The sequence below is a fragment of the Neovison vison genome, chromosome 6, assembly GCF_020171115.1.
Source record: "Neovison vison isolate M4711 chromosome 6, ASM_NN_V1, whole genome shotgun sequence".
Classification (NCBI taxonomy): Eukaryota; Metazoa; Chordata; class Mammalia; order Carnivora; family Mustelidae; genus Neogale; species Neogale vison.
Genome location: NC_058096.1, coordinates 139,297,905 through 139,563,879, shown reverse-complemented (window position 1 = coordinate 139,563,879; position 265,975 = coordinate 139,297,905). Strand labels below are relative to the sequence as shown.

Here is a 265,975-nt window from a genome sequence, read left to right as displayed (position 1 = left end):
GCACCAATCTGGCCCTCCTCTGGCCATGACCCTCCCCACAGGGCAGGAAGTCAATGAGGCCAAGGTGACCCGCCCACTGGAGCTTGTGCCCCCCTCCCCCAGACCATGATCCAAGTACCCAGGAGACCCCAGCTCCCAGCCAGGTGGTTCTGAGCCTAAGCAGCCCTCTTCCGCATGTCTGAGTGTGACCTGCACACACCTGGGTGGCCAGGGACAAGTTGTGTTTAGGGGTTATAGATGGGACTTGGATACACAGGCTGGGGTTTCCACACAGACACATATGAAGCCCCACTCTGTGTGGGCTGGTCCTTGCCCTCCTTGTGCCACCACGGAGCTTTGAGGAATCTAAATATTCCAGAATCAAACCCAGCCTTCCAGGTCTTATGAAAAGTGTGACTGTCAAGTAAGCAGAGAGACTTATTTGGTAATAGTTTGTTAGATTCTAACATAAGTACTTAGACATGTGGTATCTTGTGACCAGATCCCACAACATCAGAGGTGGGCCTGTCTCTGACTATTGCAAAGGGTTTCTGAACGACTCTGAAAATGAAAGGATTTAAAGCCACATGTTCAAAGTATATATGTAATAATAGTAATCCTCCCCCCGTGGCACTGTCATTTTTTTAAACTTTAATTCAGTTCATTTATATATAGTGTATTGGTTTCAGAGGTAGAGGTCAGTGATTCGTCAGTCTTATCTAACACCCAGCACTCACGACACCACATGCTGCCCTTACAGGGGAACCTGTAAGCAGGCCAGGTGGCCACAGAACAGGTAGCCGAATGTCTCCTGAGAGCATTTGCTGGCTCTGTGGAGAGCTGAGGTGCCACAGTGGGGAGGGAAGAGCACTGTACTGGGAGTCCTGCCACTAGGGCCCTGACTCGGTTTGTCACTTCTCATAGACTCCATCTCCTTACCTGGAAGAAACTGTACATAAGGATTGAATTTTCTTCCAGCCCTAACAGCTTGTGGGTGGGACTCTGTCTTCCAGTGGTGACAGGGGATGCCTAGGAGTGTGACGGATATCCTCACCTGCTCCTGAGGCGGTCAGGGGAGTGGCTGAGACTATCTCCGGGTCTTCAGAGCTGCAGCTCAGTCACCAAAAAAGGGTATGTTGGTTTAGATGTTGTTGGTAGGCAGTAGAAAATCCAACTTAAATATAATATAAACCACAGGGTGGAATTTATTGGCTTATATAACTTAAGAATTCCAGTGGCAGAGTGGAGATCAGGCATGGTTCAATCAAGGTTCCCACTCCATTTCTCTCTTGAGCTGTCCTATCTCCTGTTAGGTTGATCCTTGAGTAGTCACAAGCTGACTATTGCAGTTTCAGGCTTATGTCTGTACCCTATACTATCCAGAGGAAGAGATAATATCTATTCTATTCTATTTGAGATAACATCTCAAATTTTTTTTCCAGAAGCTCACCCCAAGTCTTACCTTGAACATCATTGTCTATTTGAAGTCACATGCCCAATCATTTGTTATTGTCAGGAGAATGCCACCTGCTAATTGGATTATAGCTGGGCTTCTGAAACCATGGAGGCAAAAGGTGTAAGATGACTCCTTGCCCATCCCTGGGGATTCTCCAGAAGCACATCTGCTGTGTAAGGAAGGGGTGGCTATTGGACTATATCATGGGGAGCAGGTAAGGGGTAAATGGGTGCTGGGTACACACAGTGTCTACCACAGTGGCTGTCTCTGGTTTTGCTTTTCCTTTTGGCAGGAATATGTGCTGAGCCTTTGGGGCAAACATTTAGGAAGATTCTTCACACCTAGAAAGCTCTTGGCTGATTCCAAGAGATCTACTCAAAAGAAGGTGACTTTCCTAGGGAGCCATAGTTGTGAAAGAGATGGTTTAGTTTGCTTTTGTGACAAAAGGAGAGGATTTGGTTCACGTATCTGGGTTTGAAGCCTGACTGTTGCCAACTCCCTGTTTAATTTTCCTGTATAATTTGCTTAACTTTTCTGTTTTTCTCATCTTTATACTGGGTTATTTCAGGGTTGTATTGAATTTTAGTGATAATATGGTTAAAATTTCTGACACCCAGAAACTCTTTAGGGAGGGCTGGGTTTTGTCTGTCATTATTTGATGACTCAGGCCAAATCACTCACCTCTTTGAGACCTGGGGTTTTCTTCTTCCCCCTTTGAGGCTGGTAATAAGAGCTCACTTTCGACAGCAGTTTGGACCATAGCCTCTACTACAAACCAGTGAAAAAGAGCAGAGGTTCTCAAACTCCGCAGCTAGCACTGGGGGTGAATTAACAAGTTTTGTGGACCAACAAGATTAGGTTTACTGTCTTGTAGCAGGGAGACCAAACACCAGAGGTACAGTGGTTTGATGAGGGGCATCCAATCAAAACAAGAAAGACAAGATTATGGGAGGACTTGGGGAGGGGTGGAAGTGTAGGTAGAATATGAAAGAAGCATCATGGGAACAGGCTCAAAGCAAAGCAGGCAGTGTATAAAGGGGTCAAGATCAAGCCCGGACTGGGAAGTCGAGTCAGGTCCTGATCCCTTGAACTGCAAAGTTAAGGAAAAGCATGGACTGTTGGGCCTGAAAATCCCTATCAGGATTTCTGAATCTAGGGTAGAAGCTGCAGCTGCTTCTCATGTCAGAGTGACTCATGCAGCTCAGGTTTTCCAGGCAAGAGTGGAAAGTTTCTTTCTTACTGATAGGATTGCAGACTGCAAAATTCTGGCAGCCCAAGATTTTAGTCACAAAGGCTGACAGTGATTTTAGTTCAGGTGGCAGGAGTAAAATGCAAACTTGGGGCTGTCACTGAAAAGAAAGCAGCAGTCACTCAAAGGCATGAGTGATTATGATACTGTAGGCTGCAGCAGTGACCTTGGGAGGATGGCTTCCTGTTAACTTTACAGCTTTATCCGTGTCTGCTCTGGCAGTCTGATGAGTGACAGAAAATAGGGCTGACTTTTCCTCTCTCAGCCTGGACTGGTTTCTTACCCTTTCACTGGTAATGGAGGCCCAGGCTCTGCTCAACTGATCCCCGTCAATCCAGCCTGTGGCTAGGCCTCTCTAGGCCACCCTACAAGCTCCTAACATAACCAGGGAAGCGTGGGGATGGGCTTTGGCCCCAGAAGTCTTTATCTACCAGCAAAGCTATCTGAGTGACAAATTTGTGAGCAGAGTAAGGTCTTTACAGGAACTTTGGTTATTAGTACTTAGGAAGCAGAGCTTGGGAAGATGGTAGAACAAATTTTCTAAGCATCATGGGACAGGCACACTGGTCATCCATCACTCTAATATGGGCCTGAAGGATACATGGGTCAATTGCTTAAGAAATCTCCAGTCCCTGCCTTTCCTCCCCTATGGTGGAGTGAACCAATTTCAGTGAAACTCAGATCTTGCATTCGTGTGGTAATAATGAGCGCATAGATCAAGGATCTTGGCAATTCATCAAGGAGACTTATATTTCAGCAACCCACAGTTACCATCCATGGGCCCAGAGGCTCCAGGAGTGTGGTTTCCATCTTCATTTGTAACCATTCCCAGAGATCACACGAAAGTAATGGGTTAAGGACTCCCACCCCACATCATCCAGTTCCTTCCCCTCCCCTGCCCCTGGCGTGGGGGTGGGGGTGGGAGTGGGGGGCGGAAATAGAGGAAGAGAACTCCTACTGTCATACTGCCTTTATCACAGGGGATTCCTCTCTGGGGGTTCGCCTGGGTTCTTTGCAGCCCCAGACAGTTGACTTTTGGAGTCAGACAGCTCTACAAAAAGAAACATCCTCACTAAAGGATAAATGGGCTATTTCCCCAGCCCTCTGGTCCCCTTTGCCCCACTACCTTTACAGAAAGAAAAAGGAGCCCACATAAGAACGAAATCCTGCTGTCAAAATGCTGGTATCTCAAGAGAATTGGTGATGGTTTTGGTCTTGCCGTCCTTTCACCCCCTCGACACCTAGAATTTGGGTTTTAATGTTCCAACTCATAAGGAGTACCATTCCCCACTGCGTGTGCCATTCCAGGTTGCTCTCAATCCAACACCTTGCATGGGAAATTGAAGGTGGTCATACCTAGTCATGGGTTATCACTTGAGGCTCATCACAGGAGACTTTTGTTAGGGCAGAGGTTTAAAACTTTAAGGTTTATAAGGATGATCCGAAGGCTTGTTGAAATAGACTACAGCGACCCACTTCACAGTTTCTGATTCAGCAGGTCTGGGGTAGGACCTGATAATTTCTAACAAGGTCCCAGGGGATGTCCATGGTGCTGGACCCAGGAACCACATTTTCAGAGCCACTACTCTGGGGAAATGTCTCATCTGAGAACAATGGCAGTAGAGCAAATACACTGGGGGAAAGGACTTTGGGTAGGTGGCTTTTTTCTATACCTTACATTAGGAGGTAGGGTCTTTGTCCCTTCCTTCTGAATCTATATGGGCTTTTGATTGCCCGGACCAACAGAATACTGTGGTTGTGATGCTGAGTCACTTTCCAGGCTAGGTCATCTATAGCCAAGCAGCTTCTTGGGACATTCATTCTAGGGTAAGCAGCCCTCATGTAAGAAGACCAACCACCTTGAGACTGCCATGTCAGACAGGCTCTGGTTGACAGTCCCAAATGAACCTGCTTCCAGCCATCCCCACCATGGTGCCAGACATGTGAGTGAAGCCAGTTTGGATTCTCCGGTCCTGCCTATCTGCTGTCCAGGTAACACTGAGCAACCTCAATTGAAGCCCCAGGGAGAATTGCCCAGCCAGGCTCTATCCTAAATCCTCATCAACAGATTCCAGGAGATAAAATGGTTGTTTTCAGCCACTAAGTTTTAGGGTAGTCTGTTACCTAGCAATAGGTAACCTTTAGGTTGGAAAGGTTAGAAAGGAAGCAAACTACTCTGATCAGGGCAAAGTGCTAAGTCCAGAGGAGCTGCTAGCTTGGATTTGGTGCCCTCTGCAGGAACCATGAATAGAAGTTGGCACTAACTCCTACATGAACTATTTATCTGCCCAGGAGGAAAGTCAGACCAAGAGGGGCTGTAGTGGTTGTATGGCCCAGTGTTCTCAACCATGGTGGGGACATGGGTATGTGGAGATAGTAGATTGACTGCAACAGCTGCCTAATTCTCACACCGCCTAGTACCCACACCTTTCCAATGTACTTGGCAACCCCTCCCATCAGCTGGTGGAAGGCACTGTATTTGTCCAGCCCTTGATTCTGAACTTGACCCTGCGACTGCTTTGGCCAATGACACGTGAGCAGTTGTGACAGAGGCAGTGGTGTTTCCTCTCTCAGTCTGGCACTTCTGCCTTTGCTAAGACAACATGCCTACGCTAGACTGCTAGAGGCTAAGACACGTGGAGCCCACCTGAACTGCCCTGGTTGGACTGGCCAAGGCCATCCCAGATCAGCTGAATCTGTCAAGTGTCAGGCGTACATAGCCCAGTCAAGACCAGACTGCCCAGGCACTCCCAGTCTAAATCATCAGTCCAGATTTTTAAGCAAAATAAATGCTTATTTTATGCCAGTGAATACTGGGATGCTTTGTTACATATCACTGTAGAGGCAACAATTACTCAGGATCCAAGTCCCTTAAATGTCATTGAATGCAAACTGCCACTACCCCAGACAGTCCTGGGTCAAGTCTAACTCCTAGTCCACCTGAAGAAACGGGAGCCAGTTGCAGAATAGGTAGCAGAGGATTCCTAGTCTAGTTCTTTTTTTTTTTTTTTTCCAAGATTGCATTTATTTATTTGAGAGAGAGGGAGCACAAGCAAGGGGAGAGGGAGAAGCAGACTCCCGGCTAAGCAGGGAGCCCAGTGCAGGGCTTGATCCCAGGGCCCTGGGATCATGACCTGAGCCGAAGGCAGACGCTTAACCCCACTGAGCCACCCAGGCACGCCAGCCTAGTTCTCTTACTGTGTAATTATCGTCAGTCCAAGTATATGGAACACCCATTTAGTGAAAGACACCAGAGAATTAAAAGGGTCGCTGCCCACCTAGAAGTTTATAGACTACCTGGAGCCAAGACCACAAGACTAATGTAGGCACTGCTGTATATGGTATGGAAGCAGGAGGCAGGATCACTTCCAGCCTGTGAGCGTCTGTGTGGCTGGATGAGTGGCACGGCAGGGCAGGTGGAAGGAATTTGGTGAGCTAAAATGACTAGGCTATGTCCAGGCATTCAGTTTAACCCATGCATGGCTCTCAGATTCAAAGCTAAGCTGCCTTTCCAGACCAAGTAATGGCCTCAGATGCCATTTGGCTTGCTAAAGACAACCTTTGGTTTTGAACTTCACACCTTTTAAAACTGAGGTGTTTAGCCTAATGATCATAAACACCAAATTAAAAAGGAATCTATTTAGATAAGTAGGCGTAAGCATAAAGCATTCTTAATAGAACTCTACATTTTTCATTGATTTCTAATAAGAAAATAAAATCCACCAAGTCATGGAGTGTATTGCTGACCTTTTTTTTTTTACTTAAATATAGTGATCTTTAAGAGAATAAACAAAAAAACTTTACACAGCAAATATTTTACATAAATGTAAACATGCACATCTACTTCATAATTATGCAAAATAAACTTTTAGGCACAAGATTTTTAAAAATCATTAAAGAGTAAGACAACAAACCCAAGACAGAGAGGACAGAAGCAACAGAAACACATTTCATAACGCTTCAATTGGTCTTGTCTTCCAACCTACTGGTTAAGGCCTGAGTTTCAGAAATCCTACCTTCCTTGCCAAATGGAAACTTCCAACTTGGCTGTACCTAATATACATCCACAGAACAGACTATTATCTTTCAAAATAATGTAATAAATACATCTCTCTCTCACACACACATACACACACCACCCCATACATACCCTATTTAACCAGCCTCTCAATAAAGATAGCAAGGATTTTGGAATTTTCAAGTTTTCCCACCACTGAAGCACACACATATTAATACCACACACAGAAAACAATGATTCTGCTCTAGAAATAAAGTAGTTAATGAGTGGCATCATCACACATCTCGTTTGTATTACATTCTCCAAATCACATCTTTACTGTGGTTTGCCATGGCTCCTTGGGTACCTCGGATTTAAGTCTTTATACCTTGCCTAAAGACCCACGGTATGGAAGAAGGTGTACAGGACAAAGAAAAGGCAATTTGAACAATTCAGTTAGAGACTTCAAAACCAAGAAAATCAGCATGGATCGTTTCCAGCTGTCTCCAAATTGGAATTGGAATGTTTTCTCTATGTCTACCTTCTGTACTCCACTGGTTGGTTTTCTCTCCCTCCTCCCCACCAGGCTATAAGCATCTGAGTACCTATTCCCATGGACACCCCAAGGAACAGAGATGAGAAGGACAGTCCCTGCTTTTAAGGAGTGCAGAGCAACCAGAGCTCAGGCAAGAGGAAGGTCAGTATGTCCACACAGCACTCTAGTGGGCAGAAACGAACAGAGGAAGAGTCCACGAGGATGGCGTCTCCAGAGTGTCAGGACTGGGGCTTGGCGGGGGAGAGGGCAGGGAGACACTGAAAAGGCACAGAGGCACAAAGACCAAGTCCAGTGAGGCTGGCATGAGGTTACTCATGAGAAGTAGTTTCTGAGGCCAAATTCTTGATTTCTGAAAAGAAAAGATTCCTTGTTCCTGTTCTTGTTCTGGTGGGTGAAGAAGATAGAGGGCCGAGTGAGGGAACCAAGAGGGCTTTGTGCAGAGAACAAAATGGAAACAGGCTAGAGGAGAACCATGCAGTGTGAGACAGGATGGGTGACAGAGGAAAGGGTCTGAAGCCTAGAGAGCTCAAATCACCAAATCCAGTGCCACATGCAAGCATTTCCTATAGAAACAAACATCTTGACCCAACATACCAAAAATGACAATTCTGTCTGTATAAATCAAGACGTTGGGAGAAAAAAAAAAGAGAGGGAGGTTTAAATAGATATTTTTAGTTCAAGTTCCTGGAACCTGCCCCAAGTTGAGCAAGTTAAGAGCTGTGAATCAATTCCCATATCCAGTAATAAGTCTCCCAGTCATGACTCTCACCTTCCCTGAGCTGTCATTACCAAGGAATTATAAAACAAATATCAATTCATTATAAATAAATTCCTACCTGCCATTAAGCCCACAGAAACATCATGATGCATTAAGAACCCACCATAGAGTACTACTGTGTTACCCTATTATCTGTACTGGGTGGGGTGGTGTGAGTGTGCCGCTGGATGACGGTGCCAGGCCCATATCTCCAGCTCACCTGGAGGCACTGTGTCCATCCAACAGGTGACTCAGAGACTACTTCTCATGAGTCTCCCCAGAGCCCCCACTGTGAATCATCTACTTCCTTCCCAGGTCCAGACTGCTTCCATCCACTAACAGAGGAAGCAGAGGCCATCTTTGAGTGGAGGAACCCAAAGAAGGAAAATCATTTTTAATGTTCTTGATACCCGCTGAACCAAAGTAAATAGAAATTTCTCAGAACCTTCAAATTGTATTCATTCCAATTACAGAAATGGGCTATTCCATACTAATCACAGGACAATTTATCACACATTCACTCAATACGGAACATTTACTAGTGACCAGTTTCCTGTAAGATTCACGTGGAAACCACACATGGCAAAAAGGCAATCTTGTGACTTTCTTATATCAAAAATACAGATCGGTCGGGGAGTCAGGCACAAACAGTGGTAGAAAAGCATGAACAGAAATGTCTTCTCAAAGAATGTGCTCATTTCATATTGCAGAACTGCTTCCTATCTAGATTCTGGTTTTTGAAAACCTGCTGCTGGTTCTTTTGTTTGGAAAGGTTCCTTCAGTACACCTCCCTTCCACTCCTACCTCCCCCTACTAGAATGCACTGAATAAAGAACCCTTAGTATGGGTCTACGTGGAACTAAGAGCCCCCATCTGACTGTACCTTGAGTGTCAGCATGGTGGCTGATGGTTTAACCTGCTCACCTAGCCTCATGGAGTTAGAGATTTTCTGGATCAGAATCTGAGTCAGACGTACCCAACAGTTTTGTCTTTTGGAATCCAATAAAAGCTCCAATGTACAGCTATCAGTGTCAAGTATAATAATCTCCAGTTCCAATAAATGAGATTCAAGGGAGGGAGCAGCAGGGAAAGCCTGGACTGGGGGCATGAGACCAGCCGTAGCTAACCGTGGGCTTCTCTTTCCTTATTTGTAAATGAGGGGGTTGAACTAGCAGAGCTCCAAGGTCCTGCCCGGCAGATGCTCTAGGACTCTCTCTTGAAGTCTGTTTCTACACAGCTTATCAGGTTGGGTCCAACAAAACTTCCTTACCACTTTGTCTCAGCAGTGTAAAGTGGCTTTAACGTATTTCAATGCTGCAGTTTGGGGTTTCCCTCCCTCTCCTACCCCTCAAAGACCAGGTTTCATTTCACTGGTGCAAACCACCTGGCCAAACAGGTGGCTGCTGAGGTTTAAAATGGAATCACTGGCCTGGTAGAGATAAAGGCCTTTGAGTAACCTAGACCAGGGCACATTGATCTGTTGTCCATGAACAGTGTTAATCAAATAGAAATATAATTCTGTTAGTTCTATCACAGTTCTACTTTGCAACAGGAGATTGTTCGGAAATTATACGAGAAAATCACCCACCACCACTAAGTTAAAGACTTGAATATCTGAGACCTCCAGAGCCTCAAACTCCTACACAGTCACTGATCCACAGTGTGTCCCTCTCAGCACGGGGCTCTGTGCGAGCGCAGCCGGGTCCAGCAGCACATCTGTGCGCGAGAAGCTGATTTCGAAAGAGCCGTGTCTAGTCATCACTGTCACTGCCAGACTCACTCAACTGCAAGTCATTTCCTATAAAAAGAAAACAGAATCACACCAAAAGTACACAATTTCAAAAGGACTTCCCCACAGTTTTTTGTTTGACTGCCTTGGTTATCACACTACAGTAAAACCAGGCCAATTCCACTTAATTAGGGAGGAAAATCAATTTGGCTCAGTGACAAAACTGATGCAATCGATGCTTTTAAAAAAATGCCATTCTTGGGAGCTGCAAACCACAGCGCTGCTTACTGGGATAGTGCAGGCCAGGAGCAGGCCAGACAGCTTTTAAATGTGTTAATAAATAGCAAGCCAAGCACTTATAGATAACTGATTCACCATCTAGAATTGTCCATATTAAGTTGCTTTATAAAAGCTAAAATAACATGGAGTTAGGCTTCCTGGTAAGAAGCTGAATACTGTTTATACCAGGAACACGCTAATCCAGGATTCCCTCTGGGACACTTCTGCCCAGGATATTCATGTTACTTTAAACCTCAACTCAACTAATGAGCTTTCGTAAAGCCCCTGATCTTTGTTTAGTGTGCTGAATTTAGGTTTTAGGAGTGAAGAACAGAAGTACTCAACATTTCAGTCTCAGATGATAATAAGAGTTAACAGAACCCCAGCTGACACCACAAAAGTGAAATATGACAAGAGCTAGGCCAGCTCTTCTCAAAGTCTGCTCTGAGGACCTGGGGACATTTCCAGAGGGTACTTTCTTTTCTACTCCACGCCTGTGTGATGCCTGATTTTCTTCACCTACATCAACCTGAACAACTGATGGCAATAGACTGAATGCAGAAATGGGTATAGAATCCGGGTTTCTACTAAGCCCGACATTAGAGCTGTAATATTGTAAAGCAATATTACTCTTCTTACTAAATATTTTCTGATTAGAAAATTTGTTCTTCACAAAAATGTTACTTTTGTTACCATTTGATGGTTATTATTGTTACTTTAAATGTATTACTGAAATATTTTAAATATTTCTCAGTTATAATTTCTAATATGGTAAATATTGATAGATCTATGCCACATACACAAAAGCCCTTTGGGGTCCTCAATAACTTTAAGAATTAAGAGGTCTGAGACCCAAGAATGTGACGAATAATGTTCTAAACTTAAGAAGTCAGTGTGGGCCTGGCAGCCACTCCTGTCAGCTAAGCTGAGCACAACTGCTTACACAGTAAGATGCGGTTTATTTAATAGGTCAGTGTAAATGGAACTGAAAAATCTAGTTTTGAACTTGCTTATGTAACTGATTTGATTCAGGTTCAAATCGATCCATTTATTTATTTTTGAGAAGAAAAAATATAACCTAGGTTACTACTCAGAAAAACAAAATGATAATGGCTCTATGTATTTTTATATCAGGGTTAGCAAATTTGCATTATTTACTGTGATTTTAGGGTTTATAAGTTGGTTCCCGTTGACAATCCTGGTTTAAATAACCCTAGTATTTTACTGTCTATGAGATATGCCAAGTTAAGGAACTGCTATTTGAAGAATGAAGAACAGGGTAACTTGGAACCATAAAGAACTAAAAGAATTTTAAGGCACTGGTAGGCAGGTAACACCCACGGCGCCATTTTTTTGCTCTTTCTTTCTAAAAGGAAAGGGTAATTTAGCATTAACTGGGCAAAATTAAGAACTGACTTAAAGCCACAGTAGCTATCTGGTACTTTTCCACTGTGAATACCAAACTCCCGATGTGAAACTCATTCTCCCGAATCAACTGAGAAGAACACCGAAGCACACCCTGATACCTAGAATGTAGGCCCACAGAACAGGAGAGTAGACAGGATCCTTCACTAGTAACCTAACAGTGCTGGACTCACTCAAGGAGAAAAGCAGGGCCTGGAGTATTGTTTCTCTGGTGGGGGTGGTTTTGTCCCCCAAAGGACATCTGGAAATATCTTGAGATATTCTGGGTTGATACAACTGGGACAGAAGGGAGGAAGAAGACCACCTAGTGGGTAGAGGCCAGGAATGCTCTTAGCCATCCTGCAATACATATTTTGCCCCTCCCCAAAGAAAGATTTTTCTGGCCCACATCTCTTGTGCTGACGTTGAGAATTACCTTTCCCTGGTCCACAGTAGCAGGGTTACCTAAGTTAGCTTCCCCACTATTGCCTCCAGACCTTTCAGCCTCCTCCAAGGCAGTCATACCAGGTGAGAGCATTCATTAGGATTCTGGAGAGAGGGGGGCAAAAGAAAGCAGCACTCGCCCCATGTCCAATAAAAGAAATTTGTGTTTGTTCTTGTTTTGCTCTTCTTCACTTTAGTACCAACTGCACTGAGAGCCACCCGACACTGCAATGCCCCTTCCTCTCCTTTCTGCCAATAGCTGGTTGGTTTCCAAATACATCCTAATGGCTCAGGTCCCAAGTCTGTGGGCTGTGGGCCACCAGTCTGGAGTTCTTGGGACTGTACAAAGATGGGGAGGCAGAGGGCAGTGTGGTGGTAGGCAGCACCCCAAAAGCCTGGCCAATGCAAAAATACAGAGCCAAGATGTTCATGTTTCAGCATTTTCCAGACTTCACAAGACCTTATTTGTGCCGGTAGGGGAAAAAAGAGAAAACAGACTTCTTAGTCTTGTACTTCCCTTTCTTTAGTCTTTGGTAACTTACTCCTTTCTGCTCCAAATTTTCTTTGTCGGGATCCTTCCTTATGCCTTAAATCTCTTCTGGTGTAGAGACTCTAATGTGAGATAAACAAAAGCCACACCTCTGGCCTGACATGCGCCACTCCCACTGCCCCAAGGCCAGAAAAAGGGAGCGCACACTTACTGAGTGTGTTCATGAGCTGGCTGCTGCCTTGTGGCCGGCTGGTTCCATTGGCGACGGCCGGCCTGATATTGTAGGGCTGCTGGTGTGCAGGCTGCAGGGGGGACGCCGGGCCATTGTCCTCACCCCCACTGCTGGAGCTGTCGTCATCACTTCCTGACGAGCTCTCCGAGTCGGAGGAACTGCTCCCGCTGCTGCTGCTCATCTGTTCAATAATGTCAACTTCGGCCCTCAGCTCTGGAATAAAATGATATGACTGGGGTGAGCACAGCAACCCCTCTCAAGGCCACACATGGAACCTTCTGTAGACAGTGAAGTGGCAAGACCAACAGCAACGAGGAATAACTTAAAACTCCTGCTTAATTTCCTAAAAACGTACAAACAAAATGACTAAAACGAAAACCAACAAAATAACACTGTCTTCAGAGAGACAATGGAAACATAAACTTCACCCCAAATAACCAAACAGAAAACCGTTTCAGATAATGGCTGTTCTGTGTAAGAAATGAATCAAGTCTATTTGCCTTATCTACTTAAAAAAAAAAAAAAAAAAAAAGGATTGTGAATTATGGGATTAAACACCAAGTAAGAAAAATACTATGCTAAGGGGTTGAAAAATATTTGATTAGGCACTAGAACATCTGGATGCTTGTTTTTGGATCTACTTCTAACCAACAATGAGACCTAGGTGGTAGTCAATGAGTTTTCTGAGACACTGAAAAAAATGAAAGGCCAGAGTGGGCGGCCTCTGAAGTCCTTTTCAGCTTTCTTGTCCCACAAAGAAACTGAGATGGGCAGGGGTAACCACAGTAACTGATGGAAAATGGGGAAATGACATTCTTTCTCTGCACTCTTTCTATACTTCCCCGAGAGCCAAGCCCGTCTGGTATTACATTTTCTATCAATGAACAGCAGGGAAGGAAAAACATGTTTCCCTTCCAGTGTCGCTGAGTACATTAAGGATACATCATAGGATACACTAAGATGCCAGATTTTCCTGTCCAAACATACTATGTGGTTTTAAACAAGTATGGTTCCTTTAGGCATAACTGACAATAACCAACCACTCATAGTCCAATTCCTATTCATCTAAAGTGAAAACTTTGATAAACAGCATGAGGAAAACAAAAACAGCAGCTTAACGAATGTGCACTGCACAGAGAATGATTCTGTTTACTACGAGAGCACTTCTACAAGGTAGAAAAGGGAAGCTTTTTATCTTAAAGGACAACTCGTTATCTTTCCCTTTTTTACCACTATTACAGATTTACTTCTGTTTCATAGAACTTTACAAATCTGGAATAGGACACTTAGTCTCATAACTTCCTAAAGAGTCTGGACAATTAAAACCACCCACTCACTGTATGGGGAGAAAGCCAAGGTGATCCTGACCAGATCTCTAGGTCCTTCTAGGCTGTGTCCATTTCCAGGTCCCCATGGCACTTTCATGTTCACATACTTTGTGTTAGTACAAAGCACTGGTCCTGGTATTTTCAATTGTTTTTCTGACCTAGATACTATACTAACATTGACAGATCTGGTTTTCACCCCAACACCTTGGAATTCTCTTCTCCCAAAGCTTTAAAGGCATGTTGTATAGACCTTCAGGAGGCAGTCATGCTTGTTTATATCCTGGACCTCTAAGCAGAAAGCTGCAAGACAGCCACAACTCCAGTCACTATTTCTGAACCCCGCCTTAATCCAGTGAGGCAAGAGGCAAAAACCCCCACCTGCATCACCTCTGGAATGGTGAACTCTGCAGAAATTTCAATGGCAGAAAATGCCCATGCTGTCATGTCAATACAAGAGCCTTGTGAATGCCACAAAAACACAGAAGTCCCACTCCAAGTTGCTACTGTTTTCCAGAAAATGCTGCTTACCTCTTTTGATGTCATCCAGCTGGGGTTCAGGTGAGGGGTTATCTTTCAAGGGCGAAGTTTTGGGTCCTACTGGAGGTTTTGTCGGAGCTCTGAATGGCATAGGTGGTGGAGGTGGTGGTGGCTGTGGCGGCTGTGGGGGACGAGCGGGCTGCTGTTCCATGCGAGCTTGGATTTTACTGCTCCCCTCGGCTCTGAAATGAGATATCCATGAGATAGCCTCCGTTAAACTGGAGGGGAAAAAAAAGTACTCAAATCTGTTCAGGGGACCAAGTACTCAGAGGTCTCTGCACATCCCTGTGCTCTTTAAAGACTACTTCAAGACACTGATGTTTGTAATGTTCTCACATGAGCTACCTATTCAACAACTGCCTACTGATTCCAGTACTGCACTCTGCACCAGACATACAGAGATGAACAAAACAGACATGCAATCCTCAAGGGGCTCATGTTTAGTATGTAGGACACAAAGGGATTATGAGAACTCATAGACAACAGGATTATTTATTTGACCTGTGTACAATATAAAGTTACAGTCACAAGTACATGAGTTACTAAGTAAAACCGCTCTTGAAATACTGGTTAGTTTGCACATTTTTGCATGACCTATTACTGCTTGCTCATCTTGTCACATGCCAGCTCTTGCGCACAGACAGGCAAAGCATTCCACCCCAAACAGAGAACATTTTATTCATTAACAATTTCTTTTGTAAATGGACTAGCCCAGCAAACTTTGGGTTTTTGAACTTTGTGCACACAAATCACCTGGGGAGCTCATCAAAATGCAGATTCTGACTCAGCAAGTCCTGAAATTCTACACTTTAAAAAAGTATCCAAGGGGTGCCAGGGTGGCTCAGGTCACCATCCCAGGACTGGGATGGAGGGAGCTCAGCGGGGAGTCTGCTTCTCTCTCCCTCCATTCCTCCCCCTGCTTGTGCTCTCTCAAATAAAAATCTTTAAAAAATTAAATTAAAAAATAAAAAAGCACCCAAGTGATAAAATGCTGCTAGTCCACAGATGACACTGAGTAGTGAGAGACACGTGCACCACCATCAGCTTTTGGAGGGTAACGGTGGCACTGGTTGGGGGAAGTAATTAATACAAATATATCCCTCGCGGGAGAGTAGCAGGCTTGGAAGCAGCATGCCTAGGGAAAGGCTCAGCTCTGGTGCTGACTCCATGGAAGTCACAAGCTCACTAGTAATCAGTCTCTTCATCTGTGTGCCTTTTTTTTTTTTTTTTTTTTTTTAAAAAAAAGGGTAACAACAGGGGTGCCTGGGTGTCTCAGTCAGTTAAGCGGCTGCCTTCAGCTCAGGTCATGATCTCAGGGTCCTGGGATTGAGCCCCACATCAGGCTCTCTGCTCAGCAGGGAGCCTGCTTCCCACCACCCGACCACCTACCTGTGATCTCTCTGTCAAATAAATAAATTAAATAAAAAAGAAGTGCTATATTTAAAAAAAAAAAGGGGGGTAAAAATAGCATCTTTCTAAAAGTTATGTGTAAAGTTATGGAGAATAACACATGAAAGCATTTGGCATAGCATTCAGCAGGTAATAATCCCTCAATAAACGGCAGCTACTTTCTTGTGTAATGAGTATAGAAAAATGGCTTGAAAAAGCATAAATAGAAAAACATCAATCAGGCTGTAAAGTTCACGCTAAGATTTTTAAATCTTAGAGTCCACTCTAAGATTTCATGACTCTTACAATAATTGCTGTATCACAATGTGAAAAATAGAACCACTGGGTTGCTTCTACGGAATAAATTTTGACTTTAAAAATCTAGTTGGCTTCACATTAGATATGTAATACCTGTTGAATTAAGTTTTCAAAGAGCTCGCTACTCAAAAAAAAAAAATAGGCAAAACTTTTATTTTGGTATTAGAAATACCTCAAATGCATCTTCTGAAAAAAAATTTTTTTCTTAAGGTTTTTATTTATTTGACAGAGAGACAGACAGACCCGACATGGGGCTCAATCCCACTGGGATCATGACTTGAGCCAAAGGCAGCCGTTTAACTGACTAAGCCACCTGAGTACCTTCAATGTTTTCCATCTGAGAAAGAACAGGTATCACTCTATGATTCTTTCATAATTACAAGTCTAGGAGTTTAAATCTTATCCCATGAGGTGGTATTATATCAACAACCATGAGATTAATAAAGTGAATTTAATTGTAAAGTACATCCTTTTCCCCAGTGGCTTCCATGTTTCAGGTCTTAAAAGAATTATTTCTTTTTATTACATCTGAGATAGTGGTTTTTTACTGACTTGTCAAGAAAACAGAGGTAGAGCTGTTGAGATTACCAACAGGACACTGAGTACCCAGGGCTCACCTCCTTTTAAAATAAACTGATGGATAATGCAAAGATACAGAAACCCTGTATCAGTCTATCTGGTTATTCACATACCTTGTTTTCTTGACCTGAATGCTGCTACTGAGTTTCTCCAGCACATATTCACCAGTGTCATGATTAATGATAAGCACGCAGTCTTTCTGATAAGGCCGTTTGTTCCCCTTGAACACAGTCATTGGTGGTGTAGATCCCTAAATGCCACAAAAGTGTAAGACGATTAATCCAGACACACCAGTTAAATATTTACAAAAGACCACCTCATCAAATCTTTTATCAGAGCTACTCAAATAGAGCAGAATAAACAGATTTCTTTCTTTTTTTTTTTTTTTTAAAGATTTTATTTATTTATTTGACAGAGAGAGATTACAAGTAGGCAGAGAGGCAGGCAGAGAGAGAGAGGAGGAAGCAGGCTCCCTGCTGAGCAGAGAGCCCCCCTTTTTTTTTTTTTTTAAAGATCTTATTTATTTATTTGACAGATAGAGATCACAAGTAGGCAGAGAGGCAGGCAGAGAGAGAGAGGAGGAAGCAGGCTCCCTGCCGAGCAGAGAGCCCCATGCGGGACTCGATCCCAGGATCCTGAGATCATGACCTGAGCCGAAGGCAGCGGCTTAACCCACTGAGCCACCCAGGCGCCCCAGATTTCTATTTTAATTCCTCTGGCTTTCTAGGCAAAAAGAAAGGGGAAATAATAATATAGCAAGAATCTGTAACTGTGCAACTGCTTCTCGGTAATCGAGAAAGGTAATAATAATTTGCAAAGTTATTATACATTTTTCTAAGGACTGAAGGTATGTTACAAATAATGGCAAGATGTGAACTGATAAAAATAGATTAGCCATTACTATTAGCCACTGAGAAGAACTTTCACTATGAAAGTAAAACCAGTACGTGATCTCTGTATTTCCTTATAATTTCAGAGTCCGGGGCTTCCCCTCAGGCCAAGTAACCAACAGAGCATTCTCTAAGGACAGCTCATTATTCTGCCTGGCTCAGAGTAAGTACATTATGCTACTCACCTCCCTAAGCCCCTCAACTGCTACCCTGTTGCTCTGAGACCAAAAAATAAAATCTTAAAACCAGACACTTGTCCCTTCTGCCTCAACCTGGACCACTCAGCCCTCAGTTCTGCGGAATCCAGAGCAGAAGGCGGCTGGCCTCTCTCCGATTCTCAAGCTCTTTCTCACAGGGCTTTAATAAGGCTTCTGCCTACATCCTGCCCCTTCTTCTCGTTCAATTACTCAACCTTCAAATCTGCTCAAAAGTCACTTCCTTAGAGAAACCTTCCCTGATTTTCTGTTTTTTTTATATTTAATTCTAGACCATAAGCTCCCCAAGGGCAAGAAAAGTACTTAAGTTGCTTAAGACTGTATTCTAGGTGCTTAGTAAGGGGCCAGCACACAGTAAGTGCTCAATTAATATCTGACATAAATAAAAATTAATATTTGACAACTATAGGATTTAATCTCATATAGAATAAAAAGACTGCTTGGCTCTTTGACTCGCTATTCATAGGGTAAAAACTTAGAGATGGAAGGGACCTTAGAGACCATTTATCTAACCTCTTCATTTTACATTTGGCAAACAAAGATCCAAGGGGAGATGATGTAACCTGCCAAAGGCAACAAGTAACAAAACAGCAGTTGGAACTGGCAGACAAGTAATCGTTCCTCCACGTGAAGCTTCTCGTCCAGAGCCTTTTCATTCTATCACTGGTTACCAAGACCTTATTATGTTCCAGCACCAGATGCAGTGACACATGTACATTAAAAGTATTTTGTTTGATCCTTCAGGCTTTCTGATTACAGTGTTGCCTTGGGCAAAGCTTCAAACAAATCTCTCTGCAAGGTATCTCAACTTAGCTTTTAACTGGGTTCCTCATCCCTAAATGAGCTGACTGCTCTGTTACTCTGGTTCTCGCTTGAAACCTTCAGCCTGGACTTCACCTTTTGCCAGATATTTGAAGTATGTCAATCCTGTTCCTGCCTGCCTTAACTCTTGGCTTGCCTGTGCCATTCTCCTAAACTGGTGTCGCTATAAACAATATAGCATCTAGGGCTTTGCTCTTTGGGGGGAGGGGGGAGCTATGCAGCTCTAAAAGAGGGGTCAGGGATCCAGAGAGCAACATCATCTACTTTGTAGCAAATGGGAGAAAAGGGAACTTGGGGAAAATGGCAAAGAATCATTTTTACTCAAGCACCTAGGAAGCATGAATTCCATCCAACCCTACCCCCAAAATCCCTTTTCCCCTTACGTTGGAACTTTAGAAATCTCAAGGTTTTCACATAGTAGGCAATTCAAACGGCAATACATAGAATATGAGGATTCACTGTGATTCCACAGTGCATAAACTTACAGGGATATGTGGTAGTGTAATTGTGACTTCATCTCCTTTGCCAACCTGAAGCTCTCCTTCACAAGAAGTATCTATAGATGCTGGCTTAAAGTCATCTAAAGGGAAAAGCAAAAGAGCATTTATCCAACAAGTTACTTATACTAAACTTCCTGGGCATTCTTATTTAAAAAGTTAAAATTTTTGTTACTCCAGATAAATGGAAAATACAAATTTAGAATTAAAAAGAAAAAAAAACAAAACTATTCATTGTGGAAAACCCCACATATACAAAAACGAGAGAATAGTACAATAAGCCCCTGTGTACTGTCACCCGGCCTCAATAATTACCAACTCAGGAACAATCTTGTTTTATCTATACCTCCCACATACTTTTCCTCCCATTCCCACTGGATTGTTTTGAAGAATAAAAAAGCTAAAATTCATAAACCCATTAAGCAAAGATACTCCCTTCTCCCAAGAGATAGATGAAAATGAATGCCTGATTATCCATAAGGTGTTTTATCAGGGTTGTATACAGGATCAAAAGTAACAGCATTATTAAGAAGACTGTTACTGTTAAGCCCTATATAAAACATGAATGACATAAGCTGATTTCATTTTGCATAGAAACTCAAAATTGGGATTTGCCACACTCAAGTTCCTAGCTTTAACAAAAATGCTCTTGGGAAAGTACAGAGAAATATACCTCCAAACGTTAATCTTGCCCATCTCTCTCAGCTGCTGCTGAAGTACAACATGAATAGCCATCTTACTCCATTTTGACATACGCTAGCCTCAGACTGCAGGTCAGGGGCTTATGTGAAGTGTCCCAAATTCCACACTGCCCCTCACACTACTAAACCATCAACTTAGGACATTGCTCAGGAAATGATGCTCTTATTATAATCCCAATATCCTCCCTCTGAAAGAGCTGATCTGCTGTCAGTAGAAGACATGGTAATGATATGGCAGGTGACCACAGAAAGATGGAACTTCATTATCTAACACGCCCTCTTCCAATGTACTGAGTCACATTTATTAGCTCCTTAGACAAAAACAAGTCTTCGCCAGCATTAGCACTACCAAGACAGGAAGCCAGGAGCTTGTGAATCACACAGGGAAGCTCAGTCAGCCAAACTTTACCCTGGACATAGACATGCCCTCCCTCAACAGACAGCGTCTATAATCATGTAGAAAAGGAAGGTCCAGCATAATAACTATGTGGACGTTCTTTATGCCTCCTCTCCTCTGCTTCCAAACATAGCTCAAGCTTTAACTTATTCCAGGCTCAAGAATTCTAATTTTATTCTCCACCCACATGGGACTCGGAGTTGAGTTAAAGTCTGGGTAGTAGAGGTGACCTCAAAAGATAAAAAGCAAAGTCAAACGAGGCACGGAAAGCTGGAAGGGGAAGCCCTGACGGAACGCACAGAGGATGCGAATTCTTTGGCTGCGGAGGGGAATAAGCAAAAACTTAAGTGACCAGAACAAAGACGAAGGAGGAAGACATGGAAGAATAGAGTGGAATAGGAGGGAGTCGATGAGGCTCACAAGCAAACGGGAAAGACTCCTTTAAAAGTGGAGGACCCTGTAGGGTCATCAGAAAGGGGGATGGCTTAGAGGGAGAGCTGGAGTCTGACGTGGTGTCACAGTATTTCGGTAATAAAGAGGATTAAGTTTCGTATAAGGAAGGGCTGGGTGGGTGGACGGAAAAGAAGGGGCGAATAGCCTTCGGAAGAAGTATGTGGGACCACAAGACAGAAGAATAGTCGGGAGTGGCGAAAGGTTTGGTTGGAAGTGAGTTGGAAAAGGTCGGGGGTGGGGGCGATCAAGGTCCCGGACGATCTCAGGTAGGAGAGAAGGGAGCTGACGTAGTTAGGGGTTCCTGGGCTTTGGAGGGCCGAGGGAAGAGGAAAAAGTCGGGTTGGCTAGAGGCGGGCGCAGCGGCCGAAGGGAACAGAGGGGAGCACGGGCTTACAGCGAATGGTGTGGAAAGAGGCCCGCGGCCGCTTCTCGAAGCTCTCCCCGAGCCGCAAGCAGTGCTCCTCGCGATCCAGCAGCGGGTTCACGGTCCCGTTCATGGCCCCGCACGAGCCTCGCGCCCGGACCGGCACTCTTCTGACGCGGACGCGGCCCGAGCTTCCCGCGCCAACGTACAGGGGAAAGACGCTCCCGGGACTGCGATCCGCTGCGCACGGCGAGCCCAGCCGGCGCCCACCCGGGGCCGGAAGCAGATCCTTTTCTCCGCGCCGGGTTGGGGGAGGTCGGCGCGGAAGCAGGGCCGCGGGACTTCCGGCGTCGGGGAGGGACCTCTGGCTTCGTGGCGGAAGTGGCGGGGGCGGTGCCATGGCAAAGGATCCCGCCGGGAGCCGTCCTCCAGGTGTGTCTGTCCCCGCGCCGCGGCTTCCCCACTCGGCTTCCGAGGCCGGGGCCGGGCTGAGGGCTGAGTGTGTCCGGTCCTGCCCGTCCAGGTGAATGTAAGAACTGATGATGGTGAGCCCGAGCGCGGCGAACTAGTTGAACACGGGTCTGAGAGCCAGGGTGGCCGGCTCTGCGCGGGCCCTGGCGGCCAGGGCCGCCCCGTTTCTCCCGAGCGCCCTGAGCCCGACGGATCCTGCCCTGCGCGTCATTGGCCTCTTCTCCTTCACGCATTAATGGAGAAGCAAGAGCCTCAGCCCCTTGGAAAGAGACGCCCACTCTGGTTCGTGAGACAGCTTCTTGGGAGTGCGATCAGAGACGCAGATCGCCGGGCTTGGCTCCTAATTCCCCTCCTCTCCCCACTCCACCCCCAAAGTGAGTGTCTGACTCTTGGGAAACGATGACCCTACTTGACCACCCATCCCCAGATCAGGAGCTCTCGTGGTTGTTAAGTCGCCCCTTTCACGGGCCCCGAAATAGATGCGTTTTCTCCCCAAGGTTTCTCAGTCAATTCTTGGGCGTGTCTTTTATATCGGTTTAGTTCGTGGTGTCACAGAATTTCGGTAATAAAGAGGATTAAGTTTCTAATAGTTGATAAAATAGTTGACTTGTTCTGGTTTGAACTACAGTTGGGTGCGTGAGAGCGCTGGTCACTGAAGGTGAGCTCTCTGAAGGTAGGCACTATGTATGTCTTCGTCTTTGTGACCGACCTCTTGTGTAATGGGCCTGGTTTAGTGTAGAGTCAGAGTCTAGGAAATGGTGAATTGAACTGTTTGGTGGAAGAACTGTTCTAGAACCACTAACCCAGGGTCTCAAAAACTTCTAGAACCAAGAACCGGAACCACCTCCTTTTTCTTGCAAAGCAACCGATGCTGCCTGAGGCTTGAACCCAACCTGAGAAACCACATCTGAAAAACCCTGCCTGTGTTTGTAGTATCGGCTTGAATTCCTCAGGTTATTCTGGGATGGAGACTCTTCAGCAGTGTTAAATATTTTACCATAAATTTAGGAGATGGCTTCTTTACAAAGGAAAGGGCTGCAGGCAAGGATTCTCAGCTCTGAAGAAGAAGAGAAACTGAAAAGAGATCAGGCTTTGGTGTCTGATTTTAAGCAGCAAAAACTGGAAAAAGAGGCTCAGAAGAACTGGGACCTTTTTTACAAAAGAAATAGTACTAACTTCTTCAAAGATAGACACTGGACCACAAGAGAGTTTGAGGAGCTCAGATCATGTAGAGAGGTAAGCTAATTTGCACCTTACTTGAGTTGTTTTTCATTTAAAATGTGAAGAGGAACATTGGGGAGGGTATGTGCTATGGTGAGTGCTGTGAAGGGTGTAAGCCTGAGGATTCACAGACCTGTACCCCTGGGGCAAATAATACATTATATGTTAATAAAAAAAATTTTTTTTAATGTAAACAGGAGTGTTTATTGCATTCCAGAGAGGAATGTGAGGTAGAAAATTTACAAAGCTTGTCAAAATGCTTTGTTCCTTAGAAATACACTATTTGGTTTAAAGTAGTTTTAGCGGTTTCTGGGTTATATAATTCATAGGAAAGAGAGCTTTAGTAGATATTTTCTACTTCTTAAAGTCAGTCTGAAAGTTGTAAATGTTAATTTCATACTGGGTGACTTCCGTGACAAATAGCTTCAGAATAAAGATGATCAACACTTTACCATGGCCCTTTTTTAGAACTTTAAATGTGTTCTCTAATTTAAGCCTTGTAAAAACCTGTTGAGGTAGGCATCATGATTATTTCCACTTGCCGGTGAAAGTGAAGCACAAAGCTGTTTAAGTGATTTGGCCAGTGATAGAACACAGGTTGGGGGAGGAGATTCCAGAGCAAGCAGTTTACTCCCAGAGCCTGTTTTCTTAGCCTTTATGCTGTGTTTTCACCATACCAAACTACCCAATGTTGGATGACAAGTGAGGTGTCAGTATTAATTTAGGTTATCAGTTCATTTGTTTATTGTCGATGGGGGGCAGGGTGGGGGCGGACACCTTGTCTCTCAGGTTCTGAGATGTATACTTAGAGTACACTTTGTTTCTCTGTGATGCAAATGTAGCATGTTATGACTTTGGGTCCTCTTTCCTTAGTTTGAAGATCAAAAATTGACTATACTTGAAGCTGGCTGTGGTGTTGGGAACTGTTTATTCCCACTTTTAGAAGAAGATCTGAATATCTTTGCCTATGCCTGTGATTTTTCTCCAAGAGCCGTTGAATATGTCAAGGTTGGTGCTCCACGCATGTGTTCTGTTGTGTTGCTAATTTCTTAGATTTTTCTGACCTCCCACCTTTCTACTCATATGCCTAATTCCTGTCCTCTCTTTGAAGCTAACCAGCTGTGATCACCATGAATTTGGTTTTTCTGATCACATACATATATAGTACCTGCAAAAACATAGCTTTTTTCAGAAAGGTAGAGTTACCAAAATGACACCCAGATTTACTGATTGCCAACATTTTGCCATTTGCTTTATACACTTATTTCTCTGCTGAACTACTTTAAAGATTTTACGTATTTATTAATTTAGAGATGCAGAGAGGGACAACATGCCCATGCAAGTGTAGGGAGGGACAGAGGAAGAGAGAGAGCTTTTTATTTATGTTTTAAAAGATTTATTTATTTATTTGAGAGAGAGAGACAGCGAGAGAGGGAATACAAGCAGGGGGAGTGGGAGAGAGAGAAGCAGGCTTCCCGCCAAACTGGGAGCCCAATATGGGGCTCGATCGCAGGATGCTGGGATCACAACCTGAGCTGAAGGCAGAGGCTTAACCCACTGAGCCACCCAGGTGCCCCAGAGAGAGAACTTTTTAAACAGACTCTGTGCTGAGTGCAGAGCACCACAAGGGGCTTGATCTCAGTGATCCTAGGTCATGATCTGAGCTCAAATCAAGAGTTGAACACCTGACTGAGCCACCCAGATGTCTCTGCTGAACTATTTTAAAGTAAAGTAGAGATGTCAGGACACTTCCCTCCTAAATATGTCTGCATACATACTCAAAAAAATAAGGGCTTTTTCTGTATGACTGCAATACACTTATTATATCTACCAAAAGTAATTATAACCTTCAAATGTCATTAATACCCAGTACAGATTCAGATTTACTTAAATAGTCCTAGGTGTCTTTTTTTTTTAATTATTTTATTTTTCCAGTGTTCCAAAATTCATTGTTTATGCACCACACCCAATGCTCCATGCCGTACATGTCTTATAGCTGCATTTAGTCAAGGACTACATCTTGTACTTCTTCATGTACCTTAAATCTCCTTAGTCTAAAACGTTCCTGCCCTTGACCTTTTCCCCACTGGCATTGAGTTTTTGGAGAGCAAGCCATTTTCTGTAATGCAGTCCCACATTCCAAATTGGTCTGATTGTTTATTCATATCATTGTTCAACTTATTTCTTTATCACTTGTATTTCCTGAAAACTGAAAGTTAGATTTAAATCAGGTAAAATGTTTTTGGCAAAAATACTATATAGGTGATGTTGTATCCTTGATACTACATCTTGTCTGGAGGCGTTAATGTCTGATAACCTCACTGTAAGTGATGCTTTAGTGTTGATCATTGGGTTAAGGTAGTAACTACCTAATTCCTACCTAAAAGGTAGCTTCCTAAGGGGTACGAATATTTACCTTTTGCCATTAACAAATATGTGGGGGATACTTTTTCAAATACTTAATTTTCCATCAACCTTTCATAGTTTTAGCATCCATTAGAAGTTTGTTTTTTTTTTTTTTAATTAAAATATTTTATTTATTTGAGAGAGAGACAGTGAGAGAGAGCATGAGTGGGGAGAAGGTCAGAGGGAGAAGCAGACTCCCTGTGGAGCTGGGAACCTGATGTGGGACTCGATCCAGGGACTCCAGGATCATAACCTGAGCTGAAGGCAGTTGCTTAACCAACAGAGCCACCAGGCACCCCTGTTGTTGTTTTTTAAGATTTTGTTTATGTACTTACTTTAGAGAGAAAGTAAGTTTGCAGGGGGGGTTGTGGGCAGAGGCAGATGCGGAAGGAGAGGAACATGCTAACTCCAATTGAGCATGGAGCCAAGTATGGTACTGATCCCCAAAACCCCAAGATCATGACCTGAGCCAAAATCAGAGAGTTGGACAATGAACCCACTGAGCCACCCAGGCTCCCCTAGAAGTTTTATTAATAATAGTATCACATTGTACTGTAACTTGCTTTCTTCACTCCACATCATATCTTAGTACTTGTAGGTCTACCATATTTTATGTGTTGTAGTATTCCATAGGATGGATATACTATAACAGTTACCTGTTGGTATTTGTTTAAATCACTTCTAATTTTTTACTCTTACAAATAGAGTTAATATAATCAGCATTATGCATTGCTCTCCAAAACATGTGTGTATACTTTTCTCTATGGAAGAATTCCTTGGAGAGAAAGCATACACATTTAAATTTTAATGTTTCATATACATTTTTTAAAATTTAATATATAAATTTTAACGTATAGCTACCATTCTAGCTACATCCTCACCGTTTCTTTTTTAAAGATTTTATTTGACAGCAAAAGAGAGCATGCACGCAGGAGTCGTTGGGGGCTCAGAGTGATGGGGGGCATGGAGGCAGAGAAGAAGCAGGTTCCCTACTGAGCAGGGAGTGGGGGAGGAAGTAGGACTCAGTCCTCCCTGAGATCATAACCTAAGCTATAGGCAGATGCTTAACCTACTGAGCAGTTCGGGTACCCGTGCTCTCACCATTTGATATCAGTTTTTTTTATATCTCCCAATCTCATGGGCAAAAAGTAATATTTCATATTTTAATGTTTATTCCTTATATATGTAACTAGGCATTAATTTTTCTTGTGATTGTGAGTTCTTTTATTCCACATATATTTATCGAGAGCCTCATATGTCCCAGTTTAAGGGGATTAAGTAGTAAACAAAATGCTGAGATTAAATAGTAAACAAAATACAAAAGAACCGCAGATGGGGTTTGCATTATACAATGAATTGTCTCTTCAAAACCTGTGCTCTTTTTTTCTGTCATTTTCTATCTTTATGGTGTATTCTGAATATTGTTAGATTTTTTGCAAACATTTGTAGTTAGTATTTATGGTATTGTCTTTTTTCTTATTTTTAATATTTTATTTATTTGACACAGAGAAATCACAAGTAGGCAGAGAGGCAGGCAGAGAGAGGGAGAAGCAGGCTCCCTGCTGAGCAGAAAGCCTGATGCGGTCCTTGATCCCAGGACCCTGAGATCATGACCTGAGCTGAAGGCAGAGGCTTAACCCGCTGAGCCACCCAGGCGTCCTTTGGTATTGTCTTTTGATAGAATTTAAATTATGTGCAAATTTATTAATCTTTTCCTTTCAAGGTTTTAAGCTTTTATGTCTTGTGTAGGAGTTTTGTAACTCTGTGTGTGTGTGTGTGTGTGTATAATTTTTTTTTTTTTTAAGTTTTGGTTATGTTTTTTAATCTGGAAAAAAATTTTGGCCACTATTTCTTCAGCTCTGTTCTCTTTTCTTCTGAGATTCATTACATATATGTTAAACTATTTGCTGTTGTCCCACAGCTCTCAGATGGTGTTTTGATGTTTTATTTTTTAATTTTTTTTCTCTTTGTATTTTCAGTTTGTATAATTTCTTTCATCCTATCATCAAGTGCACGGTTTCCTTCTTAAGCAATAAGCTCTGATGAACCTTTAGGCAGCATTCTTCATTTTTGTTACTATGTTTCTTATTTTTAGTATCTCTAAGATTCTTTTTGTAGTTTCCATTTCTCTGCTGAAATTACCTGTCTGATCTTGAATTTTATCTTTTTCATTAGAGCTTTTAATATTAATCACAGTTATTTTAAATCCTCAAACTTTAGTTCCTATATCGATGTCATAGTTGAGTCTGATTCTGATGATTGCTTTATCTCTTCAGACAGTTTTTTCTTGCCTTTTGGTATACCTTGTAGTCTTTTTTTTTTTTTTTTTTTAAGATTTTATTTATTTATTTGACAGAAATCACAAGTAGGCATAGAGGCAGGCAGAGAGAGAGGAAGGGAAGCAGGCTCCCTGCTGAGCAGAAAGCCCGATGCGGGACTCGATCCCAGGACCCTGAGATCATGACCTGAGCCGAAGGCAGTGGCTTAACCCACTGAGCCACCCAGGCGCCCCTACCTTGTAGTCTTTTGCTGAAAGCCAGATATGTTAGCTAGGGCAGTGGGATACTGAGGTAATAAGGATTTGTAATAATCTGGACAGGAGTTGAGCTATGTTTAAAATCTACTGTTGCTATAGTTACCTGTGAGGTTTATTGTTGTTATGGATACCAGAGACTTCAGACTCCTGTGGTGACTTGGTTCATGTCTCCCCTTTTGGCTTTGGGTCTTCTCATTATACTGTTCCTCGTAAAGAGCCAGTCTCTCACAGCGTTCCTAGCTGCAGTCCACTGTTGTTATTAGCACTGGACACTTGTTGGTAAGGTGTGGAAGAAGGGATTATTATCTGATTCTCAGTTTCTGAACTGCGTAGTGGGCCTGTGTCCCAGCATGTGATCTTCACAAGTACGTCTGCTGCTCCATAGCTAGAGCTTTTCTCTCCCTTCCCTCCATCAGGAGGTATATACGTATATCCTCCTTTCTGGTGTTGAGGTCATTCTCCCTTCAGATTAAGACTAGGTTTGGGGCGCCTGACTGGCTTAGTTGGAAGAGCATACAACTCCTGATCCTGGGGTTGTGAGCTGGAGCCCAATATTGGGTGTAGAGATTACTTAAAAAAACAAAACAACAACAAAAAAACCACCAACTTAGAAAAAAAGATTAAAACTGGGTCTGAGCAGAGTATTTTCCTTCCCCCAGTGGCATTCTATTAGTACCTTAAGGCTGTAGGCCTCAGATGACCTTTCCCCTGCATTTTAAGTCTTCTTCCTTAAAGGAGATGAGAAAGGCCATCCTCTTTGCGAACCCCATAATCTCCCCAGAGGAAGCACCTATAAGAGGATGGGAACACCTCTGTTACTTCAGCCCCCAGGGACTTCACACTATAACAGCCACACTCAGTCTCCAGCTGTTTACCAAATTTCTAGTTTTATCTTTCCAGTGGGAAGGCTTCTGCCTCAGGGAAGCAAATGCCTGGGTTCTGTCTCACCCAGAAGGCACTTCTCTGTCTCCATATTTTGGGATGGCTAGTGGTTCTTTGGCCTCTGTTCTTTGTTGGGTTCACCAAAATGTCATTACTTTGCTGTCTTTCCATCTTTTTTCTTACTCTAAGGATGGGAGCTACATTTTTATACCGCTGTGTATCTTTGAACTGAAACCAGAACGGTAACCAATCATCCTTTAACACAAGTGTGGAACTAGTTGTTCAAACACAAATTGAATAAGAAATTCATTTCCTTTCCTGATAATTGCCACCTTTATTATCTATGTTTTTTGATATACTTGTCATCTTTGTCACCTGTCTTTTGTCATACACAATACTAAATTCCTCTATATAGAGGGGCTCTGTGTTGGGAACTCTGTTCTGTCTCAGTGATTTATTTGTCCCCATTCTCAAACCTCACTGTTTTAGTACTACATTTTGTAATAAGTTTTGATGTCAGGAGTGTACCTCCTCCTCCAATCAGTTTAAAAGTTTTTTTGCTTCCAGATGAATTAAATTTGCCTTGTCAAGTTTCTAGAAATCTGCTGGGATTCTGTTGAGATCATATTGGATTTAGAAGTGGAATTGACATCATTTCAGTATTGAATCTACCCATCCATTCATTACCTTTGTGTTTATTCAAGTCCTTATTTATACTACAGAAAAGATTAATATTTTTTATAATGCTTTTGTTACACCCTACAATTTATGATACTTTCTTTTTTTTTTTAATGATACTCTTTCTTTATGATACTCTTATGTATATCTTTTATTGTAATGCTCTTAAACCCACCATCCACCATGTACAAGAACATGGTTGTGGCAAAGGAAAAGAAAAGTTAGGTATACTTAGCTTGCTGCCTCAAGGGAAAATATGCCCAAAGAACGGTGGGAGCATCTTCGTGAATAGATTTGGAAGGGCTTGTGAAAGGATTTAGATTTGTAGGAGGTGATTCAAAGGATTAAAGAAGCAATAGGTCAGTTCGCCCTTACCATCCCTTTAGAAATATGTACTTCTAAAATGATCAGCTTTGAATATGTAATAGTCTGTGTCCTCTCCTCAGTTAAAGGTGATTTGTTAAAATAAAATCTTGCCCCTCATAGCGATATTGTCTACTACATGCTTTAGTGTACAAATGCTATGTTACTCAGTTTTACCCAGTAACAAAGTGATACTTGATTTTTGTGCAGCAGTGCACCAGTGGAAATAGGATCTCTTTTTATTTTTTTCCATTGAATCTCCTTTTGATGCTGTATTTTTCTATGTATGTCAACATAGATGTTGCATTAAAATTCCTTTACTTTCCCCCTCTTCTCTAGCAAAATCCTTTATACAACGCAGAAAGATGCAAGGTGTTCCAGTGTGATCTAACCAAAGATGACCTTCTGGAACATGTGCCCCCAGAGTCTGTGGATGTTGTCTTATTGATATTTGTACTCTCTGCTGTTCACCCTGATAAGATGCACCTTGTCTTAAAAAATATTTACCAGGTTAGTGATTTGGAGCCTAGAGGTTGGACATCCTGATTTTGCTTACCTCCCTTCTGAGGCTCATGCCTAGATTTACAGAGTCTCCTCATTCTCACTAGGGGTAGGCCATGTAGTCAGAATATGACAGGAAATATAGTATCCTCGGGGGACAGTCTGTTAGCATAAGAATCTGAATTCTGAAGAGGTGGCTACCAGTGATTTCACTGATAAAGGGTTTCAGGGATTGGGAGAAGTATGAGACAGGGACAGAATGAGGAGTATCTAGAACTTTATGGGGATGAGAGGGCCTACTGTCAGTACTTCCTTTCAGGATTACAGGGAGGTCCTAATCAGCTCAAAAAGACAAGAAAAAAAAGATGGAGAAAAAAACAAGGATGAGAGACAAAACTCATTATTTGTAGATAATATAATTGTCTGACTAGAAAATATTGAAAGACTGCAAAAGTATAAGATGAATATAATGTACTTATAAAACGTACTGAGCTATATACCTAAAAAAGAGTAACATGCATTGTGCAATTTTACTTTTCCATTTAGTATTATACATTTTATTAATTTTTTTGTTTGACTGTTTTGGGGTTTTTTGGTAGGGTGTTCCACTCCCCCCACCCCCCGCCAAGGATTCTAAGTTTACTTGAAAGAACAAAGGGTCAGAACACTCCTGACAAAGAATGAGATGGGAGAGATTGATACCCTACCAGATATACCAGATATAAGGACTTACTGTTGCAGTGATTAAGACAGAATAGTGTTGGCAGAGGGACAGACAAATTGAATGTGATAGCTTAAAAATTAATCCATGCGTAAATAGAAATTTGCTGTATGATGGAGGTGACAGTGATGATCACTGGGAAAAGGACTGTTGAGTGAGTGGCTTCTGGGACCACTGAGTCCATGCAGGAGAGAATGAGATTACCCTCCGCACATCCTCCACAAAAGTCATTCTCAGGTGAATTAAAGACTTAAATGGAAAAGATAAAAGTTTAAGCCTTTCAGAAGAAAATATAGGAAAGTATCTTTATGACCTCTGAGTGGGGAAAATTTTCTCAAGACCCGAAGTATTCTAAGCATAAACGTGATTATAATAAAAGTAGGAGTTTCTGTTCTTCAAAAGACAATATTATACAAAGGAATTTAAAAACAACTTGGGAAAAGTAATTTGAAGTCTGTAGAACTGAGGAAAGGTAAGTATCCAGAATATGTGAGGAATTCCTGTGTAAGAAAGGGAAGCAAATTAATAGAAGAGTGGCAGACATGAATAGTTGTTTTATTGAAGAGAACACACCTACGAAAAGATAACCTCAGTAACCCAGGAAATGTAGAATAAACCCCCAGTGAGACTCTGTTAGATTTGCCAGAATTAAGTCTGACAAAGCCAAGTGTTGTTGAGGATATGCCTATTCTTGATTTAAATGAAAACATATACTATCCATATTTTAATAGTGATGAAGTGTTAATACATATATTTTTAATTGAGATGATCTGTCTCAATCCACACTTGTCCCCTGGCCTCCATTCTAATCTTTCTTTAGTAGCAGATTCCATTTCAGCAATCCTTTCTATTTTTACCCCTAATAGAAATCTTTTATCTGCTGATCTGGAATGAGTTCACAGCACTAGTGTATTGCGTGCTTCCTGCCTCATACATAGTGACTGGCTCGTTGATTTGAAATCGTGTGCTTCATCAGGAAATTACCAGAAGGAGAAGCGATCTCTCAGCCTCTAACAATAATAAGACAGACACCCTTGGGGCAGCTCTGAAGCCTTGCATGAGCAACCACAGTAATAAGCTGTTTTAAGGTAGATGTGATTACTATAGAGTATTAACACCAGAGAATTTTTTAAACTACAGAAGTTTAAACTGAAAGATAACCTTAAAGTTGAATTCCATCATTTTTGGAATAGAATAATGAAGTAAAAATAGACAAAATTCTGTCACCAGAAGACCTGGGTATTTGCCAATGCCACCAACTTGCCTTGAAACCTCAGGCAAGTCACTTTGACTCTGAGCCTTACTTGCTGTAAAGCAGGTGTAACAGACCTGCCCTACCCTACTTTTTGGGGGTGTTTGGAGAGTGAGGGAACATAACAGTAAGAAATTCCTGGTTAACTATACAGCGCCAGGATTAAAGGAGGCATTAGTATCAAACTTAACTATTTTACACACAGGAAAACTCAGGGATGAAATTATTTGCTCAGGGTCATTCAACTAGTTATGGAAGAAGTGGGATATGAATCCAGATTTCCAAATTCCCGAGTGCACTTTCTGCTCTCCCTGTAGCCCTTTCTTCATTCTATAATTAAGAATAACTCTTTTTCATATAAATTAAATTTTTCAGAATTTTCTTGGCAACTATTCATATTTTTTAAAATTTAGCATCTCGGACTAAGCTAAGGTAGGATGTATTTATCCAGGAGGCTCTTTATGGACAGTATTTAAAACGCATGCTTGCATTGATAGAATTTACTAAATGAGAAAATCTGCAGCACACTTGGAAGTATTAGGGACAGTCTTTCCTACTCTGTTCAGAAGAGGAAGTACATCAAATTGCATCAAAAATCTGTTGTAATAGTATATGTCATGTCTCAAAAATCATCTTACTGATGTAATGAATCAGAATAAGATTCTGTAAAGTCCTCTCTTCCTTGGTAGTGTTAATGTCGCTTGAAGGAATTCTCACATAAAAAGCAAATGTCACAATATGTACTGCTTTTCATTCTGAAAAGCAAATGGTGTTTGCTTTGTAAGATAGAGGTGGTTGTACCTACATCCTGCTGAAGCCACCTCCCGGTTTTTGAGACACCTATCTCTGAAAGACCTTAGTGAGGGACTCCCAGCTGGGCCTGCCTCTGATCCCCTTCCCTGAACTACTGTACTGGCCTGAGGGTGTTCTACCAAGAAGCACAGTGCAAAGGAAGAATACTCAGTTACCCCTCCCCCCCATAGCCTCTCTTTCTTGTCAGTAGTTTGGATCAATTGGAAATAATACGTCCCCCTACCCCTGTCCAGGTCCAGGGCTAAAAGATGTTTCTGATCCTACAGTGTGCTGCCTTTTGACCCAAATGTGAATCTTGACTCCCCCACTTAGTGGCCTCTGTGAATCATGGACAAATCACTTACCTGGTGCTAATTTCCTCGTTTCACATGAGGCTAATAGTCCTTCCTCCCTCCTGTCAGAGAAACTGCAGAGTGCTGTCAACTATTATTAGTATGGTGGGCACGCTCTGCATATTTTTAGTACAGTGGACCCCAGCTGAGACTCAGAATGAGGAAAGCCAGCAAGAAGCAGTAAAAAGACAAAATGACATATTTTTTTAAAGAGACCGTTTGCCTGCAAGGTCATATACTAGGAGGTGGTTAATAAAATGTTGGGAGAACATACTTTAAAGAAGATAAGTCTATTTTCATTTAATGTCATTAACATTTTAATTCTGTGACACTAGACCTTGTAAGTGCTGAGAAGTATCTCTGCAATGTATGAGGCCCTGTAGGTGCTATATCTTTAGGAGGCCCTTTTTCCTTCATACTATGGATAGTTCAGTCTGGTTCCCTTTTAGGTTATTTTGATCCCTAAACAGTCAGATTTTATTTTAAGTTTTATTGAGCCATCAATATGTTAAGTGCCACCTGCTTTTGTTTCATAGGTATTAAAACCAGGCAAAAGTGTCTTGTTTCGGGACTATGGGCTGTATGATCATGCCATGCTTAGGTTTAGAGCTGGCAGCAAACTTGGAGAAAACTTCTATGCTAGACAAGATGGAACCAGATCATATTTTTTTACTGATGGTAAGGTTAATGAAATTTGCTTTTATTTCTATTTACTTGCATGCATTATCACTGTGGTCCTGGTTGGGGTGGGCGCAGCAACGCAGAGCACACATGCACAGGGTCCTGGCTGGATCCATCTCCAGCACGCACCACTCACCCAGCACCTGGGATGACAGGGACACCGCTCTCACCATGGTGCGCTCACGAGCCTCCTCCGGTGATGGTGTCCTGTTAGCGAGCCTGGGTTAATGGACTAGCTCTGACATGCCACATGTACGCCCTATCAGGAACTGTGCTGGAAAAGGTGGAGGGCAAAGCAGGATTTTCACATAGTTCAATCACAAAACAAATAGGACGGGGCCCCTGACTGGCTTATTTGGAAGAGCATGCAACTCTTGATCTCACGGTTATGAGTTCAAGCCCCATGTTGGGTGTAGAGATTACTTAAAAAAAAAAAAAAAAAAAAAGTAGGGCACCTGGGTGGCTCAGTCATTAAGTATCTGCCTTCGCCTCTCAGGGTCCTGGGATCGAGGCCCACTTCGGACTCCCTGCTCAGTGGGAAGCCTGCTTTGCCCTCTTCCGGTCCCCCTGCTTATGCTCCCCCCCCTCTGTCAAATTAAAAAATAATAATAATAATAAACCTAAAAAAATAAATAAATAAACTTGGAAACACACACAGAAGTAGGATTGTATAATGTCTGGAAAGTATCTTCCCAGGTCACAAAGGCAAGAAATCTTTGTCTTTGTCTATAAAGGTGTTAAGTACACAAATTTGCTATAAAGGGGTCTTTCAGAAGTCATTTTGATAAAAACATCAAAACACTGATCACCATTTCAGTCTTTATACTTGGTATTTTAAGCCTGCTTAGTGATTTGGACCATAAAATACATATCTTCTTAAACTCTATTTTTATAAACATTTATATGTCTTGAAATGAAATATTCTTCTGGGTTTAGAATGAAATAAGAAATGAATGATTACCATTAAAACAACTCCACAGTCATAAAAATGTCAGGTGAAAATTAAAAATTTGTTTTAATGTTTCTGATTCATGAAATCTGAGTCAGCCAGTTGCAAGTAATTGAGAAGATGCAGTGATGTCTGCAGAGTGCTTTGGAGCACATTCTGCAGAGTAGTAATGCTCTTACTAGGAGTATTTTCGTCACATAGCCATTCTCTTTGTTTCATTTAACATGTAGTGATGGATTATTGGGGTTAAATTATTGAGGTTAAATAAAGTCACAAAAGTGTCAGGTTTTCCCACTCTGGTCAAAGATGTTCCTCCATCATGTTCAGATAGATGAGGTGTTTGATGTAAACACACTAAATACATGGAAGGACTATGTATAAATATAGCCGGTTTGGAATTGTGTTTTTTTTACTTGGACTTCTGTATTTGGGGTCTTATGATAAGAGGGTAAGGTGGCCATACTGCAGGTTGTCCTTAAACTTTTCTGATTAACTTATCTAGTTGGGGGTTTCTATTTTGGTGCAAGAAGACAAGTAGCAGTATATCACTTTCCAAAACAACTCCTATAAATTTTAGCATGGGAGCTTTTTTTACATTAAAAAAATGAAAAAATTAAAAAAAAAAAAAATCCAGGGCACCTGGGTGGCTCAGTGGGTTAAAGCCTCTGCCTTGGGCTCAGGTCATGGTCCCGGGGTCCTGGAATCGGGTCCCATGTCGGGCTCTGCTTAGCAGGGAGCCTGCTTCCCCCTCCCTTCGCCGCCTGCCTCTCTGCCTACATGTGATCTCTATCTGTCAAATAAATAAATAGAATCTTTAAAAAAAAAAAATTCCTTCCAGCACCCCTGCCCTCCTCTTTACCACTGCAGAGCAAATGTAGTAGTATCGAGACTGTGAGCATTGTTGGTGTGCTTGCCTTACAGAATTCCTGGCTCGGCTCTTTATGGACTCAGGTTATGAAGAAGTGGTGAATGAGTACGTGTTCCGTGAAACAGTGAACAAAAAAGAAGGCCTGTGTGTGCCAAGAGTTTTCCTTCAGAGCAAATTCCGGAAGTGTCCTAAGAACCCATCTCCTGTGACCCTGGGCTTGGATCCCAAGTCCTGACTTTTCACGAGGTTGACGTTTATGCCTCCCCTCGTAGAGGAAAGCTTAAAGTCACACTTTATTTTGGATATTTTTATATTTTTTCTAAAAATGAGGATGTGTAATTTTTATATTAAAAAGTAGCAAGTGTCTTGTGTGTGTTTTATAGAAATGCAAATAAAATTGCCAGGCCTGAAAAGTAAAGGAAGTTTTTTTGTTTGTTTGTTTGGTTTTTTTTTTAAAGATTTTTATTTATTTATTTGATAGAGATCACAAGTAGGCAGAGAGGCAGGCAGAGAGAGGGGGAAGCAGGCTCCCCGCCGAGCAGAGAGCCCGACGTGGGGCTCGATCCCAGGACCCCGAGATCACGACCTGAGCCGAAGGCAGAGGCCTAAACCACTGAGCCACCCAGGCGTCCCGAAAGTAAAGGAAGTTTTATGGTATGATGTAACGAAACCATGCTCTCTAAAATTCCACGAAGGAGAAAGCATAAGCACTTAGAGATCCTTGCCGTCAGTCCTGTGATTCGGTAAGTGTGTCTCCAGGCAGTATGTTAGGCAACCCTGTGGGAAAATGAGGTCAAATAGACTAAAATAACACATCCAGATGTATTTTTAGCCTGAAGGATTGTTCTGTTTTGTTCTCTTCCCAGTGTCTCTCATTTGCCCATTTCTCCCTACTTCAGTTCATTTATGTGCCTCTTCAAGACCAGAGTTTCACAAATGCAGCTTTTCCTACGACTTAAGAACCCATCATGGCTCCCTGCCTAATTCCTGAAAGAACAGTCCTACCCCCCTTTTTTTTTTATAAAGATTTTTTTTCTTTAATTTATTTGACAGAGAGAGATCACAAGTAGGCAGAGAGGCAAGCAGAGAGAGAGGAGGAAGCAGGCTCCCTGCTGAGCAGAGAGCCGGATGCGGGACTCTATCCCAGGACCCTGAGATCATGACCTGAGCCAAAGGCAGAGGCTTAACCCACTGAGCCACCCAGGCGCCCAGTCCTACCCCTTAAAGGAGGGACTGCAGAGTTTTCACTTGGAATATTTGAAGTTGGCCTAATGAGTTACTATCTACCTTGGACACTGAGCAAGGTAACCTCTCAGTGACCCACTTTAAAATACACTGGTTGTAAAATCTACTTAAATGAAGGACGTGACATATCAGAGTTTTAGTTATGAGCCAATGCATTAGATGGAGAAACAACAAAAATAAGGGTAAGTACTATAAAAACAAGGCTTCAGTTTCACTGCTTCTGTATTCCCCCCCACCCCATTGATTCTCCCCAGGCAAACCTCTGTTACTGCTCCCCAGGTTAAGACAGAACAGCAGGGATTTCCTTAGGTTGGTACCCAGGGACGAGGAAAGCAAAGCCACAATTCAGTAGCAAAACTTGAACAGCGTTTGTTGAATTATAGACTACAGAGTTCGCCAATATTGCCTTGTCTTCACAGACAGAAAGCAGCTCCAGAAAGGCAGTGAGTACTAGTTAAAAATATAGGGGCACCTGGGTGGCTCAATCGTTGGGCGTCTGCCTTCAGCTCAGGTCATGATCCCAGGGTCCTGGGATCAAGCCCCCGCATCGGGCTCCCTGCTCAGTGGGAAACCTGCTCCCACTCCCCCTGCTTGTGTTCCCTCTCGTTGTCTCTCTCTGTCAAATAAAATCTTACCAAAAAAAAAAATTTATAGAGAAGAGTGTAAGTACCATAGTATTATATGGTATATGTACTACACAATATATATTACTGTACCATGTAGTATGAGGTGGTACTTTTGAGTTTTTGGCATATACTACATACAGTAATGCTAATAAATTTATGTCCTGTGATTTGGAAATCTGGGTTCAAGTGCAGGACTTTGCCTCCCACAAGTCACCAGCTCTTCGGAGCCTCAGCTTTCACATCTCTTAAGGCTGAGCTCTTGTGACCTATAGCACAGAGCAGCTGCCAGGACCGAATGAGATCATTCACTTGGGAGTGCTTTGTTTACTAAAAAGTGCCAGCCAGTGCTAGTTATTTCTCTTAGTTTGTATTCCCCAAGAAAATACCCTCTCCCATTATTTAAATCCTAATTCCTCCTCCAGACTGCTGTCTTTTTAAAATCTTGGGGACCTCAAAAGGGCCTGAGATTGGGATGTGTTACCACAAGGTGGCGCTAAATGCTCGGTAATCCACTTGGCCTTTGCTCCCATTTTTAATCCTTGTTCTAGTCGTGTCTGTTTATTATCTTTGAAAAGAATGGAAAATGCAAAAAAAAAAAAAAAAGAATGGAAAATGCTTACAAATGTGTTTTTGAGGTAAACTTTATCTTGTAAGATCAATTTTGGCCTCACTGTGGAAATGAGAAGTAAGGATACTTTTATCTAGCGTTCAATCTACTTTACCTGCTGAAGGTAGTTTGCTTTCAGCTGAATTTGGGCAACATTTTAGGCAGTAGGCTCTGAGTGTGTCTGCAAGGCCCCCACCCCTCTTTCATCCCTGAATGGTTCTGTGGATTCAATTTTACTGTTGCTAGGGATTAAAGCAAAGAAAAAGGACAGTAGCCTGGATCCTTGTTTGCCTCACACATTACTCATAGTCATCTTTGACAGCATTTGGTTTCCTATTTCACAGTAGTCAAGCAAGGAAGGGAAAATTGTGAAATAAATCATGGGCACCAAGAGAGTGAAGCGGGACCATGTTTGCTGTTGGGAAGCAAATATTTAATATAAATTTAAATAGGCTCTGTCTCTGAAACCAAGTATTCCATTAGAAATAAAATTAGCTTCTTTTCACTTTTCTGCCCTTCTTAAATGTGTGGCATTTCACTAGATAGCGTTTGGTAAGTACTCACTGGAAACCGGGTGCGGTGGGGTTGCTCTGGCTGGAGTATAGGAATGGGGTGAGAAGACAGTGTGGATCCATGCCGAGAGGCAGGGAAGCAGCCCAACCACATCTTCACTAAACCTAAGTGTGACAGCTAGGCAAGCAAGCACAAACACTCCAAATATCAGAAGAAAGAAAAAGAGGAAGAGAGGCAATGGAAAACCTGAGGGTGGCAACTGTCACCCTTACTTGGAAAGACTATTTCCACAGTTGTCAGTAGAGACGTCATTTGCCCTGGCATAGGACATAGCCATGGAGATGAGAATGTGACGCAGAGCTCCTTTACAGTAACTTCCCAAACACATCTAGAAAAATATCATGACTAGCAAAGGGAGATCATTCCTAGAGGAAATACAACTTCTAACAAAATGGGTCAGCTCTAGTTAGAAACAGTTATCTGGTTGAGCACCCCCCTTCTTTACCTATCAAATAAATAAAACTTAAAAGCAGTAATACTTAATGCTGGTAAAAGGATGGAGAGATCAATCATGGAGATAAAAAAGTATGGCTTCTCTAAAACAGCACTATCCACTGGAATTTTCCAAAGTGATGGAAATAATCTCTGCCTACATTGTCCAATACGGTAACTACCAGCCACATGTGATTACTAAGGACTAAGGGTAGTGGCCAGTGCAACAGAGGAACCAATTACATTTGAATATAAATGTAGCCAAATGTAGTTAGTGGTTGGTTACCATATTGAACAATACTAATTGAGAACACAAGCATTGTGTAGCAAATTTCATAAATCTATACATAATCTTTGATCCAGTAGTCCCATGTTTGGGAATCCAATTTAAGGAAATATAGAGGTATTTATACAAACATTTTCATGAAAATGCTATTTAGAGCAGTGTAAAGGTGACAACAGCTTAAATATCTAAAAATAGAAGATTGGTTATATAAATTACACCATAAACTAAAATGTTGTACAGTCATTAAAACTTAATAAGAAAATGCTCATCATATAATGTAAGTAAGCAGGAATATAAAAATGTAGAGAAGAATGGTTTCAATTATGTTTAATAATAAATATTATTAAAAATTAGGTATATTATAAAAAACACCTAGGAAGGAACCAATTTAAAATGGTTAAAATATTTAGTTCAGTATTGTTCAATTACAGCTGATACTTTTTCTTCTCTCTACATTTCTGAAACTTTCATGTTTTCTGCAATCGGCATATACTGCTTTTACATTAAGGGGGAAAAATGTGATTTAGCATCCTCAGAACTCCTTTCCAAAACTCACAAGTTAACTAAGATCTTTGTGACAAATCTGCTAGAAATGCCATTTCAGGGGCGCCTGGTTGGCTCAGTGGGTTAAAGCCTCTGCTTTCGGCTCAGGTCATGGTCCCAGTGTCCTGGGATAGAGCCCCTCATGGGGCTCTCTGCTCAGCGGGGAGCCTGCTTCCTCCTCTCTCTGCCTGCCTCTCTGCCTGCTTGTGATCTCTATCAAATAAATAAATAAAATCTTTAAAAAAAAAAAAAAGAAAGAAAGAAATGCCATTTCAACCTTTAAGATTCTTGCCCCTCAGAAGCTAGAAGACACCTCCCAAGAGAGAGAGTGGGTGTCTTAGGATAGTCTTTTTGTTCCCAGTGCTCTGGAGTCATGGTGTGGGGTCTCAGATGGCAGGAGTTTTCATCTCTTGGGCTGGGCTCTCCATGGGCTCTGCTCTGAATCTGGAGATGCACATCCCCCAGTTTGGGAAAATTTACTCAAATTATTTATAATGATTCCTCACCACTAGTAGCACACACACACAGAGGCTCATTCTCTTTCTGTAACTCTTATCATTAAAATGAACTTTCTGAACCAATACTATACTTTTACAACCTGTTCTCTCTTTTCCCACCATCTCTTTTATTTCATGTCTTGCTTTCTGGGAGATTTGATTCAGTCAAAATCCTCCACTGAGTTGTCAATTTCTGCTTTCGTATTTTTAAATTCCAAGAACAATTCTTTATTCTTTCAATGTTCATTATAAAAATAGCAACTTAGTCTTGCTTCATAGATGCAGTGTCTTCTTTCTCTCTGTGGGGCATATGTTCTCCACAGGAGCACTTTTGTCTTCCAAGGGCACAAAAATTGGTTCTTTGGGGGTTGGCAAAAAACTTAGATATTACAATGATTTGTAGCTCTTCAAAACCCAACCTTATCTGACAAAATCATATTCTTTAATATTTAATTTCTCTCATTAGGGAAAATAAAATTGAATTCCAACTTTTCTCCTTAGAGGTGTGACCTCAGTTTTCCTCTCCCTGCATAGTCTTCATGTATTAGTCTGGGTTCTCCCAAAAATCAGAACCAATAATATAGAGATAGATAGAGACAGAGATATATACATATGCTACATATCTTGAAAACCAGCCCCTCAGTTTGGGGAACCAACCGCTTGTGCAGTCAAAAACCTGCAATAACTTTTGACTCCCCAAAAACTTAACTACTGAAGCCTGCTGGTAACCGGAAGCCTTACTGATAACGAAGTCGATTAGCACATGTTTTGTATGTTCTCTGTATTCTATACTATATTCTTACAGTAAAGTAAGCCAGAGAAGAGAAAATGTCAGGAAAATCATAAAGAGAAAAGACATTTACAGTATTGTGCTGTAAAAATCCACATATAAACAGACCTGTGCAGTTCAAACCCGTGGTGTTCCAAGTCTCCACTGTGTGAGAGAGAGGGCTACTAAAAGGAATTGGTTCACACACTTAACGAAGGCTGAGAAGTTTCAGAACTGCAGTCGGCAAGCTGGAGACTCCAAAGAGTGAACGGTGTGCTTCCGGTCGGAGCCCGAAGGCCTAAGAAGCAGGGTTGTCAGGGGTTGAAGTTCTAGCCTGAGTCTGAAAGCAGGACAAGACCAGTGTCCACAGTCAAGACAGGCAGAGAGAAAGAATTCATCTTACTCAGGCTTTTATTCCATTCAGGCCTTCAACAAACTGGATGAGACCTACCCACAATGGGGAGGCCAACCTGCCTGACTCAGTCTACTGATTCAAACAGTAATCTCATCCAGAAACGTCCTCACAGACACCCAGAAATCATGTTTAACCAGTAGTCTGAGGGTACTCTGAGGTCCAGTCAAATTGGCACATTAAATTAACCATTAGAAGGTACCTGGGTGGCACAATTAGTTAAGTGTCTGACTCTTGGTTTCAGCTCAGGTCCTGATCCCAGAGTCATGAGATCGAGCACCGTGTCGGGCCCCCTCTCCCTTTGCCCCTCCAATCCCCGCTCTCTTTCTCTCTTTAAAATAATTAAAATCTTTAAAAAAAAATAAATTAACTATCACACTGTTTTCTTTTTTTCCTTTCCTGTTTTGGTCTCTATCTTTTATTTTTAGGGGCTTTTCTCAGATGTGTGATGATCCTTGGCTTTCCATTTATGTTTTAAAATGGGAGCTTAAAAGCTGCTAGGAAGCTCTGAGCATGAGGGGGAGTTGTCAATGTGGGCTTCCCCACGTGGTGATCTGACTAGGCTGTTGCTTTCTATAACCTATAGTTTACTATCTTTAGGTCTTTCCAGAAAATAATCTTCCAGCCCCTGCCAGGTGGATACCATCCTAGCTACCCGTGATCTGGGAGCCAAGCCAGTGTGGAGGGGGAAAAAAAATCTCAACATTTGGTATGAAAGCTTTCACTCAGTTTACTGGGAAAGTTTTAGTGGAGGCTATTTACAGTATAGTTCTCCATCCGCAATTTTGCCTCGTGTCCCCGTATCCAGAGACGTTTTGTGTTTAGCCTCTAGTCTTGTTCTGGGGTGGGGGTCGTACAGTTGTCTGGCATGTGGACATGGGGAGGGGATTGGGGAGTGTAAGTGCTCCTTAAGGACTTTCAACCAGTCCTTCGATTTTCAATCCTATTCTTACTGACACTTCTAGAAACAGCTGGTCCTGCCAAATCCCGAGCCATAAAAGCTTTGGGAGTTCTCAATGCAAACCGAGTTGCTTCTTATCTTTCATCACCATTGGCTTAAGGTTCAGCTTCTCAAGTCCGGTAGGTGGGTTGCTATTCATCCTTCTGCTTTCAAGTCCCCCACATTTTGTCATGTCTTTATGACTTTATCCTGTTAAAAATCCTCTTGCTGTTATTTTAGTGGGGTTTCCAGAAGGAGCCGAAATAAGTGCATGTACTTTAATCTGCCATCTTTAACCAGTGGGGCTGGGAAGGAAAACGCGGCACCCAGACAGAGGGACCATTTGAGGAGGAAAGAGATTGGGATGATGGCTAAGTGCAAAGGGGCTGAAGGATCTGGAGGAATGGAGGCAGCTCGGGGATGCTGAACTTGGTGGCATGTGCTTAGAACTAAAGAAAAAGTAGTTGCAGGCATTCCCTTGGGCAGAGCCCAGGATGTTGCTAAATCAGGGTTGGATCACTACTCAGAGAGCTACACCAGCCTGTGCAGTACGGATCAAGGACCTTAGCAATGGACAGACTTCTTCCCCCTTAACTTAATTTGTAGGATCCTTTCCTAGGAGAGACATTAACATATCTGTAAGGATTTCTTTACAAAGATGTTTATTAGCAGCAGTATTTGTGATACTAAATATTAGAAACAGTCTAACCAGGGTCTAGGCACTAGGGCCTGTGTATCTAATCCTCCTATTTGGGAAAGTAAAGTTGCAGGGGCACAGCCGCACCCATGTGCACATTGTTTATATTTCCTTTCATGCTGTAACAACAGAGACAAAGGCCAGCAAAGCCTAGACTATTTACTCACTGGTCCTTTAAGAGAGAGTTTGTTGATTGCTGATCTAAATGATTAGTAAGAGAATGAATAAGCCAACTAAGGTACATCATATGACAAAATAGAATATAGGGGCGCCTGGGTGGCTCAGTGGGTTGGGGCCCATGGATTTGCTTATAAATTCTATTTGAATATCAGTGGTGTGATCTTGCAAGTTCTTAGCAGGTTATCAAGCTTTTCAACAAGGGCCTATAACACCAAATTACTGTTTATTTTTATTTTTATTTTAAAGATTTTTTATTTATTCATTTTACAGACAAGAGATCACAAGTAGGCAGAGAAGCGGGCAGAGAGAGAGGAGGAAGCAGGCTCCCTGCTGAGCAGAGAGCCCGATGTGGGGCTCGATCCCAGGACCCTGAGACCATGACCTGAGCCGAAGGCAGAGGCTTTAACCCACTGAGCCACCCAGGCGCCCCCCAAATTACTGTTTATTCGTGACTAAAATGATCTGATGCTAATAATAATCCTTTACTCTCTACTATTCATTGTCTGGTAAATGTATTGGACTCTTACATACTAGTATTTTTTTTTAATTTTTTCCCAATTTATTTATTTTCAGAAAAACGGTATTCATTATTTTTTTTCCACACCCAGTGCTCCATGCAAGCTGGGCCCTCTATAATACCCACCACCTGGTACCCCAACCTCCCACCCCCCCGCCACTTCAAACCCCTCAGATTGTTTTTCAGAGTCCATAGTCTCTCATGGTTCACCTCCCCTTCCAATTTACCCAAAAGCACATACCCTCCGCAAAGTCCATAACCCTACCCCCACTAGTATTTTTTTTAATGTGAACATATGTCACCATTTGAAAAACAATTTCTTATTCAAACCTGGTTAAAAAAAAATATTCCAGAAGACTGTTAGAGATGCCAAATACTCTTTATTCAGGGCAGTGTAACATAACTGATGATACGCGATAAAGTTAAATTTTTTTTGATGAGATGTATTTTATTTACAAAACATTGTGCACTGTTGGTTTTACCATATGAAAATAAATAAAGTCAGTTGATAATTGTAGAAAAAAAAAAATCCTGACCTGCCTTCGGCTCAGGTTATGATCCCAGGGACCTGGGATCAAGCCCCACATCAGGCTCTCTGCTCCGCAGGGAGCCTGCTTCCTCCTCTCTCTCTGCCTGCTCTCTGCCTACTTGTGATCTCTGTCTGTCAAATAAATAAAAAAATAGAATATAATCAGTGAACATTATATCTAGGAAAAAGTTTTGTTTTTTTTTTTTTAAACTGGCAAAAATATGCATAACATAAAATTTGCCATCAGCCTTTTTTTTTTTAATTTGGGGTGGGAAGGTCAGAGGGAGAGAGAGCATCCCAAGCGGGCTCCACACCCACCATGGAGCCAGACACAGGGCTCCATCCCACAACGCCACAACGCCAAGATGATGACCTGAGCCAAAGTCAAGAGTCAGACACCCAACCGACTGAGCCACCCAGACGCCCTTACCATCAACCATTTTTAAGTGTATAATGCTAAAAACATTTGGTGGTGTTAGTTATATTCTCGTTGTTGTGAAACAGCTTCAAAACATTTGCAAATGTGAAATTCTATACCCACTAAATAACATTTCCCTTTTCCTCTCCCCTCCCCAGGCTCTGGTAAGCACATTGTACTTTCTGTTTCTATGAATTTGACTCCTATAAGCAGAATCATATGCTTTTTGTCATTTTTGGTGACAGGCTTATTTTACTTAGTGTAAGATCCTCAAGGTTCATCTGTGGTGTAGCATGTGACAGAATTTCCTTCCTTCTTTAAAGCTGAATAAAATTCCATTTTGTGTATGTACCGCAGTTTGCTTATACATTCACCTGTCAGGAGATATTTGGGTAGCTTCCCCCCTTTGCTGTGAACAGTGCTGCTGTGAACATAGCCATACAAATATTGTCGAGACCCTGCTTTCAACTCATTTGGCTATATACTCAGAAGTAGGATAGTTTGATAGTTTTAGTCTTGATTTTTTGGGGAACAGCAATGCCGTCTTCCATAGTAGTACGATTTTACGATCTTACCGATTAGAATAAGGGTTCCAGTTTCTCCACATCCTCAGCCAACACTTGTTATTGTGTATATTGTTGATAGTAGCATTCTAATGGGTATAAGGTGATACCTCATTGTGGTTTTGATTTGCGTTTCTCTGATGAGTAGTGAGGTTGAGCATCTTTTAATACAATTATTGACCGTTCATATATCATCTTTAGAAAAATGTTTATTCCAGTCCTTTGCCATTTTTGTTCTTTGCCATTTGTTTTTGAGTTGTAGGAGTTCTGTATGTATTCTAGCATCCCCACTCTTGCTAGAATCCTTTCTTGATTTTACAAGGGCTTGGGTGTTATAGTTTTCATCTGGTCTCTGAAGTTCTCACAGAGATATTTGGTCCATACATGGGGTTAACTCTGTGTCTTTTTGCGGGGAGAAGAGCCTGGGTCTTCCTAGTCTGTCATCTTGCTGATGGGACTGTCATAGGAAAATGTTTTTAGCATTTTAATACAATGTTTATGTTTCCATGTTAAGTTTAAAAAAGATTCGAATATAAAATTACACAGTCTGTTCTGAACTATATGAAAATATTCACAGAAAAAATACTGGTAAAAAATCAGGACAATAAAATGTTAATTCTTTTCTGTACACTCTAAACATTTAACAACAAATTTATATACTTTTATTATCAGGAGGGAGAAAGGCCATTTAAAAAAACAAGCACAGCGGTGCCTGGGTGGCTCAGTCAGTTAAGCATCTGACTCTTGATTTCAGCTCAGCGTCACGATCTCTGGGTCCTGGGATCGAGCCCCACATCAGGCTCCCTGCTCATTGTGGATTCTGCTTGAGACTCTCTCTCTCCCTGTCTCTCTGTCCCTCTCCCAACTCATATGGGAGTGCTCTCTCTCTCTCTCAAATAAACAGACAAAGAAAGAAAGAAACAAACAAATAAAATCTTCAAAGAACAACAGCTAGAAGCTCAGAAGTAGGCCAGGGGTGATAGGGTAGGAGAATTACATTCAGAGACTCAAAAAGCAGAGAAACAGAGTTCTGAAGGTGTGTGAGATAGAGTTAGAAAAAAGAGAACAGAACGATGCAAAGAGCTAGAAATGAGTAGTAGTCAGGCAGCATCTATGGGAGGGTTGAGTGGGAAGAAAAGTCAGCCAAGATGTCTGAGGAGCTGACCCTGCGACCTCCCCATGAGATGCATACTTCGGACGGGAGGACTTCCTCCCACTGTGACATGACCTATACCCTTTAAACATAAGGGCCAGCATGGGGCACGAGAACCACAGCGGAAGAGAAAGGGGAAACACCAAGAATTTCGGTCCTTCGTGTAACGACAGTCCAAGTTTGCCCAACTTCAGGGAATTCCCAAAAGCAGGGTGACCATTCGTCCCAGTTTGCCAGGACCGCCCTGCCTCACAGGAAACTCCTTAGTGTCAGGTGAACCTAGACATTAGTTCCCCTACAAGCCACGCCCTATCATGCATGTGTGCGTGTGCATGCACACACACACACACACGCGTGTGAGCACACACACTGAGTTACCAAGCTTTGGCTGCCTTTGTGAGACAACCGAGAATGGATTCACGTTTTGTTTTTTGTTTTTAATTTTAATCCCAGTGTAATCACATACAGTGTTATTTGAGTTTCAGTTGGACAATATGGTGATTCGGCACTTCCATACATGACTCAGCGTTCATCATCATAAGTGTGCTTTTAATCCCCTTTACCTGTTTCTCCTGTCTCCCCCTCCCCCGTAACCATCAGTATGTTCTCTAATTAAGACTCTGCTTTTTGGTTTCTCACTCTCTCTCTTCTTTCCCCTGTGCTCATTTGTTTTGTTTCTTAAATTCTACACATAAGCGAAATCATATGGTATTTGTCTTTTTCTGACTGGCTTATTTCAGCATAATACTCTCTGGCTCCATCCATGTTGTTGCAATGGCAAGATCTCTTGCTTTTTTTATGGCTGAGGAGTATTCCATTGCACATATACACCACATGTTCTTTAACCATTGGTCCGTCAGTGGGCACTTGTGCTGCTTCCAGAATTTGAGAATGAATGAGTACTTTATGAAAAATAGAAAGCAGTTCTGCTCTGGGTAAATGCAGCTTGACCACAGCCTGGTGCAGCACTGTGGGGAAGGCACCTCTAGCAGACACAGCCCCCCGCCAGAGTATGCAGCTTGGCCAGCAGAGCCACGGCTGCTTTTCAGGTCCCCGTCCTTTGTGCAGTGCACAGACCACACCGTCACTGGCAGCGGGCCTGGCCCTCAGGCTCCCAAGGAATTTGTTTCCTGTCTCAGACAATCTCTAATATCAACAAAGCCAGAATAAAGAAAACACTTTCTTATTCATTGAACTATATATTTTTGCCTAGAGACGATCTGCCATGTGTGTAACATCCAAAATGGACACTGGATTTTTCTTTCATATAAGGACCTGCTAGAAACAAATGAAAAATAAATAAATTAGGGCACCTGGGTGGCTCAGTTAAATGACTGCCTTCAGCTCAGGTCATAATCCTGGAGTCCAAGGATCAAGTCCCATATCGGGCCCCCTGCTCAGCAGGGAGTCTGCTTCTCACTCTGACCCTACCCTCCTCATGCCCTCTCACTCATCTTCTCTCTCAAATAAATAAATGAAAAATAAAATAAAATACATATTTTTGAATTATAGTTTTCATATCCTTTGGGTAAATACCCAGTAGTGTGATTACTGGGTCATAGAATAGATCTATTTTTAACTCTTTGAGGAACCTCCATACTCTTTTCCAGAGTGACTACAACAGTTTGCTTTCCCACCAACAGTGCGCGAGGGTCCCTTTCCTTCCGCATCCTTGCCAACACTTGTTTCTTGAGTTTTGATTTTAGTCATTCTGACAAATAGAATGAATGTACATTCATTATAGTTTTGCTTTGCGTTTCCCTGATGGTGGGTGATGTTGAGCATCTTTTCCTGTGTCTATTGGCCATCTGGATGTCTTCTTTGGGGAGATATCTGTTTCTGTCTTCTGCCCATTTAAAATTTTTTTATTTTTGTTTATTCATTTATTTATTTTTAGATTTTTATTTTCTTATTTATTCTTTTTGAGAGAGAGAAAGGCAGAGGGAGAAGCAGACTCCTCACTGAGCAGGGAGCCCGATATGGGGCTCAATCCCAGGACCTGGAGACCATGACCTGAGCCAAAGACAGACGCTTAACCATCAGAACCACCCAGGTGCCCCTATTTTTTTTTTTTTTTAAGATTTTATTTATTTATTTATTTGAGAGAGAGAGAGAGAGAAGAGAGAGAGCATGGGATGGAGGGGAGAGGGAGAAGCAGACTGCTCCTGAGCAGGGAGCCCAAGGTGGCACTCGATTCCAGGACCTGGAGATCATGACCTGAGCTGAAGGCAGACGCTTCATCTACTGAGCCACCCAGACGTCCCTCTTGCCCTTTTTTTTTTTAAAAGATTTTATTTATTTATTTGACAGGCAGAGATCACAAGTAGGTGGAGAGGCAGGCAGAGAGAGAGGAGGAAGCAGGCTCCCTGCTGAACAGAGAGCCCAATGCGGGGCTCGATCCCAGGACCCTGGGATCATGACCTGAGCCAAAGGCAGAGGCTTTAACCCACTGAGCCAGCCAGGCACCCCAGCCCATTTTTTTATTAGATTATTTGGCTTTTTGGTATTGAGTTGTATGCATTCTTTATATATTTTGGGATTCATCTTTCATGAGATACTTCTCCAGTGGACAGTTTGGATTCTCTAATTCTGTCTTCAGTTGTATTTCTTTTGCTGTTAAACCATTGAGGTTAGTAGGTATGTGTGTATGTATTTTGGTTATTGCATTTTTTTTTCCCCCTAAAAGTTATATTTAGTTCTGGGACAACTCTCTCACTAGCTACAGTTTCCTGTTCCTGAAGATATCAACAAAGCTGCCTTGTTGAATTATTTGAGGCCTATTTGAAAGTACCTTACTTCAAGAAGTATTTGCGTTCGCTTTTGTGTGTGATAGGAGCACTCAGAGTTTTGAAACACCTTAAATCAAGTTCAAGTATCGATAGTCCCTGACCCAGACCATGGGCAGTGGCTATCATATAAAGAAATAAACCAGAAAGGGGTGCCTGGGTGGCTCAGTGGGTTAAGCCGCTGCCTTAGGCTCAGGTCATGATCTCAGGGTCCTGGGATCGAGTTCCGCATCGGGCTCTCTGCTCAGCAGGGAGCCTGCTTCCTCCTCTCTCTCTGCCTACTTGTGATCTCTGTCAAATAAATAAATAAATAAAATCTAAAAAAAAAAAAAAAGAAAAGAAATAAACCAGAAAAATTCACACACACACACAGACACACACGCACACACACACAAACACACACACAAACACACATTTATACAGAAGATGTGAGCGCAGGGCTGCCTGAGGTTGTCCCTGGGGTTCCAGGCGCTAGGACGAACTTAGTATCTTCTCTGGGGAAGCAGCAATTGTGTCAGCAAGAGCAGGGAGACAAGTGAACTCCCAGGAAAACATAGATGTGGTGGGAGCATAGCAGAGAGCAGTCAAGACCGTCCCAAACCGCAGGCAGAACAGCATCAACAGAAGTAAATAGTTGGGGCCCCTCAGGTTCTCACCTGATGAGTTACAGCTACTATGAGGCCCCCCAAGGGCTCATGGAGTAGAAAGGTCAGCATCATCACGTGTTGTAGAAGTCTCCGGTGAACTGCCAAGTATGTCCGTCCATGGAAGGAAGGCTGTTTGCAAGTCAGGGGCAGGGGCTTAGGTTTGGGAATTTTTTGCTTTCTAAATGCTGTGTCATCTTAGGAGGACCGTTTCCTCTCTCTGGGGCTTGTTTTTCCAGCTGTGACCAACAGTTTTGTATTTCATCAGTGTTTCCCAAATTTTATTTTATTTTTTAAAGATTTTATTTGAGAGAGAGTGAGAACATGAGGGGAGTAGGGGCAGAGGGAGAGGGAGAAGGAGGCTCCCCGCGGAACAGGGAACTCAACATGGGGCTGGATCCCAGGACCCTGGGATCATGATCTGAGCCGAAGGTGGATGCTTAACCGACTGAGCCACCCAGGCACCCCGGGTTCCCAAATTTTAAGCCTCACACAGACTCCCTAGGGATCTTGTTAAATTGTGGATTTTGATTCAGTAAGTCTGGGATGGGCTCAAGAGTCTGTTTCTGTCTAACGAGTTCCCAGCTGATTCTCATACTCCTGACCCAGAGGTTCAGACTTTAAGTAGAAACCTTGTACACAAACTTTCAGCTCCCTCCTTGATGGCTCTAGTCAGATAGGGACATTTGAGAGCCTTTGGAGCCTCTCTGGTTAAACAAATCCCCTTCTCAAGTGAATAATTTCATCTCCTATTTTGGGACTGGGCTCCAGTTGTCTCCTCCTCCAGGAAGCCTTCCCTGGGATCTTTGTCTACGTTGCCTCTCACCACCAGCCTGGGCTGGGAGCGGTCTTTGCCCTAAGCACTGTGAGCTTGCCTCAGTCACTCTGCGCTGTGCTCATCTGCCCGATGTCAGCATCCGTGGCTCCAGTACTAACAAAGCTCCCAGCACAGCTAACGCATAATATTTTAGGATAAATGAACAGAAGGACAAATAAGGTTTAACTGGGGGGGAAACGGATAGGAGGGGGGCGTGGACTCAGCAGATTCCTGACCACGGCTTAAGAGCCAGGTGTCCATTTTTTCTCAGAGTTGCAAATACCCACTTGGTTCCTGTTATGGACTGAATTATGCCCACCACGTTCCCCCTCCCAGTTTTTGCCTCAAGCCCTCATCCACCGGGTGACTGTATTTGAAGATAGAGCTTTTAGAAAGGTAATGAAGGGTCAATGAGGCCATAAGGGTGGGCCTTAATCCAACAGGTCTGGTGTCTTTCTAAGAAGAGGAGGAAGCACCAGGAAGGTGTGGGCAGAGATAAGGAAGGGTGTGCGAGGACATCAAGAATCTGGCTGTCTGCAAGCCAGGGAGAGAGGTCTCAGGAGAAACCAAACTGCCTGCCCCTTAAGCTTGGACTTCCAGCCTCCAGAACTGTGTGAAAATAAACTATCTGTTGTTCCAGCTGCCCAGCCAGGACCTCCAGGTTCTGGGGCTCATCTGCTTAACAGAATGTTCCTAGCATAGAGCTCTCCCTCTGGGGGTCATCAGGAACCTCCTGAGGCCAGGAGAGGAGCATCTCCTCAGGGCTGGGTAGTTTTTCTGGAAAGACCAGGGAAGGGCCACACCAGATGCAATTTGCCTTACGTCAGGGCTGCTGACGGTTACTTGGTGGGACATGTTGGAATTCCAAAACTTGACTTTCAGATCCCACCTTCTCGCCTCACCCCTTCCTCTTGGTAGCTACCCCCAGATTATGGTCTGTGGCCCTTCAGCCTCATTCCTGCCTTTACACATTTGTCTCGGTATCTCGGTGGCTGGTAGCCTGGAAATGGCATTTTCCAAACTTCCTGGATTGTGTGCCAGTTGGATTCTGTGCCAGTTAGGTGCTGCTGATGCGGGGCGCTTGTGTCACTTGGTTGGGAGGGCAGGAGGAAGGAGAAAAGCCTCACGTGCACTACCCTCCCCTCACCCCTGATGGTGGCATTCACAGCGGCTGTAGTAGGTGGTTGCGGGCTGTGCGCCAGTGGGGTCCTGGAGCAGGGGTAACCATGGCGGCTAGGGGAACCGAGTCCTCCAGCAGCTCGGACACCAATGTCAATGGCACGAGCAAGTGGGCTTTGGCTTTCTGCTCAGGGGAGAGACGGACTTGAATGGTGGCAGCGGTGGTAGCATTACTCTGGAGGCAAGGGTGGTGAATGAGCCTGTGCTCGTGGGCTCTGGGACTAAATCCTCCCTTCGCCTTCAGGTTGTACGTAGGTCAGAATTTCCTTCCTTGTGAAGGCTGAGTAATAGTCCATTGTGTGGATAGACCACATTTTGCTTATCCCTTCATATGTTGTTGGATACGTGGGTTGCTTCCCAGTTTTGGTTCTTGTGAATAACGCTGCTATGTGCATGGGGGTTGCAAATAGCTCTTTGAGGCTCTGCTTTCTTGTATTTTGGATATATCCCCAGAAGTGTAGTTGCTGAATAATATGACAATTATATTTTCAAGTTTTTGAGGAATTACCATACTCTTTTCCACAATGGCTGTACCATTTTATGTTCCTACCAATGGTTCACGACAGTTCCAGTCATCGGTTTCTTAATAACATCACTTTCTCCTTGGGGCCATGGAAAAGGTGTGAATTTGACAAAATAGTCCAAATATCAAAGGCCTCGGGTGACAGATAAACACCGTGCCTTATACATCATTCACGTTTGCTGAACGTTCTTGAATTGTTAACTGTAGGAGCCCTACTCAGGAAATAGTGATGACATACCTCCTATCCCTGACTGGGTTCCTGGACATCCTGGCACTGACTTTAATCTTTCCACTACAAGTGAATAAGTCATACACCTCTATGGACCTCAGTTTCTCCATCTGTAATATATGATTGAATTATAGGATGGTGAACTATAACCGGTTCTGGAATTGTTTCTGAGATTTACTCTCTAGTAGCTATTTTAATGGAATCTTCTGGAGTCAGCAACAACTTAAAAGCCAGAGAAATGATGGAGTAATTGGGAGTCTTTGGCAGGATCTTGATTTGGAAGTCAAGGATCCATCAGTCAATCACAGGTGTTGGGTTGATTGGCTTAATTTTTTTTTTTAAGATGTTATTATTTATTTATTTGACAGACAGAGATCACAAGCAGGCAGAGAGAGCGGGGGGAAGCAGGCTCCCTGCTGAGCAGAGAGCCCGATGCGGGACTCGATCCCAGGACCCTGAGATCATGACCTGAGCCGAAGGCAGCGGCTTAACCCACTGGGCCACCCCGGCGCCCCAGGGTGCCTTGGCTCAACCTGGGAATTACCTTAACCTTGGCTGAACATGGGAACTACCTGAGGAGTTTAAAAAAATACTGGTGTTTGAGTCCTGTCCCCAGAGAGTCTGATTTAATTAATTGGGTCCATGGCTTGGACAACGGCATGTTACTGATTGATTGATTGATCGATTGCCTTCTGAAATAGTCCTCTATTAGGAGTGGTTTTTAATTTTTTAATTTAAATTCAATTAATTAACATATAATATATTATTTGTTTTAGGGGTACAGGTCTGTGAATCATCAGTCTTACATAATTCACAGCACTCCCCATAGCCCATACCCTCCCCAATGTCCATCCCCCAGTGACCCCATCTCTCCCACCCTCCTCCCCTCCAGCGACCCTCAGTTTGTGTCCTGAGATTGAGTCTCTTATGGTTTGTCTCTTTCTCTGGCTTCATCTTGGTTTTTTTCTCCTTCTCTTCCCCTAAGATACTCTTTTGTTTCTTAAATTCCACGTATTGCTGAGATCATATGATAAAGGTCTTTCTCTGAGTTATTTCATTTATCATAATACCTTCTAGTTCCATCCACATCACTGCAAATGGCAAGATTTCATTTTTTTGGCTGTGTAATATTCTTTTGAATATATATATATATATATATATATATATATATATATACACACCACATCTTCTTTATCCATTCATCTGTTGATGGACATCTAGGTTCTTTCCATAGTTTGGCTATTGTGGACATTGCTGCTATAAACATTCGGGTGCACATGCCCCTTCAGATCACTACCTTTGTATCTTTGGGGTAAATACCCAGTAGTGTGATTGCTGGGTCATAGGGCCGTTCTATTTTCAACTTTTTGAGGAACCTCCATGCTGTTTTCCAGAGTGGCTGCACCAGCTTGCATTCCCACCAATGGGCATCTGCATTTTAAAATACTCCTCAGATGATTGAAATCAGATTTTACCTGGGCCATAGGGAAACATGGAAAGCTGACAAAAAAAAAAAAAGTATCCCCCCAGATAAAAAAGAACTACAGACCAATTTCACTTATGATTAAAAATAAAATCCAGTAATGATAAAAAATTAATATAATAAGACCAAGCGCAGTTTATTTCAGGAATACAAGCTGTAGTGTTCTGGTTTAACAAACAGCTTTCTGGGAAATTTAAAAAAAAAAGTCTAATTTGTAGCATTTGTCAATTCCCATGGTGTAAATACTCCCACCATGACTTATTGTAAGCGTAGTTAATTTTAAGCTAATTTTGCTTCTAGCGAAGAAGGGTGCTACTTTTAAGCTACCAACATGACCTCAACCTGCTTGAAAACTCCTGAAAATTAAACAGTTGGCTCTCATCAGCTGCCTCACACCACTAGAGGTTGATTCAAAGTTAGGAAAGCTACCAATGAATCCGTTCCATCAACACATTAGAGAGAGAAACCACTATATCATGGCACAAACACATTCGGGTGGAGGTTGGGGGGATGCCTTGCAGGGGAGGCTTGATCTCCACTTGGCAGAGCCATCACCCCTCTATGTTGTCTGCTCACCCGGCCAGCTTTACACATCCCTCTGACCCACCAGCCCCTGCAGGCATATGACTTTGAGACACCTGCTTTGCTGCCAGCTCAGGCCTAACCCAGACTTGCCGGGGCCACTGTGCCCTGTGGTCCTGGCAAGGCCCAGGCTTAATTGTATCGTTTGGAGGTAAATGACGAAGGTGTTGCCGTCACCTCTTCATTTTTCCATAGGCAGAGCTGGCAGGGGAAAGTGTGCCGCTTCCTTCATCTGGATATCCTGCCTCAGACAAGTTTGCCCTTTCTCAACCCTGGAAGGAGCAAAAGAGAGAAGGCCGGGGCCCACCTCCTGTGCCTGGGAAATGGGCAGGGCTTCCTGCCCCCAAACCGTTCAGGCCTGTGTTCCTGTGTCCTGTGGCTCACCTGAGCTCTGCCTTGCATTTCCTTACTTCTTTGACTTAATCAGGCCAATCCCTCCATGGAACCATGAGCCTCTCCTATCTTTCCAGTAAATCCCTATTTTGTTTCGATATCCAGAGTCCATTTTCATTGCTACTGAACTATTCCTGAGCAACACATTACTTCGACCCAAGGGGGCTGACTAGTACGGGAATCCAAATGGGTGTTCAGCTGTGATGACGCACATCACACGTCAGCTGTGATGACAGTGACCAAACAAATCCATTTTCTGGGCATTGTAACAGGATTGTAGGGCTCTGGGGTCATCGACATCTTCCAGATTCACCTGCTTATCCGGGTTGCTAAGGTTTCTGGGATTCCTAAAGAGCTGCTGGGAACAGTCGTGTTGTGCAGGGTCATTGCCCCTCAGAGGTTATGTTCCTGGGACGACACCGTGGCAGCCTGGAAGTGCTCTCCTCCAGACCCTTCCATCTCCTGCTTGCAGCAACGGTGCTATCTCCACTTTCTAGCAAGTGATGGTGACAAGTTGGCAGAGATTGTGCCACAGGGAGCTTGTTTACTCTCTGTGGAAGAGAGTGTATTTATTTATTCACCGAACGAATAATTATTGAGCACCTATTAAGGCCACTTCGTGCTGGGGACAGATGGATAGAAACCTCTACACCCTATATTTTATCAGGAGAGGGGGAAATGGACCAAAATAGCCCTAAAAGATAAAATAATAAGATGATTTTAGGTAGTCCGAAGTAACAAGTCTGTAGAGAAGCTGGGAGGGTGGGAGAGAGCCACTTAGCTCAGAAAGTCAGGAAAGGGCACCAGGAAAGGAACGATCCGAGGGCTGGGCAGAAGAACCAGCCTGTGGAGAAGAGCAGGAGGAACTTTCCCAGTGGAGGGAAGGACTCATGGAAAGGTCCCGGTGGTGGCATGGGCTTGGCACACCTGAGGAGCCATGGGAGCCCAGTGTGGCTGCACACAGTTCGGCGGGGTGGGGGGGTGCATCAGAGGGGTCAACAAGGGCTGCGCACAGGGGCTAGGACTAAGCACTCAGGCCTTGGGACTTCTGTTTGCCTGGAAATAGGAATGGGAAGTGTTAAGCAGGGAGGTTCCCATGATCTGGTCTGTGATTTGGAGAGGTCACTGCAGCCGTGGTGTGGAGAACAGACCCTGCCGGGTGATCCTGTGAGCAGGAGACAGGCAGGGAGGCTGCTGCTGCTGCTGCTGAGGCCAGAGGGCAGGAAACCCGCTGGTGATGCAAAGCCGACCTTAGTCATCCGAAGTCGTTCCTCCAAGACATCTCCACAGTCACAACCTGCAGCTGCAACCCAGAAACAGCAATTATGTGCCAGAAAAAAACCAAACAAACATGTATTTATGTTCAAACAATGGTAATTGCAGGGCACCTCTTCCTCCTGCCTTCCCTGTGAATTCCTGACCGCCCTGACAATTAACCCCTGCAAGCCAGCCATCTCCTCAGCCCACCTGCTCTCTGGCACGACCGGATGCGTGACTGTCTCAAGGGGCTGCCACCCTCTGCATGCCCCCCAACCCCATGGGGGGGACTTCCACCACAAACTTGTTAGTAGTTCCCAGGTGTAAGGATCAGACAGGTTTGAGGAAGTAAATTTCACATATTATCGATTATTGGAATACTGTGACATAATTTAGTTACCTCAAACCCTCCATCATTCTGGAGGGATGTCTTCACTCATTCCTTTGTCAATTTACTCACTCATTCACCAAATAGACATTTGTCAAATCCCCGAGCTGGGTAGGAGTTAGAGATTCAGGTCCAGGGACAGAGAGCCCACCCGCCAGTGGGGAGTGTTCATCTGCACCACACCCACCATGACTTACTATTAAGTTTATTTATTTTTTTTTAGTAATCTCTACCCCCAATGTGGGGCTCAGACTCACAACCCCAAGACCAAGAGTGGCACGCTCTTCTACCTGAGCCAGCCAGGCGCCCCCCCCCCACGACTTGTTTTAAGCATAGTTCCTTTTAAGCTCATTTTGCTTCTAGCAAAGAGGGATGCAAACTCTTAAGCTCTCAGATTTTATTGCTACTGGCTCTTCATGAGGCACAAACCCCAGCCAGTTTCTTAGACCACAGAACTAGATACTGCCTCCCTCTAGTAAAAGGAAGGAAATGAAAATTCACATTTGTTGGGTATTTACCCTGTGCCTGGCTAGATATTAGATAGCCAGTGAGCTGCCGAACTAAAACTGAAACCAGCCCTCCCCGACTCAAAACTCCATGTTTTCTCCACTCCTCGGTTTAAAGAAGTAGATCCAACTCAGAGAGAAGGGAAGAACTTGGGAACGTGCTCAAGGCTCTCCTCAGTGAAAGAAAAGTGTGCCCTATAAAGATAAGAAGGAAGTCACATGTCAGAGATGATAAAATCACAACAACAACAAGAGAATCCCCAAAACAGTAACAAAAGCAAAGAAAGAGGCATCCTGGAAAAACCCAGCCAGCTGTTCATTTCACAGAAGGAGTCATCCCTGAAAGGCGCTGGAGAAAGATTAGAAACTGGATAGGTTGTGGGATAATTACTCCTCTGAAGTGTTCGCTGGGAGGGGAGGCGGGCCAGATGCAATGTGCTTAGCATCCAGCTGCCTGGGGGCGAGGGGATGGGCTGGAGGTGTCTTCGGATTACCATTTAAAGTCAGCCAAGTGGAGTCCTCTCCTCTGGGGTCAGTAAGAGGAGCCTTCCAGGTCCTTGCCACTCAACTTTGAGTATACTGTACCCAGGGGGTTTCTTGGCAGGCCGGAGAGCACAAGATGCCACATGAGAGAGAGGACAGACTTTTTAGGAATGTCGATCTTACTTAAAAATTTGAGCGATTTTTACTTAAATTTTGATAACAACATATGATGCAAGAGGGATCCAGTCTTCCATGAATATTTAAGATGACACAAGTCTTTAAGGAAATTTCATGATTTTGGTGGGACACATCAAACTTTGTTCCCAGACTCCCGAAGATCCATGATCTTTGATGGGAAATCCGGAGACATTCCATGAGAGTCTCAAACGTGTCGAATGAACCACCCACCTCCTAACCTAAAATCAGTCTTAACCAACACTAACTTAACTCTCATCCTGGGCCAGATACTCTGTGGGGCCCTGTTTAAGATAGTGTTCGTGTAGGAGGCCCCAAGATACATCCATAATAACCACAATCAAGTGTGTTCATTGTACTAGAGTGGAGGCATATGCAAAGAGTAATGGGCACTCGGAGGTGGAGTGATTAATTTTACCTGGGAGAAGGGCTATCATGGGAGACTTTGCAAAGAAGCTGAGGGGGAAGGACTCTGTCTTCAGGCTGTCACTCATTCGCGAGAGAGGAAACAGGGAGACCCTGGAAGTGTGGGGTGCTTCGGGGAAGCAGGGAATTCACGGTGGCTCCGCGTAAGGAACGTGGGAGGCACTGTCGGTGGTGAGTGTGGTAAGCTATTGGATTCAGATCACACAGGCACTGAATGCCATCAGGGCATTCGGATTTTATTCTGGGGACAATGGAGGTTGGGCACAGAGAGGCTCAGAATTGGTGAAAAATACCATCAAACCTGTGTTTTAGAACGTTATTGAAGGTGGGGACAGGTTTGGAGGGAAGAGGGCTTGTCGTGCAGGTTTCTGGAGCCAACCATGGACCTCTATCCTGAGCCCAAGCACTCGGGCAGCTCAGCCCTTTCCTGACATAGTCTAATGACAGAGATTCGACACATTTATGGAACCCAGTGACAGAGATCACAACCGCTGGTGGTGTGATCACCTCATAGGATGAATGCCTAGATTGCTATGTCACAATTTGCGGCAGCATTTTGGTAAATGCATTTCAATGTCATTGGTTTCCTCTCTCTAGTCCTGTGTTTTCTTTTATGTACTTACGAACAATTATTCTGGGAAAGACTCCATGGACTTCACCAAAACACCCAAGGGGTTTATAGATCAAAGCCCTCAAACTGTTTGAAGATGTTAATAAACCATCTTCTTTCCTTTCACTACATGTGGTAATTCTCTGATCAAGCAAGCATTTTCTTTTTAAAGATTTTATTTATTTGTTTGAGAGAGAGCGAGAGAGCAGGGGAAGGAGCAGAAGGAAAGGGACAAGCAGACTCTGTGCCCAGTGCAGAGTCTGATGTGGGGCCTGATCCCACTACCCCGAAATCAGGACACGAATCGAAACCGAGGGTCGGAAGCTCAAAAGACTGAGCCACCCAGGTGCTCCCCTCCCCCTTTTTAAAGTCTTGATATATTTTCAAGCAAGCATTTGTCAAACACGTCTCACGCGCTCAGGGCTGTGTCAGAGGCTATTCCCTAGGAATCTGCAACCAGGCTGCCTGGGCTGGAATCCTGACTCCATCTTTTCTAGCTGTCTTACTTGGACCAAATGACTTGAATCTCCCAGTTTCCTCCTCTGTCAAAGGGGGACAATGGCAGCACTCATTGCATAGAGGTGTTGTGAGAAAGCAAGCAGTTAATGTGACTGAAGTGTTGCATGGTATCCAGCCCCACAGTGTGTTATTATTCAGGAGGCACGATAAGCTCAGGGGAGACTGCTTGAGAAAAGACCCACTCTTTGGTACAACTCTCATTATTTTGGTTCCTTTTCCTTGAATCCTCCTAAGGATGACCCAGAAAATTCTGCTAAAAATTAGTAATAATTTTATTACTTTAAAGTCCATCCTTACCTAAAATTTTAGTAGATGTTTAAGTTGGACTTCCTCAAAAGTGGACTCTGAGGCAAAGGATTTGAGGTAAGTAGTATTTTGGGAAGTGATCCAGGAAGCAAAGGGAGAAAGTGGGGAAGTGAGCTGGGGAAGAGGGAAATGCACAGGTTACATTGGAGGGAGGCTGGGCCTCAGTCCTGCTGGGGTCCCTGTGAGAGGCTGCGTAGAACACACATCCAAATGTCCCAGCACAGCTGAGGGGGCTGGTAGACTTATCCTAATCTCTATCTCTCTCTCTCTCTCTCTCTCTTTTTTTTTTTTTTTGGTGGGCAGCAAAGTTTATCGAGTGGTAGTACAAAGCTCCCCAAGAGGGAGACGACCCAAAAGGGTTGTCCTTAAATATGAATTTATTTATTTTTTATTTTTTAAGTAGGCTCCCATGCCAAGTCTGGAGTCCAAGCCTGGAGTCCCATGGGGGTTTGAGCTCATGAACCTGAGATCAAGATCTGAGCTGAGATCCAGAGTTGGCTGCCTAACCCGACGGAACCACGCTGGCAGCACCCCTTATCCTGATCTCTTGAGGGCTGCCCTGGGGGTACAACTCTGCACTTCTGGGCAGCACACTGACTGTGGCAGAAAAAGCCAGCAAACTTGGAGACACAGGTGCCTGAGTGGGGAAACCAGTGTGTGGAAGGATTTTCTGCTAACAATGTCTACTGCAGCAGGATGGGTGAGTTCAATGTACCTGACCACAGTGAGCTAAAGAAGACACAACACAGTTTCACTTTGACTTTATGTGATTAAAAATGCGATTGAAAGAGCCTGGACTTTCAACTTCTATCCCCCACCCCCACACTTGTAACAGTCTGTGATTTTCTCTGGTGGTTCCTGTAGCAACGTTCGTGTGATTCAGGCTTTAAGGGTGTGTTTATCAGAAATTCTCACCACCCACTCTTCCAAGTTCTCATATATTATGGGTAAACTTTTCAGTGATTTGGGGAGGGGGCGGTGTCAGAAGATATACAATATTCTGGTACCTGCTTATTAACAAAGAATACTGAATTCTGGAGTGTTTCTCTTTAGCTGTTTGTTAATCAAACAAACACCAGGACTTGTGCTGCAAAATCTCAGGACTGAGGGATGTTAGATTCATCTGGTTAGATTTCAGTATAAGTAGAGCCATGGAAACTTGCAATTCTTTGAATACATGAATGACTGTCACGATGTTGACTTTGATGAAAAGCAATTACATCTGCTCAGTTTCCAGGTGAGAAAGCGTGGATTCCGAAGAGGACATTTATCATCATTATTTAGAAAATGTATTTGATGGTAAAGAAAATGTAGAATGCCACATCTTTATCTACAGCATGAGTGCAATAACATGTAAATGATGTAAGTTTATAGACAAGAACAGGAAGGTAAAATGGGGAAATGAATATTGTTTTGCCAATACAGTCAGTTTTCTTCTAAAAACAGAAGAGAGTGACATGAAATTTTTAGCATGCTTTTAGTTAGCTTTGGCAACTTTTCCAGGCTTAGACCAAGTTACTGAGGAATTTTCCCCAGATTTTTCCACCATGCATTTGAGTTTCCTCTAAAAGTAGGCCAAAAAAGGGGGGGAGGGGAGGGTTAGTAAGAGAAGCACTGTGAACATGGATACACCTCAAAAACAGTATGCTAAGGAAGCCAGACACAAAAGACCACCTACTGTACAATCCCATTTATATGAAATTTCTAAAATTTAAAAAAAAAAAGCAGAACTACATATATGGAAGCAGATCAATGGTGGTGGCTGGGAACAGTGATTGAATCTAAATGGGCATGAGAAAAATTTCAGGGTGATGGAATTGTCCAAAAATTGGATTATGGTGATGGGTGCATAATTGTGTAAATGTAGTGAAACTCCTCAAACTATGAGTATTACAATACATAAATTATACAATAGAACTGTTAGATCCACTGCCATGGGGTTTCTCAAATGCAAGGACACGGCAGCAAAAACCATTTCTGGTTACTATGGGATAGAAAGGGTCCTTCCCTCATACATAACCTCCAGCAGCCCCCACAAATAAACCTCCCCAAACACACAGTGTAGGGGCTGTAGGGGAAAACTGCACTTGCTTTGCAAAGGAGCTTCAAGACAAGCCTCCTGACCTTCTAACAGATTGTCCTCCAGCAGCAGCCCTTCCCGTCCCCGCTAGAGCCGCACCGTCCAGCGGAAATCCAGTGGGAGCCACACATCTATACTTCTGAGTTTTCTAGTAGACACAGTAGAATATAAAAAGAAACAGGTGAAATTCATTTAAATATTTTCTTTAATTCGATGTCAAAATATTATCATTTCAGCATGTAATTGATATAAAAAGTTTACTGATGAGATGTTTTACACTTTTTTAAAAGACTTTATTCATTTATTTGTCAGAGAGAGAACAAACAGGGAGGGTGGCAAATAGAAAGAGAAGCAGAGCAAGGAGCCTGATGCAGGACTTGATTCCAGGACCCTGAGATCGCAACCTGGCAGCCTCTTAATCCACTGAGCCACCCAGGCGTCCCAGTATTTTGGGTTTTTTTGAAGTACATTTTTTTTTCATGCTAAATCCTCAGAAGCTGATGTGGGTCTCACACTTACAGCACACCTCAGTTCAGAGCGGCTACATTTTCAAGTGCTTGGGAGCCACAGGTGGACAGCACAGGCCCAGAAGCATCCATCCAGCTGTTGACAATATTCCAAAGACTTTGGATTAGTTGTAAAGAGGGAATGGTTTCATGCAAGCATCCACTGCTAATTAAAAATGTAAAGGTATAAGATATGTGTTGAATTGTTCTGTGAAAGCACTCTGTGCTCCTCATTTTCTTTAAAATTAATTTTTCACATGATCCTGAGCAATGTTCGTTTTTTTTTTTTTTTTTTAAAGATTTTACTTATTTATTTGACAAAGAGAGATCACAAGTAGGCAGAGAGGCAGGCAGAGAGAAAGGGTTGGGGGGGGAGCAGGCTCCCTGCTGAGCAGAGAGCCCAATGCAGGGCTCTATCCCAGGACCCTGAGATGATGACCTGAGCCAAAGGCAGAGGCTTTAACCCACTGAGCCACCCAGGTGCCCGCCTGAGCAATGTTTTAATGCACTCGATGGGTTCCATATTTAGGTGTTTGGCGGTTAAATCCCTTTGTTCCGCATAAACAGCCATCTTTGAGATTAACACTGCAGAGCCATTCCAAGACCAGGAATTGAAGCAAGAGTTTAGTTGAGATGAAAGGTTATATCCTTTATCAGGAAACTGTGGTCCTGTCCTCCCAAAGGAACAGCCGTGATACAGACCTACAGTAATAGGTCTGTCTGGTTGTGAGAATTACTGACCTCTAGCCACCAGCAGCCATCTAGAAATTCTAGCATCGCAGATGAAGACCTATGGCTTGGGAGAGTCTCAGGTGGGCTTGTTTGGCTGGGTTTGATTGGGGATGGGGTGGAGGTTGTCCACTTTGGGATAATACACCCACGTGAAGTACTGTCAAGATTCTTATTCTACAGATGCATTGTTGTATTCCCTGTCTCTATTACGGAGAATCTGATTTGTCCCACAGTATTCGCTGTTCCATTTTCACTCTTGTATCTGACCACCCAGCCTTCTTGTGGAACAAAAACCATCCAGCTGTAGCACCTGGAAAAATATTTCTTTCCTCAGAAACACTCCATTGTCTCAGTAGACCCACAAATCCCAATGAAAAAGCAACTGCATAAAATCCCCAGGAAGGAAGGCAGTTGATTGAGTTCTCTGTTCTTGTTGATTGTTCTTGGAAATCCCCCTTTGCTCATGGCGATCTTTTCCTTCACTCTTCCTTTCCTGTGGGTTAAAATAGTGCCCTCGGGACATGGGCGTCCCTATGGGCCCCAACGGCTTTTCATCCCTGTCTCCTCTTTATTTCCTCCCATACAGATAGACCCATAGCCAGGGAAGGTGCTGTTCTTAGAGCCTTGGGATTATTAGGGGCATTGGTCCCTGCTGGCATCTAACACAAATGTTGGGATGGGATAGAAGCTTTTACCTTGGCCTTCTCCCCTGGTCCCTTGGTCTCTGACTCTGGAGCTTTGGTTCGGGCTTTCTAGGCCTCCATGCTCTGTTTTGGGTATTTATTTGTCTCTGTCTCCACCCCCGGCCTTTTCCTATTCGTACATTCTGCCTCCAGCCCCCTGGACAGCGAAGAAGAAATACTTCCACACCCAGAATTCAGCCAGACTCCTCCTCCCCCAGCCACCAACAGATCCTGGCCTGTATTAGCGATCAGCTCCAAGGTTTAGTTAACTTTGTTACCAGCAGTCAGAACTGACCTCCCAAGTCTCAGCTTCCAGGACAACTCCCTTCTCCAATAGCCACAGCTTGCCTTTTTGTTATTCAGCAAAGGAGTCCCTTTCTCTTTCTTTATGTTAAGGAAAAACAAAACTTCATCCCACTCCCTGATGCCTGTCTTAGTTTAGGTTCTCTGCAAAACAAAAGCTCAGAGGGACTTGGGTCTTGGGTCCAGGTAGCCTTTTTGGGATGGGAGCCTGGGATGCCTGAGTGAGGGATCAGGGAGGGTAAGAGAAGGAAAAAGCCAGTGAGGGATGTGTTAATCCACTGGTTATTGCTGTGGGTGACTGGGCTCACTCTTCCTGGGGACCCTCTGAGGAACTGGTAGAGAACACCCTCCACCCCCCACCCCCAGAATTGTGTCTGTGAAGAACCAGAGACTGGGGCCGTGTTCCACTGAGTTTCCATCTCTCTAATGGTTGGGGGCTGCCCTGGGAGTGGTAACTGCCCCCCTCTCCTCGGGGCTGCCAGTGTAAGGGCTAAGGGAACTATGGAAGCTTGACGTGAACCCTGTGGTGGAGAAGTGGAGGGATTCCACCAGCACTTGAGGTGGGCGTGGCCTGCGTGTGGAGAATGTACGCCCTGCCTCAGTCGGAATCCCAGAGGGGCTGGTGGGTATGGGCACAGAAGGCACCAGCTACTATTCACGAATGGTAACGGAAAGCTATCCTCCTCACCGCCACCTCCCCCCTACCCCCGTCAAGAAACAAAACCAAAATATACTGAAATGGAAATATCCCTAAGACCTGACATAACCTCTACATCTCTTTCTTCAAGTCCAAGAAAAGGGGATCCTCAAAGACAGCCAGCTTCCATAAGGTCAGGTCAGGGCCAATGCAAGGGACCCTTTCACTGGAGTGCCTTGTCTCCCAGAGCCTGTGTGTTTCTATATAGATGGGTTTCACCAGCTAAAGTCAGGTGAAAAAGATGACCATCCCCAGCCCTGTTCTCACCCTTCTCCAGAGTCTTCAAGGAGGCTGATTCAGAGGCCTGTGGGGCTTAGGAATAGAACCTTTCCCCTCCTCTGCAGTCTGAATGAGGCTTTGGGAACATTGAAAGGCTGCAAACTGCGAACTCCGGGATTCCCAAAGGATCAAGGTCATTCTAAACAAAGAGGGAATCTGGACCATGGAGTAAGATAACGCAAGGGATCTGGGACTCTTCTTGGTGGTTCATGATATAGGGTGGCCTTTGAAATAGGGATTGGTTATACTCCTAGCGATTACTCTTCATAATGGCTACCATTTGTTGTACTGAGAATAGTTACACAGACCTTTGTTTATGTTAGCTTATTTAATACATGACAGCAATGTAGATCTGTTATTACCTGTTGGCCAATAAGGCAATCATGGCTCCCAGAGGTTAAAGACTCAGGGCTGTGCAGCTTAGTAAGGAGCAGATCTGGGATTCTAAACTAGTTCATGGGCAAAGACAGAAATATGGCTCCTGCAATGAATGAAAAAAAAAAAAAATATATATATATATACACCTTTTTATAGATCCAGGAAAACAGGCAACCTAAAGGGGTCAGCTGAATAGTAAATGGTTCAGAGCTCAGTCTTTGGGGTCCGAGGATGTCTTTTAAGACCATCAGGGTAGAGAATTAGATACAAAATTAACCTCCATGCCTTCCTTACAGCCTGTGACTAAATAGACTTTAAAAAATACATATTTTTAAATCACAATAGGTTCTATGTGCATGAGTATGTTTTGTCCTAGATATTTGTCATGAGAAACTAAATGTTTTCCAGAAAAAAGTAACACATTTTTGAAACAAAAATGATACCATGTATCCTTTCATCCTACAAGTCGCATTTGTGTCCTCATTCCAGAAATCTGCTTATTCTTTGGGTCACACATTTATATTTGGCAGCAAATTTCAGAAGTTGGCATGAATGAGCTTCCTTGGGCAAGTGTGGAAGGAAGAGCTTGTGTGCACACCCAGCAGAAATGAAACTGCTGGCTTGGTGGCTTTACAGGTCTTCCTACAACATGGAGAAACCATTTGAAAACATACAATTGCCTGGGGGTAGCTGCAAGCTTGCTTTCTCATCTTGTTTCTTCTTGAAGGTCTAGGTGTAGATTTCCATTGGGCTCCATCCAGCTTCCCCATGAGCCACCGGGAAGCCATTTCTCATCAGCATGGCAAACAAGGAATGAGTCAGCACACAGTAGGGGCTTCATGGAATCAGGGATTCTCAGGATTGAAAGGGACTTTAAAGATCATGAGCCTGCAGCGGACATCTGTGACTTTGACCCATTCATTTAGCAGCAAAACTTCTCAAAAAGGGTCTCTCTTTATTTGCTGTCTCTACTTGCCCACATCCCATGTTTTCCTCAAACCTATTCAGCCAATGTTCAGACCCCCAATCACTGAAATTGCTCTGGTTGAGGATTCAGACATCATATCCCTGAATTCTGTGGTGACTTCTCTATTCACCTGTTCCTCTGCCACCCGGAAGCATTCAACACAGTGGAATCCTCTTTCCAGTTTGAAATACTCTTTTTTTCTAGCTTGTGTGAAACCACAGCCTCCCAACTCCTCCCGTCTTACTAGCCTCTCTTGTTAATCCCCTTTATTGAATTCCCTGCCTCTGATGCTTCTAGTTTTCACCCATCCTAGGGCTCTTTCCATACCCTTTCCCCTATGGTAGTCCTTCCAGGCTTCTGGCTTTTAATACTCTGTCTTACTGATGATTCTCAAATTTATACTCTGAACTCCAGACTCGAGTATTTACCTGCTTACTTAATTTTGTCTTTTGAATGCCTGACAGATGTCGTAAACTTAAGATGTGCAAAAATGGAAGTCTTGATGCTTTTTGTCCCCAGTCCGCTCCTCTGTGGGTCTTTCTCTTTTCATTTAATGGGACCACCATGAACACAGTTGCTCAAGCCAAAAACTTAGAAGACATGCTTGATTTCTCTCTCTCATCTCCATATCTGGTGGCTCAGCAAGTCCTGTGGGTTTCCTTTCCTCAGTACACATGCCAAATTCATCTAATTCTCTCAGTTTTCTACTTACCCATCTCTCATCCAGATGACTGCCATAGCCTGCTTTTGGTCTCCCTGCTTTCATTTCTGTCTTCCCCTAATCCATTCCCAGAGCAGAGTTTTTAAAAAATGGAAGTCAGGGGCACCTGAGTGGGTTAAGCCTCGGCCTTCAGTTCAGGTCATGATCTCAGGGTCCTGGGATCGAGCCCCACATCGGGCTCTCTGCTCAGCAGGGAGCCTGCTTCCCCCTCTCTCTCTGCTTGCCTCTCTGACTACTTGTGATTTCTCTATTCAAATAAATAAAAAATCTAAAAAATAATAATAATAAAAAATAAAAATAAAAAATGGGAGTCAGAGAATATGGCTCACTGGTTTAAAACCATCCAGTGGCTTCCCATCACTCAGAGTAAATTCAAATTCCTTGACAAGAGTTCTTCAGCACTCATGACTTAGCCCAGGGGTCAGCAAACTTTTCTGTAAAGGCCTACATAGTACATCTTTTAGGTTTTGTGAGCCAGATGCTCTGTGTGGCAACCACTCGGCTGTGCTGTTATAATAAGATAGCAGCCAACTACAATATGATAAACAGATAAATGTGGCTGTGTTCTAATAAAACTTTATTTACAAAAGCAGGCAATGGGGTGGATTTGGTGTGTGGGTTAGTTTGCTGACCCCAGTCTAGTCCCTTTCTACCTTTCCAACTCCATCACACACAGTTCTGCCTTTTACTATGGCCCAGTCACACTGGCTGGGAGAGATGGTCCCCCAAGATGGCTGCCTTCAGCTCCTTCTGTACCTGTGTACTAATGTTAGAACTCTTGAATATGCTGGTCCCGTGACGACTTTGGCCAACGGAATGTGGTACAATTGATGTCTTAGACTTCTGAGCTGAAACCTTGAGAAGATGGGCAGCTTCTGCTGCTTCTCATGGAATCCAGCCTTGTCAGGCAGTTGGCTGGAATCACACAGCAGAGGACTGTGAGCTGAGTCCAGTCATTTTATAGAACTAGGAGAGAGAAAATTGTTATTGCCTTGAGCTATTAAATTTCACCCCTTAGTTTTACAGCAATCGATACCTGGAACCCTGGCCTTCTTTCTGTTCCTCAAACCTACTTAGGTCATTTCCCCATCAGCACCAGCAGATCTCTCTGCTTGGACCTTCACAGGGCTGGTCCTTCTCATCATTGTTTGGCCCAGAGTATTTTAGCATGTTTGTTTGTTTGTTTGTTTTGGAAAACAACCCTTTCTTTACTTTAGGCTACATGACTGACCACTCCCCCGCTTCTCATCCTACCCTTATCTGGATTCCAGCATGTAATGAAGGCCAAGCCAATCCGTAATTGTACTCCCACCCCTGACACACCCAGCCTCATTTACTGATTCAAAGGATGGACATGTGACCCCAGTCAGTTCAGTCAGAGTCAGTCCCGGGAGTTACTGGTGAGAGAGACTCTTGGTTTAAGCTGTTAAGCTCATTTAGCTCACACTGGGAGATGCTGGTGCCCAGCTATCCACCACAAGGGCAGGCCTGTCTGGAAATAGAACCAACCCAGAGGAGGGCAAGGTGGTGGGATGCAGAGATAGATTCCAGACCCAGCCATACTTGAAGCTAGAATTTCCTTGGACTTTAAGTTACATAAACTGATATACCTCCTGCTCCGCTATTACCCCTCTCTTCCTCTGTTTAAGCCAGTTTGAGTTGTAGTTCTGTCACTTGCTCTTAAAATAACATCAATTGCTTGACTCCCCCTCCACCATTTCCAGCAAAAGTTAGGTTGTACCATACGAAATTGCTTTTCTTGTAGGTCAAAAGTAACTGAACATCAGTAATTTTATATGGATGACTTACTTGAACACCTCCAGAGACTGGGAGCTCACTACTTCTTACACCAGATAAATTAATAATTGGACAGACTTAACAAAATGAAAATTCTCTTTGATTTTTTTAAAGATTTATTTATTTATTTGAGAGAGAAAGAGAGAGAGAGAGAGAGTGTGAGTGTGGTGAGGGTCAGAGGGAGACAGAGAGAGAGAGTCCTCAAGCAGACTCCCTGTGGAGCACAGAACCCAGTGTGGGGCGGGATCCCAGGACTCTGAGATCATGACCTGAGCTGAAAGCAAGAGTCAGCCACTTAGTATACTAATCCAGGCACCCCTACAAAATCATTTTCTAAGACTAAAGTCATATTCCTGTCCGTTTCATAGACCTGGGTGCTCTTCTCTGAACATGTTTTATGTCTAGTGTAGCACTTGACTGAAAAATTCCGGGGCAGTCTTCCTGAGGTAGAGAAAAAAAATGGGATTATTATGTCTTCATTCCAGACACAATACTTTTGGTAATACAGCCTAAAACATCTAAATCTTTTTAAAAAATGTGATGTCTTAAGCCCTGTCTTCTCCATCTTGTTCTAGTTCATCTCAAACTCAGCTCACACCCTGGTATTTAGCTCCAGTGGATTTCACTGTGTCCTGTGTGACTCACTGTCCCTTCTTTTAAAAGCCAAGCTCCTGCCCCTGCCCTTTGGATCAAAGTGTTTGTCAATTATTTTCTCTGTGATTGTCATGATACCACAAGCTAATGAAAACTTAGTGCGGAGATCAGGATTGTGCAATCCAGGGGACCCCTGTCAGCATCATGTTCCCTGCCAGTTTGAGAATCGTGCCTCCTCTATATTCCTCTGAGTCATTACTATAGACGTTGAAAAGGACAGAGTCAAGAATCAAGCCCAAAGGGATGTGTATGCTTGGACAGCGACTCATTAGCCCTCAGGTTGTTTGTCTGGTCTGTCACTACTTCTCTGACGTGGGCTAGCAACCTGCTGTGTTTCTCAGCTTGTCCACAGAAACTTGCCTGATCCCAGCTAAGGCTGTTGCCAAGATGTCTACAGGACTCCTTATTATCCCATTCTTGAAGTTAGGTGGAGCAGTGCGATATTTAGGATTGGCTACACCGTAGTAACAAATAGACCCAAGGCTGAAATGGCTAACTACAATGGCCTGTCATCTGTAGCTTAGGCAACAGCAATTCAGGGTGCTCGGGCTGGTGGGAGAGCTGTCCTCCATGCAGCCTCTCGGGGATCCAGGTTCTCTCCACCTCCTGGATCGGCCGTTCTTCAACTTTACTGTCGTCTGCATTCTGCCGCAGAAGAGGAAAGAACACAAGCAAGCACACATGGGAAGCTTTCATGGGACAGGCCTGAAAATGGCATAGCCCTGCTGCTCACTCACTCAACAGAGCCATACCTAGCCTGTCGTAGGTAGGAAAACGCTGTTGAGTGAAGCGCTTCAAGAACTGGAGAATGGAGTCATTGAATAGCCAGTGGTCTCTGCGATAGGCAGCTAACATTACCATGACACAAAACTAATCACCCAAAACTGACTGTCCACCACATCCCTTCCTTTTAATACCAAGTTCCTCCCCCTTTCCACTGGGTCAGAGTCTTTGTCCACTATTATCTCTATAGTTGTCAAACTTATGTCAACAACATAAAGCAGATACAATGCAAATAACATAAAAACTGATGCCAAAGTGGAATGGTCAGTCTTGCAAGATCGGCAAGATTTCAAGAATAGGAAAGCAGTTTTGGGGAACTGCCCAGGTCATTTGCAAAGCCATTGACAAATGAGGAAATGGCAGTGTTAGACCAGAGAACTGAGGACGATGAGGACGAAAAAGACACTTCAAGTGAGAATGGTCCTAACATCGAAGAGGGTAAAAGACATTTGGGAAAATTAACAAACATCTCTTATATTTTTGTCAAATTATACTGTTTGTGGCTGTGTTGTGAAAATCCTTCCCCCCCCCCTTTTTTTAAGTAGGCTCCATGGGCCTAGCATGAAGCGCAACACAGGGTTTGAACTCACAACCCTAAGATCAAGACCTGAGCTGAGATCAAGAGTTGGACACTTAACTGACTGAGCCACTCAGGCTCTGTTGTGAAAATCTTAATTGAAGAATTTCCCATTATACGAACTTCAATTTTATCAGAAAAATATGTCCCCCCAAATCCTCCACAGTTGACTGATGGTTTTTGTGGTGGTGGTTATTGCTCTTCTAAGAATGAGCTGCAGGCAGCACACTTACCCAGGCCCCCCTACAAGGCGCAACCTCTAAATGTTGGTGTGCTCAGAGCCTCATCCCGGGCCTCTTCCCTCCAGTGTCCCCCCCCTTACCTAAGGGACCCATCCAGTCCCTGCACTTTGAATACCATCTGCCCGCAGTTGGCTGGCCTTGAGATGTGTATCTTACCATCCACTGAGTGTTTAATAGCCTCTCAGACTTAGGTGTTGAGAAACACACCTCTGGACTTCAAACCTGCTCTTCAAGGCCTCCCCGCCTCACTCAGTAAATGGCAGTGCCCTTCAGCCTCTTCTCAGGGCAAAATCTCAAGAGTTATTTCTGATGCCTCTGACCTGCCCACTCTCACATCTGACACAGTAGTAAGTGTTGCTGGGCTTCCCTTCCCACTACAACCTGAATGGACTATAGGCCAGCTCCCCACCCCCTGACCTAGCCCAGAGGCCGCCTCTCTCAGCGGGGGGCCCCCATGACAGCCTCCTCACCAGCGTTCCTGGCCTGCCCTTTGCCTTCATGGCCATCCCGCTTCCACATGGCAGCCACAGTCAGCCTTTAAATGTATAAGCTGGGTTGTGTCTTCCGCAACCCAAATCCCTCCAGTGGCTTCTCATCACATTTATAATAAGATCCAAACTCCTTCCTGTGGCCTCCCAGGCCCCACAACATCTGATCTGTGCCCCCAGCCGGCACCTCGTTTCAACAGCCCCTCCTCACTCCTCACTCACCCTTTGCCACCGTGTGGGCTGGTCGATGGACTCCCTCCTCAGGGTCCGCACTGTCTGGACACTCTTTCCTCCAGAACAGGGCTGCCTGACTCCTCCTCATCAAATCTCAGCGAGAATGTGCCGTCCGCAGAGGCCTTCCCCACTCCCGTCGAAGGCAGCGCCACTCTCCAGCCTTCTTCGTTTGGTTATCTGACTTTTTGCTCTCAGCGCTGTCGTTATCACTAACTGCAACTATTTTGCTTATTTATGTAGCTAAAACATCTTCTTTGTCTTCCCTTAGACTATAAACCCCAATGAGGGCAGGGATTTTTGTCCAGTTGGTTCACTGCTAAATCTTCATTGCCAGAGGGTGTCACATAACAGATGTTCAGTAAGTAGCCATTAAACTAAATCGTTCTTTTAACTGGAAGAAGAAAACCTCTTATTTTTATAATGTTAAGTTTCATTTTGCAGGGCTAAGTCCTACTAACTGTCTTTTTCATTATTTAATATGAAACTGGGTTTCCTTTAGAGTGGATTTCAAGCGGCCTTTTCCCGTATCCATTATCTTTGAACAATGAAGATCTCCTGTCTTGTGTGTTTCCTTCCTTACATAGATTAATAAACTCATGGAATAAGTAAATGAGGGCATGGCTGATGTGATTTGTTCTTGATTAACCCAAACTGGGGTCACAGGGATCAATCACTTTTCTTTTAGGGACACCCAAATGCCCTTTTCCCCTTTAAAATCTATTCTAGAATCATGTCTGCAATCTGTTATGCCCACCAGTTCACGGGGTATGAAAACTTCTTTCTTCTTCTTCTTCTTTTTTTTTTTTAAGATTTTATTTATTTATTTGACAGACAGAGATCACAAGTAGACAGAGAGGCAGGCAGAGAGAGAGGGGAAGGGAAGCAGGCTCCCCGCCGAGCAGAGAGCCCAATGCGAGGCTCGATCCCAGGACCCTGGGATTATGACCTGAGCCGAAGGCAGAGGCTTAACCCACTGAGCCACCCAGGCGCCCCTTTTCTTCTTTCTAATGGAACACTTTTCTCTATCTCCAGGATTCCAGCACCATTTTAAGTAACTGCAGGTCCCCTAAGATCACAGATAAACATTGAAAATCTCTTTCCTGGATTCTGTAAGTACTCTGGCCTGTAATTCATCTGGGCGATTACGCTTCAGTGTAATTCAGTTCAGGACACAAATAAAGGTTCTCATTAGAGGGGTGTGGCCACAGTGCAAGACAATTTGGCAACACACTGATGTCACTGAATTGTGGAATGAAACAGATGCCTTGCTAATGCGGAGGCCCTGATCTCTTTCCAAGAACTGGCTTCTGTAGCTTCTTGACTTCTGACAACCAGTCATCTGGGGCCAAAAAGTAGGGCTGAAGGGTTTGGAAGTCTCCTTTAAAATTCTCTTCCATCTTGCCATGTGCCTTTGCGGTCTGTGGGGAGAGAAGAGAGAGTGGGAGAAAGGCAGAGGGAACCAGCTTCCCACTGGGGTGCTAAAGAGAGGTGGGGGTTCACCTGTGTGCATTCTGCTGGTGGAAGAGAGTCTGCCTGTAGGACTCAGGTTGACATGAGCGTGCAAGACCTTTTTAAAAGGCCACCCACTCCTCATGTCTCCTCAGGATTCTCTCCATGCAGGGAAGTCTGAATTTTCATATTGCATTGCTGGAGTTTTAACTGCAGGCTGAGATTTATAAAACACTGTGTCAGCCAGACCACACATGCCCTAGGGTGATCCAAACAGTAGCTCCCAGTTTGCAATCTCTGACCTAAGGCAGCGTGTAAAGATTACAGGTGGGCCAAGAGAAGATGTTGGTTGTCAGTTTCTTCAGTCACTGCTCCCCGGATGTGATGGGAATGCAGATTCAGGTCATCTTAGTTCAGAAGAGCAGTTTTCTCTTTTATAGGGGTTAACAGGCATTTTCTATTTTGTGGGCTTAAAAAATTGGTGGGGACCTGTGGGTGGCTCAGTTGGTTGAGCGCTGGACTCTTGATTTCTGCCCTGGTGGGTGCTCTATGCACACATCTGCCTCTGTGCTCAGTGGGGAGTCCGCTGAGATTCCCTCTCCCCATCTCTCTCTGCTCTTCTGCTGACTTGCACTTGGGTGTGCACACGCGTGCACACACACACACTCTCTCTCTCACTCACATAAATAATCTTTAAAAAAATTGGTGTTGCAGGGAATTTTCATTTAATGACACTCAAGTTTGACAGAAAGAGCCTTCTCAATGAGGAATCCATACAGTTGCACAATTTGGAGGTACAATTTTGGGGGGGCTGTATCTCCCCAAATCAGAAGACACTATGACTTTGCCGTTTTGTATGCTTGGGGCCTGGAATAGTGTCTGCATGAGGTACATGCTCAAAAACACTGAATTAACGTTGCTGGCCACAGCGGCTTGCAAATTTCACTTAAAAAAAAAACATTAAAAAAAATATCTGTGTAAATACCTGATACCTTTAGGCTTAAGGAGTGGGGCAGAGGAGGAGAAATACAACCTTCCTTATCCTCAGAGATCAGAGGAGCTACAATATACTTGCTAAGTCAAGGAGGTATATTGAGGCAACAAGAAAGACCTTCCGAGGAGTTTTGTTCAATCCTTGGAGAACCTGGGTCCCAATTTCCAAATGCAACATAGCTCAACTTCTAGGGTGTCCCCCTTCACATCCAAAAAACAAATTTGTTTTCTTCCCAACCAAAATCTTTATAGCATAGGTCCTAATTAGTGGAGTCATCCAATCACTCAAACTAGAAACTCTGGAATCATCTTTAAGTTTTCTCTCTCCAGATATTATTAGCCACCAACTTTCATACAGTCTTAAATTCATTCCCTCTTTCTCTCCCTTGACTCAGGGCTGCAACATTGTTCCCTGGTATTTTAATCTCTGCCTCACTTCTCCAGTGTTGATTCCATGGGCCATCATTAAAAGCTGTTGCACCTGCAGTCACCCTCAAACCCCTTATGCTTCTTACTCGCCACCGGAAGACCTTGGAGAGAGAGTCCCAACCCTGGTTAAGGGTGGCGTTCTCACTACTCTCCACCTGTGTCTGGAAGCTGAGTTTGGGTGGGAAAAGCCACTCATCCCCATGGACTGGCCACCCAGGAGCATCCCAAACCACAGGTGGGTCCTCAGGGCAGTCTGGAAATTAGAAGATATTTACCTGGTCAGCTGACTTCCCAGCTCCTTCAGTGTCTCCTCCAGCATCCAGTGTGGTTCCAAGCCTTCCCCCACCCCCTTATTCTCAGCTGCTGACTGTGCCCGCCATTCCCCTGGGAAAGGGGAACAACCAGCAGAGGCTCTACCACCGCTAGACCGTTGGCCTAACATCTCCTTCTGTCCCTCTGCCCCCAGCTCCCCAGGGACCCCAGTCCAGTTCCCACACTCCATGTCACTCACTAAAACCTGATCTCCTTACCATGTCATGGCCCTCCCTGGTCTACCCACTTGCAGGTCTCGGATTTCGTGTTCCTGGCTCTCTAGGACCAGAGGTACGGTTTCACCTGGAGACCTCTACACATGAGGCTTTGATGGCTGGAGCGCTCTCCCCATGAAGGTAGATGGGGTTCATTTTCTCATTTCTCTCAGGTCTTGGCTCAAAGTGCCCTTCTCGAAGAGGCCTTCCCTGTGACAAGAACCTCCACCTTGGTATTTAGCTCCAGTGGATTTTGCTGTGACCTCAGTTCATTCCCTGCTTCGGTTCCTATGCATTTATGTACCAACAAAAAAATTCAGGGAGTAGTGGGGCACCTGGGTGGCTCAGTGGGTTAAAGCCTCTGCCTTCGGCTCAGGTCATCATCCCAGGGTCCTGGGATCAAGCCTCGCATTGGGCTCCCTGCTCAGCAAGGGAGCCTGTTTCCCCCTCTCTCTCTGCCTCCATCTCTGCCTACTTGTGATCTCTGTGTGTCAAATAAATAAATAAAATCTTTAAAAGAAAAAAAAAATTCAGGGAGTAGTACTGTGATATTTATTTCCCTTATTTAAACTTCCGAACACTATTGGTATTAACACTATAACCTGGCCTGGGTCTCCTAAAAATATGATAACAAAAAAAAGCCTACATGGATGTTTTAGAGAAGTTTCCCCATGTCCGTGGTGGCATTCTGAACCACTCAACGGCTCTTAGATCTGCGCTGAAATGGAAGCTCATTGGGAGGTTGTGGTTTATCTACTGAGAAGAGTCAGGGCTGACCTCACTCTTCTTGTTTTCCACCTCTGTCTCTCAGTTTATTCACAGCTAGGATAAACCTGCTCAGTTATAGGCTTCGTCCAAGCCGCTGGGGAAACACTGGTGAAAAATCAAACGCAGCTAGGTTTTTAGCAAGGGGTTTTAGGACCTTGCTCAGAGAATTGCAGGCTCTCCCTTGACTGTAAGTACGATGACTGTTTCCAAACCAAACTCAAAGTGTGTGCCTGTGTTACCTCCAGGAGACAGAACGAATCTCCTTTCACAGTGGACCACAGTGCCAGCATGGGAAGGGGGTACCTCGCCGGGGGAGTAACCCACACTCCCCTACCCCCCACCACCAATGTAGCCTCTAATGAAGCCCGGGTAGGCAGGTTTCCCAAAGGAAAAGAGCCATTTCAAGATAGGCTCTCAGAAAGCTTTTTCCTCAAGTGAGTTTGTTCTCCCAACTAACAGTTGATGAGCCACAAGCCTGTGTAGAAAGTGTACACATTCTGCATTTTTGTAGTGGAGACATTAGCGATGGCCGCTGGCAGTGTCCTTGCCTGCTTGGCTAAGGTCATCTGAATTTGTGTTCGCTTGACATCACAGTGGCCCTGACATTTCATAAAAGCACAGACCTGCCCCTTCCTTCTTCGGCCTCCAGATGTTGAGTTTGCCAGGCAAACTCTGGCTCCCTCTTTATTCAAGGTGGGCAGGAAACCTTGCCAGTTCAGAAATCCTTGGACAGAGCCTGCCCACCACCAGGGGTTACATCCGCTCTGGCCTGGGGAAGGCTGTACCCACCCAACGACATCCCTGATCACCAATGGATTGTCCTTGCTTCTTGGCTATTCAGGTAGGACCATGGCACAGCTATGAGAGCGTGGGTGTTTGGGTATGGAGCTCTGCCCAGCAGGGATCACCTAGCCTCTGGCCAAGGGCTCCAGGCACAAAGCTGCACTCGGCTACCCTCTTTGTACTTCTGGGTCTGTGTGAGCATATGTTTCACTTCCCGGTTTGGGGGGAACTCTTCAGGTAGATCCATTTACCAAGGTTCACCCAAGGGAAGAAAGGTGTTTTAGAGGCATACAGGGATTTGAGGATCTTGAAACTGGTCCAGGGTCACTGAGTCCAAGCTTCTTAAGGTGACTTCAGACAGTGGAAATGCCCCAAACTTTCCTTCCATACAATTTGCTCTGGTTCAGGAGGGAGAGAGAAAGCTACCCCGAAAGCAGGGGGCCAAACGGTGGGTAGTTTGTGATCTGGCTGCTAAGTTGACAAAGGGAGGCGGCTCTCCTGGTTTACCCCCTTGAAGGTGTTCGGGGAGCTGGGGTTTTTGTGACGGAGACCTGGGTGGCTGACTGGGACTGGCGGCGAACAGTCACAGCGCCAAGGGCGGCCCGGCGGGGCGAGGGCGGAGCGGGCGCCGCTGCGCTGACAGCCGCGGCAGAAAGGGGGCGGCCGCGCCCATTTCCTCCGCTCAGCCGGGGCCGGCAGGATCCGCATCGGCGAGCGGCGCCTCCGGACTGACTGTGCCGGGCTGGGGAGAGACGGCTCTGGCCGAGCCCGCGGCGGCTGCCTCCCCTCCCGACGCTCCGAAGTCCCCCGAGCGGTTAGCGTTCTCGCTGCCCCTATGGACGCGGCGCTGAAGCGGAACCGCCCGGAGGAGCCGGCAGAGCTCCCGCCGTCGGCCCGGGACTTGGAGGAGGAGAACGAGGAAGAGGGGATGGAACAGGGGCTGGAGGAGGAAGAGGAGGTGGACCCCCGGATCCAGGTAGGGCTCACAGGGGGAGGGGGGACGCCACCGAGGCGGGCATCCGCACTTACACCCGCCTCGCGGCCCCCAGTGCCTGCGGTCCTGGCGGTGGTGGCCACATAGGTCCGGGGGCGAGAAGAGAGGGTCCGGATTTCCAGTTTCACAGGGTTCACGGGGAGGTTGCAGTGCCCGCGTGAATGCGGCCTGACTCTGTCGTGGGGCGCCCCCGCAGACCCGGCAGGATATGGGGGTCGCCGCAGCATGCCCAGTGGTTCGGGCGGATGTGCAACAAAGGGAAAAAGGGGGCGGGGGCGCCATGCGTGTGGCGGGGTCCCCCCCGCCAGGCTCGCGGCGCAGCGGGTATTTCGCGGCCTCCCGGCTAGGGGCGGCGGGGTCGACCGGGCCGCGTGGGCGCTGGGCACTGTGGGCGTTGTCCGCCCCTGCAGCGTGGGATGGCACCCGTGCCGGGATTGCGAGCCCTCACCTGGCGGAGGTGCTCGCCTGAGCCATCCATCTTCCTCCTCGTCTGATTCATTGTTAGCGAAGGGCTTATTGTCGCCACTGGCTCAAACCTCCGCTTGGCTTCTAATGGTGGAAAACCCAGCTTTTCCTTGTTAGGAGGTCGGGGTGTGAACAGAAACCGGGGACAACTGATGCGCAAAGCTCATGCGGGGAGAAGGCGAGGGGATTGGCCTGGCTTTCTGTGCCTCCATTTCTGAGAGAGATGATTAAAAAACAATTTCTAAGCCAAGATCTAGGAGTGACAGCTTAACCTCCTTACCCTCCAGGCAAAAAGCACAGCAGATCCCTTTCCCGAGACCCGTTTTTCTACCCTTTCCATAAATCATTTATATATCTATATGTATACACACATTGCTTTTAATCGTGCTCTGCAATTTCTAGAGCCCTAATTGGTTTTTCAGTGCGCAGATCAATTAAAAGCCCATTTTAACTCAGCTATTGCCATTTAAATGAATTGTTTTGGCAGATTAGCAAGATAAAGATCAGGTGGAAAAATCTTTGCATTAGGAATTCTATTAATTAAAATCACTACTTCAGACTACTAAATCTTGTTTTCCTGGTAGGGGAATTCTGCTTACCAGATCCTTTGTTCGGAGAGTAAAATGAGTTAACTTCTCACTGGGTTCTTTCTACAAAATGTCAGTTTATAAATGTTTATTTAAAGGATAAGGATTAAAGCTAGTTTTTGTTTTGTTAAAACAGGTAGTTTTAATTGACAGTTTGAAAAGATTTTCATTTCTAGAAAAATAACTCAATCACGAAGGAGTTAATGTCAGAATTCTGCCCTTGATTTAAATAATTTCACTTGGGTTTCTAGTTTCAGCTTGGTCTTATTTTCTTTTATTGTCCTTTCTGCAAAGTTCTTGCTTGGAGGCAGGAGATACTATTTTAATTTGACTCCTAAACCATTTGTAACAGGTGGCTTTACCTGAAGTCACATACCTGCAATAAATACTTGACTTTCTAAGAAGAAAATTTCTGGGACCTTACGGCATTTTTGAAAGAGACACCATCAACATCAAGAAAAAGACTTCAGAAATAACCGACATTCATTTGCTCTTCCAGCCAGGGCTCAACTGTTGTCCTTGAGAACTAATAGTGACTCATCCCTCTTCCTACAAATTGTGCTGGAGTACTTCTGCAGAGAGTGAGCTCAGTCGTATTGGAAACAAAAGACGAATTCTTAAATCTTTCTTCCCTCTCTTTTCTTCACTAGGGAGAACTGGAGAAGTTAAATCAATCCACAGATGACATCAACAGACGGGAGACTGAACTTGAGGTACTGGAGGCTGGGTCCCTGTTTTTGATGAGGTGGTGGCAGTCCTGCTGACACCAGGCAGCTTGATCTTGTTTTAATAGCTAGAGGATGAGTGCTGGCGTCCCCTCCGTGGAGTTGAGCAACAGCCCGCTGTCTGACGGAATGAAATATGCTGCTGAGCCCAGCGTGTGGGTGGAACACATGTGGATCCTATTTCACATGTTTTTCATCATGGGAGCTTGGTGGGGCCAGAATCAAGGGCTGTATGGAGCACTAAAGTTCACGCGTCTGCGTAAGAGCTTGGAAGGATTGAGGGGAGAATTAGCTGCGCTATATATTGGAGAAAGAATGAATAGAGTTTACAAAAGCTCTCCAGTATCTTAGGGTGGCTCCTTACATTTGTATTTGGAAACATTGAGAATTTCCTTAGACTTCTACAGTTTTTGACTTTCTGTCCTAAAAATTCACCCTCCTTCCATTTCCCTGCTCATTTCCTTATTGTCTGTTTGCGTGTGGAATGTAATGATCTTAATGGTAGCAGAAAGCTGTTTAGACTGGAAGGGCTTTCCTGCTGGGGAGAGGCACTTGAGACTAGAACTTGATTTGAATTTCATGAGCATCTTCCAACGTGAGTGTAAACAGATGAGCATTCTTTGCAGCTACCAATTAGTCCCCATCCTTTTTTAGTGGTGGTGGTTTTTACCATCCGTCAGCGAATCTGAACAAGGCCTACATGGGTCTGAGAGCCGCCGGTGAATGACTCAGAGAACCGTAGGACTGCAGGGAGCAGTTGGGAGGACCTGTTTCTGTAGCAGGAGAAGTAGTAGGGAAGGTCACCAAAAAGGGCAGGAAACATCTGGTCCCTAAGAATGAGGGTGTGGGAGATAAGAATAATCTGTGCGGAGGACACTGACAGCCTTGATTTCTGACTGCATGGTTAGGCCCTGGAGGCACTGAATCTGAGTGTGGGGGGAAAAAAAAGGATTGAAAGCACGTTTTCTGAGTTGTGTGTGAAGGTTATCGCTCACCCTTCTATTCTGATTGTATGTATCCATGAACACTGGCTGACCTTCTCCCCCAGGTGAAGTAAAACCTGCATATTTATTAAAAAAATTTTTTTTTGACTTCTAGTGGATTGAGTCTCTTGGGACAATTGAAATCTCTCAGAATCTCGTATTTCTAATACATTAAACAATAGAACCCCTACCATTTCTCTAGGGCTTTGGAGTTACAAAGTGATTTTTACAAGCTTTATCTCCTGTCATGGGAGCCTAGAACTGTGCTGTCCAGTATGGCAGCCATTGGTCATGTGTCACTCTTTACCTTTAAATTAATTGAAATAAGATGAGAAATTCAGTAGTCACATTTCAAGAGCCTAGTAGCCACCATATTGGACAGAACAGAGAACAGTTCTGCCATTGTAGAAAGTTCTGGAGAGCACAGTTCTGGAAAGCGGGCTCTGCTTCCCTCCAGATGAGGTTGTTAGAGGTACATGGTCTCATGGTTCAGCGATGTGCCAGGGCCAGGTCAACTTTCCACATCCCTTCTAGCTCCCTTCTAGCTCATGTTTTGCCATTCCAACTCTGCATAGACAATTCAGAAATAGGCTTTTGGGCGGGGGAGGCATGAACAAGAAGGCTCCACAGGGTGCTTACCTTCTGAGTCTAAAATTGGTTCACCTGGTAAACTTTTAGCTCTGATTTCACAATCCTTTTTCTGAATACACTTAAGCGCGTGTGACAGGAAGCTGCAGGACAGGTGTTTCCAGCCTTGCTCTGGAGAGCACTAGGCTCTGCAGAGAGGTAGTCAGAGCGGGCTTGTGTTGCTGGCTGACCTTTTCTTGGTATTATTATAAGCAAGGTGGACTCACAGAAGTATGACACAAGCTACCTAAGTCATGAAAACTTCCCTTGTGGCCACATTAAAAAGTAAAAAAGAAACAGCTGAAATTATTTTAATCTATTTTGTTTAGCTCTGAACACCCAACATAATATAATTTCAACATGAAATGAATACACAAGTAGTAAATTAGATGTTTTATGCATGTGTATATATATATATATGCACGTGTGTGTGTATGTATATTTTTTTAAGTCTTCAAATTCTTGTGCATATTTTACACTTAGAGCACATCTCAACTTGGACCAGCAACGTTTGCGTGCTGAATAGCCACATGTAGCCCCCGGTCTAGTATATGTTTCCTGTCTAGTATTTATTTCCTTATTTGTTTGTTTGCTTTAGTTTGACTTCATTTGGCTTTTAAAGTCCCTAAGGTCTGGGCTCCTTGCAAACCAATTTAATAGAATATCGTGGGGTGATCTCTCTTAGTGTGAGATCCACTAACCTAACTAGTCTCAGGAGCAGTGCCTTTCACCCTCAGCGCCAGTGCCCCAACGCTCGTCACACTGCCCAAGCCCCGAGGTGGGCGGTGTCCCTGCCGTCAAGCACCGGGCACCCACCTTGGGCTGGGTGGGCACTGGGTTGGCCAGTGCGGGTCCGTGGGTGAATAAGACAAAGGCCTGCCCTCAGGGAGTTATGATTTTAGTTGAGGGCGAGGAACCAAGAGGTAGATAATAATTGCTGGTTGTCATCACTGCAGCCGAAGAGTGAGGTGACAGGGGTTCTGGGGGCGGGGTCACTGGAAGACACCTGAGCAGAGGCCCGCTGTGCGAGTGAGCGAGCGGGAGAGTCCCCGTGCAAAGAGGAGCAGATGGAGTGAGCCGTGGGGGTGGCGGAGGGGAGTGTGCCAAAAGATGTGGGACAGGAAACAGCCATTTTAATATCGGCTTGTTTCTCTCGTTATTCATGGTGACAGTTTTCTGTAAAGTCACTGTGAACATTGAAGTAGGGAAGACGGAGCCATTGCTAGGCCTTATATTACGTCTTCCTCTGGGCCTCCAGTCATACTATCATCTGCTGAGCAATCTGGTACCTTGTTTTATGCATGTTTTGGTTTAGGGCCAGTTTCTTCCATAGACGTCCTTGACTCGTTAATGTTGGACTCTCAGGTCAGTAGCCTGTAACTCAGGCCTGAGCCAAGCTTGCCTCGCTAGCACCGTCCATTCTCTGTAAGGCCCATCCCAGCCTTCCTGGGCTCAGCAGTGTTAGCCAGCCCTTCAGCCCTGGGCTTGGGGCCACCTCCAACAGCCGACTCCCCAGCACAAAGCAAAAGTGCAAAAAGTGTGGCACTAGCTGGCCCATGAAAGGACACTTGTTTACAGCACCAGAGCTGAAACAAGGCAGAGCATGTCTCTTTGTTCTGCTTCACTGGGAACACGCGTGTGGGGCAACTCACATTTTGGCCACTCTCTGCCTGTCCGTGAGGGACTGGAAAAGCTCTGGGACTATTGATTTTGGAATTACACATACATTTTAGTGAGTATGGAATCTGCAAATAATGAGGATGGTTTGGCTGTAATTTCGGAGCCTCTAAAGGAGGGTCTTTTGCTTCTGCATTTCTTTTCCCTTTGCTTTTTAATTCTGACCTGGAGTGGCCAGTAGCCCTCCTAACCTTCACTGTGATTAAAGCATGGTGGTGATCAGTTTGTGATAGCTGCTCCCTCCCTCAGGACATGGCATAATTGCGTCTGGGGTAGGCTGGGGTGCAGGTCTGATACACCTTAGGATCCTATCCCTTGTCTCGGTTCTTTAACTTGGAGACTACCAAAAAAGACTTTTGGATGCTAGCCACCTTCCATGTTGTCAGTTGGAAATCTGCCCCTTCCTGTGACCTCGGTTTGCCTCTGCCATTGTTTAAACAATGTCATATTCCCTTTGCACTCTGATTTATATCAGAGGGCCAGTTCTTTCAAACTGGTGACAGGAGTAACCTTTTAACCAGAGAAGCCCCTGGATAGAAGCCTGATATTTCAAATTAAGAAAATAAATATTTTCTCACAGATGTGTGGGTTAGTCAGCTTTAATCATTGAGTATTGAGCACCAACTGTGTGCTGAGAACCATGAAGGGGAGAGAGCAGGGCAGAGAATGGGCAGAGAATTATAATTAAAGGACACACTAGGTTATGTGGTGATGTGCCCTAAGGAGAGAGCCATGACCAGGAGGGGCTAGCAGTGTGGGTGTTTGGGAGCCAGGATGCAGTGTTACACGTAGTGGGTTTGAAAGGCTTCCCTCGCACCTCAGGGCCATGTGGGGGACAAGCATTCCAGGCAGAGGAACAGTCAGTGCTAAGCTGAGTAAGGGCTGGCCTAACTGAGCCCCTGCAAGGGAGGGCCCAGCGTCCTGGGGGGGTGGGGTGAGCCATGGATAGAGGAGAGAAGTCAGAGAAATGTGTCATTCAATGTGTAACAACCCTGCCAAAGAAGTAAATGTGCTAATATACTTTTATAATACGTGTTCTATAGAACTAGCTTGTTTCTAAGTGTTCAAATAAGATGCGGCACAGAGGATTTCTAAAACATTGTAATCAAGATTGCAATATTTCCAGGGCAGTTACCTACTTTTGACGATGATGTGAGGTGTTTTCATGGTCTCCCTTGCTTGCCTGGAAGGCGGGCTGTTCTAGATCCAAAAAGTGGTCAAAGAGAAGGAGGAAGGGGAGGAAGGCCACGACCAGAGCTAGTTACCCATGGACAGCCTTTCTGGCTCTGAGTTGTCAGAAGCGGACTTTTTCAGTCTGCCCTTCCCCAGGGAGGGAAAGCCGTTAATTGTCAACGCTCAAGCTCTTTTCCTCACTGCTTAGGTGGGGGTGGTTTGAAAAAGTGTTTGATTCTGATGCCAGCTGTGTTCCCTAAACTTGCGTAAGGCCTGTACCCAGAATCTGCCTTTCTCCCCCCTCCAGAAAGCAGCAGGCACTTTCTGTTTCAAAACAAAAACAAAACCAAAAAATTGTTTCATGCTTGGAACCTCGGGTGGGGGAGGTACAGTGGGGGTGGATTGGAAGCGGCCCTGGGTGACATGAGCTGCAGCCGCTGCTGTCCTCACGGCTTTGGCCTGAAGTTTGGCCATCAGAATGGTAGGACTTAGGACTTCCCGCTTCAGTTGATGCGCCCCCTCCTTGCTGCAGGGATGTCAAGGGACAGCAACTTTTGACCCAGCGGTTGCACAAATTTACCCAAAGGAAATAAGTGGGCAAGGATATAGGTCCAATAATGTTCATTGCAGCATTGTTTAAAAATGTTGGAAAATTACGAATCCAAATGACTATCAAGAGGGGATTTGTAAAGTGAATACTATGGACAGGCAGTGGCCGTCAGCCTAGGCCTTAAAATGATGACATGGCCTGTTCTTAACCTAGAAAGATGTCTGAATGGAAACAGATTCCAAAAGAGCATACAGTATGGTCTTATCCTAAAAAATATGTTTATGTGCTTAAAAATGTCTGGAAAAGATCAGACACGTTCTATCTGATGAGAGATGAGGAATATTTATTGTCTTTATACTTTCCTATAGTGTTTTGAGTTATTTGCGTTGAATTTGTATTACTTTGTCATCAGGAGAAAAAACCCCAAACCCAAAGTCACAGGGAAGTAGTGGGTTGAGGGAAGAGAGTCTTGGTATCAGGTGACATGGGTAGAACCTGAGGTCTGCTGACTTTTAGGGGCACTTGGCCCTTTGGAACCTGAGTCACCTCAGGTGACTGAACTAGGGCAGTGATTCTTGCCTATGTCCTGGGTGGACATGGAGGACAAGAGGGAGTGCTTTGATAACCACCCAGCCTTGGAGAAGGAGAGGCCTCATGCCTGTGGGGCACCAGAAGCAGAGACATCTCTGATGGGATGTCCACTGAAGCCAGGCCTCTCACAGTCTCTGGCTATGGCTCTGTTCTCCTCCCCCACACCCCACCATTACATTTCTTTGTCAGAGACTGGCTCTGGGCAAGGGGCCAGAGAGAGGGCTTCTACAGGTGGGCTGGACTTTGAAGTCACTGGAGCAACAGGGCTTTGCTCTGTGGCTGGTCTGCTGGGGTGTGGAGATCAGTTTCCTGAGGGAGCCCTGCTTTGTTAGCGTGTATCTTCTCCTGGGATCTCTCTGGCAGTTTGTGGTGCCCAGTAGCCATTTGAGTGGATGAATAATAACAGATTGCCCCTTCATGGCTTTGGGCAAATTACTTAATGTCCCCAGGCCTTGGTTCCCCCATCCCAGTGATGGTGCATAGTGAGCCATTAATAAGTATTATGGCTGTTCATAATGAAGCAGGACAGCTGTGGGCTGCTCTGTGGCCCCTGCTTGTAGGGGAGACTTCGGTCCATCCTGGGATGTCTTCCCTGCCTGTTTTTGTCTCCTAACTGCTCTTCGTGTCACCATGACAGCTAACATTAGTAGTCCCTACGATGTGCCAGACCCTGTTCTAAAGACTTTGTGTACATAAGTCCCTGAGACCTTGGACCAACATTGTGCAACAGATATTATCATCTCCATTTTGCTGATAAAAACGGAGGCACAGAGTTCAAGTGTCTTACTCTAGAGCAGTTGCTTGACTTCAGCTCTGCTGACATGGTGGGCTGGAGAATTCTTGTTTGCGAGGGTGCAGTGAGGGGGCTGCCCTGTGCACTGTAGTAGCATCTGCTCGCTGGATGCTGGCAACAGCATGCATCCCACCCCCAGTTGTGACAGACTAGCCACCCTGGACTTGCGAATTTTCCCCTGTGGTGCAGAATTACCCCTGGTTGTGAACCCCTCCAAGTACGGCTGTTGTTGCACCAGCTGCCTCTGTGTGACATAGGATTTTGTAAGAATTGCCAAATCTTTTACTTTTTCTTTTTAAGTTTTTTTTTTTTTTTTTTTAAGATTTTATGTATTTATTTGACAGAGAGAAATCACAAGTAGATGGAGGCAGGCAGAGAGAGGGAAGCAGGCTCCCTGCTGAGTAGAAAGCCCGATGTGGGACTCCATCCCAGGACCCTGAGATCATGACCGGAGCCGAAGGCAGCGGCTTAACCCACTGAGCCACCCAGGCGCCCCTGTTTTGTTTTGTTTTTAGTAACCTCTGCACCCAGTGTGGGGCTTGAACTCATGATCCTGAGATCAAGTGTAGCTTGCTCCTTTAACTGAGCCTGCAAGGTGCCCCAGAGTTGCAGGATCTTGGGCTCTGCCCAGAAGGGAATCAGAATTTCGGGGGGGGGGGGAGGCGGGGAGAGCCTCTCTTAATCTTAATCTGTGCCTGTCTCATGCATATTCATAATTCCTATCACTTATTTACTTGTCTGGCTACCCCACTCACCCAGCCCAAGGGGGAGGGAGGGGAGGGGCCTCCCACCTCAGTGCCCCGGCATCCCCTGCAGTGCCTGAACATAGGTGCCATGCATGTCCGGATGGGTGGATGTTGGTTTGCAGCTAGGATCAAACGTTCTTGTGGACTCCCGGCTCTTGGCATTGTCATACACAACAGGCAGTTTTCAGGTGCCTGCTCTGGAATTGCATTTATCCCCGGGCTGTTCCTAGGCTGACCCTGTTACAGGGTCAACACCGGTAGAACACAACCTGTGTTCTACCCACAGTCCCTGGCTCAGAGAGGTCTTAGCTCACGGAGGTAGAAGATTCTGCCCTACTTGGAGATGTTACAGGTTGGTTGGTTTTTAATTGAGACACAGATGGTGAACAATATCTTGTTAGTTTTGGGAGTAAGATGCTAGGGTTTCAAGAGTGGCTTTTCGCATTAAAAAGGGATGGAATATGTGCCTAGAGACAAGGGGCTGTGATCTATTTAGTGGGAAGAAATTAGGGAATACAAGTTAAAATATATGTAAAACTATATGTAGACCGTATGTGAAATGATACACAAAAACAGAATCTGTGCATCTGAGAGACAAAGGGTCTAGTGTGGCCCACAGACTATGAATTGCTTTTTACCTGTTAAGGTGAAGTAAAGATAGCAATTGAGAGTAAGACTTTGGAAACTTTTTTAAAAATGCAGTTTGACCTTGCTGAGACTTCCACAAGGCCTTTCACTTTCCTAGCTTATTTTTTATTGTATTGTAGTGTTGATTCACAGTGGGTGGGTTGGGGGGGTGGAAGATCCATTACCATATAGTTTGAGAAGCATGGCTCTAGAAAAATGTATCCTCAGATGTGACTAGTGGCTGTTGCTAGTTGCCAAAAATGTGGGTGATTTTTAGGTTTCATTTTTTCGGTATTTTCTGAATTTTTCACAATGACCATATTTTATCATCTTCATAAGCAAGGAATGGGGGTGGAGAATGAAGCATTATTATAAAGAGATGTCTTTATGAGTCAAAGAAATGAATGTCTGTGGAAGGAATTTTAGTAACTACGAAGGCTGGTGGGAAAAAATGTTCTGATTGGTAGTCCCTGCCTTCATTGTAGACCAACCCTGTTGTTAGTGGGTTTGCTTGGTGAATTACTGTATTGTTAGATAGTCATTGTGGTAATTCCTGGCAGCACAAAAAGTGCTGTGAAGGCATTTTAGGATTGTCTGTAGCCAAGAAGCCCTCATTTGTACACTTACTATAAAACACAAAAATCACCAAGATACAATAGTGAGAAACATTTCAAGTATTAGGAATATTTAGATACTGAAACTTACTTATGACATGAATTTGAGTTACTATATGAATTTTAAGCAGATGAGAACTGAGGGCACAGAGAGGCTGCCTTGCACTGTCTCACTCACTGGCTTTTCATTAGCAAACTGCTCTTAGTTTGGGCTGTTGGCAAGAACACAGAAATAGCTATCTAATAACGGAACAGACTCTATTGCCTTAAAAAAAAATCAGATCGGTCTTCCCTTGAAGCTGTGAAGACCAGTGAGATGCTGCATAGTCATCTGGAACCCATCTTAGGAACATAGGCACTTGCTGTTATGGTGCAAATGGAACTTTTCTGTTGTGATGTGACCGGATCCTCAGGTTTATCCGAGATGCTATCCCTCTGACTCTGAGGTGCCCCAAAGTGTCCCTGCCTCAAAAGACGACAGGCTGTGGGGTTGATGGATTTGTTGCTGTCCCGGTGGTGGGTAGAAGCTTCAGGTCACCAAAGTGTCAGAGCAGTGGTCCCCAGGGACTGCTGCTTTTTCCTGTAGAGCTGCTATTTTCCCCTCTGAGCGTTGACTGTAGGGACTGGCAATGTAGTGGGGGTGTGTATGTGTTTTGGCTGAATGAATTAAACATCTACTGAACCTTATCCTTTGGCAAATATCCTGGTTCTCTTTGCCCTGCCCTCCTCTTTTGAGAGTGACTTAATCTGCCTTGGATGTGTCCAGCAGTAAAGCAGTTTATGTGGTGCGGGTCTCAGGATAATTCAAAGAGTACCTCTTGTAGGGTCCGGAGCATCAGCCTCTTTCATTTCCTTAAAGGAAGATGGAAAACAATTTTGTTCTGTTCTTGCCTGGTTTTTTCCCTTTGCTCTGTTTTTCTGGATTATCCAAGACATATTAATATTTGCTCTGACAGAGAGAAACCGCTAACAGGGAGACAGTGAGAGGAACATCCGCTTTTTGTTGTAACCACAGACAAGCCCACTTCATGTAAACTCTTCTGTTGTTTGGTGTGAGGCTCAGCTGAGGCGTGACGAATGGGCTTTGGTTGTCTTTGTCCACCCTGTCCTGCTGCTGCTAGAATGCAAGGGTTCTGCTGCTTCCAGTTCGGTTTGAAGCCTGCATATTTGATATTTTCTTCTCCAGTTTTTGGCTTTATGGGAAGAACAGTAAAATGGGGGGTGTCGTCCTGCCTGATTGTCCTGTTGCTGTTTCTACCCAACAGATTATCCCACAACTTCATTGCTCAGAACAGTGGCATTTTGCCCAGGACTGTGGGTCAGGAACCTAGGAGAAGGCTCAGGTGGGTGGTTCTCCCTGGCAGGGTCTGTGCAGTTGCAGTCCAATGTCAGCTGGGGCTCTGGTCATCTGAAGGCTTGGCTGGACAGGACATCTGAGGAAGCCCACTCCAAGGTCTGGGAGCTCAGCCAGGGTCCTCAAGCAGAGTGCTGAATCTGAGCTTTCCAGCACTGATGTCTCAGGCCCTCTGACCTCTCTATGGTGTCTGGCCCCCACACTGTGAGCATCCCAGCATGACCCTATGGAAGCATCATGTGTGGCTTTTTCTCTCTAAGCCTTGGGAGTCCCATAGCAGCACTTTTGTCACATTTTGTGGTCCAAGCAGGTCATGAGGTCACCCTCATTCAAGAGGAGGGGACAGAGATTCCATCCCTTGATAGGGAGCACTGCCAAAGAATCTTGAGCGACATTATTTTTTTCTTTTAAAGGTTTTATTTATTTATTTGACAGAGAGAGAGACACAGCGAGAGAGGGAACACAAGCAGGGGAAGCGGGAGAGGGAGAAGCAGGCTCCCCCCTCCCCCAAACCCTGCAACAGGGAGCCCCACACAGGGCTTGATCCCAGAACACTGGGATCACCACCTGAGCCAAAGGCAGATGCCTAACGATTGAGCCACCCAGGTGCCCTGTGAGCTGCATTTAAAACTGCCATGCGCATGGTGGTAGGGTACAGACAGGGACTCATTGTGAGGCCTGCAGGACATCCTTGTGCATTTACTTGGTAAACAACCGCATTTCATAATGCCTGTTGAGTTGCTTTAATGGTTAACCAGCTAGCCAAGCAAGGACTTGAGTTAGCATTCTCTGTGAACCTTAAGCCAGCCAGCAACAATAAAAGCAAAAGGGAACAGTTTTGTTTGTTTGTTTAAGCAATGCTGTGGGTCTTGTTCTAGGGAATTCTTTGCCACTATGCCCATTTCTTAAAAATTGTGTTTAAGAGAAAATGATGCCATGGCTTCAAGTCCTATTAGGAACATTAGGGGAGCCTAAAGCTGAAAGTGCAGTGGCTAGGCTTTGTAAATTCGGGGGTGGGGAGGGAGGTTCTGAAGCTTCTTGGGCAGCTCTGGACATGCTGTTTCTTTCCTCGTCCCTGGTTTTGCTTGAATCCCCACTGGGGAAAGAGACTCCTGGTAACGCATGCACTTGCTAGAAATTGGATCTGCTCCCCGAGCTGGAAGCAAACCACACTTTAATGTTATAAAACGTGGGGTCAAAAATGGATAGGGGAACTTGTTTTGGAGTCAACAGATGCTTACCAACTAGCACATGATGGAGGCAAGTGTGGGCTTTGAGGTTCAGGAGGGCTGGATTTGAATTCTGCCTCTGCCTCTTCATAGGCTGAACTGTCTAGGCAAGGTTTTTTATTTTTGTTTTGTCTTGTTTGGTTTGGTTTGGTTTGGTTTTGCTCTTCTGAGTTTGATTTTCTCTCTGAAATGGGAAGGCAGGGCTTGCAGGGCTGTTAAGGATGAAACAAGGGATGTTTATAAAGTGCCCGGGACGGTCCCTAGCACGTAATGTTCAACTGTTGGTCCTTTCTACCTTTTGTCATTTATTGAGTAAGGGCACCTATATAAAAGGCATTATTTATTGAAAGCTTACTACACATTCAGTGTTGTGGCAAGTGCCTTATATAGTTTACCCTAGTCTCACAGCAGCTCCTGAGGACATTGATGAGAAACAGAGGAGCTGAAAGGTTGAGTCCCTTCTCCCAGGTCAGCAGGTTGGGGAGCCAAGATGTAAATCCAGGAGTCTGAGGCTGGAGGTCATGGCCTTAAGTAGTCTGGGATATGTGTTCTGGATGCCTACTCTGAGGTCCCCACCAAGACTGTGGGGGAAAGAATGCTGGTGTAGGATTTAGGAGACAAGGTGTTCAACCTCTGTTCTGATTCTCACCGGGTATACATCCTTGGGAGGGGAATTTACTTCCTCAGCTTTCAGTTATCTCATCTGTGAAATGGGAGCATCTGAGCCAAATGATCGGCCAAGTCCTGAGATCTTGACTTTAGCTATATGCAGAATGAATTATGAATCCTCCTTAGTCTTGATAATAGGGGCAATATGGAAGCTCTTTGGTCAACCTGTGCTGCTGGAAACTTAAAATTTTATTTTTCCGGAAGCACTAGTTGCACAGAGGTAAGGAAAAGCCCCTGAGAAAGTCATCTGCCCTCTTCCTTCCCATCCCCCTGTTTTATTCCTAGAAACAACCACTTTTATTGCTTTTAGCTATTTCTTCTGGTGGATTCTTCCGTGTCTCTAAAGTGATAGTGGTGGGTTTTGACTTTGGTTCTTTTGCAGCCTGTGCTCTCCTTTCTTTGCATTCTGATGAGCTGCAGGCAGGAGAAAGGTTATCCGAAGGAGGTGGGACAGCCAGCTTGCCTGGAATGCTGTGGTGGGTGGAATCATGCTTCCAGTAGAGGCTGCCCAACCTGCTCTCTTGAGCTTTCCAAGGTTACCTGAATTTACCATATCGCACTGATTCTAAAACTCGTGTGAACTATAAAATGGACCTTGTATTGCATTCCAGCTTGGGTGTTGGTCAGAACACTACCCCTGAGAAACCTGTATATCAATAGTATAATCCATCCAAAATGTGATATTTGAAAATTTTTGGAAAAAAGTGGGTCTCAAAGTTGAGCAAATGTGTTAATCCTTTGGTTGTAAGCATGGAAATAGTTCACTTGTGGTTGAACTCAGAAAAATGCCATGGTTTCAGCAATTCTGCCTCCTCTTACACAAAGAATCCTGTGGGGTTTTAAAAAAACCTATATCTGGCCATGAATAAAAGAGCAGCGGGGTCTGTCAGTCTTTCTAGGGGTGTGTGTGTGTGTGTGTGTGAGAGAGAGAGAGAGAGAGAGAGAGAGAGAGAGAATGAGAGAGAGTGAGTGAGTGTGAGAATGTAGGGTTGTTATGTAACTTTAGTCTCTCCTCTAGGACTATCTAGGACTGACCCTTGTACCCATTTCAGAGACCCATCATCTCTTGGGCTCTTTGTTGGCTGTTGAGTCAGTGATGTGGAAGGTGCGTGCGTACACGTAGGCACATCTACCCTTCCCACCGCCCTGTCCTTGAAGGGCCATGGGTTTTTTCCTTTGTGGTGCTTTGGACCTTGGGCTATTTAAATGTTCTGTTTTACAGTTGGTTAAATTCCATTCTCGTGGCTCAGGCACATGGAACATCAACAAAAAAAGATGAATCGAAAGTGAGTCTTTTCCAAACGGACATTCTACAAAGTAACTGGCTCATATTATTCAAAAATATCAAGGCCATGAAAGACAAAAAAAGACTGAAGGACTGTTCCAGATTAAAGGAGACCAGAGAAACATGGCAACTGAATGCAAGCTGGCAAGCCTGGATTGGATCCTCAAAGATTGTTCTCCTTTACTATAAAAGACAATAGTGAGACAGTTGACGCAATTTGAATAAAGTCAGAGACTAGGTTAATTGGTTGTGTTAACGTTCTGTGTAACTATCTGTGTTAACATTTAGATTTTGATCATTGTCCTCTAGTTATGTAAGAGAGTGTCCTCATCTTTAGGAGCTATGTGTTGAGCTGTGTCAGGGTTAAGGGACATCATGTCTGCATCTTACCCTTCTTTTTTTCCAAGTCTGAAATTATTTTAAATTAAAAATTTGAAAGGAGGACCCTTTTCCTCATTCCCAGTTTTGCCAGCCAGTTGCCTTCCTCAGTTTCCAAATGGCAGGACCTCCCTCGGTGATGGGATCTTTCACCTTGGCCAGAGCTTCAAGGGAAGTTGTGTGATCTGGGCTGGCGGGACAGCTCTGGTGGGCAGTGATGTCCTGTGAGAGGGGTTGGGTATCACCTGTGTGTTTGGAAACATTCTAGAGTCACATCAGAACTCTCGAACAGCCTTTCTGTATAGGAGGAACTTGGTTTTCTTTGGGCCCAAAGAAAGTTCTGAGACCTCTGTTAACCTCAGAAAAGGAGTACTTGTAGCAGGAAACCATACTGACCACCATCTTTTAGTACTTTCCTTTTTCCCCTCTGGGTGGATAATTGAGAACCGGGGCAAGTGGTGTGGTGCTGTGAAAAGAGGAAACAGCACCTCGCTTTGTCTCCGAGGCAGTCAAGCTGCACAGGACTTGCCCCAGCGTCTGGAGCTGGGCAGTGCCCAAGCTGGGTTTAGAACCCCCTACACTATGGCCCACAGCCACTCAGCTTTAGTAGAAGGGAGGATATTCTGAAAGGTTGAAGGAATCTTTCATGGAACTCAAGGGAGGGAGGCACCATCGAGCCTTAAGCATAGGGAGCCTAAACTTGCCAGTTGGCCGGACCTGTCAGTTTATGCCTCTTGTTCCAGCCTAGTTATTAATAGTGTTCCACCTCATGGTCAGAACTGCCTTGGTTTGACCAATAATTTATTTGGCCATGTAATTGCAGGATTAAAGCCTGGGACCCAGCTAATCTCCCACAAGCCTTCCCTCTGCCACCACCTCTGTTTTCTCATTGGCCTTGGCACTGTCTGCCCTCTCTTTGTCTTCCTCCTCTGGCTTCCTCTGTTCCCTGAGAGAGGGTCTTTTTTTTTTTTTTTTAAAGATTTTATTTATTTATTTGACAGACAGAGATCACAAGTAGGCAGAGAGGCAGGCAGAGAGAGAGAGGGAAGCAGGCTCCCTCCTGAGCAGAGAGCCCGATGCGGGACTCGATCCCAGGACCCTGGGACCATGACCTGAGCCGAAGGCAGAGGCTTAACCCACTGAGCCACCCAGGTGCCCCAAAGAGAGAGGGTCTTGTAGCAGAACTCTGATGGCAAGGTTTTGCTTGATGAAGAGGGGACAGTGCGGGGGACAGTCCCTGTGGAAGGAACTGGTGGGTTTGGCAGACCTCGCAGGAGGTCTCTGTGACTGAAGTCAGAGGCTGAGATGAAAAAAGAAAAGGAGTCAGAAGGGAGAGGGGTTAGGCACCTGGCTCCCAGCAATGACTGGCTTCTTCCAGCTGGAAGGCCCAACGCTTGTCTCCCCCCCACCCCCATTCTTTTCCATGTATGTCGTTCTTCCTTTGGAGCTGTTCTACCCAGGTTCTCCTAGTTGGATGACACTTGCTGATGTGGAATTGGGCCTGCATGGTGATGGGGAATGTCTCAGGGCGGGTCTGGAGCCAGCTCCCTGCTACTGGGCTGCCGTCCCCACATCCCCTCTCCACTTCTGCTTCCTCCTGGCTCCTGCGTGCTCAAACCTTGGCTGGCTGGGTGGTCTGTCTAGGCCCGGGCTCTATCCTGGAGGCTTCTTTCCTGTTCTGCCTCTGCTGCAAAATTCCTGAAGGCGAAATGAAGTTGTCCTGCCCCCCTCTTCTCACAGGGCTATGAAAGTCACTCCCCCCACAGGAGCTGGGACTGAGGAAAGGAAAACTGGGCCGAGGCAAGGAAAGCAGGCCGCTGGAGGGCCCGAGGAGCGTGGCGTGATCTCGGAGTGGAGAAGTGGAGTGAAATGCAGGGTCAGGAGCTAGCTTTGTGCCATCTTGTGTAGCAACCATAAGCCACCATGTGGCTCGTTAAGTTATAATTTAAACATTACAATGTAATTAAAAATCTGGGTAGTTGCTCTAGCCACCTTGCATGGTTTCATTTAGCCACATGTGGCCAGTGGCTTCTGTGTTGGACAGACAGATATAGAACATTTCCATTCTTGCAGAAAGTTCTGTCAGACAGCCCTGGAGAGCTCTTACAGCTTTGCACCCTAGCGCTATTTCAAGTGTTTTCTTGAAAAACACTATATCAAGTGTTTTCTTTGTGTGTTTTATTAGCTGCCACAAGTGCTTTTAAGAGATTGGAGGGGTGAAAGGAAAATGCGGTCTATAGCAAACTTAAAAACATTCCAGTCACCTTATAACTGGTCAGTAAGTCAGACAGTTTCCAGTGGTGCCTTTTGTCATGGAATTCTAGAATATTCATGCAAACGGAGACTTTACATGTCTAACTTGAGTTATTCTTGTGCCATTTTCATAATTTTTGTCATATCCCAGTTCTGTATGTACTGTTTATTCCATATTTCCCTTTAAATCAACTCACATTTTTATTTCACCTTGTTTGAAATGGAGACTTCATGACTGTAAGTGGAAAGCCATCAAAAGGAAATGTGTTTTTTTAAAGTGAGCTTTTTGTTTTATTACATTTTAAAATTTTAATTCCAGTGTAGTTAACATAGTGTTAATTTCAGGTATACAATACAGTGATTCAGCAGTTCTATTCATTTCTCAGTGCTTATGATAAATGCACTTTTTATTATTTTTTTTAAAGATTTTATTTATTTATTTGACAGAGAGAGATCACAAGTAGATGGAGAGGCAGGCAGAGAGAGAGAGAGAGAGGGAAGCAGGCTCCTTGCTGAGCAGAGAGCCCGATGTGGGACTCGATCCCAGGACCCTGAGATCATGACCTGAGCTGAAGGCAGCGGCTTAACCCACTGAGCCACCCAGGCGCCCCGATAAATGCACTTTTTTAAGAAAAGATTTTATTTGACCAAGAGAGGGACAGTGAGAGAGGGAACACAAGCAGTGGAATGGGGGAGGGAGAAGCAGGCTTCCCACTGAACTAGTGCCTGGTGCAGGACTCGATCCCAGGACCCTGGGATCATGACCTGAGCCAAAAGTAGAGGCTTAATCCACTGAGCCACTCAGGTGCCCCTATAAGTGTACTCTTAAAGCAAGCTTTTTTATTGAATAATTTTACATGTATGTACAAATGCCCAACTCGTAAGGACTTAGCATGGTGATTTGCAAATCAGTGCTGTTTCAGTTCTAGAGGATTTGTTATTTTGCTTATCAAATTCTAGCAGATTCTTTTCTCTGTGGAAGGCTCTGAGCTAGACTAGCTACCCCTTTCTTAAGAAGGAGATTAGTGAATATAAAGATGTAGGAAGGTGCCATAGAGACATAGTAGCACCCAACAGGGCCTTCTTGGACCAAACAGAAGGATTTAAGAAAGACCTGAAAAGGAACAAGAGTTTCACTATTACTGAAAATACACTGGTGTTTCTAATTTGCAAGAGGTCTTTGCAGGGCAAGCCCAGGGGGAAGAGTGTGGCTTAGTCTACACAGCGGACTGGTGCTTTTGGCCTTAGGTTCCCTTTACACTCTTGTAATCCAATCACCAAGGATCCCAGAGAGCTCTGGATTTTTGGGTAATGTCTATATTTTCTGTGTTAGAAAAATTAAAGGCTTGTTTTGTAGTCTTACAAACTTGTCTTAATTCGTTAAAAATGACACTAACAGACTTACTACATATTGATACATATTTGATTGGAAATAACTATTTTTCCCAAATAGAAATTCATAAAAGGAAATTAATCATTTGATAGGTTTTTGTTTGTTTGTTTTGTTTTTATAAGTATCTTCCAAGTCTGGCTTAATAGAATAGCTGAGTTCTCTGCTACTGCATTCTATCTCTCACAATGACACATACTGAGTAGTCTCTGGAAAACTCCACTGAACACTTACAGGAGAATGAAGGCGAAAAGGCAAATAAGTCAAACTTGATAATGAGAATTATTTTGACCTTGATAATGAAAATGGTTTTGACCCAGTAAAGGCCTCAGAGACCCCCATCACTGTTTCCTGGACCACTCTTTGGGAACCACAAGTGAAGTGAACCATGTCAGATGAAAAGACTCAAGTGTGTGCTTCTGTCTGAAGCCTGACATGCACTGGTGTGTGATCTGAGACACCTGTAGCCTGGGGACCATCATTCTTGCTAAGCCCATCTTACAGGGTCATTGTGAGGCTCAGTTAATGCCTGTGGTATCTTTCTACAAGCAACAGTGTATTTATAAATGGCATTATTAAGGATCTTTTGAAGCATGGCAGCATCTGTAATTAGTAGGACAGAGTTTTTTTTGACAGGAAGTAGGATTTATTGGTAGGCATAAATAGGGAGGGGGCAGTTGTGAGGTTCTCCTGAGAGCAGAGCCTGCCATTTGTCCAAGGGGCCATGATTAGGGACTTTTTTTGACCCCACAGCTATCTGGGATGAGTGATTTTTTTCATCCACCATGTCTTTAATTTCATCCGCATTGTACATAGTAAGCCCCACTTCTTTGAAATGTGGATCTCCTCACGGCCAGGGAACTTGGCCCTGCGTAGAGCCTCAATCACATGCTCTTTGTTCTGTGGCTTGGTCCGGAGGGACATGATGACTTGGCCAATGCACCCTGGGGCTTTCCAAGGGCACCCTGCATCCCTGCCTGGAGCCTAGATTGGAGATAGCATGAGATCAGACATCATTGTCCACTGGAAAGGGCTGTCTCCAAGGTCCCTTAGGGCAACCCATACAGTCACCAGGCTGCACACACTACCAAGAAGGCTACTGTTGGCAGCCATTGCACACTGGGTCCCCACAGGGAAAGAATAAGATGGTTATTTTAAAAAACTGATGTCCTGTCTTCATGCTACTTGGTTCTAGAGACACCTTTGTGAAGGGGAAGGGCTGTCATTCTCAGCTTACAGGCACGATAACTGAGGCTTAGATGAGGGGACTGGCCAGAGAATAGAGGTTTATCCCCAGTGTGGTGACGCCTGGCACGCTGTTTCCAGTGCATTGGCGCTGGCCAGTTCGGTTTAGCCAGAGTGCTTACCTGATACGGGGTGTATTTCTGACACACTGACACATTCAGACAGGGTTCTGTGCCGTCCTCAGCAGTCCTTGCTTGAATAAATTACCCTCAGTCTGAGTCACCTAATGGAAATGACACAGTTTTCATATTTGAAGAACTGAGGGATCCAAGCAGAGGGAACCCTTCTAGAACCTTCTAGAAACCTTCTAGAACTTCCTCGCCTGCCAGTCTAAAAAATAAGCTGGTTAATAGCCCCGGATGGTAAATGACTTGTTTTTCTTTCTTTCTTTTTTTTTTTTTTAATATTTTATTTATTTATTTGTCAGAGAGAGAGAGAGAGAGTGAGTGAGTGTATGCCAGCAGAGGCAGACAGAGTGGTAGGCAGAGGCAGAGGGAGAAGCAGTCTCCCCGCAGAGCAAGGAGCCTGATGTGGGACTCGATCCCAGGACGCTAGGATCATGACCTGAGCCGAAGGCAGCCGCTTAACCAACTGAGCCACCCAGGTGTCCCAAATGACTTGTTTTTCTTGACCGGGGAAAGGTTTGCTCATTTTCGGGAGATAAGTTTTTACAGAAGTGCATGGATCATTTACTGTAGGGAAAACAGTCAGTTCTCTCTCCTCCCGGGGTGTTTCTGGAAGCAACCCTTCACTCTGGTCTTGGGAAACACATTTTTCTATAGTTGTAGGAGTTAGGAGAACCACGGTCCAGTCTTTCCTTGAACTAGGAACTAAGGCAAAAAGCACAAATTCAGTTGCGTCAAGCTGTCTTTAAAGTTACAGCCAACAGGCATTATGATGGATTTAAAGAAATGCCTTAAACAGGTTAGGTTGAATTAAAGTTCCAGATTCTGCTCCATAGAAGCATGGCTTTGCTGTCAGGGGAAAGAACCTTCAGTAGTTAACCATATTACCGTGCTTTGCCATGGTATGGATTATAGATTGACCCATCCTTCCGTGTCTACATTGATGACTACCTTAAGGCATCTTTATCAATCTTTCTTTTTTTTTTTTTTTTTAAGGTTTCATGGTATTGCAAATGACAAATCTATTTTCAACTAGCTTGAACAAAATATGAAACAGTGGTGACAGCTGTGTGTGTGTGTGCTGTTTTGGCCCTGGGGAAGCTGTTGTATAGGGTTAGACTGTGAAGCATTGCTGCGTCCGGAAGCTCAAGTGTTGCTGGGACTTCCTTCTCTCAGACTTTCTTCTCACGGTGCCAAGATGGCTGCCATCTGCTCCACACTTTCATTCCATTCTTGCAGCCATCTCAAGGGAAACAGTTCCTCTCACAGTTTCAGAGAAGTCCCAGGCTGAAGTCTCATTGGTTCTGATGGGTCACATGCTCTTCCTCCACAATCACTGAGAGGAGTATCTGAATCTGATTGGCCAGGCCTGGGTCACATGACCACTTCCGAGACTTGGGTGAGGTCCAAGAAAATCAGGGCTGTTAACACTGGGCGGGCAGGAGAGATTTTGGTTTTGGGCTCTCACGCTCCAATATTTGTGGAGAGTTGTTACTCAAATGGCTATGATTCTCTGTGGAATGGTAAAAGAACTGGGTCTGCTTTATCTTCTCAAGGAGAAGGCTGGCTTTGTGTTCAGCTTTTAATGCGTCTTGGATGAATAGGCTTGTTGGGGGTTGGACGTGAGCCAGTAGTGCGTCACCGTCCCCACCAACACAGCCTCATTGATAGAGAGGAACGCTGGTGTCAGATCAAGTCTCTTGGGTGCGATACCCTTTGGTGGCCACACACTTACCCAGGTTGGTGGTCCCTGAACCTGTTGACTGGAATCACCTCAGGAACCCTGTTCGCCGTTTGGTAAAACCCAGCTCTGATCCCCTCATGCCTCTGCTTAAAAATTCACGTTGGTATTTTACAATTTTTTAAAAAAGGGGAAAACAAAGCAACAACAACAAAGAACCCTGCGTTAGTGTCCCATCCTTCTACCCTACTCCCATTTTTCCCCTCCTTTAGAGGCAGTGTAAGAGATAAGCTTAATGTACTTTCGCTGATTAGGTAGTAACTTCCAGGGCTCTAAATAGTGGGCTCCGTGCTGCAGCTTGTTGATTTGTCAGTTTTAGTTACCATCTGCCGGCGTCAGACTTGGAAGATGAGATTTTAATCTCTTTCCTCCCTCTGTCCCCCCAGACACTCCCCTTTCCAAACACTTCCTTTCCTCCCAACAGAGCTGTGGTGTATTCGGCATTCACGTGATGCTGATCGCGGCTGTGGAAGTGCTTCACAGTGGAGCCTTCCAGAAAACTACCATTCCTTTCCTTTTTGTGGTAGAATGCATTCTTTGGTCATTTCTGACAGGGGCATGGGAGGTCAATTGAGACTTCTGTTTAAATAAAATCAATCCACCTTGTCTCCCCACTGTGCGTGGGATAAAGTTCCAATGCCTTACTCCGCACACGTGCCTCCTTTTCTTCCAACCCCCGCCTGCCGGCCCCCCCCCCTTCCTTGCTCATGCTCCTCTCTCTGCTGCTAATGCCCCTGCAGCTCTGTCTGGGGAAATGTGCAAATCCCCTTTCTTGGCCACGGGCTTGGATGACGCTTTGGGTGGTCTTCAAGGTTGTGTGTGTGTTGCACACGTAGTGTGTATACTGAGCTCGTAGTATTTTTCATGTGACATTACACTTATTTACTGCTTGAGTTTAAATCTTGCTTCTGCCATTTCATAACTCTGTGGCCTCAGGCAATCTACCTCTGTGCCTCAGTTCTCCTCCTCTTTGTAAAATGCAAAGTACAGCAATAGCACTGCCTGCTAAGGTTGTTAGCGATTGCACAAATTGATGGAATGGAAGCGTCTGCCACATACTAAATTGCCATCTGCCCTCTACTTCCCTCTCCCTCACAAAGACAGACTTGGGTGGGTTCTAGTCACCAGGGCCCAGAATAGCTCTTGGCAAATTAAGTCTCCAGGGGCTGGGCTGGGCACCTAAATGAGTGATGCGGGCGGGGTGTGATTCAGGCACAGGGGTGCTGGGGACTGGAAGGGGCGATCTCTTTCTGAGGGTCATCTCCTATTCCACTTCTACGTGGGTGTCAGGTAGGAATGGGGGCCCAGGATTGTCAGATTATCAGATTCTTTTCCTTTATGAGAAGTTTTGAGAATCCACTTCTTTTTTTAATGGGTTTTTCTGGCATTTAGTACACACAGTACAGACCGAAGGCACTAAGCCTACTGGCCCACAGGCTGCTAGTTTGCGGCCCAATTCTCATTTTACAAAAGAGGTCCAGAGAGATGATGTGATCTGCCTTGGGTCACACACCAACTGATTGGGCACTCTGTTATCTCATTTGTCTGGTTGGGGACTGGAGGTGGGAGGGGTGGGAGGAGGATGGCTAGTGCTGGCACTGCCTCCCGCGGTGGGGACTTGGGGGATCAGTCATGCGTGCCAGCGCATTTGCAAAGTCTCTGCCTACACTGTGTAACAGGTTGCACCTTCCATTCTTGTCAGCCACGCCTGCCTCAGAGAGGCCTCCCTGGTGTTTTTTTTAAATGGGACGTGGGTCCCTTTTTATGCCAGGTGTTGGTAGGGGGAGGATTGGGTGCATTTACTGAGCATCTGCTGGGTGTCCAGGAACTGGTGGTAGTTTTACATTTGCATTCTCCTTTATTCCTTCTAACTGCCCTCCCTATGAGATGCAAAGTAGCTACTTAACTGGCAATAAAAATGATTAATAAAGAAGTTAGCTGATCAGAGCCTCACAGAGGTTTGGGTGGGATTGGATTTATCATATATATATATATATATATATATATACACACACTGTGTAAAATTTTATTTATATATATATATATATATATATATATATATATATATATATAAATAAAATTTTCCCAGGCTTCAGACAATGTGCTACCTCCTACATATTGGCAGTTAAGTCTGGGAGAAGCTCGGTGGGGCTTTGCGAGTCCCCGGATGGCCTTATGCACTGGTGCCGCTTTCTCTGGAGGACAAAGCTCGTGATGTTCATCTTTAGAAGCTGTAGCAGGTGGCTGTGGGCCTGGCTAGATAGAAGAGAAGCCAGAGAAGATGATGATGATGACGATGACGATACAGGCCTGGGGGAAGGGACCAAAGCCAGTGTCAGCAGTGGGCTGGGGCTCAGGACCTGAGAAACTGCCGTCCAAGGCAAAGGCGGTATCATCATATGTTGGGGGGCTGGCATCCTTTTCAAAGCCATCTAGCAGGCCCTGGCGCCGTATGATAGAGAGGAATGAAATAGAAGTGAGCAGAGCCTCCTTCACTCCTGTGAGCCATCCCATTGGCCCAGGAGGCCCCCAATATCCGATGTTTAGAGATTTTAGATGGTTACTTGGGAAATGGGCCCTTTGCTGCCGGTGGAGCTCACGAGGGCACTATCAGCAGGGTGGCTGTTAGGTCTTGGGACAGCCCCACAGCTGGTGTTCACGTTTTGTTCCTTCTCAGAGTATCCATTTCCCCTTTTAAATGCGATCCTCTCCCTCTGCCACCGACCGCCCCCCCCCCCCAGTCATGCAAATGCTGAAGGGAAAGGAGTCAAGGGGTGGAAGCTTGGGAAGTACTGATCCAACCCTTTAGTAGGTCTTCCTAGACATTGGGCTTAAGTCCCTTTTTTAAAAAAAAAAAAAAGATTTTATTTATTTATTTGACAGACAGAGATCACAAGTAGGCAGAGAGGCAGGCTGAGAGAGAGAGGAAGGGAAGCAGGCTCCCCGCCGAGCAGAGAGCCCAATGCAGGGCACTATCCCAGGGCTCTGGGGTCATGACCTGAGCCGAAGGCAGAGGCCTTAACCCGCTGAGCCACCCAGGCGCCCCTAAAGTCCTTCTTTTTAATTGTATTTCCTCCTTGTAAAGTCCGTGGATCTGGGTTGACTTTCACAGCATGGTTAAGCCTGAACGGCCCACCTGCCTGTTCCTCCCTTCCAGACTCTTACTGGGGGCCCAGGTTGCTCTAGCTGTCTCCAGGGTGGGTGGCCACCCTTATCTCTTTGCCATTCTTCACATTCCAGACTTCCAGCTTCTTTAAGGTTTTTTTTGGAAACCCCAAGCCTCTCCTTCTCTCCTCTCTGCTGAATATCGCTCTTTGGCTCGGGGCTAGGTGTTTCCTCTCCCTCCCCCCAAGAGACCATTCGCACTTCTGGCTTTTGTGTAGATGTTACCACTCTGGATGTTTTCTGCAAGTCTCCCTCTTGCCGCTCCCTCACGCCTTACCTGGCCTGATGAGGTTTTCCGCCGCTGGGTTCCACAGCACCAGTTTTACCATTCTCATCCTGGCACAAACTTTTCTGGAATGGGCTATAATGCCTGCCTCACCCACCAGACTGGAAGTGCCCTGGAGACAGGCACCAAACCCAAGGCCCAGCCCAGTGGGAAGTTTCCACTCAGTGTTTAATGTGGACTAAATCATATGGTCAAGGACCCCCTGGGAGTATAGGGAATGGGGCCATCATTATGGACTGAAGCTGCCAGGGGTGTCTTCCTCTGCCAGGGGTGTCTTCCAGATGGAGCTTTTAAATCAAAACCTAAGGGATGCCTGGGTGGCTCAGTTGGTTAAGCATCTGCCTTCAGCTCAGGTCATGATCCCTGGGTCTTGGGATTGAGCCCCACCTTGGGCTCCTTGCTCAGTGGGGAGCCTGCTTTTCCCTCTCCCTCTGCCCCTCCCCTGCTTGTGCACATGTGCTCTCTGTCAAATAAATTTAAAAAATCTTAAAACCCTTTCTTAGTAGTCACTAGCCACACTTATTTTTAAAATCTAAATAGATTTATTTAAAATTAAACAAATTAGAAACACATTTCCGCAGTGTCAGCCAGTTTTAAGTCCTCAGTAGCCAGATGTGGCCAGTGCCTACTGTACTGGGCAGTGCAAGTGATAGAATATTCCCAGTATCTCAGAATGTTTCAGATAGTGCTGCTCTAGACCCTGTCTTGTAGAAGTATTAATTTCAGGGCCTGAAGGTTGTGTGCAGGCCCTCCTTGGTGCTTTTGGTTAGGGGAAGTGGATTTTCGTGGATTCCTTCTGATGCGTGAACTCTGTTCTCATTTTCTCCTTGGTGCAGGATGCTCGTCAGAAGTTCCGTTCTGTTCTGGTGGAAGCAACGGTGAAACTCGACGAGCTGGTGAAGAAAATCGGCAAAGCTGTGGAGGACTCGAAACCCTACTGGGAGGCACGGAGGGTGGCGAGGCAGGTGAGGTACCCTGCAGATCATCTGCCCTTCCTGCTGCCCCAAACCAGGTCTGGGGTGCATCTTCTGACTTCCGTGTCCACCGCCAGAGGGTAGAAGCGTGAGCCCCTGAGATGCAGAAGGACCGTGACTTTGTAACCATCTGCATATGAAGACAGCCTTTATTTTCCTCTCCCCCCATAAGCTGCTCCATTCCAGCTCTTGATGCTGTTAATAGAGTGTGAGTGGTGGCATTTGGAGGACCCTGTGAGTGGGTGCCAAGTTGGTGCCCAGATCCAGTCCCCAGGCAGCTGGGCCGTCTTGTGCGGTGTGGGACCTAGTTCTGGCTTCCCAGTGTATCTTCCTTCTTACTACTGATGTGGTGCCGTGTTGTGCTTATGTCCCTTCCCAGCCTCTGAGAGCAAGGTCCCATGAACAGGGGGAGGAAAAGACCCCCCCCCCCACATCCAGCAGGCCTCAGGGCTGGGGACTTTCACATACCTTTGCCCACCCTAGCCTCCTAGTCCTGTGTCTCTTTAGTGTGACTTGCCACCTCAAGCAGATCCGAGCAAGGGGTCTAGAGTATAGGTCCTGTCCCTGGTGTGTGTTTGTGTTGGAAGCTGTGGTCTCTACTGGTATAAAAGTGTGAGCGACAGGTGTTTGAGCACCAGCTATGTTCACAGGCAGGTGGTTGGGTGTTGAATGGGAGATCATGGGAGGATGAACCTTTGGGAGGTGAAGCCCCAAAAATTGAGGAACGTGTTCAGGTCAGACCCATCGAGGGTCAGGGCCAGGAGTTGGGCATTCTTCCCCTTTGCCCTGTCTCCATGCACCTCTCTAGTTTCTCATCTTGGGATTCTCCCTGATGCTTTGGTGGTTCTGGCGAGGTCCTAGGTATGTTTTTGGGTTTCACACTGTGAGCCCTGACTGAGCTTTCTGTTTGGAACCTGCCGGATATGTTGCCTTATTCCTAGACAGAACGGCTGCCTGAACCCTGCCTCCTTCCCTGGCCAGCTGAGCGGGGTTGTACCACATCAGAGTGCCAATTATTCACTGGTCTGCAACCAGCTCTGAGCAGCCACCCCCGCTTTCTACCTTCTCTGCCCCCCCCCCCCGCCTCTGGCTTTCCAGGGAGATGGAAAGGTGCTGGCCAGTCCCCAGAAGCTCCAGAACCTCAAGGTGCTGTCTATCAAAAATGCCTGTGTCCCACTAGTCTTTCAGGCACATCCCAAGTTGGGGATGTGTTGTTCGCCTTACTCCCCTACCCCTCATCGCCGTGTGGCCCAGAGTAGAAGTATTCTTGACGTAAAATTGCAGAATGAAGGGTTTGGGTTGGGTTTGAGGAGAAATTTTGAAAATTTAATGTAAGCATTGATGAATACTGAGCAGGTTATAAAATCTCTCTTCCTGAAAGTCTTTAACACTTGAATTTATTGCCCTCTGCCTTTTTTGAGCCCACAGATATTTGTTAAAACCATCCACATGCTCAGGTCTCGGGGTGATTAAGAGTGGATTGTTAAAGCAAGCCTTCCCTTGGAGTTGTAGTAGACGTTTTCCCACCTGGTCCCCGGAGCTTAGGTTTCAGCACAGACCTGGCTAAGGACCTCTGCATTCTGGGGCCGGTGGAGGTTGGCCCATCAGGTCACCGGCCCCAGCTGGTGGGAAGTGTCCACCTTTGGCTGTACTCCTGTCACATGCGCTCTTAACTCAGAATCTTTGAACTTTCTGGTCCCTCTGCTTGTCCCTGTCTTAACCCTTGAACCTGCGTGGTCCACTCTCTTTGTCTTCAGGTTTCTGCTCCAGTGTCACTGTATCAGCAAGGCCTTCCTGGGCTACCATTGACATAGCTGCCACTTGCCATCTTTAGCACCCCAGTCCCTCATTTCTTGATTGGCCATTTCTCCATAGCACTCTCTCCAGCTGACTTGTTATTGTTTACTTGTTTATAGTAGCGCAGCTCCACGAGGAATACCCGCACAGATGCATGGATGATGCGTTGGCAGGCCACCAGAAGAGCCCGTGTTCCTCCTGGCCCGCCTCTGGTGTTCTGAGCGTTTTCTCCATTGCCCCTTGACTCCCAGCTTACCTGCTTGTGGCTGTGTGACCAGAGGGGTAGGAACACGGGTGGCAAATCCAGCTTTGTCTGGGTGGGGTTCCTTTAAATCTTATATGCTGGGTTGTCTGTGACATATCTGGGATAGATTTCACACCACTCTCTTCCGTTCTGTACCCAAATCCTCTTTGATGGGGGAAAGAGGTGGGAGGGAGCTGGCTTGGCAGGGTCCTGCTACTGGGTGTCTGCGAACTGTGGCATTACTCCTTCCTCTCGTCCCTTCTTGTGGTTGGTGAGGACAATGATCGTGACAGTCGTGGAGTTCTGTGGGTGAGCCACTGAGTCATCAGGTCTCTGGAGATTATACCCAGACCCTGGGGATGACTGACTCACTCTCAGCTAGCAGAGGCCAAGATGACTGTTAAGGGAACCGCTGCCTTCTTGCAGGTGGGGCAGGAAGAAGAAGGGCAGGGAAGGCCCAGAGTGACCCCTGCCCCTCAACCCCAAGGGACCTTGTTGGTCTGTAGCCAAGGAACTGGAAGGACGCTCAAAGGCTAAGGCTGGGTACGGATGTCCCATTTTGTCTGTGCACACGGCGGGCTGTTTGGGCTTGGGCCAGGTGGCAAGTCTGTTTGTGCACCCGCATCCTCTGACCTTTCTGATGGTGAAGGGGGTGGGGCACCCCTCCAGTGGCTGCCAAGTGGGCCTTCCTGTTTTCTTCCTCTCTTTTATTCCCACCCCCTTCCTGTCTGTATTTACGGACCCTCTGGCTCTGTACAGCAGGGATGGTCTCTGAGGGCTGGCCCGCTGAGCATCTGTTCCACGTGTGTATCATGCATGGGCCCTGCACTCCCCGAGCCCCTGCACCCTCATCTGTGCGACGGGGTTGGTTTACGGGAGCAGCCCTGGCTCTCTCTCGTGATATTGCCTTTGGATTTAACTGAGGTATAACGTGTGTTTGACCGCAGACTCCCTGCATGAGCTTAGGTTTCAGCTCTGAAAAAAACCTCTTTGTCATAGAAAATTTTGAAAAGAAACGAAATGAAGAAAATAAGTTCCTGTTGTCTTCTGTTACTATTTGATGTTTATTTCCTATTGTTATGATTTTTTTTAAATAAGAGATCATCCCGTAGTGGTGGTTTTATATTGTCTGAATGCCAGTGTCCATCCATCCAGAGTCCCAGTGGAGAGGGGACTTAAAGAGCTTGGTTTTCCAGGAGATTACGAAGGTTTGTAATTGTTGGGCCAATAGAACTTCTATTTGCTTATCAAAATTTACACTAACTTTATTGTTCCTGGTGTCATGTCAGATCAGGAATGAGTCAGATCCAGTCCTGTGAGGGTGAAAACGCAGCCCAAATTCTCCCAAGAGGAGATAGAATCCAGCCCCCACAATGGCCAGCTGGGGTGGAGACAGGGAACTGGCTTTGATGGGTTTGAGGGTTTTTGTCCTTGAGCTGGCACTTGTTTGTAAGGCTGCTTTGACATATCTGCCAGCCCATGTGGCCTTCAGTGTGTGGTGGGGGACGTTCTGACAAGGGGGTGGAGCTGTGTGACTCAGTAAAGCCTGAACAGCCAGAGTGTTTCTTGGTTGCTTTGCTCCCTGGGCTCTAACTTGTCTAGCAGTGACCCTGAGCCTGTCATTTTTAGCGCTGCCACTCTCCATCCTTAGTATTACTATTTTTTAAAGAGGCGTGGAAACTGTACAGAACATACATTTTGCCATCTGAGCCATTTGCAAATGTGGAATCCCGCAGCATCAAGTACATTCATGTCATGGGATCATCGCCGCCGCCTTCCATCTCCAGAACTTTCTTGTCTTCCCAAACTGCAGCTCCATACTTACGAGATGTCCGTGCCCCATTCCCTCCAATTCTTTTTTTTTTTTTTTAAAGATTTTATTTGTTCATTTGACAGACAGAGATCACAGGTAGACAGAGAGGCAGGCAGAGAGAGAGAGAGAGAGAGAGAAGCAGGCTCCCTGCTGAGCAGAGAGCCGGATGCGGGACTCGATCCCAGGACCCTCAGATCATGACCTGAGCCGAAGGCAGCGGCTTAACCCACTGAGCCACCCAGGCGCCCCCATTCCCTCCAATTCTTGTCCTTGACAACCATGGTTCTACTTTCTGTCCCTGTGAATAAGTACCCCATGGAAATGGAATCAGGCAGTATCTGTTCTTCTGTGACTGGCTTATTTCTCTTTGCCTAACATCTCCTGGGTTCGTCCATGTTGAAGCATGTGTTAAAATTTCATTCCTTTTTAAGAGGACCCACCACATTTTGTTCGTTCATCCATTGATGAACATTTGGGCAACTCTCGTTGGTTTTACGTGGTTACAGTGTGTCAGAGGACTTTGCAAGTCTGAAGAGTGACAGAAATGCAAAATAGGGTTACTCTGTGCTAGTTGTTGCCTGTTTTGTGTTTATGGGGCTATGTAAGTCTGTGCCCCATATGTAAGCTCCTTCAGGGAAGTAAGGTGAGTGGGAAGGCATTTGAAACTTGTGGAGTGACTTAGCTGTAGGACAACTGGCAAAGCCTGGCCTCTGAGCCAGAGGCTATTGGCTCTGAATCCTAACTGAGATATTTTTTTTTTTTTTTTTTTTTGGACACTAGAGGGGAGGAGCACTTCCTGGCTCTTTTTTTTTTTTTTTTTTTTTAATTAATTTATTTTTTTCAGCCTAACAGTATTCATTGTATTTGCACCATATCCAGTGCTCCATGCAATACGTGCCCTAATACCCACCACCTGGTTCCCCCAACCTCCCACCCCCCCACCCCTTCAAAACTCTCAGATTGTTTTTCAGAGTCCATAGTCTCTCATGGTTCACCTCCCCTTCCAATTTCCCTCTACTCCCTTTTCCTCTCCATCTCCCCTTGTCCTCCATGCTATCTGTTATGCTCCACAAATAAGTGAAACCATATGATAATTGACTCTCTCTACTTGACTTATTTCACTCAGCATAATCTCTTCCAGTCCCGTCCATGTTGCTACAAAAGTTGGGTATTCATCCTTTCTGATGGAGGTATAATACTCCATAGTGTATATGGACCACATTTTCCTTATCCATTTGTCCGTTGAAGGGCATCTTGGTTCTTTCCACAGTTTGGCGACCGTGGCCATTGCGGCTATAAACATTGGGGTACAGATGGCCCTTCTTTTCACTACATCTTATCTTTGGGGTAAATACCCAGTAGTGCAATGGCAGGGTCATAGGGAAGTTTCTATTTTTAATTTCTTGAGGAATCTCCACACTGTTCTCCAAAGTGGCTGCACCAACTTGCATTCCCACCAATAGTGTAGGAGGGTTCCCCTTTTTCCACATCCTCTCCAACACATGTTGTTTCCTGTCTTGTTAATTTTGGCCATTCTAACTGGTGTAAGGTGGTATCTCAATGTGGTTTTAATTTGAATTTCCCTGATGGCTAGTGATGATGAACATTTTTTCATGTGTCTGATAGCTATTTGTATTTTAATAGTCATGGGACTTTGATGGGTTATGGAACCTCTGTACCTTAGTTTCTTCATCTATAAAATGGAGTCATTTATGTCTGCTTTTGCTGGGACATAAACCACCCCAAACTTAGTGGCTTAAAACCCTTATTGAGCTCATGATTTTGCTGGGCAGTTTTTTTTGTTTTTTGTTTTTTGTTTTTTTTTACTTCAGGAGTGGCTGATGTCATGCATATATCATCAGTTAGTGGGTTGGCTGGGGGCTGGCTGATCTCCCATGGCTTTATATGTCAGGCACTTGGCCTGTGGTCAGCTACGGCTTTCCGGGTGACTAGACCACATGTGTCTCATCCAACAGGCCAGCGAGGGATTCTTCATGTGGTGTGGGGATTCCAGGAATAAAAAGGACAAGCCCTTTTCAAGCCTCTGCCCATGTCACATTTGTTCATGTCTTATTGGTTAGAGTAAGTCAGTCCAGACTCAAGAGGTGGGGGGAAGGACACTCCTGCAAGGTGCCCGCAAAGTATTGTAGCCATTTCTGCAACTTAACCACAGTGATAAAACTAACACTTGTAAAGCATTTGGATCAAAGAAAAAGAATCTAAGTTGTTATTCCAGATGTACTTTGCTATCAAATACTGTGTTTCTATGGTGAATCTGCTGCCTTAAAAACAAAACAAAGACCACGGCACTAGAGACTGCTGGATGGCAGAGGCAGGCCTGTGCCGGCCAAGAGGAAACATGTCAAATGTCAAGAATTTGAGGACAGGAGGGTGACCCCAGGCACCTGAGTAAGTACTGAATTGCTTATGGGGGTAAAGTGTGTCGGAGGCTCACAAATGATGAGGGGGAGGGGTATCTGATGGACTTTTCCACTGATCGCAAGCACTGTGAGCCCTGTCAGACAATAATGTGGTAAGGGCTTTCAATAATGGAGAGTCCTTTTTCCCATGAAATGAGACAGGTCAAGTGCATCAGATAATCCCTTGAGTTCTTATGTTAATCATAGAGTCACAGAGTGTTGCAGGCTTTCTTTGTTGGGAAATTCTAGACATTGGTTTTGTTTGCAGAAGGCCCTCTGTAAGTGGAGAAGGAGAGGGCGAGGTTCCACAAAGTTGGGACATAAATTCAAGGATATGTCGGGCATGGGTTATTACTTTGTTTACCTGTTTGGGTATTTTTTTTTCCCTCTGAATTTATCATTTTCTTTTACTCAATTGATATTTACTGGGTTTCTATTCATTGTCAGGCCCTGTTTTAGCCACTTGTTGAGAACAGAACAAAGAGCCTAACTGTGGAGCAGGCATTCCACTCTTAGTCTCATAAAAGAATGTGGGGTGGTGTGTTTTGGGCAAAAGTAGAATCTTGGTACTGATATTTAACGTGTGGGTCCCCTGCCATTTGAGAAACAGAGCAAGACTGTGGATTACAGTAGGCTAGTGGATTGGTGAGTTGAAGTGTTTCTCAAAGTATTTTCCGAGTATCTCCCCTTTGTGCTGGCCATTGTGGAGCATAAAATGTCCGTATCCTCCAGGAACCCCTTCAGCACGTACAAGCAAGGTAGTTTTAAGGCATAGGTATTCTGTTGTCATTATTCACAGTAGTTAGGTTCTCCAAAGTCACTACCAATGCTGAATTAGAGAGGCGTTCTATTGAGGCATTGCTCCTAGGGGAACTAGAGGGTCGGGATCCTGAGAGCCTCTGGTCACATTTTCATCAACTGATCCATACATAACCTTCTTTCACATATGTTTGTCTTTAAAGACATCTTATTTAGGGGCGTCTGGGTGGTTCAGTCAGTTGAGTGACAGATTCTTCATTTCAGCTCAGGTCATGAGCTCAGGGTGGTGAGATCAAGCCCCATGTCAGGCTCCATGCTCAATGAGGAGCCTGCCTGAGATTCTCTCTCCCTCTCCCCCTGTGTGTGTGTATGATCTCTCTCTCTCTCTCTCTCTCTCAAATAAATAAGTAAATCTTAAAAAATATAAAGACAAGCCCTTTTCAAGCCTCTGCCTTATTTAATATATATTTCTTACAAGTAACTAGTTATGTATGGTATTTCCTTATAATAAGACACTAGCCAAGGAGGTTCGAACATTTTCCTAACCCGGGGTGACATCATAAATTTGTCGCCTTTCAGCATCACACAGTGTTGCCCACTGTGCTTTTTTAACTGGTCACCATCTCCCATGCTTTGATACCAGATGGAGTCTGCAGATTAGCCACTTTTCTGTGGCTTCCTCATGCTCTGACTATGGACTTGACTTTAGCACTTACTAGAGCAGCCGCTTGTGGGTCTCTATAAATTTCCTCTTCCTTTTTCTGGATGTTCCGCATTGTTGATTCACTAACATTAAACTCATGGCCAACATCACCGTGACTCACGCCTGAATGAAGCTTCCGTAAAACACATATTTTTTCCATACGGCACATACATCGTAGCCTTCTTGCACTTCGGAACACTAGCCAGCACTTTAGCACCAGGCTTGGGGGCCAATTTGAGCAGCTGAATCTGACAAAAAGCACAGAAGTGTGAGAAATGTGGCACTGAGTAGACAGGGGTGGGCAGTTGTTTCCTGGGTGAGACCTGCAACAGGGAGGCAGAGAGTTGCCTTGTTAGGCTGTGGCTGGGAAGACGCATGTGGAGTGACCGAACTGCTTTGCTATGGTGCTTGCTGTACTGTATTTATCCAGACCCTGCAAGTGCTTTAAATACTGATTTTGGGGTTACAAAGACGTTTTAGTGAGCAGGCAAATCTGTAAATAAGGAACCTGTGAATAATGGGGACTGTTTGTACTCACCCAAGGAGGAGGCTCATCTGTTAGAGAACTGAACCCCATGGCTCCTGTATAGACATCGTGTGGAAGAAGCCAGTGGGGTGAGGTCACTCTAGGGGGTGGGAGTGTAGGGGAAGCCTGGACAGAAAGGCCCCCTGGAGCCTCAAAGTGCAAGAGAGAGTCTGGGTAGAAAGAGGAAAGAGCCAAGATCTGAGGGAGTAGTCCATGTGGGTGTAACCTGGGATAAGTGTGTCAGCTCCAGGGCGGTGGAAAGCGAGCCTTATGGGAGCTAAAGGCCCAGATGGGGAAGGAGTGGTGGCCAGCTGAGGGAGTACCGCCAGACTGGGCTGAGAAGCTGCAGAGAAACCACTGGGGGCTCTTATGTGTGGGAAGTTACTTTGTTTAAGATGGTCATTAGACATGGTTGCTAAATATTGTATCTTTGGTTAATGGCGGCACCATTGAGATCTACCTATGTGTTAGGCACTGTGCGTACTGCTCTGTGAGTGTGTGGATGGGTGGGGGGTGTCTTTCTCTTTCCCGTTCGTCCCCCTAGTACAGATGAGGAAACTGGTCTTGGAGCCCAGAGACCATCACTTGGGCCTTTGCATAAGCCCTTTTGGTGTCATGGCTTAATCTGAGAGGATGGGAAGGGAAGCTTTAACAGACTTCATGGTTAACCAGTGGTCAAGAATGAGTCATAGGGAACTCCAGGGTTTTGACTTGGATAGCCAGAATGCCAGTAGGATGTGGACAGTGGGCACCCAGCTTTGGGAGAAGGTGATGAGCTCACCCTCCTGAATGTTAAAGCTGTGACGGGGTACCACAGTGGGAATGTCACAGACGAGGATGCAGGACCCGTTGGAGGTGGGGAGCTGGGAGTCAATATGGAGGTTACAGCTTACTGGGAGCCTATTGTGTGGAGAGAATGGAGTCAGAGATTCAGGATGGAAGGAAGGAGGGAGAGGAGAGGAACTTGAGCAGTCTTTGTGGACCAGGCACTTTTCTAAATGCTTCACAAGCAGGAGGGAGGTCCTTTAAGTTCTGCAGGGCTGGAAATTGAGGTTTAGAGAAGCTGAGTTCTTCAAGTGGCCCTCCATGTCCTTCCATATTGAGGATCTACAAGGCCTGTAGAGTCGTAGGTCCGTTATGTACATGCTCTCATGTCTGCTTAGCAAACTTGAAGGTGGCATTCCTGTTACGGTCAGATGGAGGGGCTACTGAGTGAGGCTCGGCACCCCACATCACTCAACCTCTGGAGGAGAGGAGCAGAGATTTGAACTCATGTCTGCCTGGTTCTGGATGCCGCCCAGTGCTTCCCCTTCCTGAGGCATCTTGTGACCACCGGAAAGCCTGAGCCACACCCTGACACGTCTTAGAGGGCAGGCGAGAGCAGTCGTGGTTGTGGAGGGCTCAAAGGAAGAAATTGAGCTCATCTCTGCTGTAGTTTCCCTGCCTTTTCTGCCCTGGGGTGACTGTGAGGCTCTTTTTCCAAGTAGCCCGGGGCCCTTTGAAACTCCTTCCCCTGGTGGCGCGCCCTCCTAGTTCTCCTGGGACTCGAGCACAATTCCATCGTGCCTCCCTTCCTCCCAGTCACTTTCATTTCCGCTGGGCCACCGGCCTGCCTGGGTGGCAGCTCTCACCTGGGACTCGGGTGAGGAGGTCCGGGTCAGTGACGTCCTTCCCCGTGGCCCTGAGATCATGGCCTGAGCCATTTAGCATGTTCCCACTGGGGGGCCCCAGGCCGGTTCCTGGGAACCGCGTCATCCCTGCTGCCCATGGTAAGGGCAGGCGGTGAATGATGGGGCTCCTGTCCCAGAGCAGGGCCCCCGCTGATTTATGGCAAGAGAGGGCAATGGATGGTTAACTCTCCCTTGCCTGTAAGACTTTATCCTGCCTTGTAGTCTTGCTTGGAGGTCCCGGCAAAGAAGCAGCTGCATTTTGGAAGCCTAGATGCCTGATCAAGTTGGGGTTAATGGAGGGGGTGTGGTTGGTGGCAGCTTCTGACCCAGGTCAGAGGCTCCTGACATGGGGGAGGTCTTGAGACTTCAGTCTGGAGGGCTCACCTCGATGGAGCTTCTGCACTTCCTGCTTGGCTGGCCCTGCAGGGAGCATTGTCTGCTGGGGCTGGAGCAGGAGTGTTGCTGATCTTGAGGTTTTCTCGGCTGGCAGTGCACTGGGCCACTTGCTTTGACCCCTTTCTGCCTGGCTGGCAGTGGGCGATGGCCTGCAAAAGGGTGTCAGCCAAACAGTATGGAGCTGGAGGTATTATTACCCCCCCGTTACCTTGTAAGGTTGGGGTTTGTCAGGGTGGTTCCCTGTCCTTTGTCCCCTTTGCCTTTCACTGGGGCATGTCTAATACCCAGTATGTGCCACTTGGTGGGCCACACGCTGCCCGAAGCTGACAGCCATGGTTTTTCACCATAGTTTGGTGGTTAGTGGGGGATGTGGGAAGTTCTGTATCTGAAATTATGAGGCTCCTTCGATGTGTCTCTTCTTTTCTCTCCTTCCGTCTTCAATAAAATGAATGAGTTATTAAGGATCATCCCTTCCTTCCCCCTCTGTAAACCAGCCTTGTTCCCCAGAAGGAGTGGCAGAATGACCAATTTTGCAGCTGAAGAAAATCAGACTGCGAGGTGTATTTTTGTCACGAGTGTTGTCAACATGGCTAAGCCTTTCTATGCTGTCAGGTAGCCAGGTGTGGTCCCCGACAGGTGGTGACATTTCTCTTGAGCTCTTTTGGCTTACCTTTCCATTCCCTCTCCTCACCTTGGGGATCCACCTTCTGCCCACCCTGCTTTTCTTCTTTTCTCTTCCATTTACCCCTCCCCTGCTCTCCCAGGGTGACTTCATATTCTATCCCTTTCCTTCTGTTAACATCTACCACGAAGAATTGGGTGGCCTTATTCACACTAAAAATTAGATGCGTGATAAGGCTTAGCTATTTACGGACTCTGGAACTTTGAATAGTTCTGCTTTAGAAACCTTCCCCTGTCTTGGGATATTCCGCTTCCTGTTGTAGAATGCGGATCCCTAGCTTGGTGTTTGTGGCCCAGCAGGAGCTTCTGGACAGGTGTGTGAAGGGATCGCACACATTCCTGAAAGAGGGAAGTGCAGCAAGTTCAGGCGGTAGCCAGGGTGTTCGTGTGTGTGGTGGGATGTCCTTGTGGGGTATAAAGCAGAGCTAGGGGCAACAGATGGAATACAGGGTGTTCAGTGAAATTTGAATTTCCGATCATTTTTTTTCAAGGCTGTCTCTGTCTCACATGATATTTGGGACTTACTAAAACTAAAAAAAAATTGTTATGCACCTGAAATTAAAATTTAACTGGGAGTCCTGTATTTTTATTTGCTAAATCTAGTGGCTGTACAAAGGAGGGGAGCTGTGTTGAGTCATCAGCCAGTTGGATATAAAATTGTTTTGGAGTCTGCCACCCCCTCTCAGGTTCCTGCATTTATAGCATGTGTTGTTGTGGAGGGAAGATTCTGGTCCCGCTGTGCCATTCCTTAGCCTGTAGCCTTGGGCTACAGGCAGGTACAAGTGAATGACTATGTAGGAGTATTGAGTACAACTGAAAGTATTCAACGTCTCACACCACAGTTCTACACTCCTAAGCCTAAACACTCCTAAGCCTGGAAACTCCTCAGTGTTTCCAGGAAGAAATGGAGTTTTTTAGAAAGAGAGTGCAAGCAGGGGAAGAGCAGAGGGGGAGTGAGAGAAGGGGAAAGGGACTCTCAAGCAGACTCCGTGCTGCCTGTGGAGCCTGACGCCAGGCTTGATCTCATGACCCTGAGATCATGGCTTGAGGCTAAACAAAGATTCAGACGCTCAACCGACTGAGCCACCCAGGTTCCCCGAAATGGGGTTTCTAAGAAAAGTGGTTGAGTCTGATCACTGCCCCCCTCAACCTTACCACCTTGATGGCTAAGAGCTGGTCAGCTCCGGACAGAACTCTAAAGGGCTCCATGGACAGGCATATGAACTAGGTCTCTTCTTTTTTTTTTTTTAAGATTTTATTTATTTATCAGAGAGAGGGAGAGCGAGCACAGGCAGACAGAATGGCAGGCAGAGGCAGAGGGAGAAGCAGGCTCCCCGCCGAGCAAGGAGCCCAATGTGGGACTCGATCCCAGGATGCTGGGATCGTGACCTGAGCCGAAGGCAGCTGCTTAACCAACTGAGCCACCCAGGTGTCCCGAACTAGGTCTCCCTTACTTTGGTACCTCAGCCACTCTGCCCTGACTTATCCAGGCACCAACTAATGTCTGCCTCCCTCGAACTTCTCCCCTTCCCCCCATTCTTGAGTGGCTTTAATAGCTTGATCATTTACTCATGTTTATTTATTTAGTTTTCCATTTCAGACTTGGCCAGGCACTAGGGAGCTTACATTCTCCAAGCGGAAAGAATGCCTCTTTGCTGCACTTAGAGCAGTGATCAGCTATGTCTAGGAAGCCTCACTTTGTGTCCTTCACTTTGAAGAAGTTGGTGAAATGGAAGTACAACGAGGATACCATCTGTTCATCGGTTCGTTATACCTTAAAGTGCATTCCCCAGCCCTTAGGCAAAGCACTGTAGTGCAGAAAGGATTCATGGACTTTTTTATTTCTAAAAGTCATCATGTATCAATCTCCTGAGGTTCTTTCATTCCTTGAATTCAAGTTTCTTGGTTTCAGAGTCAGGCCAACTAAGTGAAGATTCTCTTTACACAGAGGAGGCAAGGCGGTCTGTTTTTACACTGACCTGAGCACTCAACCAAGGTGGTTGAAGGGGCCTGTAGTGGGTTCTTGAAGAGCAAGTGGAAGGAAATCATAAGAGAAGGCACTGTATTGAGTTTCTGTCCATTCCTCTACTGTGTGGCCTCATCCCAGCACCTGAGTTCTACAGCCTGAAATTATGAAATTTACAATGCACAAGATGATGGCCTCTTCTAACATCAACCAGTAATTGCATTTGGTTGCAAGCAACCGAGGACTCAAAAACAGTGACCTGCACACACTAGGATGTGTTCTCTCACCTGGAAGAAGACCTGAAGTAGGCAATCTAGTGTAGTCTAGTGCTGTGACTCTGTGGTCGCCTGAGACCCAGTGACCTATGTATTGCTCAGTCCTGTGAGTTCCAGCTCAAAGCCACCTCATGGTCCAAAATAACAGCAGGAGCTCCAGCTGTCACATCTGCCTTTCAGAGCAAAAGGGACAAAAGAGGAATGGGGAAGGGACATATGCCCCATCTCTTTTGAAGAGTCTAGTTGGAATTCTCAGACAACAGTCTGCTTCCATTCCATTGATGGAACGTGGGTAGCTGCACTGGTGGCTTGGCTTAGAGTGTTTTTCACTAGCGGGGTTGTTTCTAAGGATGGAGGGAGGGGAGGTATCGGGAGGCAGCTAACTAACTGTGCCATGTGTGGGCTGTAATATCTTTTATCTTTTAGTAAGGCTCTGGGTTGGAAGGAGTTAGAGGTGGACAGCTGTGACCCACAGAGCAGACCAAGGACTCTTCGGAGTAGGGAAATGCAGTAAACCCTGTTTTTCTCTGCTAGGTCACTTCCCTCTCTTTATGGCGTGTGGAGAAACTTCCTGTCCTTTATCTTGTGTTGGAGACCTATGAGGAAATTATAGCTTCCCATGAAGGTGTAATTGTGTTGTGTGTGTTTTGTCAAGTCACAGAATCCATTCATACTTTCTTTTAACAATGCTAATTAAATGACTCATTTCCCATTTCCACCTCTCTGGTAGAAGCCCTGACGTCAGAAGCCCTGACCTGGATGACTGAAATAGCCTTTCCATTGGTATTCCTGCCTTTTAGTGCCCTTCCTCCACCTGTCCCCACTGCCTCCCAACTAAATCTTGCCAGAATCAGTTCTGCTGACAGTTCTCCAAAAACTTTAGTTCACATAATGGTTAATTTTATGTGTCAGCTAAGCTGGGTCACACAGAATGTTTCTGTGAAGGTGTTTATTGGATGAGACATTTAGACTGGTGGGATCTGAGTAAAGCAGTTTGTCCTTCATAATGTGGGTAGGCCTTGTATAGTCAGTTGAAGGCCTGAATGGAAAAAAAAGAGTGACCTCCTCCAAACAAGAGAGAGTTATTATTATTTTTTTAAATTTGTTTATATGAGAGAGAGCAAGTGAGTGGAAGGGAGGGGCAGAGGGAGAAAGAGAGAATTTTTTTATTTTTAATTTTTTAAAAAAGATTTTATTAATTTATTTGACAGAGGTCACAAGTAGGCAGAAAGGCAGAGAGAGAGAGGGGGAAGCAGGCTCCCCACAGAGCAGAGAGCCCGATACGGGGCTTGATCCCAGGACCCTGAGATCATGACCTGAGCTGAAAGCAGAGTCTTTAACCCGCTGAGCCACCCAGGTGCCCTGAGAGAAAGAATCTTAAGAAGACTTATCGCTGAGTGCAGAGCTTGACATGGGGTTCGATCTTACAACCCCGAGATCACAACCTGCTTGAGCCGAAACCAAGAGCTAGATGCTCAACTGACTGAGCCACCCCGGTGCCCCCAAGAAAGAATTCGGTAGCAGATGACCTTTGGACTTGAGAAGTATCAGCTGTTCTCTGAATCTTTGTCCTGTTGGCTTACCCTTGCAGGTTTTGGACTTGCCAGCTGTCTTGATTACATGAGCTGATTACTTAACATAAATCTCTTTCTCTGTGAACAGACATACCTTGGAGATACTGCAGATTTGGTTCCAGACCACTGTGGTAAAGCAAATTCACAATAAAGCAAATCAAATGAAATATCTTTGTTTCCCTCTGCATATAAAAACTATTTCCCATATATTGTAGTCAGTTAAATGTGCAATAGCATTATGTCTGGAAAGGTATATGCTGTAATTAAAAAATACTTCATTGCTAAAAAAAAAAAAAGTGCTCACTATCATCTGAGTTTTCAGTGAGTCATAATCTTTTTGCTCGCTAGAGGGTCTTGTCTCTACATTGATGGCCTCTGACTGATCAGGGTTGTGGTTGCTGAAGGCTGGGGTGGCTGGGGCAGTTTCTTAAAATATTTAAAGTTTGCCACATTGATTGACTCTTCCTTTCATGAATGCTTTTTCTGCAGCACGTGATGCTGTTTAATAGCATTTTACCCATAGTAGAACTTGTTTCAAAATTGGAATTGATTCTCTCAAACCCTGCCGCTGTTTTATCAACTAAGTTTATGAAATATTCCAAATCCTTTGTTGCCCTATCAGCCGTGTTCTCAGCATCTGCACCAGGAGTAGATGCCATCTCAATAAACCACCTTTTCCGCTCATCCCTAAGAAGCAACTCCTCACCTGTTCAAGTTGGATCATGAGATTATAGCAATTCAATATAGTTATGACAACATTTGAAATACAGTGAGAATTACCAAAATGTGACAGCGCTATGGAGTGAACAGATGCTGTGGAAAAATGGCGCCGGTAGACTTCCTTGAGGGAGGGTTGGCACAGACCGTCAGTTTATAAAAAACCACAGTGTCTTTGAAGTGCAGTAAAGTGAAGCACTGTAGAATGAGATAGGCCTGAGTACATGTCCTTTGGACTGTTTTCTCTGGAGGACCCTGACCTGTACAGCCCATCTGTGTCCAGTGTGAGACCCAGATCTGAGCGTAGCGTGCAGGGCTTTTCCGTCTGGCTTCGAGCTCATGCTCTGGCCCCTGGGTACTCTGTGCTATGCCCCCGTGCGCCCCCTCCCTCACCCCACCGCCACCCCAGGTGCTGGGTACATCCTATCACTATGCTCCCAGCTTCTGGAAACATCGTGGAGTGTTTTGCGTTGTTGTGTGTTTCTGTTCTTGGCCTGGGATGTTCCCCTCCCCACCCTGAGCAGCTCTGTGATGTTGGGAATGGTGGCCATTAGCCACATGTGGCTACTTCAAGACCAAGTCCAAAAATCCATAAAACTGGAAGTTCACTTCTTCAGTCTCCCCAGCCACAGTTTTAAGCGCCCAGTAGCGACACGTGGGCGATGGATACTGTTTGGGGACAGCGCACATAGAGAACATTTCTGTCATTTCAGAGAGTTCTCTTGGGCAGTGCTGCTTGGCTCTTACCCTTTGCATGGTTGAAATGAGGGCATGGGTCCATGTAATTTCTGCCCTCGCCCTGCGGTTCCCCCGCCTCACGGAGCTTCCCGCCAGCTTTGCTTCTTGGAGAATGTGATGAAGGCTATGGACATCATCCTCCGAAAACCTGGGATGTGGGTGCAGAAATCATAAACATGATCCGAAGGTATTCATCAACTTCCCTTTAAGGTCACCCATGCCCTGTGGGTTAATAACTATGAGTGAATAATGCTCATACTGCTTACAGCTAATGCTTCTGTGCGGTCTACTGTGTGCCTGGTCAAAGCACTTTGCCTGTGTTCGCTTGCCCCTCAGAGCAACTCCACATGGTAGCTTCTGTCATCATCTACATTTTGCAGATGAGGAAACTGAGGCACAGAGAATTAAAGCACTTAGGGTCACCCAGCTGGTGAGTGGCCTGGCCATGATTTGACGCAGGCTATCCGAGTTCCAAGTCTTTGTTCCTAACCTCTACACCAAGGGCTAAAAAACCTACCCTAGAAACCTGAGCTTCTTGAGGACAGAAATTGCTTCTTATCCTTTGCAGATCTTCACGGTGCACAGTAAAGGTGAAATGAATGCTTGATGAAAGGAGGGATGCTTAGGATTGAGTTACACAGGCTTAAGGCATAATCATCTTGGCTCTGGGATGTTGGGATGAGACACTGAGTGTCTTTTTTTTTTTTAAGATTTTATTTATTTATTTGATAGAGAGGGGGGAACACAAGCAGGGGGAGTACGAGTGGGGGTAGGAGTGGGAGAAGCAGGCTCCCCGCTGAGCAGGGAGCCCAGTGCAGGTGCCCCAAAACACTGAGTGTCTTATGCTTTTACTTTCTTAGTTTTATTGGCCGCAATTTGTTCCTGACTGCTTAGAGCTGGGAGAGGCCCCGAGTCCGCTGAGCAGCCTTGCTTGGCAATACAGGATGGGAAGGGGAGGGGGTTTGCCAGAGCCCAGGCTGCCTCGGGGAACCCCTGATGCACCAGTGGGTGCTGCCCCTGCCTCCCTGAGCTGGGTGCCCAGCTGCCGCCGAGGTCCTGAAACAAGGCAATTCCTGTCTTTTCCAGAAGCCCCTGGGTGACTCGAAGTGGCACGGGCTCCAGTGGCCAGCCTGACAGCCTGCTCCTGTGGGGTCTGCTGGGCATGGCCTTGGGGACATCTTTATTCCGTTTCACAGCTGACCCTCTGTCTTTTCCATATACTGAGCTAAGCAGGGAGCTATGTTGTGCTAATTTTTATTTATGGGAAGCCCTCCTTTTTGTCTGCGTCCCCTGACCTTGAATTCCTTGGGAGATCTTACTACAGGTAAAAAAATTAAGCCAAGTCATGCTGCCCCAGAAGATGGGCTGGAGGAGGGGGTTTGACATTTCACTGACTTGGTTGTTCCTCTGGCTGTACTTAAATGGGCCTGGCAGTGAATAGTGCCAAGTGACCCAGGGAAGCCTGGAACTCAGAGAAGGTTGCCCGGGGCAGCCAAGGTCTTTGGCTTGAGCAGGGCTTGGAATTGTCCCTGTTTCTAAGGGCACATTCTTCATAGTCCTAGTGGTAGTGACTCCCAGATGTACGGAACGTGATCGCTGTCATCAAGGAGTTTGTAATCTCGTTGAGAAGACCAAGTGAAGAGCAAAATAATTTGAGACGTGTCATTTGTGTGTTCAAATGTTGGGCAGTTTTCAGGGCATTTTTCCACATGCACTGTCTTACAATGTGGCAGACGGCTGAAATAAGTAGAGAAACGTGGTCCCATGAATTCAGAGAGGGTAAAATTCCATCCAGGAATGCATTTTCTGAAGACCCACTGGGACGGGTCTATAGCTTTTAGCTTGGAGGAGGCAAAGTAGAGTGGAAGGGGTTTAGGTCTTGAGAGAATAGCATTCACGCCACACAATTGAGTATAGACCATTAGGTCATTGTTCAAGTGAGTTTTCACATCACGTAAATGGGCATTTCCAAGGATAATTGTGCCCAGAGAGACATTAATCTGATTGTGTGAGCCACAGAAGGAAAAAACAATCACAAAGCACATTAAAGGATTGACCACGAGGGAGCTGTTTGTGGCTTATCATTTGTAGCCTAGTTTGGTACACTAATTAAACACATATTTCTTAAACATCTGCAGTCACGGGGCACTAGGCTAGGTTTTGGGAATTAAATAATTCGGTAACACAGTCCCTACTCTTTTAAGTCCTGGGTCACGGGTGATGCTGCTATTGAGGTCATAGAAATTCCATGCACTATGCAGAGCGGAGACACTGGTTCCTGGCCCTTTTCTGCTGTTGCACCAACTTCAGGGGTCCTGGGTCTGGGGGACTGGCCAGGTGTCTCTCATCGCTTGGCACGTGGTGGTGGCTCTGGCGTTGAACTGTCCACTGTTTCCTGTCCTCCCTCGTGCCCTTCACGGCCCCTTGGTGGGTTTCTCCTAGGCTTCTGGACAAACATTGAAAGCTCTGAGAACCTTTTTTTCAGCCATCCATTCCAGGTTGCCGAGTGAGTTCGGGTTAATGGAAGTCACTTAGTCTAGAATGAGCGGGTCCTCTACCCGTGTTAACGGCAGCCTCATGGGAGTGAAGCCAAGGGCTGTGGGTGCTGGCTGGTGGGAGACCAGAGCTGGCCAATAGAAGGAAACTCTTCAATTGAGAACTTCTTCTTATGGATCCCAGCTGAGGACGAAGGGACTAACAACAGATGTTCCCATTATTTCTTTTATTCTGTGTCTCAGGGACGAGAGGGATGTTAAGGACTTTCAACCCATTTATCTCAGTGGTTTAAGAAAGCAGCCTCCAAGTGGAGACAGAAGGAGCACAGGTAGCTCACGGAAGTTTGGCCCGTGATCCGTGCAGCAGTGAGGAGGATGCTGGAGCCCTGGCCAGCTCTGGAATCCAGTTTGCCTCCCTGTGGTGATCAGTGATGTCTCTCTTTGTCGTGGGTTGTGCAGGTCACCTTAGATTTGTTTCTGAATGTGATTTGGATTAGTTCTGAATGCGATTTGCAGGAGCTGGAGTCATTATTGTTTTGGCGATTTGGTGGGTGTTTTGTGAACTGCTCAACAGTTCACAAAACCCATGTCAGCAGAGGACGGTCATGGCCTTCCTTGGCAAAAAGGGGCTACAGGAGCCAGCAACAGGCGATATAACCCAAGTGCCTGGGAGAGTAGCTTTGGGCTGGGATGTGTGTTCATCTCCGTGCTGGTCTTTGTGAGTAATAAGGTATAAACCACAGTTCCTGCCCTCAAGAAGCTTGTGTTTTGAAAACTTCCGTGTGCCCTGCTGCTGTTGGGCAGTACAGCTCAGTCTGAATGAGTTCTCCATCAAGTTTTGGGAAACTTATGAATGGGGGTAAAGAAGAGGGGGGAAACATGGAAGTTCTAGAAGAATAGGACTCTTCCCTCCAAGGAGGAGACTGAGGGATGACAAGAACTTTTCTTTTTGCCTCTGAAGTGTCCTAAGAAAAAAGTTATGATTGTTTAACCAATGAACTTGGCATGCTGTAGTGAAAAAAGAATTCACAGAAGATGGGGTATTTGAGATGGGTTTTAAGGGAGTAGGAGTTCCCTTGGAGACAAGGAGGAAGAACATGTTGCCAGTGGAGGGAATGGGACACAGAAGAGTGAGGAGTGTTGAAGGAATGGTGAGGGGTTGGGCCTCAATGGGTAGGTAGGAAGTGAGAAGCTGGGTCACTGATTGGCCTGATTATATTGGGGGTGGGGAGAGTGTTAGGGAGTGACATCATCAGATGTGCTCTTCAGAAAGATTACCAAGTGTTCTGTATGCAGTTGGGTAGTCTAAATTGGTACCAGATAGAGTTTCAGTTGGCTCTGTGAGATTGGAAGCTAGGAGACGAGTTGGGAAGTTTGTAAAATAATCAGGGTAAGAACTGAAGCTGAAAATGTCTGCTGAGGTTTCCTTAGGGCACATTTGTTCCTTCGTGCAGAACTGGGGGGAGGGAGTTTGGGCCAGGGCTTGTCAAGCCTTTGGGTGCTCTACAGAGAAAAGCTCTTGGCCACGGGGCTCGGCAGACTGGGTGTGCAGATGGGGTGGTAGAGATTGTTTTCTGAACTGAGAGTGGCCTAGAGGGTCCTGTGGTTTCTCATCCAGACCTAGGGAATCTGTTTTGTCAGCTTTATCACTGGAGAACTGGAACAGCACGGGGCTCTGTGTGTTTGCTTTTCCTCCCTAGGTAACTGCAGTCAGGGCTTGAGCATGTGACCTTGGTTTGAGCATGTGACGTCGGACCAGTTCCCTAACCTCTATTTCCTTGGATGAAAAATGGGTACAATAACTTAACCAGCAGGGCTGTAGGCTGGAGTCCCAGATGCAGGGAAACCTGGCACACAATAGGATTTAATAAACTCACCTGCCCCAGTGCCTTTGTTCTTCCTCTCTCAGGGCATTAGAAGTGAGATGCAGGACTTAGGTCCCTGCAGTTGGGTTTCAGACCGCCTTGCAAGTGCTTTGTGGCAAGTGAGTATATGTGTTTTTTTCCTTCTCTGTCTCTGCTGGAGACCAAGAAAGAGCTGAGGGCTTTAAGTCATAGCTGAAGAGACTTATTGTTGAGAACCTATGGACAGCTGGAGTGCTTTGGCCACTAACAGGGTGTTGGGAAGTCAGTGTTGGACCCCCATGTTTTGACATATCTCAAATATGGGCAGGGCGGGCACCCTTTCCATGGAGACCTGTTCTTGCTTGGACAACATGCTGACTCTTAACTTTCCCTCCTTGGCAATCTTACTGGTGGGTTTTTTTTTTTTTTAAATTCATTTAAATTTTGCCTTTAGTTAGGACAACTTTTAACAGATACCTTTCCTTCCTCTGTCCTTTCAGTTGAGTAGCATTTTCTTGAGTTTTGTGATTTTGTGGCAGGTAAATAGCCAGGTCTTCAAAAAACATTTCTTGACTGCTTTTTATGATGGGATATTACAAATATATAGCAAGGTAGAGAGAATAATCCGTGACCTCTCTGCACCATCACCAGCATCAGCAACCAGCATCTTGCCAATGACATGTCTCCTATTTTAAAACTATTCAGATATCGTATAGCTTCAACCATAAATACTCACATATTTTATTTCTCCTAGATAAAACCCCCCAAGAAATCACATTTAAATTGAAGTTCTTGTGATATCCTCCAGTACCTAGTCCTTCTTCACATTTCCCTGGTTGTATTAAAAATGTGTTTCTTGGTATCGGTTTAAAGCATTTGACCTGACAACAGCTGTTCTGTGTTGACTTGACGGTGTGAACCTCCCCTCTGCCCTTGCGTTATGCTGTTGCCCAATCCAGGGACATAGTTTTGAGTTTACAGAAAGAACTCGCTGGTAGATAAGGAGCAAGATAATAGCTGACTGAGAAGCACCTCAAGAAGCGATTTTATTAACTTTATATTTTGGAAGATTTGCAAACAAACGCAATAAAAATGCTGATGGCAGAAGTGAAATAGCTCAGTGGTTAACTTGCCTGCTAACTGCACCTGTTGAAGCCAGACACAGCGTTCCAGGATGACCTTGTGAGCCCTGCTGTAATTTTGTATCCTCAGTGCTGAAAGCAAGGTTCTCTGGGAGTTAGCAGAGACCTTGGCATTCCAGACCGAGAAGTCTAATGACTTGTTCAAGGCTGTAGACCCAAGACAAGGGCCATCGTGGGTGCCAGGAATAGACCCTATCGCTCCCTGTTCCCTGCACGTAGCGTGCTGCCTCGCAGCGGCTCTGCTATGCCCTTCAGTCAGCTCTGGTCTGGGCAGGGCTCCGGAGGGTTTCTTTTGTTGGCACTGTGGTCTGTTAAGAGTTGGGGTCCCTGGGCATTGGAGAGCTGCAAGGGGGTCCTGGTGATCCACCTGGTGTCGGAGGCACAGCTCTCTGGAGAGCAGTCCCTGGAATTGCTGCTGACTCTGCGTGCAGCTGCTGATACAGAGGGCGCCTGCAGGGACAGAGCCCAGCGTGACAGCCAGTCAGCCCCCTGCTCCTCCCCTGGAGAGGAAGGGGAAAACTCAGGGATCAGAACTTTGTTCCAGGGGCGCCTCATGGCTGCTAGCCTTTGACTCCCCGGCTGTGGCTGAAGAGAGGGAGATGCTGTCCCCAGTTCTGGCATCGCAGTACTTCTTAAGCCCACCTCTCGGCTTCTCCATCCTCCTTGCAGGAAACAGCCGCTCCCGACTAGCACAGAGAACTGTCAGGAGATGTAGTTACAGAGTCTGTGGAGTGCCCCCAGGCAGGGCATTCTGGCTCCCCTCGCCTCCCCACTGCCTCTCAGTGTAAGGCAGCACTCTCCACCCCTTCGAGAGGCAGGCGGTGATCTGCCACAAGTCATGTCTCCTGTCGTGGCCCAGGTGTACCTTGTGTGTTTCCCTGGAAGGGATGGAATGGCTTCCCTGGTTGGTATGTGTCTCTCTGGCCTTCAGACTGGCCGCTGCTGATGCTTTGTGTGTCCTGGGAATGACAGTGTGGGGACCAAGGCAGGGAGGGAGACACTTTTTTTTTTTTTTTTACCAATGGTATGATGTATTTAATTTTCTTTTTTTTTTTTTTTTTTTTTTCCAATTTATTTATTTTCAGAAAAACAGTATTCATTATTTTTTCACCACACCCAGTGCTCCATGCAAGCTGTGCCCTCTATAATACCCACCACCTGGTACCCCAACCTCCCACCCCCCCACCACTTCAAACCCCTCAGATTGTTTTTCAGAGTCCATAGTCTCTCATGGTTCATCTCCCCTTCCAATTTACCCCAAAGAACATACCCTCCCCAATGTCCATAACCCTACCCCCCTTTTCCCAACCCCCCTCCCCCCAGCAACCCACAGTTTGTTTCGTGAGATTAAGAGTCACTTATGGTTTGGGAGGGAGACACATTTGAATGGACTCACAGAGAGGAAGGTACAGCTGTGCCGAAGGTGGGGAAACCCTCCACAGCACAGGAACTCTGCGTTTGCACACGTTTGAAGAATTTAAGAGATGGGGTATGTGATTTATGCCCTTGAGCGGGCCATCCTACTCTGAATTTCCTTCCATAAAAGAAGATGATTGATTGACATTGTTTCCATCTCCTCGAATCCTTACACTTGGTGATTTGATTCTGTGGTGCAGGGATCCAGGCGGCTCCTGGAATGCTATTGGGTCCTGCGGGCCTTGACATTGGGCACTGCTGCTGTCCCCCGCGAGTCAGGCCTCTGCCTCGAACCTGGCCCCAAACTCTTGCCTGCTGGTGGTTCTGTAGCCAGCAGCTGCTGCACCCACCCAGTCAGTGTGTGTGTGTGTGTGTGTGTGTGTGTGTGTGCGCGCAAGAGGAAGCCAAGGAGGAAGTGGGTGTCATCCTTCTAGCTGGGGTAGATGGGGAAGGCTGGGCACCTGTTGTGTCCTTTCCACAACAGAATGGATTTGATCTGGGGGCCTGCTGAGGTGTGCCATGCATGGCTGGCAGACCGTGTGAGCTGCTGATAGCTGAATGGGGTAGGAGTGCATTGAGGGGAGGGGGATCAGAGAACTGCGCTCACGGACAGGCTCTGACATGTTGATTTGGATGAAGTAGCCCCTGTGCCCTGGGGAAGTACAAGGCCTGTGCCTTCCTCCTGCCAGAAGCTTTCGGCCAAATTGGGGAAATTTGGGAGGGTGACAGATGGTGCCAACCTACAGCAGAGGGACAATGGCCCTTGAGTGGGTGGGGATCCCCTTGGGTCCAATGTGGCTGTGTATGCTTGTGTCCCGAGGTGAGCTGTAGGGTGATGCCTCACGGAAGACCAGCCAAAGTGGACTCAATCCTGGATGAACCTCCTCAGAGCCCCAATTGAAACCCTGGAGTTGGACTCCACCCCAGTCAGTGGGAGGCCCTGGATGACCACGGGGAGTGGGAGAGGGTCCTCTAGGAACAGGGTCACAGCATTCTGCTTGGTGGCTGGGCCTTCCCCACATCCAGGGTCTGGCCATAGTGTATCCTCCAGGTTCCTTTATGATGGGTTTTTAAATGCATGATTGTTAATCATCTAAGGTAGGAATGCAGGTGCTGTTTTAATGAGCACAGCAAGTTCAAGACTCTGGTTGGTAGCTGAGATCTTTTGTTGCCCTTCGTTTCAGGGTTGCACAGTATCTAGGCCAGTGCTGTCCAGAAGGCCTTTCCGTGATGTTGGAAATGTTCTGTATCTGCCTTGTCCAGTGTGGAAGCCACAAGCCACATGTGGCCGTGGAGCACTAGAAATGTGGCTGGAGTGACTGAGAAACTGACATTTTAATTTATTTCATTGTAATGAATTTGAATGTAAATAGCCACATGTGGCCTGTGCCTCCTGTACTAGACAGTGCAGTTCTAGAAAACCCTAAGGGGGTAATTGTAAACGATAACATTTTCCTTTTTACTTTGTATTATAAAAAATTTCAAACACAAAGTAGAGTGAAAAGTGTAACAGAGCCGCATATAGTCTTCATCCAGCTTCTAGGGTGATTAAGCCTTGGCAAATCTTACCCGCGCTACTGCCCCCCCACCGCACCCATCTCTCCTCCTTTCTTGCTTTGTTGTTTTGAACATTGATAATAGCTTTTTACCTTTTAATTTTAAACAGCTCATATTTAACCTCAGGACAGAACTTGATCTGATCTTGGTTTTTCTAATCCCAGGAGGGTCCTTTGACATTGGGATTTCCTAAAGAGCTCTGTGGTCTGTCCTATGAAACAGCTGCGTGCCCGAAGTTCTGTCTCAGAACCGCACACAGTCTTGTCATGATTTTCACAGATACATACTGTGGACCTTTTGTTTAATTTAGAATCTATATCATGTACTATATCCTGCATTATGCAGTTTACTGTTAACTGATTAGGGCTCATCCTATACCTGGGAAGAGTTGGGACTGAGTGAAAATTGTCCCATAGACTCAGCAGATTTTTAGGTGTGTACAAAATTGCTCTAGGAAATTTGAGTTTGAGAGAAAGAATGAAAAGCTGTATGGCACAAGCTTTAATTAGTAAAGTGTGACATGGGTGAAACCGTTCAGTGAATCAAATTTATTGATCTGAAGTAGAAAAGAATGGATTCTGATAAAAATAACTTTGACTAAAGAAAAACGAACAAAATTAGAAACACTGGAGATGAGAAATGATCAAGGAACTGAACGGGCCTCATGGAATTTTTTGTAGAAAATGCTTTCAAATGAAAATGTATCGACTCTGGGGTAATTCTGATGAAAACGTTTGTATCCAGAATGTCCTCGGGAGCCGAATGGCCTTGTCAAAATGGCCGGCTCCTATCTCCGGCCACCCTTCAGTTAACCTCAGACTGAAGTTTGGTTGGGTGGGGGAGGGAGTGGGTGGAAGGATTGGAAGTGTTCAGAATTGAGAGGTTCAGACTGTCTGGCAGCTGCTGATGTCTAGGAGTGCCCAGAATACATGCAAAACAAACTAGAGCTTGAATCACACAGAGAACGGATGCCTCTGTTGGTTGTCCCCTTTGATGTTCGTCCCGGACATGCCTTCCTCACCGAGACCAGTGGGGGTTTTGATCATGCCTTCAAAGGTTTTGTTTTCCTCAGATTGCCTAGAGAGGAATCTGGGACTTTTCTTCATGAGCTTCTAGATGGAAGACGGGTTCTTTCCTGCAGTGCAGACAACATTCACTATAAAGAGGCAAGGACAAAATTGTATCCAGTTTACAAAGAGAAAAGTTGGAAAAGCAAGGACTGAGACAGACAACACTCACTATAAAGAGGCTAGGACAAAATCCATATCCAGTTTACAAAGAGAAAAGTTGAAAAAGCAGGGACAGAGAGTCCCCTGCCAACGGTTGCTCAGTGCAACGACCGTGTCCTGATGCCTGTGGGCGTCAGGGCCAGCCCAGCCAGAGCACGGACCCAACAGGAGAAGCTGGGCCTCCCTTTCCTTGGTGCCCTGAGACCCCATGTTCGTGGAAGGGTCGTCGCTGACCTCCTACTCTAGGCAGCCTGTGCTTCCCCTCAGGTAGGTGTCTTTTCCACCCTCTTTAGAAGAAAATGGGGCACTCCCATATCTTCCTTTTCATGCACAACACCCAGGGGTTTCTGGAAGACCGGTTGCTCTGTAAGTGCTTCCACTCCCAGGAGGGCCTAGACCTGGAATGGGTGTGTGTGATTTTGACAGACGCTTCCCTGTGTCTCTTCCTTCTTCCTCGCTCCTCTGTGAGTGGGACCCAAATTGTTCCCAAGAGCAGATAAGGAAATAGCACTGGGCAGTAGGAGAAGTTCAATTCAGAGGGCATGCAGGATGAGCTTCTGGACCCTCCTGTCTGCAGGCCGGCTCCTCACTGCGAGCGCTGTGCTCAGATGGCAGTGGCCTGCTCCTTGCGTGCACTCTGGGGGGAGCAGTGTGCTGTCCTTGTGGTTGACCTCTTTTCTCACTGCATGCCCCCAACCTATTTGGATCTCTCTAGCAGTGGCCTGCGTGGCCTTGATTTGGGTGTAGGGTTTAAGACCAAACTTAGCTTGACGTCTTTGTGAGGAGTTTGTAGTCCCAGCAGGTGGTATTTAATAGAAGTCCAGAATGAAGCCTCAGGCTTTGAGGCTTGATCTCACCCTTGTTAACTGTGTGATTTGGGGCAATTTATTTAATCTTTCTGAGTCTTGGTCTCCTTTATAAAGTAGGGATGATAACTGTACTGAGCTCACACTGGAATTTTGAGATTGAAATGAGGCCCTGTATTCAGAACACCTCTCCTACGTTATCTGAGTCTGGGTCAATGCTCAAACAGCAACTGCTGTCATTACCATCTTACAACCATCTGTGTCCATCCTTTGGGGTTTGCTAGTACTCAGGTACAAGACTGGTCTCATCGTGGGGGCACTCTCCGTGATTTGGAGCAACTCGCAGCTGGAGCATGGCTTTGAGAAGCCATGTGTGGGAAGACTCCTTTCCAGTTTCCTTAGCTGACTAGCTGGTGAGCCTGGTGAGCCACAGGTGGGAGGGAGGCAGCAGTCCCACACATACTTTGAATTCTCATCTCATCTTTGCCCCCCTGATCATCTCCTCTTGATGTCTGTTAGTTACAGGTAGACTGTCTGATTGTCTGATGTTTATGTCCTTGCCAAAGTTATGCAGGTCAGAGGTAGAGTGATGGAGAGATACTATCCGGTTTCCATGGGTCAAGGGTAGACTGAAGTCTCCTATTAGAGGTAAAGCTTAAATAGCCACGGTTAGGGGTCAGAAGTTCTGGTTTCCTGGCTGTGGCCAGGCATAAATAGCGGTGGGACATTCAGCAAGTTGTCTTGCGTTTTGGGTCATCTTTTGAAAAATGAAGACCTTGAGCTGCGTGATCTTTAAACTTCCTTCTACCCTGACCCTATGTTGCAACCACTGCAAAAGTCCAGATGCTCTTGGTCTTTCCTGAGCCCAAATATGGACTGTGGGGGAAGTCTAGTAGCAGCTGGGATTGTGGCCTCTCCCTTCTCCTGGCAGCCTTGACAATGGTGGACCTCTCCACTCTGCTCCCCTTTCCCCTTGTTGATGACACTGTGGAACACCCACACATGTGAGGCCTTCACAGTCACAGCTGACCCCAGGCCAGAGTCTAATGAAGGTTACTAAGCTAATTCATTTTTTCCAGCGAAAGTTGTTAGTATCCATGAGTCATGAAGATGTTCATAGTTGTCCTGTTGTTGCACCTTGTAGCTAAACCCCAGCTCCCCCAATGTTTACCACATCAGTACTCTTCTAAGCAGAGCCTCAGCCCTTCACTTTGCTAACTGGGCTTTCTGCTAGGAGAACCACCACCTGATTTGTGTACACCAGGAGTAATATATTAATACTAGGGCTTGGGTCCTTTCTTAGAGTTTGAAAGTAAAACTTGTTGGCATTGGTTGTGCCCAAGATTTCTGGGTGTCCTCCTTCATACATCAGTGAGAACCGGTTAACCAGCCCCTGTTGGGATTGCTAAGTCAGCTTCTGATTTTGAGGTCATGTGTCCTGTTAGGACACTGGGAAACAATCTCGGACACTGGGAAGCAATCTCGGAGCTAAGTCCTCCCCAGTTAGATGTGTGTCTAAACTCATGGGTGCCTCCTGTATTACCATGACCTGACCTGGTCCCTGACACCCTCTCCCTTGACGGGTCTTCCTGGGAAAATATTCTCTCTTCTCTGTAATCCCGTAGCACTTTATACCTCTGTTACTGTCACTGTCTGTCTTATATTGAACATGTCTGCTTTCCTGATTGAATTGGAACCCCTAATTTTGGGGTGGGCCCCTCCCCTCCAGACACTAGTCTGCAGGAGGTTACTCAACAATGCTGAATTGACTACATCCAAGGGTACAATAGAATGCTCCCTCCCCTTGTGTGTGCACCTGCCTGGTCTTTCCTTGTGAATGTGGTTTTAAAAATATTTGATGAAATGCCTTACGAAGAGGCCATGAGCTCTAAGATTCCTTAGGAATCTCCAAAAGGTTGGCTTTTCAGGCTTATTAGTAGTAACATGGGCTGGGAGCAGCCAGAAAGAAGTTGAGGGAGATTCAACCAGTCAATGCTATTGCTGTAGTCACTTCTGTGGGGTTTGCAGAATAGCTCAGCTGTAGAGAGAGGGAGATCTGTTATCATTTAGGTTTAGTTTGGCTGAATATAATGGAAAACTGGCTTAAATGTGCACCTTTATTTTTTCAGTCCTAACTCAGGAGATAGATAATCCAGGGCAGGGACCTAACTTACTTTTATTCTGTCCTTAGGAGGTTGCCTCATGACCCCAAATGGCTGTTGAAGCACCAGCCATTGTGTTACTATCAAAATGGAAAGACAAAAGAGCCCTCTTGGAAGGCTCGCTCAGTGTCCATTTGTATCTCACTAGCTAGGAGTTAGAAGGGCACTAGCTTTCTTCACAGATGGGCAGTTAGGTTCTTTAACTGGCACATTGCCTCACCCTGAGACGTACAGGTTCTCTTCCCAGGAAAGATGAAGAGAACAGACAGTGGTGCTGAAGAGCCACCCAACACTTACTTGAACGAGTGAGTAGGTGGGCAGGTGATGGAGAGATGCCGTCGTTTTTGTGGGTGAGAGGTTGACTGATGCCTCATATTAGATCGTTGATAAGACAAGGCAGGCAAGTTTCTGATAATACCATAGAGGAGCATAGGAGCCTCATGGAAAATCCAGAAGCTCCACTGACCTGACAGACAGCATATTCTTCTAAAGGCTCTTCCGATGGGCCTCCGTTTCCCCAGTCTTTGTAGAGATCGGGCCCCTTTATTTAAACTCATCAGATGCAAGAGAGCAGGCAGGGTGGGGGCCGGATCTGTGGTACAGTGGCTGCATTTCACCTCTTTCTTTAATTTGTTTGAAGAAAAAAAAAAAGCTTCCTAATTTAGGCGGGGGAGATGTGGGGGAAGAGAGATTACCCTTAAATGTTGCTGAATTGAAATATTAAAATTTCCTAAAAAACACAAATATACATCCCACCTTGGAAAATGTTAGAATCCCCTGGGATTAATTATCATCTGCCCGTGTCAATTCGAGGCCTGTAGGTGGTCTGTGGGGCAGGTGGTAGGAGCTTCGAAGCAACAAGTGCCTGTGTCGTCCTACTTGCCCTGGAGTGCAGCTAGGCAGACCGAGAGCCCCACCAGGGCTGTCCTCTCACGGGACATCCCCAGCCTGGCCTGCAGGTCCGGAGGCTGGAGCGACATGTCTTGTGCTGAGAGGGGGCTGTGCGTCTGTGTGGTCTTGTTCCCTTGTGGTAGGCTGGTCAGTTCTATAGGGCAGGGCCCCTTGTCCCCATAGTGTTGCAGAGGCACACTTGCATGGCCGTGTGGCCTGGGGCCACACAGTGGTCCACCGCAGGTGGGCAGGCTGCCTGATTGAAGTGTTAGTCTGGTGTTCATTCAGGCCCACTCTTGATTCCTTTTTGAAGCCTTTTTTTTTTTTTTTAAATAGCAATATACATATTTTTATCTTTTAAATTTTATTTTATTCTGTTTTTATTTTAATTCCAGTGTAGTGTTAGTTTCAGGTGTGTGAGATAAAGATTCAGCTATGCCATGCATTATTCAGTGCTCTACCTTTTGAAACTTTGATTCTCATCTTCGTCAGGGTTTCCAGGAGACACTGTGGTTCACAAGACTGCTTCTTCCTGGCCCCCCACCGACCCTGCATTTCTCAGGTCATCTTGTCCTTCAGTCCTCCGTTCCAGATCATCCTCTTTTCGAAGAAGTAGCCCTGAATTCCCTCTCCGTGAAGTGATTTGTCCTGCATACCCTGCTGTCCATTATCGCCCTCCCTCCTGCGGTGCTCTGGGGCACACAGCTCTGTGGGACAGATTCTGGGTGTCCTCTCCATGCCTGTGTCTGTGTCCTGACCATATCGTCCTCCCGGAGGGTCGGACACAGCCTGTGTCCACTGTTCCCTGCAGGGTAGAGAGTGGCACCCTTGCTGTCCCTTGCCTTGGGGGCTGGTGTGTTCCGAGTCTGTTTTGTTCCCCTTAACCCTCTTTGTCTTGTGGTTCTCCAAGACTTCCTCTAAGTCACGTGAAACTCTGGGGATGGATGGGGCTCCTGTTGTTCCCCTGGCTCCTGAGTCCCAGGGGCTTCCCCGTGGATGTCCCCAGGGCTTGTATAACTGATCTGGTTAGCTGAGGGTGGGTGGGTTGGACGCCGCAGGCCAGTATTTGGTAGTTGCTTGCTTGTGCTCTGCTGGGAAGTTCAGAGGGAGGTGCGGGAGGGTTGTCTTGCTGATCCCTGATGCAATCTCATGGACCGCTCTTGGGGCGAGATGTTTTACTCTCCAAAAGCTGTAGACTGGGAGCCAACTATGTAATTTCAAATTTTCTGGTAGTTACAGTAAAAAAAAAAAAAAAAAGTCAAAACACATAGTTGAAATTAATTTTATTAAGATACTCTGTTTAACCAAGTACATCCAAAATCCTATCATTTCCCCATGTGATCATTACAAAAATTGAGATTATTGACAGTTCTCTTTTTTTGGTACTAAGTCTTTAAAATTTGGGGTGCTTCACACTCCATGCAGATCAAGGATATTTCAAATGCTTTCTAGCCACGTGACTGGTGGCGGTCCAGTGTATGGTCTGCTACGATTCATGTGCCTTCTCCCACTTGACGTTCCTGGAAAGCAGGGGCCGTGCTGTGACTGTTCAGTCCTTCCTGATCGCCATCAGTGAGTGTGAATTGTGTGAGGGCCTGGCTGGCAGAGTGACAGCACATAGTGGGACTTTGCAGTGCCTGGTGTCCGGTCGCAGCTCGGCTTCTCGCCCTCTCTGTGTGGCCTGGCTGGGTCTCTGGGAGTCCACCTGTAGAATGAAGCTGTTGGATTTGTGATCTCCAGGGGCCCTTCTCGTTCTGACCTGATTGCACTGGGCCATGGATCTGGGCAGGGACGGCACTGGGGACCACTGTATCTGTCCACCTTGGCCTCACCAGCACATGAAAGCTCTGTGAAAGGCCATGGGGGGCCATACCTGTGGTTTGCCATCTTCAACTCTGACCAAGAGCTGGTATGTTTATCTGGTCTCTTGGGTCCTGTGACTCCTCTGCTTGCCTCCCTGGCACCTGTCCCCTTGTCTGGCATTTACGAGACCCTCTGGCTACCAGGGCTGTTCCCACTTGGAAAGGCACAGATGGACGGGGCAGGTCCCAGCCCTCAGGAAGCTCATCTCTTGGAAGGTGTGGTGGGCCAGAGGGGGCCCTTGCCATTTCCTGAGACCTCATGAGGGTTTTTTCTTGTGCAGGCTCAGCTGGAGGCTCAGAAAGCCACACAGGACTTCCAGAGGGCCACCGAGGTGCTCCGTGCCGCTAAGGAAACCATCTCCCTGGCTGAACAGCGGCTGCTGGAGGATGACAAGCGGCAGTTTGACTCAGCCTGGCAGGAGATGCTGAATCACGCCACCCAGAGGGTATGAGTCACTGCCGGGCGTCTGCAGGAGGGGGTGGGGAGGGTTGCCTCGTTCGCCAGCATGTGTCCGTGTCTGCAGGTGTCTGCACGCGTGTGGGCATCGGGGGCCTCCCCCTCATGGGAGCATCCTTAATACTTCCCCTCATCCATGTGATCCACACTGCCCCTTTGGTCCTGATGAGCCCTGGGTTCCCCAGGGTTCCCCTTGGGGGTTCCCCCAAGCAGAGGAGACAGACACCAGGCTTGTTGCCTAGAAACGCTCCCTGAAAGTCACAGGTTGTCTCCCCGTGTGGTCTCTGCTGGCCTGGTACAAAGCCACGCTCAGAGTGACAGTCCCCCAGTAACGGGTATAGCTCTTCCTTCCCTGTGTCACTTGAGGTCTGTCTGGTTCAGATGGTCCCTGAAGGTCTTGACTGTAGACTTGGCTTTCCAGAGGGAGCATGTTATTTTCCAGGGCCCGTTCCCACTAAGTTCCAGGGGGAGTGGCTGAGTTTAGAATCCCAGGTGGAAGACTTTGATTAACAGCCCAAACTGTGTGGGGCCTGGACTTGGGGTGTGTGTGCTGTTAGTGGAAGGTAGGGACCATGATAGATGAGGCCAGAACCCAGTGGGCACTCATGTCTAGTCTTTGGGCTGGGCTGGGAATGCAGCAGCCAGCATGGGAAACGGAAGTGGGCCGTGTGTGATCTTTACCCTGATTTGACTCCAGGTTTTATGCCATTATTGTTTGGCTTCTTACCAGCTCCCATGACCCACTCTGCCACATTGCTCAGAATCAAGACAGCTGCTTCACTCAGCTGGAGTTGTTACTTCTACCTAACTCCACTGGGTTTTCTAGGAGTCACCCAGAATATTCTTGAATACCTATCCACTTCTCCAGGCTGATTTGAGTGAGTGGCAGAGCTGATTCTGGCTTCAGCAGCTCCAGCAAAGACCTTAGATGGAGGGGCGATGTAGAGGGGGATTGGGAGCTGCAACCCCCCTGGGTCTTGCCACCTGTGGGGCTAGAATAGAAAAGTCAGGAATTAATGATGCCAGCAGCCTCTCCCTTTTCAGTGTCTCTTGCCACAGTGGCTCAAGTCCTAGGGGATCTGGTAATTAAAGCATGTCTTGTGCTTCCCTAAATAGAAAGCCTGACACACAAATGACTTCAAGTCACATCTTTGAACCACCTTACCCTGAAGCCCCAGATCCCTAGCCTGGCCTCTTGTGACTTTGGGCCTCCTGCCCCCTAGTGGATGTGATGCTCAGAGAATCAAACACAGGCTGGAATAGCCTTTTTGGGTCAGCCTGTGAAAAACCGAAGTAGAAGCTGGAATTGAAATTGACAATTGACAAGTCTGACAGATGTGGAAAGGACCAAAAAAAAAAAAAAAAAAGGTAGCTCCTTCCAAGGAATTAAATAAAGCCTTCTCTTCCTTTTGCCCTCTTTCCACCCCAACTAGAGATCTAAATCAGCCTTAAGAAATCATTTCAGAAACTCTTTATTCTTTAAAAAAGAACAAAACATGTCTATGACTGTTTTTTTTAACCTGTTTTGTAAGTCCCGGGGCCCTAGTGTGGATGGTGAATGGTTGGTCAAGAAGAGGTGTCCCTAGGACTTGCACACAGTACAACTCTTGGGAGCACCATTCGTACCATCCTCTTTGAGAGTGATGCTTTTTGGGGTTGGGCAGTACACAACTTGTGGGGCTGTACCAGATGGTCCTGGGCCTCCTGAGGTTACCCGAGCTCCTAAGGGCCTGGGGAGGGTCCTCTGAAGTGTGCGCTCACTGAGGTCACTGGAGGTTTCTTGGTAGTGGGAGGACCAATGCATTCTGGCTCACAGGCAGGATTTCCACCCTGGGGCTCCTGTTCTCTTCCCCAGATTCCTTCATGGTTGCATAGGCATGAACTCCCGAGGGAGAAGCAGGGTTTGAAACAGATACCAGCAAGAGACAGAGCTGGTGGCCGGGCCTTCCCCAGCCATGTCCCTGCATTACTGAGAAACTTCACTCAGAAGGGGGCGCACTGAATCTGATGGATGGTGCAGACCCTCCTTTTGGGCTTGGCTATGGATCTCCCTCTGGATTTGGCATTTCCCCAAATGGGGCTCATGTTGCCTGCTCCCCGAACCTCATGGGGATGAAGACGAGGAGGGGTACAGACTGTGTCTCCTGCCTTGTCTGACCACTGGATACTCCAGGAAGCCTGTTTCTTCAGAAGAAGGGAGCTAACTTCATCTCACCCTCTTCTTCCATAAAAAGTACCATACGCTTAATGGTCTGGTCAGAGAGCCAGAGCTCAGGAGGGTCTGGGCTGTCTTGAGGAAGCGGCAGTGGTTTGGGCTGTGTGATTCTCTCCCCCGGGCACCGAGGAGGAATGGTGTAGTGACCTACCCTTGTTCCTTGTCCAGGGTCGTCTGTGTCTCCCTTTCATTCCCTTCAGACTTCTTATGGTGACGCTGGGCAGCCATACCTTAAAGCCATGGCTGGCACCAGCATCCTAGGAAACCATAGGCAATGTCAGGAGTCCCAGTGTCCTCTGTTAGGCCACATGTAATGCCACAGATAGAGACAAAGGGACAGTTCTCTGCTCGGTGCTAGGGTCAAGGAGTTAGAAGCCATAGCTGGTGAGGCAGCTCCCGAGCGGGCTGAGCCTGCACTTGAGTGGCTTTCAGGGGACACAGGGCCTGGGGTCGCTGCTGCTCACTACTTGGGGGCTTTGGCAGCAGGGGCTCCTCCAGCCTCCACTGTTTTGGCTTTGAAGCAGCCTTTGTGGGAAGGTGATCACTTTTTGTCAGGAGAGGAGACAAGGCATCTGAGGGGAGAGGAATGGGCTCTTCTGCTACCTGTCAGAGGAGAGCAGAGAGAGGAAGAAGGAATGGGGAGGCATTACCTAGCCACAGACAGGCAGCAGGCAGCCTCTGGAGAGGAAGGGGCATGGAGCCAGCCTCTTGCCCTAGGTCTAGGGGCGTGGACATTGCCTGGCTGTAGGGATCCAAGGCCCGCTGCGGTGGCAGACATGAACTGTTGAGGCCAGCTTCCCTGACGCTGCTGGGTACGCACCACCCGCCTCCTGCATGGTGGAGAGAAAGCAGATTCTGCAGCAGAATCTGAAAACAGTCTGAACCAGTGGCCAAACTTCTGAGAAGACCAGGAAACTGCCTTCCCTAGGGACAGGAGGGCCCCGATTTCAGCTCAGGGACATCAAGGGTGGCTGGGCCAAAGGGCAATGGCTTGGGGTTTGCAGAGGAGTTGGGAAAGCCGGAACCCAGGGCTCTGAGGAGTCAGGCCAGTGCCAGTGATGCGGGTGGCCTGGGGCCCGGCCAGGACCCTGTGCCAGCCCAGCGAGCTCACCCGCTCAGTGCTTGTGGTATCCAGGCAGGAGGGCCTGGCTGTTGGAGCATCGGCTGTGTGCATCTACTGTGCACTGCTGTGGGTAGGGTCCCTGGGGCCTTTGGGACCCAGCTGCCTACCTGCTCTGGGCTTTCAGGAGGTGGCTGGGCTGGCACTCCTGTAGACACATTTCTCTTTGTCCTGCTAATGCAGGAAGAGAGGCAAAGATCTTTGTCTTCCCCTGGATCCTGAGCACAGGCAGCTGCTGGCCTGCATGCCCCCTCCAGGGCCCGCTGCCCACTTGCAGACCCCTCCAGTGCTGCTTCTGGACGCTCAGGTCGAGCAGGCCTCAAACCTTGCCACTGGGCCCTGGCCCGGGGGTCAGTCCTTGGGCTCTTGGGACAGACCCTGAGGTGGGCACACCCAGAAGTGAACATGGCTGGCGGGTCATCTTTAGGACAGGCCCTCCCTGGGGAGAAGGTTCTCGGCCATCCTGACGGAGTCCCAGACTCTCTTCCTGTTGGACGGTTAGCTCCCTCGGGAACCCTCCAGCTCCAGGAGAGGCAGCGGGAAGCTGAACCCTGCCTGTCGTCCTTTGTTGAGTCCTGCGTGCTTACCCCACTGCAGGTGGTGGATGAGGCTTGGCCTGGAGGGTGGATGCAGGGAAGGGCGGCAACCTCTGCTGATAAAGCCCATTTCAGCCCACCCTGCTTCCTCCCCTTCATGTCCCATGAAGAAGCCATTCCTGTGCCACATCTGCTGTCAAGCCCTCCTGACAGCCCAGAGTGGTGGTCACAACTGTTGGCTACACCTGTGCCCGTGAGGTTGACCACCCACAGCTTGGTCACCAGTGTGCTCTGTGCACACCGTAGGTGACAGTGATGGTGGGTAAAGAGAAAAGGCCATTGCAGAGTTTGGACTAGCTAGCTATCAAGCCAGGCTTGGAGGAGGGCAAGGGCGATGGCAGTGTGTACCCCAGTTCTGAGTTGCCCCTGCCGTGTGTCTGGTTGCTCAGCCCAGCCTGGGGCTACCTTGAGGTGCTAAGGGACTACCTTGTTGCTTTCTTCTGTGGCTTGCTGGTGTTCTCTGTGGCTTTGGCCTTCCTAACAGAGCCCCTGTTCCTGGGCTGCCATGCCCCCATTTTCCTGCCATTGCTTGTGCCTGATGCTGGGCTTCAGATGGGTGGGGTTGGGGGACCCTTGGTTACCATGCAGCCATGGGGGCGGGCTCGGTGACTTTCTCCCTGGAGGCGGAAAGAGGAGTTGGGGGTTGGAGGGGTTTCTTGCAAGAGCTGGGAGTTGGTACAAATGGGGATGGGAGACGCTGATGTGGCCAGGTAGGGGTGAAGCGGGGGATGGTGACATACGTGGCTCCTCCTCGGTTTTCACTGGCAATATTGCCAAGTGCTTGGAGCTTCCTGGGTGTTTAACTTCAGACAGACGGGCTTCTTTTTGCAGAGTAGGGGCTGAGAGAGATGAGGGCCTGTGTGCAGCTGGAGGGGGTTGGGAAAACAGCAGCCGCCCCAAACTAAAGGCATGGCGGGGCCTCCCCGAAATCGTCCTGCTGGCGTCTGAGGGAGTGACCCATGAGCTCGGGGCCCTCTGGGCTCCTCTCCGGTGCTAGCCCGGCCTTGCCCCTACCTCTCCAGTTCATCTGAGAACATGTGTGTGAGCTGTAACTACAAGACGGGAAGGAACTGGTGAGCTGGTTACGTGGCCCAAACCGCCATTCGTCTCCTTACTCCTCTCTCCTTAAGGCAGGCCTGTTCTGCTGTTTTCTTTATGTGACAGATGAAAGGACCATCATTTCCATGTGTCAGGGAGTGTGCCTTTCAGCCGCCTTGTTTTTGGCCATCTACAGCCCAATTGCTGGTTATATAAACTCATTTTTATCAACAGGCTCAACGAAATGTCCCCACCAGAATTTCCTGCCAGAACACTGACAGGTCTCCTGATCGTGTGTCTGTGAACCTCAGAATCTGATCTGAGTGACTTGATAGTCGTGTGTTTAAATGGAAAGTTTGCCCCTTTCTGGATCCTGGATTCTTTTGTGACCCCCTGCCCCATTCCGGCTAATGCAGGAATATCTGGGAATGGGCCAACAAGCTGATGTGGGGATTGCCTTGCCATTCCGATGCCGTCAGGTCTGGCTGCGTGAGGTCTCCCCCAATCCTCGATGTCCCTGCTGGGGCTCTTGGCCCATTTGCGTGCCCGTCAGCCTCTGTGCCAGGGCAGGAGCCAAGGAGTCCACAGGGGCCATTTCGTGGCAGGAGGGCTGAGCAGGAGGAAGTGGACATCAATTCAATCAGAGAATATTTCATTCTTCTCAGATTTTTGCTTTTCCTCATTTTCTTTCCCAGGCATGGCCACAGCCAAACTTTTCTGAAACAGGTTCACAGAGAAGAGCGTCCTCTTCTGTTTGGAGTTTAGTTTACTTTTTATCTGCCCCCTGATTTCCTCAGAGTATTTTTATTTTATTTTATTTTTTAAAGATCTTATTTATTTATTTGAGAGAGAGAGAGTGAGAGAGAGCACGAGAGGGGAGAAGGTCAGAGGGAGAAGCAGACTCCCCATGGAGCTGGGAGCCCGATGTGGGACTCGATCCCGGGACTCCAGGATCATGACCTGAGCTGAAGGCAGTCGCTTAACCAACTGAGCCACCCAGGCACCCCTCCTCAGAGTATTTTTAAAAACGATATAGGAAATACCCTAACAAAAGACTGTCTGGCCAGGCTGACATCTACTGTCGTTTCAAGGTCATGGAGGCGGAGCAGACCAAGACAAGGAGTGAGCTGGTACACAAGGAGACAGCGGCCAGGTACAACGCGGCCATGGGCCGTATGCGGCAGCTGGAGAAGAAGCTCAAGAGAGCCATCAACAAGTCCAAGTGAGTCTGGGCGTGTGGGACCCTGAGGCCCTGGGTGATTGTCCTCCTCTCAGGCATCTTCTCCACCTTTTGTGTGCCATGCAGTCAGGGACCCACCTCCTCTGAGTCCTCCAAGTTCTGTATAACCCTCCAAGGCAGGAAGTGCTGCTCCAGCTGTGACCGACCTGGGAGACACAGGAAAAAGAATTTCAAAAGCGCACCATCGCATGGCTCATTGGCTGGGGCCTGGGGCTGGGCTTTGGGAGAGTCGGTGCCCTTGGCTCCGTGGTGGACAGTGTGGATGAGCTGCGTCCTTCTGTCAGCATAATGGGCGTGAGCTGTGTGCACAGTACACGTTCTCTGTGGACCAAGAGCCAATGAGACAGTGCAGGACTGGTTGTAGTGGAGGCTTCTGCAAGCTTTACTCGTGGTTGCTATATATTTTTATACAGTAATGATCTTGGGGACAAGCCCCCTGCTTCATTCACAGTCGCTGGGCCTCCATGCTTTTGAAGAGCTTCACAAGAGGCGAACAGCCCAAGAATAAAGCACTGGTCTTCTCTTAATGCTCAACACCAAAGTTCCTAAAAAGAGCCAGGGTCTTTTGACTGGCCCAGAAAGCAGAGACCAGTAGAATATTAGCATTTGTCCTCTCTCGCCCATGACCCGGCTGGGTCTGCAGACTGATGCCTCTGGTCCTGGGCAGAATCCAGGAGGAACAGTCTGAGCCCCCATGCTTTCGGCAATGGGTGAATGGTGCTTCTCTCCTCCCTGGGTGACCCCAGTAGAGGAAGGTGTGTGCTGAGGCAGCTCCTTCTCCTCATCTGTTCTTCAGTCTTGAGGGGGCCAATCTCCTCAGGAGAAGGGAATCCAGGCTTCCCTGGCTGCTGGGCACACCCTGTATGGCCTTGAATAGCCCCCCAGGGAGAAAAGTGAACCAGGGTACAAGGAGTTAAGTGTTCACGTGTGTGGGTTCGGCGGATCTTGAGATAGGCCTTCTGTCAGCTCAGCTCGGACTGACGCCGGTATCCATCAGGCTCCAGAGGCACAAGTATCCTCTTCATCTCATGGCGTGGTTGGCGTTTACATCCTGGACGGATAGCCTGCTGGCCTTAGCTAGTGCCCCGGGTGTGCCCTCTGGTGGCCACTGGGGTCATTGTATTCTGTCACCCTTACAGTTCTTCCTTGTGTCTTCCCCAGGCCCTATTTTGAACTCAAGGCAAAGTACTACGTGCAGCTTGAGGTACGTGTAGCCTTCTTTGGCTTTGCTGTTGATGGGATTTTTCTGTGAAGTTCCACTTTATGTGGCAGCGGGCTTTCTCATGGCATATTTGCTACAAGAGGAGAACGGAGAGAGAAGCACATTCTTTACTGAGTTTTTAGGCCTCAGAGTGGTCTTGGTTGGGTCCTCAATGGTGTCTGCAGTCTCTCAGTGTGCTGTTCAGTTGCTTTCCGCACTGTACCAGGGCAGTGGTTCTCGGGGGCTGCTGGGACCAGCATCAGCTTCGCCTAGGAAGTGCAGATTTCCCAAGCCCCACCCCGTGCAGATCTACTGAATTAGAAACTGCAGGGTGAGCCCAGCCATTTGTGTTTTCAAAAGGCCTCCCGGGGGTTCTGATGCACGCTTAAGTTTGAGAACCACAGTACAAGGGACCAAATGGCTAGAAAGTGGGACTTGTGTGTGAGTTTGACACCCATTCTTTCTCTGATGGGGTTTATCCTGCCAGTGGTAGTGTTAGTTTATTAGCATGAGTTTGTCACCCGGATAGGAGTTGGGGCTGGGAGTGTGGATCCGTCGTGTGGATAGCTGGTAAGAGAAATCAGGCCATCACTCATGTCTCGGGGAAGTCTTTGGAGTGGAGGGAAGGGCAGGAATTGCTTAAACTTGTTATTCAGAAGCCTTGCAAGGCCAGTAGGGGCTGTCTCCACTTACCGGGCCTCCTGTTCTCTTGACCAGCAACTGAAGAAGACTGTGGATGACCTGCAGGCCAAACTGGCCCTGGCGAAAGGCGAGTACAAGACGGCCCTGAAGAACCTGGAGATGATCTCAGATGAGATCCACGAGCGGCGGCGCTCCAGTGCCATGGGGCCTCGGGGCTGTGGCGTGGGGGCTGAGGGCAGCAGCACGTCTATAGAGGACCTGTCAGGGAGCAAGCCTGAGCCGGATGCTGTTTCTGGTGAGTTTTGGGGGCTCATGTGCAAGTGGGAGATGACGCAGCTTGTGTGGTCTGCTTCCAGGGCTGTCTTGCCATCATGCAAGGGTCTCAGAGCTGGGCAGGCCAGAAAGGTGGTGGTTTCTCATGGCTTCCCACATTTTGTGGAATGCTGTATTTATAAAGGTGCTACTGAATGTTCCTCAGAGTCAGGGTTCTGCGGTGGATGAGTTTGGAAAATGTTACACTTTCCCCCTGATGATCAGAGTACATATGAGAACATTCAGAGGGGCTCTGAGAAGTACTGCAGGAAGGGAGAGTTGCCTCTGAATAGGGACTGTGTGCACAGATTTGATTCACATTCTGGGTTGTCCTAGTACATGATGTGGGCAAGGGCTCAACTCTGTTTCTTCAGCTGTAAAGTAGGGAGTATGAGCACTTAGTAGCCACTGTGTAGAGGGGAGGCTGGAATTAGATGAAATAATGGCAGGCACCCAGAAGTCTGAAAATGGGGACTCTCACTGGTGTCTAACTATAGATACCTTTTTTCCCAAGGCCACCTGTTGGGAAACTGGTACATGTTTGCTGTGCCCCTCCCCCTTTATCATTTTATTTTTTTCCTCATGGTAAGTATACTCTTTAATTCCCATCTCCTATTTCCTTCATCCCCTGACTCCCTTCCCCTCTGGTAACCATCAGTTCTCTGTAGCTAAGTGTGTTTCTTGTTTTTGGGTTTTTTTCCTTTGCTCATTTGTTTCTTAAATTTTACATGAGTGAAATCATACGGTATTTGTCTTTCTCCAAATTACATCTCTTAGCATAAAACTCTTTAGCTCTATCCACATTATTGCCAGTGCAAGATTCCATTCTTTTTGATGGCTGAGTAATACTCTTTTGTGTGTGTGTGTGTGTGTGTGTGTGTATCTCACATCTTCTTTATCCATTCGTCCATCAATGGACACTGGGTTGCTTCCATATCTTGTCTGTTGTAGATAATGCTGCTGTAAACATAGGAGTGCATGTGTCCCTTTGAATTAGTGTTTTTGTATTTCTGGGCAGTAAATACCCAGTAGTGGAACTTCTGGATCATAGGGTAGTTCTTTAAATTTTTTGAGAAACCTCCATACTCGTCTACGGCCATACCACCCTGAACGCGCCCGATCTCGTCTGATCTGGGAAGCTAAGCAGGGTCGGGCCTGGTTAGTACTTGGATGGGAGAAACCTCCATACTCTTTTCCACAGTGGGTGCATCAATTTGCATCCCCACCAACAGGGCACAAGGGTTCCTTTTTTCCCCACATTCTTGCCAACACGTTTTTTCTAGTGTTTTTGATTTTAGGCATTGTGACAGTTGTAAGATGGTATTTCATTGTGGTTTTGATTTGCATGTCCCTGATGATGAGCGATGTTGAGCAACTTTTCATGTGTCTGTTGGCCATATGTTATGTCTTCTTTGGAGAAATGTCTGTACATGTCTTTGACCCATTTTTAATTGGATTATTTGTTTTTGTGTTGACTTGTATAAATTCTTTATACATTTTTGGATACTTATTTTAATTGGATATGTCATTTGTAAGTATCTTCTCCCATTCTGTAGGTTGCCTTTTAGTTTTGTTATTTCCTTCACTGGGCAGAAGCTTTTTATTTTGATGTAGTCCCATTAGTTTATTGCTTTGGTTTTCTTTGCCTCATGAGACCTGTCTCAAAAAATGCTGCTATGACCGATGTCACTGAATTACCACTTGTGCTCTCTTCTAGGATTTTTATGGTTCCAGGTCTCACATTTAGGTCTTTAATCCATTTTGAGTTTTTCTTTGTGTATGGTGAAAGAAAATGGTCATTTTCCCTTTAGGCTAATCAAGAAAACTTTTTCAGCACTGTCTTTGTACACTTCTTTCTCTCCTTTTCTGTGGAATAATCCCTGTTGTTGCTCTCCCAAGGTCCATCCTCCAGAGTTTTGAAATTTGGTCAACAAATGTTTAAGTACCAGGCCCAAAGGAAAGGAAACTAAAATTTGATCGTCAGTAATGTGTGAGGTACTCTAATATCCAGCCTCTCACATGGAGAGGAACATGAAGCTCAGAGAGGTTAAGTAACCTGACCAAGGCTACACAGCAAGGGAGACAGGATCTTAATTCAAATATAAGCCTGTTTTCTGTCCTCAGTATTATAGTACTTTTCACTGATGGTCCTCTAGGGGATGCTACCATGTTTTTAAAGATGAGGGAGGAGGGTGGGGGAGTAGAATAGGAAAGGTCAAATAAGCAGGCTTATGTGCAGGGTGAAGGGAAAAGAGTTAAAGGTGAAAGTGGCTTTCAGATCACAAGAATGGCCTGTCTTCTGGGCCTTAGTTATTCTGATCTACAAAATGAGTAAGGCACAAGCTAAGAGCGTTGTAAAGGAATTTTGTCCTTTTGCAGCAAATAGTGTGTCGTACATGCGTTGAGAAGTTTTATGCGATCTGGAGATCACAGGATCCCTGCAGATACTCCATACAGGACTGTTTGTTCTCGCAGCTCCTTCTGCTATGCGGAAGCAGCTGTCACATCTTACTAGCTTTGTTCGGAGAGCATACCAAAGGGCCACTCTCTTCCTCTGTACTTGCGGATCTGGGGTGGAGAAACGCCCCTGATCTGGGCTGATTTATCCTTGCCCTTTAGGTAGTCAACACTGACTTTCCAGAGGAGGAGTTAGAAAGTTATTGTAAGGACATTGAATATCCATGGGGCCCAGCTGCTTCCCTTCAAGTTGCTGGCCGCTCTGGCCGCGCAGACTTGGGAGGGTCAGTCCTTTACTCAAGTGCACACAGAGGTAGGGATTCTGCCGTCCCAAGGCCGTGTCTGGCTGCTGGCCGGGGGGGGAGGGGGGGCATGTTTCTGGAGGGGCTGAAGGAACAAGGTTGCTCCATGTCAGAACCTCTGATCAGTATCCTCTCTCCTCCTAGTGGCCTCCGAGGCTTTTGAAGATGACAGCTGCAGCAACTTCGTATCAGAAGACGACTCGGAAACCCAGTCGGTATCCAGCTTTAGTTCAGGGCCCACAAGCCCATCCGAGATGCCTGACCAGTTCCCTGCAGCTGTGAGGCCTGGCAGCCTGGATCTGCCCAGTCCCGTGTCTCTGTCAGAGTTTGGAATGATGTTCCCGGTACTGGGCCCTCGCAGCGAGTGCAGTGGAGCCTCCTCCCCTGAGTGTGAGGTGGAACGAGGTGAGTTACAGCCCTCTCACCAATAGTGCCTGGGCCACATGACGCACTGCGTCGGCAGCCAGAACACTTTACTGTTCAAGACCTTTGCCAGGTCTCGGGGCTGTGTGACTGGGCCTCTGGGAGCGTGCGGTCTGTGTTGATCATGGAGATGCCAGCCGCTGTTCTAGGGGCTCCTGGCTCTGCTCCTGAATGGTTCTTAAAAACGGAGGTTTGAGTTCTGTCTTTGATCCCCAGCAGTCCTCTTCACAAGTCTGTGCTAGCGAGCTGTTTCCCCACTGTTAGGGTGGGACCAGTCCTCTCTAAAGATAAGGAATACCTAAAATGCCTTGAGCCATAAAAGCCATCTGTCATCACGTGATGGCTCTGTGACAGGCATAGCTGGGCAATTTTGGGAGATTCTGGAGGGCTACAATGGCCTGGGCCCAGGCGACTCCTGGAATTGTCAGTACTCACCTGATGTCCTTTACATTTCTCTAGGAGATAGGGCAGAAGGGGCAGAGAATAAAACAAGTGACAAAGCCAACAACAACAACCGAGGTCTCAGCAACAGCAGCGGCAGTGGCAAGAGCCAAAGTAGCACCGCCCGCGAGGGCCAGGCCTTGGAGAACAGGATGAAACAGCTCTCTCTCCAGTGCTCGAAGGGAAGAGACGGGATTATTGCTGACATAAAAATGGTGCAGATTGGCTGATCCATCCAAAGCCCTGGCCCAAGTGCATAGCAGTATTTATACACAAAACTGTATGGAGAACATTGTGCCAATAATCATTTAATATATGCCAAATCTTAAGCGTTTACTCTAAACTGCACTAATGAAGTTGTGACCTTGAGGGCTGAAGAGTTTTCTTCTGGGAGAGAACTCTTGGGCTGGTTTTTCAGAGCAGAGGCGTTGTTGCAGTGGACTGTGACCAGGGTCGCAGCCTTTGTGGAATATTACCCGTAACAGTGTTATGGAAGCAATAACTAGTTCTGTGAAAGAACCCAAGCCAGGAAAGGGGCTGGGAAGCTGAGCCAAACTGGGGTCAACAGCTTGCTTCTTTTACCCTCAATTTGGGAAAATGGAGATGTGTCTCCTTTATATCCCAGGGGATCAAAATGAAAAAAAAAAAAAAAATTCAGAATACACCTTTCTGGGCCAGTGAAGGCTTAAAAAAAAAAAAATCCAAGAACATAATTTTCATCATCTCTGGTATTCAGAAGGCCTTTTTAAAAAAGCCTGTATGCTGGTATACCCATTAGAACCATTTTCTATAAACGTTACACCATGAACTGCACTTTTTGGGGTGGGAAAGGTGAATGCCAACGTGGGGGATGGGAGGGACGGAGGGTAGCAGGGACATACCATAGAAGGCGATTTGTGGCTGTGGGGAAGGAGAGTCTGTAGCATAAACCTTATCCCACCAGCCCTGGGACTTAAGAATTAAGAGAAGTGCATGTGAAGAATGGTTGCCATTGTTATATCTAGATTGACAAAGTGTCAATTTTTCTGTAGGTTGTGACTTAAAAAATAAAATTATTTAAGGGTTATGCTGCATTAGTATTTCTTAGAGGGAATTGTTCCTTAAAGCTAGGAAAGGGAGTAGGCATGTGTTGGCACAGGCTGTTAAATAGAAGCAATGAAGTCTGTTATGCTAATAGTAGTATGTGTTAAGATTGCTTTCCTTTAATGTTTTCACGGTTACACATATTTAGAGCACTGTATTTTTTGTCCTTTTTTGTTAAGAAAACTTTAGCATTTCTAAAAGAAAAGCAACCCCATTTCAAGTTGTCTGTTCTGACACAGCTTGTATATTTTAGTCATTTGTAAATCTCTTCATACTGTAGTGTTTTCTCCTTTTTTAATGACTGATACAGTATCCTAATCACAAGGTTATTTTGTACTTGTCTTAATTTCTTGAGTGTAATAAAAAACAGTTTAAGAAAATGTTTACTTTTGTGTGTCTTCCAATAAGAAACCCTGATGTTGCCTAAATCTTCCATTCTAGGCAACCTTCTTGCCACAAGGAAGAGCATGGAATGCAGTGGACATCTGTTCTAATTTCCAGTTAAGGTCCTGGATCCTAATAGTTTAAGCCCCAACTATGAAGGTTTGAGTTAGAATTCCGCTGCGACTAAAGCGCAGTAAGGAGAATGCAGCTTTAGGAGAATGAAGACAATGTGATCGTGTCAGAGTGCTTCCCAACCTCTGCTGCACTGCAGTCTTCCAGGAAGCTTCAAGAAGGCGGCTGTTCGCCGGTCTTAGAGCCTGAGATCATTTGGGGTACGCCTGAGGTACCGAACTTTTAAAAGTTCCCCCAGGCGATTCTAATGTGCATCGGGTTGACATTCAGGCTGTTTTTTTCCTATCTGTAGTGCCGTATCTGGAGCTCTATTATAACAATTCAATATTAGATTAAACCCGTATATGTTGGTCTACATTCGGTTTTTGAGGGTAGGAATTAGGTCTTATTTGTTTGCATCCTGTACAAATATCTTTAACATAAAATGTTCCAATTATGTGTTTAAATTTTTCTTTGAAGGGCCACAAAATGAATCCATCTAAAATTGAAAGTACTAAATATTTACCAAAGTGGAATCACTGTCCTGAATATGAAACAGATTTGCTGAAGCCTGAACTGTCATGTAAATAATGAGTTCTTTTAGATGGAATGTACTAGATGAAGCCTTTTAATAATCTCTCTAGGTTAAACTGTGCAGTTTCCATAAGTATAAAGATTTTATTTCAAATCAAGGTAGCAGAAATACAAAATAACTGGTGATAATTATAAAGTAGAGACGAAAAATTCCACCTTATTTTCAGATGTTTAAAATCCTGAGCATCATTCTGCTCTCATGGATTTCTATGTAAACCGGGAATTTATACATGGCATTAGTACCTTGGCAGTTTTTCCAAATACAACCCCAATTACCATATACTAAATTTTCAATTGTATTTTTTTTCAGTGTTACTATAAGAGCAATTTTTAAAATACCGTACAAACTAAACTGTAATTAAATTGTAATGTCTTCAGTGTCTCAGATTACTACCTTCATTTAGCCTGATAAAATTAAGAAATGCAATAGTGAATATATCTCAGCTCTCCTTAAATGAGTTAATGGGAGACAGGTACCTAAGTTCAACCACCTTCATTGTAAACTAAGTTAAAATATTTCTTAAAGCTTTATTCTTTCATAACATCTGGGCAACAAACATTAAAAATCGTAACACAAAATCTGTTATGGTAACATGATTCATTTGGTAATTAGCTGCCCAAGGTGTAGAGTCACAACACAAGCCAGTTTAACTTACAACATGCTCTGCCAAAAGACAAATGTTAAGTATTTCAGAATATTATTCCAGCCTACTGTTCCACCCAGTTGAGTGGATAAGTCATGTCCCTTATCTGGTCTCTATTCTCTTCTAGTAAAGGCACCATACAGTGCTGACTGAGCCTAACCTTTAATCCTCCACAGTCTGTTCATACAGTGGGGCCACTCAATGCAAACCAAGTCCTTATACACACAAAACCATGTAAATAGTACTTCTGAGTGATTCAGAGTAATTCTGACTATATACAATTCTAAACACTCTGACTTGAGCAGCACCAGATCCCACTGTAACATTTTGAGAGATTTAATTCTGTTCTGATTGTTTGGTGTCCTGAGGATTTCTGTCCTCATTTGAAGAGCTGATTTGGTAAGTATAAAATCCAGTAAAGCTGAAAGCTGCATCACTGAAGTTGCGTTGTCTTGATCGGGATAATACTATTGAAGTCCAAGAAAAAAGGTCCTTCTTGTTTAGGCAAAAAAGTACTAGGAATGATATTGTAGATCCCCGCAGGTATATTTTCTAATTCCAGGTAGCAAAACCCACACCTATATGCAGGGAAATGAGAACAAAGTTTACAGAAGATGATGCCACAAAGAGTAAAGTATAAATCAGATGCAGTCAAAATGCAAACATTACCTATAATCACCACTAGACTTCCTCTGAAAGCCATGGGGACCAGGATCTCCCACCACAGACACTGTTACAACCTCAAATCCAACACTATATTGCCTGGCAATAAAAAGAAACAATTACTGTTGTTATTAAGTAGTCTCAAATACATACCTAAAAATAACTAAAGTGCAGATATATTATTAAATTGAGTATATGCTTTCTAAAGCTTTAGGAGGTAGAAACCACTATGGAACACATGCATATACTGTTTTTATACTTAATTATACAAGATGCCATTTATATTTTTATACTGATTTATATTCATATTTTTAAATTGAAGCCATGAAGATTAATTAGTATTAAACTTACTTTAGAAGAAACAGTATTTTTACCACAGGCTCTTGGAGAATACTGTCAAATTTAAATAATAAAATACTGTCTTTGCAGAAAAAAAGGAGAGAGCCTGAAATCTGAATTTACAGAAGTAATTAGCATATGGTAGACATGACATTCCAAATCAGTAGGGAAAAGAAGGATTATTTAGATGGTGAGGAGGTGACAAATTCAGGAAAAAGAACTGACACTGTATTCACACCAAATATAAAAATACATTCCATCTAGATGTAAAAAGCAAACCACAAAAGACCTAGAAAAAAATATGGTACAAATCTGATACTGGGGTGAGATTTCCTGCCCATAGCAAAATAAATCTGAAAAGACAGATCTGATTACTTAAAAAGAAAATTTTCTCTACATTAAAAAAAGAAAAAAAAAGATCTGGGAAAAATACTTGCAAATATGTGATACGTGCCTAAAGTTAAGAAAACCATGACAATTCCAAGAGAAAAATGGGCAAAAGACATGAATAGGGAAAGCAAAAGATACACACTGTCAAACACTTTTATGTCAAATCCTTTTACTTCAGTCTACGAATTGAATACAAAAGAGCCAACAACTAGATAACCTTATTTCACCTACCAAACTGCAGAAAACTAGCTTAACCGTATATAAAAGATTAGTGTTTGTAAAGAGGCAAAATTAAGGCTAATTTTACTTAGAAGTATTATTTTTATTGTTTTTTAAACCTTTTTAAGTTGAGAAATAGAACACAATGTACACACAACATACAGCCTACATAATACATAAAGTGAACACAAAGGTCGTCACCACCCAGATCAACGCAACTCTCAACACCGTAGAAGTCCCTGTACATGCCTTTCTCATTACAGCTCCTGTCCCCACAGAGCTAACATTTAACAATGTCCTGCCTTCCTTTAAGAGCATGTTGACATATGTTAGTTTCAGATGTACAACAGTGATACAAGTTCTGTATGTTATGCTCACCACAGTGGGTGCACTCACTCACTGTATGGTGCAGCAGTATTATCGACTATATTCTCTGTTGTACTTTTCATCCTTCACTTATTTTATACTGGAAGTTTGTACCTCTTAATCTCCTTCACCTATTTCACCCATTTCCCAACCCCCTCCCCTACTTTCTTGCTTCTATATAGTCTGACAACCTAAGCACGCATCTTTAAATAGTAGTTTCGTTTTGTTTGCTCCTCACTTAAGTGGAATCATACAGTTGATGTTCTATTATGTACGGCTTCTCCTGAGCATTGTTTAAGACTTATCCATCATGTTGGGTAGCTATTATTTATTTTCATTGTTATGCAGCGCTCTATTTTATAATCTTCAATGCTACTGATGAACACTTGGGTTGTTACAAATGTTTGGGTCTTACAACAGTTTATCAGCCATTTTGGATTGTTCCTCTTATGACATGCCTATCTGAGCTTTCATTTTTTAAACTGTGGATTCTTTTTAATAACTAGTGTAGAGTATTTACAAATCCTTCTATGTGTTCTTTGTGTCTTAACTTTTTCTTTATCCTGAAGTCATTAAAATATCTCCTTTATTAAAAAAAAAATTTCTCCTTTATTAACAGCCCAGCTGCAATAGATTTTTAGATCTGATGTGAGAAAGTGGTCTAATTACCTTTTTGGCACATGAATACTCCAACCATCCCAGCACATTTATTCAACAGCCTATCCTTCCCCTGCTCCTCTGTCATGCCATCTTTTTCACTAATCAAGTGCCTATATATGCCTAGGTCTGTTTCAAAACCCTATTCTGTTCCATTAAACTCATGAAGATATTAACTTAAGAAAGTTACTTAATCACAAACCTTGGTCCTCTTAGCTCAATCAGTAATGGCCCGGTCTTTTCTATATGGAACTGGTAGATGGGGTTATTTCTGTGAGTTTCTTGGAAATTTCCACATCCTCCAGCACTCTGGCCACTCCACTTTCCATTAATCTTTAATAAAACAAAGTTTTTGTATTAGCAAAACTTCCCATTCTCCAATTCTACTTTAAGGACTTCAAAAAGGGAATGGTGTCACCAAGATGGCAACAAAGGTTCCTCCTGCTTTGCTCCCGTTCACAGGGACAACTAACAGCTATTCCAGAAGAGGATGGTACTGAGAAATTCCTGAACATGGATGTGAGGCAGAAGTACCCTCCTGCACCACAAAGCCCAAGACAGGTTACATTAGAAGGACAAGAGAAGCAGCTACATGTTGACTGCACTGTCTCCAGGCCAGCACCAGGTGGTAATGTCTCCCCAGAGCTTCTGATTCTTCAGTGAACAAGCTTCCCCTAAGAATTGTGATTTGCTCTACAAAAGCCCCTACCTGATCTCACACCCTAAGGATTACAGGAGAAACTGCAACTAAGAAAAGGGTGGAGCTTGCAACAACCAGCACGGGGACCTCACCTCAGCAGGCTAAATTCATACCTGCGGCACCCAAGTAGTAATTGCAGAACCAAGTTAAGGGTATGCTTCCACCCAGGAGCTTGGCAGGGTGCAGATCTGCCTGATTTGTATAGCCAAATGGTTTTGCTGGCCTTACAGCCTGGATTGCCCACATCAGGCAAGGAGCTGAGTCACAACCAGAAGGGCTGGTGTCAACTACTGGATGCTGTGCATTCCAGTGGCCAAGAGTAGGCAGAACCAAGAGTTCACGGAGCAAAGCCAGTGGGCCCTGTCTGGTTACAGCTTGGGGTGTTGGTGGGCTTATGTCAAGATAACAAAGAGATGTTTCTCCTGCTGAGTCCAGGCAGGAAATCTGATTTGTAGGCCTGCTCATCACTGAATACAGCCTTCTGGTTCTCTGACCAGTGAACTGAACCAGTGCACACAGAGAACTGCATAACCCAACAGCCCTTTCATAGTGGCGCTTGAACAAAAAGCACAGCTTGTCGGTTTGCCCTGTCTGCAGAGCAGAAGTGGTGGCCTCACCTGACTAGGGAATTCAGTACAGGTCCCTATACAAAGAGATGCACAACCCCTGGGTCCTGTCCTGTTGCCTTACCAAAGCAGGGAAACTAATTCATAGCCCCATCTACTACTGATTATAGTATCATGTCCCAACTTTGTAGTAAGTCCAACCAGAGAATCTAAGAAACTGTGGAGCCTGTTCCACAGCCTCATTTGGGTAGGACCAAGCCAGCAGTCCTACCCAGCTGTTCTCAGCTCATGGCACAACCACCATTCCCATCCTCAGAGTCCTAACAGCAGCCTTGCCCCAAAACAGGCCATCATGGCAGGACCAGTCTGCCCAAGGACAATACCAGCAGACACCCAGAAACCCAAAGTAAGCTAACTGGTGGAAAAAGTCCTGCCATAGCAAAGCTGTAAAGTCAGCCTAATCACTCAAATGTGCAGATTTACAAACCTAAAAACGAAGGATCACAAAAAATCAGGTAAATGGGACATCATCCAAAAAATGAGCAATGCTCCAATAACCCTAAGAAATGGAGATCTATGAACTGTAACACAAAGAATGCAGAATAATCCTTAAGGAAGCTTAATGATCTATATGAAAACATACAATCCCCAGGGATGCAAGGATGGTTCAACACATGCTAATCAGTCCAATGTGGTAAGTCACAATAGACAGAATGGAAGAATCTTACAATCATCTCAACAGACACAGAAAAGCACCTGACAAAATTCAACATCCATTCATGGTAGAAACGCTTTCCTAAGAAATGTGGAATAGAAGGAACGTATCTCAACATAATAAAGGCCACATACGACAAGCTTATAGTTAACATACACAATGATGAAAAGTGAATGCCTCTCCTCTAAGATCAGGAATAAGACAAGAATGTCCACTCTTACCACTCCTATTCAACATATTCTGGAAGTCCTAGCTAGTGTAATCAGACAAGAAAAAGAAAATGTAGCAAACTGGAAAGGAAAAATAAAATTGTCTCTATTTGCAGATAACACGATTTTATATATAGAAAAACCTAAAGACTCAAACAAAAGACTGTTAGATCTTATCAACAAATTCAGTAAAGCTGAAAGATACAAAATTAAGATACAGAAATCAGTAGCATTTCTATGTTAACAATGAAGTTTCTGAAAAATAAATCAATCTCAAAATAACAACAGAAATAATAAGATACTTAGGAATAAATTTAAAGAGATAAAAGAGCTATCATCTGAAAACTATTATTAAACATTAATCAAAGAAACTGAAAATAACACAATAAATGGAAAGATATCCTATGTTCATAGACTGAAAGAGTTAATATTGTTAAATGTCAATACACCAAAAGTTATCTATAAATTCAATCCAATCCTTATTAGAGGACTCCAATGACTTTTTTTTTAAACACAAAAAACACTTAAAAATTTTTATTTTATTTTATTTTTTTTTAAAGATTATTTATTTATTTATTTGACAGAGAGAGAGATCACAAGTAGGCAGAGAGGCAGGCAGAGAGAGAGAGAGGAGGAAGCAGGCCCCCTGCTGAGCAGAGAGCCCGATGCGGGACTCGATCCCAGGACCCTGAGATCATGACCTGAGCTGAAGGCAGCGGCTTAACCCACTTTTTAAAAAAAATTTTATTTATTTGACAGAGATCACAAGTAGTCAGAGAGGCAGACAGAGAGAGGGAGGGAGAAGCAGACTCACCGCTGAGCAGAGAGCCCGGTGCGGGGCATGACCTGAGCCGAAGACAGAGGGTTTAACCCACTAAGCCACCCAGGCGCCCCACACAAAAAACACTTAACATTTACAAAGAACCACACAAGACTCTGAATAGCCAAAGAAATCCTGAGAAAGAACAAAGCAGGAATAACACACTTCCCGATTTCAAGCTGTACTATAAAGCTACAGTCATCAAAATACAGTACTGATAGTATAAAAACCACATATAGGCCCAAAAGAATAAAGAGCCTGGAAATAAACCCAAGCATATATGGTCAATTAATATTTGATAAGGGAGCCAAGAATTCTCCCTCAAATCTTCCTCTACAGATGACATCTAGCACACCCAGCAAAACCAGTCTCAAATTCTACTTTCAAGGTTCATTTATGGACATCTGGGTGGCTCGGTTGTTAAACATCTGCTTTCAGTTTGGGTCACGATGCTAGGGTTCTGGGATGGAGCTCTGTGGTAGGCTCCCTGCTCAGCAGAGAGACTACTACTCCCCTTGTCCCTCCCCCAACTCATGCTTATGCACTCTCTCTGAAATAAATCTTTTAAAAAAATAAATATAAAATGAAGGTTCATCTACATGATGAATCCTTCCCTAATGACCAAAGTCTGCATAATCTTTTTACTTTGAGCCTTATTTCTTTTCACAGAATCACTAAATGTTGTTCACTGAAGATCTTGTATTCCAACCCAGACTGGAGGCCACTTAGATTTCCGTTGTATTACTGTCAAGTCCAGAATGTTTTATTTTGTAAGAAATTCTTAAATGTGAATAAAATGAGAAAAGGAGAAAAAGACCAGGGAATTCTAACCGTTCTCTGATATTATGACCCAGAGAAAGAATTCTTACCTGTTTTGATAAGGTGTACGGTGAAGGAATCTTTGAAAAAGTAAAGCTGCAGGCTGAATATACCTAGATTTTAAACAAAATTTATTGTATTGATAAAGTTAAACTCCATAGTGATAAAGAATATACTAGAAGACTGAAAAAATCAGTTGGCATAAAAGTAATTATTCTGTACACAGGCTTAATAAACTGGGAATTGAGCAGCTAGGGATCTTGCTCTGGCTTTCTCTGCTCCTATGTGTGACTCAGGACAATGTCCCTAGGCCTTGGTTTCTGCATCTGAACAAAAAAGGTGGGTAGAAGCAGCCACCCAATGTCCCTTTCATCACTAAAAATCTATTCAAGTTGAGCTCCCTTACTTACTGATGTATGGGAAAAAAACCTATGCAGAACAAAATTACAATAACCTTCTTCCACCCCAACCAACCAACTAACTGGCCCAGCTATAAGAGAGCAATATGTTCATAGGCAACTGATTTCCTTTCACAGAGTTCAAAGTTGTGTTTTTTAAGTCAATTAAAGTATTACATAGGATAAACTAGTTCTTAACTGCTTGTTCTGAGATAGAATTTATTATTTCAATGTATCACATTACCTCAGGACCAAACTATTATTCTGAAAATTAAAATGTTCATTCATTCAATGTCATTCAAAATAAAAATATTACTTTTCAAAAGCATTAATTTCTCTGGGAAGCACTGTAATTTAATGCTGAATTAATATAAGCACACATACACAAAAATTTATAGACAATTTTCAGAAATACATTTTTTCTATAGCTAATCCCACTAAGAAGCAGAGCACATTATGTACTTGAAATTATTGTGTTCTGTCATTGTATGTTGGTTTACTCACCCGGACAGTATAATGGATTGTATTCTGCTTTTCATACTGAGAAACCACTAATGTAAAGGTATGGGTCCCAGGTGTGGTCAGCTTTATCTTAGTCAAATAATGAGGGCTGTTAATTCGAATGCCATCAATGTATGGAGGCGGGTCACCTACAAATAAGTAGGTTTACAGAAAAGAATACTTTAGTTTCTATACTTTTTAAATTAAAGTTTTATAGGTCATGATAGGAAAAAAAATTAAATGGATGGACATTCCTCCCCCTTGATTCCATCTTTAAAACATAATAGTACAAAGGAATTTCAACTTAAAACTTTACAATTAAAAATTTTAAATAACTGCTAGTAAGTAAAGGCTATCTTTTGGAATACACTCAATGAGACAGAAGATTAATACCTACTAGCCCTGTGCTGAATTTTCTCCAGTAGAGGATTTTAAAACCAAGATTGGTGCTTTTTTATTTTGAGGCAATATTTTTAAGATACAAAGTAGTATGTAAAAATATACCTATATTCCTCACCATTCAGAACTAAATTAACATTTTTGGGAGTCATACTAGCTTCCTTATAAAACAAAGTCCCTTTTAAACACCACCCTTAGTCTCATTCGGTTCCACTCTGATGGGTTAATGGGCATCTTTTCTTTTCTTTCTTTTTTTTTTTTTAAGATTTTATTTGACAGATCACAAGTAGGTAGAGAGGCAGGCAGAGAGAGTAAGGGAAGCAGGCTCCCTGCTAAGCAGAGAGCCCGATGTGGGGCTTGATCCCAGGACTCTGGGATCATGACCTGAGCCGAAGGCAGAGGCTTTAACCACTGAGCCACCCAGGCGCCCCTGGGCATCTTTTCAGTATTAAACACACACACATCCCTAAAAATGAATGAGTAAATGTTATTTCTGTGGGTATATATCTAAAAAAAGGACACCATATTGTCTTATTTTAAGACATCTTTCATCTTTTACTCAATGTTTTTTAGATTCACATTCTATATAGATATGGTTTATTCCTTTTAAAACTCTCTGTAAGAGATACCATTATATGAATATGACTTATTTATAACCTCATTAGTTATTCTGACAATCTCACAGATTATTTCCAGTATTTTGCTATTTCAAACAATGCTGCATGATATAGTCTCTGATGTCTTATTGCAATCAAGCCAATACAATAAAATTATTTCATGCATGTCAATTATTACATGTCATTTAAAATCAATGCTATACCGTTTAGCTTATTTAGGAATACTAAATACTTAAATAATCTATTGAAAAAAATAAACATTTTAGTATCTCAAACAGGTAATAAATCTCTAATGCTTAGAGTGGTGTGACCTAGTGTGAGGAGAAAAACAAAAATCTTGGACAAGATATTTAAACTTTCTGTGCCTCAGTTTACTCTCTTGTCAAAAGGGAATGACAGAAGAGTGTTTTTTAATTCACCTGAGTGTTGTAATGAAAATAAAATTGTAAACCAGAAATTATTTTTTTCTGAAAAGTCAGTATCATTAAATGTTAAGAGGGCGCATTGTTTAAAAAAAATCCAAATAAAAAGTGCAGCAAAAATATTTTTGAAGTTCAAAAGCCATATAAATATCTTAAGGCTAGGAATAGCTACTCACAATATTTGTGTTTTTTTGGTTGTATAGTGGCCAACATAATGAAAAATGGGAAATTTGGCTAATTTACCTTTAATCCTTGAAATTGTATGTGTCATGCCCATTCTGGAATATCAAAATCTCTTGATATTGACTGACTGAAGGGAGTCAGGGCCTGTCCTCCACCTCCCCACCTCACCCCGTGTCAGGGGGATGAATACCATGTTTTTCTCTCACTAAATAAAAACAAGACTTAACGAAACCACTTTCTTTTGCCCAGCCTTCTTGAAAGAACGGTCAATAATTGCTTCCTTACCTCCCAGTCTCTCCTCAATCCACTCCATTTGCACTTCTAAGCTCACCTCTCTACCAACTCTGTTCTTGTTAAGGTCAACAATGACTACCAGGATGCTAAGTCCAATTATTTCTTCTCTAACCTATCTTACCTCTAAAATAACAATAGATGCATTTGTCCACTCTTTTCCCTAATGAAACACTGTCCTCACTTGGGCCATGTAAATCTTACTTTATTTCTTCAGGTACTCTGTTCTAATTTTTCTGCAGTAACTTTCTTCTGCTCAACCTTAAGCTGTCTGAATCCAAGGGTCAGGTCCTGGGTGTTCATCTCTGTACCTACAACTCTCTCCACTGGCAGTGTATACAGTCCTATCTTCAAAAGGCATCTGTATGCCCCTGATTCTTCAATCTGCATCTATAACCCTAACCTTATTTCAGAACTCTACCCAAAAATCCAACTGTTTCTTTGGTTTCTATACCTGGATATCTAATACGTATTTTAAATAAGTAACAACAAAAAAAATTAACTTTTGCTATTTTACTCCACAACAAAACTGCTTCCTCTGCCCCATGCTTAGTTTTTGCCTATCTCAGTAAATGTTATAGCAGCTTTTTATGAAGTAAGCCAAAAAGACAGAAATCATCCTTGATTTCTCTTTGCCCCCAAAATTAACTAAGGTCCTGAAAATCCCACTGAAACCCAAATCTGTCCACTCCTCCTCATCTATACTCCCCTATTATGCTAAGTTCTTTCTCAAAATCACTAATTTTGGGGATGCCTGGGTGGCTCAGTTGGTTAAGCAGCTGCCTTCAGCTCAGGCCATGATCCCAGCATCCTGGGATGGAGTCCCACATCGGGCTCCTTGCTTGGCGGGGAGCCTGCTTCTTTAGTTTACATTAAAGGTAAATGTCTGTCTCCCTCTACCTGCCACTCTGTCTGCCTGTGCTCACTCTCGCTCCTTTCTCTCTGACAAATAAATACATAAAATCTTAAAAAAAAAAAAAATCACTAATTTTGTACTTTTCCATTTTTTGTCCCTGTCAATATAATTCTACAAAGAATGGTTCTTTAAAAAAATTTTGTATCATGTCATTTTCCGGATCAAGGCTCTCCAAAGATTTCCTATTACACTTAGAACAAAATCCAAACCCTGGTGTGGCTTACAGAACATCTGTCATCTGAGCCTGCATACCTTTCTGACCTCTTGATACCATACCACCCTAGGCCTACTGGCCTTATTTTCATTTCTAAAAAACACTCTTTTTCCCTCATTTTAGAGTCCTCCCACTTGTTATTCCCTCTGCCTATAATGCTTTTCCCTTTATTTTTTTGCATGACTGATCCCTTTTTGTCATTCAGACTTCCTCTTACCCCTTCTCAAAGAGGCCTTCCATGGCCACCCAACCAAAGCAACCTATCAGTCACAAACACATAACCCTACTTATTTCTTTAGAGACACATCACTACCTGGTATTTTCCTTATTTCTGTCTCTCCAACAAGCATATAAACTAACAGTTCCTATGCTTAATGTATGGTAAACTTTTTTTTTTTTTTAATGTGAAAGGAAAGTGATTTCAATATAGTATATTAAATGCCTCAGGAGCCCTACAGAGGGAAAGATTCAATTTGCCTGGCAGAAAAGTTATCACAGGAAATAACATATAAGCTGGATCTTAACCATGTTTATTACACAGACTAGGGTAAGAGGAGTAAGTGGGTAGAGGAGAGGGAGGAGAGAGACTTGGGAGAAGAAACTATATGAAAAGAGGGGAAGCAAGGGCACGGAATGTTCAGGAGTAATCAGTACCTCACTGAAGGCAGTATGAAAAGCTGTGGCTGAGATAAAAGGCAACAGAAAGGTTAAGGTCAGGATATCAAAAGTCTTACAAACCATGCCAGAGAGCTTAGATTTTATCCAGGGGCCCATAGAAAATCATAAAATTTTTTGATCAGATAGGATTTAAGTTTTAGAAATAAAACTCTGACAGCAATATGCAAGAATACAGGAATCTCAAATTCCTGAGGTCTCTAAATTAAAAACAAATCAGAACAAAACACCAAAGTAGCATAAATACCACCACGTCTGTTTGAATGGTTTTTATTAGCCTATCAGCATTATTTCTGCATATTATCTAAAGTTTGTCATTTTAATCAGGCAAATAAAATTTTAACGTTTGTTTGAATGTCTGTCTACTAAACATACCTGGGTAATAAACTTTTTTCCCATCAGTCTTGTATACAACCATTGTGATAAATTCTCGATTATTTGCAAAATCATCCTGAAAGTACAAAGTATCCAATTTAGTTAGGAAAATGGGCTCAAAATGCTCGTAGTAGGGAAAAAAAATTCTAATTTTAAGAGCATTTCAGCTACTTAGTGCTGTAAAAACTGCTTTTCTGAATTAAACTCATTTCAATGGATGACCACATTGTATAAAGTAATACATTAGGTAAGACTCTGAGGCTATTAAGATTACAGTTATGGTTTACAGAATCAGGCCTAATGATTTAACATCTTTAAACCCCCTTCAGAGTATTTTAATGATAGTATTCTTAAGACCTACATAATCAAACTCAAAACTCTGACAAGCATAAACTCACTTTCTTCTTCAAGATTTTAAGTATATAAATTTCCTTAGAGGCAAATACACATTTATGTAATACAACACTATCTTCAAGCCACCTATATAAATGAAACAGGCTGGTGACCAAATTACATATCTTATTCACAATGGTCTAATTATATTTTTTAAAGTTTCTGTATGGGACACATAAGAAGGTACCTTGTCTGTTATGTGTCTACTAAGCAAAACCCAAACTGCAGCACCCCCTTGTGGACACTGCACCTCCAGTTTGTACTGGGGGTTGTTGGCCAGACTATAGGCATCTTTCACAGGTCCTTGCTTAGCATCCCAAGTACTAAAAAAGAAAGTCAAGAAAGAAAACAGTAATTAAATTTTTCATTGAGCTAAAACAAACTATTTTAAAAAGTTTTGTGTTTCTTAAAAAAAAAAAAAATGTTTTGTGTTTCTAATACAACTAGGTTATCAGGATTTTTGTTTTATTGCTTAAATAATTTTTGGGATAACCAAAACAGCATATAAAGAAAATAACTATCACATGGCAGACATTTGCAGGAATGACAAAAAGAATGCTAATCTTCATAAGTTAATCCTTATATTTTATGTGATAAAAGTGGAGACTACTATAAAGCATATTCTGAAATATGCAAAAAAAGTTACCTATGAATACAAGTTGATTCTTTAAAAAGACCTGGATTCCAGCTCAAATAAATCACATCATAATACTGGCAGAGATCATCCCATGAAATCCAAAATATTCCTGAAAATTAGATGCCTGTTAATCCATACAATATCTTAATGACAAATGACTTCAATCAGTTAATACATTTCATATTACTAAAGCATGTTAAAGATCGAATGATATCAAAATTGAAAAGATATATTTACCATTGTCTATTTTCTGAGCTGTTCGAGGATCAAAGTTTAAATATTTTTGTAACTCTGGGGTCCAGTTTTTTACATCATTTTCACTGTATCTTCCTTTCCAACGTAAATGACTCCAAGGATTTTTCAGCTGGATAAATCGCAGCCCCTATTAAGAAAAAAAAAAAGATAAAGTTGCAAAAGTTTTACCAAATTTTTATTAGTTATATCATGCATTTTCTAAGAGAGGTTGCATTTTGAATACTGATCAATACTCTTCCTTCCACATCAACTTACAATATTCTTTAATCAATATTTTCACTACATAACATATCTGATGCCTACCTATTCCCAAGAGCTATGCTGTCCATACGGTAGTCACTACCCACAGGTGGTAATTAAAATTTTTTTTAAATAAAAAAATAAAAATCAGTTCCTTAGTCACACTAGCCACATTTCAAGTGTTCAAGGACCATGTATAGCTATCGGCTTATGCACTGCACAGATACTGAACACTTCCATCATAGTAGGAAGTTCTTTTTGACAGTGCTGCCTTAGAACACCACAAATTGCCCACCCCTTTCAAAGTCTACTCTGCTCTCGCCCCACTTTACTTTCCAGTACTCATACCCTTGGCTCTAATCTAGTCTTTTCTCTCATCATCCCCACAAATAATCCTTATTTAGCCATGCTGTCCCCCTTTCCTGGAAAGCCCTCTCTCATCCCTTGTAACCACCCTCCTCCCTTAAGATCCTTTCAGATACTCCTTAGCTTTTTTCTCCACTGATTCTCTCAATGAAGACTGCAGCAGTGAAGAAGAGGAAAAAAAAAAAAAAAAAACATGGACTTTGGAGTCAGAAAGAAATGGGACCAAATGCCAGCTCTATTAATTAGCTTCATGGACCTTCATTTACTCTCTGATCATTTGTTTACTCACACATAAAATGAAGATTATAATATCTCCTAGAACACTGTTGTGAAGATTAAATGAATTAACATATCCAAAATATGCAAAATATTTAGTAATTAGTAATGGTCTTCTTTTAATTACTACTATTTCTCTAAACTTTGTAACATTAATATTCTATATAACTTTAGTTTAAAACAATTAATATTCTATCTTGTTTCCCACTTGTACAAATGCATGAGTTCTGTCTCCCCAATGAGACAGACTGTAAACTTGAAATGGTAACACTACTGTCATTTTTCAGAAGTCCTGAGTTTATAAAACAGACTATTAAGTTATGGTAAGTGCTCAGCAAATACTGGGTGCATCTACAGAACTCATTACTTGAACTCAGAAAATCAAAAGAGCCTGTAAATCCAAAAGAGTGTTTGTCTTATTTCAAGCAGTCAAATTAGGAAATTGTATTCATTTTCTAATGATGTCAAACTATTTGGGGGACATTTTTGAAAGATACAGTCCTCAGCTATTTTAAATGTAGCAAATCATGGCCTGGGAAAGATGTGATATCTGGACATTCATTTCTCTCAGGAATCTTCAAATTCTTTTTCTCAATTTCTTCTTACCACTTGTCCACTCTTGCCCCTGCCACACAGATATTTAACTCCCCTCTCCCCCACCATAAAACCTAGTTCTACATAAGTAGGATATCTGCCTCCTGATCCCAGGGTCCTGGGATGAGTCTGGCATTGGGTTCCCTGCTCAGCAGGGAGATTGTTTCTCCCTCTGTCCCTCCCCCTGCTCATGCTCTCTTTTTCTCTCTCTTAAATAAATAAAACCTTTTCTTTTTAAAAGATTTCATTTATTTGACAGAGAGAGAGACAGTAAGAGGAACACAAACAGGGGGAGTGGGAGAGGGAGAAGCAGGCTTCCTGCTGATCAAGGAGCCCGATGTGGGGCTCAATCCCAGGACCCTAGGATCATGACTTGAGCCAAAGGAAGACGCTTAATGACTGAGCCACTCAGGTGGCCCAATAAATAAAACCTTAAAAAAAAAGTATATTCAGAACCCTAACACTTTTTAAAGAAGGAATATAAAGGAGAGATAATTGCTAAGCTCTTTTGGGGCAGGTCCCAGTCATCACTGACATTTTAAGGACGCTAAGAAGGAGCTATAGATTTTGTTTGGAGAGCCTGCAATTCAGAGGCCCTGAGTAAGGGGAAAAATGTTAAGACTAAAAAAGGATCTCGTTTATGATAAAACATTCCATTTTCAAAATTATTTCCAAGGGAGAGCAAATGAAAAGAGTTGAACAGATTAAAAAATCCCTTGGTAAGACATGTTGGACTTAGAGATGGCAGCTTGAAACTGAGATGTAGCTTCACAATAGACTATGGAACATAACCTCAAGGACACAACAAAATGACCCAAAGGACTGCTGAGACTAAAAGTGTGAAGATCTTAAAATATTCAAGCTGGTTAGAGACAAACAAAAAGGAAACATTTGTATTAATAAAATCTTATTAAGTGAAGAAATTCACAAAACGTAGAAGATTGGCAATAGCTTTTGTCTAAGATTGGGTCTATGTGCACAACAGAGGTTCTAGAGATATGCCTAATGAGATAAATATTTTTGGAAATATTTTAAAATTCAAGTCAGGACTAAGGAACTATCTCAAAATCCAGACAGCAAAACTAAGATAAAAATGATGAACTAAACTAAGACAGCTGCTACCTGAAATTCTTTACTGACATTCAGCAAGCTTTTAAATGTTTTGTTTTCACATCAAACCACAGGTGCCTATTTCACTCATAAGTTATTTGTTTGGTTTCCTTTAAGCAATCACAACAAACAGCCTTATTATTCAAAGTAAATGACACAATCTTCACAGAAAAGTTCTTCAAATTCAAGCTTACTTCTACATTGACTTTCATTATCTAAATTTAATTATCTTGTTATTACCTCACTGTTGATCACCTACCAGGATTTTTTTTAATTAACTTTTTTTTTGAAGACTTTGTCAAAGAGAGAGAGAGCACAAGCACAAGCAGGGGGAGGGGCAGAGGTAAAGGGAAAAGCAGGTTTCCTGCTGAGCAAGGAGCCTGATGTGGGACTCAATCCCAAGACCCGAGCCAAAGGCAGGTGGTTAACTGACTGAGCCACGCAGATATCCTGATCACCTACAAGGATGTTTTAACAATAAAATACCATACACATAGTATTAAATAAGAGAAAATGTTATGGCCAATGTTTTGACTCATGTTTGTGGAAAATTCTAAAACACATTTCTACACCAAGCACAAATGTTTCAGCTTATTCAATTCACATATTTTTTTTACTTTAGGTAATCAATTTTTATGTTTTTAAAGGAAAACACTACTTATTTTATACACAATGGTTAGGGATACAGTAGGGGCTGATTTAGAAAGCCTTGAGACTAGATAAATTGATGTTGCAGCAGGTCCCTACTGCTTTCATACTTCATATAATTCCACATGCTATATAAGAAAATCAATCTAATTAATACACAGCAGAACACTGTCATTGCTGATCGATCACTACTTCCTTCTGCAAGTTTAAGCTGGGGAAAGTGAACACATGGCTAGTTAAACTTTCCAGTGACTACACAGCTTAGGTACTCTCTATCATCAGGGATAAAGAATCCTCCCTTAACAATCTCTGTACTTTCTAATCCATAGAACAGATCTCTTTTTCATTTAAAAAGAGGTAATCAATAACCCAAGAAGTAATAAAGTCAACTATTCCAACATTTGAGCAGAGAAAGAATCTGAAATGCCTGAGAGCATGTTAGGGCTGCTAGGAAGAGAAACATTTACAAATCCATTGGCATATTTCTTATTCATAGATATTCCCTTATTTTTTTGTCCTTTCATAAATATTTACTGAATGTCTACATGCTCTAGAGCCTAATGCTGTGACTACCCCCAACATCAGCAAATAGCTCAGAACCTAGAGGGCTATGTGTTTACCTCAACAAATTTTGAGACAAATTTAATGACTAGAGGCAAAAGGCATTTCTGTTTTGTCATCAATATCTGCTATCACTGCCATTACATTTCCCATCTTTTTATTTCATAATTTCTAATGGTCAAGGTCAAATTATTTAATGTAATAGGTAGAATGATTTTTAAAACTTCATCTGAACCTTGATGTGTCAGTATTCAAAAGCTATCATACTATTGATGAGCACTGGGTATTGTATGTAAGTGATGAATCACTGAATTCTACTCTAGAAACCAATATTGCACTGCACGTTATCTACCTAAAATTTAAATTAAAAAAAAAAAGGCCTATTACACTATTTGGGATCCTTGCAATATCTTACAATCAGGTATGAGAAAGAAGAAAAATATGTAAAGCAAAACCTTGAACTCTCTAATATCCAAAACAGCATATGCATGTGTGGGAACCAGACCCCACTTCTCTCCTTCAGCTTCAGTCATCATTCCAGTTGATGCAGTGATGAGGACATCCCCTTTGTGAAACCTAGAATGACCCCAATAGACAAATAACTAAAGGAAAACATCAGATTTATACCATCAGATCACACTATCTTTCCTTCAGTCTAATAGTTTACATGAAAATTTCCACAAATTTGACATCTTTTCTAAAATGGGATATTCCCAACACTCCTTAGAGAACAAGAACTACGCTTCTTTTCACAACATATCAGATAAATTATTACATTGCCCCACCCTTCTCCAGTTTTAGATAATTGTAAGGTAGAAACTTACCAATGAAGGAAAGCAAATGCTAAGTTTTCAAATGATTTACAAATGAAGTTGAAGATGTCAAATACACTTTGTCAAATCTTTGAAATTTTCTAGTTTCACTACTGAGTATGTATTACTGCACAACCTTCCCATCTCTACCTATGGATTATTCATTGAAGGCTTAAAAGCTATCTTCCTTATATTCTCATACTTCTCTTTTTCCACTTTCCCTTAAATTAAGTACTTAAGAAGTATGAAACAATTTGCCCATATGACATATTCCAGATTCAAATGTTTTGGATTATTTATAATCTGGATTAATTGTCACTATCACTGAGGATGACTGAGGGCTGGCCATAGCAAGTACATAAAGTGAAGTCCATTTTCAAAACACAATTTCCTGGGGGTACCTAGCTTACTCAGTTGGTGGAGCATGTGACTCTTGATCTGGGGGGTCATGGAGTTTGAGCCCCAAGTTAAGTGTAGATTATTTAAACAAACAAACAAAAACAAAAATGAAAACAAATAAAACCAGAATTTCCCTAAATAACTAAAAATGCAGCCTCTGTATTATCTCTTCTAAGGCATGAATTTTTAAAAACTGCCTCTTTTACTATCAAAGAGAGAGAGGAAATGTTTACCTTTGATAAAGCATTCTGAAAGAATTATCCTTACTGAAAGTCTGGCTATCTGAATGCATAGCAATCCTTTCTGGTATCCACCCAGTCAGTGCATGAAGATCAATATTCTGCCAACAAAAACACATTTTCAGGACTGTCAATATTGTTTCCAAGCTCTTTAATAAATCCCCATGCTAGCTATTAAATATCATCGATTGCTTTCGACCAGTAATACGTTTCTTATTTAACTCAAAATTCCTACCTCGATTTAAGCACAAGTTTATTCCTTATAATCTCTGTTGTTTTTCCTGAACACAACAACTGTCCTACTGGTAAATACAATGAAAACTAAAAGCTAAAAACACGTTACAGATAAAAGCTGCTTTAATAATGACATTGACAGTCACTCACCATTTAGTGAGTTCTTAGAACAGCCACTTTTCTAAAGTCTTACATATATTCTCATTCTTTCTCTCTCTACGCTGCACTGGGTAAATTAAAAGGCACTGAATTAGAAACTAAACTACAAATATATTTGAAGAACAGAACAATTGAGCATGTAGGCCAAGAAGAAATTTTAATATCCTATTAACATTTAAGTATGACCTATGCATTCTTTGCCTAGCATTATAAGAACCAGGAGTGTGAAGAAAGCCTGGTACTAGGTGGGAAACTAATCAGCTATGAAGGATGGATAACTTGCATACATTACTTCATTTAATTTTCCCAATTCTGAAAGGTGGGTATTATCCTCATATTACAGACAAGCAAAGATGCTAGGAATGGTTACATACCTTTTCTAAGGCCACAGGCTGGTTAGTGTCCTAATTCAAAGTTATACTAATCTAATTTTTGGCATAAGCTCAGTCTACCTCATCCAACTAAAGGACACTGGCACACACCTTGATTTTGTAGATTAAGCAGTGTTAAGACTGGGAAAAACTAAAAAACAAACTCCTTGAACCTGAATTTATAATCCAAAGAATACACATAAGGATGACAATATGACATATCCCTTTGATCTGAAGAGACTTCTTTGGAAAGGTATGCTGTATCTAATTGGTCCTGTATCTCAACATGACAGCAGACTTGCATTTTAGGCTTCCCTGAATCCTTTACAATGCAGTATCCTTGTGAAAGAAAATAGTTTTCCTTAATAAGGTAATTGATTAACATTTTTCAGAGGTTCAGATTCTGTTTCATTTTCCTTTAAATAAAAATATCATCTATAATCTCTCACATTTAAAATAGTCATATTAGATAGCATTAAGTCTGTGTCTGGATCCTCCGGATACTTACCGAATTAGATCCTGGGAAATCATATCCTCCCATGACCTTCATATATGCTTTTTCTATGAGAGAAACCCATAATTCACTTTTGTTGTTAGAATAAGAACAGAGCAATTCTCCCTTATGATCAACAGGTAATTGATCATCAATGATCACCTGGAGAAAGAGAACATTAATTTCCTTAAGTGGTACAAAATATCTTAAAACCCTTTCTATCAAGGGAAAAAAAAAAAAACCCTTTCATATAGATGAAATAAAAGACATAATATGCCCATTATTAAAGTAATGATAGCTTCATATTTCTAGAATCTGCTCAATTTATAAAAATTATAAAATTATAAAAAATGTCTTTATTCCATTTTATAGGCTAACCTCTGTCATGTGATCACCTTGAGCCAAATGGTTAAATGGATCTATATCATCAAAATTATTACAGATTCTAGATGTACATTTTATCTAAAGGGCCTCACTTTTAAGGTAAATAATATTACTACATGTAATTTTAACCTAAACCTGCAAAAAGACTCATGTTATGTACAGCTGTAAAAGCAGAACATTATGGCCAAAAGATACATTTAAGTAATACAGTAAGTGATCACCACAAAGATACAGTTTCTAAGTCACAACGGAAAGTGATTTGGGAAATGAGAATAGGAAAAATTCTGATCTAATACTAACAAGAGTTTTATGCAACTACATTTTCAAAGATTCTTTAAACAATGGGTTAAAGACTACAGAAAAAAATCATTCCCAATGATTCCGCTTAATTTTTAAGTAATCATCTAGGAGCAGCGGTTCTCACAGGGTTTTCTTAGCAGCACTGGCATCACCTGGGAACTTGTTAGAAATGCAAATTGTGGCCCCACCCCACAAACTGAGGGGTGCAGGACAGCAATCTGTGTTTAATTAAGCCCCTCTACATGATTTTATACATACCAAAATTTGAATATTACTGAGCCACTGAGCAACTTCTCAGACTGAAAGCATCAGGGGATTTGTTTAAATATAGATTCTGATTCAGTAGGTTCAGGAAGGCGTTACATTTTGCAATTCTAACAAGTTCTCAGGTAAGTGCTAATGTTGATCCATGGACCTGAGTAGACAAGAGCTAGAGAATCCCAACAATGCCAGGCCATTACATAAGTTCATAGTTCTTAAAGAAAGCAGTGTAATTTCAGACTGTATATATTTCACAAAAGAAAACATAATCTGAAAGACTTCTTAGGTTTGAGGTTATGACTATATATATAAACTCTTGTGACCTTATAGTTTGCCCTATTTCCTTTCCCTTTTAATCAATTAAGAACTATCAGATTAAAGTTTAAGCATTAGTAATCATTAGCCCAATGTTACTTTTTGAAACTTCCTATAAATTTCCCAAAATCATCTTTAAAAAGACTTTCTTAATTTTTATTTTTAATTATTAACATAAGATGTTACTGGTAGCAATATGCATAACACCATAACATTTCTTAATGATTCTACTCAATATTCAAAGGTGGGGAAGGAGAAAGAAGGGGTTGGGGTGGGGAGAGGTATTATTCACCTTTCTTGGGACACCATTGAGGTGAAGTTTTACCATATACTTTCCACATGGATTGTATTCTGGCTCACCATCCTTATTCTGAGGATAAATTATGCTTTTGTAAGGAAAATAAATATTGAAATACCAAATTAATATTCAATATAAACTACTATGCAGGATATTATATTTTCTTTAGACATATGCTATTGTCTTGGCAATTTTATAAAAACAAACAATATTTTTCTGTGATAGGCTTAGGAAAAGAATTTCACCCTAATCAAAGCGCTTATTTAATATAAAGAAAATATCTTATGAGATCATAGAGCAGGGCACAAATTTCACAATACTCTGAAAAATACTAAGTTTCTCATTATAAACTCTAATAAATTTTCTAATAAGTGGATATATTTTATGCCAGTTGAAATAATCTCTCACTGGCTCAAGAAGAGACCATTCCAATTAACAAGAACTAAGGCAACTAACTACAACTCTGACAGAGATAAAGTTAACACAATTCTGATAAAGCTACACAAAATTATCTAGTAAGACACCTGTATCATTATCAATTATTTTTATACTATATATTATTTACTTATATAATCTATTTATCCAAGATGGCAAATAGCTTAAAACAAAGGTCTGTGTTTAATTTATCTTTGTGATCTCAGGACTTACACAAAAACCACTAAGGAAAAGATGCATGAGATATTATAATGCTTAGTTTGTATAATAAATGATCTTTAGCTAACAAAACTTTAAAATATTGAGAGGAAAAACTATTTCAGTAACATTTCAGCACATTCTAAAGCAGTTTTAGCCAAAAGAAATATTTTCTATTTTCCAGGTACCATATTAAAAGTTAAAAAGGTGACACTTTAATATATTTTATTTAACCCAACTTATCCAAAATTATTTCAGTGTGTAATCACTATAAAAATTTGAGGTATCTTCCAATTTTATATTTTTTTGGGCTTAGTTTTCAAAATCTGATGTATTTTACATTTACAGCTCATTTTGATTCAGATAGACCTTTTCAAGTATACAATATCCACATGCAGCTAGTGGCTACCATATAGCATAATATAATTATAAATATGATATGATTTACTTTGACCAATTTTATTTCAAAACATACCTACTTCATATATATTAACACATGTATATACAGTCTTAAGACTATTTTATGAAATCTTTCCACATTCACAAGTCATCTGTTTAACATATAGGGCCACAATATTCTTAAGTGATATGCCTTCTTCACTTTCTATGCAGATAAAACCAAAGCTGTTAACTTCTAGTCAAGAAACAATTATATGAAAAGGGCTAAAGGGACAAATACAAAATTTTACCTGGTAATCAACTTCTTATTAAATCGTCTTTCATAAGCTGCACTGATAGCCAGTGATGCCACAAAGGAACAATCTGATACTATTGTCTGTTAATAAGAATGTGTTAATGTATTAATTAATTCATTCATGTAATTTCAACATTACAACAATATTTAAGCACTACACCTATGCCGCCGACTTTTTATACTGAGTTAACTGCTGCTTGAATACCAAAATGAACAGAAACGCTATATTGCAAACTCATACATATTTTCTTCAAATAAATTCCAGAAAAATTGAGTAAAATCCTTCAATAAAGTTAATTTAGAATAAATATGCATTTCTTACATGGATAAAAGCATACTCACTGAATCCACAAGTTTTTAATAATTTAAAGGCATTTTTAAAAAAGTTTATTATAATATGACCAACTAAGCTGAATATGCACATCAAAAGATTCTTGAATCATAGTATTTCAGGACCATTAGTTTTTAATTTTTTTAGGATTGTATTTACTTATTAGAGAGAGACAGTGAACACAAGCAGGGCTGGAGGGTGGGCAGAGGACTTCCCAGACTTCCTCTGGGAGGGGCAGAGTAAGAAGCAGAAGACTCCCCACTGAGCAGGGAACCCAAAGCGATCCCAGGACCCTGAGATCATGATGTGAGCGGAAGGCAGATGCTTAACTGATGAGCCCACCCAGGTACCCCAGGACCATTATTTTTATACTAATTGGAAGACATCTGTACGTCAATGCAAAACTTAACTGAATAAAGTTTGCAATAAAGCCATATTGTTGTTACACCATTGAAGTTTTTTGAATAAGCTTAATATCTTTCTTTTTAAAAAATATCTGTTTCTCGGGGTGCCTGTGTGGCTCAGTGGGTTAAGCCTCCAACTCTTGATTTCAGCTCAGGTCATGAGACCACGCCCTGTCTTGGGCTCCATGCTCAGCATGGAGTCTGCATGAAATACTATCTCCCCCCATTCCTCCCTCTCCTCTCCCACTTGTGTTCACTCTCTGCCAAATAAAATCTTTAAAAAAAAAAAAACTATCCTCTTATTAAGGTGAGGCTGAGATCCTCAACTTTCTCATCTGCAAAAATATACTGATAAAAAGGGTCTATATAAAAATCTGCAATTCCTCAAATCAGTTATTCATACTCATTATCTCAGTATGCAAAGTGTGCAGTATTTTTCCAATTATACTCATGCATCTTGACACATAATAAAAACTAAGAAAACCCCCAAATCTATATTCAAATTACTTTAAAATGTTAGCTTTCATATAAAAGCATATAAAATGTTTACCTGCTTTATGCTAAAACTGGACACAGTATAAATCATTGTAGGATTGTTGGTGAGGTCTTCTGGTCGTACCCATTTGGAAAATGTAGCTTTTTGTTTAGGTGATAATGGTAGCTTGCCCCATCTATCACTGAGGTAATAATAAAAATTAAATACTACTACTACTAAAATTAATCTTTAAAAATGACACAAAACAAAATTAAGTTTCCTAGAGATTTATTCATTTATTTTTTTGGTATAATGATCATAGCTATTGTATCATCCTAAAATAAAGCTCTGGTAAAATCTGGCTCTTTACACTTCACCATGAATCCAGTCAACGTGTTCATTCTTCTCAATTGGAAAAATATAAATTTATTACTGCAAACAGGAAAGAAACTTAAATTCACTCATATTTACTTTAAGAATATACTTTAAAAGTTTACATTAGCATATTTAAGAAATTCAGTTTCAGTAAAATGGAACCATTAACAATAATAAAAGCTGATTCAATTCAAAAGGACCTAGGAAGCTATAGATCCTTATGATGGGTCTTGATAAACTCTTTTCTGCAAGGCTAACAATGAGAGTAGCTAATTACTGATTAATAATCATGTGCCAGATATCATGCTAAAGTATTTTATATATACTGTTCATTTAAACTTTAAGACAATTCCATTAAAACAAATATTTCTGGAAAAGGCTTAAAAGTGATTTAATAACTTGCCAAGGTCACATAGCCAAAAAGTGGCAGAACTGACATTCGAATCCAGGTTTAGGGTGCCAGATCCACCATTCTTATCCATTACCCTCTAACTGTGTGTTGGGAATATGCTGTGTGGTATTTCTCGAAGACTGATGTATAGCACAAGATAAAAAACATCTACCTTTCCTCAAACCTCTTCTAGAACAAGGGTAATAGTCTTGAGATTTCATAAGATTTCTAGGGTAATACAAAGTTTATGATATGCAAACTGAAGCAAATAAACATTTTTTAAAAATTTTATTTATTTATTTGACAGACAGAGATCACAAGTAGGCAGAGAGGCAAGCAGCTGGGGCTGGGGGCGGGGGGAGCAGGCTCCCTGCTGAGCAGAGAGGGCTCATCCCAGGACCCTGAGATCATGACCTGAGCTGAAGGCAGAGGTTTAACCCACTGAGCTACCCAGGCACCCCTATAACATGGTTTTTTAAAAAAAAAATTACTGACACTGGGAGAAAGGTGGTTTTGTGGTTAGGTGTTATCTACAAACTCCTACACATTGTTTTCTTAATTAGAGGACATCTGTAAATGTTTAATAAACCAAGATTTATGTAAATTTCTTAGACTATTATACACTTCTCAAACTTTCTGATGATCATTTCACAGAACCACTAGTGTTCTGGTCATTTTGGTACCTGTTTAGGAACAGTAGCTGACTAAATAGAAAGTAAGTTGAATGAATTCAGAAGAATTTAAATTTTAAAAAATTTTAGGGAAATATATAAAGTCAATTCAAATCTATAATTATATTGTATTACTAATCTGCTGTATAAGAATACAGATTCCTTAATATCTATTCTCTTAAAAGTCACCACTAAGTTATCAAATTCAGTGTTTTCTTATAACTTTAAAGATATTAAAAATATTTTATAAATATGATTTATATTCACTTTAGGATTTAAAAATACATGACCCGAATAGAAAAAAAAAGGTTTAAAAATTACTCAATCTTTCTCACCAAAGATTCATAAATTGTGGAGTCCTTTTTTATCAGTCTGTTACCTTTGAGTTTTGAAATATTTACTGTTACTTTTTCTTCTGATTATTCTACTGTAAAATAATCTAGAAAAACAAGAATGGAAAAATCTTGCTAGAGTAATCTAGTATTTATTCTTGATTTTTCTCCAAATTTACTTAATTCAGCAAGTACTTACTGAGTACCTACTGGGTGCCAGACGCTGCACTATGCACTGGAGCATAATTAAAACAGACATGTTCTATGTCCTTATGAAACATAATCCAGTGTGGAGGACTGGCACTAAGTAATCTTATATAAAACATATAAAATTCCAATTGTCACCAGTGCTATGCCTAAATTAGTTTGCATGGCATCGTATTTAACTGTTTGATTATATTGTAAGCATTTTCCCATGTTATTCAATTTCTCAAAAACTTGATTGTTCATGTCAGTACAGTATTATTCTTATAGATGTTTTGTTGTACGAGCACTAAAATCACGATTTATCTTAATTTATTATACAAAGATTAGAACTACAAGTTTATATCCCTACTTGGATATAACCATTGAAGAATGCATTATTCTAATACATTCACACTTTCACAATTACAATATTATAATTTTACAATTAAAATTGTAATATACTGTAAATGCAATTGTATTGTAAACACGATTACAATACATATTGTAATATTACAATATTGATGACTACCTTTTACATATATAAATCTTTGACTACATCTATGAACATTTTTTTGAATTGGTCTCCTGAAGTGAAATTACTGGTCAAAGGGATAAACTTTTTGTTCGCTTGTTTGTTTAAACATTTTTTCTTACATTTCTTGTATTTATAGATAAATAGAAAAAAATGATACAACAGATATTTATAGTGGTTGTCTCCAGATAGCCAAACTGGGCGATTTTAACTTTTTAAAATATTTCAAAACTTTTGCAATGAGCATGTTCTATTTATTAGAAAAAAATCAGAGTTGGTATTACATACCAATTGTATAAAAAGCTCTGTAAAGAAGAAAAGGGAAAAGTATTTGAAATGTACAAACTTTGTAATATAATTTAGAATTTAACAAGATAATTATTTTTCTAAGTTAATCCGTATTATATAACAATATAACAAGCACTACTAAATGCTTTATATATATTTTTTAAAGATTTAATTTATTTATTTAACAGAGATCACAAGTAGACCGGGGGGTGGGGAGAGGGAAACAGTATCCCCGCTGAGCAGAGAGCCCGATGTGGGGCTCACCCAGGACCCCAGGATCATGACCAGAGCTGAAGGCAGAGGCTTTAATCCACTGAGCTACCCAGGCGCCCCAACTGCTTTATATTTTATTAGTTAATTTAATAGCAGTAACACCATGAAGTAGATTGTATTCTTATTTTAAAATCTGAGACAGATTTAATAACTTGCCCAGCGTCATACAGCTTACAAAACTGGACAGTTTAGCTCTAGAATCTGTGCCCTTATATCGATCAATGCTACAGAGCTCCTCTGATATAAAAATTTCTTTAACTCTAATCAGTGACTAGCATCACATCATTGCCTGGGTGAAAAAAATTAGGTTGACAACTCACTGGCTAGATGTCTAATTTTTGCTCATCTAAGAATAGCAAAACACTAGAAAATGGGAAAGCAGCTCTCTTGTTCTTTACAGAGCCTTTTATACAATTGGTATGTAATAAATATCAACTCTGAATTTTTTCTAATAAATAGAACATGTTCATTGCAAAAGTTTTGAAATATTTTAAAAAGTTAAATCACCCAGTTTTGCTATCTAGAGACAACCACTATAAATATCTGATATGTACCTTTACATCATTTTTTTCTATTTACCTATAAACATAAGAAATGAAAGAAAAATATACATATAACATCCAAATTTTCTATTTTTAGATTTACTATATTGAAAGCATTTTCCCTACATCTCTCAAAGATGTTTTTATTGGTAGCATACACACTTACTATAATAATATAGATGTGCCATTATTTATTCATTCTCATACTGTTGCCTATTTAGCTTCTTTCATTCATTCATTTCATTCACTGATGAATGCCCTTATTCATCTTTAGTCAAATTTTTATTTCCTTAGAATTAGTAGATGCTGGGAGTCATGAACCAAGTAACATTTTTAAGGCTTTTTTTTTTCCCCAAAGATTTTATTTATTTGACAGACAGAGATCACAAGTAGGCAGAGAGGCAGGCAGAGAGAGAGGGAGAAGCCTGCTCCATGCTGAGCAGAGAGCCAGATGCTGGGCTGGATCTTAGGACCATGGGATCATGACCTGAGCCGAAGATAGAGGCTTAACCCACTGAGTCACCCAGGCACCCCCATTTTTAAGGTTCTTTTTTTTTTTTTAAAAGATTTTTTTTTTATTTATTCATTTGACAGAGAGAGATCACAAGTAAGCAGAGAGGCAGGCAGAGAGAGAGGAAGGGAAGCAGGCTCCCTGCCGAGCAGAGAGACGGAGGCAGGACTCGATCCCAGGATCCTGAGATCATGACCTGAGCCGAAGGCAGCGGCTTAACCCACTGAGCCACCCAGGCGCCCCATTTTTAAGGCTCTTAACACAAGCTGCCACTGTCCTGGAAGGCTGTGCTAACCAACATTTTTCATAATTAACCCTTTCCTGAACTGAACTTTTTAAAAGTAAATAATGACACCGTTATCATTCTATTCCACTTTTCCATTCAATTATTTCTTTACTGACTTTGCTGTTGTGATTCAAACACTGATTCAACAAATATTTACTTTGTGTCAGGTACTGTGCTAGTGTAACAGTAGGCAAAAGAAGATCCGGATGTGCCCATTACCAAGCAAATGACCACACAGATACTCTTGCTATGCTGCCTTACGTTTTTCCTATAGCTGTACCTCTCTTCCAAACTCTTTTATTATAAATTTTGATTTCACGGCTATGAGCTAAATTGGATTTCAGAGTATGGAAAAACTACTGAAAAATTAGAATCATCTTGGAAGTATAAAGTACAATAGTGCTTACTTACCAGAAAGGCATTGGATAGGCAAAACGTTCCCGCAGATCAATACTCATGAAAGGAACATATTCTATACCATTTATTTTTGATGTTGTCCTATAAAATACAAGGAAAAAAACCTAAAGTAAATATTTAAGTTTACCTTAACTACCAATCTTATCTGAAATTTATATGACAAAGTATGGCACTATAATAACATTGAAAATCTCATGTTGTTGATATCTTTATTTGAATAAAATTCTCACAAAATTAGTTGAATACCAAAAAATAAACAATTCAATTCAATTCAATTCATTAAAACAGTCTCAAGGCTTACATCCTTTACAACTAAACTATGGTCTCAAGATAAGCCTATACTATAGGTATTGGAAGTATCCTTGACACCAGGACACAAAATGAATTCTATTCTAAGCTCAAAGGGAGAAAGCAATTGCTTTAGTTACTTTGGGATTTAAAAAAACATGACAATTACAATTCTGGAAAATACGTTCTTTCTATTTTCTGGTTATGAAAATGAGGAATGTGTAGTGCAAGAAGGAAGCTATAGCCATAAGACAAATTAAAGAAATGTGGCTTATAGAAGCTTTGCATGTTTTACATGTATGTTCAGTAGTATGTATCAACTATTTCCTTCTCCTACTTCTTTCCCTCATTTTATTTAGAAGTAGTTACCGGGTAGTTTCACGACTTAGCCTTTAGGTAACAATATTCAGTGAGATTGTGACTGACTTTGAGAACTAATTAATACAGTGAGCAACAGATACAATGACTGTGTATCCTAATATTTGAGAGGATGAGAACTTTTCACCTGTATGAAGGATAGCTGAAATCCGTTAAGTAGAAATATTATTGTTTCATTGCAGTATGAAATTCAAATGTGTGTAGAAAGGAGCACATGGATGCTAAGCAGCCTTAGACTGGTACTGTCTCTCAGCTCTAAAACCTATTCATCTTTGCCTTGCTCTGTGTTGTGGGGGGTTCATATGCAATTTTCCCAGGAAAAATGAGACACATTAGAAGAATCAGAATCTTCAGTAGGAAAAAAAAATGTCTTCAGGTGACTGCTACAAACGAAGAAACCCTTTCAACACAATTTTAGGATATTAAAAGTGAGAAACTACATGACTTGCACAGCACTAAGCAGCTTGATCTCATCCAACTGAAGAGCAGCCACACTGGCTCAGAGATACATCTCATCTACCACTGGCTCAGAATGCAATCAAGAGGATTTCCTCGTCATTGTTGTTTGCATTTATAATATACCCTGAGGCTGCTTCTAGACCCTGAGTTAGCAAATTTTTTTTTATAAAGGACCAGATAGTACATTGCTTTGGCTTTGTAATGAGGTCTTTGTCACATATTCTTCTGTTTTGTGTTTGTTTTCTTTTTTAACAATCCTTTAAAGAAATGTAAAAACTAGTCAAAACTTCAAGCTTCCCTTTGCTGACCCAGGCCTACACTATTTCGAGGTTAAGTTTTCTCCCTGTCAGGGCTCTCGTTACCAGCTACAGAGATGATAAGTGGTTCACCATAGCTCCGTTCTGCTGTTTGACCTTTAGTGTTCAATTTTAAAGTATGCCAGAATTTTTAGGAAAACACATGTCTGGTAGAAATGCTAATATTAAAATATACTATAACACATTTTAACTATTTCACATTAAGGCTATGTGACAATATAATTTTTAATTTCATAATAAAAGCACAACACACTATATAACAAAGATATGACTACAACTCAGCAAACCTAATGAAAATAAAATTACCTGCATTATGTTAACAAAATTATTCATTACAATGAATCATAAAATTATTTACCTGAGAACTTCTATTTCTTCTGCTGTATATCTCTGTCCTTGTGCATCACATGACTGTGGACTTATAAAGGGTTGAGGTCTTTCCAGGAAAGGACTAGTCCCTAGAGGAAAATGTGCTCTTGTTGGAGGTGGCTTTGGTTTGATATTTGTTGACTTGATTTTGCATAATGGTTTTGTTAAAGGCTCACTCAATGCTTCTGCTCTGTAACAGAAAGAGGTACAGAAAAACTGTTCTAGTTTTTCTTCTCACATTTAAGCTTTCCAGAAAATAAAACTTATTTCAAGAACCAGTCAAGCACTCCTAATGTGAAATTAGTACAGAAGATTCATACATATCAATCAGCAGTTCACTTCTTAAGCTACTTCCAAAAATAAGTATTTCACAACTGATCTACAGCAATTGATAATATTGCTGCTAACATTAATTCAGCACAAACTGCATGTCAGAAACTATGCAAGGTAAGGGGATACAAGAAAGTATAAAATGCAATCTCTGCTCTTAAGGTGTTCACAGTTTTGAGGGGGAAAGAAAGACAACTGCATCTAAAGTGACAGATGCCAGAAGTACTGTATGTGAGTGACCATATAGGCAGATGGTATTAACTTAATGACAAAGAAAAGAGAGTCAGGGGAGGTTATTCTGAATCGATGCTTGAGCTGCAGAGAAGTTCATCTGGGGAGTAAGGGAGCATTTTAAGTAGAGAAGAGCATGTGCACAAGTATGAAACAGCATAGCGAGTTAAGATAACTTCAAAAAAAAAAAAAAATGGATGAAGGCCCTATGAAAAGTACAAACAAGAGGCAAAAGGAGAGGGGACCAGGGGAAAAAGTTGATCATGGAATGTCTCACATGATATTCAAGGAGATTTTGGCTTTGTTTTGTCAAAGGTTCAGTGAGCTAAAAAACAGAAGTTCTTAACTTGAGGTCCACATATGAACTCCAGGAATCTTGTGAACACTTTTGAAATTACATAAAATGCACCCAAAAGAAATTTTATGTACCTTTCTCCTAGAAAGACGACCCATAATTTTGAACAGACCCTCAGAGGAGCCAATGACTGACCCACCCCTCTGTGTTAAGTAAGGATGCACTCAGAGGCTACTGGATGGGTTATCCACATAGGTAATAAACATCACCTCTGAATCTGACTAGTGAAAAAAGTGAAAATGGACATGATGACTATGTGTCAAGTGTCCATATCCTCATGAATCTGGAGAGACAAACTAAATGTTAGATGACAATGAAAAGGAAGGATGATTGTTAAACCTCAATTAAAAAAAAAAAAAAAAAAAGGACTAGAGGTGCTACAGTTACCAGGCCAAACCCTCAAAAGGAGGTAATTTTAATTCACACTATTAACTAAAAATGCAATTTCCATCTTTTTCCTTCACATGTAACACCCTTTAAGAGGTGTAATTCTCTTGTGCAAATCTGTTCATTCTCAAATACCTACTGAACACATACGGTATGTCTGGCACTCTGCTAGGTGGTTACAGCATTGACCAAAACAGACAAATTTCTCTGCACTCACAGTTTACATGGAGGGTTGGGGTTTGAAAGGGACACAGACATTAATAACAAACATGATAAACTGATAACTTTCATACACCTTAGAAAGTGGTTAAGAGCTTTGGGAAAGAATATTATTAGAATGGATTAAGTAGAAGGAAACTACTAGAGGAGATTTTATTTTAAATAAAATGTTTAGGGCAGGCTTTTTTGGAAAGTTGACGATTTGAGCAAAGAGTTGAAGGAGCTACATACACTGTATAATTTAGGGTATGTGAATGGTTCAAGGCCAGCTCACTCTCAATTTCTCTACTTTTAATAGTAGCTCTGGAAGGCTTTCTGGAAGTTCTCCCCAGAAATCTGGTATTACACAACAGAAGGAAGTCTTCCACTTCAAATATAATCATTGCTTTACACATAGCAAAAACTAAATAAAACAGGTCTTGGCTGATCTGCTATTTCTTGAGTTTAAAATAGGGAACTAGAGAGGAATAAATTCACCCAGAGGAAGAAGGTAGACTTGCTCTAGATCTCAGCTTGGAGATGGAGGTTTTTCACTATTAACTCTATGACATATTTAGAGAAATCTGTCAAATTTAAGTACACACAGTATACTGCTATCCATGGATAAGAACTTGAGTGACCAAAACTCACCTATCTAGTGCTTGTCGAGCCAACTGTTTCAGTTTATTTTGCAGAGTTTTATCAGCAGTTTCATAAGACTTAAGAGAAAGAGAGACAGACATTCTGAAGCATAATTCTTTTCTTTGCTTGATCCATATTTCTAACAAAAAACTTATAATGCAATGTATTTCTTCAAATAATGAGAGCATAAACAAAGATGACAATTTGTTTTCATCCTTAAAGGTATATTTAAAATAGTGTTGAAAACTTGTCATTGAGGTAAACCTGAAGACCACATCATGTGATAAATGAACTACAATTTTAAGAACATGGTGCCATGGAAAAGCTGAGCAGCAGGAAACTGAGGAGACCAGCACTTACCTCAAAAACTCAGGCCAGATGGTTGAACAAAAAGGTAGTCCACTGACAATACTGAGAACACTATCATTCCACCTCACATTCAAATGCACTGCTCTTATGCACTAGATGCCCCTAAACTTAGCTGTTCCAACCAGGGTCCTCAGGAAGCAGTTAAAGCCACTCAGCACATAGATTTCACACTGCAAATGAATAAAGCTCTCCCAAACCATTACCTTGTTTTTTTTTTTCCCCCAACTACCTTATTTTTTTAAATGCAAGAAATTTTTTAAAAAGGGGAAGGTTTATTCTAAATTCATAGATTTGTGATGAATTCCTCCTGTGATAATTTTAGGTATATGGGTTTAAATAGGTTAAAAAAAAAATACCTATAATTTAAAAAAACCACTGCCTAATGACTCAATATTACTACTGTTAATTTTTTAAGGGATTAAAATCCATCATTAGTTTTCTATTCTTCATCATCTTTTAATGAAGAGTAACTTATATTTATGATACAATAATTATTTTTCTTTAAGGAATTGTTGAATAAAATTCACTAGTAAGAGAAATTTCTTAGCATAATTCCACCAAATTTAACTATTAGCTATACATACGGTTTTCAGACAGAGATCTACGGCTTCAGTATACAACTCTATAGCATCTTCGACATTCCCTTTTTCATCTTCATCAAAAGCTTGCGTAACAAGGAAATGAGCACGTTCTAAGTCCAACTGATGTTTTGATTTCAAAGGATCAGCACTCTTTGACTGAACTAGGATGGAAGAAAGCCATATAGATATTACCTATGTATGTATTTTTATACCCAGGAAATAAGACAGCATTTTAATACATTTAAGACACTCTTTAATAAAAACTTCATAATCCTTAAAAAACGACTCTCTCCTTTCTATCTGAATTTTAAGGCCTAAAAAAAAGTCCCCACTTGTTCAACTCATCACACAATGCACATAAGAGACCAAAATACCAAAAATGTATTATTAATTAAAAAAAAATTAATTAATCAATTAAAACATTTCCCCTGAATTTCTCTCCTTACCGGCACTTTCTTCATTTAAAAAAATAGAACACCAGTCCTCCTCCTTACATACCAACTCCCAAAAACAAAACAAAAAAAACTTAAAAAATCTTAAGCCTAAAGAAACTCAATTATGTTTTAAGGTAATTAAAAAATTTTTTTCAGTACAGACAATTGTGTAATATAATATTCTAGGCCCTAATGATAAAGTTCCTGCTGTTTCCTATTCATCTGAGTCTAGATTAAATAACCACATATATTTACTGTGATCATTTGAAATAAGTATTTGTTTTCGGGCGCCTGGGTGGCTCAGTGGGTTAAGCCGCTGCCTTCGGCTCGGGTCATGATCTCAGGGTCCTGGGATCGAGGCCCGCATCGGGCTCTCTGCTCAGCGGGGAGCCTGCTTCCTCCTCTCTCTCTGCCTGCCTCTCAGCCTGCTTGTGATCTCTCTTGTCAAATAAATAAATAAAATCTTTAAAAAAAAAAAAAGAAATAAGTATTTGTTTTCAATATAAAGGTATATATCAACAAGGAACCTGTATCAAGAATATACAAAGATCTCGAATGGATAAAAAAGATGTAGTACATATATACAATGGAATACTATGCAGCCATCAAAAGAAATGAAATCTTGCATTTGTGACAACGTGGATGGAACTAGAGGGTATTATGCTTAGCGAAATAAGTCAATCGGATAAAGACAACTATCATATGATCTCCCTGATATGAGGAAGTGGAGATGCAATGTGGAGGGTTTGGGGGATAGGAAAAGAATAAATGAAACAAGATGGGATCGGGAGGGAGACAAACCATAAGAGACTCTTAATCTCGAAGAACAAACTGATGGTTGCTGGGGGGAGGGGGGTTGCGAGGGGGTGGTGGGGTTATGGACATTGGGGGGGTGTGTGTGTGCTGTAGTGAGTGCTATGAAGTGTGTAAACCTGGCGATTCACAGACCTGTACCCCGAGGCTAAAAATACATTATATGTTTATAAAAAATATATATATATATAAAGATCTCTTACAGCTAAACAATAAAAAGACAATTCTAGTTTTGAAAATGAATGTGGTGAATAATCATATCAACTTGTGTCAACTTTACTAGGTACCCAGATACTTAGCTAGCCATGATTTCTAGGTATGTCTAAGAGAGTGATTCTGGGGGCGCCTGGGTGCCTCTGCCTTCAACTCAGGTCATGATCCCAGGGTCCTGGGATCGAGCCCTGCATTGGGCTCTCTGCTCAGCAGGGAGCCTGCATCCCCCTCTCTCTCTGCCTGCCTCTCTGCCTACTTGTGATCTCTGTCTGTCAAATAAATGAATAAAATCTTAAAAAAAAAAAGAGAGAGAGAGTGATTTTGAATGAAATTAACCTTTGAATTGGTAGTAAAAGCAGTCTGTCCTCCCTTATGTGGATGGGCATCATCTAATACACTGAGAGATGAACAGAGCAAAAAAACAGAGGAAGGGAAAATTTGCCCTCTCTGCCAGACTGCCTTTTCTTTTTTTGTTCTTTTCCTCCCCTTGGGACTGGGTCTTATACTATCAACTACCGTGCTTCTCAGGCCTTTGGACTTGGACTAAATAAACTAAATCACTGGCTTTCTTGGGTCGTTCATATATGCAGACTGAAGAGTGTGGGACTTCTTAGCCTCCATGATGAGGTTCCATTATAAGCCAATTCCTTATATAAAATCTCTTTACATATATCCTACTGGTTCTTTTTCTCTAGAGAACCCTGACTTACATAATGGGCAAAGGGTCTATAAACCATTTTTGCAAAGAAGATATTCATATGGCCAATTGGCCCATGAGATGCTCAACTACATCAGCCATCAGGGAAATGCATTTCAAAACCCAAGATGTCATCTTTACACCCACTTGGGTGGCTAAAATGACAAAAGACCGAAAATAACAAAGATTGGTAAGGACATAAAGGAAATGAAATCTCCATATATTGTTGATGGAAATGTAAAATGGTGTTGCCACTTTGGAAAACAGTTCATGGTTTCTCAAAAAATTACACAACAACCTATACCATATGACCCAGTGATTTCACTCCTGGGAATGTATCAAAGAGAACTAAAAACACATGTCCACAAAAAAAACATATATACAGGGGCGCCTGGGTGGCTCAGTGAGTTAAAGCCTCTGCCTTTGGCTCGGGTCATGATCTCAGGGTCCTGGGATCGAGCCCCGCATCGGGTTCTCTGCACAGCAGGGAGCCTGCTTCCTCCTCTCTGCCTGCCTGTCTGCCTACTTGTCATCTCTGTCTGTCAAATAAATAAATAAAAATTAAACAAAAAAAAATATATACAAATGTTCAAAACAGTATTATTCATAACAGCCAAAAGGTGGAAACAAGCCAATGTCAATGTCCATCAACAGATGAATGGACAAACAACATATGGTATGATGGCATTATTATTCAACCAGAGAAAGGAATGAAGTATTGATACCTACTACAACATGGATAAATCTTGAAAATATGGTGTTAAATGAAAAAAGCAAACACCAAAGGTCACAAATTAGATGATTCTATTTACATGAAATGTCCGGAATAGGCAACTCCAGGGAGACAGAAAATAGGTTAGTGGCTGTTAAGACGATAGAGGGTGGGAGGAATGGGGAATGACTGCTAATGGATAAGAGGTTTCTTTTTTTTTTTTTTTTTTTTTGGACAACAAAATGTTCTAAAATAAGACACTGGTGATGGTAGCACAACTCTGAAAACATACTAAAAACCACTGAATTCTACACTCTAAAAAGGTGAATTTTATGGTACATGAATTATATCTCAATAAAGCTGCTATTTAAAAAAAAAAACAACTTGACATTTTGTATCTTAAAGATACAGCGGTGATCTTCTAGAACTTTAACTCTCAGAAACATCTCTCTGAAGTTTATGTGCTAATCCCATTTACAAAATGAAGACACAAAATCTCAAGAACATTAAAATATCTAGCCCAGGGTTTCTCTGCCTCATAGTACTGACATGCTGTATGAGGTTAGCTGCATAATCTTTGCTGTAGACTGGCCTGTGCATTGGAGGATTTTTAGTAAGATCCCTGGCCTCACCCAAATGGATTCCATTGTCTACTTCCTACTTCTCCCTTTAAACCAAAAATCTCTCAAGGTGCAAAACTATTCTCAGTTGAGAATGACTGATGTAGACTAAGGTTTTGTAGCTATAAGCTGTAATTTAGATCTTTTAATTCTAAATCTTGAGCTCTTTATACAACACTGGTGCACTTCAAACTGTGTTACCCTTCCCCACCCAGAAATCAACTTAACTCTCAAGAGTATATCCGCAAAATTTGTTTTGAACATTGTCTGAAATGCTAATTAAAGAAACCATTTAATTATCTACAAATTACACCCCACAGGTTGAACGTAACAGGTCAAAAAGCTGGCAATACAATTAAGGCATGCTATGCTTTAAAAATCTTTCCTGAACTTTATTTCTGTTTCACTGACAAGTCTTTGTTCCTCAAGCGATTAGAACTGTCACATTCCGTGCCTAAATATCACCTCTATAAATATCTTATTTATAAGTGTATTTGGCTGGGAAAATGGAGTTTCTTTGAATTACATGGTATTCTGGATACCTGAATCAATACAACTTTCTATCATTTGAGGCCCTGCTACAAAGGCAGTTCACTTTTCAATACACCCAATTTCTGGGCACTGTCTTAAACTAAACTACCTCATCCTTAAGGGCATTGTCCTAACAAGAAATCCAGTGATGGAATCTACTTTTTCCTAACGATGTGCTTATAACTGCTCTTATCTACTCAGAAGGAGTGGTGAAAGTAGTGCAAAGTCCAGGCAATGTTGAATGAAGAGCTCTCTAAGCTGCTTGTGGGTTTATTATACAGCCACAGAAAAAAAGGGTTAAAAAGAACTCTTAGTGAGAAAAACGCATTTCTAAAACAAAATGTCAGTAGGTAATGATTTTCTTTTCTACCCATGTCAATAGCAAATTTTGACCGCAGCCACATACCTCTAACAAAACTGATCACTAAGCCTGTGTACTTGTTTCACAACATCTGCCATGCTGTTTACCAAAATAAATACAAGTTGTTCCAGGTCTCTACTTACACAATGCTTTCCAAGATACAGTTTAAAAAAAGAATTTAGCTAAGGTCTTGAGGTTGAAGATACTGATATAGAAGAGACCATGAACATACTGCTGAAGTCGTTAACACTAAAGAGAAGTAAAGACAACCCCTGAACAACGTGGGGGCTTAGAGGCACTGATGAAAATCTGCCTATTACTTCTGACTCCCCCAAAACTTAACTACTAATAGGCTACTACTAACTGGAAGCCTTACCAATAACGTAAGTTGATAAACACGTATTTTCTATGTGTTATATACCGTATTCTTATGATAGAGTAAGCTAGACAAAAGAATATATTAAGAAAATCATAAAGAAAGAATACAGTTACATTACTGTAAAAAATCTGGTGCCTGGGTGGCTCAGTCGGTTAAGTGGGTGCCTTCAGCTCCCATCACGATTCTGGGGTCCTGGAATGGAGCTCAACGATGGTGGGCTCCCTGCCCAGCCGGGAGTCTCTTTGTCCTTCTTCCTCTGCCCCTTCACACCCTTGTGTTCTCTCTCTCTGTCTCTCTCTCAAATAATAATAAATAAAATCTTAAAACAAAAAATCTCCATGTAAGTAGACCTGCACAGGTCAAATCCCTGTTGTTCAGGGTTAACTGTAGTCATTCAATCTTAGTATCAGGAAACAGCATATGACAGATATTTAAAAAGTAGATTTTAACAGAGTCCTAACCCTGACTCTGACAATGACACAGTTTCAATGTATATAATACACTATCTCTGCACCCCTGGGAAATTAGGAGATTAGACTATATTACTCATATGTATCACTTATTTCCATACTATGACTTTTAAAGGCATGATTACCAAAAAAGGAATGAGCAGCAAGAGTGAAGACTGACATCCAAAGATGAAAATGAAAAAGAAAGAGAAACAGAAGGGACTAATACAAACACCATATGTCAACTATATTTCAATAATAAAAATTAAAAAAAAAGAGAGAAACATGGGGGAAAGGAAGAGATGAGAGGAAGACCAAAAAAAAAAAAAAGACAAGTTTAGTACTCCTTTACTAACCTGCTGAATGCAAAGCCTGAACTCTTTCCAGATACTCATTTATTTTTTCTTGAATATGTTCTAGGCTTGATCCTGCCATTTCAGCATAAATTAAGGCTTGTGCAGCTTCCTAAAAAAAATAAAAACAAAAACAAAAGGAATCTAATAGATGAATTACAATTTGAATTTTCTCTACCACTTTCTAACTCACTATTGTTGTCTATAAATTACAAAATAAGAACGTCTTTAAGCCAGTACCGAGTGGGTTATATAACCCTCCAACAGCTTTTCTTCAGTTCTCAATATTCTCAGTTTTCTCATATGGCTGAAAATATACAAACTCAAATACAAGAGATCTTCTTAGAACAGCTTTAGCTCACATGAAATTTTCTGCTTTCCCTTTTCTTTATGCAATAGGTCAGACTTAGAATCATATACCTTGAAAATATGAATTGAACCTGAAAAGCATTAAGAACAGGTATATAATAATAATACTCGTTACTATTGGTTAATAATAATAATCAAGAGTCAATTAGTGATAACAAATAAAATTAAATGCCAAAGGAAGATTATATGAAATTATAAAGGTTAGGGTGCCTGGCTGGCTCAGTTACTACAGTATGTGACTCTTGATCACAAGATTGTAAGTCTGAGGCCCATGTTGAGTGTAGAGACTAAAAATAAAGTAAAAAAAATTGTAAAGGTTAAATATCTCACAGCGAGAAGAAGATCTTTTTCTCCACAGAAAATATTTCCAAAGGGTGACACATTTTAAAGCAGATTTCAGTTGTATGAAATCAACTTATTTTAATTAAGAAAACCTGAATTCATCATCCAGTTTTTCTAATACTCCCACAGCCAGTTAGGCTGTGGCTAGTGAGGAAAGCCTCACTCTCCCAATCACCATTCCAGAACAACAGCTTATCAAGTTGCAGCGAGAAGGACCAAAGAGATTTCTCCAAAGTAACACCACCTTCTCAGCAATAACCTAAGCATGAGCACTTCACAGAGGCTGATACCTAACTGTATGGATCCAAAGATGCCAGCCATCTGCTGGATATCCAACCTTTTTTAATCCAGTTGTTAGAGCAGGAGTTGTTTCACGAACTTAACAAAATCTGTAAAGAGTCTGATATTGAATGAAATTAATTGAAAAGAAAATTCACTGAAAGGCTGTGGAAGTAGGAAAGATGATATTCTCAGATTCTGTAACTCAGACATTTCATGGGAGGAAAATATAACTTTACACGTAAACATTAAATATTTCATCTTAAAAAATACTTTATCTTATGGACTATTACTATCTAAATACTGATTGTGTGTGTGTGTATTTTTCACACCTCCATTTACATCTTGCATGTAAATACGGACATTCAAATAATTATCTTGCTTTAAAGAAATAAAGCCAACTAAAAAAATTGTCAATTTTATTTTACTCATTTAATTTATATTTGAAAATGGCAATTAAGGAATCCCTCATAGAACAGTAATGAAGACCAAAAATGCTAAAGATGTGGTAAAGTTTATATAAACAGTTCCTAGAAACACAACCACTTTTCTGACTTTCTCAAGAATAAAAAAAAAATCTTCCTAATGACATGCATGCAATCGCAGAGCAAAACAAGAGGCACTGCCTAGTATTTTCTTTTGCTTTACACAAAGCTATTTTATATGGCACTATTTTAATCTATGAATATTTGTCAGTTATTTCACAAAACTCAATCACATAGAATTTTAAAATACTACTTTCATGAAACCTTCCTCCAAAAGAAATGATTCTGAAACACCCAAAAGTCTCTAAATATAGATTATAAAATGAAGGCAACATAATAATCTGAGAAAAACAAATCATACATTACCGACAGCATATACGTTTATGTAAACAACAACAACAACAACAAAACACCCCACTCTGCTATTATCAAAGCTGGACTTTCCTTCTTAGGAAAAAAAAAAAAAAAAAGGAGGTGGGGGGAGAATATCACGAGGATACAGCTACCTCCACCAGGAAGCAACGGACATAGTTCTAGCTGGAGGGGTTTATTTGCAAATCCGCAGGACTGGCGAGCAGAGAGGACTGTGGAAGATCATATTTTTTAATAATTCCGCCCCCAATATCTTAGTCAAAAGAAACAGCCAAGAAATGTGAAAAGCATTAGTTATAAATATATTAATCGGATCAGTACCTACGATGCTGAAAAATCAGAATGAGCCCGATGCCCATTAATTTGTAAATAAATTATAGTGCATTCACGTAATGGAAGTACTGCGCATCTATTTGTAAGAGTAAATTAAGCAACTTCAGTGAGTTTTTAAAAGCTCAAAGAAAAGTTAAAAATCGTATAAACGGGGGATGCCTGAGTGGCTCAGTCGGTTAAGCGGCTGCCTTCGGCTCAGGTCATGATCTCAGGGTCTTGGGATCGAGTCCCGCATCAGGCTCCTTGCCCTGCAGGGAGCCTGCTTCCTCCCTATGCCTCCACCTGCTACTCTGCCTGCCTGTACTCTCTCTAGCTCTCTGACAAATAAATAAATAAAATCTTTTAAAAAAATCGTATAAACGGTACAATCCAAGTTTGACTTACGTATAGAAAAGTTGAATCACTATGCTGTTCCCTCGAAACTAATGTACTATTCTGTGTCAACTACGCTCAAATTTTTTCAAAGCTGCGTATGTAAATACACGTAGAAAAACAAGCACCGCTGTACTAAATTACAAGAAACGTGTTATTTTTTTTTCCTAAACCTTCTTTTCTTCAGCGAACGTGCATTTTTTAAGTGTGTATCAGAACCACTTCCTACTAGCCATAAATCAGAGCCAAGTGACCGCGAGAATTAGCCACTTAACTACCCATACCTAACTACTGCTGTCCTAAGTAGCTCAGCGGTGGACATTTGCCATTCGAGACTGTAACCAGAGAAGTGGTGGCTCCCAAACCGCGACCAAACCTCCCCACCGCCGCAGGAGCCGGGTCGCCTCTCCCCTGAAAAGGAGAGCAGCAGAGCAGGAAAGAGCAAAAGCAAAGCCCAGCAGGCCTGGCTGCCGCCGCACCTGGACCCGCCCCCTGGCCTCTCCGACAGCGCAGCCGTCCTCCGCCCTACCTTATAGTAAAACACCGCCTCGGAGTAGCGACCTTCTTGGTCGCGCTGCACCGCCAGCCGGGCGAACTGCACGGCGTCCCGCTCCAGCGCCGTAGCGTCCATGGCGTCGAGTGCCCGCACCGGCGGAGAGAAGGAAGGAAGGCCTGACGCACGAAGGCTCTTCACCGACCGCGGAACCGCTGGGAGGCGGATCCGAGAAGGCCGCGAAAAGAGCAGCAAAGTTTATTTTCGGTGGCTGAGGGAAGGAAGCGGGCCTTCCCGGCCAGGGCCCGCCGCAGCGTAGCGCCTCCACAGCGCCGCTCCGGCTCCTGGCCTGTGGGGCCGCCCCCCATCCCGGCAACCGCATTCCCCCGCCCCGCCCCGCCCCGCCCACCGGCTCCACTGCGCAGTCGCAGCCTGCTCTTCGGGTGTTTCTCGGGAGATGGGGCGGCAAAGGCGGGCTGGTGGGAGTACGAGGGTGATGGGAGGGGCCTGGCCTGCCGGGTGCCGGCGCGCACGTGATCGCCATGACTCCCGGGATTGGGTCCACAGACCTGGCTTGAGTTCCCAAAGAATGCTGTGCTTTCCAGAGGGGATGCCCCAGAAAAAGAGGATTTCGCTCTATGCGGGTTTTCATACAACGTACTGTGGAGACTAGCACAGCCAAGCTGTAGGAGCATCCCACAGACCTGACTCTGAGTTTCAAGGAAAGCTGTGCTTTCCCAGAGGAGATGCCCCGGAAAAGGGGATTTCGCACTATGCGGGTTTTTATACAAGGAGCTGTGGAGAGTAGCACAGGCAAGCATTAGCAGCATCCCACAGACCCGACTCTGAGACTCAAGGAAAGCTGTGCTTTCCCAGAGGGGATGCCCTGAAAAGAGGATTTCGCTCTATGGGGGTTTTATACAAGGAGCTGTGGAGACTAGCTCAGGCAAGCAGCAGCAGCATCCCACAGACCCGACTCTGAGTTTCCAAGGAAAGCTGTGCTTTCCCAGACGGGTTGCCTCGGAAAAGAGGATTTCGCTCTATGCGGGATTTATACATGGAGCTGTGGAGACTAGCTCAGGCAAGCATTTGCAGCATCCAAGAGAAGAGACTCTGAGTTTCCATGAAAGCTGGGCTGTCACAGTGGGGATGCCCCGGGAAAGATGATTTCACTCTATGCGGGTTCTATACAAGGAGCTGTGGAGACTAGCTCAGGCAAGCAGCAGCAGCATCCCACAGACCCGACTCTGAGTTCCCAAAGAATGCAGTGCTTTCCCAGATCGGATACCTGGGCATCGAGGTTTTCATTCTATGCGGATTTCTCCCACCATGCTCCGAAAGCTAGCCTAAAAGACAAGCAGCACCAGCAGCCCACAGAACCGACTCTGATTGCCCAGCGACTGCTGTGCTTTCACAGAGGTTTTCAGCATGGCGCGAACCGCACTTCGCTGCTGCTTCCTCAGCAAGGCTGTGGGCGTTTGCTCTGTCGCGTCAGGGAAGAATAGCTGCTGAGAGCTGGTGCCTCTTGGGCCTTGCTTTCTCGGGCTTCATGTTCGTGCCCTGGGTTCCCCCTGCCAAGACGAACGAAGCAGACACAGCCTCGACCCTGCGGCAGCGTGCATGGCCTAGCATGGCACTCTGTTCCATGCCATCTCCGGGCGTGGGCAAGGCCTGCCTTTTAGCTCTGGCATTCAGGTGGACAGGGCACTAGGCCAGTGCCTTTACGAGCCGAGAGGAGACGTGACAGGATCACAGCACACCGCCCACGCCCTGCGATGGGTAGTCATGGATAACTGTCCTCCTTCTCCGGGACACCCCCTGCCTCCGCCAATGCTGCCACATCCTGGAGCAAGATGACATCTGACTGCCCGTTCCACCAGGAGCTGTTTCTGCGAGTTCAGGGCCGGGAGCCTGCTGGTATGCCCACGTCTGCCCTATGGACAGGTGGCCAAGGAGCTGCTCTCCTCTTGGGCCCAGAGACACAGGACAGGCCTGCCTTCTGCCCAGACTCTTTCCTCAGAGTGGAGCAGGCGGGTTTGCCCTAGTCGTCCGCTCGTGTCTCCTTAGCCGCCAGGCTTCATTCTCATCCGCACAGGGAGAGGCAGAAACTTGTCTTGCCACAAGCCCACTGTTCCTGCCAGGGCAGGCTCTCCTGCTTCAAGACAGTTTCCAGACAACAAGGCCAATGGCCCCTTCTCTTCATCCCAGAGAGTTTGCTGCACTTTCCCATGATATGCTCCTCGAGAGCCCAGTGACAGACGTGTCCCTTTCCTTAAGCCTCTTTGGACAGGTGCAAGCACGATTCTCCCTCAGACAGCGGGTTTACAGGGTCATAATCATTTCGCTCCATGAGGGTTTATTACAACGTGCTGTGAGGACTAGCTCAGTAAAGCATTAGCAGCATCCCACAGACCCGACTCTGAGTTTCCAAAGAAAGCTGTGCTTTCCCAGACGGGTTGCCCCGGAAAAAGAGGATTTCGCTCTATGCGGGATTTATACATGGAGCTGTGGAGACTAGCTCAGGCAAGCAGCAGCAGCATCCAAGAGAAGAGACTCTGAGTTTCCATGAAAGCTGGGCTTTCACAGTGGGGATGCCCCGGGAAAGATGATTTCGCTCTATGCGGGTTCTATACAAGGAGCTGTGGAGACTAGCTCAGGCAAGCAGCAGCAGCATCCCACAGACCCGACTCTGAGTTCACAAAGAATGCTGTGTTTTGCCAGAAGGAAAGCCTGGGCAAAGAGGCTTTTGCTTTATGTGGGTTTCTCCCACCGTTCTACAAATACTAGGATAAGGCAAGCAGCACCAGCAGCCCACAGAACCGACTCTGATTCCGAGAGACTGCTGTGTTTTCCCAGAGGTTTTCACCATGGCGCGAACCGCACATGGCTGCTCCTTCCTCAGCAAGGCTGTGGGCGTTCGCTCTGTCGCGTCAGGAGAGAATAGCTGCGGGAGAGCTGGTGCCTTCTGGGCCTTGTTTCCTGGGCTTCATGTGCGCGCCCTGGGTTCACCCTGCCATGCTGAACTAAGCAGACATAGCCTCGACCCTTCAGCAGAGTGCGTGGCCTAGGATGGCACTCTGCTCCAATGCCATCTCCGGGCGTGGTCAAGGCCTGCCCTTTTGCTCTGGCGTTCAGTTGGACAGGGCACTAGGCCAGTGCCTTCCCCAGCGAGAGGTGACATGACATGTTCACAGCACACCATACACGCCCTGTGATGGGGAGTAATAGGTAACTGTCCTGCTTCACCGAGTCACACCCTGCCTCCGCCAATGCTGCCACATTCCTGGAGCAAGATGTCATCTGACTGCCCGTTCCTCCAGGAGCTGTTTCTGCGAGTACAGGGCCGGGCCCCTGCTGGTATGCCCACTTCTGCCATATGGGCTGGTGGCCAAGGAGCTGCTGTCCCCTTCGGTCCAGAGGCACAGGACAGGCCTGCCTTCTGCCCAGACACTTTGCTCAGAGTGGAGCAGGCGCGTCTGCCCTAGTCGTCCGCTCTTGTCTCCTTAGCAGCCAGGATTCATTCTCTCCGCACAGGGAGAGGGGCACACTTGTCTTGCCACAGGCCCGCTGTTCCTGCTTGGGCAGGCTCTACTGCTACACGACCGTATCCCGACAGCAAGGCCAATGGCTCCTTCTCTTCATTCCCGAGCAGTGTGCTGCACTTTCCCATGACATGTCCTCGGGAGCGCAGTGACAGACGTGTCCCTTTCCTTAAGCCCCTTTCCACAGGCGCAAGCACGTTTCTCCCTCAGAGAGAGGGGATGCCCGGTCAAAGATCATTTCGCTCCATGAGGGTATATTACAACGTGCAGTGGAGAATAGCTCAGGCAAGCAGCAGCAGCATCCCACAGACCTGGCTTGAGTTCCCAAAGAATGCTGTGCTTTCCAGAGGGGATGCCCCAGAAAAAGAGGATTTCGCTCTATGCGGGTTTTCATACAACGTACTGTGGAGACTAGCACAGCCAAGCTGTAGGAGCATCCCACAGACCTGACTCTGAGTTTCCAAGGAAAGCTGTGCTTTCCCAGAGGAGATGCCCCGGAAAAGGGGATTTCGCACTATGCGGGTTTTATACAAGGAGCTGTGGAGAGTAGCACAGGCAAGCATTAGCAGCATCCCACAGACCCGACTCTGAGACTCCAAGGAAAGCTGTGCTTTCCCAGAGGGGATGCCCTGAAAAGAGGATTTCGCTCTATGGGGGTTTTATACAAGGAGCTGTGGAGACTAGCTCAGGCAAGCAGCAGCAGCATCCCACAGACCCGACTCTGAGTTTCCAAGGAAAGCTGTGCTTTCCCAGACGGGTTGCCTCGGAAAAGAGGATTTCGCTCTATGCGGGATTTATACATGGAGCTGTGGAGACTAGCTCAGGCAAGCATTTGCAGCATCCAAGAGAAGAGACTCTGAGTTTCCATGAAAGCTGGGCTTTCACAGTGGGGATGCCCCGGGAAAGATGATTTCACTCTATGCGGGTTCTATACAAGGAGCTGTGGAGACTAGCTCAGGCAAGCAGCAGCAGCATCCCACAGACCCGACTCTGAGTTCCCAAAGAATGCAGTGCTTTCCCAGATCGGATACCTGGGCATCGAGGTTTTCATTCTATGCGGATTTCTCCCACCATGCTCCGAAAGCTAGCCTAAAAGACAAGCAGCACCAGCAGCCCACAGAACCGACTCTGATTGCCCAGCGACTGCTGTGCTTTCACAGAGGTTTTCAGCATGGCGCGAACCGCACTTCGCTGCTGCTTCCTCAGCAAGGCTGTGGGCGTTTGCTCTGTCGCGTCAGGGAAGAATAGCTGCTGAGAGCTGGTGCCTCTTGGGCCTTGCTTTCCCGGGCTTCATGTTCGTGCCCTGGGTTCACCCTGCCAAGACGAACGAAGCAGACACAGCCTCGACCCTGCGGCAGCGTGCATGGCCTAGCATGGCACTCTGTTCCATGCCATCTCCGGGCGTGGGCAAGGCCTGCCTTTTAGCTCTGGCATTCAGGTGGACAGGGCACTAGGCCAGTGCCTTTACGAGCCGAGAGGAGACGTGACAGGATCACAGCACACCGCCCACGCCCTGCGATGGGTAGTCATGGATAACTGTCCTCCTTCTCCGGGACACCCCCTGCCTCCGCCAATGCTGCCACATCCTGGAGCAAGATGACATCTGACTGCCCGTTCCACCAGGAGCTGTTTCTGCGAGTTCAGGGCCGGGAGCCTGCTGGTATGCCCACGTCTGCCCTATGGACAGGTGGCCAAGGAGCTGCTCTCCTCTTGGGCCCAGAGACACAGGACAGGCCTGCCTTCTGCCCAGACTCTTTCCTCAGAGTGGAGCAGGCGGGTTTGCCCTAGTCGTCCGCTCGTGTCTCCTTAGCCGCCAGGCTTCATTCTCTCCGCACAGGGAGAGGCAGAAACTTGTCTTGCCACAAGCCCACTGTTCCTGCCAGGGCAGGCTCTCCTGCTTCAAGACAGTTTCCAGACAACAAGGCCAATGGCCCCTTCTCTTCATCCCAGAGAGTTTGCTGCACTTTCCCATGATATGCTCCTCGAGAGCCCAGTGACAGACGTGTCCCTTTCCTTAAGCCTCTTTGGACAGGTGCAAGCACGATTCTCCCTCAGACAGCGGGTTTACAGGGTCATAATCATTTCGCTCCATGAGGGTTTATTACAACGTGCTGTGAGGACTAGCTCAGTAAAGCATTAGCAGCATCCCACAGACCCGACTCTGAGTTTCCAAAGAAAGCTGTGCTTTCCCAGACGGGTTGCCCCGGAAAAAGAGGATTTCGCTCTATGCGGGATTTATACATGGAGCTGTGGAGACTAGCTCAGGCAAGCATTTGCAGCATCCAAGAGAAGAGACTCTGAGTTTCCATGAAAGCTGGGCTTTCACAGTGGGGATGCCCCGGGAAAGATGATTTCGCTCTATGCGGGTTCTATACAAGGAGCTGTGGAGACTAGCTCAGGCAAGCAGCAGCAGCATCCCACAGACCCGACTCTGAGTTCACAAAGAATGCTGTGTTTTGCCAGAAGGAAAGCCTGGGCAAAGAGGCTTTTGCTTTATGTGGGTTTCTCCCACCGTTCTACAAATACTAGGATAAGGCAAGCAGCACCAGCAGCCCACAGAACCGACTCTGATTCCGAGAGACTGCTGTGTTTTCCCAGAGGTTTTCACCATGGCGCGAACCGCACATGGCTGCTCCTTCCTCAGCAAGGCTGTGGGCGTTCGCTCTGTCGCGTCAGGAGAGAATAGCTGCGGGAGAGCTGGTGCCTTCTGGGCCTTGTTTCCTGGGCTTCATGTGCGCGCCCTGGGTTCACCCTGCCATGCTGAACTAAGCAGACATAGCCTCGACCCTTCAGCAGAGTGCGTGGCCTAGGATGGCACTCTGCTCCAATGCCATCTCCGGGCGTGGTCAAGGCCTGCCCTTTTGCTCTGGCGTTCAGTTGGACAGGGCACTAGGCCAGTGCCTTCCCCAGCGAGAGGTGACATGACATGTTCACAGCACACCATACACGCCCTGTGATGGGGAGTAATAGGTAACTGTCCTGCTTCACCGAGTCACACCCTGCCTCCGCCAATGCTGCCACATCCTGGAGCAAGATGTCATCTGACTGCCCGTTCCTCCAGGAGCTGTTTCTGCGAGTACAGGGCCGGGCCCCTGCTGGTATGCCCACTTCTGCCATATGGGCTGGTGGCCAAGGAGCTGCTGTCCCCTTCGGTCCAGAGGCACAGGACAGGCCTGCCTTCTGCCCAGACACTTTGCTCAGAGTGGAGCAGGCGCGTCTGCCCTAGTCGTCCGCTCTTGTCTCCTTAGCAGCCAGGATTCATTCTCTCCGCACAGGGAGAGGGGCACACTTGTCTTGCCACAGGCCCGCTGTTCCTGCTTGGGCAGGCTCTACTGCTACACGACCGTATCCCGACAGCAAGGCCAATGGCTCCTTCTCTTCATTCCCGAGCAGTGTGCTGCACTTTCCCATGACATGTCCTCGGGAGCGCAGTGACAGACGTGTCCCTTTCCTTAAGCCCCTTTCCACAGGCGCAAGCACGTTTCTCCCTCAGAGAGAGGGGATGCCCGGTCAAAGATCATTTCGCTCCATGAGGGTATATTACAACGTGCAGTGGAGAATAGCTCAGGCAAGCAGCAGCAGCATCCCACAGACCTGGCTTGAGTTCCCAAAGAATGCTGTGCTTTCCAGAGGGGATGCCCCAGAAAAAGAGGATTTCGCTCTATGCGGGTTTTCATACAACGTACTGTGGAGACTAGCACAGCCAAGCTGTAGGAGCATCCCACAGACCTGACTCTGAGTTTCCAAGGAAAGCTGTGCTTTCCCAGAGGAGATGCCCCGGAAAAGGGGATTTCGCACTATGCGGGTTTTATACAAGGAGCTGTGGAGAGTAGCACAGGCAAGCATTAGCAGCATCCCACAGACCCGACTCTGAGACTCCAAGGAAAGCTGTGCTTTCCCAGAGGGGATGCCCTGAAAAGAGGATTTCGCTCTATGGGGGTTTTATACAAGGAGCTGTGGAGACTAGCTCAGGCAAGCAGCAGCAGCATCCCACAGACCCGACTCTGAGTTTCCAAGGAAAGCTGTGCTTTCCCAGACGGGTTGCCTCGGAAAAGAGGATTTCGCTCTATGCGGGATTTATACATGGAGCTGTGGAGACTAGCTCAGGCAAGCATTTGCAGCATCCAAGAGAAGAGACTCTGAGTTTCCATGAAAGCTGGGCTTTCACAGTGGGGATGCCCCGGGAAAGATGATTTCACTCTATGCGGGTTCTATACAAGGAGCTGTGGAGACTAGCTCAGGCAAGCAGCAGCAGCATCCCACAGACCCGACTCTGAGTTCCCAAAGAATGCAGTGCTTTCCCAGATCGGATACCTGGGCATCGAGGTTTTCATTCTATGCGGATTTCTCCCACCATGCTCCGAAAGCTAGCCTAAAAGACAAGCAGCACCAGCAGCCCACAGAACCGACTCTGATTGCCCAGCGACTGCTGTGCTTTCACAGAGGTTTTCAGCATGGCGCGAACCGCACTTCGCTGCTGCTTCCTCAGCAAGGCTGTGGGCGTTTGCTCTGTCGCGTCAGGGAAGAATAGCTGCTGAGAGCTGGTGCCTCTTGGGCCTTGCTTTCTCGGGCTTCATGTTCGTGCCCTGGGTTCCCCCTGCCAAGACGAACGAAGCAGACACAGCCTCGACCCTGCGGCAGCGTGCATGGCCTAGCATGGCACTCTGTTCCATGCCATCTCCGGGCGTGGGCAAGGCCTGCCTTTTAGCTCTGGCATTCAGGTGGACAGGGCACTAGGCCAGTGCCTTTACGAGCCGAGAGGAGACGTGACAGGATCACAGCACACCGCCCACGCCCTGCGATGGGTAGTCATGGATAACTGTCCTCCTTCTCCGGGACACCCCCTGCCTCCGCCAATGCTGCCACATCCTGGAGCAAGATGACATCTGACTGCCCGTTCCACCAGGAGCTGTTTCTGCGAGTTCAGGGCCGGGAGCCTGCTGGTATGCCCACGTCTGCCCTATGGACAGGTGGCCAAGGAGCTGCTCTCCTCTTGGGCCCAGAGACACAGGACAGGCCTGCCTTCTGCCCAGACTCTTTCCTCAGAGTGGAGCAGGCGGGTTTGCCCTAGTCGTCCGCTCGTGTCTCCTTAGCCGCCAGGCTTCATTCTCTCCGCACAGGGAGAGGCAGAAACTTGTCTTGCCACAAGCCCACTGTTCCTGCCAGGGCAGGCTCTCCTGCTTCAAGACAGTTTCCAGACAACAAGGCCAATGGCCCCTTCTCTTCATCCCAGAGAGTTTGCTGCACTTTCCCATGATATGCTCCTCGAGAGCCCAGTGACAGACGTGTCCCTTTCCTTAAGCCTCTTTGGACAGGTGCAAGCACGATTCTCCCTCAGACAGCGGGTTTACAGGGTCATAATCATTTCGCTCCATGAGGGTTTATTACCACGTGCTGTGAGGACTAGCTCAGTAAAGCATTAGCAGCATCCCACAGACCCGACTCTGAGTTTCCAAAGAAAGCTGTGCTTTCCCAGACGGGTTGCCCCGGAAAAAGAGGATTTCGCTCTATGCGGGATTTATACATGGAGCTGTGGAGACTAGCTCAGGCAAGCATTTGCAGCATCCAAGAGAAGAGACTCTGAGTTTCCATGAAAGCTGGGCTTTCACAGTGGGGATGCCCCGGGAAAGATGATTTCGCTCTATGCGGGTTCTATACAAGGAGCTGTGGAGACTAGCTCAGGCAAGCAGCAGCAGCATCCCACAGACCCGACTCTGAGTTCACAAAGAATGCTGTGTTTTGCCAGAAGGAAAGCCTGGGCAAAGAGGCTTTTGCTTTATGTGGGTTTCTCCCACCGTTCTACAAATACTAGGATAAGGCAAGCAGCACCAGCAGCCCACAGAACCGACTCTGATTCCGAGAGACTGCTGTGTTTTCCCAGAGGTTTTCACCATGGCGCGAACCGCACATGGCTGCTCCTTCCTCAGCAAGGCTGTGGGCGTTCGCTCTGTCGCGTCAGGAGAGAATAGCTGCGGGAGAGCTGGTGCCTTCTGGGCCTTGTTTCCTGGGCTTCATGTGCGCGCCCTGGGTTCACCCTGCCATGCTGAACTAAGCAGACATAGCCTCGACCCTTCAGCAGAGTGCGTGGCCTAGGATGGCACTCTGCTCCAATGCCATCTCCGGGCGTGGTCAAGGCCTGCCCTTTTGCTCTGGCGTTCAGTTGGACAGGGCACTAGGCCAGTGCCTTCCCCAGCGAGAGGTGACATGACATGTTCACAGCACACCATACACGCCCTGTGATGGGGAGTAATAGGTAACTGTCCTGCTTCACCGAGTCACACCCTGCCTCCGCCAATGCTGCCACATCCTGGAGCAAGATGTCATCTGACTGCCCGTTCCTCCAGGAGCTGTTTCTGCGAGTACAGGGCCGGGCCCCTGCTGGTATGCCCACTTCTGCCATATGGGCTGGTGGCCAAGGAGCTGCTGTCCCCTTCGGTCCAGAGGCACAGGACAGGCCTGCCTTCTGCCCAGACACTTTGCTCAGAGTGGAGCAGGCGCGTCTGCCCTAGTCGTCCGCTCTTGTCTCCTTAGCAGCCAGGATTCATTCTCTCCGCACAGGGAGAGGGGCACACTTGTCTTGCCACAGGCCCGCTGTTCCTGCTTGGGCAGGCTCTACTGCTACACGACCGTATCCCGACAGCAAGGCCAATGGCTCCTTCTCTTCATTCCCGAGCAGTGTGCTGCACTTTCCCATGACATGTCCTCGGGAGCGCAGTGACAGACGTGTCCCTTTCCTTAAGCCCCTTTCCACAGGCGCAAGCACGTTTCTCCCTCAGAGAGAGGGGATGCCCGGTCAAAGATCATTTCGCTCCATGAGGGTATATTACAACGTGCAGTGGAGAATAGCTCAGGCAAGCAGCAGCAGCATCCCACAGACCTGGCTTGAGTTCCCAAAGAATGCTGTGCTTTCCAGAGGGGATGCCCCAGAAAAAGAGGATTTCGCTCTATGCGGGTTTTCATACAACGTACTGTGGAGACTAGCACAGCCAAGCTGTAGGAGCATCCCACAGACCTGACTCTGAGTTTCCAAGGAAAGCTGTGCTTTCCCAGAGGAGATGCCCCGGAAAAGGGGATTTCGCACTATGCGGGTTTTATACAAGGAGCTGTGGAGAGTAGCACAGGCAAGCATTAGCAGCATCCCACAGACCCGACTCTGAGACTCCAAGGAAAGCTGTGCTTTCCCAGAGGGGATGCCCTGAAAAGAGGATTTCGCTCTATGGGGGTTTTATACAAGGAGCTGTGGAGACTAGCTCAGGCAAGCAGCAGCAGCATCCCACAGACCCGACTCTGAGTTTCCAAGGAAAGCTGTGCTTTCCCAGACGGGTTGCCTCGGAAAAGAGGATTTCGCTCTATGCGGGATTTATACATGGAGCTGTGGAGACTAGCTCAGGCAAGCATTTGCAGCATCCAAGAGAAGAGACTCTGAGTTTCCATGAAAGCTGGGCTTTCACAGTGGGGATGCCCCGGGAAAGATGATTTCACTCTATGCGGGTTCTATACAAGGAGCTGTGGAGACTAGCTCAGGCAAGCAGCAGCAGCATCCCACAGACCCGACTCTGAGTTCCCAAAGAATGCAGTGCTTTCCCAGATCGGATACCTGGGCATCGAGGTTTTCATTCTATGCGGATTTCTCCCACCATGCTCCGAAAGCTAGCCTAAAAGACAAGCAGCACCAGCAGCCCACAGAACCGACTCTGATTGCCCAGCGACTGCTGTGCTTTCACAGAGGTTTTCAGCATGGCGCGAACCGCACTTCGCTGCTGCTTCCTCAGCAAGGCTGTGGGCGTTTGCTCTGTCGCGTCAGGGAAGAATAGCTGCTGAGAGCTGGTGCCTCTTGGGCCTTGCTTTCTCGGGCTTCATGTTCGTGCCCTGGGTTCCCCCTGCCAAGACGAACGAAGCAGACACAGCCTCGACCCTGCGGCAGCGTGCATGGCCTAGCATGGCACTCTGTTCCATGCCATCTCCGGGCGTGGGCAAGGCCTGCCTTTTAGCTCTGGCATTCAGGTGGACAGGGCACTAGGCCAGTGCCTTTACGAGCCGAGAGGAGACGTGACAGGATCACAGCACACCGCCCACGCCCTGCGATGGGTAGTCATGGATAACTGTCCTCCTTCTCCGGGACACCCCCTGCCTCCGCCAATGCTGCCACATCCTGGAGCAAGATGACATCTGACTGCCCGTTCCACCAGGAGCTGTTTCTGCGAGTTCAGGGCCGGGAGCCTGCTGGTATGCCCACGTCTGCCCTATGGACAGGTGGCCAAGGAGCTGCTCTCCTCTTGGGCCCAGAGACACAGGACAGGCCTGCCTTCTGCCCAGACTCTTTCCTCAGAGTGGAGAAGGCGGGTTTGCCCTAGTCGTCCGCTCGTGTCTCCTTAGCCGCCAGGCTTCATTCTCTCCGCACAGGGAGAGGCAGAAACTTGTCTTGCCACAAGCCCACTGTTCCTGCCAGGGCAGGCTCTCCTGCTTCAAGACAGTTTCCAGACAACAAGGCCAATGGCCCCTTCTCTTCATCCCAGAGAGTTTGCTGCACTTTCCCATGATATGCTCCTCGAGAGCCCAGTGACAGACGTGTCCCTTTCCTTAAGCCTCTTTGGACAGGTGCAAGCACGATTCTCCCTCAGACAGCGGGTTTACAGGGTCATAATCATTTCGCTCCATGAGGGTTTATCACAACGTGCTGTGAGGACTAGCTCAGTAAAGCATTAGCAGCATCCCACAGACCCGACTCTGAGTTTCCAAAGAAAGCTGTGCTTTCCCAGACGGGTTGCCCCGGAAAAAGAGGATTTCGCTCTATGCGGGATTTATACATGGAGCTGTGGAGACTAGCTCAGGCAAGCATTTGCAGCATCCAAGAGAAGAGACTCTGAGTTTCCATGAAAGCTGGGCTTTCACAGTGGGGATGCCCCGGGAAAGATGATTTCGCTCTATGCGGGTTCTATACAAGGAGCTGTGGAGACTAGCTCAGGCAAGCAGCAGCAGCATCCCACAGACCCGACTCTGAGTTCACAAAGAATGCTGTGTTTTGCCAGAAGGAAAGCCTGGGCAAAGAGGCTTTTGCTTTATGTGGGTTTCTCCCACCGTTCTACAAATACTAGGATAAGGCAAGCAGCACCAGCAGCCCACAGAACCGACTCTGATTCCGAGAGACTGCAGTGTTTTCCCAGAGGTTTTCACCATGGCGCGAACCGCACATGGCTGCTCCTTCCTCAGCAAGGCTGTGGGCGTTCGCTCTGTCGCGTCAGGAGAGAATAGCTGCGGGAGAGCTGGTGCCTTCTGGGCCTTGTTTCCTGGGCTTCATGTGCGCGCCCTGGGTTCACCCTGCCATGCTGAACTAAGCAGACATAGCCTCGACCCTTCAGCAGAGTGCGTGGCCTAGGATGGCACTCTGCTCCAATGCCATCTCCGGGCGTGGTCAAGGCCTGCCCTTTTGCTCTGGCGTTCAGTTGGACAGGGCACTAGGCCAGTGCCTTCCCCAGCGAGAGGTGACATGACATGTTCACAGCACACCATACACGCCCTGTGATGGGGAGTAATAGGTAACTGTCCTGCTTCACCGAGTCACACCCTGCCTCCGCCAATGCTGCCACATCCTGGAGCAAGATGTCATCTGACTGCCCGTTCCTCCAGGAGCTGTTTCTGCGAGTACAGGGCCGGGCCCCTGCTGGTATGCCCACTTCTGCCATATGGGCTGGTGGCCAAGGAGCTGCTGTCCCCTTCGGTCCAGAGGCACAGGACAGGCCTGCCTTCTGCCCAGACACTTTGCTCAGAGTGGAGCAGGCGCGTCTGCCCTAGTCGTCCGCTCTTGTCTCCTTAGCAGCCAGGATTCATTCTCTCCGCACAGGGAGAGGGGCACACTTGTCTTGCCACAGGCCCGCTGTTCCTGCTTGGGCAGGCTCTACTGCTACACGACCGTGTCCCGACAGCAAGGCCAATGGCTCCTTCTCTTCATTCCCGAGCAGTGTGCTGCACTTTCCCATGACATGTCCTCGGGAGCGCAGTGACAGACGTGTCCCTTTCCTTAAGCCCCTTTCCACAGGCGCAAGCACGTTTCTCCCTCAGAGAGAGGGGATGCCCGGTCAAAGATCATTTCGCTCCATGAGGGTATATTACAACGTGCAGTGGAGAATAGCTCAGGCAAGCAGCAGCAGCATCCCACAGACCTGGCTTGAGTTCCCAAAGAATGCTGTGCTTTCCAGAGGGGATGCCCCAGAAAAAGAGGATTTCGCTCTATGCGGGTTTTCATACAACGTACTGTGGAGACTAGCACAGCCAAGCTGTAGGAGCATCCCACAGACCTGACTCTGAGTTTCCAAGGAAAGCTGTGCTTTCCCAGAGGAGATGCCCCGGAAAAGGGGATTTCGCACTATGCGGGTTTTATACAAGGAGCTGTGGAGAGTAGCACAGGCAAGCATTAGCAGCATCCCACAGACCCGACTCTGAGACTCCAAGGAAAGCTGTGCTTTCCCAGAGGGGATGCCCTGAAAAGAGGATTTCGCTCTATGGGGGTTTTATACAAGGAGCTGTGGAGACTAGCTCAGGCAAGCCGCAGCAGCATCCCACAGACCCGACTCTGAGTTTCCAAGGAAAGCTGTGCTTTCCCAGACGGGTTGCCTCGGAAAAGAGGATTTCGCTCTATGCGGGATTTATACATGGAGCTGTGGAGACTAGCTCAGGCAAGCATTTGCAGCATCCAAGAGAAGAGACTCTGAGTTTCCGTGAAAGCTGGGCTTTCACAGTGGGGATGCCCCGGGAAAGATGATTTCACTCTATGCGGGTTCTATACAAGGAGCTGTGGAGACTAGCTCAGGCAAGCAGCAGCAGCATCCCACAGACCCGACTCTGAGTTCCCAAAGAATGCAGTGCTTTCCCAGATCGGATACCTGGGCATCGAGGTTTTCATTCTATGCGGATTTCTCCCACCATGCTCCGAAAGCTAGCCTAAAAGACAAGCAGCACCAGCAGCCCACAGAACCGACTCTGATTGCCCAGCGACTGCTGTGCTTTCACAGAGGTTTTCAGCATGGCGCGAACCGCACTTCGCTGCTGCTTCCTCAGCAAGGCTGTGGGCGTTTGCTCTGTCGCGTCAGGGAAGAATAGCTGCTGAGAGCTGGTGCCTCTTGGGCCTTGCTTTCCCGGGCTTCATGTTCGTGCCCTGGGTTCACCCTGCCAAGACGAACGAAGCAGACACAGCCTCGACCCTGCGGCAGCGTGCATGGCCTAGCATGGCACTCTGTTCCATGCCATCTCCGGGCGTGGGCAAGGCCTGCCTTTTAGCTCTGGCATTCAGGTGGACAGGGCACTAGGCCAGTGCCTTTACGAGCCGAGAGGAGACGTGACAGGATCACAGCACACCGCCCACGCCCTGCGATGGGTAGTCATGGATAACTGTCCTCCTTCTCCGGGACACCCCCTGCCTCCGCCAATGCTGCCACATCCTGGAGCAAGATGACATCTGACTGCCCGTTCCACCAGGAGCTGTTTCTGCGAGTTCAGGGCCGGGAGCCTGCTGGTATGCCCACGTCTGCCCTATGGACAGGTGGCCAAGGAGCTGCTCTCCTCTTGGGCCCAGAGACACAGGACAGGCCTGCCTTCTGCCCAGACTCTTTCCTCAGAGTGGAGAAGGCGGGTTTGCCCTAGTCGTCCGCTCGTGTCTCCTTAGCCGCCAGGCTTCATTCTCTCCGCACAGGGAGAGGCAGAAACTTGTCTTGCCACAAGCCCACTGTTCCTGCCAGGGCAGGCTCTCCTGCTTCAAGACAGTTTCCAGACAACAAGGCCAATGGCCCCTTCTCTTCATCCCAGAGAGTTTGCTGCACTTTCCCATGATATGCTCCTCGAGAGCCCAGTGACAGACGTGTCCCTTTCCTTAAGCCTCTTTGGACAGGTGCAAGCACGATTCTCCCTCAGACAGCGGGTTTACAGGGTCATAATCATTTCGCTCCATGAGGGTTTATCACAACGTGCTGTGAGGACTAGCTCAGTAAAGCATTAGCAGCATCCCACAGACCCGACTCTGAGTTTCCAAAGAAAGCTGTGCTTTCCCAGACGGGTTGCCCCGGAAAAAGAGGATTTCGCTCTATGCGGGATTTATACATGGAGCTGTGGAGACTAGCTCAGGCAAGCATTTGCAGCATCCAAGAGAAGAGACTCTGAGTTTCCATGAAAGCTGGGCTTTCACAGTGGGGATGCCCCGGGAAAGATGATTTCGCTCTATGCGGGTTCTATACAAGGAGCTGTGGAGACTAGCTCAGGCAAGCAGCAGCAGCATCCCACAGACCCGACTCTGAGTTCACAAAGAATGCTGTGTTTTGCCAGAAGGAAAGCCTGGGCAAAGAGGCTTTTGCTTTATGTGGGTTTCTCCCACCGTTCTACAAATACTAGGATAAGGCAAGCAGCACCAGCAGCCCACAGAACCGACTCTGATTCCGAGAGACTGCTGTGTTTTCCCAGAGGTTTTCACCATGGCGCGAACCGCACATGGCTGCTCCTTCCTCAGCAAGGCTGTGGGCGTTCGCTCTGTCGCGTCAGGAGAGAATAGCTGCGGGAGAGCTGGTGCCTTCTGGGCCTTGTTTCCTGGGCTTCATGTGCGCGCCCTGGGTTCACCCTGCCATGCTGAACTAAGCAGACATAGCCTCGACCCTTCAGCAGAGTGCGTGGCCTAGGATGGCACTCTGCTCCAATGCCATCTCCGGGCGTGGTCAAGGCCTGCCCTTTTGCTCTGGCGTTCAGTTGGACAGGGCACTAGGCCAGTGCCTTCCCCAGCGAGAGGTGACATGACATGTTCACAGCACACCATACACGCCCTGTGATGGGGAGTAATAGGTAACTGTCCTGCTTCACCGAGTCACACCCTGCCTCCGCCAATGCTGCCACATCCTGGAGCAAGATGTCATCTGACTGCCCGTTCCTCCAGGAGCTGTTTCTGCGAGTACAGGGCCGGGCCCCTGCTGGTATGCCCACTTCTGCCATATGGGCTGGTGGCCAAGGAGCTGCTGTCCCCTTCGGTCCAGAGGCACAGGACAGGCCTGCCTTCTGCCCAGACACTTTGCTCAGAGTGGAGCAGGCGCGTCTGCCCTAGTCGTCCGCTCTTGTCTCCTTAGCAGCCAGGATTCATTCTCTCCGCACAGGGAGAGGGGCACACTTGTCTTGCCACAGGCCCGCTGTTCCTGCTTGGGCAGGCTCTACTGCTACACGACCGTGTCCCGACAGCAAGGCCAATGGCTCCTTCTCTTCATTCCCGAGCAGTGTGCTGCACTTTCCCATGACATGTCCTCGGGAGCGCAGTGACAGACGTGTCCCTTTCCTTAAGCCGCTTTCCACAGGCGCAAGCACGTTTCTCCCTCAGAGAGAGGGGATGCCCGGTCAAAGATCATTTCGCTCCATGAGGGTATATTACAACGTGCAGTGGAGAATAGCTCAGGCAAGCAGCAGCAGCATCCCACAGACCTGGCTTGAGTTCCCAAAGAATGCTGTGCTTTCCAGAGGGGATGCCCCAGAAAAAGAGGATTTCGCTCTATGCGGGTTTTCATACAACGTACTGTGGAGACTAGCACAGCCAAGCTGTAGGAGCATCCCACAGACCTGACTCTGAGTTTCCAAGGAAAGCTGTGCTTTCCCAGAGGAGATGCCACGGAAAAGGGGATTTCGCACTATGCGGGTTTTATACAAGGAGCTGTGGAGAGTAGCACAGGCAAGCATTAGCAGCATCCCACAGACCCGACTCTGAGACTCCAAGGAAAGCTGTGCTTTCCCAGAGGGGATGCCCTGAAAAGAGGATTTCGCTCTATGGGGGTTTTATACAAGGAGCTGTGGAGACTAGCTCAGGCAAGCAGCAGCAGCATCCCACAGACCCGACTCTGAGTTTCCAAGGAAAGCTGTGCTTTCCCAGACGGGTTGCCTCGGAAAAGAGGATTTCGCTCTATGCGGGATTTATACATGGAGCTGTGGAGACTAGCTCAGGCAAGCATTTGCAGCATCCAAGAGAAGAGACTCTGAGTTTCCGTGAAAGCTGGGCTTTCACAGTGGGGATGCCCCGGGAAAGATGATTTCACTCTATGCGGGTTCTATACAAGGAGCTGTGGAGACTAGCTCAGGCAAGCAGCAGCAGCATCCCACAGACCCGACTCTGAGTTCCCAAAGAATGCAGTGCTTTCCCAGATCGGATACCTGGGCATCGAGGTTTTCATTCTATGCGGATTTCTCCCACCATGCTCCGAAAGCTAGCCTAAAAGACAAGCAGCACCAGCAGCCCACAGAACCGACTCTGATTGCCCAGCGACTGCTGTGCTTTCACAGAGGTTTTCAGCATGGCGCGAACCGCACTTCGCTGCTGCTTCCTCAGCAAGGCTGTGGGCGTTTGCTCTGTCGCGTCAGGGAAGAATAGCTGCTGAGAGCTGGTGCCTCTTGGGCCTTGCTTTCTCGGGCTTCATGTTCGTGCCCTGGGTTCCCCCTGCCAAGACGAACGAAGCAGACACAGCCTCGACCCTGCGGCAGCGTGCATGGCCTAGCATGGCACTCTGTTCCATGCCATCTCCGGGCGTGGGCAAGGCCTGCCTTTTAGCTCTGGCATTCAGGTGGACAGGGCACTAGGCCAGTGCCTTTACGAGCCGAGAGGAGACGTGACAGGATCACAGCACACCGCCCACGCCCTGCGATGGGTAGTCATGGATAACTGTCCTCCTTCTCCGGGACACCCCCTGCCTCCGCCAATGCTGCCACATCCTGGAGCAAGATGACATCTGACTGCCCGTTCCACCAGGAGCTGTTTCTGCGAGTTCAGGGCCGGGAGCCTGCTGGTATGCCCACGTCTGCCCTATGGACAGGTGGCCAAGGAGCTGCTCTCCTCTTGGGCCCAGAGACACAGGACAGGCCTGCCTTCTGCCCAGACTCTTTCCTCAGAGTGGAGAAGGCGGGTTTGCCCTAGTCGTCCGCTCGTGTCTCCTTAGCCGCCAGGCTTCATTCTCTCCGCACAGGGAGAGGCAGAAACTTGTCTTGCCACAAGCCCACTGTTCCTGCCAGGGCAGGCTCTCCTGCTTCAAGACAGTTTCCAGACAACAAGGCCAATGGCCCCTTCTCTTCATCCCAGAGAGTTTGCTGCACTTTCCCATGATATGCTCCTCGAGAGCCCAGTGACAGACGTGTCCCTTTCCTTAAGCCTCTTTGGACAGGTGCAAGCACGATTCTCCCTCAGACAGCGGGTTTACAGGGTCATAATCATTTCGCTCCATGAGGGTTTATTACAACGTGCTGTGAGGACTAGCTCAGTAAAGCATTAGCAGCATCCCACAGACCCGACTCTGAGTTTCCAAAGAAAGCTGTGCTTTCCCAGACGGGTTGCCCCGGAAAAAGAGGATTTCGCTCTATGCGGGATTTATACATGGAGCTGTGGAGACTAGCTCAGGCAAGCATTTGCAGCATCCAAGAGAAGAGACTCTGAGTTTCCATGAAAGCTGGGCTTTCACAGTGGGGATGCCCCGGGAAAGATGATTTCGCTCTATGCGGGTTCTATACAAGGAGCTGTGGAGACTAGCTCAGGCAAGCAGCAGCAGCATCCCACAGACCCGACTCTGAGTTCACAAAGAATGCTGTGTTTTGCCAGAAGGAAAGCCTGGGCAAAGAGGCTTTTGCTTTATGTGGGTTTCTCCCACCGTTCTACAAATACTAGGATAAGGCAAGCAGCACCAGCAGCCCACAGAACCGACTCTGATTCCGAGAGACTGCTGTGTTTTCCCAGAGGTTTTCACCATGGCGCGAACCGCACATGGCTGCTCCTTCCTCAGCAAGGCTGTGGGCGTTCGCTCTGTCGCGTCAGGAGAGAATAGCTGCGGGAGAGCTGGTGCCTTCTGGGCCTTGTTTCCTGGGCTTCATGTGCGCGCCCTGGGTTCACCCTGCCATGCTGAACTAAGCAGACATAGCCTCGACCCTTCAGCAGAGTGCGTGGCCTAGGATGGCACTCTGCTCCAATGCCATCTCCGGGCGTGGTCAAGGCCTGCCCTTTTGCTCTGGCGTTCAGTTGGACAGGGCACTAGGCCAGTGCCTTCCCCAGCGAGAGGTGACATGACATGTTCACAGCACACCATACACGCCCTGTGATGGGGAGTAATAGGTAACTGTCCTGCTTCACCGAGTCACACCCTGCCTCCGCCAATGCTGCCACATCCTGGAGCAAGATGTCATCTGACTGCCCGTTCCTCCAGGAGCTGTTTCTGCGAGTACAGGGCCGGGCCCCTGCTGGTATGCCCACTTCTGCCATATGGGCTGGTGGCCAAGGAGCTGCTGTCCCCTTCGGTCCAGAGGCACAGGACAGGCCTGCCTTCTGCCCAGACACTTTCCTCAGAGTGGAGCAGGCGCGTCTGCCCTAGTCGTCCGCTCTTGTCTCCTTAGCAGCCAGGATTCATTCTCTCCGCACAGGGAGAGGGGCACACTTGTCTTGCCACAGGCCCGCTGTTCCTGCTTGGGCAGGCTCTACTGCTACACGACCGTGTCCCGACAGCAAGGCCAATGGCTCCTTCTCTTCATTCCCGAGCAGTGTGCTGCACTTTCCCATGACATGTCCTCGGGAGCGCAGTGACAGACGTGTCCCTTTCCTTAAGCCGCTTTCCACAGGCGCAAGCACGTTTCTCCCTCAGAGAGAGGGGATGCCCGGTCAAAGATCATTTCGCTCCATGAGGGTATATTACAACGTGCAGTGGAGAATAGCTCAGGCAAGCAGCAGCAGCATCCCACAGACCTGGCTTGAGTTCCCAAAGAATGCTGTGCTTTCCAGAGGGGATGCCCCAGAAAAAGAGGATTTCGCTCTATGCGGGTTTTCATACAACGTACTGTGGAGACTAGCACAGCCAAGCTGTAGGAGCATCCCACAGACCTGACTCTGAGTTTCCAAGGAAAGCTGTGCTTTCCCAGAGGAGATGCCCCGGAAAAGGGGATTTCGCACTATGCGGGTTTTATACAAGGAGCTGTGGAGAGTAGCACAGGCAAGCATTAGCAGCATCCCACAGACCCGACTCTGAGACTCCAAGGAAAGCTGTGCTTTCCCAGAGGGGATGCCCTGAAAAGAGGATTTCGCTCTATGGGGGTTTTATACAAGGAGCTGTGGAGACTAGCTCAGGCAAGCAGCAGCAGCATCCCACAGACCCGACTCTGAGTTTCCAAGGAAAGCTGTGCTTTCCCAGACGGGTTGCCTCGGAAAAGAGGATTTCGCTCTATGCGGGATTTATACATGGAGCTGTGGAGACTAGCTCAGGCAAGCATTTGCAGCATCCAAGAGAAGAGACTCTGAGTTTCCGTGAAAGCTGGGCTTTCACAGTGGGGATGCCCCGGGAAAGATGATTTCACTCTATGCGGGTTCTATACAAGGAGCTGTGGAGACTAGCTCAGGCAAGCAGCAGCAGCATCCCACAGACCCGACTCTGAGTTCCCAAAGAATGCAGTGCTTTCCCAGATCGGATACCTGGGCATCGAGGTTTTCATTCTATGCGGATTTCTCCCACCATGCTCCGAAAGCTAGCCTAAAAGACAAGCAGCACCAGCAGCCCACAGAACCGACTCTGATTGCCCAGCGACTGCTGTGCTTTCACAGAGGTTTTCAGCATGGCGCGAACCGCACTTCGCTGCTGCTTCCTCAGCAAGGCTGTGGGCGTTTGCTCTGTCGCGTCAGGGAAGAATAGCTGCTGAGAGCTGGTGCCTCTTGGGCCTTGCTTTCCCGGGCTTCATGTTCGTGCCCTGGGTTCACCCTGCCAAGACGAACGAAGCAGACACAGCCTCGACCCTGCGGCAGCGTGCATGGCCTAGCATGGCACTCTGTTCCATGCCATCTCCGGGCGTGGGCAAGGCCTGCCTTTTAGCTCTGGCATTCAGGTGGACAGGGCACTAGGCCAGTGCCTTTACGAGCCGAGAGGAGACGTGACAGGATCACAGCACACCGCCCACGCCCTGCGATGGGTAGTCATGGATAACTGTCCTCCTTCTCCGGGACACCCCCTGCCTCCGCCAATGCTGCCACATCCTGGAGCAAGATGACATCTGACTGCCCGTTCCACCAGGAGCTGTTTCTGCGAGTTCAGGGCCGGGAGCCTGCTGGTATGCCCACGTCTGCCCTATGGACAGGTGGCCAAGGAGCTGCTCTCCTCTTGGGCCCAGAGACACAGGACAGGCCTGCCTTCTGCCCAGACTCTTTCCTCAGAGTGGAGAAGGCGGGTTTGCCCTAGTCGTCCGCTCGTGTCTCCTTAGCCGCCAGGCTTCATTCTCTCCGCACAGGGAGAGGCAGAAACTTGTCTTGCCACAAGCCCACTGTTCCTGCCAGGGCAGGCTCTCCTGCTTCAAGACAGTTTCCAGACAACAAGGCCAATGGCCCCTTCTCTTCATCCCAGAGAGTTTGCTGCACTTTCCCATGATATGCTCCTCGAGAGCCCAGTGACAGACGTGTCCCTTTCCTTAAGCCTCTTTGGACAGGTGCAAGCACGATTCTCCCTCAGACAGCGGGTTTACAGGGTCATAATCATTTCGCTCCATGAGGGTTTATCACAACGTGCTGTGAGGACTAGCTCAGTAAAGCATTAGCAGCATCCCACAGACCCGACTCTGAGTTTCCAAAGAAAGCTGTGCTTTCCCAGACGGGTTGCCCCGGAAAAAGAGGATTTCGCTCTATGCGGGATTTATACATGGAGCTGTGGAGACTAGCTCAGGCAAGCATTTGCAGCATCCAAGAGAAGAGACTCTGAGTTTCCATGAAAGCTGGGCTTTCACAGTGGGGATGCCCCGGGAAAGATGATTTCGCTCTATGCGGGTTCTATACAAGGAGCTGTGGAGACTAGCTCAGGCAAGCAGCAGCAGCATCCCACAGACCCGACTCTGAGTTCACAAAGAATGCTGTGTTTTGCCAGAAGGAAAGCCTGGGCAAAGAGGCTTTTGCTTTATGTGGGTTTCTCCCACCGTTCTACAAATACTAGGATAAGGCAAGCAGCACCAGCAGCCCACAGAACCGACTCTGATTCCGAGAGACTGCAGTGTTTTCCCAGAGGTTTTCACCATGGCGCGAACCGCACATGGCTGCTCCTTCCTCAGCAAGGCTGTGGGCGTTCGCTCTGTCGCGTCAGGAGAGAATAGCTGCGGGAGAGCTGGTGCCTTCTGGGCCTTGTTTCCTGGGCTTCATGTGCGCGCCCTGGGTTCACCCTGCCATGCTGAACTAAGCAGACATAGCCTCGACCCTTCAGCAGAGTGCGTGGCCTAGGATGGCACTCTGCTCCAATGCCATCTCCGGGCGTGGTCAAGGCCTGCCCTTTTGCTCTGGCGTTCAGTTGGACAGGGCACTAGGCCAGTGCCTTCCCCAGCGAGAGGTGACATGACATGTTCACAGCACACCATACACGCCCTGTGATGGGGAGTAATAGGTAACTGTCCTGCTTCACCGAGTCACACCCTGCCTCCGCCAATGCTGCCACATCCTGGAGCAAGATGTCATCTGACTGCCCGTTCCTCCAGGAGCTGTTTCTGCGAGTACAGGGCCGGGCCCCTGCTGGTATGCCCACTTCTGCCATATGGGCTGGTGGCCAAGGAGCTGCTGTCCCCTTCGGTCCAGAGGCACAGGACAGGCCTGCCTTCTGCCCAGACACTTTGCTCAGAGTGGAGCAGGCGCGTCTGCCCTAGTCGTCCGCTCTTGTCTCCTTAGCAGCCAGGATTCATTCTCTCCGCACAGGGAGAGGGGCACACTTGTCTTGCCACAGGCCCGCTGTTCCTGCTTGGGCAGGCTCTACTGCTACACGACCGTGTCCCGACAGCAAGGCCAATGGCTCCTTCTCTTCATTCCCGAGCAGTGTGCTGCACTTTCCCATGACATGTCCTCGGGAGCGCAGTGACAGACGTGTCCCTTTCCTTAAGCCCCTTTCCACAGGCGCAAGCACGTTTCTCCCTCAGAGAGAGGGGATGCCCGGTCAAAGATCATTTCGCTCCATGAGGGTATATTACAACGTGCAGTGGAGAATAGCTCAGGCAAGCAGCAGCAGCATCCCACAGACCTGGCTTGAGTTCCCAAAGAATGCTGTGCTTTCCAGAGGGGATGCCCCAGAAAAAGAGGATTTCGCTCTATGCGGGTTTTCATACAACGTACTGTGGAGACTAGCACAGCCAAGCTGTAGGAGCATCCCACAGACCTGACTCTGAGTTTCCAAGGAAAGCTGTGCTTTCCCAGAGGAGATGCCCCGGAAAAGGGGATTTCGCACTATGCGGGTTTTATACAAGGAGCTGTGGAGAGTAGCACAGGCAAGCATTAGCAGCATCCCACAGACCCGACTCTGAGACTCCAAGGAAAGCTGTGCTTTCCCAGAGGGGATGCCCTGAAAAGAGGATTTCGCTCTATGGGGGTTTTATACAAGGAGCTGTGGAGACTAGCTCAGGCAAGCCGCAGCAGCATCCCACAGACCCGACTCTGAGTTTCCAAGGAAAGCTGTGCTTTCCCAGACGGGTTGCCTCGGAAAAGAGGATTTCGCTCTATGCGGGATTTATACATGGAGCTGTGGAGACTAGCTCAGGCAAGCATTTGCAGCATCCAAGAGAAGAGACTCTGAGTTTCCGTGAAAGCTGGGCTTTCACAGTGGGGATGCCCCGGGAAAGATGATTTCACTCTATGCGGGTTCTATACAAGGAGCTGTGGAGACTAGCTCAGGCAAGCAGCAGCAGCATCCCACAGACCCGACTCTGAGTTCCCAAAGAATGCAGTGCTTTCCCAGATCGGATACCTGGGCATCGAGGTTTTCATTCTATGCGGATTTCTCCCACCATGCTCCGAAAGCTAGCCTAAAAGACAAGCAGCACCAGCAGCCCACAGAACCGACTCTGATTGCCCAGCGACTGCTGTGCTTTCACAGAGGTTTTCAGCATGGCGCGAACCGCACTTCGCTGCTGCTTCCTCAGCAAGGCTGTGGGCGTTTGCTCTGTCGCGTCAGGGAAGAATAGCTGCTGAGAGCTGGTGCCTCTTGGGCCTTGCTTTCCCGGGCTTCATGTTCGTGCCCTGGGTTCACCCTGCCAAGACGAACGAAGCAGACACAGCCTCGACCCTGCGGCAGCGTGCATGGCCTAGGATGGCACTCTGTTCCATGCCATCTCCGGGCGTGGGCAAGGCCTGCCTTTTAGCTCTGGCATTCAGGTGGACAGGGCACTAGGCCAGTGCCTTTACGAGCCGAGAGGAGACGTGACAGGATCACAGCACACCGCCCACGCCCTGCGATGGGTAGTCATGGATAACTGTCCTCCTTCTCCGGGACACCCCCTGCCTCCGCCAATGCTGCCACATCCTGGAGCAAGATGACATCTGACTGCCCGTTCCACCAGGAGCTGTTTCTGCGAGTTCAGGGCCGGGAGCCTGCTGGTATGCCCACGTCTGCCCTATGGACAGGTGGCCAAGGAGCTGCTCTCCTCTTGGGCCCAGAGACACAGGACAGGCCTGCCTTCTGCCCAGACTCTTTCCTCAGAGTGGAGAAGGCGGGTTTGCCCTAGTCGTCCGCTCGTGTCTCCTTAGCCGCCAGGCTTCATTCTCTCCGCACAGGGAGAGGCAGAAACTTGTCTTGCCACAAGCCCACTGTTCCTGCCAGGGCAGGCTCTCCTGCTTCAAGACAGTTTCCAGACAACAAGGCCAATGGCCCCTTCTCTTCATCCCAGAGAGTTTGCTGCACTTTCCCATGATATGCTCCTCGAGAGCCCAGTGACAGACGTGTCCCTTTCCTTAAGCCTCTTTGGACAGGTGCAAGCACGATTCTCCCTCAGACAGCGGGTTTACAGGGTCATAATCATTTCGCTCCATGAGGGTTTATCACAACGTGCTGTGAGGACTAGCTCAGTAAAGCATTAGCAGCATCCCACAGACCCGACTCTGAGTTTCCAAAGAAAGCTGTGCTTTCCCAGACGGGTTGCCCCGGAAAAAGAGGATTTCGCTCTATGCGGGATTTATACATGGAGCTGTGGAGACTAGCTCAGGCAAGCATTTGCAGCATCCAAGAGAAGAGACTCTGAGTTTCCATGAAAGCTGGGCTTTCACAGTGGGGATGCCCCGGGAAAGATGATTTCGCTCTATGCGGGTTCTATACAAGGAGCTGTGGAGACTAGCTCAGGCAAGCAGCAGCAGCATCCCACAGACCCGACTCTGAGTTCACAAAGAATGCTGTGTTTTGCCAGAAGGAAAGCCTGGGCAAAGAGGCTTTTGCTTTATGTGGGTTTCTCCCACCGTTCTACAAATACTAGGATAAGGCAAGCAGCACCAGCAGCCCACAGAACCGACTCTGATTCCGAGAGACTGCTGTGTTTTCCCAGAGGTTTTCACCATGGCGCGAACCGCACATGGCTGCTCCTTCCTCAGCAAGGCTGTGGGCGTTCGCTCTGTCGCGTCAGGAGAGAATAGCTGCGGGAGAGCTGGTGCCTTCTGGGCCTTGTTTCCTGGGCTTCATGTGCGCGCCCTGGGTTCACCCTGCCATGCTGAACTAAGCAGACATAGCCTCGACCCTTCAGCAGAGTGCGTGGCCTAGGATGGCACTCTGCTCCAATGCCATCTCCGGGCGTGGTCAAGGCCTGCCCTTTTGCTCTGGCGTTCAGTTGGACAGGGCACTAGGCCAGTGCCTTCCCCAGCGAGAGGTGACATGACATGTTCACAGCACACCATACACGCCCTGTGATGGGGAGTAATAGGTAACTGTCCTGCTTCACCGAGTCACACCCTGCCTCCGCCAATGCTGCCACATCCTGGAGCAAGATGTCATCTGACTGCCCGTTCCTCCAGGAGCTGTTTCTGCGAGTACAGGGCCGGGCCCCTGCTGGTATGCCCACTTCTGCCATATGGGCTGGTGGCCAAGGAGCTGCTGTCCCCTTCGGTCCAGAGGCACAGGACAGGCCTGCCTTCTGCCCAGACACTTTGCTCAGAGTGGAGCAGGCGCGTCTGCCCTAGTCGTCCGCTCTTGTCTCCTTAGCAGCCAGGATTCATTCTCTCCGCACAGGGAGAGGGGCACACTTGTCTTGCCACAGGCCCGCTGTTCCTGCTTGGGCAGGCTCTACTGCTACACGACCGTGTCCCGACAGCAAGGCCAATGGCTCCTTCTCTTCATTCCCGAGCAGTGTGCTGCACTTTCCCATGACATGTCCTCGGGAGCGCAGTGACAGACGTGTCCCTTTCCTTAAGCCCCTTTCCACAGGCGCAAGCACGTTTCTCCCTCAGAGAGAGGGGATGCCCGGTCAAAGATCATTTCGCTCCATGAGGGTATATTACAACGTGCAGTGGAGAATAGCTCAGGCAAGCAGCAGCAGCATCCCACAGACCTGGCTTGAGTTCCCAAAGAATGCTGTGCTTTCCAGAGGGGATGCCCCAGAAAAAGAGGATTTCGCTCTATGCGGGTTTTCATACAACGTACTGTGGAGACTAGCACAGCCAAGCTGTAGGAGCATCCCACAGACCTGACTCTGAGTTTCCAAGGAAAGCTGTGCTTTCCCAGAGGAGATGCCCCGGAAAAGGGGATTTCGCACTATGCGGGTTTTATACAAGGAGCTGTGGAGAGTAGCACAGGCAAGCATTAGCAGCATCCCACAGACCCGACTCTGAGACTCCAAGGAAAGCTGTGCTTTCCCAGAGGGGATGCCCTGAAAAGAGGATTTCGCTCTATGGGGGTTTTATACAAGGAGCTGTGGAGACTAGCTCAGGCAAGCAGCAGCAGCATCCCACAGACCCGACTCTGAGTTTCCAAGGAAAGCTGTGCTTTCCCAGACGGGTTGCCTCGGAAAAGAGGATTTCGCTCTATGCGGGATTTATACATGGAGCTGTGGAGACTAGCTCAGGCAAGCATTTGCAGCATCCAAGAGAAGAGACTCTGAGTTTCCGTGAAAGCTGGGCTTTCACAGTGGGGATGCCCCGGGAAAGATGATTTCACTCTATGCGGGTTCTATACAAGGAGCTGTGGAGACTAGCTCAGGCAAGCAGCAGCAGCATCCCACAGACCCGACTCTGAGTTCCCAAAGAATGCAGTGCTTTCCCAGATCGGATACCTGGGCATCGAGGTTTTCATTCTATGCGGATTTCTCCCACCATGCTCCGAAAGCTAGCCTAAAAGACAAGCAGCACCAGCAGCCCACAGAACCGACTCTGATTGCCCAGCGACTGCTGTGCTTTCACAGAGGTTTTCAGCATGGCGCGAACCGCACTTCGCTGCTGCTTCCTCAGCAAGGCTGTGGGCGTTTGCTCTGTCGCGTCAGGGAAGAATAGCTGCTGAGAGCTGGTGCCTCTTGGGCCTTGCTTTCCCGGGCTTCATGTTCGTGCCCTGGGTTCACCCTGCCAAGACGAACGAAGCAGACACAGCCTCGACCCTGCGGCAGCGTGCATGGCCTAGCATGGCACTCTGTTCCATGCCATCTCCGGGCGTGGGCAAGGCCTGCCTTTTAGCTCTGGCATTCAGGTGGACAGGGCACTAGGCCAGTGCCTTTACGAGCCGAGAGGAGACGTGACAGGATCACAGCACACCGCCCACGCCCTGCGATGGGTAGTCATGGATAACTGTCCTCCTTCTCCGGGACACCCCCTGCCTCCGCCAATGCTGCCACATCCTGGAGCAAGATGACATCTGACTGCCCGTTCCACCAGGAGCTGTTTCTGCGAGTTCAGGGCCGGGAGCCTGCTGGTATGCCCACGTCTGCCCTATGGACAGGTGGCCAAGGAGCTGCTCTCCTCTTGGGCCCAGAGACACAGGACAGGCCTGCCTTCTGCCCAGACTCTTTCCTCAGAGTGGAGAAGGCGGGTTTGCCCTAGTCGTCCGCTCGTGTCTCCTTAGCCGCCAGGCTTCATTCTCTCCGCACAGGGAGAGGCAGAAACTTGTCTTGCCACAAGCCCACTGTTCCTGCCAGGGCAGGCTCTCCTGCTTCAAGACAGTTTCCAGACAACAAGGCCAATGGCCCCTTCTCTTCATCCCAGAGAGTTTGCTGCACTTTCCCATGATATGCTCCTCGAGAGCCCAGTGACAGACGTGTCCCTTTCCTTAAGCCTCTTTGGACAGGTGCAAGCACGATTCTCCCTCAGACAGCGGGTTTACAGGGTCATAATCATTTCGCTCCATGAGGGTTTATCACAACGTGCTGTGAGGACTAGCTCAGTAAAGCATTAGCAGCATCCCACAGACCCGACTCTGAGTTTCCAAAGAAAGCTGTGCTTTCCCAGACGGGTTGCCCCGGAAAAAGAGGATTTCGCTCTATGCGGGATTTATACATGGAGCTGTGGAGACTAGCTCAGGCAAGCATTTGCAGCATCCAAGAGAAGAGACTCTGAGTTTCCATGAAAGCTGGGCTTTCACAGTGGGGATGCCCCGGGAAAGATGATTTCGCTCTATGCGGGTTCTATACAAGGAGCTGTGGAGACTAGCTCAGGCAAGCAGCAGCAGCATCCCACAGACCCGACTCTGAGTTCACAAAGAATGCTGTGTTTTGCCAGAAGGAAAGCCTGGGCAAAGAGGCTTTTGCTTTATGTGGGTTTCTCCCACCGTTCTACAAATACTAGGATAAGGCAAGCAGCACCAGCAGCCCACAGAACCGACTCTGATTCCGAGAGACTGCTGTGTTTTCCCAGAGGTTTTCACCATGGCGCGAACCGCACATGGCTGCTCCTTCCTCAGCAAGGCTGTGGGCGTTCGCTCTGTCGCGTCAGGAGAGAATAGCTGCGGGAGAGCTGGTGCCTTCTGGGCCTTGTTTCCTGGGCTTCATGTGCGCGCCCTGGGTTCACCCTGCCATGCTGAACTAAGCAGACATAGCCTCGACCCTTCAGCAGAGTGCGTGGCCTAGGATGGCACTCTGCTCCAATGCCATCTCCGGGCGTGGTCAAGGCCTGCCCTTTTGCTCTGGCGTTCAGTTGGACAGGGCACTAGGCCAGTGCCTTCCCCAGCGAGAGGTGACATGACATGTTCACAGCACACCATACACGCCCTGTGATGGGGAGTAATAGGTAACTGTCCTGCTTCACCGAGTCACACCCTGCCTCCGCCAATGCTGCCACATCCTGGAGCAAGATGTCATCTGACTGCCCGTTCCTCCAGGAGCTGTTTCTGCGAGTACAGGGCCGGGCCCCTGCTGGTATGCCCACTTCTGCCATATGGGCTGGTGGCCAAGGAGCTGCTGTCCCCTTCGGTCCAGAGGCACAGGACAGGCCTGCCTTCTGCCCAGACACTTTGCTCAGAGTGGAGCAGGCGCGTCTGCCCTAGTCGTCCGCTCTTGTCTCCTTAGCAGCCAGGATTCATTCTCTCCGCACAGGGAGAGGGGCACACTTGTCTTGCCACAGGCCCGCTGTTCCTGCTTGGGCAGGCTCTACTGCTACACGACCGTGTCCCGACAGCAAGGCCAATGGCTCCTTCTCTTCATTCCCGAGCAGTGTGCTGCACTTTCCCATGACATGTCCTCGGGAGCGCAGTGACAGACGTGTCCCTTTCCTTAAGCCGCTTTCCACAGGCGCAAGCACGTTTCTCCCTCAGAGAGAGGGGATGCCCGGTCAAAGATCATTTCGCTCCATGAGGGTATATTACAACGTGCAGTGGAGAATAGCTCAGGCAAGCAGCAGCAGCATCCCACAGACCTGGCTTGAGTTCCCAAAGAATGCTGTGCTTTCCAGAGGGGATGCCCCAGAAAAAGAGGATTTCGCTCTATGCGGGTTTTCATACAACGTACTGTGGAGACTAGCACAGCCAAGCTGTAGGAGCATCCCACAGACCTGACTCTGAGTTTCCAAGGAAAGCTGTGCTTTCCCAGAGGAGATGCCCCGGAAAAGGGGATTTCGCACTATGCGGGTTTTATACAAGGAGCTGTGGAGAGTAGCACAGGCAAGCATTAGCAGCATCCCACAGACCCGACTCTGAGACTCCAAGGAAAGCTGTGCTTTCCCAGAGGGGATGCCCTGAAAAGAGGATTTCGCTCTATGGGGGTTTTATACAAGGAGCTGTGGAGACTAGCTCAGGCAAGCAGCAGCAGCATCCCACAGACCCGACTCTGAGTTTCCAAGGAAAGCTGTGCTTTCCCAGACGGGTTGCCTCGGAAAAGAGGATTTCGCTCTATGCGGGATTTATACATGGAGCTGTGGAGACTAGCTCAGGCAAGCATTTGCAGCATCCAAGAGAAGAGACTCTGAGTTTCCGTGAAAGCTGGGCTTTCACAGTGGGGATGCCCCGGGAAAGATGATTTCACTCTATGCGGGTTCTATACAAGGAGCTGTGGAGACTAGCTCAGGCAAGCAGCAGCAGCATCCCACAGACCCGACTCTGAGTTCCCAAAGAATGCAGTGCTTTCCCAGATCGGATACCTGGGCATCGAGGTTTTCATTCTATGCGGATTTCTCCCACCATGCTCCGAAAGCTAGCCTAAAAGACAAGCAGCACCAGCAGCCCACAGAACCGACTCTGATTGCCCAGCGACTGCTGTGCTTTCACAGAGGTTTTCAGCATGGCGCGAACCGCACTTCGCTGCTGCTTCCTCAGCAAGGCTGTGGGCGTTTGCTCTGTCGCGTCAGGGAAGAATAGCTGCTGAGAGCTGGTGCCTCTTGGGCCTTGCTTTCCCGGGCTTCATGTTCGTGCCCTGGGTTCACCCTGCCAAGACGAACGAAGCAGACACAGCCTCGACCCTGCGGCAGCGTGCATGGCCTAGCATGGCACTCTGTTCCATGCCATCTCCGGGCGTGGGCAAGGCCTGCCTTTTAGCTCTGGCATTCAGGTGGACAGGGCACTAGGCCAGTGCCTTTACGAGCCGAGAGGAGACGTGACAGGATCACAGCACACCGCCCACGCCCTGCGATGGGTAGTCATGGATAACTGTCCTCCTTCTCCGGGACACCCCCTGCCTCCGCCAATGCTGCCACATCCTGGAGCAAGATGACATCTGACTGCCCGTTCCACCAGGAGCTGTTTCTGCGAGTTCAGGGCCGGGAGCCTGCTGGTATGCCCACGTCTGCCCTATGGACAGGTGGCCAAGGAGCTGCTCTCCTCTTGGGCCCAGAGACACAGGACAGGCCTGCCTTCTGCCCAGACTCTTTCCTCAGAGTGGAGAAGGCGGGTTTGCCCTAGTCGTCCGCTCGTGTCTCCTTAGCCGCCAGGCTTCATTCTCTCCGCACAGGGAGAGGCAGAAACTTGTCTTGCCACAAGCCCACTGTTCCTGCCAGGGCAGGCTCTCCTGCTTCAAGACAGTTTCCAGACAACAAGGCCAATGGCCCCTTCTCTTCATCCCAGAGAGTTTGCTGCACTTTCCCATGATATGCTCCTCGAGAGCCCAGTGACAGACGTGTCCCTTTCCTTAAGCCTCTTTGGACAGGTGCAAGCACGATTCTCCCTCAGACAGCGGGTTTACAGGGTCATAATCATTTCGCTCCATGAGGGTTTATCACAACGTGCTGTGAGGACTAGCTCAGTAAAGCATTAGCAGCATCCCACAGACCCGACTCTGAGTTTCCAAAGAAAGCTGTGCTTTCCCAGACGGGTTGCCCCGGAAAAAGAGGATTTCGCTCTATGCGGGATTTATACATGGAGCTGTGGAGACTAGCTCAGGCAAGCATTTGCAGCATCCAAGAGAAGAGACTCTGAGTTTCCATGAAAGCTGGGCTTTCACAGTGGGGATGCCCCGGGAAAGATGATTTCGCTCTATGCGGGTTCTATACAAGGAGCTGTGGAGACTAGCTCAGGCAAGCAGCAGCAGCATCCCACAGACCCGACTCTGAGTTCACAAAGAATGCTGTGTTTTGCCAGAAGGAAAGCCTGGGCAAAGAGGCTTTTGCTTTATGTGGGTTTCTCCCACCGTTCTACAAATACTAGGATAAGGCAAGCAGCACCAGCAGCCCACAGAACCGACTCTGATTCCGAGAGACTGCTGTGTTTTCCCAGAGGTTTTCACCATGGCGCGAACCGCACATGGCTGCTCCTTCCTCAGCAAGGCTGTGGGCGTTCGCTCTGTCGCGTCAGGAGAGAATAGCTGCGGGAGAGCTGGTGCCTTCTGGGCCTTGTTTCCTGGGCTTCATGTGCGCGCCCTGGGTTCACCCTGCCATGCTGAACTAAGCAGACATAGCCTCGACCCTTCAGCAGAGTGCGTGGCCTAGGATGGCACTCTGCTCCAATGCCATCTCCGGGCGTGGTCAAGGCCTGCCCTTTTGCTCTGGCGTTCAGTTGGACAGGGCACTAGGCCAGTGCCTTCCCCAGCGAGAGGTGACATGACATGTTCACAGCACACCATACACGCCCTGTGATGGGGAGTAATAGGTAACTGTCCTGCTTCACCGAGTCACACCCTGCCTCCGCCAATGCTGCCACATCCTGGAGCAAGATGTCATCTGACTGCCCGTTCCTCCAGGAGCTGTTTCTGCGAGTACAGGGCCGGGCCCCTGCTGGTATGCCCACTTCTGCCATATGGGCTGGTGGCCAAGGAGCTGCTGTCCCCTTCGGTCCAGAGGCACAGGACAGGCCTGCCTTCTGCCCAGACACTTTGCTCAGAGTGGAGCAGGCGCGTCTGCCCTAGTCGTCCGCTCTTGTCTCCTTAGCAGCCAGGATTCATTCTCTCCGCACAGGGAGAGGGGCACACTTGTCTTGCCACAGGCCCGCTGTTCCTGCTTGGGCAGGCTCTACTGCTACACGACCGTGTCCCGACAGCAAGGCCAATGGCTCCTTCTCTTCATTCCCGAGCAGTGTGCTGCACTTTCCCATGACATGTCCTCGGGAGCGCAGTGACAGACGTGTCCCTTTCCTTAAGCCGCTTTCCACAGGCGCAAGCACGTTTCTCCCTCAGAGAGAGGGGATGCCCGGTCAAAGATCATTTCGCTCCATGAGGGTATATTACAACGTGCAGTGGAGAATAGCTCAGGCAAGCAGCAGCAGCATCCCACAGACCTGGCTTGAGTTCCCAAAGAATGCTGTGCTTTCCAGAGGGGATGCCCCAGAAAAAGAGGATTTCGCTCTATGCGGGTTTTCATACAACGTACTGTGGAGACTAGCACAGCCAAGCTGTAGGAGCATCCCACAGACCTGACTCTGAGTTTCCAAGGAAAGCTGTGCTTTCCCAGAGGAGATGCCCCGGAAAAGGGGATTTCGCACTATGCGGGTTTTATACAAGGAGCTGTGGAGAGTAGCACAGGCAAGCATTAGCAGCATCCCACAGACCCGACTCTGAGACTCCAAGGAAAGCTGTGCTTTCCCAGAGGGGATGCCCTGAAAAGAGGATTTCGCTCTATGGGGGTTTTATACAAGGAGCTGTGGAGACTAGCTCAGGCAAGCAGCAGCAGCATCCCACAGACCCGACTCTGAGTTTCCAAGGAAAGCTGTGCTTTCCCAGACGGGTTGCCTCGGAAAAGAGGATTTCGCTCTATGCGGGATTTATACATGGAGCTGTGGAGACTAGCTCAGGCAAGCATTTGCAGCATCCAAGAGAAGAGACTCTGAGTTTCCATGAAAGCTGGGCTTTCACAGTGGGGATGCCCCGGGAAAGATGATTTCACTCTATGCGGGTTCTATACAAGGAGCTGTGGAGACTAGCTCAGGCAAGCAGCAGCAGCATCCCACAGACCCGACTCTGAGTTCCCAAAGAATGCAGTGCTTTCCCAGATCGGATACCTGGGCATCGAGGTTTTCATTCTATGCGGATTTCTCCCACCATGCTCCGAAAGCTAGCCTAAAAGACAAGCAGCACCAGCAGCCCACAGAACCGACTCTGATTGCCCAGCGACTGCTGTGCTTTCACAGAGGTTTTCAGCATGGCGCGAACCGCACTTCGCTGCTGCTTCCTCAGCAAGGCTGTGGGCGTTTGCTCTGTCGCGTCAGGGAAGAATAGCTGCTGAGAGCTGGTGCCTCTTGGGCCTTGCTTTCCCGGGCTTCATGTTTGTGCCCTGGGTTCACCCTGCCAAGACGAACGAAGCAGACACAGCCTCGACCCTGCGGCAGCGTGCATGGCCTAGCATGGCACTCTGTTCCATGCCATCTCCGGGCGTGGGCAAGGCCTGCCTTTTAGCTCTGGCATTCAGGTGGACAGGGCACTAGGCCAGTGCCTTTACGAGCCGAGAGGAGACGTGACAGGATCACAGCACACCGCCCACGCCCTGCGATGGGTAGTCATGGATAACTGTCCTCCTTCTCCGGGACACCCCCTGCCTCCGCCAATGCTGCCACATCCTGGAGCAAGATGACATCTGACTGCCCGTTCCACCAGGAGCTGTTTCTGCGAGTTCAGGGCCGGGAGCCTGCTGGTATGCCCACGTCTGCCCTATGGACAGGTGGCCAAGGAGCTGCTCTCCTCTTGGGCCCAGAGACACAGGACAGGCCTGCCTTCTGCCCAGACTCTTTCCTCAGAGTGGAGAAGGCGGGTTTGCCCTAGTCGTCCGCTCGTGTCTCCTTAGCCGCCAGGCTTCATTCTCTCCGCACAGGGAGAGGCAGAAACTTGTCTTGCCACAAGCCCACTGTTCCTGCCAGGGCAGGCTCTCCTGCTTCAAGACAGTTTCCAGACAACAAGGCCAATGGCCCCTTCTCTTCATCCCAGAGAGTTTGCTGCACTTTCCCATGATATGCTCCTCGAGAGCCCAGTGACAGACGTGTCCCTTTCCTTAAGCCTCTTTGGACAGGTGCAAGCACGATTCTCCCTCAGACAGCGGGTTTACAGGGTCATAATCATTTCGCTCCATGAGGGTTTATCACAACGTGCTGTGAGGACTAGCTCAGTAAAGCATTAGCAGCATCCCACAGACCCGACTCTGAGTTTCCAAAGAAAGCTGTGCTTTCCCAGACGGGTTGCCCCGGAAAAAGAGGATTTCGCTCTATGCGGGATTTATACATGGAGCTGTGGAGACTAGCTCAGGCAAGCATTTGCAGCATCCAAGAGAAGAGACTCTGAGTTTCCATGAAAGCTGGGCTTTCACAGTGGGGATGCCCCGGGAAAGATGATTTCGCTCTATGCGGGTTCTATACAAGGAGCTGTGGAGACTAGCTCAGGCAAGCAGCAGCAGCATCCCACAGACCCGACTCTGAGTTCACAAAGAATGCTGTGTTTTGCCAGAAGGAAAGCCTGGGCAAAGAGGCTTTTGCTTTATGTGGGTTTCTCCCACCGTTCTACAAATACTAGGATAAGGCAAGCAGCACCAGCAGCCCACAGAACCGACTCTGATTCCGAGAGACTGCTGTGTTTTCCCAGAGGTTTTCACCATGGCGCGAACCGCACATGGCTGCTCCTTCCTCAGCAAGGCTGTGGGCGTTCGCTCTGTCGCGTCAGGAGAGAATAGCTGCGGGAGAGCTGGTGCCTTCTGGGCCTTGTTTCCTGGGCTTCATGTGCGCGCCCTGGGTTCACCCTGCCATGCTGAACTAAGCAGACATAGCCTCGACCCTTCAGCAGAGTGCGTGGCCTAGGATGGCACTCTGCTCCAATGCCATCTCCGGGCGTGGTCAAGGCCTGCCCTTTTGCTCTGGCGTTCAGTTGGACAGGGCACTAGGCCAGTGCCTTCCCCAGCGAGAGGTGACATGACATGTTCACAGCACACCATACACGCCCTGTGATGGGGAGTAATAGGTAACTGTCCTGCTTCACCGAGTCACACCCTGCCTCCGCCAATGCTGCCACATCCTGGAGCAAGATGTCATCTGACTGCCCGTTCCTCCAGGAGCTGTTTCTGCGAGTACAGGGCCGGGCCCCTGCTGGTATGCCCACTTCTGCCATATGGGCTGGTGGCCAAGGAGCTGCTGTCCCCTTCGGTCCAGAGGCACAGGACAGGCCTGCCTTCTGCCCAGACACTTTGCTCAGAGTGGAGCAGGCGCGTCTGCCCTAGTCGTCCGCTCTTGTCTCCTTAGCAGCCAGGATTCATTCTCTCCGCACAGGGAGAGGGGCACACTTGTCTTGCCACAGGCCCGCTGTTCCTGCTTGGGCAGGCTCTACTGCTACACGACCGTGTCCCGACAGCAAGGCCAATGGCTCCTTCTCTTCATTCCCGAGCAGTGTGCTGCACTTTCCCATGACATGTCCTCGGGAGCGCAGTGACAGACGTGTCCCTTTCCTTAAGCCCCTTTCCACAGGCGCAAGCACGTTTCTCCCTCAGAGAGAGGGGATGCCCGGTCAAAGATCATTTCGCTCCATGAGGGTATATTACAACGTGCAGTGGAGAATAGCTCAGGCAAGCAGCAGCAGCATCCCACAGACCTGGCTTGAGTTCCCAAAGAATGCTGTGCTTTCCAGAGGGGATGCCCCAGAAAAAGAGGATTTCGCTCTATGCGGGTTTTCATACAACGTACTGTGGAGACTAGCACAGCCAAGCTGTAGGAGCATCCCACAGACCTGACTCTGAGTTTCCAAGGAAAGCTGTGCTTTCCCAGAGGAGATGCCCCGGAAAAGGGGATTTCGCACTATGCGGGTTTTATACAAGGAGCTGTGGAGAGTAGCACAGGCAAGCATTAGCAGCATCCCACAGACCCGACTCTGAGACTCCAAGGAAAGCTGTGCTTTCCCAGAGGGGATGCCCTGAAAAGAGGATTTCGCTCTATGGGGGTTTTATACAAGGAGCTGTGGAGACTAGCTCAGGCAAGCAGCAGCAGCATCCCACAGACCCGACTCTGAGTTTCCAAGGAAAGCTGTGCTTTCCCAGACGGGTTGCCTCGGAAAAGAGGATTTCGCTCTATGCGGGATTTATACATGGAGCTGTGGAGACTAGCTCAGGCAAGCATTTGCAGCATCCAAGAGAAGAGACTCTGAGTTTCCGTGAAAGCTGGGCTTTCACAGTGGGGATGCCCCGGGAAAGATGATTTCACTCTATGCGGGTTCTATACAAGGAGCTGTGGAGACTAGCTCAGGCAAGCAGCAGCAGCATCCCACAGACCCGACTCTGAGTTCCCAAAGAATGCAGTGCTTTCCCAGATCGGATACCTGGGCATCGAGGTTTTCATTCTATGCGGATTTCTCCCACCATGCTCCGAAAGCTAGCCTAAAAGACAAGCAGCACCAGCAGCCCACAGAACCGACTCTGATTGCCCAGCGACTGCTGTGCTTTCACAGAGGTTTTCAGCATGGCGCGAACCGCACTTCGCTGCTGCTTCCTCAGCAAGGCTGTGGGCGTTTGCTCTGTCGCGTCAGGGAAGAATAGCTGCTGAGAGCTGGTGCCTCTTGGGCCTTGCTTTCCCGGGCTTCATGTTCGTGCCCTGGGTTCCCCCTGCCAAGACGAACGAAGCAGACACAGCCTCGACCCTGCGGCAGCGTGCATGGCCTAGCATGGCACTCTGTTCCATGCCATCTCCGGGCGTGGGCAAGGCCTGCCTTTTAGCTCTGGCATTCAGGTGGACAGGGCACTAGGCCAGTGCCTTTACGAGCCGAGAGGAGACGTGACAGGATCACAGCACACCGCCCACGCCCTGCGATGGGTAGTCATGGATAACTGTCCTCCTTCTCCGGGACACCCCCTGCCTCCGCCAATGCTGCCACATCCTGGAGCAAGATGACATCTGACTGCCCGTTCCACCAGGAGCTGTTTCTGCGAGTTCAGGGCCGGGAGCCTGCTGGTATGCCCACGTCTGCCCTATGGACAGGTGGCCAAGGAGCTGCTCTCCTCTTGGGCCCAGAGACACAGGACAGGCCTGCCTTCTGCCCAGACTCTTTCCTCAGAGTGGAGCAGGCGGGTTTGCCCTAGTCGTCCGCTCGTGTCTCCTTAGCCGCCAGGCTTCATTCTCTCCGCACAGGGAGAGGCAGAAACTTGTCTTGCCACAAGCCCACTGTTCCTGCCAGGGCAGGCTCTCCTGCTTCAAGACAGTTTCCAGACAACAAGGCCAATGGCCCCTTCTCTTCATCCCAGAGAGTTTGCTGCACTTTCCCATGATATGCTCCTCGAGAGCCCAGTGACAGACGTGTCCCTTTCCTTAAGCCTCTTTGGACAGGTGCAAGCACGATTCTCCCTCAGACAGCGGGTTTACAGGGTCATAATCATTTCGCTCCATGAGGGTTTATTACAACGTGCTGTGAGGACTAGCTCAGTAAAGCATTAGCAGCATCCCACAGACCCGACTCTGAGTTTCCAAAGAAAGCTGTGCTTTCCCAGACGGGTTGCCCCGGAAAAAGAGGATTTCGCTCTATGCGGGATTTATACATGGAGCTGTGGAGACTAGCTCAGGCAAGCATTTGCAGCATCCAAGAGAAGAGACTCTGAGTTTCCATGAAAGCTGGGCTTTCACAGTGGGGATGCCCCGGGAAAGATGATTTCGCTCTATGCGGGTTCTATACAAGGAGCTGTGGAGACTAGCTCAGGCAAGCAGCAGCAGCATCCCACAGACCCGACTCTGAGTTCACAAAGAATGCTGTGTTTTGCCAGAAGGAAAGCCTGGGCAAAGAGGCTTTTGCTTTATGTGGGTTTCTCCCACCGTTCTACAAATACTAGGATAAGGCAAGCAGCACCAGCAGCCCACAGAACCGACTCTGATTCCGAGAGACTGCTGTGTTTTCCCAGAGGTTTTCACCATGGCGCGAACCGCACATGGCTGCTCCTTCCTCAGCAAGGCTGTGGGCGTTCGCTCTGTCGCGTCAGGAGAGAATAGCTGCGGGAGAGCTGGTGCCTTCTGGGCCTTGTTTCCTGGGCTTCATGTGCGCGCCCTGGGTTCACCCTGCCATGCTGAACTAAGCAGACATAGCCTCGACCCTTCAGCAGAGTGCGTGGCCTAGGATGGCACTCTGCTCCAATGCCATCTCCGGGCGTGGTCAAGGCCTGCCCTTTTGCTCTGGCGTTCAGTTGGACAGGGCACTAGGCCAGTGCCTTCCCCAGCGAGAGGTGACATGACATGTTCACAGCACACCATACACGCCCTGTGATGGGGAGTAATAGGTAACTGTCCTGCTTCACCGAGTCACACCCTGCCTCCGCCAATGCTGCCACATCCTGGAGCAAGATGTCATCTGACTGCCCGTTCCTCCAGGAGCTGTTTCTGCGAGTACAGGGCCGGGCCCCTGCTGGTATGCCCACTTCTGCCATATGGGCTGGTGGCCAAGGAGCTGCTGTCCCCTTCGGTCCAGAGGCACAGGACAGGCCTGCCTTCTGCCCAGACACTTTGCTCAGAGTGGAGCAGGCGCGTCTGCCCTAGTCGTCCGCTCTTGTCTCCTTAGCAGCCAGGATTCATTCTCTCCGCACAGGGAGAGGGGCACACTTGTCTTGCCACAGGCCCGCTGTTCCTGCTTGGGCAGGCTCTACTGCTACACGACCGTGTCCCGACAGCAAGGCCAATGGCTCCTTCTCTTCATTCCCGAGCAGTGTGCTGCACTTTCCCATGACATGTCCTCGGGAGCGCAGTGACAGACGTGTCCCTTTCCTTAAGCCGCTTTCCACAGGCGCAAGCACGTTTCTCCCTCAGAGAGAGGGGATGCCCGGTCAAAGATCATTTCGCTCCATGAGGGTATATTACAACGTGCAGTGGAGAATAGCTCAGGCAAGCAGCAGCAGCATCCCACAGACCTGGCTTGAGTTCCCAAAGAATGCTGTGCTTTCCAGAGGGGATGCCCCAGAAAAAGAGGATTTCGCTCTATGCGGGTTTTCATACAACGTACTGTGGAGACTAGCACAGCCAAGCTGTAGGAGCATCCCACAGACCTGACTCTGAGTTTCCAAGGAAAGCTGTGCTTTCCCAGAGGAGATGCCCCGGAAAAGGGGATTTCGCACTATGCGGGTTTTATACAAGGAGCTGTGGAGAGTAGCACAGGCAAGCATTAGCAGCATCCCACAGACCCGACTCTGAGACTCCAAGGAAAGCTGTGCTTTCCCAGAGGGGATGCCCTGAAAAGAGGATTTCGCTCTATGGGGGTTTTATACAAGGAGCTGTGGAGACTAGCTCAGGCAAGCAGCAGCAGCATCCCACAGACCCGACTCTGAGTTTCCAAGGAAAGCTGTGCTTTCCCAGACGGGTTGCCTCGGAAAAGAGGATTTCGCTCTATGCGGGATTTATACATGGAGCTGTGGAGACTAGCTCAGGCAAGCATTTGCAGCATCCAAGAGAAGAGACTCTGAGTTTCCATGAAAGCTGGGCTTTCACAGTGGGGATGCCCCGGGAAAGATGATTTCACTCTATGCGGGTTCTATACAAGGAGCTGTGGAGACTAGCTCAGGCAAGCAGCAGCAGCATCCCACAGACCCGACTCTGAGTTCCCAAAGAATGCAGTGCTTTCCCAGATCGGATACCTGGGCATCGAGGTTTTCATTCTATGCGGATTTCTCCCACCATGCTCCGAAAGCTAGCCTAAAAGACAAGCAGCACCAGCAGCCCACAGAACCGACTCTGATTGCCCAGCGACTGCTGTGCTTTCACAGAGGTTTTCAGCATGGCGCGAACCGCACTTCGCTGCTGCTTCCTCAGCAAGGCTGTGGGCGTTTGCTCTGTCGCGTCAGGGAAGAATAGCTGCTGAGAGCTGGTGCCTCTTGGGCCTTGCTTTCTCGGGCTTCATGTTCGTGCCCTGGGTTCCCCCTGCCAAGACGAACGAAGCAGACACAGCCTCGACCCTGCGGCAGCGTGCATGGCCTAGCATGGCACTCTGTTCCATGCCATCTCCGGGCGTGGGCAAGGCCTGCCTTTTAGCTCTGGCATTCAGGTGGACAGGGCACTAGGCCAGTGCCTTTACGAGCCGAGAGGAGACGTGACAGGATCACAGCACACCGCCCACGCCCTGCGATGGGTAGTCATGGATAACTGTCCTCCTTCTCCGGGACACCCCCTGCCTCCGCCAATGCTGCCACATCCTGGAGCAAGATGACATCTGACTGCCCGTTCCACCAGGAGCTGTTTCTGCGAGTTCAGGGCCGGGAGCCTGCTGGTATGCCCACGTCTGCCCTATGGACAGGTGGCCAAGGAGCTGCTCTCCTCTTGGGCCCAGAGACACAGGACAGGCCTGCCTTCTGCCCAGACTCTTTCCTCAGAGTGGAGAAGGCGGGTTTGCCCTAGTCGTCCGCTCGTGTCTCCTTAGCCGCCAGGCTTCATTCTCTCCGCACAGGGAGAGGCAGAAACTTGTCTTGCCACAAGCCCACTGTTCCTGCCAGGGCAGGCTCTCCTGCTTCAAGACAGTTTCCAGACAACAAGGCCAATGGCCCCTTCTCTTCATCCCAGAGAGTTTGCTGCACTTTCCCATGATATGCTCCTCGAGAGCCCAGTGACAGACGTGTCCCTTTCCTTAAGCCTCTTTGGACAGGTGCAAGCACGATTCTCCCTCAGACAGCGGGTTTACAGGGTCATAATCATTTCGCTCCATGAGGGTTTATCACAACGTGCTGTGAGGACTAGCTCAGTAAAGCATTAGCAGCATCCCACAGACCCGACTCTGAGTTTCCAAAGAAAGCTGTGCTTTCCCAGACGGGTTGCCCCGGAAAAAGAGGATTTCGCTCTATGCGGGATTTATACATGGAGCTGTGGAGACTAGCTCAGGCAAGCATTTGCAGCATCCAAGAGAAGAGACTCTGAGTTTCCATGAAAGCTGGGCTTTCACAGTGGGGATGCCCCGGGAAAGATGATTTCGCTCTATGCGGGTTCTATACAAGGAGCTGTGGAGACTAGCTCAGGCAAGCAGCAGCAGCATCCCACAGACCCGACTCTGAGTTCACAAAGAATGCTGTGTTTTGCCAGAAGGAAAGCCTGGGCAAAGAGGCTTTTGCTTTATGTGGGTTTCTCCCACCGTTCTACAAATACTAGGATAAGGCAAGCAGCACCAGCAGCCCACAGAACCGACTCTGATTCCGAGAGACTGCTGTGTTTTCCCAGAGGTTTTCACCATGGCGCGAACCGCACATGGCTGCTCCTTCCTCAGCAAGGCTGTGGGCGTTCGCTCTGTCGCGTCAGGAGAGAATAGCTGCGGGAGAGCTGGTGCCTTCTGGGCCTTGTTTCCTGGGCTTCATGTGCGCGCCCTGGGTTCACCCTGCCATGCTGAACTAAGCAGACATAGCCTCGACCCTTCAGCAGAGTGCGTGGCCTAGGATGGCACTCTGCTCCAATGCCATCTCCGGGCGTGGTCAAGGCCTGCCCTTTTGCTCTGGCGTTCAGTTGGACAGGGCACTAGGCCAGTGCCTTCCCCAGCGAGAGGTGACATGACATGTTCACAGCACACCATACACGCCCTGTGATGGGGAGTAATAGGTAACTGTCCTGCTTCACCGAGTCACACCCTGCCTCCGCCAATGCTGCCACATCCTGGAGCAAGATGTCATCTGACTGCCCGTTCCTCCAGGAGCTGTTTCTGCGAGTACAGGGCCGGGCCCCTGCTGGTATGCCCACTTCTGCCATATGGGCTGGTGGCCAAGGAGCTGCTGTCCCCTTCGGTCCAGAGGCACAGGACAGGCCTGCCTTCTGCCCAGACACTTTGCTCAGAGTGGAGCAGGCGCGTCTGCCCTAGTCGTCCGCTCTTGTCTCCTTAGCAGCCAGGATTCATTCTCTCCGCACAGGGAGAGGGGCACACTTGTCTTGCCACAGGCCCGCTGTTCCTGCTTGGGCAGGCTCTACTGCTACACGACCGTGTCCCGACAGCAAGGCCAATGGCTCCTTCTCTTCATTCCCGAGCAGTGTGCTGCACTTTCCCATGACATGTCCTCGGGAGCGCAGTGACAGACGTGTCCCTTTCCTTAAGCCGCTTTCCACAGGCGCAAGCACGTTTCTCCCTCAGAGAGAGGGGATGCCCGGTCAAAGATCATTTCGCTCCATGAGGGTATATTACAACGTGCAGTGGAGAATAGCTCAGGCAAGCAGCAGCAGCATCCCACAGACCTGGCTTGAGTTCCCAAAGAATGCTGTGCTTTCCAGAGGGGATGCCCCAGAAAAAGAGGATTTCGCTCTATGCGGGTTTTCATACAACGTACTGTGGAGACTAGCACAGCCAAGCTGTAGGAGCATCCCACAGACCTGACTCTGAGTTTCCAAGGAAAGCTGTGCTTTCCCAGAGGAGATGCCCCGGAAAAGGGGATTTCGCACTATGCGGGTTTTATACAAGGAGCTGTGGAGAGTAGCACAGGCAAGCATTAGCAGCATCCCACAGACCCGACTCTGAGACTCCAAGGAAAGCTGTGCTTTCCCAGAGGGGATGCCCTGAAAAGAGGATTTCGCTCTATGGGGGTTTTATACAAGGAGCTGTGGAGACTAGCTCAGGCAAGCAGCAGCAGCATCCCACAGACCCGACTCTGAGTTTCCAAGGAAAGCTGTGCTTTCCCAGACGGGTTGCCTCGGAAAAGAGGATTTCGCTCTATGCGGGATTTATACATGGAGCTGTGGAGACTAGCTCAGGCAAGCATTTGCAGCATCCAAGAGAAGAGACTCTGAGTTTCCATGAAAGCTGGGCTTTCACAGTGGGGATGCCCCGGGAAAGATGATTTCACTCTATGCGGGTTCTATACAAGGAGCTGTGGAGACTAGCTCAGGCAAGCAGCAGCAGCATCCCACAGACCCGACTCTGAGTTCCCAAAGAATGCAGTGCTTTCCCAGATCGGATACCTGGGCATCGAGGTTTTCATTCTATGCGGATTTCTCCCACCATGCTCCGAAAGCTAGCCTAAAAGACAAGCAGCACCAGCAGCCCACAGAACCGACTCTGATTGCCCAGCGACTGCTGTGCTTTCACAGAGGTTTTCAGCATGGCGCGAACCGCACTTCGCTGCTGCTTCCTCAGCAAGGCTGTGGGCGTTTGCTCTGTCGCGTCAGGGAAGAATAGCTGCTGAGAGCTGGTGCCTCTTGGGCCTTGCTTTCCCGGGCTTCATGTTCGTGCCCTGGGTTCACCCTGCCAAGACGAACGAAGCAGACACAGCCTCGACCCTGCGGCAGCGTGCATGGCCTAGCATGGCACTCTGTTCCATGCCATCTCCGGGCGTGGGCAAGGCCTGCCTTTTAGCTCTGGCATTCAGGTGGACAGGGCACTAGGCCAGTGCCTTTACGAGCCGAGAGGAGACGTGACAGGATCACAGCACACCGCCCACGCCCTGCGATGGGTAGTCATGGATAACTGTCCTCCTTCTCCGGGACACCCCCTGCCTCCGCCAATGCTGCCACATCCTGGAGCAAGATGACATCTGACTGCCCGTTCCACCAGGAGCTGTTTCTGCGAGTTCAGGGCCGGGAGCCTGCTGGTATGCCCACGTCTGCCCTATGGACAGGTGGCCAAGGAGCTGCTCTCCTCTTGGGCCCAGAGACACAGGACAGGCCTGCCTTCTGCCCAGACTCTTTCCTCAGAGTGGAGAAGGCGGGTTTGCCCTAGTCGTCCGCTCGTGTCTCCTTAGCCGCCAGGCTTCATTCTCTCCGCACAGGGAGAGGCAGAAACTTGTCTTGCCACAAGCCCACTGTTCCTGCCAGGGCAGGCTCTCCTGCTTCAAGACAGTTTCCAGACAACAAGGCCAATGGCCCCTTCTCTTCATCCCAGAGAGTTTGCTGCACTTTCCCATGATATGCTCCTCGAGAGCCCAGTGACAGACGTGTCCCTTTCCTTAAGCCTCTTTGGACAGGTGCAAGCACGATTCTCCCTCAGACAGCGGGTTTACAGGGTCATAATCATTTCGCTCCATGAGGGTTTATTACAACGTGCTGTGAGGACTAGCTCAGTAAAGCATTAGCAGCATCCCACAGACCCGACTCTGAGTTTCCAAAGAAAGCTGTGCTTTCCCAGACGGGTTGCCCCGGAAAAAGAGGATTTCGCTCTATGCGGGATTTATACATGGAGCTGTGGAGACTAGCTCAGGCAAGCATTTGCAGCATCCAAGAGAAGAGACTCTGAGTTTCCATGAAAGCTGGGCTTTCACAGTGGGGATGCCCCGGGAAAGATGATTTCGCTCTATGCGGGTTCTATACAAGGAGCTGTGGAGACTAGCTCAGGCAAGCAGCAGCAGCATCCCACAGACCCGACTCTGAGTTCACAAAGAATGCTGTGTTTTGCCAGAAGGAAAGCCTGGGCAAAGAGGCTTTTGCTTTATGTGGGTTTCTCCCACCGTTCTACAAATACTAGGATAAGGCAAGCAGCACCAGCAGCCCACAGAACCGACTCTGATTCCGAGAGACTGCTGTGTTTTCCCAGAGGTTTTCACCATGGCGCGAACCGCACATGGCTGCTCCTTCCTCAGCAAGGCTGTGGGCGTTCGCTCTGTCGCGTCAGGAGAGAATAGCTGCGGGAGAGCTGGTGCCTTCTGGGCCTTGTTTCCTGGGCTTCATGTGCGCGCCCTGGGTTCACCCTGCCATGCTGAACTAAGCAGACATAGCCTCGACCCTTCAGCAGAGTGCGTGGCCTAGGATGGCACTCTGCTCCAATGCCATCTCCGGGCGTGGTCAAGGCCTGCCCTTTTGCTCTGGCGTTCAGTTGGACAGGGCACTAGGCCAGTGCCTTCCCCAGCGAGAGGTGACATGACATGTTCACAGCACACCATACACGCCCTGTGATGGGGAGTAATAGGTAACTGTCCTGCTTCACCGAGTCACACCCTGCCTCCGCCAATGCTGCCACATCCTGGAGCAAGATGTCATCTGACTGCCCGTTCCTCCAGGAGCTGTTTCTGCGAGTACAGGGCCGGGCCCCTGCTGGTATGCCCACTTCTGCCATATGGGCTGGTGGCCAAGGAGCTGCTGTCCCCTTCGGTCCAGAGGCACAGGACAGGCCTGCCTTCTGCCCAGACACTTTCCTCAGAGTGGAGCAGGCGCGTCTGCCCTAGTCGTCCGCTCTTGTCTCCTTAGCAGCCAGGATTCATTCTCTCCGCACAGGGAGAGGGGCACACTTGTCTTGCCACAGGCCCGCTGTTCCTGCTTGGGCAGGCTCTACTGCTACACGACCGTGTCCCGACAGCAAGGCCAATGGCTCCTTCTCTTCATTCCCGAGCAGTGTGCTGCACTTTCCCATGACATGTCCTCGGGAGCGCAGTGACAGACGTGTCCCTTTCCTTAAGCCCCTTTCCACAGGCGCAAGCACGTTTCTCCCTCAGAGAGAGGGGATGCCCGGTCAAAGATCATTTCGCTGCATGAGGGTATATTACAACGTGCAGTGGAGAATAGCTCAGGCAAGCAGCAGCAGCATCCCACAGACCTGGCTTGAGTTCCCAAAGAATGCTGTGCTTTCCAGAGGGGATGCCCCAGAAAAAGAGGATTTCGCTCTATGCGGGTTTTCATACAACGTACTGTGGAGACTAGCACAGCCAAGCTGTAGGAGCATCCCACAGACCTGACTCTGAGTTTCCAAGGAAAGCTGTGCTTTCCCAGAGGAGATGCCCCGGAAAAGGGGATTTCGCACTATGCGGGTTTTATACAAGGAGCTGTGGAGAGTAGCACAGGCAAGCATTAGCAGCATCCCACAGACCCGACTCTGAGACTCCAAGGAAAGCTGTGCTTTCCCAGAGGGGATGCCCTGAAAAGAGGATTTCGCTCTATGGGGGTTTTATACAAGGAGCTGTGGAGACTAGCTCAGGCAAGCAGCAGCAGCATCCCACAGACCCGACTCTGAGTTTCCAAGGAAAGCTGTGCTTTCCCAGACGGGTTGCCTCGGAAAAGAGGATTTCGCTCTATGCGGGATTTATACATGGAGCTGTGGAGACTAGCTCAGGCAAGCATTTGCAGCATCCAAGAGAAGAGACTCTGAGTTTCCATGAAAGCTGGGCTTTCACAGTGGGGATGCCCCGGGAAAGATGATTTCACTCTATGCGGGTTCTATACAAGGAGCTGTGGAGACTAGCTCAGGCAAGCAGCAGCAGCATCCCACAGACCCGACTCTGAGTTCCCAAAGAATGCAGTGCTTTCCCAGATCGGATACCTGGGCATCGAGGTTTTCATTCTATGCGGATTTCTCCCACCATGCTCCGAAAGCTAGCCTAAAAGACAAGCAGCACCAGCAGCCCACAGAACCGACTCTGATTGCCCAGCGACTGCTGTGCTTTCACAGAGGTTTTCAGCATGGCGCGAACCGCACTTCGCTGCTGCTTCCTCAGCAAGGCTGTGGGCGTTTGCTCTGTCGCGTCAGGGAAGAATAGCTGCTGAGAGCTGGTGCCTCTTGGGCCTTGCTTTCCCGGGCTTCATGTTCGTGCCCTGGGTTCACCCTGCCAAGACGAACGAAGCAGACACAGCCTCGACCCTGCGGCAGCGTGCATGGCCTAGCATGGCACTCTGTTCCATGCCATCTCCGGGCGTGGGCAAGGCCTGCCTTTTAGCTCTGGCATTCAGGTGGACAGGGCACTAGGCCAGTGCCTTTACGAGCCGAGAGGAGACGTGACAGGATCACAGCACACCGCCCACGCCCTGCGATGGGTAGTCATGGATAACTGTCCTCCTTCTCCGGGACACCCCCTGCCTCCGCCAATGCTGCCACATCCTGGAGCAAGATGACATCTGACTGCCCGTTCCACCAGGAGCTGTTTCTGCGAGTTCAGGGCCGGGAGCCTGCTGGTATGCCCACGTCTGCCCTATGGACAGGTGGCCAAGGAGCTGCTCTCCTCTTGGGCCCAGAGACACAGGACAGGCCTGCCTTCTGCCCAGACTCTTTCCTCAGAGTGGAGCAGACGGGTTTGCCCTAGTCGTCCGCTCGTGTCTCCTTAGCCGCCAGGCTTCATTCTCTCCGCACAGGGAGAGGCAGAAACTTGTCTTGCCACAAGCCCACTGTTCCTGCCAGGGCAGGCTCTCCTGCTTCAAGACAGTTTCCAGACAACAAGGCCAATGGCCCCTTCTCTTCATCCCAGAGAGTTTGCTGCACTTTCCCATGATATGCTCCTCGAGAGCCCAGTGACAGACGTGTCCCTTTCCTTAAGCCTCTTTGGACAGGTGCAAGCACGATTCTCCCTCAGACAGCGGGTTTACAGGGTCATAATCATTTCGCTCCATGAGGGTTTATTACAACGTGCTGTGAGGACTAGCTCAGTAAAGCATTAGCAGCATCCCACAGACCCGACTCTGAGTTTCCAAAGAAAGCTGTGCTTTCCCAGACGGGTTGCCCCGGAAAAAGAGGATTTCGCTCTATGCGGGATTTATACATGGAGCTGTGGAGACTAGCTCAGGCAAGCATTTGCAGCATCCAAGAGAAGAGACTCTGAGTTTCCATGAAAGCTGGGCTTTCACAGTGGGGATGCCCCGGGAAAGATGATTTCGCTCTATGCGGGTTCTATACAAGGAGCTGTGGAGACTAGCTCAGGCAAGCAGCAGCAGCATCCCACAGACCCGACTCTGAGTTCACAAAGAATGCTGTGTTTTGCCAGAAGGAAAGCCTGGGCAAAGAGGCTTTTGCTTTATGTGGGTTTCTCCCACCGTTCTACAAATACTAGGATAAGGCAAGCAGCACCAGCAGCCCACAGAACCGACTCTGATTCCGAGAGACTGCTGTGTTTTCCCAGAGGTTTTCACCATGGCGCGAACCGCACATGGCTGCTCCTTCCTCAGCAAGGCTGTGGGCGTTCGCTCTGTCGCGTCAGGAGAGAATAGCTGCGGGAGAGCTGGTGCCTTCTGGGCCTTGTTTCCTGGGCTTCATGTGCGCGCCCTGGGTTCACCCTGCCATGCTGAACTAAGCAGACATAGCCTCGACCCTTCAGCAGAGTGCGTGGCCTAGGATGGCACTCTGCTCCAATGCCATCTCCGGGCGTGGTCAAGGCCTGCCCTTTTGCTCTGGCGTTCAGTTGGACAGGGCACTAGGCCAGTGCCTTCCCCAGCGAGAGGTGACATGACATGTTCACAGCACACCATACACGCCCTGTGATGGGGAGTAATAGGTAACTGTCCTGCTTCACCGAGTCACACCCTGCCTCCGCCAATGCTGCCACATCCTGGAGCAAGATGTCATCTGACTGCCCGTTCCTCCAGGAGCTGTTTCTGCGAGTACAGGGCCGGGCCCCTGCTGGTATGCCCACTTCTGCCATATGGGCTGGTGGCCAAGGAGCTGCTGTCCCCTTCGGTCCAGAGGCACAGGACAGGCCTGCCTTCTGCCCAGACACTTTCCTCAGAGTGGAGCAGGCGCGTCTGCCCTAGTCGTCCGCTCTTGTCTCCTTAGCAGCCAGGATTCATTCTCTCCGCACAGGGAGAGGGGCACACTTGTCTTGCCACAGGCCCGCTGTTCCTGCTTGGGCAGGCTCTACTGCTACACGACCGTGTCCCGACAGCAAGGCCAATGGCTCCTTCTCTTCATTCCCGAGCAGTGTGCTGCACTTTCCCATGACATGTCCTCGGGAGCGCAGTGACAGACGTGTCCCTTTCCTTAAGCCCCTTTCCACAGGCGCAAGCACGTTTCTCCCTCAGAGAGAGGGGATGCCCGGTCAAAGATCATTTCGCTGCATGAGGGTATATTACAACGTGCAGTGGAGAATAGCTCAGGCAAGCAGCAGCAGCATCCCACAGACCTGGCTTGAGTTCCCAAAGAATGCTGTGCTTTCCAGAGGGGATGCCCCAGAAAAAGAGGATTTCGCTCTATGCGGGTTTTCATACAACGTACTGTGGAGACTAGCACAGCCAAGCTGTAGGAGCATCCCACAGACCTGACTCTGAGTTTCCAAGGAAAGCTGTGCTTTCCCAGAGGAGATGCCCCGGAAAAGGGGATTTCGCACTATGCGGGTTTTATACAAGGAGCTGTGGAGAGTAGCACAGGCAAGCATTAGCAGCATCCCACAGACCCGACTCTGAGACTCCAAGGAAAGCTGTGCTTTCCCAGAGGGGATGCCCTGAAAAGAGGATTTCGCTCTATGGGGGTTTTATACAAGGAGCTGTGGAGACTAGCTCAGGCAAGCAGCAGCAGCATCCCACAGACCCGACTCTGAGTTTCCAAGGAAAGCTGTGCTTTCCCAGACGGGTTGCCTCGGAAAAGAGGATTTCGCTCTATGCGGGATTTATACATGGAGCTGTGGAGACTAGCTCAGGCAAGCATTTGCAGCATCCAAGAGAAGAGACTCTGAGTTTCCATGAAAGCTGGGCTTTCACAGTGGGGATGCCCCGGGAAAGATGATTTCACTCTATGCGGGTTCTATACAAGGAGCTGTGGAGACTAGCTCAGGCAAGCAGCAGCAGCATCCCACAGACCCGACTCTGAGTTCCCAAAGAATGCAGTGCTTTCCCAGATCGGATACCTGGGCATCGAGGTTTTCATTCTATGCGGATTTCTCCCACCATGCTCCGAAAGCTAGCCTAAAAGACAAGCAGCACCAGCAGCCCACAGAACCGACTCTGATTGCCCAGCGACTGCTGTGCTTTCACAGAGGTTTTCAGCATGGCGCGAACCGCACTTCGCTGCTGCTTCCTCAGCAAGGCTGTGGGCGTTTGCTCTGTCGTGTCAGGGAAGAATAGCTGCTGAGAGCTGGTGCCTCTTGGGCCTTGCTTTCCCGGGCTTCATGTTCGTGCCCTGGGTTCACCCTGCCAAGACGAACGAAGCAGACACAGCCTCGACCCTGCGGCAGCGTGCATGGCCTAGCATGGCACTCTGTTCCATGCCATCTCCGGGCGTGGGCAAGGCCTGCCTTTTAGCTCTGGCATTCAGGTGGACAGGGCACTAGGCCAGTGCCTTTACGAGCCGAGAGGAGACGTGACAGGATCACAGCACACCGCCCACGCCCTGCGATGGGTAGTCATGGATAACTGTCCTCCTTCTCCGGGACACCCCCTGCCTCCGCCAATGCTGCCACATCCTGGAGCAAGATGACATCTGACTGCCCGTTCCACCAGGAGCTGTTTCTGCGAGTTCAGGGCCGGGAGCCTGCTGGTATGCCCACGTCTGCCCTATGGACAGGTGGCCAAGGAGCTGCTCTCCTCTTGGGCCCAGAGACACAGGACAGGCCTGCCTTCTGCCCAGACTCTTTCCTCAGAGTGGAGCAGGCGGGTTTGCCCTAGTCGTCCGCTCGTGTCTCCTTAGCCGCCAGGCTTCATTCTCTCCGCACAGGGAGAGGCAGAAACTTGTCTTGCCACAAGCCCACTGTTCCTGCCAGGGCAGGCTCTCCTGCTTCAAGACAGTTTCCAGACAACAAGGCCAATGGCCCCTTCTCTTCATCCCAGAGAGTTTGCTGCACTTTCCCATGATATGCTCCTCGAGAGCCCAGTGACAGACGTGTCCCTTTCCTTAAGCCTCTTTGGACAGGTGCAAGCACGATTCTCCCTCAGACAGCGGGTTTACAGGGTCATAATCATTTCGCTCCATGAGGGTTTATCACAACGTGCTGTGAGGACTAGCTCAGTAAAGCATTAGCAGCATCCCACAGACCCGACTCTGAGTTTCCAAAGAAAGCTGTGCTTTCCCAGACGGGTTGCCCCGGAAAAAGAGGATTTCGCTCTATGCGGGATTTATACATGGAGCTGTGGAGACTAGCTCAGGCAAGCATTTGCAGCATCCAAGAGAAGAGACTCTGAGTTTCCATGAAAGCTGGGCTTTCACAGTGGGGATGCCCCGGGAAAGATGATTTCGCTCTATGCGGGTTCTATACAAGGAGCTGTGGAGACTAGCTCAGGCAAGCAGCAGCAGCATCCCACAGACCCGACTCTGAGTTCACAAAGAATGCTGTGTTTTGCCAGAAGGAAAGCCTGGGCAAAGAGGCTTTTGCTTTATGTGGGTTTCTCCCACCGTTCTACAAATACTAGGATAAGGCAAGCAGCACCAGCAGCCCACAGAACCGACTCTGATTCCGAGAGACTGCTGTGTTTTCCCAGAGGTTTTCACCATGGCGCGAACCGCACATGGCTGCTCCTTCCTCAGCAAGGCTGTGGGCGTTCGCTCTGTCGCGTCAGGAGAGAATAGCTGCGGGAGAGCTGGTGCCTTCTGGGCCTTGTTTCCTGGGCTTCATGTGCGCGCCCTGGGTTCACCCTGCCATGCTGAACTAAGCAGACATAGCCTCGACCCTTCAGCAGAGTGCGTGGCCTAGGATGGCACTCTGCTCCAATGCCATCTCCGGGCGTGGTCAAGGCCTGCCCTTTTGCTCTGGCGTTCAGTTGGACAGGGCACTAGGCCAGTGCCTTCCCCAGCGAGAGGTGACATGACATGTTCACAGCACACCATACACGCCCTGTGATGGGGAGTAATAGGTAACTGTCCTGCTTCACCGAGTCACACCCTGCCTCCGCCAATGCTGCCACATCCTGGAGCAAGATGTCATCTGACTGCCCGTTCCTCCAGGAGCTGTTTCTGCGAGTACAGGGCCGGGCCCCTGCTGGTATGCCCACTTCTGCCATATGGGCTGGTGGCCAAGGAGCTGCTGTCCCCTTCGGTCCAGAGGCACAGGACAGGCCTGCCTTCTGCCCAGACACTTTCCTCAGAGTGGAGCAGGCGCGTCTGCCCTAGTCGTCCGCTCTTGTCTCCTTAGCAGCCAGGATTCATTCTCTCCGCACAGGGAGAGGGGCACACTTGTCTTGCCACAGGCCCGCTGTTCCTGCTTGGGCAGGCTCTACTGCTACACGACCGTGTCCCGACAGCAAGGCCAATGGCTCCTTCTCTTCATTCCCGAGCAGTGTGCTGCACTTTCCCATGACATGTCCTCGGGAGCGCAGTGACAGACGTGTCCCTTTCCTTAAGCCCCTTTCCACAGGCGCAAGCACGTTTCTCCCTCAGAGAGAGGGGATGCCCGGTCAAAGATCATTTCGCTCCATGAGGGTATATTACAACGTGCAGTGGAGAATAGCTCAGGCAAGCAGCAGCAGCATCCCACAGACCTGGCTTGAGTTCCCAAAGAATGCTGTGCTTTCCCAGAGGGGATGCCCCAGAAAAAGAGGATTTCGCTCTATGCGGGTTTTCATACAACGTACTGTGGAGACTAGCACAGCCAAGCTGTAGGAGCATCCCACAGACCTGACTCTGAGTTTCCAAGGAAAGCTGTGCTTTCCCAGAGGAGATGCCCCGGAAAAGGGGATTTCGCACTATGCGGGTTTTATACAAGGAGCTGTGGAGAGTAGCACAGGCAAGCATTAGCAGCATCCCACAGACCCGACTCTGAGACTCCAAGGAAAGCTGTGCTTTCCCAGAGGGGATGCCCTGAAAAGAGGATTTCGCTCTATGGGGGTTTTATACAAGGAGCTGTGGAGACTAGCTCAGGCAAGCAGCAGCAGCATCCCACAGACCCGACTCTGAGTTTCCAAGGAAAGCTGTGCTTTCCCAGACGGGTTGCCCCGGAAAAGAGGATTTCGCTCTATGCGGGATTTATACATGGAGCTGTGGAGACTAGCTCAGGCAAGCATTTGCAGCATCCAAGAGAAGAGACTCTGAGTTTCCGTGAAAGCTGGGCTTTCACAGTGGGGATGCCCCGGGAAAGATGATTTCACTCTATGCGGGTTCTATACAAGGAGCTGTGGAGACTAGCTCAGGCAAGCAGCAGCAGCATCCCACAGACCCGACTCTGAGTTCCCAAAGAATGCAGTGCTTTCCCAGATCGGATACCTGGGCATCGAGGTTTTCATTCTATGCGGATTTCTCCCACCATGCTCCGAAAGCTAGCCTAAAAGACAAGCAGCACCAGCAGCCCACAGAACCGACTCTGATTGCCCAGCGACTGCTGTGCTTTCACAGAGGTTTTCAGCATGGCGCGAACCGCACTTCGCTGCTGCTTCCTCAGCAAGGCTGTGGGCGTTTGCTCTGTCGCGTCAGGGAAGAATAGCTGCTGAGAGCTGGTGCCTCTTGGGCCTTGCTTTCCCGGGCTTCATGTTCGTGCCCTGGGTTCACCCTGCCAAGACGAACGAAGCAGACACAGCCTCGACCCTGCGGCAGCGTGCATGGCCTAGCATGGCACTCTGTTCCATGCCATCTCCGGGCGTGGGCAAGGCCTGCCTTTTAGCTCTGGCATTCAGGTGGACAGGGCACTAGGCCAGTGCCTTTACGAGCCGAGAGGAGACGTGACAGGATCACAGCACACCGCCCACGCCCTGCGATGGGTAGTCATGGATAACTGTCCTCCTTCTCCGGGACACCCCCTGCCTCCGCCAATGCTGCCACATCCTGGAGCAAGATGACATCTGACTGCCCGTTCCACCAGGAGCTGTTTCTGCGAGTTCAGGGCCGGGAGCCTGCTGGTATGCCCACGTCTGCCCTATGGACAGGTGGCCAAGGAGCTGCTCTCCTCTTGGGCCCAGAGACACAGGACAGGCCTGCCTTCTGCCCAGACTCTTTCCTCAGAGTGGAGAAGGCGGGTTTGCCCTAGTCGTCCGCTCGTGTCTCCTTAGCCGCCAGGCTTCATTCTCTCCGCACAGGGAGAGGCAGAAACTTGTCTTGCCACAAGCCCACTGTTCCTGCCAGGGCAGGCTCTCCTGCTTCAAGACAGTTTCCAGACAACAAGGCCAATGGCCCCTTCTCTTCATCCCAGAGAGTTTGCTGCACTTTCCCATGATATGCTCCTCGAGAGCCCAGTGACAGACGTGTCCCTTTCCTTAAGCCTCTTTGGACAGGTGCAAGCACGATTCTCCCTCAGACAGCGGGTTTACAGGGTCATAATCATTTCGCTCCATGAGGGTTTATCACAACGTGCTGTGAGGACTAGCTCAGTAAAGCATTAGCAGCATCCCACAGACCCGACTCTGAGTTTCCAAAGAAAGCTGTGCTTTCCCAGACGGGTTGCCCCGGAAAAAGAGGATTTCGCTCTATGCGGGATTTATACATGGAGCTGTGGAGACTAGCTCAGGCAAGCATTTGCAGCATCCAAGAGAAGAGACTCTGAGTTTCCATGAAAGCTGGGCTTTCACAGTGGGGATGCCCCGGGAAAGATGATTTCGCTCTATGCGGGTTCTATACAAGGAGCTGTGGAGACTAGCTCAGGCAAGCAGCAGCAGCATCCCACAGACCCGACTCTGAGTTCACAAAGAATGCTGTGTTTTGCCAGAAGGAAAGCCTGGGCAAAGAGGCTTTTGCTTTATGTGGGTTTCTCCCACCGTTCTACAAATACTAGGATAAGGCAAGCAGCACCAGCAGCCCACAGAACCGACTCTGATTCCGAGAGACTGCTGTGTTTTCCCAGAGGTTTTCACCATGGCGCGAACCGCACATGGCTGCTCCTTCCTCAGCAAGGCTGTGGGCGTTCGCTCTGTCGCGTCAGGAGAGAATAGCTGCGGGAGAGCTGGTGCCTTCTGGGCCTTGTTTCCTGGGCTTCATGTGCGCGCCCTGGGTTCACCCTGCCATGCTGAACTAAGCAGACATAGCCTCGACCCTTCAGCAGAGTGCGTGGCCTAGGATGGCACTCTGCTCCAATGCCATCTCCGGGCGTGGTCAAGGCCTGCCCTTTTGCTCTGGCGTTCAGTTGGACAGGGCACTAGGCCAGTGCCTTCCCCAGCGAGAGGTGACATGACATGTTCACAGCACACCATACACGCCCTGTGATGGGGAGTAATAGGTAACTGTCCTGCTTCACCGAGTCACACCCTGCCTCCGCCAATGCTGCCACATCCTGGAGCAAGATGTCATCTGACTGCCCGTTCCTCCAGGAGCTGTTTCTGCGAGTACAGGGCCGGGCCCCTGCTGGTATGCCCACTTCTGCCATATGGGCTGGTGGCCAAGGAGCTGCTGTCCCCTTCGGTCCAGAGGCACAGGACAGGCCTGCCTTCTGCCCAGACACTTTGCTCAGAGTGGAGCAGGCGCGTCTGCCCTAGTCGTCCGCTCTTGTCTCCTTAGCAGCCAGGATTCATTCTCTCCGCACAGGGAGAGTGGCACACTTGTCTTGCCACAGGCCCGCTGTTCCTGCTTGGGCAGGCTCTACTGCTACACGACCGTGTCCCGACAGCAAGGCCAATGGCTCCTTCTCTTCATTCCCGAGCAGTGTGCTGCACTTTCCCATGACATGTCCTCGGGAGCGCAGTGACAGACGTGTCCCTTTCCTTAAGCCGCTTTCCACAGGCGCAAGCACGTTTCTCCCTCAGAGAGAGGGGATGCCCGGTCAAAGATCATTTCGCTCCATGAGGGTATATTACAACGTGCAGTGGAGAATAGCTCAGGCAAGCAGCAGCAGCATCCCACAGACCTGGCTTGAGTTCCCAAAGAATGCTGTGCTTTCCAGAGGGGATGCCCCAGAAAAAGAGGATTTCGCTCTATGCGGGTTTTCATACAACGTACTGTGGAGACTAGCACAGCCAAGCTGTAGGAGCATCCCACAGACCTGACTCTGAGTTTCCAAGGAAAGCTGTGCTTTCCCAGAGGAGATGCCCCGGAAAAGGGGATTTCGCACTATGCGGGTTTTATACAAGGAGCTGTGGAGAGTAGCACAGGCAAGCATTAGCAGCATCCCACAGACCCGACTCTGAGACTCCAAGGAAAGCTGTGCTTTCCCAGAGGGGATGCCCTGAAAAGAGGATTTCGCTCTATGGGGGTTTTATACAAGGAGCTGTGGAGACTAGCTCAGGCAAGCAGCAGCAGCATCCCACAGACCCGACTCTGAGTTTCCAAGGAAAGCTGTGCTTTCCCAGACGGGTTGCCTCGGAAAAGAGGATTTCGCTCTATGCGGGATTTATACATGGAGCTGTGGAGACTAGCTCAGGCAAGCATTTGCAGCATCCAAGAGAAGAGACTCTGAGTTTCCGTGAAAGCTGGGCTTTCACAGTGGGGATGCCCCGGGAAAGATGATTTCACTCTATGCGGGTTCTATACAAGGAGCTGTGGAGACTAGCTCAGGCAAGCAGCAGCAGCATCCCACAGACCCGACTCTGAGTTCCCAAAGAATGCAGTGCTTTCCCAGATCGGATACCTGGGCATCGAGGTTTTCATTCTATGCGGATTTCTCCCACCATGCTCCGAAAGCTAGCCTAAAAGACAAGCAGCACCAGCAGCCCACAGAACCGACTCTGATTGCCCAGCGACTGCTGTGCTTTCACAGAGGTTTTCAGCATGGCGCGAACCGCACTTCGCTGCTGCTTCCTCAGCAAGGCTGTGGGCGTTTGCTCTGTCGCGTCAGGGAAGAATAGCTGCTGAGAGCTGGTGCCTCTTGGGCCTTGCTTTCCCGGGCTTCATGTTCGTGCCCTGGGTTCACCCTGCCAAGACGAACGAAGCAGACACAGCCTCGACCCTGCGGCAGCGTGCATGGCCTAGCATGGCACTCTGTTCCATGCCATCTCCGGGCGTGGGCAAGGCCTGCCTTTTAGCTCTGGCATTCAGGTGGACAGGGCACTAGGCCAGTGCCTTTACGAGCCGAGAGGAGACGTGACAGGATCACAGCACACCGCCCACGCCCTGCGATGGGTAGTCATGGATAACTGTCCTCCTTCTCCGGGACACCCCCTGCCTCCGCCAATGCTGCCACATCCTGGAGCAAGATGACATCTGACTGCCCGTTCCACCAGGAGCTGTTTCTGCGAGTTCAGGGCCGGGAGCCTGCTGGTATGCCCACGTCTGCCCTATGGACAGGTGGCCAAGGAGCTGCTCTCCTCTTGGGCCCAGAGACACAGGACAGGCCTGCCTTCTGCCCAGACTCTTTCCTCAGAGTGGAGAAGGCGGGTTTGCCCTAGTCGTCCGCTCGTGTCTCCTTAGCCGCCAGGCTTCATTCTCTCCGCACAGGGAGAGGCAGAAACTTGTCTTGCCACAAGCCCACTGTTCCTGCCAGGGCAGGCTCTCCTGCTTCAAGACAGTTTCCAGACAACAAGGCCAATGGCCCCTTCTCTTCATCCCAGAGAGTTTGCTGCACTTTCCCATGATATGCTCCTCGAGAGCCCAGTGACAGACGTGTCCCTTTCCTTAAGCCTCTTTGGACAGGTGCAAGCACGATTCTCCCTCAGACAGCGGGTTTACAGGGTCATAATCATTTCGCTCCATGAGGGTTTATCACAACGTGCTGTGAGGACTAGCTCAGTAAAGCATTAGCAGCATCCCACAGACCCGACTCTGAGTTTCCAAAGAAAGCTGTGCTTTCCCAGACGGGTTGCCCCGGAAAAAGAGGATTTCGCTCTATGCGGGATTTATACATGGAGCTGTGGAGACTAGCTCAGGCAAGCATTTGCAGCATCCAAGAGAAGAGACTCTGAGTTTCCATGAAAGCTGGGCTTTCACAGTGGGGATGCCCCGGGAAAGATGATTTCGCTCTATGCGGGTTCTATACAAGGAGCTGTGGAGACTAGCTCAGGCAAGCAGCAGCAGCATCCCACAGACCCGACTCTGAGTTCACAAAGAATGCTGTGTTTTGCCAGAAGGAAAGCCTGGGCAAAGAGGCTTTTGCTTTATGTGGGTTTCTCCCACCGTTCTACAAATACTAGGATAAGGCAAGCAGCACCAGCAGCCCACAGAACCGACTCTGATTCCGAGAGACTGCTGTGTTTTCCCAGAGGTTTTCACCATGGCGCGAACCGCACATGGCTGCTCCTTCCTCAGCAAGGCTGTGGGCGTTCGCTCTGTCGCGTCAGGAGAGAATAGCTGCGGGAGAGCTGGTGCCTTCTGGGCCTTGTTTCCTGGGCTTCATGTGCGCGCCCTGGGTTCACCCTGCCATGCTGAACTAAGCAGACATAGCCTCGACCCTTCAGCAGAGTGCGTGGCCTAGGATGGCACTCTGCTCCAATGCCATCTCCGGGCGTGGTCAAGGCCTGCCCTTTTGCTCTGGCGTTCAGTTGGACAGGGCACTAGGCCAGTGCCTTCCCCAGCGAGAGGTGACATGACATGTTCACAGCACACCATACACGCCCTGTGATGGGGAGTAATAGGTAACTGTCCTGCTTCACCGAGTCACACCCTGCCTCCGCCAATGCTGCCACATCCTGGAGCAAGATGTCATCTGACTGCCCGTTCCTCCAGGAGCTGTTTCTGCGAGTACAGGGCCGGGCCCCTGCTGGTATGCCCACTTCTGCCATATGGGCTGGTGGCCAAGGAGCTGCTGTCCCCTTCGGTCCAGAGGCACAGGACAGGCCTGCCTTCTGCCCAGACACTTTGCTCAGAGTGGAGCAGGCGCGTCTGCCCTAGTCGTCCGCTCTTGTCTCCTTAGCAGCCAGGATTCATTCTCTCCGCACAGGGAGAGGGGCACACTTGTCTTGCCACAGGCCCGCTGTTCCTGCTTGGGCAGGCTCTACTGCTACACGACCGTGTCCCGACAGCAAGGCCAATGGCTCCTTCTCTTCATTCCCGAGCAGTGTGCTGCACTTTCCCATGACATGTCCTCGGGAGCGCAGTGACAGACGTGTCCCTTTCCTTAAGCCCCTTTCCACAGGCGCAAGCACGTTTCTCCCTCAGAGAGAGGGGATGCCCGGTCAAAGATCATTTCGCTCCATGAGGGTATATTACAACGTGCAGTGGAGAATAGCTCAGGCAAGCAGCAGCAGCATCCCACAGACCTGGCTTGAGTTCCCAAAGAATGCTGTGCTTTCCAGAGGGGATGCCCCAGAAAAAGAGGATTTCGCTCTATGCGGGTTTTCATACAACGTACTGTGGAGACTAGCACAGCCAAGCTGTAGGAGCATCCCACAGACCTGACTCTGAGTTTCCAAGGAAAGCTGTGCTTTCCCAGAGGAGATGCCCCGGAAAAGGGGATTTCGCACTATGCGGGTTTTATACAAGGAGCTGTGGAGAGTAGCACAGGCAAGCATTAGCAGCATCCCACAGACCCGACTCTGAGACTCCAAGGAAAGCTGTGCTTTCCCAGAGGGGATGCCCTGAAAAGAGGATTTCGCTCTATGGGGGTTTTATACAAGGAGCTGTGGAGACTAGCTCAGGCAAGCAGCAGCAGCATCCCACAGACCCGACTCTGAGTTTCCAAGGAAAGCTGTGCTTTCCCAGACGGGTTGCCTCGGAAAAGAGGATTTCGCTCTATGCGGGATTTATACATGGAGCTGTGGAGACTAGCTCAGGCAAGCATTTGCAGCATCCAAGAGAAGAGACTCTGAGTTTCCGTGAAAGCTGGGCTTTCACAGTGGGGATGCCCCGGGAAAGATGATTTCACTCTATGCGGGTTCTATACAAGGAGCTGTGGAGACTAGCTCAGGCAAGCAGCAGCAGCATCCCACAGACCCGACTCTGAGTTCCCAAAGAATGCAGTGCTTTCCCAGATCGGATACCTGGGCATCGAGGTTTTCATTCTATGCGGATTTCTCCCACCATGCTCCGAAAGCTAGCCTAAAAGACAAGCAGCACCAGCAGCCCACAGAACCGACTCTGATTGCCCAGCGACTGCTGTGCTTTCACAGAGGTTTTCAGCATGGCGCGAACCGCACTTCGCTGCTGCTTCCTCAGCAAGGCTGTGGGCGTTTGCTCTGTCGCGTCAGGGAAGAATAGCTGCTGAGAGCTGGTGCCTCTTGGGCCTTGCTTTCCCGGGCTTCATGTTCGTGCCCTGGGTTCACCCTGCCAAGACGAACGAAGCAGACACAGCCTCGACCCTGCGGCAGCGTGCATGGCCTAGCATGGCACTCTGTTCCATGCCATCTCCGGGCGTGGGCAAGGCCTGCCTTTTAGCTCTGGCATTCAGGTGGACAGGGCACTAGGCCAGTGCCTTTACGAGCCGAGAGGAGACGTGACAGGATCACAGCACACCGCCCACGCCCTGCGATGGGTAGTCATGGATAACTGTCCTCCTTCTCCGGGACACCCCCTGCCTCCGCCAATGCTGCCACATCCTGGAGCAAGATGACATCTGACTGCCCGTTCCACCAGGAGCTGTTTCTGCGAGTTCAGGGCCGGGAGCCTGCTGGTATGCCCACGTCTGCCCTATGGACAGGTGGCCAAGGAGCTGCTCTCCTCTTGGGCCCAGAGACACAGGACAGGCCTGCCTTCTGCCCAGACTCTTTCCTCAGAGTGGAGCAGGCGGGTTTGCCCTAGTCGTCCGCTCGTGTCTCCTTAGCAGCCAGGCTTCATTCTCTCCGCACAGGGAGAGGCAGAAACTTGTCCTGCCACAAGCCCACTGTTCCTGCCAGGGCAGGCTCTCCTGCTTCAAGACAGTTTCCAGACAACAAGGCCAATGGCCCCTTCTCTTCATCCCAGAGAGTTTGCTGCACTTTCCCATGATATGCTCCTCGAGAGCCCAGTGACAGACGTGTCCCTTTCCTTAAGCCTCTTTGGACAGGTGCAAGCACGATTCTCCCTCAGACAGCGGGTTTACAGGGTCATAATCATTTCGCTCCATGAGGGTTTATCACAACGTGCTGTGAGGACTAGCTCAGTAAAGCATTAGCAGCATCCCACAGACCCGACTCTGAGTTTCCAAAGAAAGCTGTGCTTTCCCAGACGGGTTGCCCCGGAAAAAGAGGATTTCGCTCTATGCGGGATTTATACATGGAGCTGTGGAGACTAGCTCAGGCAAGCATTTGCAGCATCCAAGAGAAGAGACTCTGAGTTTCCATGAAAGATGGGCTTTCACAGTGGGGATGCCCCGGGAAAGATGATTTCGCTCTATGCGGGTTCTATACAAGGAGCTGTGGAGACTAGCTCAGGCAAGCAGCAGCAGCATCCCACAGACCCGACTCTGAGTTCACAAAGAATGCTGTGTTTTGCCAGAAGGAAAGCCTGGGCAAAGAGGCTTTTGCTTTATGTGGGTTTCTCCCACCGTTCTACCAATACTAGGATAAGGCAAGCAGCACCAGCAGCCCACAGAACCAACTCTGATTCCGAGAGACTGCTGTGTTTTCCCAGAGGTTTTCACCATGGCGCGAACCGCACATGGCTGCTCCTTCCTCAGCAAGGCTGTGGGCGTTCGCTCTGTCGCGTCAGGAGAGAATAGCTGCGGGAGAGCTGGTGCCTTCTGGGCCTTGTTTCCTGGGCTTCATGTGCGCGCCCTGGGTTCACCCTGCCATGCTGAACTAAGCAGACATAGCCTCGACCCTTCAGCAGAGTGCGTGGCCTAGGATGGCACTCTGCTCCAATGCCATCTCCGGGCGTGGTCAAGGCCTGCCCTTTTGCTCTGGCGTTCAGTTTGACAGGGCACTAAGGCCAGTGCCTTCCCCAGCGAGAGGTGACATGACATGTTCACAGCACACCATACACGCCCTGTGATGGGGAGTAATAGGTAACTGTCCTGCTTCACCGAGTCACACCCTGCCTCCGCCAATGCTGCCACATCCTGGAGCAAGATGTCATCTGACTGCCCGTTCCTCCAGGAGCTGTTTCTGCGAGTACAGGGCCGGGCCCCTGCTGGTATGCCCACTTCTGCCATATGGGCTGGTGGCCAAGGAGCTGCTGTCCCCTTCGGTCCAGAGGCACAGGACAGGCCTGCCTTCTGCCCAGACACTTTCCTCAGAGTGGAGCAGGCGCGTCTGCCCTAGTCGTCCGCTCTTGTCTCCTTAGCAGCCAGGATTCATTCTCTCCGCACAGGGAGAGGGGCACACTTGTCTTGCCACAGGCCCGCTGTTCCTGCTTGGGCAGGCTCTACTGCTACACGACCGTATCCCGACAGCAAGGCCAATGGCTCCTTCTCTTCATTCCCGAGCAGTGTGCTGCACTTTCCCATGACATGTCCTCGGGAGCGCAGTGACAGACGTGTCCCTTTCCTTAAGCCCCTTTCCACAGGCGCAAGCACGTTTCTCCCTCAGAGAGAGGGGATGCCCGGTCAAAGATCATTTCGCTCCATGAGGGTATATTACAACGTGCAGTGGAGAATAGCTCAGGCAAGCAGCAGCAGCATCCCACAGACCTGGCTTGAGTTCCCAAAGAATGCTGTGCTTTCCCAGAGGGGATGCCCCAGAAAAAGAGGATTTCGCTCTATGCGGGTTTTCATACAACGTACTGTGGAGACTAGCACAGCCAAGCTGTAGGAGCATCCCACAGACAAGACTCTGAGTTTCCAAGGAAAGCTGTGCTTTCCCAGAGGAGATGCCCCGGAAAAGGGGATTTCGCACTATGCGGGTTTTATACAAGGAGCTGTGGAGAGTAGCACAGGCAAGCATTAGCAGCATCCCACAGACCCGACTCTGAGACTCTAAGGAAAGCTGTGCTTTCCCAGAGGGGATGCCTTGAAAAGAGGATTTCGCTCTATGGGGGTTTTATACAAGGAGCTGTGGAGACTAGCTCAGGCAAGCAGCAGCAGCATCCCACAGACCCGACTCTGAGTTTCCAAGGAAAGCTGTGCTTTCCCAGACGGGTTGCCCCGGAAAAGAGGATTTCGCTCTATGCGGGATTTATACATGGAGCTGTGGAGACTAGCTCAGGCAAGCATTTGCAGCATCCAAGAGAAGAGACTCTGAGTTTCCATGAAAGCTGGGCTTTCACAGTGGGGATGCCCCGGGAAAGATGATTTCACTCTATGCGGGTTCTATACAAGGAGCTGTGGAGACTAGCTCAGGCAAGCAGCAGCAGCATCCCACAGACCCGACTCTGAGTTCCCAAAGAATGCAGTGCTTTCCCAGATCGGATACCTGGGCATCGAGGTTTTCATTCTATGCGGATATCTCCCACCATGCTCCGAAAGCTAGCCTAAAAGACAAGCAGCACCAGCAGCCCACAGAACCGACTCTGATTGGCCAGCGACTGCTGTGCTTTCACAGAGGTTTTCACCATGGCGCGAACCGCACATGGCTGCTGCTTCCTCAGCAAGGCTGTGGGCGTTCGCTCTGTCGCGTCAGGAGAGAATAGCTGCGGGAGAGCTGGTGCCTTCTGGGCCTTGTTTCCTGGGCTTCATGTGCGCGCCCTGGGTTCACCCTGCCATGCTGAACTAAGCAGACATAGCCTCGACCCTTCAGCAGAGTGCGTGGCCTAGGATGGCACTCTGCTCCAATGACATCTCCGGGCGTGGTCAAGGCCTGCCCTTTTGCTCTGGCGTTCAGTTGGACAGGGCACTAGGCCAGTGCCTTCCCCAGCGAGAGGTGACATGACATGTTCACAGCACACCATACACGCCCTGTGATGGGGAGTAATAGGTAACTGTCCTGCTTCACCGAGTCACACCCTGCCTCCGCCAATGCTGCCACATCCTGGAGCAAGATGTCATCTGACTGCCCGTTCCTCCAGGAGCTGTTTCTGCGAGTACAGGGCCGGGCCCCTGCTGGTATGCCCACTTCTGCCATATGGGCTGGTGGCCAAGGAGCTGCTGTCCCCTTCGGTCCAGAGGCACAGGACAGGCCTGCCTTCTGCCCAGACACTTTCCTCAGAGTGGAGCAGGCGCGTCTGCCCTAGTCGTCCGCTCTTGTCTCCTTAGCAGCCAGGATTCATTTTCTCCGCACAGGGAGAGGGGCGCACTTGTCTTGCCACAGGCCCGCTGTTCCTGCTTGGGCAGGCTCTACTGCTACACGACCGTATCCCGACAGCAAGGCCAATGGCTCCTTCTCTTCATTCCGGAGCAGTGTGCTGCACTTTCCCATGACATGTCCTCGGGAGCGCAGTGACAGACGTGTCCCTTTCCTTAAGCCCCTTTCCACAGGCGCAAGCACGTTTCTCCCTCAGAGAGAGGGGATGCCCGGTCAAAGATCATTTCGCTCCATGAGGGTATATTACAACGTGCAGTGAAGAATAGCTCAGGCAAGCAGCAGCAGCATCCCACAGACCTGGCTTGAGTTCCCAAAGAATGCTGTGCTTTCCAGAGGGGATGCCCCAGAAAAAGAGGATTTCGCTCTATGCGGGTTTTCATACAACGTACTGTGGAGACTAGCACAGCCAAGCTGTAGGAGCATCCCACAGACCTGACTCTGAGTTTCCAAGGAAAGCTGTGCTTTCCCAGAGGAGATGCCCCGGAAAAGGGGATTTCGCACTATGTGGGTTTTATACAAGAAGCTGTGGAGAGTAGCACAGGCAAGCATTAGCAGCATCCCACAGACCCGACTCTGAGACTCCAAGGAAAGCTGTGCTTTCCCAGAGGGGATGCCCTGAAAAGAAGATTTAGCTCTATGCGGGTTTTATACAAGGAGCTGTGGAGACTAGCTCAGGCAAGCAGCAGCAGCATCCCACAGACCCGACTCTGAGTTCCCAAAGAATGCAGTGCTTTCCCAGATCGGATACCTGGGCATCGAGGTTTTCATTCTATGCGGATTTCTCCCACCATGCTCCGAAAGCTAGCCTAAAAGACAAGCAGCACCAGCAGCCCACAGAACCGACTCTGATTGCCCAGCGACTGCTGTGCTTTCACAGAGGTTTTCAGCATGGCGCGAACCGCACTTCGCTGCTGCTTCCTCAGCAAGGCTGTGGGCGTTTGCTCTGTCGCGTCAGGGAAGAATAGCTGCTGAGAGCTGGTGCCTCTTGGGCCTTGCTTTCCCGGGCTTCATGTTCGTGCCCTGGGTTCACCCTGCCAAGACGAACGAAGCAGACACAGCCTCGACCCTGCGGCAGCGTGCATGGCCTAGGATGGCACTCTGTTCCATGCCATCTCCGGGCGTGGGCAAGGCCTGCCTTTTAGCTCTGGCATTCAGGTGGACAGGGCACTAGGCCAGTGCCTTTACGAGCCGAGAGGAGACGTGACAGGATCACAGCACACCGCCCACGCCCTGCGATGGGTAGTCATGGATAACTGTCCTCCTTCTCCGGGACACCCCCTGCCTCCGCCAATGCTGCCACATCCTGGAGCAAGATGACATCTGACTGCCCGTTCCACCAGGAGCTGTTTCTGCGAGTTCAGGGCCGGGAGCCTGCTGGTATGCCCACGTCTGCCCTATGGACAGGTGGCCAAGGAGCTGCTCTCCTCTTGGGCCCAGAGACACAGGACAGGCCTGCCTTCTGCCCAGACTCTTTCCTCAGAGTGGAGCAGGCGGGTTTGCCCTAGTCGTCCGCTCGTGTCTCCTTAGCAGCCAGGCTTCATTCTCTCCGCACAGGGAGAGGCAGAAACTTGTCCTGCCACAAGCCCACTGTTCCTGCCAGGGCAGGCTCTCCTGCTTCAAGACAGTTTCCAGACAACAAGGCCAATGGCCCCTTCTCTTCATCCCAGAGAGTTTGCTGCACTTTCCCATGATATGCTCCTCGAGAGCCCAGTGACAGACGTGTCCCTTTCCTTAAGCCTCTTTGGACAGGTGCAAGCACGATTCTCCCTCAGACAGCGGGTTTACAGGGTCATAATCATTTCGCTCCATGAGGGTTTATCACAACGTGCTGTGAGGACTAGCTCAGTAAAGCATTAGCAGCATCCCACAGACCCGACTCTGAGTTTCCAAAGAAAGCTGTGCTTTCCCAGACGGGTTGCCCCGGAAAAAGAGGATTTCGCTCTATGCGGGATTTATACATGGAGCTGTGGAGACTAGCTCAGGCAAGCATTTGCAGCATCCAAGAGAAGAGACTCTGAGTTTCCATGAAAGCTGGGCTTTCACAGTGGGGATGCCCCGGGAAAGATGATTTCGCTCTATGCGGGTTCTATACAAGGAGCTGTGGAGACTAGCTCAGGCAAGCAGCAGCAGCATCCCACAGACCCGACTCTGAGTTCACAAAGAATGCTGTGTTTTGCCAGAAGGAAAGCCTGGGCAAAGAGGCTTTTGCTTTATGTGGGTTTCTCCCACCGTTCTACCAATACTAGGATAAGGCAAGCAGCACCAGCAGCCCACAGAACCGACTCTGATTCCGAGAGACTGCTGTGTTTTCCCAGAGGTTATCACCATGGCGCGAACCGCACATGGCTGCTCCTTCCTCAGCAAGGCTGTGGGCGTTCGCTCTGTCGCGTCAGGAGAGAATAGCTGCGGGAGAGCTGGTGCCTTCTGGGCCTTGTTTCCTGGGCTTCATGTGCGCGCCCTGGGTTCACCCTGCCATGCTGAACTAAGCAGACATAGCCTCGACCCTTCAGCAGAGTGCGTGGCCTAGGATGGCACTCTGCTCCAATGCCATCTCCGGGCGTGGTCAAGGCCTGCCCTTTTGCTCTGGCGTTCAGTTGGACAGGGCACTAAGGCCAGTGCCTTCCCCAGCGAGAGGTGACATGACATGTTCACAGCACACCATACACGCCCTGTGATGGGGAGTAATAGGTAACTGTCCTGCTTCACCGAGTCACACCCTGCCTCCGCCAATGCTGCCACATCCTGGAGCAAGATGTCATCTGACTGCCCGTTCCTCCAGGAGCTGTTTCTGCGAGTACAGGGCCGGGCCCCTGCTGGTATGCCCACTTCTGCCATATGGGCTGGTGGCCAAGGAGCTGCTGTCCCCTTCGGTCCAGAGGCACAGGACAGGCCTGCCTTCTGCCCAGACACTTTCCTCAGAGTGGAGCAGGCGCGTCTGCCCTAGTCGTCCGCTCTTGTCTCCTTAGCAGCCAGGATTCATTCTCTCCGCACAGGGAGAGGGGCACACTTGTCTTGCCACAGGCCCGCTGTTCCTGCTTGGGCAGGCTCTACTGCTACACGACCGTGTCCCGACAGCAAGGACAATGGCTCCTTCTCTTCATTCCCGAGCAGTGTGCTGCACTTTCCCATGACATGTCCTCGGGAGCGCAGTGACAGACGTGTCCCTTTCCTTAAGCCCCTTTCCACAGGCGCAAGCACGTTTCTCCCTCAGAGAGAGGGGATGCCCGGTCAAAGATCATTTCGCTCCATGAGGGTATATTACAACGTGCAGTGGAGAATAGCTCAGGCAAGCAGCAACAGCATCCCACAGACCTGGCTTGAGTTCCCAAAGAATGTTGTGCTTTCCCAGAGGGGATGCCCCAGAAAAAGAGGATTTCGCTCTATGCGGGTTTTCATACAACGTACTGTGGAGACTAGCACAGCCAAGCTTTAGGAGCATCCCACAGACAAGACTCTGAGTTTCCAAGGAAAGCTGTGCTTTCCCAGAGGAGATGCCCCGGAAAAGGGGATTTCGCACTATGCGGGTGTTATACAAGGAGCTGTGGAGAGTAGCACAGGCAAGCATTAGCAGCATCCCACAGACCCGACTCTGAGACTCCAAGGAAAGCTGTGCTTTCCCAGAGGGGATGCCCTGAAAAGAGGATTTCGCTCTATGGGGGTTTTATACAAGGAGCTGTGGAGACTAGCTCAGGCAAGCAGCAGCAGCATCCCACAGACCCGACTCTGAGTTTCCAAGGAAAGCTGTGCTTTCCCAGACGGGTTGCCCCGGAAAAGAGGATTTCGCTCTATGCGGGATTTATACATGGAGCTGTGGAGACTAGCTCAGGCAAGCATTTGCAGCATCCAAGAGAAGAGACTCTGAGTTTCCATGAAAGCTGGGCTTTCACAGTGGGGATGCCCCGGGAAAGATGATTTCACTCTATGCGGGTTCTATACAAGGAGCTGTGGAGACTAGCTCAGGCAAGCAGCAGCAGCATCCCACAGACCCGACTCTGAGTTCCCAAAGAATGCAGTGCTTTCCCAGATCGGATACCTGGGCATCGAGGTTTTCATTCTATGCGGATTTCTCCCACCATGCTCCGAAAGCTAGCCTAAAAGACAAGCAGCACCAGCAGCCCACAGAACCGACTCTGATTGCCCAGCGACTGCTGTGCTTTCACAGAGGTTTTCAGCATGGCGCGAACCGCACTTCGCTGCTGCTTCCTCAGCAAGGCTGTGGGCGTTTGCTCTGTCGCGTCAGGGAAGAATAGCTGCTGAGAGCTGGTGCCTCTTGGGCCTTGCTTTCCCGGGCTTCATGTTCGTGCCCTGGGTTCACCCTGCCAAGACGAACGAAGCAGACACAGCCTCGACCCTGCGGCAGCGTGCATGGCCTAGCATGGCACTCTGTTCCATGCCATCTCCGGGCGTGGGCAAGGCCTGCCTTTTAGCTCTGGCATTCAGGTGGACAGGGCACTAGGCCAGTGCCTTTACGAGCCGAGAGGAGACGTGACAGGATCACAGCACACCGCCCACGCCCTGCGATGGGTAGTCATGGATAACTGTCCTCCTTCTCCGGGACACCCCCTGCCTCCGCCAATGCTGCCACATCCTGGAGCAAGATGACATCTGACTGCCCGTTCCACCAGGAGCTGTTTCTGCGAGTTCAGGGCCGGGAGCCTGCTGGTATGCCCACGTCTGCCCTATGGACAGGTGGCCAAGGAGCTGCTCTCCTCTTGGGCCCAGAGACACAGGACAGGCCTGCCTTCTGCCCAGACTCTTTCCTCAGAGTGGAGCAGGCGGGTTTGCCCTAGTCGTCCGCTCGTGTCTCCTTAGCAGCCAGGCTTCATTCTCTCCGCACAGGGAGAGGCAGAAACTTGTCCTGCCACAAGCCCACTGTTCCTGCCAGGGCAGGCTCTCCTGCTTCAAGACAGTTTCCAGACAACAAGGCCAATGGCCCCTTCTCTTCATCCCAGAGAGTTTGCTGCACTTTCCCATGATATGCTCCTCGAGAGCCCAGTGACAGACGTGTCCCTTTCCTTAAGCCTCTTTGGACAGGTGCAAGCACGATTCTCCCTCAGACAGCGGGTTTACAGGGTCATAATCATTTCGCTCCATGAGGGTTTATCACAACGTGCTGTGAGGACTAGCTCAGTAAAGCATTAGCAGCATCCCACAGACCCGACTCTGAGTTTCCAAAGAAAGCTGTGCTTTCCCAGACGGGTTGCCCCGGAAAAAGAGGATTTCGCTCTATGCGGGATTTATACATGGAGCTGTGGAGACTAGCTCAGGCAAGCATTTGCAGCATCCAAGAGAAGAGACTCTGAGTTTCCATGAAAGATGGGCTTTCACAGTGGGGATGCCCCGGGAAAGATGATTTCGCTCTATGCGGGTTCTATACAAGGAGCTGTGGAGACTAGCTCAGGCAAGCAGCAGCAGCATCCCACAGACCCGACTCTGAGTTCACAAAGAATGCTGTGTTTTGCCAGAAGGAAAGCCTGGGCAAAGAGGCTTTTGCTTTATGTGGGTTTCTCCCACCGTTCTACCAATACTAGGATAAGGCAAGCAGCACCAGCAGCCCACAGAACCAACTCTGATTCCGAGAGACTGCTGTGTTTTCCCAGAGGTTTTCACCATGGCGCGAACCGCACATGGCTGCTCCTTCCTCAGCAAGGCTGTGGGCGTTCGCTCTGTCGCGTCAGGAGAGAATAGCTGCGGGAGAGCTGGTGCCTTCTGGGCCTTGTTTCCTGGGCTTCATGTGCGCGCCCTGGGTTCACCCTGCCATGCTGAACTAAGCAGACATAGCCTCGACCCTTCAGCAGAGTGCGTGGCCTAGGATGGCACTCTGCTCCAATGCCATCTCCGGGCGTGGTCAAGGCCTGCCCTTTTGCTCTGGCGTTCAGTTTGACAGGGCACTAAGGCCAGTGCCTTCCCCAGCGAGAGGTGACATGACATGTTCACAGCACACCATACACGCCCTGTGATGGGGAGTAATAGGTAACTGTCCTGCTTCACCGAGTCACACCCTGCCTCCGCCAATGCTGCCACATCCTGGAGCAAGATGTCATCTGACTGCCCGTTCCTCCAGGAGCTGTTTCTGCGAGTACAGGGCCGGGCCCCTGCTGGTATGCCCACTTCTGCCATATGGGCTGGTGGCCAAGGAGCTGCTGTCCCCTTCGGTCCAGAGGCACAGGACAGGCCTGCCTTCTGCCCAGACACTTTCCTCAGAGTGGAGCAGGCGCGTCTGCCCTAGTCGTCCGCTCTTGTCTCCTTAGCAGCCAGGATTCATTCTCTCCGCACAGGGAGAGGGGCACACTTGTCTTGCCACAGGCCCGCTGTTCCTGCTTGGGCAGGCTCTACTGCTACACGACCGTATCCCGACAGCAAGGCCAATGGCTCCTTCTCTTCATTCCCGAGCAGTGTGCTGCACTTTCCCATGACATGTCCTCGGGAGCGCAGTGACAGACGTGTCCCTTTCCTTAAGCCCCTTTCCACAGGCGCAAGCACGTTTCTCCCTCAGAGAGAGGGGATGCCCGGTCAAAGATCATTTCGCTCCATGAAGGTATATTACAACGTGCAGTGGAGAATAGCTCAGGCAAGCAGCAGCAGCATCCCACAGACCTGGCTTGAGTTCCCAAAGAATGCTGTGCTTTCCCAGAGGGGATGCCCCAGAAAAAGAGGATTTCGCTCTATGCGGGTTTTCATACAACGTACTGTGGAGACTAGCACAGCCAAGCTGTAGGAGCATCCCACAGACAAGACTCTGAGTTTCCAAGGAAAGCTGTGCTTTCCCAGAGGAGATGCCCCGGAAAAGGGGATTTCGCACTATGCGGGTTTTATACAAGGAGCTGTGGAGAGTAGCACAGGCAAGCATTAGCAGCATCCCACAGACCCGACTCTGAGACTCTAAGGAAAGCTGTGCTTTCCCAGAGGGGATGCCTTGAAAAGAGGATTTCGCTCTATGGGGGTTTTATACAAGGAGCTGTGGAGACTAGCTCAGGCAAGCAGCAGCAGCATCCCACAGACCCGACTCTGAGTTTCCAAGGAAAGCTGTGCTTTCCCAGACGGGTTGCCCCGGAAAAGAGGATTTCGCTCTATGCGGGATTTATACATGGAGCTGTGGAGACTAGCTCAGGCAAGCATTTGCAGCATCCAAGAGAAGAGACTCTGAGTTTCCATGAAAGCTGGGCTTTCACAGTGGGGATGCCCCGGGAAAGATGATTTCACTCTATGCGGGTTCTATACAAGGAGCTGTGGAGACTAGCTCAGGCAAGCAGCAGCAGCATCCCACAGACCCGACTCTGAGTTCCCAAAGAATGCAGTGCTTTCCCAGATCGGATACCTGGGCATCGAGGTTTTCATTCTATGCGGATATCTCCCACCATGCTCCGAAAGCTAGCCTAAAAGACAAGCAGCACCAGCAGCCCACAGAACCGACTCTGATTGGCCAGCGACTGCTGTGCTTTCACAGAGGTTTTCACCATGGCGCGAACCGCACATGGCTGCTGCTTCCTCAGCAAGGCTGTGGGCGTTCGCTCTGTCGCGTCAGGAGAGAATAGCTGCGGGAGAGCTGGTGCCTTCTGGGCCTTGTTTCCTGGGCTTCATGTGCGCGCCCTGGGTTCACCCTGCCATGCTGAACTAAGCAGACATAGCCTCGACCCTTCAGCAGAGTGCGTGGCCTAGGATGGCACTCTGCTCCAATGACATCTCCGGGCGTGGTCAAGGCCTGCCCTTTTGCTCTGGCGTTCAGTTGGACAGGGCACTAGGCCAGTGCCTTCCCCAGCGAGAGGTGACATGACATGTTCACAGCACACCATACACGCCCTGTGATGGGGAGTAATAGGTAACTGTCCTGCTTCACCGAGTCACACCCTGCCTCCGCCAATGCTGCCACATCCTGGAGCAAGATGTCATCTGACTGCCCGTTCCTCCAGGAGCTGTTTCTGCGAGTACAGGGCCGGGCCCCTGCTGGTATGCCCACTTCTGCCATATGGGCTGGTGGCCAAGGAGCTGCTGTCCCCTTCGGTCCAGAGGCACAGGACAGGCCTGCCTTCTGCCCAGACACTTTCCTCAGAGTGGAGCAGGCGCGTCTGCCCTAGTCGTCCGCTCTTGTCTCCTTAGCAGCCAGGATTCATTTTCTCCGCACAGGGAGAGGGGCGCACTTGTCTTGCCACAGGCCCGCTGTTCCTGCTTGGGCAGGCTCTACTGCTACACGACCGTATCCCGACAGCAAGGCCAATGGCTCCTTCTCTTCATTCCGGAGCAGTGTGCTGCACTTTCCCATGACATGTCCTCGGGAGCGCAGTGACAGACGTGTCCCTTTCCTTAAGCCCCTTTCCACAGGCGCAAGCACGTTTCTCCCTCAGAGAGAGGGGATGCCCGGTCAAAGATCATTTCGCTCCATGAGGGTATATTACAACGTGCAGTGAAGAATAGCTCAGGCAAGCAGCAGCAGCATCCCACAGACCTGGCTTGAGTTCCCAAAGAATGCTGTGCTTTCCAGAGGGGATGCCCCAGAAAAAGAGGATTTCGCTCTATGCGG

The 265,975-nt window shown here is 47.0% G+C and overlaps 4 protein-coding genes and 1 non-coding gene across 12 annotated transcripts; 2 read left to right on the top strand and 3 right to left on the bottom strand.

Annotated features, from left to right (window-relative positions):
• Nucleotides 1-8,353: 8,353 nt before the first annotated feature.
• Nucleotides 8,354-21,462, bottom strand: EAF1 (ELL associated factor 1). The gene is made up of 6 exons (XM_044252489.1): nt 21,093-21,462; nt 19,136-19,230; nt 16,837-16,973; nt 14,429-14,619; nt 12,552-12,785; nt 8,354-9,792 (listed from the first exon to the last, which is right to left on the bottom strand). Exons 1-6 carry the CDS (start codon nt 21,460-21,462, stop codon nt 9,746-9,748), a joined length of 1,074 nt encoding a protein of 357 aa, XP_044108424.1. The 3' UTR covers nt 8,354-9,745.
• On the top strand, nt 21,447-36,154 carry METTL6 (methyltransferase 6, methylcytidine). 6 transcript variants are annotated; one of them, XM_044252493.1, is made up of 6 exons: nt 21,447-21,494; nt 22,359-22,769; nt 23,628-23,762; nt 29,959-30,129; nt 33,775-33,916; nt 35,790-36,154. In XM_044252493.1, the coding sequence occupies exons 2-6, from the start codon at nt 22,545-22,547 to the stop codon at nt 35,969-35,971; spliced, it is 855 nt and encodes a 284-aa protein (XP_044108428.1). In that variant the 5' UTR covers nt 21,447-21,494; nt 22,359-22,544; the 3' UTR covers nt 35,972-36,154. The 6 variants fall into 6 exon arrangements, with proteins under 6 accessions (XP_044108428.1, XP_044108430.1, XP_044108431.1 ...); XM_044252495.1 differs by lacking the exon at nt 21,447-21,494 and adding an exon at nt 21,501-21,585; XM_044252496.1 differs by lacking the exon at nt 21,447-21,494 and adding an exon at nt 21,501-21,591.
• A 41,687-nt stretch (nt 36,155-77,841) lies between these two features.
• SH3BP5 (SH3 domain binding protein 5) lies at nt 77,842-149,955 on the top strand. 2 transcript variants are annotated; one of them, XM_044252487.1, is made up of 9 exons: nt 77,842-78,095; nt 79,816-79,878; nt 104,228-104,356; nt 136,330-136,494; nt 142,566-142,696; nt 143,876-143,918; nt 144,633-144,852; nt 147,773-148,033; nt 148,511-149,955. In XM_044252487.1, the coding sequence occupies exons 1-9, from the start codon at nt 77,955-77,957 to the stop codon at nt 148,720-148,722; spliced, it is 1,365 nt and encodes a 454-aa protein (XP_044108422.1). In that variant the 5' UTR covers nt 77,842-77,954; the 3' UTR covers nt 148,723-149,955. The 2 variants fall into 2 exon arrangements, with proteins under 2 accessions (XP_044108422.1, XP_044108423.1); XM_044252488.1 differs by lacking the exons at nt 77,842-78,095; nt 79,816-79,878 and adding an exon at nt 87,124-87,382.
• LOC122911056 lies at nt 97,861-97,997 on the bottom strand. The gene has a single exon (XR_006385381.1). It is a non-coding gene; the product is annotated as a small nucleolar RNA SNORA70 (small nucleolar RNA).
• Nucleotides 149,956-150,682: 727 nt separating the features above from the next.
• CAPN7 (calpain 7) lies at nt 150,683-193,311 on the bottom strand. 2 transcript variants are annotated; one of them, XM_044252485.1, is made up of 21 exons: nt 192,996-193,311; nt 189,918-190,026; nt 184,356-184,513; nt 183,412-183,479; nt 181,249-181,449; nt 179,443-179,529; nt 174,720-174,846; nt 173,430-173,515; nt 172,102-172,195; nt 170,565-170,711; nt 169,287-169,393; nt 168,298-168,418; nt 164,030-164,174; nt 163,802-163,901; nt 163,343-163,478; nt 162,763-162,838; nt 158,674-158,819; nt 157,822-157,884; nt 154,145-154,275; nt 151,978-152,070; nt 150,683-151,886 (listed from the first exon to the last, which is right to left on the bottom strand). In XM_044252485.1, exons 1-21 carry the CDS (start codon nt 193,095-193,097, stop codon nt 151,742-151,744), a joined length of 2,442 nt encoding a protein of 813 aa, XP_044108420.1. In that variant the 5' UTR covers nt 193,098-193,311; the 3' UTR covers nt 150,683-151,741. The 2 variants fall into 2 exon arrangements, with proteins under 2 accessions (XP_044108420.1, XP_044108421.1); XM_044252486.1 differs by lacking the exons at nt 158,674-158,819; nt 163,343-163,478.
• Between the last annotated feature and the right edge of the window lie 72,664 nt (nt 193,312-265,975).

Bases quoted from the DNA above. Each gene is read 5' to 3' on its own strand.
- METTL6 (XM_044252493.1), top strand. From the start codon at position 22,545: ATGGCTTCTTTACAAAGGAAAGGGCTGCAGGCAAGGATTCTCAGCTCT. The intron at 22,770-23,627 runs GTAAGCTAATTT...CTCTTTCCTTAG, and splicing joins AGCTCAGATCATGTAGAGAG to TTTGAAGATCAAAAATTGAC. The intron at 23,763-29,958 runs GTTGGTGCTCCA...CCTCTTCTCTAG, and splicing joins GAGCCGTTGAATATGTCAAG to CAAAATCCTTTATACAACGC.
- SH3BP5 (XM_044252487.1), top strand. From the start codon at position 77,955: ATGGACGCGGCGCTGAAGCGGAACCGCCCGGAGGAGCCGGCAGAGCTC. The intron at 136,495-142,565 runs GTATGAGTCACT...TGTCGTTTCAAG, and splicing joins TGAATCACGCCACCCAGAGG to GTCATGGAGGCGGAGCAGAC. The intron at 143,919-144,632 runs GTACGTGTAGCC...TCTCTTGACCAG, and splicing joins AGTACTACGTGCAGCTTGAG to CAACTGAAGAAGACTGTGGA.
- CAPN7 (XM_044252485.1), bottom strand. From the start codon at position 193,097: ATGGACGCTACGGCGCTGGAGCGGGACGCCGTGCAGTTCGCCCGGCTG. The intron at 168,419-169,286 runs GTAAACATTTCC...GGGTCATTCTAG, and splicing joins TTCAGAATGCTTTATCAAAG to GTTTCACAAAGGGGATGTCC. The intron at 162,839-163,342 runs GTACCTTCTTAT...TTGTACTTTCAG, and splicing joins GTAGACACATAACAGACAAG to GATGATTTTGCAAATAATCG.
- EAF1 (XM_044252489.1), bottom strand. From the start codon at position 21,462: ATGGCACCGCCCCCGCCACTTCCGCCACGAAGCCAGAGGTCCCTCCCC. The intron at 16,974-19,135 runs GTAAGTTTATGC...TGTGGCATTTAG, and splicing joins TTACACTACCACATATCCCT to GGATCTACACCACCAATGAC. The intron at 14,620-16,836 runs GTATGTGAATAA...ATCTCATTTCAG, and splicing joins ATTCAGGTCAAGAAAACAAG to AGCCGAGGGGAGCAGTAAAA.